This window comes from Podarcis tiliguerta, assembly GCF_965153285.1.
Source record: "Podarcis tiliguerta genome assembly, chromosome: 8".
Classification (NCBI taxonomy): domain Eukaryota; kingdom Metazoa; phylum Chordata; class Lepidosauria; order Squamata; family Lacertidae; genus Podarcis; species Podarcis tiliguerta.
The window spans coordinates 27,721,721-28,010,078 of record NC_139541.1 but is presented as its reverse complement, the minus strand read 5'-3'; the positions used below and the strand labels follow the sequence as shown (position 1 = coordinate 28,010,078).

Sequence of the window (288,358 nt, the reverse complement as noted above, 5' to 3'; positions counted from 1 at the left end):
CTTCCTGCCGCAGCGGTACCTATTTATCTGTTTGCACTGGCATGCTTTCGAACTGCTAGGTTGGCAGCCGATGGGACAGAGCAACAGGAGCTCACCCCATCATGCGGATTTGAACTGCCGACCTTCCAATTGGCAAACCCAAGAGGCTCAGTGGTTTAGACCACAGCGCCACCCATGTCGCTCCCACAGCAGGTTGAAAGCAGCATAAGGTGGGATGCTGTCATTGAACTTGTTGTTCAAAAAATACACATTTTGCCATAAACCTGTTAGGCTTATGTATTCTTTTGTAATAAGTCTGTTTGCCCTTCCCGGGTGGACGGCTTTGCAGGAAGGCACCGTGTCTCCCCTATGTACCCACCTATGGCCAGCTGGATCATACTCCTGCCGCCAAATTGGTCGATTTGGTATATAGAGGGCATCGTCTGGGCGTGGTGCCAACTGACCAGTAGTGGTGCTTGGCTCCCACCCAGGGGAAGAATAAATACCCAGCCAGCAGGGCCTTTAAGGTCCTAGGGCTTCCACCCTTGCTGCCTTCACCCTTAGAAACACTCCCAGCAAAATGACATGTGCCATTGTTTTCCTCAATGCCTATGGCCAAACCTCTCACATCAGCAACCAATAAAGTTGTCGCCTTATTTGATCCCCAGAACCCAATAAGCTGTGTGTTGTCTAGTTATTTGCACCTTAGGGAATAGAGTGGTCACGGGGCTTTGCCACGCAAGTTAGCTTAATCATACTTTCTATGGGCAAAATTTTCTTAATCCATTCAGAAATAGATACATGTTTTTCCCCATTTTTAACTATTATAATCTTAGCAGTTATAAGGTTCAACACTATTCCCTGATCATTTTCCGGAATAACCTCTTTTAGATAACCAAGCAGAAATATTTTTGGTTCCTTGGGTATATGATCTCCTAACATATCAGAGATATTAGCCTGGATAGATTTTCAGAATATTTCTATTTGAGAACAATTCCAAAAAGATTATTTGAGGGGGAGCCATGGTTGATATTACTTTAAATGTATAGTGCAAATTGTGTACAAGTTTAAGCATCAAGAGTTTCCAACTATAATACAGGCAAATATGGATATTTGGTTTGCTATATCTCAACAAGTCAATACCTCAAACAATAAAGGGGAGAAGCCCTCCATTAATATTTTCACCCTTACTGTTTTGGCAATTAACCCAGAACCCTTGCCAATTTGTAGGTGAAAACAACCCCCAGGGCTTAGACGTCAGTGGCAGCTTTAAACCCAGAGTGAATCAGTGTGAATTATATACCCCTTTGCAAACAGGGGGGTGTTTTATAATAGAACCACTGACAGACCCTTAACTACAGTGGCGCTAGCGGGCACCACCGTAATGCGGGAATAAAACTAAATTACATCACTTGTCATCATTAAGAAAAATTTTCATCTCAGCTCTTCATCTGAAAAGCACCGCAGTTAATGAACGATTACTGAGCCATGACACCAAAATGGCTAAAATATAGGAATTAAGGGGAGGTCAACTCAAGTATTTTTTAAACCATGAAATTAAGGGACCCATTTGAATGGGCAGGCGGGTGCCACTCCTGGGCGTTCAGGGTCCCTGCCATGCTAACTTTAAGCTTACAAGGAAGGCATGCATTCCAGTTGCTCAAATGAAACTCTTGCAAAGATGGAAAAGGCAAAGTCATGTATATTCCAAAAGGGATGCTTGACATACTCTCACATATGCAGCTCATATGTTTTTGAATCATAGAATCATAGAGTTGGAAGAGACCAGAAGGGCCATCAAGTCCAACCCCCTGCCAAGCAGGAAACACCATCAGAGCACTCCTGACATATGGTTGTCAAGCCTCTGCTTAAAGACCTCCAAAGAAGGAGATTCCACCACACTCCTTGGCAGCAAATTCCACTGTCGGACAGCTCTTACTGTCAGGAAGTTCTTCCTAATGTTTGATGCGTTCTCTCTCTCTCTCTCTCTCTCTCTCTCTCTCTCTGAAATGCTTGAGAACCAAAGAATTATGGAACTGTAGAGTTGGAAGGGGCACTCAAGTTTCACCTAAAGAATCCTGGACAGATGGCCACCCAACTTCTGTTTGAGAGCCTTCAGAGAATTTATCGAATCCTCTTTTAAAGCCATCCAAATTGGTAATTGTCACACCTGTTGTATATCTTGTGTGTGTGCTTGTGATTAAGATGATAAATAGATAGATGATAGGTAGATGATAGATAGATGATAGATAGATAGATAGATAGATAGATAGATAGATAGATAGATGATAGATAGATGATAGATAGATAGATAGATAGATGATGATAGATAGATAGGTAGATGATAGATAGATAGATAGATAGATAGATAGATAGATGATAGATAGATAATAGATAGATGATGATAGATAGATAGATGATAGATAGATAGGTAGATAGATAGATAGATAGATGATAGATAGATGATAGATAGATGATAGATAGATGATAGATAGATAGATAGATAGATAGATGGTAGATAGATAGATATAGATGATAGATGATGATAGATAGATAGATAGATAGATGATAGATAGATAGATAGATATAGATGATAGATAGATTAGAGATGATAGATAAGATTTGCTTGTCAATGGTTTGATTGTCAAGTTGCATAAATCTTTCCCCACACACATACACACACCCCTCCTCCCAAATGCATCAGCTCCCGGCAAATGCTTTAAGGCACCCAGACCGCGTGAAAATACTGTTCTTTGATTTTAGAGACGAGCGCGTAAGTGAAAGTGAAGCTTCCCAAATTAAAACCGATGAATATCGGCTGCAGTGTTGTCACCTCGCTCTTTCGCTCGTGCTGCTTGCGTGACTGATGACAGCTGCAGATGCCGATAGATTTTTGACCTGTTCCAGAAATCTGGCACTCTGGAAGAAAGAAGTGGGGGGGGGGGGCTGGGAAACATGGCAACAACAATAAAAAAAGTAAAAGTAAACTCTGCAGCCTGCAGAGGAAGGAGAGGAGAGAGGGGTAAGCTGACAGCTCAAGCGGAGGAGGAAAATTAGAAAGGAAAGCCAGCGCGCCCATACCATATGGGCTCAGAGCATCTCAGGACAGCTGGAAGAAGCATCGCATTCCCCTTTCGCGTGTCCAAGACCGCGATACTTCCTTTTAATACGGCTATCAATAATGCTGAATGATTAACACCAAGGATTTATGTTAATTTCATTATAAGCTTTGTTGCCTGGTGTTGAATTAAGACTGTCAAACCATCCTTCTCCTTCATGGCAGAGGACTTTTAAAAAATGCAAGCCTAACACATAACATCTGATCATTAATATGTTAATAACGCTCCTGTTTTCGTAGATAGACCAGAGAAAGAAGCATTGATGGGGGGGAGAGAGAAAATATCTGTCTGAAGAAAGGGGACTGTTGTGCCCATCGACTCCCAGGGCGACATCTTCTGATGAATAAAGAATAACATCTTTTCGGAATCTTTTTTTTAAAAAAGACCATTTGCCATTTTGCGGGGCTCCACATTGTCAGTTCTGGCACATCCGCATGGGGAGTCGGACGAGGTTTAAATGTGTGGCATCTGTGCACCAACAAGTTCCTCATGCACCTGCCGTCCACGTTCTGCCAGGGCAAACTTTTGCATCAGCAGCAAACAGCGCAACGTGCATGACTAGCTGTGTGGTGTAAATCGGGAAATTATGAATGGAAATGAGTCAATGTATAGTTGTTTTTACGAGAAGGAAAAGAACAAGGGAGCGTGTCAAAGGAATTGCTGCTAATTTAACAAGCAGCACTCAGTGTTCCAGTGCTGCTTCCCAGATTTCTTATTTATCAAGAGTACTCTTACCCTGCCCTTTAGCCAAAAAGGTTCCTTGGGAAGATTGTTAAATCACACAAAGAAAAACCTAAGAACATCAGGTGAGCATGCTGGATCGACAGCCCATCTGGGCCAGCATCCTGTTCTCACATTGTGTGAACAACTGCTTATGGGAAACCAGCAAGCAGGATTTAGAATAAATAATACATTTTTATTTATACCCCGCCCTTCCCGGTTCAGAAAACCGGGCTCACGGCGGCTAATAGCAAATTTAAAACACTTAATTGATGCAACAAAAATAGCATAAAACACAGTACAAAACGTGAATAAAAATAATTCAGAATTCAAAAATCAATTTAGGGGGAAAATCCATCCAATAAACATTTGATGATCACCAGGGCTAGCTGGCTAAATTAATCCTATTTGGGCCAGCGAGGAGACCAGGGGAGAATTAGCTGTGGGATCCCAGAGCGGGTAATCTTCATAAAAAGGGGAGGGGGAGGGAAGGAAGGGGAATAAAAGATCAGGCTAAGTTCAAATTGAAAGCCAGGCAGAATAGCTCTGTCTTACAGGCCCTGCGGAAGATTTAAGCACAAGAGCGACACTCTCTACCCTCCTGTAGTTTTCTGTAACTAGTATTCCAACTGTGGAGGTCAAGTAACCATCATGGCTAGTAGCCATCAATAGCCCTCGTGAGTTCCTTAATTTAACTATGTACTGTGTGAACAAGAACATTACTTTATCCGTCCTGAACCTTCCGACGTTCAGCTTCGTTGGATAGCCACACATTCTAGTCTTGTGAGAGAGGGAGAAAATAAATTCTCTGTCCATTTTCTCCATGCCAGTCATAATTTTATGAACTTTTATTGTGTCATCTCTTACTTGCCTTTAATCTAAAAATTCTCAAACATTGCACCTTCTCTTCACAGATGAGCCACTCCCACTCACTTGATCATTTTGGTTGCCCTTTTCAGAACCTTTTCCAATTCTCTCATAACTTTTGTGAGGTGAGGCAACCAGAACTGTACACGGTATTCCAAATGTGGCTGCACCATACCTTAGTATAATGGCGTTGTGCTACTGGCAATTTTGTTTTCAGTTCTTTTCCCAATTCCCTCTAGCACGGAGTCCACCTTTCTCGTGGCTGCTGCACACACCTCCATCAAACGATGTACTTTGACCCCGAGCTCTCATTCCTGGCCCAGACTCCGTGAGGGCATAGGTGAAATTAACAGTTTATGCCCCAACATGCATCACTTTACACTGAATTGCAGTTTTACATTGAATTACATTTGCCATTTGACTGTCCATTTACTCAGTTTGGAGAGGTCCTTTTAGTCTCATCAGCAAACTTAGCACAGAATGGCAAGTGGAATAGGGGTCACAACTCTTGGGATCCTTAGCAAACTGCAGCTCTCAGGATTTTGGGGGGAAGCTACGGCTGTTTAAAATGGTAGCTTAGTGCTTTAAATGTAGGCTGCAGATAGAGCTTTAGCAAGTGGAGACAATCCAGGACCTAAATGTCCCTTTGCTAAAAAAAATGCCACCACTTGCATTTCAAAGTTTCACCAATGGCTTCTGACACGTAAAAAAAACACCTTCCCAAAAGTTCATTGCCTTATCCAAACACGCATCATATACTCGTGGGAATTCATGTGTTTCTGTGTGCACAGATAAGCATCTCAATGTCAACTTGGATCCATTTTAAGTGCTCCTGGAGGGCTGATCTGTTCATGTAACTTGCCTTCCACAGATCTGCTTGGTCATGGGAGCCGACCCTACCATTGGGCAGAATGAAGCAGGCTGCCACAGGCAGTGCACTCCAGACACTCCAACAGAGCAGCAAGTTGAAGGTGACAGCTTGAATAAAGCACAGTCTTTGCGCTTCATTCAGCCACTCCGCCTCTCCTTCATTTCTCAGTCTGTTTGTTGAAAACTGATATATCAGAGTGAGGTTGGGCACATACGTTCAGAAAATGATTCTCCATTTTGAGCTCCTGTGCCAGTTTGGATCCCAGAAAGGAGAGAGGGGGAAATGTAGCCTGTACCACAATATATGGTACCTACCTTGAAGACTGAGACATGGAAAGAAAAGTCAGTGAGGGTATGCAAGTTCAATCAATCTCTTTATTTGGTCAATGACCAATATTCAGGTATCCAGGATGACATTCCATAGGGGAAGGAGGAACCCCACTTCAATCCCCACACACCTGACAGGATATCTGAAGTTAAGCCTATTCAACACTCTTTTATTAGGGCGTTACTTTTCTACTGCTGGAGGATTAGACTGAGGATGGGGGAGAAAAAGCCAATTTTGCACTTTCCGAAACTCTATGAGAACTGAAACACAGCCATTCTACAAAATTCGCAGTCGTCTGAATTTTGTAATGCAGTTCGCCAACCAAGCATGTTTATGAAAATACATGTATTAGAGAAAAGTGTGCATGCAAATGAAAACACATTCTACAAAATGCATTATGCTAGGGAAAAGTGCTTACCAGTCAAAACTGCACATAAATTTTGTTTCTTGGTGCCAGTCAGTGTAGACAAGACAGTCTCCCTTTGCATCATATAGTTTCCTATATGCCCTGTCTCTCTCATACACACACAGTGGAAATCCCGTGGAAAGCTGAAGGTCATCAAGTCATGACCTCCACAATTGGAGGCAGTAATACTTTTGAATACCACTTGCTAGAAACCGCAAGAGGGGAGAGAGGGCTCTTGCACTCAGGTTCTGCTTGCGAGCTTCCCATTGGGGTATCTGGTTGGCCACTGTGAAAACAGGATGCTGGACTGGATGGGTCACTGGCCTGATCCAACAGGACTCTTATACTAAGGTTACCAGATTTTTTTCAATGAACCCGGGGAAACATTAAATAAATAAATAAATAAATACTACACGTTCGGGACATTGATGCTGCAGTGATGGCAGTGGCAGAGGGGCGGCTGCTGCCTTGACCTCAGTCACCACGTTTCCCCTTCCTCTGAGGCTTCTGTCGCCTTTCTCCATGCCTGGGCAGCCCCTGAGTTGTTGGTTCTTCAGTGGTGGTGGAGAAGTGGTGTGCGGTGGGTCAAGCATGGAAGGCGCAGAAGGAGGGCTGAGAGTGGTGGCGGCGAGGCCCAGGCAGCGTGATGCCTCCCTTCCCATTGGAGCAGCCCCAATCCCATTCCTACTTGCGTGCAAGCAGGAGGGGGCGAGGATCCATCAGCTGGGAAGTGAGGCTTCCCATTGCCTAACTGAGTGATCCCTGCCCCTCCTGTTTGCATGCAAGCTCTGATAGGCAGCGTGAAGCCTCCCTTCATAGCTGAGAGATCCCCACCCCACTCCTGCTTGCACACAAGTAGGAGTTGGGAGGCTCCTCCAATAGGCAGCATGAAGCCTCCCTTCACAGCTTAGTTGCTGGGGTCAGGGAAGGTGGAGGCAGCCCAGAAGCTGCATCTTAGAGCTTCTGCACCACCATCATATGGAGACTTCCAAGCAGCACCTGAAGCCAGCCAGAGCCAACTGCTCTGGGCTGCTGAGACTGCTGCTGCTGCATTTTCCAGGGACATTAGATGAAATCTGGGGACATTCCGGGGATGGAATTTGTCCGGGGACTTATTCACAAATCCGGGGACTGTCCCCAGGAAATGGGGATGTCTGGTAACCCTATCTTATATTCTTATGTTCTTATTATAGCTGAGAGAGAATTTGAATTGGTGACGCTCTCACCCAGGTGTGGGGATCCTTTGGCCCTCCAGGGGCGGCCAAAATACAACTCCCATTATCCCTGGTCATTGGCCATGTTTGCTAAGGCTGATGGGAGTTGTAGTTCAGCAGCATCCAGAGGAACAAAGGTTCCCAACCCTGTTCTAACCAATATACAGCTCCGGTTCTCATACAATAACCTTTGTGCATCCAGACCTAAGGGTTGGAACGTCATCACCAAAGTCTCTCTCAATCGTTACTAGACTTGTTGCTCTCTTACAAGGAATCCATTACTTGCAGGGATTTTTATTTTATTTTTTTAAAAAGCTAGAATTTATAGGGTTTTGACCAAATAGGAAATATTCTATTTATTCCTCCTGAAGGGAGTTTTTTTCCCTCCCTTTATGATGGAACTCTAGTTTGGCTGGTTTGGTCTGGGCTATACAGCTAACAGATGTCAAAACGTATGGACCACCCCATTTATCAACTAATCTACTCTTTGACTAGATAGGCACTATCAGCGATCTGGTATTGATCTCTGCAGGCCAGGGCTATTGTTCATCTGAGCATATAGCATGGCAGCAAGAATTAATGAATGAAACAAAACAATGCATACAAAATCGCGGCACCCAACTTCTTCTCTTTTGTTGTTTGTTCGTTTGAGTTTGGTAAAGTTTTTATGTAGTATCAAGAAGGCATTACTGTGTAACAGAAGCAGGGGGAAAGAATTCTAGGAGAGGAATGATAGGACATGGGCATTTTGTCTGGAAAGGGACAGCAGAGGCCAGAATGGAAATTTGCATGCTCTCCAACCAGTGGGGGGATGACTTTGGAGCAGAAGTCTTGGCCCTCACACAGCAGGCACCCAATGATGTTGTGTCCTAATGCTGGACTCAAGTATAGGTCAGGGATGGGGAGCCTCAGACCTGGGGGGGGGGCGCAAACATGACCCCCAAGCCTCCCTATCTGACCCTCGAGACTCTCCCCAAACCACATTCCCTCCCCAGTCATACCCCAGACAGTAACCCTCTGCATTTTTCCTTGGCTGGTAAAGTGTCCTTACTCCAATAATGTTCCTTGCTTGCCTAGGTGGAAGGTAGAGAGGGGTGTTTGAGTGTATATAGAAATTTATCTCCTACAACAGTGGTGGCGAATCTCTGGCACACATGCCAGAGAGGGCACTCAGAGCCCTCTCTGTGGGCACGCGTGCCGTCGCCCCAGCAGGGCTGTAGCTTCCGTGTTGGGGTGGGGGAGAAGGGCTTGTACCTGTGTCCAAAGCCTGCAGCCCTGGTGCCATAGCTTCCATGCCGGGGGTAGGGGAGGAGTGAGGAGGCAAGGAGGGCTCGTGTGCACATCCAAAGCCTGAAGCAACAGGGCCATGGATCCCGTGCTGGGGTTAGGGGAGGAGGAAGAGAGAAGGACTGGGTTAGGGTCAGGGTCAGGGTCAAGGTCAGGGTCAGTGTTGTTTTATGTTTTCTTGCGATTTTGATTCATTTGAGGTTGGTTTGCTTTTTTTCAATTTGTTGTGTTGCTGCTTTTTCACAAGTTGCAAGTTTGCTGGCTTTGTGGTTTTCTGGAAAGTTTCAGTTTTTATTTTGAATGCAGCCCTGAGGCCCCGGCACTGAGTGAGGGAAGGCTGGGCCACAGCCGGAAAGCGAGCAGACAAAGAATGTCGCCGCCACCACCACCCCCAGCCTGCTCCACTTCTGAGAGATCCCTGCCTCCACTCCTGCTTGCAGGCAAGTAGGAGTGGGATCGGGCTGCTCCGCTAGGCAGCGTTGCTGCTTTCACGGGAACAAGAGCTGGATCGTGCAAGCAGGAGTGGAGGCGGGGATCTCTCAGAAGTGGAGTGGAGGCTTTGTGCTGAGAGATCCCCGTCTCCACTCCTGCTTGCATGCAAGTAGGAGCAGGAGCAGGGAGCTCAGCTGAGGAGCACCTAGCTGCCTTCAGGTGGTGCAGGAGCTCTCAGATACAGTTTCTGGGCTGCCTCCACCTTCCCCAACCCCAGCAACTATTCAGCCTGGCTGTCTTCATGGGGTTGCAGGGGATCTGATGCGGAGGTGGGGGCTCCTTTAAACTTCTCCCTTGATCTTCTCCCCAATCAAATGTGACAGCACAGCCATACAAACAGCATTCCCAACATTTAATAAACCATTCATTTACCAAGAGGACAAGAGGTATCATTGTCTTCTTTTCAAATTTCTTGCAATTATAAATTTCGAAGTGGTTAGCACCTTGGACATTAATTCTGAACCAGGCTGCTTTAAAAAGCACTCTAAAACTTCCCATAAAATTGCTTCTGTTTTATTGGCCACATGCTTCTGGCATAGAGGTTTGAAGACCCATTGAAACACTGAGAACATTCATAGGGACAAGAAGTGGGGTGGGGGTGGGGTGAGTGGAAGGATATTTCTTTCTTTCTTTTTCCCAACTGAAAATTTGGGAATGCTGGACAAAACTGGAAGAAAACTTTCTACAAATCTTGTATCATTTGCAGCAACACAGGTGCTTTTTAAGACAAGGTTGCTTTCACTCAAAATGAGTCGCATGAAAATATTTATGGAAGACAATCTACAAGCATTGGAGAATGCTTGACCATGTCATGGGTCACCACTGTGCAAGTGGATGTGCAAGTAGGGCATTGGTGTATGGGCTTGCTAAAACCTGAACACACACCGGTTGCTTCTGTTGTGAGGGGGGATTCCATTTAGGGGTTCTATACGCAGGCTCACACAAGATTCCCAATTAGTCAGACTTTATTCAGTAATAAGTTGGGACGCGGGTGGCGCTGTGGGTTAAACCACAGAGCCTGGGACTTGCCGATCAGAAGGTCGGCGGTTCAAATCCCTGCGACGGGGTGAGCTCCCATTGCTCGGTCCCTGCTCCTGCCAACCTAGCAGTTCAAAAGCACGTCAAAGTGCAAGTAGATAAATAGGTACCGCTCCGATGGGAAGGTAAACGGCGTTTCCATGTGCTGCTCTGGCTCGCCAGAAGCATCTTAATCATGCTGGCCACATGACCTGGAAGCTGTACGCCGGCTCCCTTGGCCAATAAAGCAAGATGAGCTCCGCAACCCGAGTCAGTCACGACTGAACCTAATGGTCAGGGGTCCCTTTACCTTTACCTTATTCAGTAATGTATTACAGGACAGAGTCGAAAAGTGTATGTGAGAGCATTCCATTAGCACACACCCTATATAGGCAAGATATGCATAATCAACTATCTTCTGTCAATACAGCATCTCTCACCCAACCACAGTGCTTGGGAACACTTACTCAATCTAATTATTTTTACTGTACATGCAGGGTCCTCCTTGCACCTTAGCTGGAGTTGTATTTTTCACTCTAACAGTCACTGCTAGTCTCCTCCTAAAGTAGTTCTTACCAGTTTTGTGGTCAGGCTGCACCCTTGCATATGTGACGCTGGCCTCCCTGATAATGGGTTTTGCATAATTCCTACCTTGTCTTACTGTGTCTTCCTTCTGTGTGGTTCATATCAGAAAGTGGCATGGGGTGGGACAGAGATTTGTCTCTCAGGTGATTGACTGGCTGAACCGAGTCTATTTATCTCCTCTCCCTCTGAGTTTCACGATGGTGCTTCTGCCCCTGCAGTTCAGGACAGGAAGGTAGATAGAAAGATAGAAAGACAAACAAACAAACAGTGAAGGTTATATTTAATGATGTGGCTTGATCTTCATAAATATGTACAGGATTCGCCTTCGGTTCTAAGGCTGAGGCGATGACGTCTGAGCACATCCCATCCCTATTTATCAATTCCAAAAATTTATTGTCAGCTCAGCCCACAAACTAAATCTAACAAAGGCATGTTTGCTGTCTGCTCAGTGAACAAAAAACCTTCTGTATTTGTTCAAGCTTCAATACGCCACTGGCAGCTGAACTTCTCCTTATTAAATGCCACGTTATTAATCAAGAAAGATGGACCCTTTTCGATTGCCAAGAACCAAGCAAATGACTCAAAACTTAGCAAACTGGCAAATGCTTTTTTATGCTGAAAGAATGGAAGCAGGATTTCTATTGAATGCAGAAATAACTGGTGCTGTGGCACCGGGGAAGGGAGGGAAACACACAATTTTTCATTGATTAAGGCAAGAGAAGTGGAAAGAACAGAAATGCAACAGTAGATCCATTAGCCGGATGACAAGGAACAGCGCTCACATCCACTTACTAAACTGTTTTTGATTCTTTAGTACCAACATGCAGAATGATCCTTGCATTATGTTGCCAAGGAAAACCTTAAAATGCATTTATTTCATAATGTAGCTTTCGCGCATTATCATAATAGAGCCATCACTGTTGTTGCAAACACTACGGGGTCTCGAACACCTAAACGCAGCCATTAAATTGGGCATTTGTTACAGAGCGGGCATGTTAAGCTTCTCGAGTGATTTGTGTTGCCTGGCAAACTCCCAGCAGGAGCAATCCATTGTGCTAGTTTACAAGCAGGGGAAGGCAGGAGTCTCCGCTGAAAGTGGAACCCCATTGCATACCAACGCTTGGAATCCACAGCTAGCAAAATTCAACTTAACTCTTGGTCTGATACTGAACTTCCTCTTTGTGATCAGCTTGCTGTGGATGGATGTGGCGTGAACATAAGAAAAGCCTGCTGGATCAGACCAATGGCCCATCTAGCCTAGCATCCTGTTCTCACAGCGGCCAACCAGATGCCTGTAGGAAACCCACAAGCAGGACCCAAACCCAAGATCCCTATATTGCAGCAACAATATTCAGAAGCATTGCTGCCTCTAACTATGGAGGTAGAGCATAGCCATCAACAGCCCTCTCCTCCATGAATTTGTCTAATCCTCTTTGAATCCGTCAAGGTTGGTGACCCTCACTGCCTCCTGTGGGAGCGAGTTCCATAGTTTAACAATGTGCATGATTTGTAATGACTTGGAACAAAGTTGATCAACATGGCAACCGTCACAACGAGGTGCTGTGAATGTAGAGTGTAGATGAATACTTGGGGAGTGAGCATCTGGGCTAATTTCTCTTCGAGTGGAAGAACAAATGTGATCATCTCTTCTACAGTGGGAACAAGAGATCATAGAACTGGAAGGGATCCTAAGGGCCATCTAGTCCAACCCCCTGCAAAGCAGGAAGCACAGCTAAATAATGCCTGACAGATGGCCACCCAACCTCTGTTTAAAAACATCCACAGAAGGAGAGTCAGTCACCTGCCAAGGTAGTCCGTTCCACTGTCAAACAGCTGTTACTGCCAGAAAGCTTCCTAATGTTTAGTTGGAATCGCTTTTCTTCTCATTTGAATCTCTTCGTTTGGGTCCTACCCTCTGCAGCAGCAGAAAACAAGCTTGCCTGATCTTCCATGTGACAGTTCTTCAGATATTTGAAGATGGTTGTCCTATCACCTCTTAGTCTTCTATTCTCCTGACTGAATATCCCAGGTCTCTCAACCATTCCTCATAAGACTTGGTTTCCAGATCCTTTTACTATCTTGTTTGCATTCTTCTGCAAACCTTCTAGCTTGTTCATGTTCATTAGCAGATTCATCTTCAGCCAAGTTCTTATGAATTGTGACGCATTGCTGAAGACGACGATGGCATCCTCATGGCAAAGATGCTGGAGAAAGCATTTTGCTTAGTGTGGGACCAGCCACTGTTCAATGCTATCGGCAATTTACTTGCAAGCCAGCTGTAGTCTTGCAGGTTCAAGACTCAGTGGAAAATTTCCAAGGATACATTTCCATTGGAAGAAAGAATATTTAAGCATGCACTGCAAGATCTATCTCAATATATCTATTTGCAAAGTCAAAGCCAGCTTTGGATAATCTCTTAAGGCTCTTATGTGGTCACAGAGAGATGAATGATGTATCAAATTAAAGCACAGAACACACAGCTTTGCAAAAGGAAAAGAACAGTTTTACCAATTTGCTTCCCTCAAAAATCAGATAAACTCATCAAAGGGGGGGGGGGGAGAGACACACAGACAAATGCAAACTGGAACTTTTGAAACCACTGTAGTTATTGGTTGGATGTGCTGACTTCAGTTGATTAAAGTGAGCTCTGCCTTGCTATCTGTGCAACAGTAGAGAAATTATGGAATGTCTAGAAACATTCCAACTTGTCCTGGCTGAAACACAGATGACCAAGTAGATAAGTGCTTGAACCATCCCAAACACTTTCCCTTTAAAAAGCAGTTGAAAGAATATATATATATATATATATATATGCAGGTTTTGGTGTCCTCGGGTGTCTTCCCGTGTAAAAGTTGGGGTGTCTAGGCGACGTTTCGACGAGGTCTCACTCGTCATCTTCAGGCTGGTGCTTTCGGCTTCTTGTTACTGGAACAGAGCAGGATCTCAGTGTTTGAGTTCCTATAAATACTGTTGAGGAGGTGTGGTGTATAGCCTCCAATGTTCTGGGCAGAGAGGAGGTTCCCAGGCTAGTGTGCCTTTTCTTCTTTTGTTCCTTAATTACTTGAGGGATATCTTGAGTGATTTCTTGAGTGATTTCCTGAATCCCACTTAGGTGGGTCATTAGGTGTGGATTAGTTGCTAAAGCCTTCGTGTCTTGAACTCTTGAACTTTGTGAAGAGTTTTTCTGAGAAGATGGCTGTACTGCACTTGGTTGTGCTCTGGCTTGGCTTCGTGTATAGGGGCGAGCTGTGGTTTTGTGGCCTGTGCCAGCCAGATCTGTGTAGGGATTGCAGGGGGGTGCAGGATCCGGAGGTGCCACCCTGGTTTGGCTACTGGATGGTGTCTGTAATTTATCTGTGGAGAGGGTCTGGGTTTGGGTCTGGTGTGGTTGATTGGTGATGGCGTTCTGTGTGCCTCTGGATCTGGTGTCAGATTTTGTGGGGAGGGCTAATTTCCAGATGTCTGGCAAGCGGGATGTGTCGTCACGCTTGTTCATGTTGTGAGGGTGTTTCTCTATCTCGATGGCTTCCATGATTATTCTCTTGTGGTGATGTTCCATGTTAAAGAGCAATTTGGAATCTGCAAAATTAATTTCATGTCCTGTTTCTTTCATGTGTTGGAAAAGAGAGGAAGTTTTTTCTTCTTTTTTGACGGCATTCTTGTGTTCTGCGATCCGTGCATTTATTCGTCTGTTTGTTTGTCCAATGTACGTGGCTGGGCAGACTTTGCAGGGTATTTCATAGACCCCTTGGTTTTCCAACTGAATTTTATCCTTGGGGTTTCTGAGGATATTGGCTATTTTTTGGTTGGTGCAAAAGGCTGTTTTGATATTGTGTTTATGGAGGATTTTGCTAATTTTATCTGTAGTGCCCTTGATATAAGGAAGGAGGGCTATGCCATTGTTTTCTTCTGTGTCTTGGTTTTTGGGGGGTGTTTCTTTTTGGATTAGCTTCGTAACCCTGTTTTGCTGGTATCCATTGGCAATTAACACATTTGAGAGATTCTGTAACTCAGTTGTCAAGTGGTCTTCGTCAGCCAGGCGTTTGGTTCTGGAGATGAGAGTCTTGGCTACGGAGTTTATTTGTGCAGGGTGGTGGTGTGATTGTGCATGTAAGTAGCGGTTGGTGTGTGTTTTTTTCCGGTAGATAGTGTGTCCTAGGGAGCCATCAGGTTTTTTGTAGATTAGGACGTCAAGGAAGGGAAGTTGGTTGTTGGCTTCTATTTCCATAGTGAATTGTATTTTGGGGTGTAGGCTGTTGAGATGTGTGAGGAAGCTATCCAGTTTTTCCTTCCCGTGTGGCCAAATTACAAAGGTGTCGTCAACATATCTGAGCCAAAGTTTGGGTTTGTGTTCTGACTTGTCTAAAGCATTGGTTTCAAAGTGTTCCATGTACAGGTTAGCGATGACCGGTGAGAGGGGTGATCCCATAGGTGCTCCTTCTATCTGTTTGTATCTTTGTCCATTATGGATGAAGTACGTGTTGGTTAGGCAGTGGTTGGTCAGGTCCAAGATGTATTCGGGGGGATTGTATTTGTTTTGAATGGCTGTCAAGGCTTCATTAATGGGCACTTGTGTGAAGAGAGATACAACATCGAAGCTCACAAGTAGGTCATTGGGTTGTAGGTTTTGCTTCTTTATTGTTTCTATGAACTGGAAGGAGTTTGGAACGTGTGACGAGATGGATTCTGCATAGGGCTGAAGTTGCTTGGCGAGAAATTTAGCGAGATTTTGTAGAGGTGAGCCTATGGAGCTGACTATTGGTCTGAGTGGTGTTCCTTCTTTGTGTATCTTGGGGAGGCCGTAGAGTTTGGGGCATCTGGATGATTTTTCTCTGGGGATGATTCTTAGCTGGATTTCTTCACTGATAGGAGAGGCTTTTATTTTGGATTTGGTGGTTTTTTCCAGATAGGTGGTGGGATCTGTTTTTATAGGTTGGTAGGTAGGGTCTTGGAGTAGATTTGATAGTTTTGCTTGGTAGTCCGATGTGTTCATCACAACAGTGGCATTACCTTTGTCTGCTGGGAGAATGATTATGTTGTTGTCTTTCCTCAGGTTGGTGAGTGCTTTCTGTTCTTCTTTGTGTAAATTGCTTCTGGGTGGTTTGCTGGAGCAGAGGATGTTGGTGACTTCAAGTCTGATTTTATTGGCTTCATCTGGATTGATTTTGGTTAGGCTAGCTTCGACTCCGCATATGATGTTTTCCGTGGGGATGCGTCTCGGGGCGACTGCAAAGTTGAAACCTTTGGAGAGTACTTTGGTTTCAGTTGAGGTGAGGATCCTGTCTGATATGTTATGTACTGTTTGTTTCATGGGTTGTTGTGGAGGGTGGCTGGGCTTCTGGCGTTTCTCTAGTTTGTGGAGTTTGTTGGTGTGTGTGTCTGTCTTGTGTGAGGTCTCCGTTTCAGCTCTCCAGACGGCTAGTTGTTTGCATTTGTCCCAGAGTGCATATATATATACACACACACACACACACACACACACACACACATTTGCAAGCAGTGGCACTCAAGGAGTGGGTGTTTAACCCTTGCCCACATGCTGTTTCCCCAATCTAAATCATCCCTAAAATCTGCTACTGTACTCACTGTCTAAAAAAACAAGGTAGTTGAGATAGGTACCTGCTGTGCACCTGTCTTTTTCTCTCTCCCTCCTCCCAGCGTCTCTGCTCTATTCAAAAACAGCCCATCTTACTGCCAGGAGATCAGATCGTAGATCACCAGCATCAAGAAAGGTGTCGTCCTGTGCTCTTAATAGGAAGGGGCTCAGACAGGCTGATATGACTGGCACCCCTGTCGAAGCCCTGGCCAACCTCTGAAACATCCAAATGGCTTGAGCTGTTGACACGATCGCCCCTAAGCACCCTCTCTCCCTTTGTGGTGCCCCCTTTTGGCCTCCTGGTATACTCCAGCGCTTAGGGCAAGGAAACAAGCTGGGAGACGGCTTGAATGCAAGTGGAGGAAATATCCAATCATAGAATTGTAGAATTGGATGGTACCCCAAGGGTCATCTAATCCAACCCTCTGTGGTGCAGGAACCTCAACTAAATCATACATGACAGGTGGCCATCCAATGTTTGCTTAAAATCCTCCAAGGCAGTAGAGTCCAATTCCCAAGGGAGTCGGTTCCAATGCTGAACAGCTCTTACAGACAGAAAGCTCTTACTGATGTTTAGTCAGAATGGTGAAGTCAGTGTGATGTAGTGTGGTGTGGTGTAGTGGTTAAAAGTGGTAGTCTCGTAATCTGGTGAACCGGGTTCGCTTCCCCGCTCCTCCGCATGCAGCTGCTGGGTGACCTTGGGCTAGTCACACTTCTCTGAAGTCTCTCAGCCCCAGTCACCTCACAGAGTGTTTGTTGTGGGGGAGGAAGGGAAAGGAGAATGTGATCCGCTTTGAGACTCCTTAGGGTAGTGATAAAGCGGGATATCAAATCCAAACTCTTCTTCTTCTTCTCCTCCTTTCTTGTAACTTCAGTCCGTATGTTTTGTGTCCTAGCCTCCAGAGCAGGAGAAAACCAGCTTGCTCCGTTGCACCATCGGACTGCTCTTATTACCAGAAAGTTCTTTCTAATGTTTAGTTGGAATCTCCTTCCTTGTCATTTGAATCCATTGGGGGCGGTCAGGTCCTACCCTCTGGAGCAGCAGAAAAGAAGCTTGCTCCATCTTCCATGGGACAGCCCTTCAGGTATTTGAAGATGGCTATCATTTTACCTCTCTCAGTCTTCTCTTCTCCAGGTGGCCGGCCATCTAGAGACTCCTTCCAGCAGGAAGCCCCCTGTTCCCAACTCATGTTCATTCTGTCTTGAATTCCTGTATGGGATTAGCCAGGTGCATCACCTGTCAGTTTAATTCAGCAGGAATTAGCATCCACCCAGGCTTCAGTCCCCCTGACAAGACAGTCCAAAGGATCTCTCCCTTGAACCAAATGCATTGGGAATCCACCTATTTCCAATGCCGCGACTCTAGGATTGACGTGCGGGTGGGCTCCGTATCTCTTTCGTCTCCACCCGATTTCTAGCCCATCGTTCCCAGCCTTGTACGAGCATTTTTACAGTGCCATGTTTTGCTTTACGGAGCGAGCATAAATGAGGAGACACTAAGTTAAAGCCCTGACAGGCCGTGCTGGATGTTTCCACTCGGCCTATAAATAAGCAGCAATCGCCTCCATTTTATTGAACTCATTTTCCAGGCAAGCAAAAGACCACAAGATTCTCCTGCAAATTTTCCCTTTGCACTCTCAAGCGGGGCTGGCGGTGTCAGGCGCGACAGATTTATAGCCTATTCATTCATGGGAACAAAAAAAGGAGCCCTGCCAGGGCTGGCCACGGAACACACCAGCGCAGTTAGTTCAAAAGATAACAGCAGCAATACCTCACGACCTTATTCAGCACTCTCTCTCCAGCAAACACTATATTGGGAGATAATAAATGCCCCTCACTGTTTGTGTTTCCTGAGTAATACCTAAGAACATCGTCCACATTACAGCTGTACAAATGCGGCCAAATTAGAAGGGATTAATCAGGAGCTCTCGCTCCACCAAGAGCCGATTCGACGCAGGGGCATGCCTGGGAGATGCAGTCCATCAAAACGGCCTGTTTTATTAATTTATTTATTTCATAAGAATATTCATTTTATTCTTGCTGGTAGTAGCAGTAGTACTGAAAGTACTTTTTTTTTAATTTTACCCATATTATCCAAATAACAAAATAAAACTTCACGAGGCAAACGCACAAAAACTAAACCAAACCAAGGCTGGCATGGGATATTACATTCAGAAGCGGAGAAAACGATGAAGCTGGTTATCCAGATATTTGTGATAAAAGATACAGACAGGTAGGTGGAGAGTACAAACATGATAAATAAGAGAACGAAAGGTGTGGCACACCTGACTTACAAGATATACAGAAACATAAACCTATAACTGAAACCACATGAGAGGCATAAGGAGTATCAAGAATAAAATGCTCTATATTATATGTTAAATCAACCAGATGTTACATGTCCCCACATTTATTGAGAGACTTGTGAAAGAGATGAGTGTAAATTTTCCATTTTTTTATGTACTCAATTAAATTCCACCAAAGTGACCTGTAAGAATATTTCTAATCCGTTAACACATGGAATTGTACAATACAAGCAACATAAGTATAAACATGAAATCCTAAAGCACAGAAAAAATGCCCAAGACCAAATCAGATGAATTCTCTAAAAATTCTTTGTGAAGAAGAAAAGCCACGTTTGTAAGTCAGAAGCCACTTTCGAGCCCATTTCATTTCATGTGTGACTGATGACCGGGCTGCCTGCCCCAGGAAATGGCAAAGGAGAAGGTATAGAGAAAACCAAGGGGACAGGATTCCCCCCCATACACATCCATGACTCCTTGGGAAGAGAAGGGTAACAAATGTAATCAGTGGGGTTGTCACCTGATTAAAGAAGCCTGATGATCAATTAGTCATACAAGTTTTAATTGAGCAAGTCTGCGTTTGAGTAACAGCTACTATTCTAAAGGACACAGCACACACTCTTTGATTTTATACGACACACTTATTGTGAAAGAGAACAACAAATGGAACCTTATTTGATTTTTATATGTTTGTGTGTGAGAGAGAGAGAGAGAGAATAAAGTCTGCTTCCCATTTCATCCAAACCAAAGCATGTGTAAGGAAGGAGAAGCCCAGTTATTTAATTGCTTAACTAAATGAAGCAGCCCTATGCCAACAACAAATATGATATATTTCTCTACAATATCAAATAATGGAAGAAGTGGTTTGTATTTCCTCCCAAGCTGGGATTTCCTTGCACTGGTCACTTTAAGCCAGGAAATTCTTGCATAAAAACGACATCAGTTACTGTAACTACATGCTTTGGAAATCAATCAGCTTTTTATTGTGGTACAGCTAATAATGCTGCTCGAGCAGCAATCTAAGATTTTTCCAGTTTAATAATCCTTGCTAATTGAAAGTAGCAGATTAAAAAGATACTAAGCAGTACCCGAGGTTTATAGGCTGTTGCTATGGCAGAGGATGGTACCCAAATCGCCACATACATACAAATCACTCTTCCTTTTCCCGTGTATTTGAAGCTTTCCCCCAACACAGAGAGCAGATCTTGGGTGAGAAGCAAGACCTGTTCCCACTCTATTGGCGGCTATGTTCTGCCTCCCCAGTTGGAGTTGGTGGTGCTTCTACATACCAGTTTCTGGAAACCTTGGGAGAGGAGAAGGCTTTGGGGCTCGGGTCCTGCTCTGGCTTTCCCACAGGCATTTGGTTGGTCACTGTGAGAACCACATTCAGGCCCGATTCAGCAGACTCTTCTTATGGTCACACCATCACACTGTTTGCCCCAGAGGCTCAGACAGTGCCAGATTTATGTATAGGCTAAGTAGGCTGAAGCCTAGGGCCTCTAAATCTAGGGGGCCTCACCAGCCTGCCCTCTCCCCAGTGCCGCTGCCTCCCCTCTCCCAAAATTGTAAACCCAAGACTTCATGCAAGAGCAGGGAAACTAAGGCCCAGCAACTATTAGACTCAGGGCTAGCCAGCGGGGCCCAATTTGAAGCAGTGGGGCGCAACTTGAATTTTTATTTTTTATTTTTTGGAGGGCCCCAGTTCACAGCCAAAGTCTGCAAAATCGTATAGATATAAATAAAATCCATCTAGAATGCACTGGTGCAGGGGCCCCCTTAGAAGAGGTCCGTGGGGCCCAATTTGGCCCAATTGCTCTGATATTCCCTGACCACTAGGCATGTTGGCTGGGGTTGGTGGGAGCTGCAACCCTACAACATCTGGAGGTGATAATGTTGGCTACCCCATATTAAATCTGCCAACACTGATGGTAAGAGCTGTTTGACGAACTCCTTCGGAAGATAAAGATCTCTCCTTCATTGGAGGTTTTTAAGCAGAGGTTGAATGGCCATCCGTCAGGGATGCTTCAACTGAAATTCCTACATTGCAGGGGATTGGACTAGATGACCCTCAGGGTCCTTTTCCAAATCAGAAAGGTCTATGATTTTTATGAAATCAGGCTGGCAAGCAGTCCTATGGGATTTGTACCTTCCTTTTTAACAGCATTTATGCTGTTCCTCATGGCTATTGATGGCTCTGCCGGCCCCTGACTGTCTGCTCTCAGCCAGCCCCTCCCTGCCTCCTTGCCTACAACTAGTCTAGGAGGTGACATTGACAGCCAGCTTCCTCCTCCTCAGTCTCAGAGTTGCCCCTTGTAGAACTCAGCTGGAAGAAAGAGGATGGGGACAAAATAGAAAGAGAGGGCTCTGCCTGTCATTAGCTCTGGCCAGCGCCACCTACTGTTGGCCTCCCTGCCTTCCACCCTACCAGTTCCAGCAGGCACTGGCCTCCAGTATCCTACTTCTGACGTGGCCAGTCAAATGTGTCCAGTGCCTGATGTCAGCAGCTGTCCCCTGCTGGACACCACAGCAATCCACATTCCATTGTACCCCTGCTTTTGCATCACAGAATTGAAGAATTATAGAGTTGGCCAGGACCCCAAGGGTCATCTAATCCAGCCCTCTGCAATGCAGCGAATGTGCATTGAAATGTTTTGTTCTGAAGCCATGCATAACTCCCTCCTCCCTCCATGCATTTACCTCATCCCTTTTCAAAATTTGGGGGCAGTGGTCGTAGCAGTGTCTTCGGTCGTCGAGTTCCATAAATTAATTACACATCATGATACTTTCCACTTAAAACTCTTCTGTTTAGTACGTTTCCCCCCAAAATGTTCCCGTTACAGAGAGGCACTTAAAACTGAGCCAAAATTATTGTCTCACAGAACGTTGAGCTAGGGATATATTGTTCCCGCATTGTTTTCATCACTGCTTCAAAGGCAAGCAGTCTTTTGAAAATTGCTCCCAATGGCTCCATTTCATCGCCATGTTTTCTGACAATGCTGGGGGAGGGGAATTGCTTCTGTTAATCTACCTTGTCAGAATGGGAATCTGTTTACTCAAGTCATGGGCCTCTCCCTCATCACAATGCCTGCAGTATTCCATCCAAATGTCACAGGTAAGGAACTCTGGGGACCTGCCAAGGTCCACACTCCTCCACGGGGTACATAGTCAACATTTGGGTTTATGAGGGGGGTGTTACACTGATGAAAAGGAACAAAGGGGGAAAGATCCCTCTCCCAGTGGTACTGCTCCGATCAAAACTAGAGCTAATAGCCTTGGCTCCCCATTTACAGCTGTATTAAAGTTAAATAAACAAAAGGTTGGGAACTGCAAGAGCAGTTCAGAAACTTTTTTTTTAAGGAAGAGGAGCAATGAAATCATCTGGCACAGTGCCGGGGTTAATTGACAGACCACTTTCCCAGTCATTCAACAAATAAACCTGAGCTTCCAAACTGGGTTTTCTTTGCAACACCATTGTGAACCACAACACCACTGTGAAAGGAAGAAAACCTGGTATCAGGGGTGAGGTTCGAGCACGGACCTGCTCCATCATCTACATAGAATCACAGAACTGTAGAGTTGGAAGGGTCCCTCAGGCATCTTCTAGTCCAACCCTGTGCAATGTTGGGATCACAACTGTAGAATCCCTGACAGGTGGCCATCCAACCTCTGTTTAAAAATCTCTGCCAACACTTTCCGAGGGAGTCTGTTTCACTGTCAAATAGCTCTTGTGGTCACAAAGTTCTTCCTAATGTTTAGTCGGAATCATGTCATTTGAATCCATGGGCTTGGGTCTATCCCCTCAGGGGCAGCAAAAAAACAGACTTGCTCCATCTTCCATGTGACAGCCTTTTAGGTATTTGAAAATGGCTGTCCTGACACATAGTCTTCTCCAGGCTGAACATCTCCCACTCCCTCAACTGTTCCTCATACGGTTTAGTTTCCAGGCCCTTTATGATTGTGCCTTAAACATAAGTAATATGTGCATAGCACTAGAATTTTGTTTTGTTTTGTTTTAAACTAACTTGAAGCTTCTGTACAAAACCTGCCTATTATTTGCTCTTTCCTGGAATTTGGGCTCTTAATATGCAAGGGGAGGGGGAGTCAGATCATGTCATGCTTGGTGCATCACTATTGAGATGCTCACATCATGTCTTTTAAAAAAGAACATCCTCTAATTATGTGTGGCTCCTGGCACAAATGACTGATTTTCTAATATTCACCTGCACAGAGCATGCACAGTTCTGCTTCAAAAGCGAACATCATGGCTTGTCTGAAAGGTGAAGGGCCAGATTACAAACACCTAGAAATATGAAACCGCCTAAATAATGCAACGTTAAGAACGGCATGTGGCGGGGGGGGGGGGGATGCTTCAAATCTCCAACATACAGTTGGAGCATCTTCACTGAGCGAGATCGGCAGGGACACTTTTCATCTGGAGCCAGATGAACCTAATTCAATATCCTATATTACCATCTTATTCCAGTCCACAGTAATTATGGTGGAATGACCTGGTCAGCGCTAATGGAGAGTCTGACACCAGGTTTCCTAAATGATACATTTGTTTCTGGCATTCATATGCACGATGTAAAGGATTGCTTATACAGTCGTACCTTGGTTCTCGAATTTAATCTGTTCCAGGAGTCCATTTGACTCCTGCAATGGTCTGAAAACCAAGGCGTGCTTCTGATTGGCTGCTGCAGCCAATCGGAAGCTGCAGAAACCACGTCGGACGTTCGGCTTCCAAAAAATGTTCACGTACCGGAACAAGCACTTCCAGGTTTGCGATGTTTGGGAGCCGATTTATTCGACAACTAAGGCGTTCGACTACCAAAGTACAACTGTAGCCTTGAAGTTCCTCCAATTTCCAAATGGCAGTCATAGAATCATGGAATCATAGAGTTGTCAGGGACCCCAAGATGTCCTGCAGGAATCATAACTAAGAGCATTCTGTTCAGGAGTGAAGCTCCCGGAGGCAATAAGGGCTGTATCCAATATATACTCAGACTCAGAGTGAACCCATTGAAAAGGATGGGTGTGACTAACTAAGGTCCATTCTTTTCAATGTGTCTACTCAGAGTAGAACTTAACCATGACTGCTGGAATTGCATTCAACTCATTGATCACAAGTGGTGCAAACGAATAGCTGGCAACCCTCTTATCCAAGCAATTTGCTCCAAGGATGCTTCCAGGGTCCCACACACTTCCCAGGCAGGAATCCATTTGCCCCAGCCCTGAAGCCTCAGATCTCCTTTCCTGTTCCTAGCAGACACACACTATCACCAAAGCCACCAGCCTTGTTCTCTTTTTTTGCTCCTTTGTTTCCAACTGTAAAACTTGCTGTCAGAATTACATCTCGTGACTAATACTGCCCTTATCTCACAGGGAGATACCAATTATTTTGCAAAGCAAACATTCCAAAGGACAATCTTCATAAAGCTCCGATGTTCATGTTGCAATTAAAACTTTGCATTATTGATGAAACATACACACGCGGCTCGGCATCTTTTTCAATGATTCATGAAATCCCATTCGGCCAGGCCTGTTAAAGGGGCTCCTACCCCACAGGCAAGGATGAAATCTCAAGGCAGAAAGGGAGGGAGCTTCAAGCCACAGGAGGGGCTGTGTCAGCCTGTTACGTGGCTTCAAAATGACTCTTGGATTTTATGTTTGTAGAGAGATACAGATTCCTAGAATAGTCTTCTCTAAGAAGCAGCCTTTCCATATTTCATAAGAAGAATTAAGCAACCAGAAGTATAAAAAAAAAATCATCAAATGTGTCTTTACTTCATTTTGTTACATAGTTAGAGAAAACAATTACAAAACTCTAGGAAGGACAAATAGAACAAGAAAAAGGATAATACAATAAAAAAAGACAAGAGAAAACAACACAGTAGAGCTACAGATACTTAGCTTCACACCTTTGGGGAGAGAGCACTTCAAAACTTAAATTGTAAAATGCCATACAAATATTATATGAGGTATACAGACCCTTCAGGTGTCCGTATTTTCCAGGGACAGTCCCAGATTTACAGAAGCCATCCTGGTTTCTGATTTGATCCTGGAATGTCCCACTTTTCCTTTCGATGTCTCTATTTTCATCAGAGAAATGTTGGATGGTATGGAGTTAGGCAACCCCGGAGCCAGGGAGATAAGGAACTATATAACCTTTAGAGGACATCTGAAGGCAGCCTTGTATAGATACGTTTTTTAATGTTTAATGTTTTATTGTGTTTTTATATATCTTGGAAACTGTCTAGTGTGGGTGGGGCAACCCAGTCAGTTGGGCAGGGTATAAGTATTATTATTATTAAATAGGACATCCCTATTTTCATGAGAAAAATGTTGGAGGGTATGGAAATATCAAGAATCATGGGCAATTGCTGTCCTAAATGAAGTATCTCCAGAAAATTGAGCAGTGAGAGGGGAAGTTGAACGTGTCCTTTGATCAAGTAACAAACACCAGGAAAAGCCACCAAATTCACCCAAACTCATCAGTCAGGGCTAGTTGCCACACTTTCGCCCACATCCCTCAAGAGCAACATGGGAATGGAAACACCACTGTTGGGCAGTTTCTAGCTTAGCGGCAGCTAACAGGAAAAAGGTAAGTGATATATATATATATGTATAACTTGGTTCATATTTTCTGGGGAAATAGACAATAGGAGGGTATTGACAAATTGAGAGATGTGCAGAGGAGACAACCAACATGATAAAGGGTCTGGAACCCAAGCTTTAGGAGGAATGGTTGAGAGAGTTGGGTAGATATAGCCTGGAGAAGAGAAGACTGAGAGGTGACACAATGGCCATCTTCAAATATCTGAATGGCTGTCACATGGAAGATGTACACAGCTCGTTTTCTGCTGCTCCAGAGGTTGGGACCTCTGGATTCAAATTACAAGAAAGGAAATTCTGAGTCAACATTAGGAAGGACTTTCTGACGGTGAGAGCTGTCCGAACATGGAACGGACTCCTATGGAAAGTGATGGACTCTCCTTCACTGGAGGCTTTTAACCAGAAGTTGGGTAGCCATCTGTTAGGGATTCTTCAGTTGTGATTCCTGCATTGCAGGGGGGTTGGACTAGATGACTCTTGAAACCCTTCCAACTCCACAGAGCTATGATTTTGTGAAGTGGTAGACACTAATGCCTCCGCAAATTGTCAGTTGCCTCCATGTCAAATGCCCCTTTCAGCAGGACTCTGGCTGATTTCCCTCCAGGAAATCAAAAGATGTGAAGATATATTGCTTCCCCTTCTTTTTCTCATTTATTCCCAGCCTGTCCGTGTGGAGGCATGACAGAACGTTCACCTTAATGTGTATTTAGTGGGAGAAAACGCAACCTTTGCGAGGACTTGACTTTACAAGATTTCTTGGTAATGACCACAGCCCTGCCAAAGCCTTCCTTACAAACTGATATATGCCACACCACAAGTAATGAGGTTTTTCCACTGTGGAATGGGTCTGCCACTGTTGTTTTTAAATGAGCGCCGAGCGGAGGGTCAACAACAGCACCAAAGGGAGTTGAGTTTTGACACACAGCAGGAGCATAATTTCCATGGATGTATTAATTAGAGCAAACATAGGTAGGGTGAACCTAACCTGCCCAGGAAGGCTAAGCGCAAAGCAGAGGACAATATTTGCTCTAAAAAAAAGCAGCTGAACTTTACCTTGCTGTGCTGAATATCTTTGTTCCAACATATGTAGCCAATGCATAATCTTGGTTGACGTCCCTGTTAGGATTCAGAGGTGAGCTGTCCTTGACACCATTAAAAATATGAAAGGCTGTCAAGTGACCCTTTTAAAATGCATAATACTGTTTGTAACCCTCTATTCATTTATGTGCAGTTTGCTGATGGAGAACAGGGCAAGTTCTCCCATCGCATCCTTGAGCATAGTGGTTATGGAGCAGTAAAAGCATATCCTGTCTCTCTACCTACACCCTCTTCCAATACTGTCCTCCATTCACACAAGGCTGAATGGCCGATTATCTGTACTTGGAAACACAACTTCCACAATCTATCCTCTACCTCTTTCTTTTGCACCAAAGTGCTGCTTGTGCATTTGTAAGATGAAGACACGGTGACTTTTTAAGGCCATTTGTTCAGTTCCATTTTCACTCCTCGGTGATGGGCTGCTAAAGCAAAGCAATATTAACATTTAAAGATAATGAATAATAAAACGATAGATGGAAGTCTTCATTATATAATGAATTCTCCCTTTTAAAAGCTGCCCCTCTTCCCTGCCAAAGGGTATCCTAAAATTCTGGCGTCCGCAAAGTCAAGCCCCACGTATCCCCATTGCTTCAAAACGAAAAGGACCCTCACCAAAAGCATTGCCATTTATTGTGTATACAATGAGGATTCCCAAATATATTAAATATTGAAGCCGAGTGATAATACATAGCAAATAATTTATTCAACAAACTCATCATCGTACTTCAATTCACAACTTGTCTCAGAGAAGCTTACAGTTGCATCGAATGTGCAAAGCATGTGATTGTTTGCGACTAGGCTTCCAAGAATAACTCCCAGGCTCTATAAGGTACATGAGCTAACTACTGACAACAAGCGGAATGCCCATTATTCTGATGGGAAAGAGGGCAAGTATAGTTCCACTGCGTTGGTTTAAACCAGTGTTTTCCAAACTTCGGTCTCCAGTTGGTTTTGGACTACAACTCCCATCATCCCTTGCTAGCAGGACCAGTGGTCAGGGAAGATGGGAATTGTGGTCCAAAAAACATCTGGAGACCCAAGTTTGGGAAACACTGGTTTAAAGCAAGGGTAGGGGACCTTCTTGTTTTTTCCAGTCTGCGGGCCACATTTCTACCTGGGCCAAGTTGGAGGAGCCGAATGCTTCCAAATACCAGTTGCTAGAAACCGCAAGAGGGAGAGTGCTCTTGCTCTTGGATCCTGCTTGTGGGCTGGCCACTGTGAGAATAGGACACTGGACTAGATGATCTGCATTTACCTTGTATGCCAAAGGCCCAGTTTCGATCCCTTGAATCTCTAAAGAGGGCAAGGAGAGACCCCTGCCATGAAATCCTAGAGAGTCGTTGCTGCCAGCCAGTGTAGACAATACTTAGCTAGATGGTCTGACTCAACCTAAGGCAGTTTTCTGTGTTTCTATGCACTGTCTAGGAACAGCTTTAGTGCCTTCACATGGTTTTATATACATGGAGAACTAGGCTCCCGGGTCAACATTCTGACCTCGGAAGAGCTCATCGTTTTGAAAACAAATTGTCATGATACAGTAAGTAACAGCCTGAGCTGGCTCCACTGTTCGTGTTCATCCTCCCACCGCCATGACAAATGCCCCAGAAGCTGTAGCACTCGTGCACGCTCTGCTTTTGATGCCATGGAATGCTCTTGGGAGTAGGGGCAAAGGGGCACGCTTTGAATCTTCACATGCCAAGACGAGGGTGGAAAATCAATTTCAATGCCCAGAGGAAGAAATTACTGCTGGAGAAGGTCACTCACCACTACAAGTTTGCTCTATTATCATGTCACCTTGGAAAGGATCCTACAAAAAAAAAAAAAATAGACAAGTCTGGGATATGATCTCGTAAGCTAAAAATAAACTGGGCTCATGCAAAAGACACCCAGATGGACTAAATCATCAATGAGGAACAAATGCATTTATCCTGATAGAGGTGCTTAAAAGGCAGCGTGGGTTTGTGTGCAGCACACCTATACTGGAACCGCAGCCAACGAACCACCTCTTGGGTCTCAATTGTTGCCATAAGCATTACCTAACACTCTGCATCGAGCTCTCCAATTCTCCAGGCACTGACCTTTTCTACACATCGCCTTCTGGTACATTATCACATTCTCAGCCAATGGCAAACAGTGGAACAAAAAGAAATTCACATGTGCAGGGCTAGGGAAATAGCGAACCCAAAGCAAATGCCCAAGCCAACAATGTTTGGAGGCAGCAATGCTTCTGAGTATGAGTTGTTGGAAATTACGGGAGAGGTGAGTGCTTGTGCTCAAATCCTCCTTGCTGGGTTCCCATAATGGGCATCCGGTTGGCCGCTGTGAGCACAAAATGCTGGACTAGATGGGCCATGGGCCGTATCCAGCAGTCTATTCTTATTCCTTATGAAAGGGCTCGGTTTCAGCTCGTTCCTTGCTAGGGCAAGTTCAGAGTGCTGTGCTCCAGAAACCGCAAGAGGGAAGAGGGCTCCCAGAGTTGAAACTTGCTTGCGGGTTTCTCACAGGCCTCCCAGCTGGCCAGAGTGAGGACAGGATGCTGGACTAGACAGACCATTGGCCTGATCCATCGGGGCTCTTTTCATGTGCTTATGTGACTGCATGCAAATTTATCATGAATCAACAGGATCCGTATGATACAGACAGAAATTATCCATCGAATGGTGTTTTTTAGCAGGGCAGAGTCCAGTATTGTCTACACTGATTTGGTACTGGTTCTCCAAGATGTCAGTCAAAGGGTCTTCCCACATCACCTCTTATCTGATCCCTTTAAGCAGAGATATCAAGGACACCAGCCTCCCTTAACATGAAAAGAGCCTGTAGGATCAAGTCTGTGGTGCACCTAGTCTAGCATCTTCTTCTCACAGGGGCCAAGCAGATGCCTGTGGGAAACCAGCAAGCGAGACATGAGCAGAGGAGCATTCTCCCTTCCTGTGGCTTCCAGCAACTGGTATTCAGAAACAATCATAACCATCATGGCCAACCATAGCCACTCGTAGCCCTCTCCTCCATGGATTTGGCCAATCTTCTTTTAAAGCCATCTAAGTTGGTGGCTGTCCCTGCCTCCTGTGGGTGCAAGTGCCACATTAACTGTAACCTTGATGTGGTTACAGGGCTTCTTTATCCCTTATCAAATATTAGGTATTTCAGTCACTTTTTTAATGAAAAACAGAAACGATTCATAAACAGGCTACCTATATCTGTGTTTATCTCTGGGTTGGGGGGGTGAGTGTTTTCTCATTTACAAGTCTTAAGGAAAGTAATATATATATATAGAAGTAACTCGATACAACAAAAATAATAAGTAAAGTACATTATAAACCGCAATTACTCCGTCCTGTTTGTTTCCCACTTAAAACGTCGAGCGCAAGGCAGGTGTGTCTGTTTGTGTGGAGTGATGGATTCCATTCCTTTAAAGTATATGGAAATTGTATATCTCTGCTCAGTCTACCCTTTGTTTTATGTTCTCCAGGCAACGTGAATTTCTCCACCTGCTAGAAGATTTCAAAGGGGGAAAAGGGATCACACTGTCTTCCTCCTTCCCTCTTTACACAACCGTGTTGAAACGGGAGAATACAAAAAGTCATAATCTCAGTATTAGCAGCCACTGGCAAAAACCCTCCATTAGTGTCAAAGCGTATGTTTTCCCACTGGGCTGTGACACTTGCTGGACTACGGGGCATAGCGAGGGACACTGATTTAGGGTGATTTATGAAACAAATGTACAGAATTCTAGAGAGCCAGTGGCGGTATAGAATATGGATTCTGTCGCAATGCATTCTGCGCACGCACCCCATGCCGCTATTGGCAGCCAAAGGAAGTCAAACAGCAGATTCAAGTGGTTTCCAAACAGAAGGGGGTACTATAAGGATGCAGTTGCAAGAAAACAAATAGAGGAGCAGGGAAAGCAGATTGATAATAGGCCTGTCCTCCTCCCCACTGCCTTCAGGATAACTTGGGGATAGTTTCCATCCATGGGAAGCAATGGAGTAATGTGTTTAGTTTAGACCTTTTAGTTTAGAAAAAAGGCAAGTAAGAGGTGACAATGTAGGGCATTGTAGACAATGTAGAGCATGGGTAGGCAACCTAAGGCCCGGGGGCTGGATCTGGCCCAACCACCTTCTAAATCTGGCCCACGGACAGTCTGGGAATCAGTGTGTTTTTACATGAGTAGAATGTGTCTTTTTATTTAAAATGCATCTCTGGGTTATTTGTGGGGCCTGCTGGTGTTTTTACATGAGTAGAATGTGTGCTTTTCTTTAAAATGCATCTCTGGGTTATTTATGTGGCATAAGAATTCTTTCAGTTCCTCCCCCCCAATATATATATATATATAGTTCAGCCCCCTACAAGGTCTGAGGGACAGTGGACCAGCCACCTGCTGAAAAGGTTTGCTGACCCCTGATGTAGAGGTTTACAAAATTATCCATGGTACAGAGAAAGTAGATGGAGGAAAGCTTCCCCCCCCCACACACACACACTTTCTCATAACACTTCAATTCGTGGACATCAAATGAAGCTCAGTGTTGGGATATTCAGGACGGATAAAAGAAAGCATGTTAAACTATGGAGGCAGTAGGCAGAGATGGTCACCAACTTGCATGGCTTTAATTGAGGATTAGGCACAATCATGGAGGAGAGGGCTATTGATGGCTTTTAGCCATGATGACTCTGCTCTGCCTCTACAGTCAGAGGCAGCAATGCTTCTGAATACCAGTTGCTGGAAACTGCTTGCTGGCTTCCCAGAAGAAGCATCTGGTTGGCCATTGTGAGAACAGGATGTTGGACTAGATGGGCCATTGGTGTGATCCATTGGGCTGTTCTTATGCAGACCAAAGTCCCAACTTCTGCTCTCCACAGTAGCTTCAGAAGACTCCTTTAGACAAAGGGCTGTCTTCTGATTGTCCTTCTGTGAGACTGCCCTCTATTGTTTCTTAATTTATTTCCTAAAATCTGATTGTATTTTTTTGAAAAAAGTATCTCAAAAGATAAATCAATCAAAAAGATAAAATAATGACAATAATTTAAACCTTTCAAAAAGTTTAAATAACAATGGACAGAAAACCAGATTAAAATTACCATTAACTTTCTAAACATCTGGACAGCTTCATCTAAACAAGATTATTTTTAACAGGCACCTAAGAGTACCGGGATGGTAGTATTCAAAGAAAATGTTTTGCCAAAATGCATTACAGTCGTTTATTTGTATGCCGTCTTTCCACAGTTAAAACCCTGCTCAAGGAGGCTTACAACAAGAAGAGATAACTGCAAAAAAGTAGTAACAAAAGTAGTCGTAAATAATCAATAAAAACATACCAAAACTTATGGAGCAAAATTAAACAATTCCCACATGAAGAATAAAAATCAAGATACAAAAAGTGAACATCAATCGCGGCAAAATTAACAGAATCAAATCTAAATCCATACTCCTTTTTATTAAAACATTGCACACTTGATCACCAGCTTGTGCTTAATCTCTTCTTCTGCTTCTGTTTCCATGACTCCCCCCCACCCTCCATCCTAGGACACGATGATGCACAGTTCATCCTCTCTCCCAAATACAGTGAGCCTGTCAAGCTTTAAAGGCTTGTCCAATAAGGCCTCACAACTGTGTCCTTTTTCCTTTCTTTTTTGCCAAACCTCCTCTAATGTTATTTCCCGACTTAATCCTGTGCTTATTTTGATATTTCTCACACGGTGACATGTCAGCTGACACGCCGCGATCTCTGTGGTCTTTAAGTAACAAGCTGTAAAAGGAGCCAGGCTCCTGGATAACGCTGCCAAGTAGATAAACCAGTCATTTAATGCCTGTGTCATGTAATTCCCTCCTAATGCAGTCAAACCCAATTCAAGGAAGTCGAGATCCATAAACCCTCTGGAGACCTATGACACCACTCACTAAGAGCTCTTCGCTGACAGTGGCCAAGCCAATCAGGCCCAGCTCCGCCGCTATCTCGGAGAAAATAATAAACAGCGTTGGGGCAGCGCTTAGATGTGTACTGAAGGCTTTCTGGAAGGAGGTTGACAAGCACGGTCAGAGGAAAAAAGAAGGTTGCTATTAGGCATGTAACAAAAGAATTCGTAGAATCACAGAATTATAGAGTTGGAAGGGATCTCCAAGGGTCATCTAGCCCAACCCACAGCAATGCAGGAATCTCAGCTGAAGCATTTGTGATGGATGGTCTCTGCTTAAAAACCTCCAGCGAAGAAATTCCACCACCTTCTGATCTAATCCGTTCCACTGTCAAGCTGCTCTTACAGTCAGAAGGTTCTCCCCAGTGCTTTGTAGCAATCTCCTTTCTTGTAAGTTGAAACCATCGATTTGGGGCCTCCCCTCTGGAGCAGCAGCAAAAAACAATTTGCTCCATCGTCCATGTGACAGCCCTTCAGATATTTGAAGATTGTTCCTGTGTCATCTCTCAGTCTCCTCTTCTCCATGGTTGGTGCTTTGTGTGTCGAGGACCCGCCACCCTGCATGGAGATAAGAAAGACACAAGGACACATGTATTTTGGGTTAATGGGCTAAATAAGGCCACAACTTTATTGGTTACAGCATGTGAGAGGTACAATGGTACCTCGGGTTAAGTACTTAATTTGTTCCGGAGGTCCGTTCTTAACCAGAAGCTGTTCTTAACCTGAAGCACCACTTTAGCTAATGGGGCCTCCTGCTGCCGCCGCGCCGCCGGAGCTTGATTTCTGTTCTTATCCTGAAGCAAAGTTCTTAACCTGAAGCACTATTTCTGGGTTAGCGGAGTCTGTAACCTGAAGCGTCTGTAACCTGAAGCGTATGTAACCCGAGGTACCACTGTATTGGCTTAGGCACTGGATCAAACAAACTATACATGACTCTACCCCGCTCAGCGGGGGAGGGGTCAATCGAGGGTTAACAGCCAATGGGAGGAGCTTGTTGATCAAGATACAACTGAAAGCTTCCCCAGACATCTCCAGGGGTCGTGTCATGGCCCACCAGCCCACCAGCAGGGCATCGGACGGGATCCAAGGCCCACGGATTCCTTTAATGGAATACCCAAACAAGGGGACGGGTAGGCGATAGCCACAACCTGCCCTCCAACACACCACACATATTCTGCAGGAAGCCGAATGGGGGCCCCATGCTGCCATGGCCGCTTAAGTGCGGCTAAACTCCGCCCATCAGCCAGCCCTATTGGCGGTCTGCTGGGCCTGGTGCGGCAGCTGAGGGAAGGCTGACACAAGAGGCCAAACACGCCCCCCTGCTGACACGGGAGCCGGTTCTCGGACACAACCCCTCCCCTCTGGGAGGAAGATTGGTCTGACAAAGTTTGACCTATTAAGAAGGCGGCTTCCTTTTAAAAAAAACCAAAACAAAACACCATTTTCTTTTTGTATATTATTTTATTAAGATTTCTGTTTTACAATTTAAAATACTCATTTTACATCCTTAAGATATCAACGACTTCCCTTCTTCTCTTTCCATGGTTCATTTTACATACCATAAATCCCTGAACATTTTACAAAAACTATATCATTCAGTATTCCATTATTGCACCCGTCAAAATTTGTTTACACTGCAGAATTTATTTTAATGCTGCCAGCGTTTTCAGGTGTACACAATTATTTCCCATATATTTAATACATGTTTTGCATTCTTATTTAAACTTATGTTCTTCTTGTTCTCTTTTTCTAGATGTTAAGTCTGCAAGCTGTGCATATTCTGTCAACTTAGGTTGCCATTCTTCTTTAGTTGGGACTTCACTCATTTTCCATTTTGGGGCTAACAAAACACAGGCCACAGTAGCAGCGTACATCAATAACCTTTTTTGACACCTAGGAATTTCAGTCTAAATTATCCCCAACAGAAAGGACTCTGGGGTTTTTTGGAGGGGAGTACTTAAAAAAAATAAAAATATTCAATTCATTATGTATCATTTCCCAATACTCTTTTACCCTTTTACCCAAAAATAAATCAATTTTCTCATTTTATATACAATTTCTTTAAAATGTATACAAAAGAAAACTATATTTCCATCAGCTTCCCTCCTCTCCTTACATATTTTATATCTTTCCTCTGCATATCAAATTTAAGAAGGTGACTTTCTGCAGTAGGAGCTTTTCGATCCAGGAAAATTAGGGTTCTAAAAGATGTAGGGAGCCTCCATAGAGGTGGTTGTGGCCTTGGTGATGATGATTTATTACCTGTCCTTTACCATCACATCTCAAGACAGGCATGGTGTAATGGTTAGAGCGTTGGACTATAACCTGGGAGACCAGGGTTCAAACCCCACTCAGCCATGAAGCTCACTGGGTGTGACCTTAAGCCAGCTGCTAAAATTCAACATTCAAAGCAAATGACAGCCACAAGAATAGGGTGACTCCTGAACAGGACAGGAAACAGAAGGCTCTCCACTGCAGCCAGCATGACTAACGGTTAGGGATGATGGGAGTTATAGTACCAACATCAGGAGGGCACCACATATGGCTAGTCCTGCTGTAGAAGAAGAAGAGGAGTTTGGATTTGATATCCCGCCTTTCACTCCCTTTAAGGAGTCTCAAAGCGGCTCACATTCTCCTTTCCCTTCCTCCCCCACAACAAACACTCTGTGAGGTGAGTGGGGCTGAGAGACTTCAAAGAAGTCTGACTGGCCCAAGGCCACCCAGCAGCTGCATGTGGAGGAGCGGGGAAGCGAACCCGGTTCCCCAGATTACGAGACTACCACTCTTAACCACTACACCACGCTGGCTCTTGCACCCTGCATTGTAGTTCCTGTGTTTGGACCCAATGACTTTCACACTGCCTTCCAGCTCTTTGGTTCCTTAACTCTATGTGGTCTAACTTTAAGAGCATTGCCATCGAGGGGATGGAGGAGGAGGCAGGAGACGCTTTGCCTTCCCTCCAACCCAGCCATTCCACGGTGCTCAGGAAAAACAGAACAATTACAGCCTTGTCATTCATTTCCAACTTCCTGCATTTGGAGGTTTAGGGTTGTATTTATTGAGCTACTTTCCACAATCACAATGAAATAATGCCCACTGCTGAGTCTCATACAAGGAATGTTGATGCGGCTGAAAATACTGCATCAAGTGTCATCCTTAAGGACTGCGCAAGCTGAAAAAATAAAATAAATCTCAGCCATTTGCTTGGGTCCCTCTGTGGCATCGCTTTTGATTGAAACATCCTTCCCAATGCAGCTATGCCATGAAGTGCTCACAATTGATCATCACCGTAGCGGTAACAAAAGTAGAGACCAGCAAAGCTTTGTTTGCTCAACATCTGTTCATTTCCTACAGACATAAACATGCTACCCTGGAGCCAAATTTCCTGCCTTTGTTGCAAGAAGAGATGGGTGAATTGTAGAGGAGCAAGAAAACACCGAAATGCACCGATCTTTTTTAAAACGTAAATTGCAAAATAATATGTTTTTAATATTATTATTTTTGTATTTTCTTGATTTTCGCAGAAAAACAAACACAAACAAAGCAAAGTAAAACTTGGAATACAATTCATCAAACACATACAGCAGCAGCATACAGGCTACCGCAAAAACATCTCATTCACGAAGTAGAGTTCGCCATAGGGGAACATAGGTGGCTGCAGTAAATATACTCAAGAAACAAAGACCATATCCTCAGAAATTTGTCTTTCTTACTTTGCCCTTATCACTCAGCTGTGCTGAGTCAAACATTCAGATAATGCTATTTCCCATACTCGAGTGAACCGTGATTGCAAAGTAAGACCCACACAAAATAACACTTTTTTAAAAAGGGGGGGGGATATCCTTCATCAGGCCTCACACATCCATCAAATGTATTGCACCCAGATATAATGCATACCCTCCAACATTTTGGCAGGGCAAAATGAGAGACACACACCTCTGAACCATCCAGCTACCCCCATCACCAACCCACTTGCTCACTCGCCTGCCACTGCCACCTGCCACTGCCTCTGCCACTGCCCAATTTATGTTAGCTGCCTTCTCCCAGGGGCTGATGGGAATTGTAGTCCCGGAAGGGTGCCGTGATGCCACCCCAGAATGTTGATGCCACCCCAGAGAATGCTGATGCCACCCCAGGAGCTGCTTCAGCAGTCCCCACCCTGGGCACATCAGGATGAAGGCTGAGCCCGGGGTGCCTTCAAAGAAAACAGGGCCGTCCCACTTAAAATGGGGCACTTGGCAGGTATGATAAATGGGTGAGACAGGGGCAAGGAAGAAATTTGATTCAGTTCCCATTTAAAGGTGAACCTGCCAAATTCGTACTTCCCGAAACAATATGAGATGACAATCCTTGCAGATTTTCTGAATTCTGCAGTGCAGTGTCACTGGCCCACACATATAGACATCATTGATTCATGCTGGGGAGAGGGAATCTACAAGGCCCGCGTGGTGATTTTGCAAATAGGAATGAAAATAGGTTTCAAAGCAAAAAAGGGGCAGCAGCAGAAGGCAGGGGGAGATTGGAGATGTGGTGGTGAAAGAAAGTTGAGGAGGACGAGGGAAGTCAGAAGAGGGCTAAACTTGAGCTAAGGAAGAAAAGGAGCATCAGATAAAGAAACTGGAGGGGAGAATTGGGGAAATGAGTAAGATCGACAATGGTTTTCTGCGGTGCTCAGGCTTCAAAGCTGATGGTGTTCCAGAAACGAGCAAGGCAATGAGAGGTGGATTTAACTCTTAGTGAAAGGAACAAGAATACCTGGAGCTCTTGATTTCCCAGTTGCCAAAGAAAGAAAAAATCCCTCGGCTTCTTCCAGCAGCATGACTGCTGATTTGCGCCTCGGCGCTTCATGTCTCTACATGACCAAAAATATCTCCTGCATCTGTGGAATCAATGAGCTCTCCCTAAAGGAGAGGATGTTCAATAGCCATAGATGCAGGAGCTGGAGAAGTTGATGGCCAGTGATATTTCGATGTTGCCCCATGCATGGATTGGTGGAGAGGGGGAGAGGAAAGGAACGATTTCTGGACATGACACTCGCCAAATTGAACGCGAGCTTGAGAAGAAGGTAACCCACTTGCCTTCTGAATAATGAACTTCCTATTGAGAGGGAACGACATTCCTGATGTAGCTTCATGCCATTCCACCCCCATTACATCACTCTGCCCAGGTAAGGACTACAACTACAACATCTAGTTCAACATTTATCACATCAACACTTTCCAGAGTTTAAGTAGGACATTAGCTGATATTACATCCCTCACAGAAGGAGTTTCAACCGGAAGGTGAAAGGATTGTTTCTAATAATGGTAATTACAACCGAGGGGTGAACTCCACAACAAAGGAACAAAGGCATATTCCTGCCGTCATTCCTCTTGGGTTTAAAATAAAAATAAAAAGAAGAAAAAGCTTGGAAGCTGGAGTCTCATTCGCACATCACAACATCACTTAAAAAGGTAAATAAAACCACACAGAGGTTCCCATCAGTAAAGAAGGGAAAGTTATTTACTTACAGTTTCTGTATACAGTGGTACCTTGGGTTAAGAATTTAATTCGTTCTGGAGGTCCGTTCTTAACCTGAAACTGTTCCTAACCTGAAGCACCACTTTAGCTAATGTGGCCTCCCACTGCCGCTGTGCCGCCACTGCACAATTTCTGTTCTCATCCTGAAGCAAAGTTCTTAACCCGAGGTACTATTTCTGGGTTAGCAGAGTCTGTAACCTGAAGCGTCTGTAACCCGAGGTACCACTGTATATCCAAGGATAGCTTTGGATTGCAAGGCTGCTTATAGCCAGCAGTTCCATGCTCCTTTTTCCTGACCTTGCTATCCTGCTCTGTGTTGTTGCAAGGCCCAACCAGGATGAAGAAGAAGGTGAGGTCCAGGCTAAACACAAAGTATGAGGTTCAGGGTGAAGGCAAGAACTGGCAGCAAGGCAGGGTGAAGGCTCTGCTCTGAGGAACACAGCACTCTGAACTTACTCCAGCAAGGAATGAGCTGGAACTGAGCCCTTTTGTAAGAACCTAAGAAAAGCCAGTTGGATCAGGCCAATGGCCCATCTAGTCCAGCAACCTGTTCTCACAGTGGCCAACCAGAAGCCTGTGGGAAACCGCCAAGCAAGATTCAAGCCCAGGAACACTCTCTTCTCCTGCGGGTTCCAGCAACTGATATTCAGAAGCATACTGCCTCTGACTATGGAGGTCAGCAGCCATCAATGGCCCTCTCCTCCATGTGTCTAATCCTCTTTCAAAGCCATGTAGAACCGTATCATGTGCCTTCAGAATGTTTGCTATATGCAGATCCTTTTGTAGCCTCAAATGCTGCTGATAAGTTTGCCATCCAGCTAAACATGCCCCTTTTCAGGATGCTCCATTACATTCCCTCTCTCACTGGTTTTCTGTGGTTTTGCTTCTCTCAGTCAGCATTCCATGGCCACTGAGCATGCTCAGACTTTACTGGGTGGTTTTGGGTTTCCCCGCCCCTTTGATTATTATTTTTTCTCCCCTAAAGGCTTTTTGTGGTTCTGCAAACCTTTTGTGATTAGCCTGTGGGCCAAATACAGCCCACCCACCCAGCCCCCACCTTAATGGAAAGCACCCAGTATATATAAAGTGTTTGCATTAATCAGTGATAAGGATAGTGATCATGAACTCTCAACCACAGTAAGAATATATTTTCTTCTTTTTTCAAAAAAAAAAAAAAAAGAGTCTCACTCAATTTTTCACTGTTTAACACTCATCACTAAAGTTCCCTGAAAGAGACTGAGGGAATCACAGAATGCTTCTATCACAACACCCCATAATAATGCTTCAAGTCTGTGCTTTGCAGTTATGGGTGGGCGGAAAGAAAAGGATACGATCACTATATAAAGGACGCAACTCAAAGAGGGTTAGCGGATGAAGAGCGGGATTCATTTTAGCAGGGGGCGGGGGGAACCTAGAAGGACTCACTGGGAAATAAGAGCAATGAGTACATTTTAAAGCAGCGTTTCAGACCCACACGTCATGGAAATTAAACTGTCTTTGTTTATTGTGAGATAATGAATTTGAGTGGACAAGGGAGGGTTTGGTTGGGTTTTATTTAACGTGCGTGTTAAGATGGATACATGTAGAGCTGGTGGAAATAACACTGAATTATGTCCTGTCAAGTGAACATGATTCATTCAGCACTACAAATATTGATTTGACAGGTCACCTTCCCCTTCTGTACCTGCTCATTGCTGCTGGAGTATGATGAACTCGATGATATTCCTTTGTTTAAGCCTCCGACTTGAAAAGCGCCTAGTTATACTTAGTTGTCACATAGTTATACATAGTTGTAATTAGCGCACAGTGATTTGGAATTTCAATTTCAGCCCGGCATTGTATTTCTAAATTTCCTCCACCTCCTCCCACACCAATTAGTGTCAATCGGGTGCGCTAAAATACGAGAACTTGACAGGCCAACTTTGACATAATGCTTGCCCTCCTCTTCCAGACCAAGATATAGTGCCCCACTATTTGTTTTTGATAAATAGCTGCATTTAATAACGTTTGTTTGCATATTTGTTCATCATGCTAATGAGCATAATTACTTTTATTCACGTCATAAAGCTACTATTGCCTTTGATATATACGCACATTGCTTAAATATGTATCATTAGTATTTTGCATGCAGTGGTCAAGTTGAAGTGGCGAAGCTTTTGTAGACAGGCAGTGAAACTTCCTGCCTTCATTTTATCACACCCTTTTGCACTGAGCAATGGGATTAGTTTGCAATAGTATGGGCAGGTTACCCCTGGTTCAGACTGGTTTGCTTGAATAAGCCAAGCTATTCATTTGTTTTGTAAGGAAAATAGCTCAGCTTATTTTGGAGCCAATCCAGATTGATTTCCAAGCCCCTACCCACTAACCAGTTTGCCCCTCTAGGTAATGGACGGTTAAGTCCAGTCAAAGGCGACTATGGGGTTGCGGCACTCATCTTGCTTTCAGGCCAAGGGAGCTGGCGTTTGTCACAGTGGTACCTATTTATCTACTTACAGTGGTGTGCTTTCAAACTGCTAGGCTGGCAGGAGTTGGGACAGAGCAACAGGAGCTCACCCCATCACAGGGATTTGACCCAAGAGGCTCAGTAGTTTAGACCACAGCACCACCTGTGTTTGCCCCTCTGGCTCCCTTTATCCTCCCCTCTCATCCCACCTGCCTATCTGTTGGTGGCCTTTCCCCATCCATTCCTGCTATGCAGTCCACCAGTCCCTGGGAAATGTAGCTTTCCTAAGATCTATGACTGAAGAAGGCTTCAGAGATGATAAGGCATGCCTCATATTTGAGGGCAACGCCATGAGCCCAGAGAGCACGTGTTCCTAAGCCTGTGAGTCCCCATGACAATTCTGCTTTGCAAAAGCTTATTGCATATGATCAAAGTCAGGTGTGTGGGACTCAAATGAGTTGGGGAGCCAATCCATTCTCCAGTCCACAGAGCAGATGCCCCTCAGTTGGATGAACAACCATTCACACAAAGTCCTCCTGGTGCCCACTATGCAAACAAGTGTTTCACTTCCAGGAGGGGTGGAGAAAAACGTTGTGTTGGAATATAAACCACTATCAAAGTCCAATTTATCAATGTCTGCCTGCCTCAGCTTCCAAGTGTGTGGAACACTGACTTGCTGCGAGTCTTCCTCAAAGATATTGGGTGGTTTTATATGACATGTGAATAGGTATGCCACCTACCCATTTGTTGCTTCTTGGCTGCTTCTACACAGTTGGTTAGAGCATGGTGTGGATAACGCCAGGGTTGCAGGTTCCACCCCTTTATGGGACAGCTGCATATTCCTGCATTGCAGGAGGTTGGACTAGATGGTCCTCAGGGTCTCTTCCAACTCTACAACTCTATGATTCTGCTCTGGCTGCAACCCAGGAAACAGAATAGCAAGGCAGGTAGTTTCAGCACCACCAACAGCTCCTAGAAAAACAACTGGCTCCAACAAAGGCTAAAGGATGGAGCCAAAATGACTCAGCTTCCTTTGCTTTGCATTAAGAATGTCACCTTTTTGGAGATGCATCAGCATTCAAAAAATCCACCTATGTATTCTATAAGTGCCCTTGCTTGCCCCCACTCTCGATTCTCCTTATTTGTTCTCCAGGACGTGACACACCTAAAACTGATTGACAAGCTATTTAATTGATTGACGTGGTATTGTGGCATCCCCAAGTTTGTTACACGATCACAAATTGGATGGGGTCATCCTCATGACTAACACAAGGAGAAGGAAGAGATGGGAAAATGTTGCCGAAGCACGAGAAACTCAGTGGAATCTTGCTGCTGAATATTTGACCCAGAAGAAGCGATGGTGCTGTGTGTGTTCTTTAAATATAGTTTGAAGGTGAAGAGATGCTGTTATTGCAACTACCACATGGTTAAAACTGTTCGCTGAATATTTAAACTGTCTTTATCTCTTATTTATTTCAAATAATTGCAGCTGCACAAAGGGGAATTTTTGTCCAGTCTGGTTGTGTCACAGAGAAACACCAGGCTAGTGCAGGAGAATGCGTTGAAATGGTACCGAACAAATAGACCACCGTGTGTAATGTTATTGCACATTGTGCCTGACAGGTGAGCTATGGACAATAATTGTGCCAAAGACCGGATTGGGCAGGGGGACAGCTTGTGTTTTCTGCACAATTATTCATTCCAACATCTTGCACATTGCAGGCTGGGATTCAAAATCCCCAACTCAAACCATTGAACACAGGTCCTCATAAATACATTGTTTGATGGGATGCCCTGGAAATTCACCCGTTTTGAGTTTGGGCTCACAAATCGTGGTTTCAGCAGGATACAAACCCTATCCCAGTGGTTTCCAAAGTGGGCATTACCACCACCACCACCACCACCCCAGGGTGAGGGGCTGGAATTACTTCGGGGGGGGGGCTCTAAGAGTCACTGGAGTCACTCTAAGGGGCACTGGAGGTGTAAATGGCTACCAGGGTTTGAAAATCTGGTGTCATTGGATCAAGTTCATCAGTTTGGTTAACCTAGCCAAATAGTTTAAATTGGATTTTGAATAAACATGCAACAAATTGTTACTGCTTTGAATTTGTTTATTTATTTATTTATTTATTTATTTTGCATTATCATCTTCTTTAGTGGGTCATACAAGCCACTACAGGCTTACCTTGGAACCCAAATGCCTTGCGAGTCGAACGTTTTGGCTCCTGAACTCTGCAAACCAGGAAGTGAGTGCTCCAGTTTGCGAATGTCCTTTGGAAGCCAAATGTCCGATGCACCTTCTGCTGCTTCCGGTTGAGTGCAGGAAGCTCCTGCAACCAATCAGAAGCCGCACCTTGGTTGTCGAATGTTTTCGGAAGTCGAACAAACATCCGGAATGGATTCCATTTGACAACCAAGTTTCGACTGTATTCTGAATTATGCTTCTTATAGGGTAATGGGGCACTGGGGATGATTTTATGGAACCAAGTGGGTGGTGGTCCCCCCCCAAAAAAGTTTGGGAATCACTACCCTAACTCCTGTCCCTCATATACAGGGGCCACCAACCTTTTTTAGACCTGTGAACACATTTGGGTTTCCGAACTCGTTCTGTGGGCACCTCCCCTTTGAGACACTTCTCCCTTCCTACTTCGAGATCAGCTGTCCCCTGCTAGAAGATAAAAAGGCAGGCACCTGGAATGCATCGGCTTCCACTACATCTTTACATCACAGCTATATTTTAAAATCCTAGATATTTTTTTAATTAAAAAAAAAACCTGCTCAAAGTTCTGAAAGTGTTTTTAAACAAGAAAGGGGGGAAAGAACAATGGGAGCCCAACACTGAATGCAAAGCTTCGCAGGGACAGAAGTTTGCTATCTTATTAAAATGGTGATGGTTCACATAAAGACTCAACCAGGTCACATATTAATAATTATCAGTGACAATCTTGAACATCAGACGAGGCCCACTAGTGAAGCAATATTACATCTCTCTCTCTCATTTATCTTTACTGCTTATGGCCCCTCTGTGGTCAGCATACTGTGAGCACCGCGGACATTTAATTATGAACACATCATAAATGTGGCTGACAAGGCAGAAGCTGGGCCCAGATGCTCCAGGGATCGAGAGCAACGTTGTTGAAACCACTTATACCTGCAGCGCTTCCGACTCCTGCAGGCCGTGCTCTGCGTAACGCCGGGTGCAGGCCTTCTTCTCCCTCCATCTTTCAGGGCTCTCCCTCAGGTAAGTCCCTGGGAAAAAGCAAGAAGACATGCTGCATTCCGTTTACATTAATTGAAAGTATTAATCTTCAGAGCATTATCCAAATCGTTAAGTTATAAATAGGGCTGCCTCTGAAGGAGGTTTGGAAACTTCAACTGGTGCAGAATTCAGCAACCAGGGCAAGATAGTTTGAGTGTATTGCACTCGTCCTGGTATGATAGCACTGGCTGGGCTCAATTCAAAGTGCTGGTTTTGACCTATAAAGCCTTAAATGGCCCAGGACAGCAGTATCTCAAGGACCACCTGTTCCCTGATGAACCATCCCAGACCCTGCAATCATCACCTAAAGCCCTTCTTTGTGTTCCTCCTCTACATGTGGTCCTGAGGTTGGCATCATGATAATGGGCCTTTTCTGCAACGGCTCCCCATTTGTGGAATGCTCTCCTCAGGGAAGCTCATCTGGTGCCTTCATTGCATATATTTAGGTGCCAGGTGAATACATTTCTCTATAACCAGGCCTTTAGCTGATTCGCATTCTATGGCCTTTTCAGCGTGTTTGTGGAAGGTGACTTATTGGTTTCTTTCTGTTTGCTTTGCTTTGTCTTGTATTTTTCGTGTTTCCATTTTGTATTTTCATGTTGTGAACCACCCTGTGATCTTCGGATGATGGGTTGTATACTAATTTAATTAATAATAATAATAATAATAATAATAATAATAATAATAATAATAAATCCTTCCTTCTTTCAGTCTTGGATCTTCCAGCATTCACCTTCATTGGATGCCCATGAGTTCTAGTCTACATAGTGAAGCTGAGCAGGCTCCCTAAGGCCCAGGAATAAGTTATTGCTTTCCCCAACCCATCAATCCTTTTAAAAAAAACAATCACCAGGGTTTGAACCCTGGTCCCTTTACATACAAAGCAAGGGTAATACCATCAAGCTATCATGACCCTTCCTCAATGGCCCCATGACTCCACTGTTACTAACGGATTCCACTGAAGCTCCATGCCAGTGAAGAACTAGCTAGATTATAGGTTTTAAACTAGCTCTTCAAATGGAAGTATAGACAGTATTAATTTAATCCATCAGTGCCTTTTGCCCTTAACCAACCTATCTGCTCTTGTACAGAAAGTGTGTTCTTCTTGTTATTGTTGTTGTTGTTGTTGTTGTTGTTTCAGAGGAGCCCGGAGGAGCCACTCAAACTCCTTAGGTCTGCTTTCAAAAGGAACGCACTGCTAGACTTTTTAACATATTCCAAACCACCTTATTTCAAAGCCTGTTTTATTTTTGGATGCCACTTTTTCAACATAATCCAGGTAGTGAGGCAAATGCCAAAAAAAGGTCACTAAAAAGCTGACCTCTGTGATTTGTGTGTGTGTGTTTGCGCTCACACACATAATGAATATTCATGCCGTTAAAAAGTAATTAACTTATTTATGATGCCATCTATGTGATGCTAATGCCCAGTCGCTGCAGAAACAATGGGTTGGTGGGTGGGTGTGCAAGAGGCTGAATGAGTGCTGTGTTTCAAAACGGTTGTTGTGCTGAGGTACATATTTCTATACCTCCTCAGCTGACTAGCCGGGGGGGGGGGGTGGATTGTTACAAGACAAAGCATATAATAAAGGCAAGCACAATGAAAGAACTCTGAAGAGAGACCTGAAAAGTAGCTATCATGTTGGCAGATAAATTCTTACACACAATTATTCATTCCTAGCCTCTTGACATGTAGATTAATGAGTTTGATAACCCAGGTTTCTAAGAAGTAGATTCAACACTGTTTCAACGGCTTCTCCTTTATTCAACCCCCCACCCCTCCCTCCCCCTCCCCCCTGTTAACTACAAACACCGCAGTCTATTGAGGAAAAAACAAATCGATCCATTTGTGCCGGCCATCAACATTTCTGCCGTCAAAGTCCCCATGTCAAAAATATGATCTCAAATATATGTCAGGCCAGGACTCGCTCTCTCTCTCTCTCAGCAGGGCCTGGCGTGAATTCACAGGGGATCATGTGATCACTGGAGGGAGGAGTCTTGCTTCGGCAAACATATTTTCATGCCAAGTTCAAAGCTAGCCAAGGAAGAAAAGGAGGCTGGAAGAATCCATCAGGCATCCTGCTTGTTCTAATGACCCTGGCCGCATGTTATGTATGTGGAACTCTCCATTTCTGCCCTGGAGGCAAATGACCTTTTTTGTCAACACTTTGCTTAATGCTCAATGATCAAAGTGTGTTTTGAAAAGTAAGTGCTCCATCAGATGCCAGCCGCAGCATTTTAAAAGGGGCCAAGCCAGTCTCAAGCTGCTGCAACACCGACTGTTCCCTCCTAGGCTGGTAAACAGATTGATTTGGGTTGAAAGCCAGCATTGCATAGAAGGAACTCTGTCTCTCTCCAGAATCGGCACTGTTTTGAATGAAAAGTGGGGGGTGCCCTTTCAAATCTCTGCAAGCCGGGTGGGCAAAGTTGGTGCAGTTCATAAGGAGACATATTTTTTCTGCCCCCCAAAAATTAAGTGTCTTTCATTTAGTTAGTTATAAAAATATGTATCAAAGCAGTTTACAACAATAAATCATAAAACTGTACAATAAAAACCATTAAAAGCAAACATTGGTTTTAACTATTGTGGAAGGACGGCTTCTGAATTGCCTACATAGTCCTGGTGGAATAGAAAAGTTTTCAGCAGGTGTTTAAAAGATGAAACAGAAGGCGATCGCTGAATTTCTAGTGGCAGAGAGTTCCACAGGACTGAGCCGATGACACTAAAGGCTTGGTTTCTTCTTGTTGTCAAATGAGCCTCACCAGCTTGTGGAACGATGTGATGCTTCTGCACACGATCTCAGTGATTTAGCTGGGATATAAGGGTTCAGGCAGTCCCTGAAGTACCCTGGACCTAAGTTGGGTCAGGGCTTTGTAAATTAAGACATGGACCTTGATCCTGGCTCGTTAGTAGACGGACAACCAATTTAGCTGTTTTAAGAATGGTGTCATGCATCCTTAGGAAGCAGTCTGACCACCACATTCTGCACAAAAATTTGTCATGGTTACCTCAAAATACACTGCAATAATCTTCTTCTTGTTGTTGTTAATTGCCTTCCCTTCACCCTAGAGTCCTAGGCTGGGTTACAACTTAAAACACAATATTGAAATCCGTTTAGAACAACAACTGATTGCAAATGTTATGAGTTCAAAATTTCCTAATCCCCCCATCCAGCATGGCCAGTAGTAAAGTATGGCATACAGAGTGGTCACTTGCACACATCTGTGCAACTAGTTCACTGCAATGCTCAAGAAGTTAGCAAGGGTGCAAGAGATTGTGGAGCCAAACTAAGATCCATCTGCTCTTGTTAGGTATGCTCCTAAATTTCCCTTCATCCTCCTTTGGGAGTCCCATGTTACCCAGCCCTGGTTCTAAAGCCAAATGGATCAAGAGCCAGTGTGGTGTAGTGGTTAAGAGCGGTAGTCTTGTAATCTGGGGAACCGGGTTCATGTCTCCGCTCCTCCACCTGCAGCTGCTGGGTGACCTTGGGCCAGTCACACTTTTTTGAAGTCTCTCAGCCCCACTCACCCCACAGAGTGTTTGTTTTGGGGGAGGAAGGGAAAGGAGAATGTTAGCCGCTTTGAGACTCCTTAAAGAGAGTGAAAGACGGGATATCAAATCCAAACTCTTCTTCTTCTTCTTCTTCTTCTTCTTCTGGATGCATCAGCAATTCTCCGTTATTGCATGGGTATTGTTGCTTTAATTTCCAAATGTTGCACAGAGCCGTGTGTGTGTGTGTGTGTGTGTGTGTGTGTGTGTTTGCCACAATTTCTTGAATTCATGTGGCTCATCTACCCTCTCTGCAGTCCTTATGCACATGTCCACATTGATACTGTACTGCAATGCAAAAAGAGAGAGAAATGAATCTACAGTACTTTACATCAAGTCAGAGCTTTGTTTCATTGGGCTCTGCACGTATTGGCACTGCAGGTCTTTCCCAGCCCTACCTGTAGATGGGAAAGCAGGAAGCAGTGATGGCCACCAACCTGGGCTTTAAAAGATGATTAGACAAATCCATGTTGGAGAAAGCTATCAACGGCTACTAGCCATGACAGCTATGCTGTTCCTCCACAGTTGGAGGCAGCAATGCTTCTGAATACCAGTTTCTGGAAACTGCAGGTGGAGAGAGTGTTGCTCTTGAAGTTGAATCCTGCTTTCGGGTTTCCCACAGGCATCTGGTTGGCCACTGTGGCAACAGGATGCTGGACTAGATGGGCCATTGGCCTAACCCATCAAGCTCTTCTAATATTCTTAGGGGCCTGAGACCTTCTCCATGCAAAGTGATGTTCTTTCACCACCATCCCCCTAAGATGTTGTTGTTGTTCAGTCGTTTAGTCGTGTCCAACTCTTCGTGACCCCATGGACCAGAGCACGCCAGGCACTCCTATCTTCCACTGCCTCCCGCAGTTTGGTCAGACTCACATTTGTAGCTTCGAGAACGCTGTCTAACCATCTTGTCCTCTGTCGTCCCCTTCTTCTTGTGCCCTCCATCTTTCCCAACATCAGGGTCTTTTCCAGGGAGTCTTCTCTTCTCATGAGGTGACCAAAGTATTGGAGCCTCAGCTTCAGGATCTGTCCTTCCAGTGAGCACTCAGGGCTGATTTCCTTAAGAATGGATACGTTTGATCTTCTTGCAGTCCATGGGACTCTCAAGAGTCTCCTCCACCACCACAGTTCAAAAGCATCAATTCTTCGGCGATCAGCCTTCTTTATGGTCCAGCTCTCACTTCCATACATCACTACTGGGAAAACCATGGCTTTTACTATATGGACCTTTGTTGGCGAGGTGATATCTCTGCTTTTTAAGATGTTGTCTAGGTTTGCCATTACCTTTCGCCCAAGGAGCAGGCGTCTGTTAATTTTGTGACTGCTGTCACCATCTGCAGTGATCATGGAGCCCAAGAAAGTAAAATCTCTCACTGCCTCCATTTCTTCCCCTTCTATTTGCCAGGAGGTGATGGGCCCAGTGGCCATGATCTTCGTTTTTTTGATGTTGAGCTTCAGACCATATTTTGTGCTCTCCTCTTTCACCCTCATTAAAAGGTTCTTTAATTCCTCCTCACTTTCTGCCATCAAGGTTGTGTCATCTGCATATCTGAGGTTGTTGATATTTCTTCCGGCAATCTTAATTCCGGCTTGGGATTCATCCAGCCCATCCTTTCGCATGATGAATTCTGCTTATAAGTTAAATAAGCAGGGAGACAATATACAGCCTTGCCGTACTCCTTTCCCAATTTTAAACCAATCAATTGTTCCATATCCAGTTCTAACTGTAGCTTCTTGTCCCACATAGAGATTTCTCAGGAGACAGATGAGGTGATCAGGCACTCCCATTTCTTTAAGAACTTGCCATAGTTTGCTGTGGTCGACGCAGTCAAAGGCTTTTGCATAGTCAATGAAGCAGAAGTAGATGTCTTTCTGGAACTCTCTAGCTTTCTCCATAATCCAGCGCATGTTTGCAATTTGGTCTCTGGTTCCTCTGCCCCTTCAAAATCCAGCTTGCACTTCTGGGAGTTCTCGGTCCACATACTGCTTAAGCCTGCCTTGTAGAATTTTAAGCATAACCTTGCTAGCGTGTGAAATGAGTGCAATTGTGTGGTAGTTGGAGCATTCTTTGGCACTTCCCTTCTTTGGGAGTGGGATGTAGACTGATCTTCTCCAATCCTCTGGCCACTGCTGAGTTTTCCAAATTTGCTGGCATATTGAGTGTAGCACTTTAACAGCATCATCTTTTAAAATTTTAAATAGTTGGGCTGGAATACCATCACTTCCACTGGCCTTGTTATTAGCAGTGCTTTCTAAGGCCCAATTGACATCACTCTCCAGGATGTCTGGCTCAAGGTCAGCAACCACACTACCCGGGGTATACGAGACATCCATTTCTTTTTGGTATAGTTCCTCTGTGTATTCTTGCCACCTCTTCTTGATGTCTTCTGCTTCTGTTAGGTCCTTTCCACTTTTGTCTTTTATTATGGAAATCTTTGTACGAAATGTTCCTTCCATATCTCCAATTTTCTTGAACAGATCTCTGGTTTTCCCCATTCTATTGTATTCCTCTATTTCTTTGCATTGCTCGTTTAAGAAGGCCTTCTTGTCTCTCCTTGCTATTTTTTGGAAATCTGCATTCAATTTCCTGTACCTTTCACTATCTCCCTCGCATTTTGCTTGCCTTCTCTCCCCCGCTATTTGTAAGGCCTCGTTGGACAGCCACTTTGCTTTCTTGCATTTCCTTTTCATTGGGATGGTTTTAGTTGCTGCCTCCTGTATAATGTTACGAGCCTCCATCCATAGTTCTTCAGGCACTCTGTCCACCAAATCTAAATCCTTAAACCTGTTCCTCACTTCCACTGTGTATTCATAAGGGGTTTGGCTTAGATTGTATCTTACTGGCCCAGTGGTTTTTCCTACTTTCTTCAGTTTAAGCTTGAATTTTGCTATAAGAAGCTGCTTATGATCTGAGCCAGTCAGCTCCAGGTCTTGTTTTTGCTGACTGTATAGAGCTTCTCCATCTTTGGCTGCAGAGAATATAATCAATCTGATTTCGATGCTGCCCATCTGGTGATGTCCATGTGTAGAGCCGTCTCTTGTGTTGTTGGAAAAGAGTGGTTGTGATGACCAGCTTGTTCTCTTGGCAGAACTCTATTAGCCTTTGCCCTGCTTCGTTTTGAACTCCAAGGCCAAACTTGCCAGTTATTCCTTTTATCTCTTGACTCCCTACTTTAGCATTCCAATCCCCTATAATGAGAAGAACATCCTTCTTTGGTGTCATTTCTATAAGGTGTTGTAAGTCTTCATAGAATTGGTCAATTTCAGTTTCTTCAGCACCAATAGTTGGTGCATAAACTTGGATTACTGTGATGTTAAAAGGTCTGCCTTGGATTCGTATCGAGATCATTCTATCATTTCTGAGATTGCATCCCAGTACAGCTTTTGACACTCTTTTGTTGACTATGAGGGCCACTCCATTTCTTTTACGGGATTCTTGCCCACAATAGTAGATATGATGGTCATCCGAACTGAATTCGCCCATTCCCATCCATTTTAGTTCACTGATGCCCAGGATGTCAATATTTATTCTTGCCATCTCATTTTTGACCACATCCAACTTACCAAGGTTCATGGTTCTTACATTCCAGGTTCCTATGCAATATTTTTCTTTACAGCATTGGACTTTCCTTTCGCTTCCAGGCATATCCGCAACTGAGCGTCCTTTCGGCTTTGGCCCAGCCGCTTCATCAGCTCTGGATCTACTTGTACTTGTCCTCCGCTCTTCCCCAGTAGCATGTTGGACGCCTTCCGACCTGAGGGGCTCATCTTCCAGCCTCATAACTTTTATATGCCTGTTGTCTTTGTCCATGGAGTTTTCTTGGCAAGGATACTGGAGTGGCTTGCCGGTTCCTGCTCCAGGTGGATCACGTTTGGTCAAAACTCTCCACTATGACCTGTCCATCTTGGGTGGCCCTGCATGGCATAGCTCATAGCTTCTCTGAGTTATTCAAGCCCCTTCGCCACGGCAAGGCAGTGATCCATGAAGGGGCCCCCTAAGATAGAGAATCAATAATCAGAGAATGAGTAAAAGGAGCAGATTGAAGGATATCCTCTCATCCTTAGGTCTACTTCCCTGATTTCAATGACACTTGGAGATGTACAAGCAGAACATCAGAACAACAGGCTCTCGCTCTTGGTCCCACCAGCATCTGGAACTCATGAATAAAACCCCGGGAACCAATCCATTTTGACTGTAAAAACTGACAATTTTTGAAAAATGTGTCGTGTGATTCATATGAACTATTTAGCACTAATTCCGAGTACCCAGCAGAAAAAGTGGTCTAAAATATATGTATACATAGTTTAGAAGAAGAAGAAGAGGAGTTTGGATTTGATATCCCGCCTTTCACTCCCTTTAAGGAGTCTCAAAGCGGCTGATATTCTCCTTTCCCTTCCTCCCCCACAAGCACTCTGTGAGGTGAGTGGGGCTGAGAGACTTCAGAGAAGTGTGACTAGCCCAAGGTCACCCAGCAGCTGCATGTGGAGGAGCGGAGACGCGAACCCGGTTCCCCAGATTACGAGACTACCGCTCTTAACCACTACACCACACTGCTCTTCATCAGATCATCCTTTTCTATAATTTCTGTGTAGCACAAGAGCAAATCATTATGTGAAGCCTTGTTCCTCAGCATATCAATTTCAGATGCTACACTTACCACTAGATGTTGGAAGACAGGTTAGGGGAAGGGGCAGATGTCTGGGCCACAAATGCATCAGGGCTGGCTTACATGATTTTGAAGTGAAGCAATGCTCAGTACCATCTAAATAGGAGAGGAGGCCATAAAACAATTTGGTCCAGATCATGCACACCTAGGGTTATTCTGTCGGATGCCATGCACCGTGTACTTACAAATGACGGTAAAACCTTTCCAATGTGCTGTGCAAACTGAGCCGATTCTCGGCAACGAGCAGGAATTCCATTGCAAAAGCTCAGGGCAGGGATCCTGTGTTGAACCCCAGCTCCCATCAGCTCCACTCAACATGGTCAACCGTCAGTTGTGATAGGAGCTGTAGTCCAACAACATCTGGAGAGCCACAAGTTCCCTCATCCTCACTTTAAGGATTCCCTCTGCAAACAAGTCTGTTGAAGAAGCATTATGCGAAGGAAGCTGGTTTTCTCCCACTGTGATTGAGAACAAGCAGTTCTATAAGCAATGCAATGTTTGTTACTCCAAGTTTCAAACATTGAGGCTAATAGCCACACACGCGCACACACATGCTCAGCACCTCTACCATCAAATCTCAGGATTAATACCAAAGTGGCTGGAGGGTGTGTGTCGGGTTTTCTGTTTGATCAGTTCCTGCTTCCAAAACAAGTTCTGATTGGTTGATGCTGAAATTGGGATTCTGGGCAGTGTTTTATAAAAGGATAATGTATCTTTAAGCCTAGGTGCCCTTCAGGGAAATGTATTGGATAAATGTCTTCTGAAAAGCCGGTAAATATTCCATCGCCTCACTGTCATTACTGTCATGAAATGATAATGAAGCATGAAAGAAATATAATTCCATATTCAGATGACAGCATTAGCCTTCATAAGCAAACTGAAATATTTATTAGTAAAATGTTCGGTATCTACGCCTGTAATCTTAAAAAAAAAAAAAGGACCAAAATGTTTTATAATAAAAAAGAGATTGAATGCAGAGGTAAAATCTGGTTGGCTGATTTTATTGCTTATTATTAAATCCTGGCAAAACAATTATTTTTTTTTTCTTTTCATTAGTAAGGCACCCAAATTAAAACTATGCCCCCAGGCTGTGAGGTTTACAGTAGTGATTAAAAACAAGAAATTGTGATGCATGGGGCTTTTTTTGACAATGGCATAATCAAATTCATTCATAATGTTAAATCTTTCACTGACATATTTTTTCTTTTTTTTGTACAGTGAAATATACCAGACAAAAGAACCACATGCCACAACTATCAAGACACAGAAATTAGGGGGACCTTGTTTAAACAGCAAACTTCTACAATGTTTTTATTATCTTCAATACAAACATTAAGAGTGTAGTTAATTAGGGTAATTATTGTCTAAATTGTGCCTAATTGTTTTATGCTGAATAGAATCCCATGAATGAAGTCTTCTGTGTTCCTGCAAGAGAGGGGAAGGAAGACAGATCTACTTTTTAGACAACCTTTAATAAGTTTTGATTATGTTTTATATAAGTTATTGGCTGGGGGGGGTGGCAGAGGAACAGTCCTGAAGGAAGGCAAGAGAGAAAGATAGACACCAACCTCACATCTTGACCTCTGTTTCACCTTACTGAAGAGGAGGTGTAAAAAGAGTCATTTAGAACATGTGCATCTGCAAGCATCACGTCCTCGAAAGCACATCCGTTAAAGGGGGGGGGGGAGAGAGAGAGAGAGGTCTTTGAAGTGGATGAAAAATTAGGAATTCAAGTGACCACAATCAATTCTGAAACACTGCACAAAATTAATTACAGTTTTGCATCAGAAGCAAGAATGTAGATTTCAGACAGTCAGTGTCATTTATCTCACGCCGCACAATATCCAAGGCGATTAAAAAGCCAAATCTATTCCCACCCCCAAGTCTAAGGCCTATCGGAGGCTGTGAAGTACAAATGATTAACTCCAAATTATTCAAGGGATTGTACAGATGCTTCAGCTTGAATGAAATTTGCGGCAAGTCACAGGCGCTGCGGAGGGACAGATTTGCAGTTCTTTATCAAAATCTCGCCTGACTATTGCTGGCAGGATCCAGATGAATTGAATCGCGGTGCAGGCTGGAGCTATGGAGGGCTCGCCACCGGAAGATGAGCCAAAGCTCTAATTTCTATCTATTTTTAATTGCCTTGCCTTAAATTTGCATTTTTATGCAATTGGATTAAAGGATCCAACTCATTTCTCCAGGCGACTCCTCCATTACATCTGATGCTCTGGAAACCTGTGCGAGTGACAGAACCAGCCTCCCCTGTACACATACAAAAGGTACAGAACCACTTACTAAAGAATTTGCCAGAGGGCATTGTTGAAGCATCTTTGAACGATGTCCTACCACCACCAACACCTCAAAAGAAAAACCCAGTGCAGAAAGATCTTCCCACCCCAAATCAGCATAGCATGCAGAGGCAGTTTTAGGGCAGCATGTCTGATTTCCCTGCACTGGGTGCCAAATGGAGAGGGCATCCAGGAAACACTTGCCCAGCTACAGGAAGGAGGTGTGAGGGCTCAGACAGGGTCCTAGAGTCCTCTTGCCTCCTTCCCAAAACCTTGTTAGCACTTGCTCCTCTGAGAAGGAGGTGGGAGGGCTCTAGGACCCTGCAGAAGCTCTCGTGCCTCCTTCCCAAAGCTCAGCACTGCATGAGGCTATGGGGAGGTGCCAAATTTTGGTCCAGCTCAGGGTACCATAGTACCAAAGTCCACCCATGTGTCAGTAGATGCTGTAAGCACTCTGGCTTCAGTCCAAAGAGTTCCAAAAGGAAGGAGGAAATCTTAAGCTACAAGATGTCATTTCCCAGGGTAGCACTTCAGTATATCAGGGATTGCCTCCCCAGCTGGAAGCAGCAATGCTTTTGAGTACCAGTTGCTGGAACCCACAGGAAGGGAGAGGGTTCTTCTGCTCAGGTCTTGCTTGTGTGTCACTGTGGCCACAGTGAGAACAGGGTGCTGGACTAGATGGGCCACTGGCCTGATCCAGCAGGATCTTCTTGTGTTGTTATGTAATAGCAGGGGTGGGGGACATCTTTCAGCCCAAGGGCCACATATCCTTCCAGAGGCCACAGATCAGCAGCAAAAGTCAGACTCCAGAGTGGGTTGGGTTAGGACAGCAGCTTAACTTAGTCAAGATCCAGCCCAGCCTCTTTTTGCAGGCATTGATGCAAGGATTTGTTGTTGCTGTTTTCATCATCATCAGGGCTGGCAACTTGGGAGGTGGACTAGCCACTCACTGGGGTTTTCAGACAGCCCAAACACCATAGGGATAATATATAAGATCAAACTGAACCTGACCCTACTGGTCTTGGAAGCTGAAATGTGCCTTCTGGCCATCAGCAGCTGCTGCAGGAGAGAGGACCAGAAATGAGGTTCAAAGGCTGCCCTAGTGATGCAGACAATAAGGTCTCTTCCCTCTCCTGACAACACACACACAAAGAGAACTGTATTCCAGAGTCCAGATTATTCAGGGAAGTGCCACAGGAGTTGCATGCCAGAAGTCTTATATTAAGTCCCTAGTATTTCCTGGCAGGGCTGGGAAACACTCTTCCCTGAAATCTGAAATCCTGGACAGCCACTTCCAGTCAGAGGGTGCAATATGGATGAGATGGACCACTCCTCTGGCTTATTGTAAGGTAGCTTCCCATGAAATGGCCAACATTTATTTCATATCATTATTAATAATAACACAGCACCATCAGGACACATATTTCCATTTCTGAAGCATAATAGCTCCGTATCAGTACATCATTTCCAGATGGCTATTGTACATCAGTTGACTAGATTTACTAAGACACGACTGTCCACACAATTACATACCATACGTTTAGAAATAAGACTGAGGGGGCTGTAAGGTAAAGGTAAAGGGACCCCTGACCTTTAGGTCCAGTCATTACCAACTCTGGGGTTGCGGCACTCATCTCGCTTTATTGGCCAAGGGAGCCGGCGTACAGCTTCTGGGTCATGTGGCCAGCATGACTAAGTTGCTTCTGATGAATCAGAGCAGCGCACAGAAACGCCGTTTACCTTCCCACTGGAGCAGTACCTATTTATCTACTTGCACTTTGACGTGCTTTTGAACTGCTAGGTTGGCAGGAGCAGGGACCAAGCAACGGGAGCTCACCCCGTCGTGGGATTCGAACCGCCGACCTTCTGATTGGCAGGTCCTAGGCTCTGTGGTTTAACCCACAGCACCACCCGCATCCCTGGGGGGGTTGTAGGGGTGTTGAATTCAGGATTCAAAGGGGCCATCGACATCTTTGCACACCAGAGCAACATTTGACACAACCCATGCACATTGAAACAGCCCTGGGTAGAAGCACTTTCAATTTTGCACAGAATGTTTAGTCTCCCGGCCTTAAAATTTGGGGTTCCTCTCGATAGTCATTTGGTTGGAATGTCCTAAGACAGAGTCCCCAGAAACCTCCTCCTCAGCTTTGAACAATCCAAGAGTGACAGTTTCCAACAAATCCTCTGCGCCTCCCTCTCCCCACCCCCCCCCCCAAAAAAAGAAATCTTTTCAAAGTGCTGTGAGTAAATGTTTCAAAAGAGAAACACAGGCTAGAGAAAGGAAAGTGCATTAAAAACATGTTGTGATAAGGAACAGACAACTTCATTTAATATTTTAGCACACTTTTCTCATGAAACCGCTCTTTTAATATTTATAAACACAAATACAATGTTGATGTTTTGCAAGCTTTCTCTGTGTCATAGCATTGCACTTTCCATCCTGTCTTCAGACTCCAGGGTTTGTGATGTCGGATTCTCCAGCTAAAACTAGGATACCAATAAATGCGCCAGCACAGACTTTTTGACTCAAGTGGGAGGAAGTCAGTGGCTCCTATTTGCCCTAATGGAGCTCCAGCCAGATCTATACCACAGGTGCAAAACCCATTCCTGGTGCTGAAGTAAGATTTGGCAATCATGCAAGAAGCTAGGTTAAAAGGAGGCAGATCAATGGTCCACCTAGCTCAGTATTGTCTGCACTGACTGGTAGCTGCTCTTTGGGGTTGAACCTGGGGCCTTCTGTGTGTAAAGCATGTGCTCTAACACTAAGCTACAGCTCTCCCCTGATTGGCTTCTGCAGATCATGGAATGGGTAGATGCCATCTTGGTTTCTCCTAGCTCTCTGCTTGACTGCGGCCTCTGGCTCAGCCCTACCTATTTAGGAATGATATGCTTTCACCTTGAAGTGCTATCACATCATGTTTTTGAGGGAACAACATGCAGCCTTTCCATCTACCCTAGAGAAGCAGAGTTGAGAACTCAAGTGGAAAATGAAGGACCCATCAAAAGGATGGACGTCCCTCATCCTAATGTGAATGACCCACAGAGTTCATTCCGTGCCACAACCATCAGCTTTTGAAGATGATTGGACAAATTAATTGAAGATAGATCTCTAGGCAGCTAGGCAACTGGGTCTCACACACACAGAAAGCGGGAATAGACATCCGATTACCAGACATTAGGAGAAAACAACAGGAGATAACCATTTCCAGCATGCCACATTTCAGAGTTGGATGTCCACTGCTGGAGGCAATAGTATACTGGATCAGGGAGCTATCAAAACTATGGCCTTGCCTTCCAAGCAGAAGGTCCCAGCTTGAATCCCAGCATCTCCAGGTAGGGATGGGAGAGCCTGGAGAGCCATTGTCATTGTGGATGATACTGAGCTAGATGAACCAATGGTCTGACTCAGTGTAAGGCAGCTCCTGTCAATCTCCTAATCCCCCTTAATGGCTCATCACCCATAAATTCTAACACTTGCTGGGTCCAAGGATTAGAGGTGTCTGGCACGCAGGTTAGCACCCCGAACACATAACAGTCTCTATTTATTTATTTATTGCATTTACATTCCAGCTTTTTTTTTTAAGGAGCTCAAGGTGCAGCACGTGGCTCTCCCCCTACTCATGCAATCACCGCAACGACCCTGTGAGGTAGGTTAGGCCAAGAGGCAGCGACTAGTCCTCAATGTCACCCTCAATGTCACTCTTGCAGGTTCTAGTCCACTGCACCACACCAGCTCTCTTTATAGCTCAGCCCAGTTGATGTCAGTCTGATCCAACAAGGCAAATCTTACTTTATTGTCCCAAGGCACAAATGTGGGAGCACAGCTGTAAAAATATGGAAGAAGCATTTTTTTTAAAGGGCTCGTGCAAGAAGTCTTAAGTTATTATTCACTGTTGAAATATAATGATCCGCCAAGCTGCTTAGCAATCAAATTTAGAGCACTGCCCACCTGTTTTTATAGATGAAATTAAACCCACTATTCTAAGGTGGAAGGAGGGAGAGCTCTTCCTCCATTAGTTGGAAAAGACACTTGAAACCCCCTTTGGTCTATAATTGGAAACTTCCTGTACATTAAAGATATGTTAACGTGCAAGCGTTGGTGGCAAATAACCTAAGCAGGAATCATCCTAATTGGAATCAGGACAAATCTACCTAGGAATTCAAGCTTTCAAGCCTGTGTCGTCCCAGGAGTGTGACGCCTTCAGAGATTACTTATGCAGTACAGACATTTGGATGTGTGTATTTGCATGTTTCAAATGTATATGTTTGTGGTATAACATCAAATCTTAGGGAATGGTTATGAAAATGCAATGGTCTGACCAAAAATAGTCATCTTGAGTCTCCCGTGTTGTCCCAATTAATAGATTTTTAAACCATTACTCCTGGCGAAATTATCATTTTATTTCCTACTTCTAAATCAGGTTTAAATATTTGCTACCTCTGAATTACAATTGTTGCCTCCAAACACAGCTAATTGGAAAAGCTCCTATTATCAGATTCACCTCTTCTTGAAGTTTCATACAGTGAAGATTAGACAATGCTTAACATACTCAAACATTCTGAAACATACTGAAAATACTTCAGTAAATAGTGAAATTAACAATATAAAATCTTTAGGGTTTGCTTAGAGGATTTGGCTGGGCATTGTTGTTTTTCTTAAAGCCACATAAATTAACACTGTGATTCCCTTATATATCCCACAATGCTCCACATCAAGAAGCAAACAGAAACTGAATGATTACCCCAAAGTGTGCTAGATGAACTGGAAAAAGTCTATTCAAACAAAGCTCATTAGTTTTGATACCTCCAGGGCTATGACAAATTAAGCGGCTGGTGAATATGCTTGCAGACAAAAGGATGATGCAAAAAAACCCAGCGCTTGTGCTAGGCACCGTGTCAATAAATTCGCTGGGGGGGGGGAGGTTAAAAAATACTATGGGGTGGGGGCTAAAATGGAATCCATTTAAGGAGCATGGATAAAATAGATCATTCCTTCATTTCCGATAACATTTATGAATGAGGCCGGTTAGCTACTTTGGTGAGCTACTTTGACAGGTGCAGCTTGACCCCATGGAGGAAGCTGAGATCATTTTTAAAAGCCAAGAAGCTAATTGAACAAGAGGTAGTCAAGAGGGCAGCATGAATTAATGGAGGTGGGGGATTCTGCAGAGGGTGTGATGAGTAAGGTTCACTACTAACTTCTAGATAAGAAGTGGGGAACTTCAGGCTTGGAGGCCAAATGCAACCCTCCAAGACTTTCTACATGACCCTTGCGACTGTCCCTCAAGGCACGCACTCTCCCCCGCCACACCCCTTGCTGGTCTTTGTACATTTGTACATTTTTGTCTTGCTAGAATACACCCTTGAACATGGGTATTGCTTCCTTGGAGGAATGATAGCGAGATGTGTGTTAGTGCGTGCAGAAACTAGCTTACTTTGCAGATGTGCGTTCATGGCTCCACCCACTATTCCTCTGGTTCCACACATGACTGGCATGTGCCCCTGGTGGGTTGCGCAGAAGGGAATGTAGCCCTCATCTAGAAAAAGTTTCACCATTCCAGACCATTCTCAAAACTTGGGTCACCAGATATTATTAGACCACAACCTGCACCATCTCTGGTCTGCATGGTTAATGGTCATGGATGAAGGGGGTTGTCCTCCAACCTAAGGTTGCCAAAGGCCACTCTAGACACTGAGGTCCTTTCAACAATGCTTCTCTATGGTTTTTCCATATTGCTGCCATGGGGACATTTGAAATTACAAGCGCTAGAACCCATATGACAACAACCCTTTTCTCCCCTATGCAACTCTCCTGAAAATCATGCTTCAGGAATGTTTCCAATCCCATTTGCAAAGCACATCTAAGACCACCTCAAAAAGTGCCAAAAGTCAAATGACTTTCACTTTTTGTCACATTTTACCCACCTACCCACCATCTTTGTTTTTGTGTTTGTTTCTTTTTTGTTTGTTTTTTTTAAAAAGGTCCATTGGAAAGGAGAGTCTTGAGACAGCCCTAATACATTTTCTAAAATACAATCAAACAAAATATATACCAAGAAATGGCCCCTAGTCTTGCACGAAGTGTTTAACAGCTGGGTCAAAGCAGTTTGACTCTGGTCACAGCTTTTTCTGGGTGACCACTCTGCTCATCTTTTCCCAACCAAAAATTTAAGCCTGTAGGAGGAATGTGTTGGGAGAAAAGGGAATATCCTAACTATTATCTATTAGACACTGTTGCTGGCTAATCCAGCAACAGGAATATGCACCGAGATTCATGGACATCGGAAGGGTAATGAGAAGGCCACAGTTCAGCACTGCGGACAGCTCCTTGGAGACAGGTAGGTTAGCAACAACTAAACCTCTCTCAATTTGAGCATGTCAGTTTCCAACACCTCCCCATAGTGTTGTGGCTGCTTCTTCCTTTTTACAACAGAAGGTATCCCAGGTTAATAGATGAGCCAATTCTACTGCATTATAACAAAAGTTTCAAGCATACACACACAGTTTCCACAACAGAGCAAGACTGGAAATGTCGAGAGAATCTGAAACAGTGCATGCATATTTATGCAATCTCCTCTCTTGGACACATCTGCCTTTGGACAATTGCTGCATGATCTGAACTTGCTCGACAAAGATAAGATGGTGTGTGGAGACTGTGTTAGACATTGCAACTGAAGTTCACCTTCAGAGTGGTGACGCTTCTTTCCCCTTTTTGTCTTTCTAGGGTTTTTTTCTAAAAGCCACATAAAGATAGTGTCAGTGCCTCTGATACTGCCAAATCAGAAAGTGCCTTGCAGAAAAGATCTACAGAGGAGAGGCCTGTCAGATGGAGGCTGATACTGGTGTTTCTTTCTGTGCATGCGCGCACGAACGCACAAACACACACACACACAATCTTAACATGAATAAAGATTAACAAGAAAAATAGAGACAGATCTTCAACTTACTTAGGGAAAGAAGAAATTACTGTGTCAGTTGCCTGCATGGAGAAAACACAGTGTCAAGATTTGCACGCATGACTCCATGTGACAATTTTACACGCTCCCCGTTGTGACACTGCTCCGTCATTCAGCCAGATGCTTTGAAGAAGCAGGGAGCAGTGCACCTCCAGTTGTTTATAAGTAGTGCTGCTGGGCTCCTTAGCACATGCATGCAACCTCAGGTGTATAGAAAAGTTGTTGCTGGTAGATGTCTTTGAGCATGAGGATTCTGAACAACACTGGGCTATGCTGATTAAATGCCTCCGGGAAGATTAACAATGTCAAGATGGTTGGTGTTCCTCAAGATGGCTCCAAGGAGGAGACATAGCTCAGTGGTAAAGCACATGTTCTGCATGGAAAATGCAGTGCAGATCACAGCAGCTGGCCTGTAGTCCTCTAGATGTTCTAGTGCTATGACAGAAGGCCCTTCATCTATCCCAGTATAAGTATGCATCCCAAGCCCATGTTCACATTTGTAATCAATTTCTGCAAGATTATACCAATTGCACAGTTATTTGGCACGATGGTGATAACAGTATTCAGAGGTCAGTATTTGTTTTGTTTTATTATAGAAGCTTTATTGCCCATCCTCTACCATAAGGCACCAGGGCAGATTACAGCAGCACAATATACAATTATAAAAACAGAGATAACTGGTTAAAATGGTAAAAACAAAGCAAAAGATTGACACAAAAGATAAACACCCTAGTATAGATATTGCAGGATTGGTCAACACACCTAGCTGAGGATTGCCATCCCATAGTAGAGGGAACAGATGTATGCACTCATCCCAATGTGTGTATAAAGGCAGGGGATAGCCAACATAGTGCCCTTTGTATGCTACAGTTCCCATCAGCCCCAGCCAGCATTGCCTGCAGCCAGGGATGATGAAAGGTGTGGTACCACAGCATCTTGAAGGCATCACATGGAGGCCAATTTGCAAAATCATTCTGCAAGTTAAAAAGAGGGAGTAAATCACACGATTCAAGGCAAGGGTCAACCAGGTGTACATGCGACCAGATTCCTTCTGTTATGGAGTTATGGAGAGGTAGAGCCCATGGAGAGCTGTTTGAAAAGCTGAAGGTGAGGCACCTGCCTTCATTTTTAGTCTGCCTTTGCTTTGGTTCTGAAACTGCTTTGGATGATGAGGATTTCTTTATGATGCAGTGCTGAAGACTTGGTGGGAGGAAGGATCTAACACAGACACGTCCAACTCCCAAGAGACTGGGATCTACTCCCAGTATAAAAAAACTGGGATGGGGTGGGTGGGTGGGTGGAAGAGGAGGGTTGCCCAGATTTGTTGAGCTTTTTGGGGGGGTGATCTACCAGGAACAGCCAGGGATCTACTGGTAGATCACGATCTACTGGTTGAACATGTCTGACACTTGGGAAATATAAGTGCTAGTATGAGGAGAAAGACAAGAGGAACTTTTTCAGTCAATAGTTAGACCTCCAGATGAGAGCTAAATTTAAAGGGCAGTGCCTGGACAATGTGCCCTTTGGGTATCCCCATCACCATCTTAGGTTCCCTCCTCAGTACACCGACCAGGCATCCATGAGGGCAAGTGATGGCACACAACTGGGAGAGCAGCCACAGCTACGACTGTTTCCATTCCCCCATAATATCTCTAAGCCCTAACACAATGGAGCCTAGATGCAATCTTCTTTTTAAAAAAGGAAAGGGGTGCTGACAACTGGCATCAACCCAGTGGGCCTTCCCAGAGGCCATAATAATAATAATTCCCCAGCCACTCTGGGCGGCTTCCACCAAAGATTAAAAATACATTAAAACGTCACACATTAAAAGCTTCCCTAAACAGGGCTGCCTTCAGATGTCTTCTGAATGTCAGGTAGTTGTTTATCTCTTTGACATCTGATGGGAGGGTGTTCCACAGGGTGGACACCACTACCGAGAAGGCCTTCTGCCTGATTCCCTGTAACTTCGTTTCTCACAGTGAGGGAACTGCCAGAAGGCCCTCAGCACTGGACCTCAGTGTCCAGGCAGAACGATGGGGGTGGAGACGCTCCTTCAGGTATACTGGACCGAGGCCATTTAGGGCTTTAAAGGTCAGCACCAACACTTTGAATTGTGCTCGGAAATGTACTGGGAGCCAATGTAGGCCTTTCAGGACCGGTGTTATGTGGTCTTGGCGGCCGCTCCCAATCACCAGTCTAGCTGCCGCATTCTGGATTAGTTGTAGTTTCCGGGTCACCTTGAAAGGTAGCCCCACGTAGAGCGCATTGCAGTAGTCCATAAGAAGCACTCTTGCTGGATCAGACTAAAAGGGGCCCATCTAGTCCATCATCCTGTTCTTACAGCAGCCAACTAGATGCCTGTGGGAAGCTCTCAAAAAAGAACCTGATTCCAAGAATACTCTTGTGATTTCAAGCATCTGGCAATGGAGACAGGAGACAGCTGCATTTCTTCATGCTTGGATTCTCTTTCAAAGCCATCCAAGCTGGTGACCAGCACTGCCTCATGTATCCCTCCATTTAACTCCACACTGTGTGAAGAATGACATTCTTTCGCCTGCCCTGAATCTTCCCAAATTCTGCGTCAATGGATATCCCCAAGTTCTAGTATTAGGAGAGAGGCAGGAAACCTTATCACTAGCCATTTTCTCCAACCTACACATAATTTTATGCATTTCTTCCATGCCCTGCCTTGCTCACCTTCATTTCGCCCTAAACTAAAAAAAAAAAAAAAACCCAAATGTTGTAAGCTTTCTTCATATGGAAGTTGCTCCATCCCTTTGATTGTGTTGTTTGCTCAGCCTGCTTCGCTAAGCACTGACACCCAGGGCTTGTACAAAGGCAATATAATTGAGAAACAAAAGAAGGTGTAATCCTGCTTCCCAGCACCCAGAGAAGTATATGACTGACTGTGGATAGCAAGAGAATTCTGGACAAGTTGGACTTGGTCGTGCAGCCCAAGATAAAATTTCTTGTTTCCTTAGTGCCTGAACTATCATTTGAATATATATTCCTGACTTGGACTCTCTCCTATAACCAGAATCATGGTTTGTGTTGTATTTCTTTCAGCATGGCACATAATTGCAAAAAGATCCAGGTTTAACACATCCCATTAATGTGTGCTTTGGAAACCTGAAGCCATTTTGTGTGCAAACACTGCAGAAAGTAGAATTTTTTGGTTCACTGGCTCTAATGTCTCACTATTGGTTAAACAGCCAGATTTAAATTATACATGCCCTTTCCTCCATTTCTCCATATACATATTTTAAACACAAAAGAGAAATGATATTGCTTTAAAAGTGTGCACTCTCTATAAGTCAGCAAAGGGCCACGTAGGTCCGATAACCTGACAAAAATCAGAATGAATTTAAAAAAACAACAACAACACTGGGGGCACAAACCAGCTGAAGGCAGGTATCGTTATGTCCCATTCATTTGAATAGGAGAATTGAGCATGTTGCTCAAATATCTCTCATTGGATCCGATGGGGTGTGGAAGTGCTTAACTTGGACAAGATCAACACCATCACTAGTGTTGCATTCTGCTGCTCAGACAACTCAAGAAACCGAGTTTTTAAAAGAACATCAACAGGGACAGTCCTATACATGTCTACTCATCACTAAGTCCCAGTGGGTTCAATTAACTCAGAGGACTGGTGCTAGGAACACAGCGCTCTGGGATTGCCTCAGTGAGAAAGAATCTGAGATTGAGTTCTGTAGAGGAGGAGGAGGAGCATCTTAATCGTTTAACCCTGAAAGGTGCCACTATAATTTAAGGGACCCAGTCCTCTTCAGGCATCTCTTGCTGTGATGGAGTGGGGTTCTCCAGTGATGGCTGTGCCATATCTTCAGTGGCATAGGCCTAGTAGACTCATCTGAGAGCAGCACTTCTGGGGCTGGCTTGCAGAGCAGTGTAAATATCAACCCTTCTTCCCAGAGAACTCTGGAAATGGTAGCTTTCTGAGGAGAAGGCGGGAAGCCCTGACTATTTCAAGTGGCATGATACTGATTTAAGTGTCTCAAAGAGATGGGGCCCCAAGTCACAACTGTTGCTCCATACGCCCCATACGCATGTGGCCCCTGAAAGGTTGTCTATGAGAGAATGCGGCCCCTGGGGTGACAAAGGTTCCCTACCCCTGGCAAAGAGGAAAGATGGGTTGTTTGTTAAACCACTCTGGGAACTGTAGCCCAGATGGGGTCAAGCTGCAGCAGGTAGTTATACCCTGGTGTAAAAGAAAATACTTTTTGAACAAAACCTGGGCACATCAAAAGGTTTTAACCTGGTGCCTAAAAGAGAAGGATGAAAGCACCAGGTGAGCCTCTCAACAGGATCCAACAACAAGATGCTACAACCGAAAGGAGCCCTGTCACCACCTGTGTGGTGGGTGCAGAAGAGGACCTCCCCAGCAAATCCTTTAGGTAACCTGGTCTCATCGGAACGATGGTTTTTGAACAGGCTCCTTCATGCTGAATTAATGCACCACAAAATTATGCACCTGAAATGCAACTCAGTTTTCCAAAGTGGTCTGCCCTGTGCTGGTGAATTCTCAAGCGCAGGAGATCATGATGACAGCTTCTACAGTCATAAGCCCAAAGAGAGTCCAGAAAGGCAGGCAGCTTACACACATTGAGCAGCCATACGTGATACCCAGATGATAAATCATAGAATGGTGAGCCAGGAAAGGGTAGAGTAGTGGTTATTCACATGTCACAGTGGTGCTGGAGAAACTTAGGGTCACATCCCGAATCAACCTTGTGGTCCTTTGCAGAGTTTCCTGGGAGCAAGCTGCACCCAGCTCCATGGTGCTTGCTTCAGACTGCAAAGGTTCATCTTGTAAAACACATTCAGCCTTAACAACAGATCTTCAGCCAGCTGAAATACAACCTTCAGCTTTCAATTAGGAAGACAGACAATCCTGCATAGAAACCTTGCCATGTTAAAATGCTTGCATGAAGTGGGAACCCCTGTCGAAAAGCGACACGCAGTTTCTGCTTGCCTGTTTCCCCTCATTCTCTGACTTCCTCTGTGCTAATCTCTCACAAACTTGAAAGCCTCGGTATCGCCTCATTTGGTGGCCAGAGCGAGGGAAGTCCATCAATGACTCCCAGAGTCTAACATGTTCCTGCCTCCTATTATATCCTTGCCTCTATACCATTGGCAAGGGGAGTGCTGCTCGTTCAAGGAACAAGGGCATCTTGGATGCGTGTGAATCCCTTGCTTTAAAATAAAATAAAATCCTGGCTTAGGTAGGTTTAGAATGAGGGTGTAAATCTGTTTCAACCCAAGTACTCAAGACTAGCCAGCTGGAAAGCTGGAAAGGCTTGCTCTGGTTTCAGAGAACACTTAACAGATTTTTATAAATGGGGTCAAATAATTAGAGAATTTTATGGGCTGGCTTCCAGTATACTTTTTGATGAAATAAAGTCCTTTGTAATTAGCTCTGTGACACATTGATTTTGCTTATTGGGGAGAGATAGTAAATTGAAAAGTAGAATTTGTTGTAAAGGGAGGGAAAGATTTCTCTTTGCCCCCATCTCAGCCCCACACTGGAAAGAGCATTTTGCTCTTCGTGGCTGGAATTAGCTTCAAGGAATCTAGTTTTGAAACCTTTTCCTTTCCTTTCCTTTCCTTTCCTTTCCTTTCCTTTCCTTGCAAACATTTCACCACCTTCCCATAAAAGGAAATTACCCCACTGTTTCTGCTATATCCTGTACTTACCTTAAACAACAAGATGGTGAGGTTAATTCTAATGAAGGCAAAAGAGACCTTTTAAAAAAAATGAATGCACATTGCAACTGATTATGAACTGAAAGGAACACAATTTTAAGATCCTGCAACTCCAGTGATGATCACTCTAAAATAGATTTACAGCAGAACACAGTTAGATCTTTGGACTTCAGTTATAATTTTCCATTTTGTAATTTAATACTCCTTTAGTTTATATTTGCACATTAAAATATAGCACCTAAAAGTCCATCATTAAATACTTTTAATAAGTGCAATAAATAAGTTTTACAGCGCACATAAATCTAACGCAAAATGCGGCATAAATTGTTAATCTTACACTTTTTTCTCATTAATTGCAATACATAAACATATGTTTTGTGCAAAGATATTTATGGCAAAATAAGTATAATAAATACAGCTTACCGCATGTATTAATCTTAATAGTTACAAGCTGTTAATCTTATATATTAGGTAATAATTTCCAATAAATAATTGTTTATTATCTTGATATTTGCTTGTCTTGGGTTTTAGCAATATGCAATAAAGAAATGCAATTTTGAATAATTTGATTGTGAGACTGCTGGGAAAATACTGTAAGTTCTAATTAGCTGAGGGAGGGTTTTTGTTCAGTAGATAAACTATAGAGATAGAATTCAATAACGAAAACATGCATTATTGCTACCATAAATTATTTAAAAAGTTAACTTTTGAATTCCAGCAATAAGAGGTCTTCGGAACTCAAAAACGTGAAATTAGTGAAATGCTCTTCAGTGTGTCTTTATCACTGCAATGTGCGAAAACCTTGGGACGGAAGACAAGAAATATGCCAACTCCTCCACAGAAGCCCTTTGTAACAATCGTAGAAATGGAATCCGAGTGCATTCTCCACACCAGAGGAGCGGACAGGCTTGAACAGGGATGTGCACAAGGCAATCAACCAAACCTCTTCCTTTCCTGCAAACGTTTTTCTACAGAGAGCTCCCCTCCTCCATCTTATTTGCTGAACTGCGATTGCTCATTTTTATCTAAAGGGTAGTAACTTCTAGCGAACACTGGCTTAATGCTTCTTTAGCACATGCAATGAAGAAAAGTTGGCATGGTTTCGTAATAAGACTCCTGGGAGCAATGCAAAAAAGGGTGCTGGCAGTCACCATGAAGTTGGTACTGTAAGTGCCACACTTTTAACCCGTGCTTTTCTTCTAAGGGAAAAATAAGGTGCCAGGAGGGGTGGAGGGGTAGGACCCTAAAAAACCTGAACAAGAACTGAAAGATTCTAAAAAAGAAAATGGGAAACAGGCACAAGCTGGCATCTAATGGAACTTTGTCTGACAAGAAATTACCTTTCAAGCTTTTAAAAACGGCAAACATTTTTCTTTTTCTTTTTTTAACACATAGCAAACGTTCACCTAAATTAGGGGGCAATGTGTTCTTGGCCCTGATTTCTAAAATGGGTCATTTCTAGTGGATTCTCAGCAAAGAGATTGAAGATCTGAACCGGGGAAGCATACATTCAGAGCCAAGTTTCACAATTTGGTTTTGAACGAAAGATGTGCGGAATTCTGTAACGGCAACCCCCGCTTTAAATGTTGGAATTCCAAGTCAAAGGAGATGTTTAATTTTCAGTATAGTAAAATCCATGTGTGAACCTGTGCATGTGCCCTCATGCGCTCACGCACACACACACAGAGCATGCAGTGTGTCCATTTGTTCAAGAAACATTTTGGAGGAGCTGGAGAAACAAGGTAGCACTCAGCAGGAAGTCTCAAGAATGGAAAGCATTCTGATGCTGTTGAATAACTTTAACAATCACCCTTTTTCTTTTTCTTTTTAAGGCAGCGTATACTACAATTTGAGTGTGTCTGTGTGAAGCCAAAATGGCAACTGCAGATCTAGAGAATTTGGCAATAGCACCCAGAGCAGGATAGATCTTTGGTTTATAGGTAAGTTTGGAAAGGTCTAGGATTTGTAATTATCCCTGCTTTTTCTGGCAAATAACCCCATGTGTTTATAATTAGAGAACAAAGGTAAATCAAGCCTGCATTTTGGCTCCTCCAAAAATATTAGTCTGTGAAATGGTATCTGCAGTAGACTTTTTGTCATCCTCCTACTGTACAACTGTATTGAAAATACAGGAATCACTCTAGGGAACCCTGAAATATACAGCAGAAGTTAAAAAGTATTCAGTGTGCTGTAGAGAGGTCATAATTATAATACTGTAGTATTTCACAATCAATTAGGTTTCAGACAGAGATGCCATTTGCACAAATGTGTGAAATATTTAGAAATTTCCTCTACAATGTGATAGAGTCACTCCCACTATTATTTCCTTTGAGTTTTTATTGCCTTTTACACTTAAAATAGTAAGATTTTTTACTGGGAAATGTCCAGAAGTACATGTTCTCCCAATGTGAAAATTGAAATAGTATAATAATATTCTAATAATTCAATGAGCCATTAGAGATTACATCTTGAAGTCTGTTATCCAAAGGTGACCCCCTTATTCTGCTGTCAATTTTTTTGAGAGAGAAAATCATACAAAAGCACTTCTAAATCCTGCAATTATTAAAACAACAAAAATCTTAAATGTTAGATACACCTTTGATTGCAACATCATTGATTGCAACTGCTAGCAATATATATTCTGTGTTCATACTGTTTTAATTCATAGAACAAATTACTCCTTCCAGTCTTCCTTTGCAAGTGAAAGATCACTAAATTATTCTCAAAATACTTAGAAAACAGATTTTATATATATATATATATCAGATTCTGTTGCTGTTTTTGCTCAGTTGCTTTGAAAACACAGCACATACAAGCAATATCAATTTCTGTGAATTAGAAGAGTTGTTTTTGTTTTTATTATTTTTACAGTATGAGAATGTTTTCTTTAACCGCTGCAGAAAGCAAGCATTGCTTGTGTCTTTTAGGCAAGCTTTATTGAACATATACCTATTTGGCGTTATATGAGCATAGCTTCTGTATAAACATAGAGCAAGATAAGAATGATTAGAATTCCTAACCTAACCGCTGAAATAAGTATTGCTATTTTAAAAAATAATTGAAAGAGTGGGTATCAATAATGACTCATACCTTGAAAGAGACACACATTAGGAACTAGATTCCACTTAGGAACTAGATTCTGCTAACAGCATTACCCCCAAAGATCCAGGGGAAACTAACCTCCTTTCCCCATATATCAGAACTGTGGGATCCGAATCTTGGAAATAACAGGAACCAATCACTGCTGTCCCAGGAAGCCTAGTTAAATTAACATGTGTTCTAACATGCAACAGGAAGGCAGAGGAAGAAGAGGAGGTTGTTGTTGGTTTGCTACGGAAGCTATAAAAAGCCCAGAAATTTGGTCCTCTGATCGTACATGAACATCTGCAGGAGCTGCAAATGTCTGTGCTTCGAAACCGCTCCCGTGCAGTCCAAAAACCACAGCTAGATGTTATTAGAGGGTTTTTGTTTTGTTTTTTCGCAGCAGCAGATTGGGGGTGGGTGAGGCGACTTCCATGTAGCCTAAAGATGTAAAACGCAATCCCAGTTCCTAAGTGGCCCTGGTACAAGTGTGAAAACCATATAGCCAGATGAAGCACATAAATTTCCCATATGAACAATTGTTTTCATTTTCCTCCCATGCCACTGGATATTATAAGTGGAAAGTAAAACACAAGTAAATATGTTCATTCCACTCTTGTGATCAGTGATAAATGAAAGGCTATTCCGCCTGGCAGAGGTCAACGGTGGCCTCATTTAAGCTGGTGGATGATCCGGCTACGTGTGCCGGCACTCCCACCAACAGGCCAAGGGATGTATTACACCCTGGCGGGGGTTTTCATTCCCTCTGCCCCTCCCTGAGAGTAAGACTGCTACGTTGCTCCTAAAACCGGCTTTATAAACTATTGCTGCGCATTTGGCATTGTTTTGTTCTGCCCCAAAGCAAACACAGACGGGGAGGGATGCAGAGGGTATTTTTAAAAAATATTATGATTATTATTTCAAGGCAGAGAGTTGAGCTTCATTTTGAGAAAGATGAAAAAACCAGTGTGTTTCGCCTTCTTAAATCCTTCCAAATGAGGGTTCGGCCAGATTTGCAGAGCTGTAAAGCGAGAAGAGAATCCCAGCCTCGAAGCAGCCAGATCTCCCACTTCACCAAATGCGCCTTTTGCCATTTTTAGCCAAGATTATAATAGGCAATAAATGCAGAACAGGAAGCACACACTGCACCGCTTTAGTGATGTGCAAAAGACAAAGAACGTGAATCGGCTTCAGCTTCAGATCAGGGCAAGAAAGAACTTGCTGGGTCCTGCCAATGGCAAGATTTCAGTCACACTGGCAGGAGCAATCAGGTGCTCTGAGCAAGGAAACTGCATCGTGTGTTAAAGAGAAGAAGGCGGAAAGCTACCATCGTCCACTGAGAAAAGCTCAACAGTACCGTGATTAGTTATTATCAGGAGTGGGGGTCTCTGAGAGCCCGCCAGATGTTGCTGGTTCTAGTCCTGAGCCACAGAGGTTCCCCATCCTTCAGTCAGACGGAGGGTGGACAATCTTTTCCAGCCCAAGGACCACATTCTATCATGGGCAACCTTCTGAAGGCCACATACCAGAGGTGGGGGGCGGAGTTGGAGTAGGCAGAGCAACAGATGGGACTCACACTTTTGTATAGAAGGTTACATTCTCGCCACACAAAGTTCAGACTGTTCTATTCAAACTCACACCAGGCGATTTTTTGCTCCTTTCTTTCTTTCTTTCTTTCTTTCTTTCTTTCTTTCTTTCTTTCTCTTCTCAGGCTCTCAGCCCTCCAGAGAACGTTTGGTCAACTTCCTCTGCCCTGCAGTTTCTCTGCCCATTAAGGCAATGCCACACTTGCAGCTCTTGATTTTAATATTATTTAATAGTTAATATTATTTCAACTTTGTCAGCTCAGCTCAGCTTCCTACAGGTGATCACAATAAGATGTCAGTAAATATAAACCAAAACAGATAGATATTATTGATATAACCATCTCTATCCCAACTTTCTAGCACCTGTGCACTACAGTTTAGAATCAGAATACAATAGAGCGTGTCTGTCTGTCTGTCTGTCTGTCTATCTATCTATCTATCTATCTATCTATCATCTACCTTCCTTGCCTCTTTTTCCTTTTGGGCTGTGTTTTTTGGATTGTAAGCCTACATGCTTGTTTCAGCTGATAGCATGCAAGCCTCTTCTGGGAGACTTTTCAACTGGACAGTGGACTACAAATGCTCTAAATAAATATCACAGGCAAACAGGACAGAGGATTTTTCAAATACTTTTTCACACAGTCCTAAAATATATATTTGAAGGCACGTTTGTTTCCCTATTAATTCCCGTACTGTCATATTAGAGCAGCCCCTCTTTTTCTAGCAGGGCTCATGATCATTTATTAGCCACATGCTAGGCAGAAAATCAACAGGAGCAGCTTCTCTCCCACCTAGAGTTACAGAGATGGAGACATTGCTCCACCTGTTGAATTTATGCATCAAATTCCTGTTGGAGGTGCAACAGCCATACTAGGCTAAAAAAAGGTGGCTACTTCACAACATCATCTTTTAGATCAGCCAAAAACATTCTTAGCAGTAATGAGAGTGATGGAGGTGGTGGTTATTTACATTTGCCAGTCATTTTTTCTCGCCAAAGGCAACTCAAAGCAACATACAACCAAACAACAACAAAACCACAGAGATACATTAAAACCAGGGGGGGAATACATTAAAAACACCCTACCCACTTCTAAAAGGTCATCAATAGCTAACGGCCAAAGGCATGGTTATAGAAGGAAGTTTTCGCCTGGCACCTAAAGATATATAATGATGATTCCAGATGAAGCTTCCTGGGGAGAACATTCCACAAACAGGGAGCCGCCGCTGAAAAGACTTGGTTCTTGTGCTGCCACCCTCCAGACCTCGCATGGAAAGGCCTCAAGTGATGATTGCGGGGTCTGGCTTGGTTCACATGGCACAAGGTGGTCCTTGGGGTATTGGGGTCCTGAGTTTTATAGGTCAAAACCAGCACTTTGAATTGGGCTCAGAAACATAGCTGTCAACTTTTCCCTTTTCTTGTGAGGAATCCTATTCAGAATAAGGGAATTTCCCTTTAAGAAAGGGAAACGTTGACAGCTATGCTCAGAAACTAACTGGTAGTCAGTGCAGTCAGGCCAGGATTAGTATTACAATGGTACCTCGGGTTACATATGCTTCAGGTTACGTACGCTTCAGGTTACAGACTCCGCTAACCCAGAAATAGTACCTTGAGTTAAGAACTTTGCTTCAGGATGAGAACAGAAATCGTGCTCCGGTGGCGCGGTGGCAGCAGGAGGCTCCATTAGCTAAAGTGGTGCTTCAGGTTAATAACAGTTTCAGGTTAAGAATGGACCTCCAGAACGAAGTAAGTTCTTAATCCAAGGTACCACTGTATATGCACAAACCATATTTGCCTTGGTGAGCAACCTGGCTGCTGAATTCTGCACCAGCTGAAGGTTTCAAACCATCTTCGAAGGCAGCCCCAAGTATAAGACATTGCAGTAATTCAAAAGCCTCAAACTTCCTTTGCATGAGGTCCAAATCACACATGCAAATTCATCCCCCCTTAATGGCATGCATTTGCAAATGAGCAAGAACAAATCTCATATGCCCACCTTCGTATCAGTCCACATCGTCTCAAAGACTGTGTGTCTCAAGAATCCTAGCTTACAGACTGTTACACAACACTTGATGTCCCTGCCCTTGGTCCCACTTTCCACATGCATGCCCATCACTTGACGACGGCAACATCAGGTGAATCCTTGTGCATATGTGACAAGGGCCAACACAGGCACAATTTTAACTGAAAATAAAATCCTGACATCAGCTCAGCTGCAGTGTTTGGCAGAGCTGGTTTGGGAAACATTAGATTGCAAATCATCAGGAGTGTCATGAAATGTAGAGAACATGTGGTGTATTGGCACGTGTGAACACTCTGCACTAAATTTCACTGGCAGATTATGTAAATAATAAGTCCATGGTAAAACAATACCTATGAGATATTGGGAGACAATATGAACATGTGAGATATTACTAGAGATTCTGAATCCAATGACCATATTACTATGCTAGTTGAAGACCCACCCCCACCCCCCCAAAAAAACCTGACCACAGTTAAATTATGATAATTATGATTGATTTGTTAACTACAAATAGGATTTGATGGCAGACTTTGGGAGCACGTCCCTGACCATCTGAGGAACTTTGGAAGCACAGAACCTGGAGCACCATGCTAATGTATTAACTTTAAACGTCTGTGGGAAGGGAAAACTAATTTAAGTGACAGACTTTGAAGACAATTGAGCCTATTTATTCATTACTGGAAGAGGACAATGCCCACTAGGATGTTGACAAGAACTTAATATTGGCTTTGATCTAATTGCATTTACTGGAACTCAATAATGTCATTTGAAACTTAAGAACCTTGATGTATTATTTGAGATATTTTCCTTTTTTTGATTTAAAATTTATGATAACGTGTTTTTGTTTTAAAATATGGTATGAACCAGCTTTCCTCAACCTGGGGCTCTCCAAATATTTTGGAATACAACTCCCATCAGCCCCAGCTGGCCAATGGTCAGGGATGATGTGAGTTGTAGTATAATAACATTTGGATGGCATCTGGCTGAATGTTCCACCTGCCACAAAAGCTGTCACTTGATATTGCAGCGCTGCAATAATCCTGTGGGTGGAATTATTTCTGTTGGATTGCCTTAAAGCAAGGCCTGAGCACAGTCTGGGATTCAACAAAAGAAACATTTCATAATAGTCTAGGAAGAGCCAGTTCAGAGAGAAAGAGATCTGGAACGTACCTGAAACTCTTCAGTTTAGTATGAGGGCTAAAGAAGCAGAACACTAATGAGACAGCAAGAGAGAACCATAGAATTGGAAGGGACACCTGCAATGCAGGAATCAAAGCTCAAGAATCCCTGACAGGTGACTATCCAATCTCTGCTTAAAAATTTCCAATGAAGGGAGAGTCCACTTGCTTTCAAGGGAGCCCATTCCACAGTCAAACTGATCTTTCTGCCAGAATGTCCTCCCTAAAGCAGAGCTTTCCAAACTGTTTGTCGCAACACGTTAGTGTGTCGGCTGCAAGGTGTGTCACGCAAATGCTCCCTACACTCTTCCCAGGGCTGGAAAGAGGTTAGTTTATCCTCCAGTTTGCTAGTAAAACTAAATGACTGTGTTGCGAAATGATGCATGTCTAAAAAGTGTGTCACCAACATAAAAAGCTCTGCCCTAACATTTAAGTTAGGATCTACTTTCTTGTTGTCTTTGTCCATGGAGTTTTCTTGACAGAGATACTGGAGTGGCTTGCCGATTCCTGCTCCAGGTGGATCATGTTTGGTCAAAACTCTCCACTACGACCTGTTCATCTTGGGTGCCCTGCACGGCATAGTTCATAGCTTCTCTGAGTTATTCAAGCCCCTTTGCCACAGCAAGGCAGTGATCGAAGATCAAACCTATCCATTCTTAAGGAAATCAGCCCTGATTCCTTACTGGAAGGACAGATCCTGAAGCTGAGGCTCCAATACTTTGGCCACCTCATGAGAAGAGAAGACTCCCTGGAAAAGACCCTGATGTTGGGGAAGATGGAGGGCACAAGGAGAAGGGGATGACAGAGGACCAGATGGTTGGACAGTGTTCTCGAAGCTACAAACATGAGTTTGACCAAGCTGCGGGAGGCAGTAGAAGACAGGAGTGCCTGGCATGCTCTGGTCCATGGGGTCACAAAGAGTAGGACATGACTAAACAACTAAACAACAACAACTACTACTTTCTTGTGATTTGAACTGGTTCAGGTCCTCCCCTCCAGAGCAGCAGAAAAGTAGATTCCCATATCTTCCACAGGACAGAAGGTGGTTCTCATATCACCTCTCAGTCTTCTCTTCTCCAAGCAGAACAGATCCAGCTTCCTCAACTGTTCCTCATATGGCTTGGTTTCCAGAGTCTTTCAGACCCAGATAAAGAAAGGGAAACTCTTTGTGTCATGTGAAACCCACAAAGGAAGAAGGTGGTTCAGACATCATCCCCAAAAGTAAAGGAAATGGAGAAGTTTTCCAAGCCTCGTGTTTTTCTCCCTGCCCTTCCCTGCACTACTTTTACACACACACACACACACACACACACACACACACACTTAAAGCTGTTTCAACACTACAAGGCCCTCCTTGACACCAGAATCGCTTCTCTTAGCTTTGGCCACCTGCTAAGCTAGAAGCTTAGTTGCCAAACGCTACGCGGCTGCAAATAGCAGCGTACAGTAAGAATCAATGTGCAATCACTGAAAAGCAATAAACTCACAAAATAGCTTCACATCACTCTTAGATTGTCCCCTGGTATGAATACCCCCCAAAAAGTAGGGGCGGGGGAGCGAGAGAGAAAAGGTGGTACATTATTCATGTCACCAGCAAAGAAGGGTCCCTATCCTGCTAGATGATAGATAGATGATAGATAGATAGATGATAGATAGATAGATAGATGATAGATAAAATATCCACAACTTAAGAAAAATGGCAGAGAGGTACCAATACAGTGGTACCTCAGGTTAAGTACTTAATTTGTTCCGGAGGTCCGTACTTAACCTGAAACTGTTCTTAACTTGAAGAACCACTTTAACTAATGGGGCCTCCTGCTGCCGCTGCGCCACCGGAGCCCAATTTCTGTTCTCATCCTGAAGCAAAGTTCTTAACCTGAAGCACTATATCTGGGTTAGCGGAGTCTGTAACGTGAAGCGTATGTAACCTGGGGTACCACTGTAATCTAAAATGTAGCACAAATCCAGTGCAATGTTTTTCTTTGGCTCCTTATACAACTCGAAAAAGCGCAACCCTCTTAAAGTGAATCATTTTTTTATTCCAACATGCAGGGCTAGGTTGTGGGACATGGGACCCTATGCCTTTGTCTAAATCAGTGGTTCCCAAAGCGGGCAGTGGCATTGTCTGGGGCCGGGGACTCCTAGAAGTGTAAATGGCTATCAGATTTTGAAAAGCTCATATCACTGGTTCAGGTTTATCCAGCTTTTTTGAATTAATCAAAATAGGTAGTTTAAACCAGATTTGGAATAAATGTTCAATTAATTGCTTTTGTTTCGAATTGCCCAGTGTTATTATCTCCCTTAGTCGGTCGTGCAAAGTGCTGTTCCGGACAATGTTCTTTATAGGGTAGCAAGCATTGGAGGTGAGTTTATTGAGCTGGAGAGGGCGGTGGCTGGAAAAAGTTTGGGAACCACTGGACTAGAAGCAGGTTATCTATGCCGTGGCTACATAACATTGAACTAAATAAGCAATCAGGGACGCAGGTGGCGCTGTGGGTTAAAGCCTCAGTGCCTAGGGCTTGCCGATCGAAAGGTCGGCGGTTCGAATCCCCGCGGCGGGGTGCGCTCCCGCTGTTCGGTCCCAGCGCCTGCCAACCTAGCAGTTCAAAAGCACTCTCGGGTGCAAGTAGATAAATAGGGACCGCTTACTAGCGGGAAGGTAAACGGCGTTTCCGTGTGCGGCTCTGGCTCGCCAGAGCAGCGATGTCACGCTGGCCACGTGACCCGGAAGTGTCTTCGGACAGCGCTGGCCCCCGGCCTCTTGAGTGAGATGGGCGCACAACCCTAGAGTCTGTCAAGACTGGCCCGTACGGGCAGGGGTACCTTTACCTTTACCTTAAATAAGCAATCCATTTGGGGCTTCACTGCTAAGGGAAGGAACGGAGCTCAATGATGGAAAGGGCTCCTCCTCAATGGCTCACTGCATGACAAGAACCGGGCCCCGTGGTTCCCTTATATAATAAACACACAGGGACACGAATAATTTAGGTCAGGCTTCCTCACCCTCGGCCTTCCAGATGTTTTTGGCCTACAACTCCCATGATCCCTAGCTAGCAGGACCAGTGGTCAGGGATGATGGGAACTGTAGTCTCGAAACATCTGGAGGGCCGGGGTTGAGGAAGCCTGATTTAGGTTAATGGGCTAAAATAGACCACAATTTAAACAGCCGGCGGCCACACACCCAACCTTCCCGATTGGATGGCCGGGGGCATAACGCGGCCGGGAATCCCCACGACATGGGCGGCATCCCTCCGCTCCCAAGCTGGGTCACTGGGGCCCAGATGCTGGTCCAAAACACCGCCCGGCCCCCCCAAGGAAGGGGAACGGACTTGTAAAAGGGGAAATTGATGCCCCTTTGCGGGGGTGGGAATCCTAATTTCAAATAGGGCAGTGCCACTAAGCAAGTTGGTTGAGAGGTTAGCCTGGACATTCTTTCAACTCATGGGGGACATCATTTGTGTGCTTTTGTTTACTTCATTTATCTCCCACTTTGTCCTCCAAGGAGCTCAAGGTGGGAGTCATGGCTCTCTTCCCCCCCCACCACCCTTAATCCCTGCAACAACCCTGTGAGGTATGTTAGGCTGAGAGTGAGTGGTTGGTCAACCAATGAGCTTCAAGGCCAAGTGGGGATTGGAGCCTTGGTCTCTCCCAGGTCCTATCCTGGCACTCTAACTGATACACCACCACTGGCTCTACATCTGACTCTCCCTTGTATAAATGACGCATTACAAAGTCCACATCCTGCCCCCTTAAACACAAGGCTTGCCTCTTCACAGATTCAGCTAGTCAAAGAGCAGAATAATCCTGAGAGAAGCACGACACATAATAAACAAGAAAACAAATTTATTGAGAGGTGGGCCTTGTTTTCACAGTTCTGAGATGACAGTGTAAATGATGATAGCTCAGTTGGTAGAGCATGAGACTCTGAATCTCAGGGTTGTGGGTTTGAGCCCCATGTTGGGCAGAAGATCCCTGCATTGCAAGGGGGTCAGATTTAGATGACCCTTCATGTTACCATAGAGTTTTTGTTGTGTTATCATTTTCCCTGCTTCATACTGTATGTCGTTTTCTTGTATTACCTTTCCCTTTTAAACCTTTTTTATTTCATTTGTTTTCTTCTTCTACATTTGTCAAATTGGCAAAAATTTACAAATTAAAATCCAACACTTGTTGGAGATGTAAGAAAGAAACCGAAACAATGTATCATATGTGGTGGGAGTGTGGACTTATCAGACAATTCTGGAATAATATATATGAGGAAATTTTTAAAAATGTTTTTAAAATCCTTTATTAAAAAGCCGGACGCATTTCTTCTAGGCTTAATTACAGCTGCTTAATTACAGCTTATAGCTGCAAATTGGAAGGGGGGGATTCCATCAATAAGAGAGTAGCAAATCAAACTATGTGAATAGATAGACTTGGCAAGGTTAATGGCAGTCTTAAGAGGACAATCAGACCAAAGAATGGGACTGTGTTAAAGAGTATATGAAAAAACATTTTTCTGGAATAAATATATCAATATGTGATGAATGAAGTTTGCAGGCTTAAGGAAAAGGGAAAAAAAATAGTTATGAAAGGCATAAAACCAGAAGTAATAAATGTACATATACATATAACACAACGAAAAAGAAAAATGGAAAATTTGAAGTCGCTAAAGGATGGAAGGAAGTCAAAATGTATGTATGTATGTATGTATGGTTATGTTTTGTTATAGTCGTTCTTCTTGTTTGCTTTTCTTCTTTTTCTCTTTGTTTTAGTTTTCTGATTAATGTTTTGTTTTATTTGTATCTTATGCTGTAACTTGGCATGGAAAATATTAAAATTTAAATTTAAAAAAAGAGAAGCAAGGATGTTGTGATGTTTTGGCTACATGTTATAATGATATGAAATTAATAAGACTAATCATGGTGTTGCGCGTGTAGGTCCCCAGGCCACCCCTCAAATAGCTTCACACATAACACGTAATTTAGTTTTGGTTTTTGGGCACTATTTTGGCCACAATTTTATTAAAATACAAAATCAGTGAGTGGTTGTTTAGACATTGGTTATGACTATCTGTCCCCCCGCCTGGGACAGAACTGGCATACCGAGGTCCGATCGGTAGCCAGTAGAAGAGAAAGTCAAACTGGGGGGGTCACCTGAGCTAAGCGTCGGACCCACGCCGCTCTCCCCAGCAGCTCCCCGAAAGCTTGCCTGCCCGGTCCTATGACAAGGATTCCCATGACAGGGATTGAGCGGCCCTGGTCCCATGACAGGGATTGGACGAAATCATGGCAAGCCCCAGGATTCCTTTAACGGAATTTCCTTCAGCGCAATAGGAGGGGCAGGCACCGCCTGTTCAGACCCCTCCACCACCAGCATATTATAACCAATGCCTAACCGCAACCTTACAAGTTGTGACGAATTGCTGAGTAGTAGGCAAAAACCAAATGGCACAGCCAATCACCAAATGGCAAAATTTCTACTAGGCCCCTGCACCAAGGCAGACGACCCCATGACAGGCAAAGCAAGGTCAACCGGAAAAGAGGGCGGGTGGGCGGGTGATCCGATGCACTCTGCAAAGAGAAAGAGAAACCAGAGTGCACCAATATTTAAAGACTATGGTCCCACCCACCCAATTTGCAACATATAATTTGCCCCAGCAACCCGGTTATCCAATCACAAATGCCAGGCAATAACTATTAACCAGCCTGGCAACAAGAGGCCTGGCCCGGTGGCCCACACCGCAACACGTGCTCTCATTTATTGGAGAACACGCTATACAGAATAATCCAAGTTCTGAAAGTAACTGATGTCCACACCCATTTCTCTCTGAAATTCAAGCCCCAAGTTGGGAGCAGGTGAAATTAGCAGGCATCCAGGCACACACATGAAGATGCATCAAGCAGGAGTGCCAACTTGAATAAAATAGGTGGGGCACGTTAGTCCTGTCCGGCATAATCGATCACACGACCTTGTGCATGCACACCATTTGAATGGCAATGCCCATCAACGTGCGTCCCCCTCAAATATTTTATTGGGGGGACAAAGCCCCCTTGACCCCTAGGAGTGGCTCCTATGGAATCAAGCAATACTCATAATAAAAAAATTAATTATGACTATAATAAAAACATAATTATGACTACTATAACAAATATTTCTAACCACTGGCAGCTTATAATGACAAGAAGAAGCTGCAGAGTGCACAGGCAAATTCACATGGTGTTTTTGTTTTGTTTTTAAGTTAACCAACTAGCAAATTATTTCTAAGCTTGCTGAACTCATTTTAAGCATTTTAGTTTTGCTCTTAGCTAGCACACGGCTTAAGCTTTCCCGCCCACCCATCCTCAACACCATTATTAATAATAATAATATTTATTAGTATGTTTCTTATGTTGTTCTGACCAAAAAAGGGGGAGGAAGAAACACTAAGTACAGCTCAGATATGAGACAATAGAAAATTGCTAAACAATAAGATGGATCCCTGGGAAAATTTGATATAGATTTCCTGTAGTTTTCCTGCACTGTTTTCCACCCTTCTCACATGGGATGCAGCAAAATGGCAATGAAAAGTGAATTTCCTGCTGTTACAGCTACTTTGGATGCTCGTGCTTCTGCTCCCGTGGAGCCAGCTTGGATCAATTTGAAGAAAATAGCCTTTATCTACACTTCTGCACAGGGGGAAAAAACACATTTCTATTTAGAGGCTGTACGTGCGTCTATGTATGTATCCAGCTGGCTGGCTGGTAGGTATATAGCCTAATCGAAAGCTTCAGTCCCTTTACACGCTGCAAACATACAAATGCAACGACAGAATCTGTGTTTGCAGGTAGGCCACTTTCCATCTCCTTCACCACAATGGACACGGGCCTGCCTCAAGGCTGCATGCTGATTGGATGACTGCAACAAACAAAGGACGGGGTGTGGGTGTGGGTGTGGGTGTGTGTATGGATGGAGCCATCCCACATATAAAACACCATAGACAGGGATAGGAAAACTCTGCCCCAGAAGAAGGGGAGATAAATGTGGCCCTCCATGCCTCTCTGTCTGGCCCTCAGAACTCTTCCCAGGTCACAACCATCACAGGCCTCCTCAAGACCTTTCGTGTGGCAAGAACTGTGCCCTTAAAGGGTTATTACGTCTCTCATCTGCCAGAATGAAGGATGGGGAGATGTGTTTTTGAGGGTGCATGTAGAAACTTCTTTTGGGTAGCCTACTGTATGAAGGAAAGCCCCATCTGAACTGTACATTTAAAGCAATCTCATATCACTTTAAACAGTCATAAAAGGTAAAGGTATAAGGACCCCTGACCGTTAGGTCCAGTCAAGACCGACTCTGGGGTTGCAACGCTCATCTTGCTTTATTGGCCGAGGGAGCCAGCATACAGCTTCCGGGTCATGTGGCCAGCATGACTAAGCCGCTTCTGGTGAACCAGAGCAGCACACGGAAACGCCGTTTACCTTCCCGCTGGAGCGGTACCTATTTATCTACTTGCACTTTGATGTGCTTTCGAACTGCCAGGTTGGCAGGAGCTGGGACAGAGCAACGGGAGCTCACCCCATCGCAGGGATTCGAACCACTGACCTTCTGATCGGAAGTCCTAGGCTCTGTGGTTTAACCCACAGCACCACCAGTGTCCCTCTTTAAACAGTCATACATTCCCCCTAAAGAATCCAGGGAGCTGTAGTTTGTTAAAGATGCTAAAAGTTGCTAAGAGACCCCCTATTCCCCTCTCAGAGCTACAATTCCCAGAGTTCTCTGGGAAGAGAGATTAAACCACTCTGGGAAGCTATGACTGTTTACTGTAGTATCATAGGACTTTAAAGTTATAGCCTGACTGTGGTCGCTGTAAGGGCAGATTGACAATGGAGAAGGCCGGCCCTATCATTAGACAGAGAGAGGTGGCTGAGTCTGAAATTGTACACTGAAAGCACTTTAAGCAGCCATGGCTTCCTGCAAAGAATTGTGGGAGCCTGAAGCATTTAAAAATGCACAACCAAACTGAACCATTTCCACATATATCACAACAAAATGTAAAATAAAAATATAAAGAACCAACAACGACAGCAACAACCCCTTCCGCATGCAGCAAGCAAACCCAAACACCCCAGCCCAAAGAATTTATTCAGCAGCCTCAGCTTTCATAGCTGGATTCAGTCAGGGTCCTTTTCTCCTGAGCGAGGTGGGGAAAGGCCTGCAAGGCAGAGAGCAGAGGACTCACAGCCAAGATGGCCTCTCAGATTTATTCACCCAGACAGTGACAACATTCATCCCATTTCCTGGCTTGTCTTCTTACAAGGGGTGTAAACAGCTTCTTGCGCTTCAGAGAATTATTCGTCTTTTCCAGATTATTCACACACTTGTCTCTTATGAATGGGCAGCCTTATATATCACAGTCAAAGGTGGGGGAGGCATGGTGGACACCTGTTGTCTTTATGGCAACATAAATGTCACTGTGACCTCTCTAAACCACAATTCAGGATTCTTCCTAGTACTTATCGAGTGCCATATATTGGTTTCCAAGGGGATAGGATTATCTTAGTATTTTTAAACATTCACTTACATTTTCTGTGTCCAGAAACCTTCCCACGTCATCCAGTCATCCAGGGCATGGCTAAACATGTTCAACTCAAGAGGATGAACTCTCGAGTATGTGTAGAATCGCAGTCTTAGTTGCATATGAAAAACATACAGCAGTGGTCTCCAAAACCATCTTCTGGAGATGGTTCTCTGAAGCTTATCAAGAGAAGCTTATCAAAAAGAAGATAATTAATGGTAGACTTTCTTCTCTGTATGACAGATCTTGCCAGTGCTGATTCTAGAATCATAGAACCAGCAGGAATCACAGGGATCTAATCTTCTCCTCCAGTGCACAGCCATGGGTGAGTGTTGTGGATGTTCTAGGGTGTACTTTTCAGTCCAAGTGAGGAAATGATGAGGCTCAGTAATCCTGGTCCATGCACCCTACAAGAGATGTGGGGCACCTGTGCGCCTCCAAAGTCTGTTAGGCTATCACTCATGGCTTTTTTTCAGCTGGAACTTTCCAGAACTCAGTTCCGGCACCTCTCACGTGGGTGCCATTGCCATTCTAAGGGGATGAGAAAGATGTTCATGTTGAGTTCATGCACCTATTTTTCTAGAAAAATAGCACTGCTGCCCCTCTCAGCATCCTTCACCACTGGCCATCATGCTGCCTGGGGATGACAAGAGTCCAACAACTGTTGGAGGGCCCCCGGTTCTCCCATCTATATCGGGATTCCCCAGACATCCCTATAGAAAGTGGAGCAATCTAGCAACATTCTAGCAACAGATACTACAAGGGAGTCTGCCAATCACATAGCTGGCCTTTTAAGTTTGACCGCTCATTTTCATCTCAAATGCTGGCATGCAATGCATGAGACATCCATCCCAGGACAACTGGGATGGTTCTTTGATCACCATCTCAAGCACAACAATAAACTTCCAGGGTAGATGTTCCCACAAATAAGGAATCAAGTGATGAGTCATATAACATACATGGATGTGAGAATGTGCTGTAACCTGACTGCAGGTTGCCAAACATTCCTTAAGCAAAGATCAATTGTGCCCTTGCTGTGTGTGTTTTCTCCCAATCTCAAGCAAATTTCTCTCCTCCCTGAGCCAACAAAGTGCGCCAGGCACCGTTTCCTATCTACCTATCTCCATAAATCTCCTCCCAGCACACCATTCCAGAAAGCTCCAAATAGCTGCGGATATCATGATAAACACAGGAAAGTTCTGCTTGACCTTTTATTAACATTTTTTTCCCCTCCACCAATATGGTTTCTTTTGCTACATGCACCCCGAGGAATTATGAAAAATACTTTTTTCCGTAGTTTAGCCCATGTACACTTAATAGGCTCACAAATATAATGCCATTATAAAAAAGAAAAACTGCCAACACGGCTAAAAAATTGTCATAACACTAAATTATTATATAAATATAAAAGGAGTATGTCTGTAAAATATTCACTCAATGAGGATCCCAAGGTGATGATTTGGCTATGTTGTTTTTATTCCTGGGAGATCCATAACACATTTGGATATGCCACATGTCACCGCATGAATCAGGCAACTAATGCATGCGCTTTTCAGGAGCAGAGACGTCTTCCCCAACAGAATGTTCTCTCTCTCTCTCTCTTTTTCTTTCTCTCTCTATATATATATCTCTGGTTGAGATTCTCTTGCTTTGTCTGATAGGCATAATTTAGTGTCTTGCTCATAATGTTGCATCTTAAGGAAAAATACGCACTGCCCTGTGTCGTTATTTACAGTCTAATACTAAATCTATGCAAATCTATTTCTCTGAGCTCGGTCTTATATAACAAAGGTCAACAACGCCTGAAATATTTTGGGAATGTATTCCCAATATGCCCTTGTCTATAGTGCTAATGTCTAATACGCGCATAGATCTTAATATATTTCTACGGCCAGGTTCCCTTCCCTCTGTGGTTTTACTCTGGCTTTCCGTGGACTGCTGATTAAAGAGTGGCATGGGTTCTCATAAAGCTGCCCGTCAACTGCAGGATTTTTGCACCTCCCTCACTTCACAAAAAAAAATATGTCAGGTTGTTTTCCAGCAAGCTTAAGCGCTTTTAAGATCCACCGACTTCATTACGGGAGCGAAGCACACAGAGGATCCACACAGCATTCAGTGCCAACCTGGGGCGCTATCATTGCGTAGGCCCCTGAATCAGCTAAATATGTAAATATATTGGAATACCTGCTACAGTCTGCATTTTTGGAAGGATGTTGGCAGAAGCAGCCTAGGACGTAGGTTTTGGCTGCTTAAGACTGCACTCCTAAGCAGACTTACTCGGGGGTAAGCCCCACTGTGTGGTGCTTGTTGTTGTTTAGTTGTTTAGTCGTGTCCGACTCTTCGTGACCCCATGGACCAGAGCACGCCAGGCACTCCTGTCTTCCACTGCCACCCGTAGTTTGGTCAGATTCATATTTGTAGCTTCGAGAACACTGTCTAACCATCTCGTCCTCTGTCGTCCCCTTCTCCTTGTGCCCTCCATCTTTCCCAGCATCAGGGCCTTTTCCAGGGAGTCTTCTCTTCTCATGAGGTGGCCAAAGTATTGGAGCCTCAGCTTCACGATCTGTCCTTCCAGTGAGCACTCAGGGCTGATTTTCTTAAGAATGGATACATTTGATCTTCTTGCAGTCCATGGGACTCTCAAGAGTCTCCTCCAGCACCATAATTCAAAAGCATCAATTTTTCGGCGATCAGCCTTCTTGATGGTCCAGCTCTCACTTCCATACATCACAACTGGGAAAACCATAGCTTTAACTATACGGACCTTTGTTGGCAAGGTGATGTCTCTACTTCTGGGTAAAAATGCATAAGATTGAGTGGTAAATCAATCCACAGGACTCAACCGATGCTTACCTTTCACTGAATTGTGTTAACTGCGCACTCACGGCTAATACATCTGTTAGCAAGTCAAAGCGCTAAGCCACTGGTCTTCGACTGGTGGGTCAGGACCCATGAGTGGGTTGCGGCCTAGTCGAAGGTAGGTCAAAACAGGAGCACTACCGTCATGCAACGGCAATATCGTAAAGGGTTAAGAAATGGGTCCCCAATATTTGGGTTAAAGGTGAGCTCTGGGTCTGGAAAGGTTGGAGATATCTGCACTAACACTTGCTCTGAAGTACATGCAAGCTCTTAGTGGGACTACTCCAAAGATATATAAGTATAGTCATACCGTAAAGAACTACACAGAACACTACTTATTTTCCCTTAAAGATGCAGCAAGATGAGCAAGACACTAAATTATGCCTGTAGTCTAGTATAGGCCAGTCTTTCCCCCAAAATGCCACGTCAAGAAGACAAGACTGGCAACTGGAGAGATGTCTCCTTGGTGGTGGCCCCCCATTTACAGAATTCACTTCCTAGAGAAATTCCACTGGTGCTTTCTCATGTTCTATGGCTCCCTATCTGCTTGAGGGCTTCCAACAGGGATCTGGCTGCTACTGTGAGAACCAGATGCAGGATTTGAAACGCCTTTGATACTATCCAGCAAGGATACCTTCTGCTTTTTTTTTTAGTTCTACCTTTTCAATCTGCTGGCTTTTCAGTCATGTTGATTTTACTTTGAGTTGTTTCATTTTACTGTATTGCGCCGTCTTGTACTATGGCTTGAGAACCGGCCTGGCAGCTGTTGGTTTGTAAGGGCAGTCTAGAAATGCTGCAAAGAAGTAAATGAATAAGCAAAGATCTTCTCCATAACTTGCTAGGTTTCCATGGACATGGAGTTTTTGATGTCAGGGAGCATTCAATCATGCAGTTCCTGTACCTGCATTCTGAATAGCTGGATTCACACATGCATGCAGATTCCTAGGCTTGTTAATTCTCAGTTTCTTGGAGATGAATGAGTGAATAGACTCACTGGGAAAGCATTCTTTTCAGAGTGAAGAGATAGGAAATGGAAGTTCTGTTTTACCTGTGGGTGGGCCCATTCACACATGCAAGCACCTGATGTCTGGGTCATCCAGCAACAGGAAGGTCAGCATCACACTTCCTCCCTAAAGGTAAAAATTGGATGCACTGGTTGTTAAGGGTCCTCTTACTCAGGAGTGGGTAACTTTCATTGAGTGGGGAGGGGAGATAGAAAAGAAAGCAGGTGGGGAGAAATTAGGGTGGGGGAGTGTTGGAGCAATGGTGGCAGCAGGGGGGATCCCCCTGCAAGGGATGAGTTCAGCTCTTTGGCTAAGAACAATCTGTCTCTCTGTCTATCATCCCCCTAGGTGAGGAGGAAGAGGGAGCTGTCAGAAATTGAGAAAGAGAAGGGTGGCCTTGCCCAGCAGCAGCAGAAGAGTTTTGGATTTGATATCCCGCTTTATCACTACTCTGAGGAGTCTCAAAGCGGCTAACAATCTCCTTTCCCTTCCTCCCCCACAACAAACACTCTGTGAGGTGAGTGAGGCTGAGAGACTTCAAAGAAGTGTGACTGGCCCAAGGTCACCCAGCAGCTGCATGTGGAGGAGTGGAGACGCGAACCCAGTTCACCAGATTACGAGTCCACCGCTCTTAACCACTACACCACACTGGCAGTAGCTATGCCACACCCACCACCTGATGGATTAATCCCCAGGAATTGCAGCCCCCCTACCCAAATTAGTGAGTCTGAATCCAAAGAGTGGTTTGTGGGTAGAATTATTTAGGAGCTAGGGTTGCATCTAAAATAAGAAGAAGATGACTTGTGAGCTCTACCTTAAGATGGGTTTCTGAAAGAAGGAGTTACTTAGTTACTTCGTTTGGGGCATCATTAGGGAAAATTTAAGAAAAAGACTAGGCTGACTTTCATTAACAAAGTACATGTGCTCCAAAATAGCACAATTAAGATTAGGTATGTTTTAGCAAACCTGTAACAACCTGGTTCATATTCCAATGCAGCAACCTTTTCCTATATTGTCCTCCTGTAATTCAACCCCTGTTGTAATGGTTAAACCTAACAAAGACTCTACAATCCAGAGGTTATTGCACTCCCCCCAAAAGTGCTTAAATAATAGCCTAAAATCTGAAGAATTACTTTAATACTTCAATAAAAATAACCCAATTCAAAACATTTTCGTGGAAACACAGCTCTTTGCTCTAGGCTACAGAATAATGGCTGAAAGAAAGTATATAGCTTGTCACTTCTGATTAGAGAGCTGTGCCTCTGTGCTTTGAATGAGAGGCATGCTCGGTAATAGGAAGTGCAGATATTAAAGTTAATAAAATAATGCGGAATACAATATATATGAAACTTGACCAAGTATAGCACGGAACAGAACATACATTATCCTGTTCAGTCAGCTACTGTGGCCCGGCATCTAATGACTGACTTAATTTCTATTTTCTAAGGAGCGCACTACCCAAAAATAATAAACACACAGAGAGAGAATTATCCAAATATTTTATCATGTTGCATCGTAAAGGCAACCTAAACTGCCTGACATAACTACACAAAGCACACGTCTGCAAGAGCAGAACTGAAAATGACTCAGTGCTCTATAGGTTTGCTCAGACCTATAATGCTTGAGGTTGTTATGAATAATTAGCTACAAAAACGCTGGTGCCAAAACATCACACTGTCGTATTTTCTTCTTCCCATCTCTCCCCCTGCCACCCCTTCCGTTTAAAAACCCTTGCTTGGTTTTCTTCTTCCACAGAATGGAGTCATACTGAGTGTTATAGATGGGGTGTCTTATCTCTGATTGCTTCTTTAATCTAACATTTTAAACAACAAGCAATAGTTTTGTTTTTTCCATACATTATGATCCCCGCCCCCTCAGCTTGTGTGTTTGCATTTAGCAATAAGCTGCGTTACCGCTAGATCTTCCCCCATATACCGGTATACACTCACATACCAATATGGAACTGCATTGTCCCCATACCATGACACTCTTTAGGGATTTTAAGGAATAATAATTCAATGAGCTAATCCTAGTAAACCCAGAATTAAAGTTCATGTTTCCATATTTCACTCTCAAAAATATTTAGAACTTTGACATATATGACATTATGTTTTCATTAAAACAGCTGATTTCAAAACGCTGCACTGTGCAAAAACACCATAAACAGTTTATGATGAACTGCCACACTCTTAATTAAAACAATAAATCCAGCCTGCAATATTTGTGCAGCCTCTGGTTTGACCTTTGCCTCCTGCTATCCACTACCAAAGCCGCTGCCTCGTTCTCCGTGCCAGATGTAGACGGTTTTAAAACATGATCTGAAAGGCACTAAAGATAAAATAAGAGAAAATGCGCCATTACTCTTTTGCAGTTATGATTAATTCAGTTCATATTTTACAATCTGGTTATGGAGTAAAAACCACAGACTTTACATCAAGGCTTTGCCTTCCGTGTACCTCCTAAGGGGTAAAAAAGGAAGAAAGAAAAAGACCAGGTATGTTCAAAGATGGGCACAAAGGTAATTCAGAGTCAATACATGAAAATAAAAAAAGCTGTGAGGGAGGGGAAGAGTAATGGAAATAATTAGAGAACGATAATGAACTTCTGCGTGCAATTTGGTCAGCTAGTGCCTTGGAGATGTTTAGGGGGAACTTAAAGACCGTGAATGCTGAGACTGCGGTGTTGCAGGGTTCTAGAGTAAAAGACGTCCCCTCTTTGGGTGTATGGTGGGCTCCAGGATTGGCCCATAAAGCATGGCGTGGAGAAAGTAGATAGAGTTTTCTTTCCGCTTCCTGACACTAGAAGTCATAAAAAAGGTAAAGGACCCCTGAATGGTTAAGTCCAGTCAAAAGCGACTATGGGGTTGCGGCGCTCATCTCACTTTCAGGCCGAGGGAGCCAGCGTTTGTCTACAGACAGCTTTCCGGGTCATGTGGCCAGCATGACTAAGCCGCTTCAGGTGCAACGGAACACTGTGACGGAAACCAGAGTGCATAGGAATGCCGTTTACTTTCCTGCTGCAGTGTTACTTATTTATCTACTTGCACTGGCGTGCTATCAAACGACAAGGTTGGCAGGAGCTGGGACAGAGCAACAGGAGCTCACTCCATCATGGGGATTCAAACCACCAACCTTCTGATCGGCAAACCCAAGAGGTTTAGCGGTTTAGACCACAGCGCCACCCATGTCCCATAGACATCCAGTGAAGCTGAATGTTGGAAGATTCAGGATGGATAAAAGAAATAACTTCTTTATGCGGTGCGTAGTTAAAACTATGGAACTCGCTCCCACAGGAGACAGTGATGGCCACCAACTTGGGTGCCTTGAAAAGAGGACTGGACAAATTCAGGGAGGTAAAGGTTATCAACAGTTACTAGCCAGGATGGCTAGGCTCTGCCACTACAGTCGGAGGAAGCAATGCTTCCGAATAACAGTTGCTGGAAAGTTGTTTTCCATATGTTTGAAGATTAAGAAAAAATAGCAGAACATATTAAGAAACCTATTAAAGAGGATGAAACTGGGGTTGGTGGGATTATAAAATGTAATTGTTTGTAATCTTGAGCATAAACATTGATGGGTGAGCAGGAAGTCATTAGTATTGCAGACCTGGATATAACTGATGAGTGCCAAAATGTAACTTTTAAGTTTGAAATAAAATAAAATATTAATGGCAAAAAGAAAAAAAGAAAGGGGACATACACGTTTTTAAATAACAGAATACCATCGTTGGGTTTGTGCTTTGAAAAAAAAAGTTCTCAGCGCAATGTACAAAGAGGCAGCTATATAATTATTATTGGCATCTGCCTGTCAGTGATACAATTGTTGTTGGCCATCTTCCATTCTGTAGACATGATGAAGCCAGCGTAGACGTCGCTGGGAATGTGGGCTTGGGACAGCACATCTTTATTTGAGACTCTGTCATGCTATGTGATGCTCAAAATCTTCCTGGCACAGCACTGAGGCATCACTCCTAGCAGGTATAAGTTGCCCATAACTCACTTCCATCAAGCAGTCTGCTCAACACACAAACCTGGTAGACTTTCCTCTTGGTATTGGTCGTTAGCATTGCATTCTCCAGTACCCTTTTGGAGTGTGATAAGACAATTTTAGACTTGCATTAATTAGCATTAGTTTTCGTTAATGAGACTGTATTCTAGCAGTTTCCTGTGGAATGAGTTGCTGTTTTAAGTAACTGGGACACCACTGGCCCCCCGCCCAGATCCTCTGCAAGACGGGAAAGGACTACAGTTCAGTAACAGAGCATATGAACATTTTATGTGTAAAATGTCCCAGTTTCAAAATCTTGGCATCTTCAGGTAGCGCTAGGAAAGACCCTTCTCTGAAACCCTGAAGAACTGCTGCTCATCAATGAAGACAGTACTGTACTAAGTGGAACATTGATCTGGCTCTGTTCCTATCATAGCTGTCAACTTTTCCCTTTTCTTGCGAGGAATCCTATTCAGAATAAGGGAATTTCCCTTTAAAAAAGGGAAACGTTGACAGCTATGGTTCCTATATATCTTTGGGGATGGGCCACAACATCTGCTTTGCATGCAGAAGGTCCTAGGTTGAATCCCCAATGGCAGGGGGTTGGACTCGATGACCCTTGTGGTCTCTTCCAACTCTATGATTCTATGATTCTATTATTTCCAGGTAGGGGTGGGAGAGACCATTATCTGAAACTCTGGAGAGCTACTGGAATAGGTGCCCCTTTGGGTCCCTTCCAATTCGACAGTTCTGTGATTCAACCACTGACCAGTGTAGACAGTACTAAGCTAGAGATGGACCAGTGGTTTGACTCTGTACAAGTCAGCTTCCTGGGTTTCTAAAACAGCAAAAACAGAGTAGATAAAGATCTAGATAATCATTATCAAAAAATTCCTCAGATCATCAACGAATAACTGAAGACAGGTTAAAGGATAGAGGGGCATAAGACTGTTCCAAACATCCTAACAAGATTCCAATGATTTCCACCCTATTCTGTGTTCATCACAGTCAGCGCTGCTTCTGTTCCACTGCAGATCAGCTTCTGCTAAAACCGACATGGTTTATCTTGCTGTTATGGCCAAAACTAGCACAATTAATGATGAAATTCATTATGTAATTAACTTCAAGGGAATATTCAAAAAACGCCCCAAAAAAATAACGTAATAACTTATGCAGTGTTCACAGACTTAAAAAACCTGGTGACAGCAAATACCACTGAACAAGCTACAGTTCGCAGGATTCTTTGGGAGAAGTCATGACAATCTGGCCCAACAAAATTGCTTGATTGTTTTCAAGAAGGCTCGGTTCTGTTTCAGGCTTTCCACTGGAGTTTCACACTGTGGAAGGAGCAGAGTGCAAAAACCATTACAAAGAATACGTTGTTGACTTCCGTAGCATTTCCAAAAGTCTAAATCCTCCACTTTGGAGTCATGCAGGACAGGGACTGTGGAGAGAGGCCCAAGTGCAATGGCCGTTGCTGTGCCCACATGATGAGATGACGCCCATCCCTTTTCATGGTCATAAAGAACAGACGGGATCGGGGGGGGGGGGGAGAAAGAGTCTTCCAAACATCCTAACAAAAACCCACAGTCAGCACAAAAGTGGCTTGAAGATCCACACGCAGCTGACAGCCCATCTGTTTCCCATGCCTGCTCTATATCTACTGATTAAAAATGAACCTAAGCAAAAGGAAAAGGTTTTGTTCAGATTATACACCAGACTCCAATCAAAATGCATACTGCTAACTTGATATTGCCCAAGGTGTCCATTTAGCATTACTATTACATTTTTACGGCTTTGTGCAAAAGTTATTAACTTCTGTTCCCAGGTTTGGTTATACATAAATAACTCTATTTAATGCTGCCAATTGCACCAAACACCATCATGTGTCGTCATTCCCCCCTCTCCCGGCACATGCCTTCTGCAGAGTGCTGAGTGCTCTCTTCTGGTCCCTGGGAGCTCCAGCTTGTCACCAGGAAACGCTAAGTGGGCCGTACCCATTTCCGAGGAAGGATTAGGACTTCCGCAATCTAGGCAAAGATCCAGGCTAAACACAACCTGCACTGCTGCCATCTTCCTTTGTGGTCTGTTGGTCAAGCTGCAAGCAATGTGAAGCAGTAGCTCATGTTCAGGTTTAATTAAGTATTGGATGTTACAAGAATCAAGCCAAGGTGGATCAAGGAGGAAGAAGAAGAAGAAGAGTTTGGATTTGATATCCCGCCTTTCACTCCCTTTAAGGAGTCTCAAAGCGGCTAACATTCTCCTTTCCCTTCCTCCCCCACAACAAACACTCTGTGAGGTGAGTGGGGCTGAGAGACTGTGACTGGCCCAAGGTCACCCAGCAGCTGCAGGTGGAGGAGCGGAGACGCGAACCCGGTTACCCAGATTACGTGACTACCGCTCTTAACCACTACACCACACTGGCTCTCCAGAGGAGAAGGGGTGTAGCTAATACAGACTACTTTTTTGTTTTGTTTTGTTCATTTTTTAATTTATTTCATGGAATTTATACACTACTTGATTGCAAAAAAAGAGAAAAGGCTCAAAGTGGTTTATTTTTTTAAAAGGTAAAACAACAAAGTTATACTAAGAATATTTAACAATAATTTGAAACTTTCGCAAAGTTAAAATAACAGTTGACCAAAAACAGATCAAAACTCCCATCAACTTCCTAAATATCTGGGTATGCTTGTCAGAACAAGAATGTTTTTAGCAGGCACTGAGAAGAATACCATGATATCCACAGGCAGGGAGTTCCCAAGTGTAGGTTTGATTGCATCACTGACACAATCATGGCGCATTAGTGGTGGATTCATAGTACAGTGGTACCTCGGGTTACATACACTTCAGGTTACATACGCTTCAGGTTACAGACTCCGCTAACCCAGAAATAGTACCTCGGGTTAAGAACTTTGCTTCAGGATGAGAACAGAAATCATGCTCCGGCGGCACGGCAGCAGCAGGAGGCCCCATTAGCTAAAGTGGTGCTTCAGGTTAAGAACAGTTTCAGGTTAAGAACGGACCTCCGGAACAAATTAAGTACTTAACCCGAGGTACCACTGTAGGCCACTTCCCCATCATTCAGCTTTATTCGTTATCTTGCAATGCTTCCCCAATGTTACTGTATTATTATTCTCTGGAGGGGGAGCAGTCTTGTGTTGTAACACAAACTAAGCAGACCAAAGGGGGGAAAGTCTAAGAACATTTGCGGTATGAAAAGCTGCAAATCTGAGCAGGAAACTTCATGGCGTGGCCCTGTTGCAAACAAAACATTATGATCGGCTCACAACAGCAATGAGAGTGTGGTCGTGTATAACCACCCCATTCGCATAGGCAAAGTGGTTTGTTGTCCCCAATGAAAGCTAAATTATAAGGGGGTGGGAATGAAGCTGTTTGCAAACTTATCCCCAAGACTGCAGCAGTTTTTTAAACACACAATAAGGGCCTGCTGGCAGGTGATATATAGAGATTCCTTTGCACTTCCTTCCCAGAAAGTTCTGTGAGCCTGCAACTTCCATCTGTTTTCTGTCTGTTATTTAGAGCCACTTGGCTCCCTTAGGAACCAGCCATTCTCTTAGGACCTCTAAGACACAAAGACCAAACAATCCAGAAACCAAATAATCAGCTACAGCAGTTTTTATGTTTTTCCCACCATCAGAACAAACCAGGCTTGCTACTTTGTTTTTTAAGGAATCGTTGGGGTGAGTGATACCCCAGTCTCTATTGCCACCAACAGAGGCTGCCCACAGGAACCAGGTAACAGGATGCAGAACAAAAGGAAGATCATCTTTCTTTAGAGGAAAGGAGGGCAGCCTACAGCTATCGGCTTCACTTGAAAAGCACTCTGCAAGGGGTCAGCTCAGATCTCTGGCCAGAGCACTCCATCCCTCTCTAGGGTTGGGGGGGGGGTTGAATTGATTCAGTTCACATTTAAAATGCCAACTTATCTAATTTGCACTTTTCAAAACAACAAGTGAACCAAAACACAGAGCCAGCCTTTGAAATTTGCATGTCTCTGTATTTTGCGATGCGATTCTCCAGCCAGATAAGGTGTACAAAAATGCATACACTGGGATAAAATGTACATTTTAAAATGTTTGCATTAATGAAAATAGCATGCAGAAATGCATTCTATCAAAGGAAAGTGTCACGTGAAAAAAGGTACATCTGAGACAAAGTAGCCTACAAAATTGTGCCTATCAAAATAAATTCGCACCAAAATGCCAATGAATTTTCAGGAGGAGTTTTTCTGTTTAAAAACACTCCCCAAACTAATTATATTTAAGACTGGAAAAATGAGAAGCTGAGAGAAATTGAAGTTGACATATTCACCCACCCTTAATGGGGGCAGGATTCTGCCCGATCACTTCCTAAGAAGTGGACTTGCTCCAGTCTTCCTGTGTTCTAGCCAGGGACTGCAATGGTGCTGGGATAACGTGCAAGGACTAGGCTCTTGTTCTGAAATGCTAAACAACTGTATTTCATATATTTGTGCTTAATTCAAATATGCAAATACAAATGCATTTTAATATGCTAGGCTACCTGCATTTGCACTCTGCCTCTTCTGTGTTGATCCCCACTCCAACTCACCAACAAACTCTCAGCTTCTTCCCCCCCCCCAACCCCCAGTGCAAAATTTCTGACTACAGACCTGTTGGTGGCCCACATGCCCCAAGCCATTCGACTCACCTCTGTTTCCAATCCTAGTTTCAAAGCTCCATCTGGACAGAAATGAGGAGGGGTTGTGCCCTCTATCTAATCCAGAAGGATTCGACATAGCACAGGTGAGATCAGCTCCATCTTTGAATGGGTCCGCTGCCTCCTCCTCACTGCTACCCACACTCAATTTAATAGGGAATAATTGTAGGGAATCTCTGTGTAGGCACCCATGTAGCTATTGCTGCAAACCCTATGGACTGTGGAACTCCACACACAGCAGGCGGTGAAGGCCACCAACCTACATGCCTTTAGATGAGGATTAGACAAATTCATGGAGCGAAGGTCTATCAATAACTACTATGCTTTGCAGTTAGGGGCAGTGATGCTTCTGAATACCAGTTGCTAGAAACCACAGGGTTAGGGGAAGAGTTGCTGTGAGCCACTGTGAGAACAAATACTGGACTAGATAGGCCATTGGCCTGATCCAGCAGACTCGACTTATGTTCTTCTGCAGTGCAGGTTAGGTTAAGAGATGCTTACTAGCCAGTGGTTACTATTCAGGAAGGTCACAGTAAATGCTTCTGAAGATCAGCTGCTACAAACCACAGGAACAAAAAGTGCTCTTCTGCTCGAATCCTGACTGCAGCTTTCCCATGGAGGCATCTGATTGGCCCCTGTGAGAACAGGATGCTGGACTAGACGGGCCATTGCCCTGCTCCAGAAGGCTCTTCTTATGCTCTTGAACGAGGTACGAGTCGAGGAGGGCACAATCCCACAACTGTATTCTCTGTTTTATTGCTGTGGCTAGTGACTGATGCAAATAAAGAGTCTTCTGATTCTGATTATAGGTAAAGGTAAAGGGACCTCTGACCATTAGGTCCGGTCGTGACCGACTCTGGGGTTGCAGCGCTCATCTTGCTTTATTGGCCAAGGGAGCCGGCGTACAGCTTCCGGGTCATGTGGCCAGCATGACTAAGCTGCTTCTGGCGAACCAGAGCAGCGCACGAAAATGCCGTTTACCTTCCCGCCGGAGCGGTACCTATTTATCTACTTGCACTTTGACATGCTTTCGAACTGCTAGGTTGGCAGGAGCAGGGACCGAGCAACGGGAGCTGACCCTGTTGCGGGGATTCGAACCGCCGACCTTCTGATCGGCAAGTCCTAGGCTCTGTGGTTTAACCCACAGCGCCACCCATGCCTGGTTTTCTGAATGTTGGAATGGGTCCTTAGACGCAGAGGCAACTTCCCACAAGGAAAACAACAGCAGAGAACGTATATTCAATCAATATTTTTAATTCAGCATCCCCTTTTATTTCTTACACGATAGAGCTGTTAAATGAAAACAGACACACGAGCACACGCATACATTCACACATGCCCATGTAGATGTAGATATTCTGTCTGCATCGGCTTGGGGAGAGGCTTTGACATGGGAGGAGGGAAGCCTGATCATAGCCTTCTCATGAACTGTTCTGAATTCCCTGATCTTGTTATGATTTTTTTCCCCCTCTTCCTCCCACCCCCCGCAAGTGCCTGGCTACGGAATGCATGAAAAGTAATTTAATTAAGTATCTATTCTGAGCTGGAAAAGACCATTTTGTTCGAACCAGCCAAGCACTAGTTTAACCCTGGTGCTCAGAATTCCCAAGCAAATCAGCACATTAAAGGCAGCTCTTCAACTTAAGGACAATTACTGTCATTTATCAGCCTGAATAGCAATAATGCCCAAATCGACAGCATTTCGAGAGGCAAAAGAGCAAGCTAGGTGTAATGATATGCAAAGCCACAGCTTTCTGCATTTTGAACTGTCTCCTTCCCATCAATACATCTCCTGATCCCTACAATTTATCAATACAAATGTGGTGCCCATTGAAGGGGGTGTGGGGGAAGATAAATATGAACAGGGCGGAATAAAATGGTTCAAGAATGTTTGAGTTCCATAATGATGAAGACCGCAGCGCCTTCGCACACCTGCTTTGCCACGCAGTGACCTGATCGCATCAAGTTTTATTCGGCAAAAAAGCAGCCTGGATGAGAGATCATCTTTCTTGCAGATGGCTGGAAGTGGCTCCTGTTTCTTTTGTCTTGCCTCCTTTCACTCAATTCTTCCCTGCCCCCACCCACCACCCGCCACCTCCACTTCCAGCATCACCTCCCCATTTCTATTTCAATCATCCAGAAGAGGACCTTTACAGAGGATGTTGCTTATATCCAAGCATAATTATTATATCAGTACTTCTGTAGCTCAGGGATTAGCAATCAAGAGGCAGCCGCCATCATCGCATGAATCTGGAGGACTTAAATGACTGCAAAGCCTTGGTCCGAGACCAGGTCGAAATATAAGCAGAGGAGGCAGAGGAAATGTCAAACTATGGAGTAATAGTCAAACTATGGAAGCCTCTCCCCCAGCAGACAGCGATGTCCAGCAGCTTGAAAGGCTTAAAAAAAAAAAGAATTATACAAATTCATGGAAGCGAGAGCTCTCAGTGGCTATTAACCATCATGGTTAGTTATGCTTCTGAATACCAGCTGCTGGAAACCACAGGAGGGGAGAAGGCTCTGGTGCTTGAATCCTGCTTGCTGGTTTCCCACGGGCATCTGCCTGGCCACTGTGACAACAGGAAGCAGGATGAGATGGGCCATTGGCCTGATCCGGCACGCTCTTCTGATGTTCTTAAATATTGCCACATGGTGTGCCTTGCAAAAATGCTCACCGTCTGTCACCTGCATTTCCTCTTCCATATCTTGCAAGCATTCAGCTGCGGAGATGAGCAGCCACCTACGGCTGTCACCTGACCTTCTCAATGTTCCGGACTACGACTCCCATCACCCCCAGAGCCATGATGCTGGGGCCATTGGGAATAGTAGTCCAAGGGGTACCAGGTTGGGGGAGGCAGGTTGAGCCCAAGAGGGTCTTCCAACCTGTTGCCAGGTGCGCTTTTGGGCAGGGGTAGCCGACAGGGTGCCTGCCCTCCAGATGTTTGGGGGCTGCAACTCCTCTCATTCCTGGCCCTTGACCATGCGGGCAGGGGGACAGGTGGGAGTTCAACAGCATCAGGAGAGCAGCCTGTTGACTATCCCTGTGCTGGAGCACTGTAGTAGGCTGGTTGCTCTCCCCTTCCCTGGCCAGCCTCCTTTCTCCTGCACCCATTACCTTGACTGCTCCACTGATCACCCCCACCCCTCCCACTAATGCTGCCCTTTTTGTTTTTACCTGCTGCCCAGGTGCTTTGGGGGGGGGGAGCTGTGTGTAACTGACACACTGCATCAGATGAGGCTCTAGCCTCACCACCACCACCAAGGGAAGGGTCGTAAACTCAGTGGCAGCCGTCTGCTTGGCATGCAGAAGCTTCGCCAGGGAGGGCTGTGAGGGACTCCAACCTAAACCTTGGGGAGCTGCTGCCAGTCAGAGTATGCAATACTGAACCAGATGGGACAAGGGTAAGGCACTTTCCTATGTTCCTAAGGCCCTGGGTTCAATCTCTGGCTTCTCCAAGCAGCGCTGGGAGAGAACCCTGGTCTGAAATCCTGGAGAGCTGTTGCCAGTCAGTGCAGACACTATTGGGAAAGGTGGGCCAATGGGTGTACTCAGAATAAGGCAGCTTTCATTGTTCCTAAGATGAGGCCAGGTGTCTGTATAAAGAGGCAGAGTTGGCAACACGCTTTGGGTGGTGGAACTATGGCATCTTTCATTGCCACGGACTCGGGAACTGAATGTTGATATATTCAAAATCTGCTGCAAGCCAGGGGTGGGGAGGTGGGGTGGGGTGGGGGCTTTTCTCGCTGTCATCTTATTACAGCGCCCAGGCAGAAAACGGACAGTTCAATCACAAAATCATAATGCTTAAGGCAGCATGAAATCATAAAGCTAGCAACAAAACAGGTGAAGCATGCTACACCGATGATTCATGCGCTCCCTTACCCCCTAGCACGTCACAGAGGCACTGATAGCCTTGAATGGCTGGTCCTTGTCAGGTTTTTTTACCACCCACGCGCCCATCCACTGCCCCCCCCCCCCCGAGCACAGGAGGAGCAAGATGCATTATCCATTTGGGTGCACTTCTGTTTCGTTTTCCATTCCATAAAAACGCTCATGAATAGTTAAACTGTTTATCCAACTGTACACACCAGTTGCAAAGTACAATAAATAGGCACGGATATATGGGATGAAGGGAGGTGAGAGACAACAGGATTCCAGTCCTCTCTCCGAGTGCGACTCTGGCCTGTTCAGATAGAAGCATCTTGAGATGGCCAGGTGGTTTGGACCTTATACGGATGCAGGCAGGTAAAGTACAAAGCTCAGCATTTGGGGCCATTGCATTCTTGAAGCCCACCCTATCTGGGCAGGGGTAGCCTAACCTCTGTTGTCTGTGCTCTGGTTTGGAAACTTCAGCTGGTGCAAAATTCAGCGACCAGGATACTCACCAAGGGAAGTTGGTTTGAACATATAATACCAATCTTGGCCCAACTGCACTGGCTGCCAGTTTCCAGGCCCAATTCAAAAGGCTGGTTTTGACCTATAGTGCCTTAAATGGCTCAGGACCACAGTACCTTAAGGACGGCCTCTCTCAATACGAACCGACTCAGACCTTGCAATCATCTTCTGAGGACCTTCTTCATGTGCCCCCTCCATGAGAGGTCTGGTAGGTAGCAATATGAGACGGGGCCTTTTCTGTGGTGGTTCCCCACTTGTGGGATGCTCTCCCCAGGGGGGCTCACATGGCACATTCGTTACATATCTTTAGGCACCAAGCAAAGACACTCCTCTTCTCTCAGGTCTTTGGCTCATTAAACAATCTATGGCCTTTTAAACTGGGGTGTGGGTTGTGTTGTTTGTTATTATGTTGTGTATGTGTTTTTATATATTGTAAACCACTCTTTTTTCGTATAAATATCATTTCAGCTTTCTTTTCCATCTGTGCTCCTAGAGCATACAATGCCATCGAACTGTGTGCTTACCTTTCTCTCTCTCTCTCTCTCTCTCTCTCCCAACCCCCAATTTTTGCAAAATGAAAAAGAAGAAACGGAAGGAGAGAGACAAAAATACAAAGCTCAGCATTTTAGGCCATTGCATTTTTTGAAGCCCACCCCCATGCTGAGCCTAAGGAGAGGAATGCATTATTACACGACAGTCTTAATTGCACCTCTCTCCGTTGGGTTCCATCGAAAACTCCACATGTTGTGTCTTTATAAGAAATATTAGCTTGAGAGAATTTTTTTTTATTTTTAAAGGACGCACGGTTGGCTGGTAAACAAATCGCAATCGTGCAAGCACTATCCGTTATGATTTCCATAATCTGAAACATTTTCAGCAAATAGTCAGGGTTTCCCCTTCATCCTCCAATGTGAGCTAAGAACGCAAAAACTACGAGGAATGCCCTGCTGAGGATCAGTCCAAATGTTGCCCATTTAGTCTACCATCCTGTTCTTACAGTGAACAGACGTCCACAAGCAGAATCCAAGCCCAAGAGCCCTTTCCCCTCCATTGGTTTCCATAAGAAGAGCCTGCCGGATCAGGCCAATGTCAACAATGTTTAGGCAACACGATGACCATATACATACGTAATAGACAATCTTTGTAGAATTCCTTCAAACAATAACAAGTTCAAAATGAAATCTTAGTCTCAAAGTCTCTGAAAATCTTTAAATGAAGCGAGGTACCAAACTTTGTACGATGGAAGACGAGCTGTGGAGCTTTATGTATTCAGCAAATATAATGTCCAACACTGAACAGAGATTCCAGATATTGACTGCTGTTTCGTAGATCTTCGTCAGCGTGGTGGGAAATGAGCTCCACGTATGTACAGTGGTACCTCGGGTTATATACGCTTCAGGTTACATACGCTTCAGGTTACAGACTCCGCTAAACCAGAAATAGTGCTTCAGGTTAAGAACTTTGCTTCAGGATGAGAACAGAAATCATGCTCCGGTGGCGCAGCAACAGCAGGAGGCCCCATTTAGCTAAAGTGGTGCTTCAGGTTAAGAACCATTTCAGGTTAAGTATGGACCTCTGGAACGAATTAAGTACTTAACCCGAGGTACCACTGAATATGGTCATTGTGTTGCCTAAACATTGTTGATGTTCTCTTGCAACACAGGGGTTTGTTTTGATCAGGCCAATGGCCAATCTAGCCGAGCACCCTGTTTTCAGAGTCACCAACCAAAGGGAAGCCACAGGCAGGATTCGAAAGCCAGAGCCCTCTCCCCACCAATGGTTACCTGCAACAGGGATTCAAAAGCATTGCTGCCTCTGACTGTAGAGGCAGAGCTTAGCCATCTTGGCTAGCTGCCATCAATAGCCCTTTCCTATGTCAGTAGATTGCTTTGCTTACATATGACACATAGACCTAGGGGCAGGGGGGTGCTATCGTCTAAAACTCATATATGCCTAATGCTGCAGAACGTTGTTGAAGCTGCGGCATATTTTTGGCTACGTTTTCAGTGCGGTGGGCAATCCTGCGCAAGAGGGGACCACTTCAGTCTAGAGGAGAGTAGGTGTCACTTGATTGCACGCTGCTGCAGACCCAATAATTCCCTGCATGTAGAAAAGCAACAGAAGAGAAGGATCAAGGCTCATTCCCCCCGCCCCTGACATGCTCGCTTTCTATATTCAGGGTTCTTTTTCCATGCAGTGGCGTAGCGTAGGGGGTGCAGGGGGGGCCGGCTGCACCGGGCGCAACATCTGGGGGGGGGCGCTCGCACTCGCAGCTCTCTGCCCCTACCTGGCTCACTCACTCTCTCTCACTGCAGTGCTGGCTGTGCGAATCCGATCCGAGCCGCTGGGTCGCCGCCCACTGTGGAGGGGAGAGTGCCAGGCGTGTAGTGCGGTGCGGAGAGAGAGCGAGGGACTATCTGGGGGAGGGACAGTGCAGCGGGGAGGGGGCGCAAATTACTTGCCTTGCCCTGGGTTAGGGGGCGCAAATTACTTGCCTTGCCCCGGGTGCTGACAACCCACGCTACGCCACTGTTTCCATGTAACAATATCACAGAAGGTGCGATTTTTATCTATCTATTTTATTACATTTATATTCCACTTTTCCTCCAAAGAGCTTGAGATGGTATACATGGTTCTCCCTTCCTCATTTAACTCCCCCCATGACAGGTAAGCTGAGAGGTAGTACCTAGCCCAAGGCCACACCTAGCGAGCTTCACGGCAAATTGAGGATTTTAACCCCGGTCTACCAGTTCCTAGTCCAACACTCTAACCACGTCCCCACACTGGCTCTCATAGCATTCTATAAGTCAGGGATGAGGAGCCTGCGTCCCTCCAGATATTGATGGAATGCAGTTCCCAACACCTTTGGATAAGCTGGCTGGGCTTGATGGGAGTTCTTCCATTTTCATCCACTTGGTGCATGTTCAGTGATGAAAATAATAAAATAATGGCTAACACCAGTAAAATTACAATAAAAACATAATGGGGGGGCAATTTAAAATACAGGTTAAAAATACAATGTAAAATGCATCCTCATTTTAATAATAGCCCATAGATCAAAACCATAAGGGGAGGGAAACATAAGGGTCAGACTGAGTCCAAACCAAAGGCCAGGCGGAACAGCTCTGTCTCGCAGGCCCTGCGGAAAAATGTCAAGTCCCGCAGGACCCTAGTCTCTTGTGACAGAGCATTCCACCAAGTCAGGGCCAGTACTGAAAAGGCCCTGGCCCTAGTTGAGACCAATCTAACCACCTTGCGACTTGGGACCTCCAAAATGTTGTCATTTGTGGACCTTAAGGCATGGATAACCTAGTCAACGGGAGGGTTTTCAAATAAGAACCCATCTAGATAGATCTAAAGCAGCATGTTGAAGACCAGCAGGGACAATTCCAGATAGAGAAAAACTGCATTTTTGTGCTACCAAAAGGGTTATTGGGTGTGCAGACTTTGCAGAGTTTCCTACAAACAGAGAGGAGAGAAGGAATTGAACATGGATCACTAACTACCCATCCAGGCCATATACAAATCTGTGCACCTTCACTTTGCCTTATTATGTGCAGGCCTTACACACACACACCAATTGAATTGACTCCCCCACCACCCGCACTCTGTTAATGCCATTTCTGATTGGCTATTGAGCGACACTGGTCTTTTTCACGCGCCGTATTTGTGCAGCGACTGTGATATTGATCCGAAGAGCCGCACCAACTCTGCTCTTTTATATATAGATAGATAGATATGTATAATTCAGCAAAACGGGTCTCTTCTGAAATTACTCCTGCTATCAAGGGGAGATTAATTCCGCCTTTGATTCCCCCCTTTCAGCAACTCTCCACTGATTCATTGATATCACAGGACAAATTAGGACTGTACATAACCAAACAGGATGATCTTTCAGTCGGACATCGTGCTGCCTCTGTTATCTGGAAACAAAGTAGCAGATGGCTTTTTCATTTCTCCCCCCCCCCCTCTCTTTTTCCTCTCTCTTCCCCTCTCTCCCCTCACCCACCTTTTTTTTATGAAAAGCCTGTTTGGCTTGACTTGAAAGTCAACACAAATCCAAAGCCATCTCTTTGCTGAAATGGTGCACTTAGTTTTATAGCTGGACCAAAGCGAAATATATTTGATGTAACATGATAGTCCTACATGCGAGGCAAGCCGAAGGATTGTAGAGGGCAGGGGGCGGAAACTGTGTTCTCTCCCACTAATAGAATTTGTGGTTTTTCTCCAGGGCAGTTGTTCTAACTCTTTGGCTCACTGTGCAATGAAGTTAATACCCAGATGGATCACATAGCTCAGGGGTAGGCAACGTGGTGCCCTCTGGGTACCATTGGACTACATCGCCCATCGGGCCCCGTCAGCATCCCGAGGAATGATGGGAGTTGCAGTCAAACAACATCTGAAGGTCACCTCATGGGCTACCTCTGGCATAACCTACTAATCCAAGATCTAGGAAAATGCCATGCACTTTGCACAGGGCCGGCTCTAATATTAGGAAGTGAGATAAGTGACCACGTCAGACAGCAGATGCCTGGAATAGGGGCAGCAGTGAAGTGTTTTATCACAGTAACAACAGAGGCAAAGCCTGGCTGTTCTGAAGACCTGTCAAACAAACATTCTGTTAAAGGGTCTCAGCTTCACTCACAATGAATCCTAAAAAAGCATTATGTGGATAATGAGTCCCCTTGAAATCATGGCCGAAATGAGCAGCCAAATTGTAACCTTAAGCACACAGGCAGCTCCATCCTATACATATTTACTCAGAAGTAAGCCCCACTGAGTTCAATACGGCTCAAATCGATGCACGTAGGACTGCAGATTCGTGGCCTCTGACTGATTTCTGCATAAGTCTGTTTCAGACCGGGGTCTCTCTCTCTCTCTCTCCCCACCCCCTTCTCTACATCTTTCCAGGCACTGGTGCCTTTAAGCTACCAAAAAGAGACAGAAGGATATCTTGGAGCACAACAGGAGCTGAGAAAAGATGGAGAAAACGCGAGGGACATCCCTATGAATTCGTTGACTTGTATTTGCAAATGAATTCCCATAAACACTGAAACTATCCATCAAGATCAACAGTGCCTTCTGGACATTGCGCATCTTGTGCCAAGAATAAATGTACAAACAACAACAAACAAAACCCACCCATCATCTTATTTTCAACCAATAAAATCTGAACATAGAGGAATTAATTTTCCTAATACAGTTACTGGCAATGGTAGAAGGAGTGTTCGTTGTACTCTAAAAGAGTACCCCTGGAAGAATAGAGCCTACCATGCCATTTGCTAAGTAAAGCTATTGCCAAAATATTCAGAAGATAGTCTGAATACTGGGTTTCCCCAACCCTCCAGAGCAGAGTCAGGAAGGGTGCAGTGGGGAGAGGGGGAGAGTCTAGTCTTTGGAAGTGGAAATATTTACACTAATGGGACACATCAGTTGGATCCAGGCCATCAGCTATATGTATTTTGCTAAAGGGTGGAGCAGCTCCTAGCGCCACCCATAATCCGTTACTGACGGCTGTCACTGCGTTGCAGCTCACCTCTCTGCTGCCTAACATCCTGCCCAGGGAGATATCAGCAACTACACTGAACTCAGCAGTTCTGGTCCAACTTGGTTTTGCTGACTCATGATCCAAATGTTGTGTTTGCTACATGGAGCACAGCTGTTTTCTAGAACTGGAAACTTATCATCATCATCATCTATATACCACTCTTCATTTTTATTTTTATTAAAAAAATATCACAGTCATTTGCAGAATAAAGCCATAAAATGCAACATCTGAACAATATAAACAATGCATTAAAACCCAATGAACCAACCTACCCCCTCCTAAAGAGTGGCGATAGTGATACCTTAGATCGTAGAATTGTAAAGTCATCTAGTCCAACCCCCTGCAATGGAGGAATCTTTCACAGAATTGTAGAATCTTAGAGCTGGAAGAGGCCCAAGGGAGATCTAGTTCAACCCCCTGCAATGCAGGAATCTCAGCTAAAGCATCCATGGCAGATGGCCATCCAACCTCTGCTTAAAAACCTTCAAGGAAGGAGAGTCCACCGCTTCTTATGGGAGTCTGTTCCAATATAGGGCTTGAACCCACAACCCTGACATTAAAATCCTCCTGTTTAACAGACTGAGCTATTGTCCAGCAAGAGCTTCGAGAAGCCCCAAAGGTCCAAAGGAGAATGTGCGTCTTAAGTAAGGAATGGAACTGGCACCTGACTCATTTTCCATGGCAGGTAATATAGACACAGAGAGATAGGGGGCGGCCCTTACATTCACTTTACTTACACTATCGCAACCTTACACAGATGTTTGTGACCCCTGTCATTGCTTGTGCACCATTTATTCATTTTTCACCCCACCAGCGCACCCAGTTGGGTTGTCCTTGTTTACCAGGCTCTGGGAAGGTTGTGGGAGGATCCAGGATGAGGAACCAGTGGCCCTCCAGATGTTGTGCTCCAGCTTTCATTGCCCTTGGCAACGCTGGCTGGGGTTGCTGGGAGCCAGTGGTGGAGCAAGTCGATCGGGCACCTGGGGCGGCGTGTGTGCCCTGCGCCCAGGGGCCGGGCCAGCCACCAGCGGGGCGGTGCCAGCTGGGGCAGGACGCTCCTCAGGGCCTCCAAGGAGTCTGCTTGCCTCTTCCCACTCAGCCTCCCTTCAGCTGAGGGGGAGGTGGCGGGAGGACGCGTGGCTCAGGCCCCGCGGTGAATAAGAAGTAGAGTTTGAATTTGATATCCCGCTTTATCACTACCCAAAGGAGTCTCAAAGCGGCTCACATTCTCCTTTCCCTTCCTCCTCCACAACAAACATTCTGTGAGGTGAGTGGGGCTGAGATACTTCAGAGAAGTGTGACTGGCCCAAGGTCACCCAGCAGCTGCATGTGGAGGAGCAGAGACACGAACCCGGTTCACCAGATTACGAGTCTACAGCTCTTAACCACTACACCACACTGGCTCTCCAGTGAGTGCCACCCGGCATTTTGACACCCCCCTCAGTGATTTCATCCAGGGTAGACTGCCCCCACTGCACCCCCTTCCTCCGCCCCTGTGTGGGATGCATCCCCATCTGGGAGCTGGAGCCTGACAATATCTGGAGAAGCAAGACATTGCCTATTCAAGCCCTTTGAGTGAATGAGATGCAATGGAAGCCCATGAGCTACAATATTGAAACTTGATAAGGGATGGGGGTGAGAGAAAAGCTTCTCTCCCTCTCTGATAACACTAGAACTTGTCGGCACCCAGTGGCTCTTCCTGCGCTCTTAAGGAAGGTGTCCAATTTTGCATTCCTCCCCCCCCCCCCAAAAAAAAACCACACACCCTGAAAGGGTGTTTTGCATGCTCCAATTTATGCATACAGATGCAAATTTAGAAACAGTTACTATAGAACCTTTCTTCTCAGTAATGACGGGACTCACAGGTGGAGAGCACTTATTTTTATAAATCTTTATTATTTGTAAAGGGACTCAATACTTTATTATCCCTATGGAGCTGTGCTGGATCTTTGTGCTTTTGTCTTCCCAGCCAGTGATGCTTTGTGGTTTGCGTTCATTTTTGTTACGTTTGCACTTTTTGTTGCTGTTGTTAATAAATCAATAAAGTTAAAAAAGAGGGGGAAGGAAATAATTACTATAATTTCAATAGACATGCAGGACCTCTCACCCTCGTGGGGAAGACTGTGATCAGGTGTCTCGCAAGTCTGCTCAAGCTGCTGTCCAGGTGTTAATGGCAGGTAAGGGCAGGTGGAGACTTTCTTCCTCCAACAGTTGTTTGGGAACAGTCTGTTTTTAAAGGAAAAGGCTGGGGCTGTGATGTTTCTGTTGGAAATATATGTGAGTGTGTGTGTTTTAATTATTGCTTCTCTCCACACACATACACACAACTCCAATGTTTTTAGCTGTTTTGATATAAACTGTAAGCTGTCTTGAGTCCCTGACAGGGAAAGATGCACAATATAAATAATATTAATACAATAAACAAACAAACAAACAAACAAACAGGTGCCAGGCAAAAACTTTCCTATTTAAGCAGGTCTTTGGCTTCTATCTGTGGCCTCTTAGAGTGGGTGGGGAGTTTTAAATGTATTTTTAATGTATTGTTTTAATGGCTTTTTATGTATCTATGTGAGATTTTGGTTTGTTGGTTGGCATACCCTCCAATGATTCTTCGTATTAAAATAGGGACATCCTATTTAATAATACCGGTAGTGATGTATGGAAGAGAGAGCTGGACCATAAAGAAGGCTGATCGCCGATGAACTGATGCTTTTGAATTATGGTGTTGGAGGAGACTCTTGAGAGTCCCATGGACTGCAAGAAGATCAAACATATCCATTCTTAAGGAAATCAGCCCTGAGTGCTCACTGGAAGGACAGATCATGAAGCTGAGGCTCCAATACTTTGGCCACCTCATGAGAAGAGAAGACTCCCTGGAAAAGACCCTGATGTTGGGAAAGATGGAGGGCACAAGGAGAAGGGGACAACAGAGGATGAGAAGGTTGGACAGTGTTCTCGAAGCTACCAGCATGAGTTTGAACAAACTGCGGGAGGCAGTGGAAGACAGGAGTGCCTGGCGTGCTCTGGTCCATGGGGTCACGAAGAGTCGGACATGACTAAACAACTAAACAACAACAAATTTAATAATAATAATAATAATAATTTTATTATTTGTACCCTGCCCATCTGACTTGGTTGCTCCAGGCACTCTGGGAGGCTTCCAACATACGGTATATAAAAACATAATAAAACATTAAACAATTAAACATTGAAAAAGAAATCCTTATACGGGGCTGCCTTCAGATGTCTTCTAAAGGTTGTACAGTTACCTATCTCCTTGGCTCAGGGGTTGCGTAACTCCATACCCTCCAACATTTATCTGATGAAAATAAGGCATCCTAATGAAAAGCGGAACATCCCAGGATAAAATCAGGAACCAGGACGGCTTCTGTAAATGCAGTACTGTCCCTGGAAAATAGGGACACTTGGAGGATCTGGGTTGCTTTGAGTTGCCTTCAGCAAGAGAAAGTGACCAATAAATTTAATAAATAATAATAAATAATAACAGCTGATGGGCAAGCTCAAGGCTGCTCCTGCAGATCTAGTGTTCTTGATCTTTAAACAGGACTGGGCGCTGGGGGCACCTTCAAACAGAGTACTGTCCTCTGTTAAGCAAGTCCCCAAGTCACCCTAGCTGGCTGCATCTTGCTGCAAGATGAAAACATCGTGCAGATTCTTAAGGGCTGGAAGAGACCTGTGATGTTTCACTTAGGGGCTAATTACATATGAAGCTAATGACATGATTAGTAATCACATTGTTGTTGTTTTTTTAATTAAATACCAGGCACAGAGGGATGATAGTCATCAGCACCACAGTGCGTGTTGAGGGGAGGTTTAAACCTTCTTCCCCAGCCGCGGTCTCAGTCAAAACGCCTCTCTGCGTGGCTACTAAGGCAGTGTGGTGCAGCGGTTAGAGTGTGTCAGGCTAGGGCCTGGGAGAGGCCAAGGTTCAAATCCCCCCCACTCAGCCAGGAGGAAGCTCACTGCATGACTTTTGGGGCCAATCACTGTCTTCTCTCAGCCTGATCTACCTTGCAGGGTTCTTGTGGGGATTAAATGGACAGGGGGAGAAAACCATATATGTCACATTGAAAGCTCCTTGGAGAAAAAGGTGGGATATATAGGCAAAAGACAGACAGACAGACAGACAGACAGACAGACAGACAGATGATAGACAGACAGATATTAACACTGTGGGAGAGAACTACAAACTGCATGGAGAGTGGGTGTGCAACATGAACAGATGGGTTTTTTCCCCCCTGTAAGGGGTTTATAGCAATTTGGCAGGGATTTCTGATCTGAAAAAAGCCACGGGCAATACATTGACACAGCCACGCACACCCAGTCGCCACGGCCCCAATCCAAAGCATACCAACGAACAGCAGCTTAAAAATAAAATAAAGGGCAGATCCACACCACACATTTAAAGTGAATTCAGTGCAGATGTAAAACATATGGCTTCCCCCAAAGAAAGCAGTGAACTGTAGTTAGCCCCTCACAGAACTACAATTCCCAAAACTGCAGTGCCCAGAGTATTTTGGTGGGAAGCCGTATGCTTTCAGTGTGCGCTGAATGTGCTTTTAATGTATTCCTGCATTGCAGAGGAGTGGACTAGACGACCCTATGAGTCCCTTCCAACTTTATAATTCTATTATTCTATCGCACAAAATCAAATCATTGGGTGATCCAGTCATGACAGATTTCCCCTGCCTGGTCTGTTTTCTGTCTTCAATAGTTTAACAGGAATACACAAACTGGAATATATATATATATTTCCCCCATGCTTTGTAATAGTTCAATCTCCTCAGTATGCCTGAAAGGACTTGAGCCAAACTCTCACAATTTGTCCTTTGATCCAAATTGCTGAATTGTAAAGCAGGATGATGGGCACAATTAATTGTGTGTCCTCCTGACACGTTAATGTCTTGTCAGCAAGAAATTACAACCTCACCTCCCGAGAAAGAAAACCCCTACGGTTTTAAAAAACTGCTTTTTAACGCTATTTAATAGCTACTCTCCATCTTAAATAATTATCTAATTATAATCTGCTAATCCGATAATCATTGACAAGCAAGAAATGCCCAGTAATCAGGACCTGAACCCCTCATATGACTTTATTGCATCAAGCTGGACTTGGATTTTTCTACAGCTGTTTCATTACTGGCAAGCTTTCTTATAATGAATATGCTATTAAAAGTTTTTTTATTATTATTATTAATTTTCACATTAGTCATGTGGTAATTCTTCAATAAATTCCTCTGACTTCTGCATAAATAAGTTTCATTATTCCTCATTATTAAAAGAAACAAACACGTTCTCCTTTGCTGAAAGGAAGTCATATAATTAGATGACCTTCCTGCATATAATCATGAATAAAAAAGAGTCTGACAAGAAACGGGGAAATATTCAATCAGGCATTAGGACATTAACTACAGTTAGTCGAGACACAAGACGTTATTGCGCTATCAAATCCTCCCGGAAAGAATATTTTAGAGGCGCGACTCTCCAAAGGAGACTCTCAGTTTTACTATAGCATTAGACAAGTTCCCAGCTTCCCTGCCATTTATCACTGATTTCTTCATTTAGCTCTTTTAAACATGCTTTTAAAACATAGTTGATAAACTAGTAAAAATTGTATACAATGCAAATGACATCCCAGATAAGTTTTATTGACTTAATGCTTGGGCCATAAAATGATAACAAACAGTATCGTTTTGATTTAGGGCATCCCCCCCCCCCCCGCGTCCTTTTTTTGTTTTTTTTTTAAACCCTCACATTTCAACGGTAAGGCAGAAGTTGAACGTAGTGTTGCTGCCACCTCAAGGTCTCTGAGGAAAAATGTGACGGTTTATCTCAGTCTGCTTCTATCCGACGGGGCTTTATTGATACAGTGCTCAGTGGTGTAGTGGTAAATTTTGAAGTGCCGGGGGGCTCAGCTGGAGAGTCCCCATAGCTATGCCCCACACAGAAGGGGAGTAGAAAACTACAGGCAGCTGTACTGATTTATACCCACACAACAAAAGAACATCAGAATATAGCAAAATGCCCAATGCCATGGGCAGCTCCCTGTGAGCATGGTAGTTTTTTCCAGTGCCATACAACTTGCAAAGGGCACTGGGCTTTAACAGCAGGTCTTCAGTCAGCTGAAACGTGGGTTTTGGCTTTTTATGAGAAATGCGAGCAATTTGGGAAGGAAGTGTTCTGCTTAAATTGCTAATCTGAAGTGGGAACCACGTCAAAGGAAAGGAAAGGTGTATCCGGTCCCTGCTTGGTCTTTTTGCCCTCATTCTCCAACTCCTTGATGCTTTGGCCATCCTAGGCAATAAACAAATTAATAAATTCAAATCCAATTCAATTCTAATTGCTGAATCAGGCCAAGGATGGGCCATCTAGTTCAGCATCCTGCTCTCACAATGGCCAACCATATGCCTGTGGGAAACCCACGAGCAGGATTCAAGCACATGAGGACTCTTCACTCCTGCAGTTTCCAGAAACTAGTATTCAGAAGCATTACTGCTTGGGAAACAATAGCATGCACCTCCAGGGGTGAAGTCAAACTGCTATGTTAGCAGCACCAAAGTGACCTCCCCAGGGCACAAGCCTGGGCAGTGTGTATGGAGGCCCTAGACTGCCCAGATGACAAGACCTCACTGATGTGGTCCAGAGGAAAGCAGAACAATACATATGGCAGCTGCTTGGTTACAGGAGCCAGAAGGAGGAATACAAGGTGCCACCCAACCGTCTTAGGGATTCCACTCTAGATTTGTGCAGGGTTTACTCCTTAGCCTTTTCTGCTCCCGAAGAGATCCTGTAAGGCAACAAAGGTTTAGGATCAGAGTTTTCCTTCTCCTAGATGGGATACCTACCTTCCCAGGTTGACAAGCCCCGTCTAACCCCACTTCCCACTACAGCATGTGCAGAAACCAACTTATTGACTGTTGGACCCACTATTGTGTGGAATCTACACACATATTTTTAAAAAACACTTTTTAAAAAAAAGTTTTGAAAAATAGATTGAATTTGCCATAGCTCACCATCACCATCTAGTCTCACATTTGTATATTGCACTTTACATTTAAAATGGTTAATTTGAAGCTGTATAGCTGAGTCCTTGGCCTTGTCCGCTAAATCCACCAGGGGGCAAGTCTCTAACTCATCAATGGCTTGAGACCTATCGGTTACCCTCTGCTGGTTTAGCTGACAAGTCAAAGACATTCCCAGGGTGTGGCCCCTGTCACATGCTGGCAGCTTCTAGGAGCCACAGGTGAGAGCTGAGTGCAGGTGGGGGCCAAAGGTGGACAAACTATCACAGAAGGAACACAACATGTCTCCCTCTGCTTTCCTTTGGACCACGTCAGCGAGGCCTGGAGGTGGGAGGCTCTATACGCACTACCCAGGCTTGCACCCCAGGGTGGTAACTTTGGTGTTGCTAATACAGCTGTTTCACTTCACCCTCAGAGACGCACTCCATTGCTTCTCGAGACAGAGAGGTGCCACAAAGTGGTGGATTTATTCTGCTTTATTTGTTGTGCTTCCCCGATGCCACCACATTGGCCCACAGTACGTTTAAAATAATACAGTATTAGTCCACTTTAACCATCATGCTTTCCCCCAAAGAATCATGGGAAGTGTAGTTTGTTAAGGATGCTGAGAGTTGTAGCTCCTCCCAGATCTACAGTTATCAGAGTACAGTACTTTAACAATCAATCCCTTTCCCCGGGAAACTCTGGGAATTGTAGCTCTGTGCAGAGAATAGGTATCTCCTAATAACTCTCAACACCCATAAAAAACTACTCTTCCCAGGATTCTTCGGGAGAGAATGATGACTGTCAAATTGGTATAGGGCTGCTTTACCTGTACGGTAGATGTGTTCTCATCTGCTGTCCAGAGAAGCTACAAAACACAACAAAAGTGTGACACCCACCCCAATGCTATAAGATTTCAGCAGGAAGTTACAGGTTATGTGCTGATTGGAAATGAAGCAGTGTGAGCACCCCAAAACTTCTGCAGGCATAAATAGTATTGAAAGCAGGATAGCGCGCGACCGCCCCAAAAGCATCAGGAGCACAAATCATGAAATTACAATAACATCAGGGTTGTTCTTTTATCAGCATTGTAAAGGCGCTGAGCAACAATTGCATGCAAACTTATTGAATCACCAGGCTGCAAATTAGTTTGAATGAAAATCTGTCAGCTGTACTGGGTGCCAAGTGTTTTTTGCACATATTAAAAAATAATAATAAGTTGGGTTTTTTAACAACAAAAAATGCTTCACCTGATGATTATTTTTTAATTCAGAAAAATATGCTGATATGTACACATCTGTAAATCTTTCTATAATGGAAGACCATGAAGTGTGCCTTGGTGATAAACAGCGAAATCTTGACCCCTGTTAAGGTCAATTTGAATCCTCAGGGAAGCCAACCTTTATTCCATAACATCTACTCATTCTTTGTGTCCCGGGTTCAAAGCATTTTCCAGTCATTAAGATGAATGGGATGCCTTAATGTTATTAATGAGTTAAGTAGCAGTGAGTTCCTCAAACATAAGATTAAAGGATGTATTATATTTTATGTGTGCTTTGGGGTCATAAATTTTACCTAGCCCAATGCATTTGCTGTACTTGTGAACGGGGAGCACACCGGAATCCCTTCAAACACTTTATAACAGGCACTTTATTATAAATGTAACACCTAATTGGGGCCCCAACAATCATAAATTTGCTGCGCAGCATATTATATGGCATGCCATCATGATGTGGCTGCAGCTCTTGAGTGCATGGTGCTCAAAACACTTCAAAATCAGTGCTCAAAGGAGAGCTCTGAGGATTCGGACCTTTGGATGTCACCCATACAATTACATTAGAAGAAAACTGCCATCCTGCCTCCTTTGTCCCTACTCTGGTTGTAGGAGTCAGCGAGGATTCATGACAACCAGCCTTTAATTTGAACAGAGCCTGGCACACAAATCTCAAGTCTGGCACCTGTTTTCCGTGCCAGCAGGACTTGCAGATCCAGTGACGATCCAGAAATGTGTGATCTTTTGCCTGGCAGAAAGAAGCATAATGGGGGAAGAGCGTAGCATAAGGAAGCCTAACAAAGTTCTGATATTTCCCATTATGACAACTTTGTTGCTTTTTGGGGTGTTTTTTGTTTTTTGTTTGTTTTTGGAAACATCAAAACTAATTTCCTTGGCTGGTGCACAGAACAGTTGCTTCATCTGCCTATTGGGTCACCCAACACGGCTGCAGTTCTAATGCTTCATTTTTCCAGGTGCAAATCCCACCGAAGTAAGTTTACCTCTAAGCAGGTTGAAACCAGAGAAGCATCTGCATGCATCCTTGTGGGGACCATCACCAAGGTCCATTCAGTGCTATCCATTCTCTTTGCATAGACACCCTCCTCAGAAGAGAGGGACATTGTCAGAGGGTAGGCGATATAATATTCAGTTTGCATAAACACGTTCTACGTTTTTTGTATAGATGCTTTGTATACATTTGCATGCACAGGTGCTTTATTATATATTTATTGTTTGAATAGACGCCATATGCACACACACACATTTATTCTGATTGCACGGACGAGAGAGAGCCCTTTATGGGTGGCGGTGGGACCGGGAGAGTCATCAGCTACTACTAGTGGAAGCCGCAACAACTACAAGCGGCCGAGGCGCGCTCGTCTTTGGGCCCAGCGCGAGACACCTGAGCGCAAGAAGCCCGTTATGCTTGGTCACCATGGCAACAGGTGGGCGGGCTAGCGCAGGCGGAGGAGGTGAAACTTTCCCTCTCTGGTCACCTGACCGGGCCCCTCGGGCCACGTGATCCCTTTCCCATCGTCGCCATTTTAAAGCGGTGCTCCCTGCAGAGGCAGCAGCAGCGGGAGGGAGGAAAAAAGGAAAAGCAGAGCTCATTGAGGCTCCCCTGGGAAGGTGGGTGCGAAGGGGGGGCGGGGAGCGCGTTTTTCGAGGGGGCGTGTATGGGGAGGAGGGAAAAACATCCCTATGAGCGACCGGGAAAGGGGTTGGGGGTCTCCCTTCCCCAGCCTTTTCTCTCAGCAGGCACCCGAGAGGAGGGGGAGAGGGTGGCAGGTTGGGTGGGAGACGCGTGGTGCTCAGCGCCCAGCACCTGTCAGAGGCGTGGAGCATCTCCCCTCGACCCCGGTGAGGTAGAGCTGCCTTACCTCACACACTCAAAACGAGGGGAGGAGTGTGAGGGGTGGATGTTCAGGCGTTAAAGGATCTAAGAGCAGCACGATGTTTGGGGGATTTTCCGCCGTCACTTTCGGAGTTGGGGTTTGGCTCCCTCCTTCCTTACGCATAACGGTCCGTGCACCTACTGCATTTATTGATTTGTATTGGCATTGCTCTTCTCTTGGCGCCACATGGGTATATTGTCATTCACACACACACACACACAGAGAGAGAGAAAGAGAGAGAGAGAGAGAGTTCCCTGTGCCATTCTTTTGGTGATTCCTTTCTGGTGCATAGATGTGTGTGTGCTTTATATATGTTTTACAAACAAATAGGCAGGCTCCTATTCTTCAGTCTAACATTTTTACACACAACCTTTCTTAGCAGTGTTATAGCCCCCCCCCGCCCGTGCCCCTATTCGCCACCTCCAAAACTCAGGAAATGAGTTTCTTTCTCTCTGATCCACCCTTCTGATGCAGTTGTCCATACACACAATTATTATCTTCAAACTGATGAGTTGAAAGACAATAAGGCTCTTCCTTCATCTTTAAAGCTTCAGTTCCTATTTATAATAGCTAGCTATGGACTATAATTTCCGTAGTGTTTTGTAGTCCCTAATCAGATTTTCGCAACAGGTTGCAATGGAGGGAACATAGCTCAAGATTGCCTAGTGGCCAAATGAGAATATTGGAACTCCATAGTCCCAATTCCAATCCTCTAGTCATACCATTGATCTATTCCCATCATTCTCCCTTTAGAGTATCAGTCCTCGGCTTATAGGTTGGGGCCCACTGCTTGCTCACAAGCTGACCTAAGGTAGGTCACAGCCGCAGTACTACCAATATGCAAAAGTATGGCTTTAAAAACCAAGGAGCTGCTCCTCAAATGCATTTTTGGGCTAAAGATCTGATTTGATTTTATTTCTATTCCACTGTCCATTCAAATGAATCCCAAAGTGTCTTAAAGACAATAACATAATAAAATATCACAGATATAGCGTAAGTCCTATTACAGAATTGGCAAATAATCAGTAAAACAATTGCCGTATATAAAATGCTATTAACAAACCAGAAACTGAAAAAATAATCTGAGCATCATAGTTATGGCATAGGCAATATTACATGATTAACAGATCATCAACAAAACTTTTCTAATCTATAAAACGATAACTAAAAAATAATCTAAAGCCGGGTTGTATGTCTAAAAAGAGTGCCAGCCCTTAAGAATGTGCACACACACATTTCTTCAAAACCATTGTTTCTAAGTGTCTTGACATGAAGATTGTATTTGTTTTCCTTTCCTGTAATTCTCCAACTTCAGTCTACTTATTTCCCACACCCACCCCACTTAGAATCTCAGCCCTAATGAGCCCTCAAGCTCAGGGTATGATTCTGCTTTCCTACCAGTTTTCCGATCTCCACGAAACTAGTGTGCTGAACCCTACATTTCACTTACGCTCCTTAATGGTAAAAATTACTTCAGGCAAATTGTGACATGCACAGGATTGTGTTTTGTGTAACTCAAAAAAGCTATAGAATGCTAATAGAACTGGAAACCCTATATCTGGTGTTCTGCTTTCAAAAGTGCTGCAGAGGGAACTTGGTTAAAACTTTTCTCGGCTGGAGGTTGCAACAAGCTAACACTTTCTTATCAGTCTCAATCCTTTTGACTGCAGTGTCAATAGCATACTTTTATAGGTTAAACAAAAAGTTTGTTTGTTTTGTGAAAAGTGAAAGACTTCTGCAAGCATAGTGTAAAAAAAAAAAATACAGCTTTCTTTTATTTTCCGTTTTAAGCATTAAAAAAGAGTGCCTGATTACTTCTAGATAAAGTAGTATTCAAAATGTAATGTCTGGTAAATAGTTTGGCAGGAATGCTCTTTAATTTGTTGCTATAGCTGCTTTTACTTGCAGGATTTTCCTTTTAGGATGTTCTTGCAGTTATGAAGGATGAGGAAACTCTAGTCTGGTGGCTGCAGGTATAGTGTGATGTGAATTTACCTTTAGCGAAGTCAGACTTTGGGTTCACCTTGCCTTGTGTTGTCTACAGGGAGATTCAGATTCATCAGATGATTGGGAAGGGGGGCTCTTTAATTCTTTATTTCTCAGCCATTCATCCAAAATTCCTGCTGCCTCCTCTCCCACCCATTGTTTTCCTCTGCTAGATGTAAAGGACATAAGGCCCTAGTATCTTTTGTTGTCTCTTGTGCAAAAAACCAGTTCTGGGGAGGTGTGATTCAGAATGACTCAAGAAGAAGGATTTAATCAAATCCCCTCTTCTTCAACCCCCGATCCGCCACTCACCTTGGTTGCCTTACCTGATTTTTTAAAAAAGCCATTGAGGATAGAAAATAGCAAAAGAGCTACACTTCTGATTATAATTAAAACTTGATTGATTTGTTACCAAAGCAACTCAAATCGACTTACAATAAATAATCAAACACATACATTGAAACCATCATAAAACAAAACATAGGAAAATCCTCTTCTTATAAGGCAGGATGGAAACATCCTGCCCACTCAAAGAGGCCATTGATATTTAAGAGCCAAATGCCTGGTAAAAAAGAAATGTTTTTGCATGGCACCTAAAGCTATGTAATGATGGTGCCAGGTGATCTTCCTTGTGGAGAACATTCCACAAGTGGGGAGCCACCACTGAAAGGGCCTGTTCTCATGTTGCTACCCTCCAAACCTCACAAGAAAGGGGCACTCATAGAAGGGCCTCAGATGATGATTGCAGAGTCCGGGTTGGTTTATATGGGAAGTGGCAATCCTTGAGGTATTGTGGTCCTGAGCCACATAAGGCTTTGTGGGTCGAAAGCAGCCCTTTGAATTGGGTTCAGAAACTAATTAGCAGCCAGTGCAGTTTGGCCAGGATTGCTGTTATATGCTCAAACTGTCCTGCTCTAGTGAGCAACCTGACCACTGAATTCTGCACCAGCTGCAGTTTCTGAATTTCCTTCAAATGAGATCATCAGCATTGATCTTCTCAACTCTTTTTTAGTTTGGTGAAAACATTCACCAAAGAGTTGCCAAAGAATTGATTGTCTTGATTATTCTCTGCAAGAAAATGCAACATTCTTAAAGACCAAAGTGTTGTGTGGCGCTACAGCCTGTATAGGTCTACTCTGAATTAAATCCCACTTGAGTTCAATATGGCTTGGTTCCAGGTAAGTGGCTAAAGGATTGCAACTTACTCTGAAGTAAGTCCCAGTGAGTTCAATGGATTTCTTGTCTGGTAAGTATGTGCAGGATTATAGTTACCTTTTGAGCTGTCATTGGCAAAGCTCTGCTTCATCACGTGCCAAAAAACACCTTAAACTAGGATGCAGATACTGAAGCTTGAACTCCTCAAACACAGGATAGAATATTTGATCAGTGAAGTATTTGTTGATTTCATTATGAAAATGTTCCTTCTGCTAAGGTGTTTTTTTTTTTCAAAAGAATCCTACTGCTTTCGCTTCCTTTATAGATCCAAATGTTTGTCATTTTTAATCTGCCAGAATATTAAGGAAAGATCTGACAGTTTAATGTCATCTTATTCCCAGGTTGCTATTCTGTTGTCATTGCGATTTTGACTAAGCCAAGGCATACGTAGCTGAAGAAATTTAGTTTTCACACCATTGGTGTGGAATTATTTGAGCTTGTTTCATAGAATAGTGCATGTAGTAAATCATTCTGCAAATGAAAAGCATTCCCTGCCAATTGAATTGCTTACAGACTTTTCAAAGTGTTAAGTACTCACCAAATTTTATCCAGCTCAGTCTGGAATAGTAAGACTTTTTCAGTCTTGCAGTCATGTTTCTGATCAGTTTTGCTTACTAAATCACATAGCAAGCTTGCATGGGGTTGTTTGGTGATACTTTCACCTTAAAACTGTTTGAAAATGTCATAGTTAAAATGGAAGAATGGCATATGTGGTATTCTTGCAGATTTGATTGATGTTAGTCATTTGTACTGATCTTTAGACCATCTTCTGCTCAAGGGTGCTCATTCTTTAGCGTTCAAGTGCTTAATAACTTCATCCTGTCTCAAATTAACATTCTCTTTTCACAGTTTACTGCCATGAACGTTTTCAATTAGCTATGGAGCGGGAACTCCCAGGGCACTTGCAAGAGATCAACAGACAGATGTTCAGATCAAGGAAACTCTGCATTGGTGCACAGGGATGACTTCATCCCTAATCGCCTCTGCTAATAGAGTGCAAGCACAGCTGAGACAAATGGTGAGGTTGGCAAGGAGGAGGATAAGCTCAGGTCCCTTTTCCTCCTGAACAACTACATTGAACAGTTGGAGGTCCATACTTTGTATGGAATATCACTTATGTGTTAAGATGTAAAGCAGCTTTTAAAAGGGGCTGGATGACTTGTGCATCTGTTTAAGGTGCACGAACTGATTGACTGCAACATTTATGCCATTGTGTTCCGTAAGCTTGATGTTTTGTAACACAGCAATGTACGTTTTAAGTTTCAGATATTATGGAAGAAAGCAACAGTATTACAGCAGTAGTCTCAAACATTGGGGAACCGGAAGCTGTACTGATCTCCGAAGCAGTTGTAAGCCCAACTTCAGAAAGTGGTGAAGACCAGAGAAAGTGCAACCCTGACCCACTAATCCAGGTCATCCAAAAGCTAAGCAAGATCGTTGAGAGTGAGAAGTCACAAAAATGCCTTTTAATAGGGAAAAAGCGCTTGCATCCCGATGTGTCCCTGCTGTCACTTGACTCACAGAACCTCCCAGAGATCCCAGGTAAAACCATTGAACTGCCTGCCCTGGGCACGATAAATATAGAAGATTATTATGTGACAGACTGTCCTCCGCAGAATAAAAGGAAGGTGGTTTGCTACCAATGCAGTCTCTGCAAATCTCTGTCTCCCACTCTCCCTCTCTTAAAAGAACACGTGAAACAACATGGCCAGCAGAACGAAGTAATACTTATGTGCTCAGTGTGCAATTTTGCCATGAGAAGCCTAGAAGAGTTTGAAGCTCATGTGAGGCATCACCCAGAGAACAGCAGCAAAGCACACACTCTTTCAAAGGAGCAGCAGCAATGTGCAAGTTTTCCTAGTACCACTTTGCATGGTCCAGTGGAAGGTTTTGTCAATGCCGGCGCTGATCAGACAGCACAGCTTCAGTCTCCCCGTCCAACGGAGAAGGGGAGGCAAAAATGGTATACTTACGAGCAGTACGGCATGTACCGATGCTTAATTTGCAGCTACACTTGTGGTCAGCAAAGAATGTTGAAAACGCATGCTTGGAAGCATGCAGGCGAAGTCGACTGCTCATACCCCATATTTGAGGAAGAAAATGAACAAGCTACATTGCCGGACCCCGCAGTATCGGGTGTTCCTCGCAACGTGGAGGCCGTTGTCCTCGCGCTAGAAAATAATGAACTGGGTCTCTCTGGTGACCAGGCTGTTCAACTCCACATTTGTAGCTCTGAGCAAATGGTGTACAAAACCTCCTCGGCAGAAGAGCCTGCGAAAGAGGAGGCGCTCCTAAGTCAGCCGGCTGCTCTCTCGCCCACAGGCAAGGGAGCAGAAGAGACTCTGTCAGATACCGATCTGGAGCAAGACAACTTGATGACTGACAGCTTGCTTTCCTCTGCCCAAAAAATCATTAGCTGCAGCCCAAATAAAAAAGGCCACGTTAACGTCATAGTTGAACGTTTGCCGAGCGCCGAAGAGCCTGTCTTACAGAAGCCTTACTCTCTGGACACTGACATTGAAGCTGAGAAGAAAATAATCTCTGAGCAAGCTCGTGTGGCACGCGATGGGGATGTTTATCATATGGACAAAAGCTCTGTGGAACTCGAAGAAGTCATAATTGGATGGAGCAGTGCGGAGAAGAAAGATGGCGATTTAAACCCTGGTAGAGCCAAAGCAGCAGATGAAAACGCACCTCCCACCAGAAGAAGAACAAATTCGGAGTCCTTGAGGCTGCACTCCCTGGCTGCCGAAGCGCTCGTCACGATGCCCATCAGAGCTGCAGAGCTCACCCGGTCAAGCCTCAGAGCTTTTGCCGAGGCGAATTCTATAGGTTCAGAGGCTGGGCAGAGGCCAGCTGACAACAGCTACGTCGCCCATTCTAAGCTGGTGACCTCCCTTAAAACAGAGGAATTGGCAGGCCTGAACCAAACGGACTGTGCTTTCATGGAAATACAGAAGGATAAGCCAGAGCTGGCTGAAGGTCCCATTAAAATGGGCATCAGCATGTCCCTGCTCACCGTCATTGAAAAGCTGAAGGAGAGGACGGACCAGAACGCTTCCGACGATGACATTCTGAAGGAGTTGCAAGACAACGTGCAGTGCCAACCTGCAGCCGACGCCAACGTGCTGGGGAGCAACCTGGTGGAATACATCCCCAATGTGGATCGCCCCTTCCGATGCCGCCTGTGCCACTACAGTAGTGGCAACAAGGGGTACATCAAGCAACACTTGCGGGTGCATCGCCAGAGGCAGCCCTATCAATGTCCTATCTGTGAGCACATAGCAGAAAACAGTAAGGATTTGGAAAACCATATGATCAACCACTGCAAAACCCGAATGTACCAGTGCAAACAGTGCGAAGAATCCTTTCATTATAAGGTGAAGTGTTTTTACTTTTGTGTTGGCCGTTTTTTTACTGTTTCTTGATTGCTCTGAACTGTGTGAGCCAGAGAAGTTGCAGCTTGTCTTGACAGGCTTAACTGGGGCAGTCAATTGCAAACAGTCGATGATGGTTGGTTGCCAGAAAGGTCCCATTGAGATTGCTAGCACTGGAGTGTCTGGTGCTGCTCAGTGCCTGAGTAATGGCCTTGGAATCAACGACTGGATTGTTTGTCAAAACCTGTAAGTCAGTTCAGAAGTGGGTCAAGGAAGCATCAGGGTCAGAACTTTATTTCAGCCTCTTCAAAGCTGGAGTTAAGCCTGTAGTGATAAGGCAGGTAGAACTCTGAACTCAGCCAATAGACGCAGCAATTTTGGAAAACCAAAACCATAACATTAAACCCCCCCCCCTTTTTTTAAAAAAACCGAGGGACATAAAAAGGTAAAGGTACCCCTGCCCGTACGGGCCAGTCTTGACAGACTCTAGGGTTGTGCGCCCATCTCACTCAAGAGGCCGGAGGCCAGCGCTGTCCGGAGACACTTCCGGGTCACGTGGCCAGCGTGACGAAGCTGCTCTGGCGAGCCAGAACCGCACACAGAAACGCCGTTTACCTTCCCGCTAGTAAGCGGTCCCTATTTATCTACTTGCACCCGGGAGTGCTTTTGAACTGCTAGGTTGGCAGGCGCTGGGACTGAACAACGGGAGCACACCCCGCCGCGGGGATTCGAACCACCGACCTTTCGATCGGCATGCCCTAGGTGCTGAGGCTTTTACCCACAGCGCCACCCGCATCCCATCTCGCCACCCGCACCCCATCCTAGGGACATACCCTTTAACAATTGAGTATCTTAACAATTCCTATGTCTGAAGAGGAACAACAATTCTGATTGTTATATGCCATTTTTCTTAAAGCAGCTTAACTGCTATACAATAAACTATATAAATAGAACAAATACAAGAAAAGCCCAAGTTATATCATCAAGTTAAAGCCTAATAATAAAAAGTTAGAGTGCATGACTATTCTACCATGTTGGGGTACAAACCAGGGTCTTTCTGCAGCTCTTGGTGGAGTGGCGGGTGGGTGGGTGGAACCTTGTTACCTAGTTATTAAACCAGGTAATGGTAATTCTGCTTTGTGGTGCTTTTCTAAATTTATGGAGCTCACTCAGATTTGGGTAACTGAAAAATCTGCTTTCCCATTATCCCTGCTTGAGTTGGAAACTGTGTTTCTCTCCTCACCCCCATGCAGTTGGTTAGTGATCATGTGTCTTGAGCTCCTCTTTAAAAATCTTCTTGATTTGTATTGTCATTTTGTTTGTCTGCCTGACAGATAAGTAATCACAGGCGATGTTTGGCAGGAAAATAACGAGAGTTCAGTATGGAGGTTCAGCCACTCCGTATTTGCACCCTTTTAAAAGACGGTACTCCTGTTTGCTTTGCAGAGTCAGCTTCGAAGCCATGAGAGAGAGCAACACAGCCTTCCAGACCTATACTCGATGCCGCCGTCTGACAGCCTAATAACCTGTAGCAAAGTGGATGAAAGAGTCGGTACTGTCTGTCTTTTTCACTTGCTTAGTGATAGCATTGGGCCAGTTTAAAAAGTTGAGCTCAACATGCTGGAGGTTCTTGAGAATCTCTTGGCTGTAGCAGTGACTTTTAACTGTTAAAAGCCAATGCTACATTCATATTCCCAGTCGCCCATAATACCTGAGCAGCAGCACTGCCACTGCCAGGAATATGCAGCATTGGTATGCAGATAATGATATGTGCAACCGATATGGTTAGGGGCTGTTAAAGGTAGCACCCGCTTCATGGAGAATCACCAGAGGAAAAGGCTTTTCAGCAGTTGCCACATAGGGCTTTTAATCACTTGATCGTATAGCGCAGCCTTCTGCAGCCTCCAGCCCTCTGGATGTTTTGGACTACAACTCCCATCATTCCTGGTCATTGGGCATGCTGGCTGGGGCTGATGGGCATTGTAGTCTGAAACATCTGGAGGGCACAAGATTGGGCAAGGCTTTTGTAAGGCCTCCTTCCAACTAGGCAAACAGTATGGAAAGAAGCTTGTTCCTCCCTTTGCTACTGTCCACACCTTTTTAGAGAAGCGTGCCTTTTACCTGAAGAGCCTCTGAATCAGAGGGAAAGGGTGCCAGTTTTTCTTGATGATGCACCCCTTCAAAATAAACAGCAAACACCTACGCCCTGCCTCAACGCTTAATTCAGGTTTTTATTTTAAAACCTGGGATTTGGAAGTATGACTTGACTGAACATGTTCCCCCCTTTAATAGCATTCATTAAATGAGAATTTAAGCTTTCTAAAGTAGTTTGGAAACTCTTTGCAGTCAAATTATGACACGATTGCAGGAAGGAAGCCCTCTTGTCAAACAGATGTCGTCTCTATAAAACAGCCCAAACCCAAGAAGTTTATGGCACAGCATCTGTTTATGCACGCGTTAATCTGAGCGGGAACATTTGTTTCATGTTTATGAAATCATCAGCGCCCCTGTTCATCGCGGCTGTGCTAGAACGTTAAAGGGATCTTTCTGAATATGATTGAATTCTAAATGTCTAATAATGTAGGGCGATTGTAATAACATGCATTACAGGAACACCTGCTTTTAGTGTTGGTTTGAAACCAGTCAGTTTGTTACACACCACAGGGCTTGGCCTTCCTTTACTTCCTGCCCTCCCTTCTGGGGATAAAAGCAGTTCAAAAAACCCATGACTCTAAAGCATGTAGTAAAAGGCAGAGTTGTGTTTTGTAAAACAACAAATCTTTGTGACATAATTGCATATAAAATATGGTGGTTTTAGTGATCATTAGGCAATATATTTTTATTTGCCTACAAATGTTATTTCCTTCATTGTTATTCAATTTAGATAAGAAATGGCTTAATTATTTACCAGGCTGGTCCAAGGCAACTTAGCGTCCTAAGACACAGCCCTGCATGGTCCAGGATCAATTCCCAGGACCCCCTGTAATGAGGATGCTGCTATTCAACAACTAGGATCTTGAGAAGGACCTCTCATATTGTAGGTTTTCTTGGGCGCCCTTAATAATAAGATTACCCTAGGTATCTGCTTGGGTCACTTGTGTGGTTGGCCCAGACCTGATTATTTTAAAAGAAAGTATATACAAAAAATCCTGAATTAAATACCTTCCAGAACCAAAGCTGCAAGCCAGATCAAATGTGTGAACCAAACTCTACTCAACTGCTAGTATTGGGAGGTTAGAACCTAAGCAGGATCAGATTGTGCTGAAACAAGATCTGTCTTTCTGCTAAGGAAAATGATTTCTAAAAACTGTGTTGTATGTCATTTAGGGGATAGGATTTCAGTCCAGAAACTTTACAGATGCGACATTTGTGATTACACAAGCACAATGTATGTTGGTGTGCGGAATCATAGGCGGATTCACAACTCCGATAAGCCATACAGGTGAGCATATCTCTGGGGTTTTCTGTTACAGCTGGAATTTTTTTGATGTGTTTTCTTGCAGCTGTCAATTCTAAAGTTAGAACACAGTGGGCGATTTGAAATTGCCTAATTTTGAAGGAGTGTGTCACTTGCTACCAATTTACTCTGACAGTCACTTTAGAATCCACTGACATCATTACAATAAGGACCTGCAAGTAATACATATTGAAATACCTGGTAAGGAGGTTCCTAAAGCAAGCAACAGCAGAATTGGAGCATGCTTGGGCCACATCCCATCAACCGGAAGACTGCCGGGTTTTGCTAGAAGAATGTGGCTTTTTCAACCTGTTTCTTTTAAGCAGCCTAGAAAGGTCTGAAAGGTGGGGTAGAAAATCTTCAAAACAAACAATAATCAGATTTATTGAGTCTTTAATGCTTCTTTTTAAAATTCAGCACAGTTGTCCAGGAACCTCTACCATTTGCATGATGCATCTGAAAGTTTGCCATTTTAAACTTTTAGATGGATAGAGCCATATTGATTGAACCACATGTTTAAGCAGACAGCTAACACCTTCAGAGGCCCTTAACCAATGACATTTTCATCTGAATAGCAGGCAGCGAACATTTACTTGATGACTGCACCGATGGATTCTAGAATGAATTATAATTGGCCAAACTTCCCTCCTTGTCCTCCCTTCCGCAATGCCCACCTCAGAGATGGTCTTGTCAAGAGGCTGAGGTTGCTGGGAACCAATTGCTTCTTTGTTTTCCTTCAGGTGTCGAATGTGCGACTTTGCCACAACCAATATGAATAGCTTGAAGTGCCATATGAGGCGCCATCCACAGGAGCACCAGGCAGTGCAGCTAATGGAGCAGTTCAAGTAGGTAACTGACTGCTTGGCAAGCCGGTGGCAGCTGTGGCCTTGTTAATACGGATACAGTGGTGCCTCGCAAGACGAAATTAATCCGTTCCGCGAGTCTCTTCATCTTGCGGTTTTTTCGTCTTGCGAAGCACAGCTATTAGCGGCGCTTAGCGGCTATTAGCGGCTTTAAGAAAAAGGAAACAAACTCGCAAGAACTTGCAAGACGTTTCGTCTTGCGAAGCAAGCCCATAGGGAAATTCGTCTTGCGGAACAACTCAAAAAACGGAAAACTCTTTCGTCTAGCGAGTTTTTCGTCTTGCGAGGCATTCGTCTTGCGGGGCACCACTGTAGTTTGAAGTTCAGATCACCAAACTTTTGCTAGAGATCTCTCACAAATTGCTTGGTTAAGGGATCATATCTGCCTTTGTATCTTGCTGCTGTTAGAGCCTGGTACTCTGGAGGCTCCAGAAAACCTGTAAAACAACAACAACAACAACAACAACAACAACCCAGAAGTACCAGAGCTCTGGAAAACATAGGGGTCTCCCTCAGAATATTTGACTGTAGATACTGAGTAGTGAGGAAAATGTGCTGCGTATGTGCTTGGCGCACAAAGTCCTGGTACATGAAATGTTCTGGGCATGGTTCCAATTTGTTCCAAATTAAATAGGCCTTGGAGAAGAAAAGATGGAAGTTGAATTTGATCTTTTTTTTCTTTTTCTTTTTTGTAGAAGTTGACTGTGACCTCTCATTCCAGGTCAGATTATTTGTCCATGCTATCCTGGTATTGTCTAATCACTGACTGGCAATGACTTGCCAGCAGAGGCCTTTCTTTGCACCTACCGGAACCTTTTTATTTGGAGATGTGAGGGATTGAATACAAGGCCCTCTGCATGCACAGCATCACTGAGCTGTAGCCCCTTCCTTAGTTCCACAGAGAAATCTGTTTAGCAAGGCCCATGGCAAATACTGTATTCATTTAGGCATGCTCCAGTCCATCTAACCATATGTTAAATTCTGAGAATACTTGATATACTACAAATTTCTTTAACGTGTGCAATTTCTCCCTCTAGCTTTTTATTACTTTGGCGTTTTTTTAATACCTATTAATTCTGTTGTTATTGCCTAATGAGACTATGTATTAGTTCACCATGTTTGACAGACTTTATAGCTTTTTGGGGTAGAAATCTTTAAAATATCACATAAAAATGCAGTGACAGCTAAACTAAAGTGGGATAGAAATCAAAGGGTGTGCTGACCTTTTATAATTTGACCACATTTTGGGTAAGACATATTGACCCCTTCTTCTTTCTCTTAATCTTTTTTCCCCCTTCAGATGTTCGCTTTGTGGGTATGAGTGTAGCCATCCCCCTTCTCTCAAGTCTCATATGTGGAAGCACGCAAGTGACCAAAACTACAACTATGAACAAGTGAACAAGGCTATTAACGATGCAATTTCACAAAGCAGCAGGTGTGTGTGCATTTTAGGGTCACTATTTATACCTGTAATATAGAGAACTATCTTAACAACTTTCATAGCAAGTCAGTTGCTTTAAGCAACATAGTTACTTAAGTTGTTGGAGTCTGGGGGGCATTGTGATTTCCCTGCTGGAAGCTCTTTACACTTGGGGGAAATTTTATAAGCTGTTTAGAGATTTGCTGCACAATAGTGAAAGGGAGGGAAAGAGCTGGCGTACAAGTAAAGGTAAAGGTACCCCTGCCCGTACAGGCCAGTCTTGACAGACTCTAGGGTTGTGCGCCCATCTCACTCAAAGAGGCCAAGGGCCAGCGCTGTCCGAAGACACTTCCGGGTCACGTGGCCAGTGTGACATCGTGCTCTGGCGAGCCAGAGCCGCACACAGAAATGCAGTTTACCTTCCCGCTAGTAAGCGGTCCCTATTTATCTACTTGCACCCAGGGGTGCTTTCGAACTGCTAGGTTGGCAGGCGCTGGGACCGAACAGCGGGAGCGCACCCCGCCGCGGGGATTCGAACCGCCGACCTTTCGATCGGCAAGCCCTAGGCACTGAGGCTTTAACCCACAGCGCCACCCGCGTCCCCGACGTACAAGTGGAAGATGCCAAAAGCAACTTGTACATACATTGAGCCCTGCAAACAGATCCTTGGACATTCTGTATTGCCATTTTCTTAGAATTTGTATACTAAAAAGTCAACTCCTTTCTTCCTTTCTTAGGTTCCCAGGTCAGCTGACTGGGAAGGTGACCGCTGATGGTTTATTTCCTTTGAAAAGCAACTCGGACGGCTTGTCCTTTTCAGACTCCTCTAACCAAACTGCTGACAAAACCGTGAATTCTGATGAAAATCAGAATCCTACTTCCACAACTAATACCTCATGCAATTCAGACAAAACTGCCGGTCTGCCTCACCTTGGCACAGAATACTGCGTCCTGCTCTTCTGCTGTTGCATTTGTGGATTTGAGTCCACCAACAAGGAGAACTTGTTGGACCATATGAAGGAACATGAAGGTGAAATCATAAACATAATTCTGAACAAGGACCACACAGCAACTCAGAGTGTAAGATAGGTGATGCTGCTGCTTTAAAGGGTTTCATAAAGTGCTGTTTTCTTGTGTTCTCTTTACATCACCAGAACTACTTGCTAAAGCGAAAACTGTAAGTAAAAAAAGGCAGTGATATTTCTAACGGTCGGAATGTTATTTATGTCAACAAGAAAATGGATTTATTTCACAAGCTCTTGAAGTAACTGAACAGTAAATACTCCATTTAGGGAAAGGTCCGCTGAAACCATTATCCTCTACTGACAGAGCCGTTTTCAATGCCTATTGCTAATCTAAAGCTTAGCCATATAATAGGAATTTCACACTAATGTGTTACCTTAAGGGGTTTAATCTTACTGCCTTGAAACTATCTAAAGGGGGTTAAATTCATTTTAGGTAATTTTTTAAAAACTGACATGACTGACTACATTTATGAAGCAGCATTTCCAGAAAGGGAGAGGGAGACTGAGTAACTGCTTAGGCCTTATGGTTCCTCACTCAATTACTGCTTCTTCTTTTTTTAGAAAAGATAAAAATATCTGTATCTTCCTGCTGATACAGGCATCATAAAGAAGTAGCAAATTGTTTGGCTTAGGTTATTTCTTTCAGTATGAGATGCTGAGAATGTATAATTAAGTCTTGATGGACCTTAATGGTTCACCAGAACTTTCTCATATCTCTGTCTATAAAATCAGGCATTTCAGAATGCTAGAAGTGCCATAACTTGGATCAGAGTGGGTAGGAACAAGTGGCCTTAGCTAAACTTTGAAGGGAGGTTTAGCTCTTTATCAAATAATATTTAACACGTCAAAATCCAGTACACAGAAATCTGATGAAAACTCAGTGGAAGTTACTAGCTTACCCCATTGTAACATTGTTATAAAATAGCCACTAAAACGACTTCATTCACACTTGTTTCTCAAAAGGAGCTGTTTTCATGCCTTCTAGAATACCTTGAGTTCTTGTCTGTGGTTTCAAGCTTCAGCTGCTTAACTGCCATTGACTTCAGTGGAAGTGCAGCAGCCTCCAATGTTATTTTTCTCTTGAAACTATTGCTATGTTTCATTTGGGTGGAGCCCTCTCCCAGTTCTTGCTGCATTTCCCTTTACTCTGGCAGTTCATTGCTTGTAAGCAGATTTGTACCCAGATACGCATTATTTTCAGACAGCTGCAGAACTTTAAAAAATGTATGTATTATACATTAAAAGCTCAGCTTTCATGGTGCTAATTGAGTTAGGGTCACCCCCTGCCCCTCAAAATTTCTGAACTGTGAAGTTGGACCAATGGAAAATATTTTGTGTCATTTTTAAAGAAGCTTTAAATGTTGAATGCAAAAATATTTCAAGGCATTTTGTAGAAAATCCAAACTAGAATCCCTATTATTATTCAATCTGTTACTTGTTTCTAAACTAGGTGCATTTATAAAAAGTGAGTGCATAAATTCACTGTACAACAAACCAAGTTTATTTTAAATATGAGATTGAAAATGTGGATTGTTTTGTGTTCTTGAGAAATATAACAAACAGGGAGAGATTGAGAAGGTGCTATATTTCACTTCCTGCTATGAGCTCTTTAAGACTGAACGGAATCCAATTGGTCACAAATCTTGATGAAATACTTCTGGCTACTACTGTTACCTTTGTATTCAGTCCTTGCATCAGTATTGTATCCTCAACCTGAAACTTCCGATGTGCTTAGAAACAGGAAATTATTGGGCAACTATTTAATAGCTGAGATCATACAAAGCGTTATCAACATTCCACCTCCTATCTATTTACTGCAATTAGTTGAAAGCTTGGTAAAAATTACTCGGTTTATTTTAAATGTTTCATTTCAAAACCATGGCGAAGGCTCTTTGTCACAAACCTTTACTTTGTTTTGTTTTTTCCTTAATGGATCATGCCTGTCTGTTACACTACAAGAAAATTGTGAAACCACGAGCTTATAAAACTAATTATATTTTTATTGAAGTGAAGTATTGATTTTTAGGCATGTAAAGCTTTTTGCAGGAATACAATATGTGAAGAACAATTGAAATGAATTGGGGAGGCCAGGCAAAGTGCATATGTATTCAGAAGATTCTTTTCTTACCATTTTGTATATGTAATCTTCCATTACTGTGAAATAGTAAAGGGAAGTATTTTATTTTTATTTTTTTAAGCAAACTAACTATAGTCTCAATACTTAAAAGTTTGATATTACCTTCAGTTGCACAAGAAAAGCATCCTTCATACTGACACTTTTTTTTCCTTTTCATTTTAAAGCCCACAGGTTGCTATCAGTTCACTCTTCAAATTTACACTCTTGCCATGTAGCAGACTTTAGGCTGAAAGCAGTTTGTTGATCATGTTACCTATCTTGGAATGTGAGCTGTTTGGATTTAGGGAGTTTTTGTTTAGAGCACTTTTTCAGACATACAGCATGTCTTCCCTCTGTTTTAGGATTTTAAAAAGATAAACACATACTGCTAACTATAGTGTTTTATTTCTTCCCCTGCCCCCATTTAATTTATGGAGAAGCAGATTCAGTGCTCTGTTCTGTTATGGGCGAAAAGCTTCCATTTATACTTCTGGCTGCAATTCCAATATACACTTGCTTGAGAGTAGATTGCATTACACTTGCATTATTCCCATAGAGATGTGCTATGGATGACATCCTAACAATGTTCATCCTGTTGTTCTCAATGGGAGAAAACTTTCAATGGATCAGCACTGCACTTGTTTGGGCTGGTTAGAATTAATTTAGCGTGTGATACAGGCTAGCAGTAGGAAGAAGGGCATGAGGGCAATGGGATCACAGCTACCCCACTCTTAGGCCCACTGGGCATCTAAACATAAAAAGTAATATTTACATAGGACTGGCAAACACACAATTAAATAATTGCAGGTCCAGATTATGATCTTATTATTCTAGGAAATGTTTACCTGTGTGGTTTGGGCTTTCATGTGCTTTGGCACATGTCCAACTGATGGGCATTTTGGTTGGTGTAGAGGTAAGATTAGTAGACAGGGCATGGGGTGGGATGATTCTCTTCTCTTGTTTCCCATCCCCATAATCTGACCATATTTTATTTTTCTTAACCAGCCCTTTGACTGTGGCATAAGCAACTTATTTGGAAACATGGTGTTGGAATCAATGGAGCTTGCTTCCAATTAACTGTGGCTTCAACAGCTTCACCAATAGAGGCTGTATTCCTTGTTCTTAGCTTGAAAAAACATTGTGGCATTCAGCTAGTTGCTGCATTTTTAAAGCACTTATTTAATCATTTAAAATGAAAATGTACAGTTGGTGCTCAAAGTAATGTTAAAATATATTTAATAGAAATGTGCATTTGATATTCATGGGCATGGGTACATATATTTTTTTAAGAAAAAGGAATTGTAATACTATGGCACTGTTTTTTATAGCCAAAGTATAAAACTTTTAGAAAACTGACATGTCAAAGACTGTAGACCTTGCATTATCTGACTGACAGGATGACTTACTTTATAAGATACTTTCCCGCACATTAAGCTGCATGCCTTAAGTTCTCTCTAGGTTTGTCTTGTTTGGAAACTACGGAAGCAAACTTTGTAGTACAACTTTGACTACCTTCTGAAATACTGTACATTGTTAGAATAATTTATTTTGCTTTACAGAAGTTTTGTCATGTATTGACTAATTGTATTTTGGTAATAAACTCCTTTGTTAAACACATCAATATTGTGCTCTCGATTGCATATGCTTTACTGAACACAAGAAAGTTAGCTTGTAAATATAGCCTTTCTCTTTGTTTAAAAATGCACACATATACCGAAACATACTAAAAGAGCCAGTGTAGAGTATTGAATAAAACCTGGGCTATGAATCAGTGAATCTACAATTCAAAACATTGCATGAACTCCCTAAGTTTCCTGAATTGCTTATCTAGGTTACCCTAAACCTCCTCCCCGCCCCCAATATGGGGTGACCTACTTTAGCAGGTGGTTCTAAAGAATGGCTGTGATAATATATAACGAGACTCTTGAACCAAAGCACTATATAAATGCTGTTTTGTATCACCTGCATTCCTCCCAAGCCATATACTGACCATGGATGGTGATGCCTTTGAGGCTTAATTAAACCACCTGTTTGTGTTGTCTGCCTAGGACAACAAAGGGAGGGCAATGGGCCTACTGAGGATGCTCTGTGTTCAGTGAGCTGTGAGCCGTAAACTGAGAAAGGGATATGCTTCCTGTTTTTCTAGTGAGCCTAATTTAGCACTTTGCTTTCATGTATGATAGGCATGTAAAAGTTGACTATGAACTGAATTATAGTTGTCATGTTAGGGGATTCTTCAGCTAACTTTTTTTAATTCTCAATTACTACATGTGTCAGAGCTTTGCAATATCTGTAAAAACACATTACTATTGTCTGTGCATACCTTACCAGTTACTTGGGACTTTCTTGTGTAAGGCAGTCTCCTGAGACAAACTTGATTGGTCACAGAGAGTAAGAACACAAAGGGAGACGGATGTTCTGATCACCATTTCCGTGTTCTATGCCACAAGCTCTCACAAACTAAACATTTGGCAGAAACGTGATGCAATTCTATTTAATTTGGGGGGAAAGTATATCCTATCTTCAAGGTGGCTTATAATTTCAATTAAAATCCCTATAAACAAAAACAAGTAGTTAAAAATAGTCAAATATGGTTGAAGTGAATTACTATTTAAAAACAACAACACTTGAGTGAATGGGACAAGTTTGGCTTGGCATCCCAAAGCTATTCATGATAGAGCTGGTCTAATCTCCTTGGAGAGCAAATTCCGAGCCAGGAAGCCTCTTTGAGATAATCCTCTGGTAGCCACCAACTTAATCCCTGAAGAAAAAGAGTATTAGAAAACCAGTAAGTAAAGAATATAAATAAATGTTAAAGCATATCTAGCAATGAAGTTCTGCACTATATTCGTGGGCCTAATTCTGCTCTATTAGTCCCACAATACCGAGTCACAAAGGTTTGAACATTTTCATGAATCATACTTGCCCAAGCAGAGTACAGTATTAGGTTCAAGGAACTTTGCTAGATGGGTGTGGCTCATTTTTCTCCTTTAAGAACTGCCCTGCTGGATCAGACCAAAGACCTATCTCATACAACACTTGGTTTTTGTTTTGCCAGGTATTCCCAAACTGGTCCATTCAGGTGGCCTGTGGTGTGTATGTGGCTTTGTGGTTGAAGATGGGAGATAGCACAGCACATCCATTGCATTAAATGTTCATAGTGATACTTAATTTTTATTTTATTTTATTCCTTACATTTCATTTTATTGTATTGAAATCTGAATTCTATAGAATCCAAATTGTACTACAATAAACCAACAATATATAGGAATTAAAAGAAGCAATGAAAATAAAAGTAAAAATCATAGCGTCTAGCACAGTGCATTACACTCGCTACAAGAGGCAGAAACATTAAGTGCTACACGAAGCCCTCAGCAGTTTTCAAGTGGTCCATGGCAGAAAAAGTTTGGGAACCACAGCCCTAGGAAATAAAATGGGGGCATGAAGAAAACAGCTGTTTGTCCTCCAGTATACTGTCTACTGGAGCCCTTGAGACAAACGGAGATGTGGGGGGATGGAAGGCCTTTAATATGTATTCATTTACTGCATTTATATTCCTCATTTTTCTCCATAAAGCTCAAGGTGGCTTATATGGTTATCCCCCTCTTATTACTAGACTTTGAAAATTACAGTCGGCGGCAGCTAAGGAGCTGGGCATCTAGGAACATCGTTTTAATTATTAAAAACTGTGGGGAATGCCAGTACATCCTAGTGGTCTGACATAAGGTTACCAGACGTCCCCGTTTCCTGGGGACAGTCCCCGGATTTACAAATTGGTCCCCTGACAAAATCCATCTATTTAGTAGGAAATTGAAAAGTGTCCCAGGATTCATTGAAAAAAATCTGGTAACCTTAGTCTAACAGGATATGAGAATGATGACAGTGGAGACTGCACTGCATCAGCAAAGGATGAACTGATAGATTTAATCGAAGTGGGAAAGGCGTCCTCTGAAATGAAAGTGACAGAAAAATAACCTGTTTATTCCTGCAGACTTTTCTTTCCTTTTTTTAATACTGTTTTTATTTTCATGGTACTGAAGATAAATTTTGAGAAAACAATTGTTGCAACAGTAAACAACAAGTAACTTGTCCTGATAAAATTACAGACTTTTATCATGTCATGTGTTGAAAGTTTCGTTTGGTTACTCTGAGCTGCATAGGACTGAGCTGCAACAATTGGAAGTGTCTCCGAAATGATCCAGTGAAACCAGAAATTCCTTTAGCCTCCATCTTGGTGCAGAGGTAGCACATGTGGTGCCCTCCATATGTTGCTAGGCTGAAACTCCCATCATCCCACTCTGAATTTCAGAAGGAGGGTCTCTTCCAGCCCTACCTGGAGATACCTTTGGGGATTGAACCTGGGATCTTCTACATGCAAATCTCAGCCACTGAGCTACAGCCCTTTAGGGGACTTGGTGTAGACTGAGTTTCCTGACTGGCAGCAGCTCTCCAGGGTTTCAGAAGGGGATCTCTCTCCCCAGCTGTACCTGGAAATGCCAGAGATTGAACTTGGCACCTTCTGCATGCAAAGCAGACGCTCTACCACCTGAGCTATGGCCTTTCTCCAAAGACATACAGGAACACAGGAAGCTCCCTTATACAGAGTCCGACCAATGGTCCACCTAGCTCAGTGTTGTCTACACTGACAGGCAACAGCTTTTCAAGGTTTCAGTCGGGGAGGGGGTCTCTTCCCAGCCCCCAAACCCAACCCTTATCTGGAGATGCCAGGGGGCACTGAACCCAGAGCTTTCTGCACCCAAAGCAGGTGCTCTCTCTACCAACTGAGCTGAACGCCACACGTGCCCTTTATGGCCTCACAGTCTCTCTCCGCGCAACCTACCTCACAGGGTTGTTGTGAAGATCAAATCAAAAGGGGGGGGAGTGTGTGTTCGCCACCTTGAGCTCCTTGGAGGAAAATGTGGGTTTTAAATACAAATCATGAGGGACAGAGGGGAGGAGGGGGCGTCGGGAAACCCCTCCCCCTAGAACCCCCCCCCCACAAACCCCCATCTCCCCATCCTCCTCTTTCGTGCCCACACACCTCTCCGCCTCAAAGAGCCCCTCTCTCCCCCCCCCCCCGCCTCACAAGCGGGAGGCGCCTCGCTCCGCCATCGCCTCCCGCCTCCCTTTCCCTCTCCCGCCTTCGTCCCTGAGGGAGGCTGAGGCGGCGGCGGCTCCATTCCTCCCTCCGTGACACACCGGGGCCGTCACCGCATGTCTGCCCGCCCCCCCCGAGTAGGTAAGGGGCTTCGGGTGGGGATGGGGGAAGGGGGTCCCCTCAGGGCTGGCGGGCACACGCTTGGCCCCGGAGAGGGAGGCCAAAAAAAATATAAAAAGGACGAGGCCGTGCTGGCGGCTGAGGGGACGACGACGAGGAGGCCTAGGCCGCCCCGCAACGCCCCCCCTCCCCAGCCCCTCGTGGGTGCCTCGCCTGGCCCACCCAGCGCACCCTGAGGAGGCTTCTTCCTCCATCCCCGCTTCCCCGCCTTTCTCCGAAGGACGCCGTTTCTTGGCACAAATCTCAGCCCCTCCCAAGGCGGGGGGACGGGAGAGAAGAGGAACGACGCCTGTATATACATTGTTCTAATTCTGTCGGTGTTTGTGTTTTTAAAACGGTTTTCCTCCTTCTCTCCCCCGCCCCACCCCCCGCCTCTATGCTTTGAGCTCTTTCTGTTTTATCTGCAAGCCGCCTGGAGCCCCTGCCAATGGCGAGCGGGGGAGAGACTGGTATCGAAATAAATAGGAACAGGAGATGGAGGCTCCCCAGACAGACAAAACAGACAAGTGTGCCTGTTTTTATGGAGGGTTTGGGTTTGGGGAAAATAATGCACTGGCGACACTTTTCAGCATGCCACCTGTCTGTGCATGGCGATATTGGTTTGCAAGGGGGGGGTATGGGGTCCCACCACCCCAGCTCAGGGGAGAAGCATCTACTTGGCATACTGAAAGGCCCAGGTTCAGTTCCTCCCCAGAATCCTGGAGAGATGCTGCCAGCCAAGGTAGATAGCACTGAAGCAGATGGGTCATGGATCTTGCTCTGTATAAGGCAGCTTCTGATGTTCCTAAGGTCCCAGGTTCAACCTGTGGCATCTCCAGGTAAGCCTGGGAGAGATACGCTGCGTGAAACCCCTGGGAAGCCGCTGCTAGTCACTGTAGAGCGCACAGAGGTAGATGGTGCATTGGTCTGACTCTGCATAAAGAGGTTTCTTATGTTCGTATACAGTGGTACCTCGGGTTACATACTTAATTTGTTCCAGAGGTATGTTCTTAATCTGAAACTGTTCTTAACTAGAGGCGCGCTTTCGCTAATGGGGCCTTCTGCTGCCGCTGCGCCGTCAGTGCACGATTTCCTTTCTCATCCTGGGGTACTAGTTCTGGGTTAGTGGAGTTTGTAACCCAAAGTGTTTGTAATCCGGAGTGTTTGTAACCCGAGGTACCACTGTATGTCTTTGGGGTCAATGGAAGAGCATCTGCTTTGCATGCAGGTCACATTGAGTTCAACAGGACTTGTTCCTGTACATGTGTGTATAATTCATGTAATGAATTTTGGAGTTGACCCGTTTTTTTGAAAATTCGATAATAGCCGTATTTCCACACACTCCTTTCCCCACTGCTTGGTCTGGTGGTCATGTTTATTTGATCACCCAGGCTAACAAACCCACATTTATTCAGTGTGTGTGTGTTTCCTTTCTGGCAAAACTAGAAAAGACATGCTGCCTTACCCTGGAGTCATAGTGTTAGTCCATCTAGTTCAGTATTGTGTACACTGACTGGCAGTGGATCTCCAGGATTTCAGACAAGAGTCTCTCTTGGCTGTACCTGGAGATGCTGCAAATTGAACCAGGGATCTTCTGCATGCTCCACCACTGGCCCACCCCACAACTCAATGGGATTTACTCCCAGGTAAGCATGTATAGCAGGGCTGATGAACCTTTGCCTCTCCAGAATGAACCTTCGCCTTTTTGGATTACAGCTCCCATCAGCCTTGACTATTAAGATGTAGGCTGTGGTTGATAGGAGATGTAGTTCAGTATCATCTGGAGGGCCAAATGTTTCCTGGCCCTGATGACTAGGATTGTAGCTTTGTTGTGTCAAATGAAGTAGACTCCAGTCCATTAAAGTTTCTGCCACAGTAAATCTGTGGTGCCCTGCATACTATTTTTACTGTGGAGAGATAGAACATATATCTCCTTATATCAAGTTTTTATTCCACTAATAACTGCTCTCCCTCCATGCAGATCAGGGTAGCAAACGTTCTTCTTCTACTTCAACAGTCTGGCGGCCCAACAACAACCCTGTAAGTTAAATTAGGCTGAGAGAAAATGATGGACCCAGGTTCAGTCTGAGGGGAGATGGGGCTCCTTGTGCTCATCTGATTTACATTGGAGCTGCTCTCATGGAAGTTGCAAACTGTACCACTTGCATTTTCATGAGCTTAAAAATATTTCTATCTGCTACAGAGACAGGCACATCAAGAGCCCCCTAAAATATTAGGAAATTTGCAAGCATTCATACTTTTGAATGATACTCTTAAACTATTCCAATGGGGAATAAATTAAATGAGCTATGTTTTACTCTGTGTCCTTTGCACTGTTATCTGCAAGTTATCTCAAATGGTTCTGTGCATTTGATAATAAAATATTTATTTTGCTAATTTATTTTTGACAAGTTGAAACAATATGATTATTTATTCTTGGATATTTTGCAAAAATAGCAAGACGGTAATTTAAGTGATGCTTTCCTGCTATCTGTGAAATATATAGCCATATATTTTTGCATACATTTTAAGGGTGTTAGTAATGATAGAGTGTTAAATGTTTAATTGCTTCCATATTACTTTATGTATGTATATTTAGGAACCAGCGCAAAGTATAATGTGTGAATATTACTGACATCATGACAGCTGTTAGACAGAGAAAGGGAATAAAAGCCACAGAAGTTCCAGAAGAGAGTGTATTCCACGAGAAGAACTGGAAACTTAATGGGAAAACTCTAGCTGGTAGGTCACGGTTATCCTTGTTCAATGTACTTAAGCTATAACTGCATGTGTAAGTAGAAAGAAAAATGGGGAAACCAAGAATGGTTATTATTCCAATTGAATTACATGGCTGAGTTTAGCCATTATTAGGATTCACCCAAGTTCATTCTCTACTGGCATTTAAAGCTATCTTTGACTTCATGTATTTCCAGGATGCAGTTATATTTAGGGAGCTATGTTTTGATTTCTTACTTTTTGCCTACAAAATATTTCATGCAAATATTTTTTTATTTGCAAATAAAGTTCAAGTAGCTTATCACAAACCCTAACTAGTTAGCACATAAAATATAATTTCTACTCAGTAGGCTAATAGAAATTAATGGTTTTCTGTTGGGTACGTTCATTAATCTTCTTATAAGTCAGTCACAGTTCTAGTATTTTTAGTTCACTGAGTTTGATGGGTTTTCTAGAGTTTGGTATTGTGCTGCCCATATATCAAAACTAGAGAAGGTTGGTCTTTGTTTCAAATAACATGATTAATTGGGAAATCTGAGAAGAGGAATTGATTTGAAACCAATATAGTCTACATGGAGGAATAACTCTAAATGTAGTTATGGGCTGTATTTTCCCTTGGCATCACATTGTCTGTGGTTTTGCTGCTTTGTTGTCAGCAGGTAAATCACCTGTAATCGTGCACCATTATCAGGGACTGCTTTGATAAGTGCACATTTAGAGAAGAAGGCACAATTTAGATAACCCAAGCTTTAAAGTTAAAACAAGATTTTGGTGTGATTAATAAAGTCACCCTGCTTGTAATTTATTAGAAGGCATGCCACAAAGGATATTTCAAATAATTTCAGAATGAGAGGTGATGATTATCAAGACTATTTTGAGCTTATAAGCTTTTTACTGAACTCGTATTATCGAGGAAGGGGCATAACACAAAGCAGATCAGAGCTTTCATAATGAGTACAAGAGCAATTAACTGTTCTTTGCAGAAGACATAGCAAGCTTGAGAGAAAATAGTTAGCTCTGCCCCTTTCAGTGTTCCTGTCCTTCAGATTAACATCACTTAAAAGGGAATTACTTCGATCTAGAGAGCCTGTGAATGGAAGGGAAATAGCTATTAGCACTGCTCCACAAATGCTTTCTGAAGAGTTAGAATCATAGAATTGTAGAGTTGGAAGGGACCACAAGGGTCCAACCCCCTGCAATGCAGAATTCCCCCCCCCCCCAACATGGGACTGCAACCCACAACCCTGAGAGTAAGAGTCTCATGCTCTACCGACTGCTACAGTAAACTATTTTGGACCTTAAGCTGCCCTCTATGTTGTGACTGGAACTGGGGGCAAAGTCCACTGCATGTGTATCTCATCGCAGATTCCCAATAAGGCCCAGGAGCAAAATGCTTTATCTATCTAGGGCTTGCCAATACCCCACTGTGTCCTCAGTTGGCTTTGCCTGCCTGGAGTGTGTGTGTGTGTGTAAATCCCAACGTGTGTGGCCGGAATGCAGCCTACTTTACAAATGCAATGGATGTGACTTTTTTACACCAGCCCCATCCAGGTTGCCTGTGAGGGAATATGGCCCTCCGAAAAATATTGCCCACTCGTTACAGAAGAAATATGCATATGCCCTAGATTTAAAGTGGAAGAGAATGATAGAAAAAATTGCATAGATAGCTGCTTCTATATTTCCAGCAGAGGCCAGTAATAACCGTCTGCACTTAATGCCCATTATGAAGGAGATATCAAGTATGGAGTTTTCTCTGTCTATCTGCTTAGAAGATTTCAGGGTTGTGTGACTTAGCATCCCCAATTCATTCCCTTTCACCCCCATCCACAACCAGAGCCTTTTCTCAATTCACCCACAGATGTTTTGTCTCAACTGTCTTATTTCAGTTGTAATTTCCCACAAATAGTTCCCCCCCCTTACTCTACCTGTTTAAATTATTAAATAAAAAATAACTTTCTCCTCCCTGCTGTTTTCCTTTCACTTTCCACCTCCATTCTGAATTAGGACTGCAATATTTTCTGCCATAGCAACATAACTGGCTGTTGCCCATTTGAGCTACCATGAAAAACTAGTGTAATTTTGATTAATATAGCCGAGAATGGAGTTTATTCACCCTGTACAGCACTAAGGTTGTTCTGAGTAGAAAGAATGGAATTAACATGACTTCACTTAGGTTTGCTAATTTCAGTGGGATTTACTCATTGAGTAAAAGGATTGAATATAAAACAACCCTTGGTTCTTTTTAACAGCATTATAATAGATAGGTTCAATACATTTCTGCCTGTATAAGAGTTTGCACAAGTGAGAAGAACATCTTGGGATTTAGCTCACTTGTCTCACACAGTGCCCTAGCACAATGCCTTCTTTGTGCAAAATACCCCCTTTTTCTGCATCTTTTGATACAACCCTTTTAAGAACCAGCTGGGTCAATTTAGTGCATTTTAGTGTAGATTTTGTTGTTTTATATTCTTTTGTGTACCACCTTGGGTGGATGTTTCTTTTGAAAGATAGGGTATAAATCAAATGAATACATTTTACATGTATTTTCCAGTGCCAGAACAATCCAAGAGAAATCAGTTTTCCCTCAGTTTTCTTTTTGGAAATCTGTTCTCTGTTTATGATACATAAACTGTAGCCAACATCTGGAGTGGATACTACCATCCATTTCAAACATGTTGGAGGAGTTGTTTTTGTTTTTTAAAGATAAATATTTATTAGAACTATCTTCTGCAGGTGGAAAATTGTGGAAGAAACTTTCACTCATCGTTGGTGGAATCGTTGGCATAACTCTGGGAATCTTCACTTCTGTTTATGTTGCTACACTACATGAAAATGATCTGTGGTTCTCCAACATCAAGGTAACAGAATGACTCTGATTGCATGATTGGTTTCCTAAGGCATTGTTCACATTGTGGCTTTTCAGACTTTTTTCTGCCGAACTATCCACAGCTACCATAGCATTGCCTTTTTCTACATTGTTGATAATTTTACTCTCTCCCACATCAACCACTGTTCTTATCAGGTGTGTCTTGAGGACATACTGAGGTAGTAGAAAGCAGATAACAAGCTGAAAGTAGCAGCTATGTGTTTTTTATTTGTTTATAATAAAGCATCCTGGATTGCTCAGACTGAATGGTGGTTGAACCATGAACTGTATATACACTGTTCTTTTTAATTGGATCTTACATTATTGAGAGAGGAAGGTTAAAGCTTTAATTTCCCTTCAGAGAAGGGCCACTTCAGAAGTTTTTATTTTTCGTGGGTTCCCATGAAATACCACCAGAAAAACAGAAACTGGAATGGACTATTTCACTATACCATATATTAAAATTGTGCCACCGTGTTAGATGTGACTTGGGCTTAAGCAAGGTTCTCAAGCAAGTTTCCAGTAGATTTTCCATTCTGACTACAGCAGGTTAGTATCATATACTGCAGTAGCAGAATTCATCATGTGGTACATTAAAGTAGTTTCATCTAATGATGTCATATTAATAGCACCTATTTTATCTTTGACTCTATTAGGAAAAACTCAATTGCAATTTATTGTCAGCCCCTGCAAAATAAATCAGGGCTGGATGTGATAGAAAATCTGCCAAGAGAAGAATGAAAATTTCAGTCAATAACTTGGTGCTATCAACACAGATTTTTTTCCATGAAGAGAAAATAAATGATTTATACAGGATAGAGGGTTTATTAGGAACACACCTTTTGCTTCTTCTGTGTCTTGCAAGTCTATAACATCTAAATATGAATTTCTTTGAGTCTTGGGCAAAAAAAAATGTGTGCAATTCATTTAGGTCCTGTTCCCAAAGTCCTGGATAGGAAACTGAGGCACAGAAATAATGATTTAGTATAGTCAAGCTGAGAGTTGAACCCAATTTCCCATGCCATGATTCAGCTTTCCAGCAATAGAATTCATTATTTCTATTCCAGCAAAGTCTAATTTCAGTACATGGCTAGCTGTTGTATATAAATCCGTTGCTTTCTTCATTCATCAAAGCTGAATAAACACTCCAATCAGAGAAAATGGGCTTGAGGTTAACCAGCCAAGAGTTCTGTGTGTATTAACTGTGTTTGTTGACGGCATGCTGTGCAACCTTGGTCACGTTAATGCAGTTATCTGTATTGAGCTTTCACTTTTATGCTTAAGAAGATTTGCTACGTAATTAATTGGATTTTATTTTTAAAAGCAATATTCTTTTATTTCTTTTTCTGGTGCAGTTTTGGTTTTTATTAAGCAAGCAAACAAAGAAAGCTGAAATACTTTCTTGAGTGTATTACATTGGGTTCTTTTGAAAGACAGTATCAAGCTTTGTTTGATCTAGTTCCCAAACTCTTTACTGATGTGGGACCCCAGAGGCATTTTGTTGCAGCACAAGATTCAGTTGTTAGCCTTGTTCTCTGATTGGAAAGCCATTGCTTTTCCAAGATTCTCTCATGTGCCTGAATTCCAGACAGTCACCCACAAGGCTTTTGGGCTCCAAAGATCACTGAAAAACCAGAACCTTTTATAGATGTGAATGTGTTGAACATAAATAGAATATTAATTTTGGAAAGATATTTTTACATGACTCTGTTCAAAATACCTTGCAACTGATCATCCTTAACTTCCACATAGAACCAAAGAATTGTAGAGTTGGAAGGGACCCAAAGGGTCATCTGGTTCAACCCCCTGAAATGCAGGAATAACATGTTTGTGCTGATGTGGGATTGAGTTATGTTTACAGAGGGAGAAGAGTGCACAATAATGGGAGATGTTTAGCTCCTTGCCAGTTCTCCGGCCTTTTGAAAAAGGTGAATCCCTAGTTGGAGAATATTGTAAAAGAATAAAAAGATACAAGGGACAAGAGCCCCTCATATTATCCTGACAAGGTCTATACAAAGCTTTCGTGTAGCAACAAAGCATTAGAAACAACTAAAATCTCTGACGGCAGTGAAAGTGAGACCACTGCAGAAGCGGAAGAAGGGGAAGAAAAGAGAGGAGAGAAAACGTTGGGTGAAATATTTTAAGTCCACCTTTTGGAGATTTCAGCTGAGCTGGGCCTCCCCTCCACAGGGTTCATAGGTCTGCCCTGCCATGTAGCACCATGATGGTGGCAGTGGGAGATGAAGGCAGGAACTGGTGTCTGAATGATGCAGCAAAATGTTTTAACGTATTGGTCCTAGTGTGGAAGGGGGCATCAGTCCTTCACTCCAGACAGTAAAATGTCTTGGACCTCTCCTACTTAAGAACTACCTGCCCCGAGGGTAGAAGAGAAAAGTCAAAAGAGCCTTTTGGAGGGGCTGGATGGAGGGACAATGCACTCCCCCCTCCTCTGCTGGTCTGCTCCACTTCACCAGAGTGCCAGTATATGCTGCTTTTGCAGCTATGCCTTGAAACCTCCCCCCTCTTACACATAGTCCTGCAGCATTCATGTTTAGGCTTGGTTGCAAACCTTGCTGCACCCCCAGCTCCCAACTCTCCAGTACAGTGTGGGAAGGGGAAGTTTAACCCCCCCACCCCACTCTACACACACACACACACACACACACACACACTCAAACCATGGTTAGTGGCTATCTCCTCCATCTGTGGGACGCGGGTGGCGCTGTGGGTAAAACCTCAGCGCCTAGGACTTGCCGATCGCATGGTCGGCGGTTCGAATCCCCGCGGCGGGGTGCGCTCCCGTTGCTCGGTCCCAGCGCCTGCCAACCTAGCAGTTTGAAAGCACCTCCGGGTGCAAGTAGATAAATAGGGACCGCTTACCAGCGGGAAGGTAAACGGCATTCCGTGTGCTGCACTGGCTCGCCAGATGCAGCTTGTCACGCTGGCCACGTGACCCAGAAGTGTCTGCAGACAGCGCTGGCTCCTGGCCTATAGTGAGATGAGCGCACAACCCTAGAGTCTGGCAAGACTGGCCCGTACGGGCAGGGGTATCTTTACCTTTACCTTTACCTTTACCTCCATCCTACCCCCACTACCACTATTTTCCTGACCCTGAGAGCTAGTTTAGAGGTAAAAGGTAGGTTAAGCACACATAACATATTTTCACAGACCCACAAATTGTTTCAGTCATACTCCTGAAAGAAGTATTTCGTAAGATTCCCCCACCACCAATGTTTCTACAAATTTTCCATTTCTGACCCTGGAGTGCAGGGTATTTCCTGTTTCCCTCCTCAGGCCACCAATTTGTTTCATACAGATGAGTTCTGTTTCTCAGGCTTTGCTGAGATACAAACATATGCATGAGGGAACATCAGGGGCTGGTTTGTGCATGCAGATTCTTTACTTGATGAGTGCAATAGCAATCAACATAATTCATGTGCAAAACATCCATCACACAGACATAACACCACAGATAGTATATTCCTATTGATAAAAGGGATTGGCTTGTCACCACCATAGATGATAATAAAATATTCAGTAGGCATTTTGTAGTTTACCTCCTTTTCTTCCGTAATTCCTAAAGGGAATAATAATAATGGAGCAGGGCATGACTGCAAATATTTTTGTACTTGCAGCTGATCGGATATCTCTAGAATAATGCAGAATTCACTTTTAATTGCTATATAAGCATCAGGAGTTTCAGCAAAGCATCATAGGGTTCATAGAGTCAAGACTTCATAAAAACAAATTACATATATATAGAATGTGTATTATCTAAATATTAGCCTTGAAATTTCAGCCCATAGCTTTTGCCACTTTTATTGAGACTCTAGGAAGAGTATGAATCGCTCTAAAATTGGAAATGTGTTGTGAATGAGGAAAGCAGATGTTATCTTCGTATGAAACAGATGTAAAGCAGTAGTGTTTACCTCGTAAAGTATGGCATTTGGTTGAATACAGCTGGTGCCAGGCTTAAAGATTAATCACGTTTGATACAGTCTTGCTAATTAGATCCCTTTCAGTGCCCAGCCCTCCAGAATCAATTCCAAAATGTTTCAGAGTTTTCAAGTTTTAATACTTTCTGTAGTTGTGGGACTACCATAGGAACTTGAGTCATATTACTCTGTCATTGTGAACTGATTAAACAGTGGTTGCAACTTTCAGTATTTCAGGTAATTTAGTGAACACCCACTGTTACCCACATCTTTCAGCACACTACATAGCATACCCAGTCATGTAAAGTTGACGTGTATTTAATCTGTCATTTTAGTTCATAAGTGCTGATTTTATTTATATTCTGATTTTTTTAAAAAAATGTTTTTGACTTTTATTGATAATTTTAATGTATGCCTTATATCTCTGTAAACTTCTTCGGGGTTTTAATTAAAATTAAGGGGCATACACATTCTGTTAATAAAAACAAGGTAAGTAACGTTTAAATGGGTTGCAGTGTGAACCACCTGTCATTTTCTCTTTCTCCATTGGTTTGTCTTGGGATTAATATTGTTTTGGATAATAAGAATATGACTGTGCTTTAATAGTAAATTAAGACCAGGGGTCAGAAAACTTTTTCAGCAGGGGGCCAATCCACTGTCCCTCAGATCTGGAGGGGAACTGGACTATATTTTTTTGGGGGGGGGGGGAATGAACAAATTCCTATGCCCCCCAAAAAACCCAGCGATGCATTTTAAATAAAAGGACACATTCTACTCATGTAAAAACACACTGATTCCTTTACCATCCGTGGGCCGGATTTAGAAGGCAATTGGGCCAGATCTGGCCCCTGGGCCTTAGTTTGCCTACCCACGGTTAAGACCATTTCATTCCAGCCTTTTAGTGCAGTAACAGTGATTGGGTTGACTAAGAACAAAGTTTTGAAGCTGCAGAATGAGGCATAGAAGCCAACACTATAATTTAACAGTAAAAACAATAAAATAGAAACAGGTAAAAAGTGCTTAAAAACAAGGGGTAGCAGTCCATAAAAGCCCCTCAGACTAGGATAACAAATGCTTGCTGGAATAAAAACAGTTTAGCTAGAAAGTGGAAAGACAAAAACTGTGATTGAGACAGTTGCTAGCTGCAAAAAAGTATAAATGCATTGAAGACAGTTTTCACAAAGTTTCAGGCCTGTATTTCTTCCTAGATTTGGTTTTTTTAAAAAAAAACAAAAACAAAAAAACCCCTGGGAGTTTTAAATTGACCAGTGACAGTTCTAAGAACACATCTGCTCACAGTAAGTCTGTTGGTAAAAAATCCTTGGCAGCTGACCTAGGCTGATACACAGAAGTAATAGCTAGGAAATCATGTTACTTCAGTTTTCCCTTGTGATTTTTGCAGATACTTTGGCTATCCAAAATGAAATGGAGGTTTCAGCTGCCTTTCATGTCTTTATTAGTTTACTTTTTGGACTAGAGCCATAGTTTTCTGGTAGATTTGGACCTTGGAGATCTCTGGACTTAAATCTCTGGTGTGCCACCAACTCATCAAAATGTCCTTGACTAATCCCAACCTCACTTCCCTTTTGGTTAACGTAGGAAGGATAGTGATCTATTGCATGGTATTGTTGCACTGAGGAATGAGGTGAGGATTAGAGAGCAGTTTTCCTCTATCTCATAAACTGCTATTGTTGCTGATCTTAACTATGTTACACTAATTTTATTAAACAGGTCAGAGGCAAGCGATAGTAAGACAAGCATCAGGTTAAGTTTATTCTTGATCTTAACTGGCATGTTTCCTTCCAGGAGGTAGAGCGGGAGATTTCATTCAGGACAGAATGTGGCCTGTATTACTCTTATTACAAGCAGATGCTACAAGCTCCATCCATTCAACTAGGTATTGTAACTTTTATTTTCTGAACTGGATAAAGTACAAATGGCTCTCAGAAGCACTACTCTTCTGTGTTTTTAAAGAGAATGCTGGATTATCAACTTCCATCTTCTGTTTGTCGGTGGCTTTTTATATAAATCCCAGGAACACAAACCAATTGTTAGTGGCAGAAGTGCCTGTCATACCTGGAGGTGCCTATTGTTGCTAGATAGCATAGAATTTTAGGTATTACCTATATCAATGGAAGCATTACTTTCATCTTAAACTATATGGTTCAGATGATACTGATTTCTAAAAAGTAGACTCAGAGCCCCAGACCACTCCATTTGCAATAAAAGCAGCACTATTTATTAGATTACTTTCCATGATTCTACTCCTGGACACACTTAAGTGGTACGTTCCATTGAACACAGTAGAACCTACTTCTTGGGATACACTGTCATATGTGGCTCCTAAAGAGGGGGGTATTCTAACTCAAAAATAAGTGATGCAAATTGACTTACTTTCCTTAGACTTTCTCAAAGCATGTGCATTTTGACTGGTATCACCCACCAACCAGATCTAGTTCCTTGTAAGAAGCCAAATGACTTTAACAGTAGCAGAGCATATTTAATGAGTAGCATTCTAGTTTCTAACTTTAAATTCTCTTGCAGAAGACGTTTACATTTTAATGGCTTTTAAATGCAGGTGTGCCTTCATTTTATTTTCTTCTTTCTACAGGTTTACATCGCTTGATGTTTGACAATAAAACTGAGTCCATGAGGACAATTAACATACTTGAAAGAATGAATGTTTACCAAGAAGTCTTTCTCAGCATTCTGTATAGGGTTTTTCATATGAATGTGAGTGTTTAATTATAAGTCCCTGATAAATGCACAAGCATCTTTCCCAAGTCAGTACAGTGACAAGTTTTGTGGAAATTCGTCTTTACCCAGCATTAAGTCCCATTAAGTTTAATGAGATTTACTCTAGGAATTGTGTGTAAGGACCTAAGAAAAGCCCAAAGCACCTTGTTCTCACTGTGCCAAACAGATTCCTGTAGAAAACCAGCAAGCTGATCATGATCACAGCAGCTCTCTCCCACTAATGATCCTGAGCAACTGGTATTCAAAGGCATACTGCCTATGACCCTGACAGAAATGGATGCCATCATGACTAGTCCTAGTCAGAACAGGCCCATTCAAATTAATAAACCCAATTTAGACACATTCAATGGATCTTCTCTGAGCAGGATTGCATTGGCTACCACCCTAAAGTTAAACTGTGTTGTGCAAAGAAGCTTTATAGTAGAATCCTATATAGGTCCTATATTTCAATGGTACCTACTTCCTGAGAGCCAGTGTGGTGTAGTGGTTAAGAGCGGTAGACTCGTAATCTGGTGAACCGGGTTCGCGTCTCTGCTCCTCCACATGCAGCTGCTGGGTGACCTTGGGCTAGTCACACTTCTTTGAAGTCTCTCAACCCCACTCACCTCACAGAGTGTTTGTTGTGGGGGAGGAAGGGAAAGGAGAATGTTAGCCGCTTTGAGACTCCTTCGGGTAGTGATAAAGCGGGATATCAAATCCAAACTCCTCCTCCTCCTCCTCCTCCTCTTCTTCTTCTAAGTATGCATAAGATTGCAATCTCATTTTACAAACATTCTTATGATCGGAATTGTTGGTTTCATGCTAAGACAAGGACTATTTGTTTAATGGTTTCCTGTGTTCTTCCTTCACAGAATTTTTTTGAACCTGTTTATTTTTACATCTACACATTGTTTAGCCTTCAGGCAGTCTATGTTGCTGCTCTGTATGTGACCAGCTGGCTTCTCAGTGGAACTTGGCTTTCAGGTGTATTAGCAGCCTTCTGGTATATCACAAACAGGTGAGGATACTTCTGCAAATCCTCCTCTGAAATAATCCAATATTTGCCATGCTATAGAAAAGAATTTATTCATTTCTTCAAGTTAGATTGCTATATATTTTGGAAAGTGGTTTGCCTTCTCGCTGTGCATTTAGACACCTCTTAGGACATCATAACTAAGTTTCACATGATGGTTCCTGAGATCAAGGAGCAGGGTTTTTTGTCTGTGCTTCGATGGACTCTATTTTGAATCAAGATAGTAGACTAAGCCTTTCAAAACAGATTTTTTTCTTTTTTGTTTAGAATTCCCGAGCAACGCAGCTGCTAGTTTTTTATGGGCAGATAAGTGTTGTACTAGCAAAGGCATGTTGGTTTTAGCTCAAGACTTTCCTGTGTATGTGAGCCTCAGAATGGGACACATAATTTAGAAAAGATATGAGGGAGGGAGAATACATGGCAATAGAATGAGGTAGGTAGCCGAAACATAGTACAGAAAGGATTTGAAGCTCTGGAGGCTCTGTATAAAAAAGAGCCTGTTCTAGTTTAGAATAACCCTAAGGGGAAAAACTTCCTTTTGTGTAGAAATGTTGAAAACTGGGCTGTCGGCCACTTATAGGTGCTTTAGTGCTGCTAAACATTTATTTTGTGCCATTAGTGTCTAGACAGTGTATGGAGCACAACATGACACAGTCAATAAGCTGCCAATTAACTGGTTTTTAATATATTAATAAAAATAATTGCTGCAATATTTCACTGCAGAACATACTTCGAAGATGCTCAATGAAGCTGGCTGTATTTCCTTGACTAAACAGCGTGTTCCAATAATTCTTTTTTTCTTTTTTTAATTTTACAAGTCTTTGGCATTTGCACATTGCTGTTCTAGATTTAGGTGATCTATAACAACACATCATGTTAACAGGGTCCCCCTCTGAATGAAATAAGATTTTATCAGTTTACTTGTAATGCATTAACTGAATTAGTCCGAATGCTTTCTGCCATATTTGAAATTAGTGAAGTAATAGTCGATGTCCATTTTCAATGTTGAGATTTGCATCTTTGTAGAGGACTTGCCCGTTGTTGCTTATATGAACCTTTTGCTTTGTTTTCTGCAGAACAGATACAACCCGGGTGGAATTCACCATTCCGTTAAGAGAGAACTGGGCACTGCCATTCTTTGCTGTTCAGATAGCAGCAATTACATTCCTCTTCAGATCTCATTTGCGACCCACTCATGAAGTGAGCCTTTTTTTAAAGCACAAAAAAGTTTTCTCTTTAAAATGTAGTGATAAATGTTTCTAAAATAGCCAAGGTAATGCTGGCAGAAAATATATACCAGAAAATAATTATTGCTGTTCTTCCATAGTTAAATGTAAAATCTTTGATTGAATGCAGATGCTCCAATCCAGCTCAGAGCCACATTACTCACAGAAACAGGCTTCTGTGTTGTATCCTTAGTTGCGTGGGGAATTGCATGTAAAAATGCCTCCTGAACACCCTATTCCACAACCTGATGCTGTAGGCATAGAGACCTTATAAAAAAAGCAGCAGCCTTGTTGGATATGTTATTCGGGAGAAAAAGGAGTTTGGATTCTATCCTCCCACTCCCCTTTTTCACTAGGATGATGATGGTGGTGGTGATCTTTTTTTGTTAAAAAATAGATTTATTGTTGCATGTGTGCTCTGTTGGTTCAGAACCAGAGAGTGTACTTTGAAATATGTCTACTTTGGAGTAGGGTTCTAAGAAGGCTTCATTTTCTATTCTACGTCTGTATTCTTCACATGAAGCACTATTTCCCGTTGCAGTTTGTCTTTCTCCCAAATCTATGTCATTCATTTAGCTCTGCGGCAAAATTACATAATTTGCGTAATTAATTAAATAAACTATGGAAATTACATTGTCATGATGTTATTCCAACCCATTCATTTCACTGCAAAGGTAATTTAGGGTAAAGGAGGGGGACGTAATATCATTTGCAGGCTGAAAGCAACTGAATGAACTGATTTTTATTCTGGACATGGGACAAATAAGTGACCGCCAACAATTTCCATTCCTGTTTCTGTTTTTGTCAGAATGCTGCAAAATCCCTATGTTTGTAAATAGATGCATGGTATTTTGAAATTATATATGGATGATGTATTTTATTTATTTTGTAACAGTCTGATTTTGGGGAATAGTTTTTGTTTAAAGCTGTTTGATACATTGAAATGGCCAGTAATCACTTTCCATTTTTTCCACTACGATCTTTCCTCATGTATCTCATTTAGCTTATGTTTTTGTTTTTCCAGAGGCTGACACTTCTGGCAGTATTTATTTCAACCTTCCTCTTCAGCTTGGCTTGGCAGTTTAATCAGTTTATGTTGTTGATCCAGGCACTGGTTTTGTTCACACTTGACTGTCTTGACTTGCTTCCTAGAGGAAAGGTAAGCTAATTGCTTAATGTGCCGCCATTGAAATAATGGAAAACAGTCACGTTTAGGTGTGCTTGATTGTATGCAATGTTGCGGCCACTGTGTGTGATTGCAAAGTTTGGAAGTCTGTCTTCATTATGAGGAACTCTGATGAAATAATACTGTGCTTGATGCAAAGTAAACTTGGTTATGTATGGATGTTTAGGATGGAATGTCTTGTTTTTCATATTTTTCAACTGAATACTAGAATCTTGACTTTCAAAGTGCCATAAAAAAAAATCTTAACTTGGCGTTGAGATATGGGAGTAGTAGAACTGTGTATCTTAAAGTACTTAACAACAATGTAAATCAATGTCATGCTTTTTGGGTTGTTTTATTTAATTTTTAACAAACAACCCCACAAAGATCTGCAGGCAAGCTCAATTTTCTTGGTGGGTATTCTGCCCTCTCTGTCTTCTGGTGCCATTTTCTTCATTACAGGAGGGACTGGCGTGAGCATTGTGCAAGTTAGATAATTCAAAAAAATGAAGCTGTGGCATGAACAATTTCTTATCATTATGTTTGTAGGTGACCTGGATCTACATAATACAGGTGGCTAGTTTGCTGCTTGTTTGCCTCCTACAGTTCTTTAATTCCATGATAGTGGGATCATTACTTATAAGCTTTAATTTGTCCACCTTGTTAGCAAGAAAACTCCAGGTATGTATTTATCATGGTTTAGTTTATTTTGTTAAAATAACAATTAAATAGGGTAAGCTGAAAAGTTGTCTGCTTTGCTACTTGGGTAATCTTCATAAAATTACACATGGTTAAATGCCTGCCACCTTTGATTAGCTATGTTAGATGTTAGGGACCATGACTCCTAAAGAGCAAGTCATGATCTCCACATCATTATAGGGAAATAGCCATGGTCAGTTTGAAAGCAGAGTTGCTGATCAAACAGTATTGGGACTGGAACTCCTTAGTCCTGCTGTCTTCATGCATAATGAGCCCATGATATGCTTTATGGTCAGGTATTATTATTATTATTATTATTATTATTATTATTATTATTATTTCTTTTAAATGAGATTCCCTCCTTCATCCTACTTACAATCTTGCTCAATAAGAACTGTTCTCACAGCAGAATATCTTCAAGTTTTCTGTTGCTTTTTTCCACTGCTGCCACTGCCTATCATAGTCATTTTTACAATCATTTTTTTCATTTGCTGTTGGAGACTCGGTGCTTTGAAAACCCTATTGGCTTCTCTCTTCAAAGATTTAGTGCTATCCTGAAAGGAAACCTGAAACTACCTTGATGCACTAACATCAGTACAACAGTAAAACAGTGGTTTTAAAATTAAAATTAGATGGACAAGTAGTGTTCAGTAGCGTAGTTTGTTGTTTGATAGATACATCGTTTACAAAAAAGAGGGGGAGAAGGAGAAATAGTTTCTTTCTTCTGTCATGTCCTCTTATTTTTCGTGTTCTCTCGTTCATTCCTACTGGCAAGGAAAAAGCTGCAAAGAAGAAAATTCAGCCTGTGAAGGTCATTAAAAGATGCTAGCATCTGGCACTGGAAAGCCTCCTGCTTTGGATTTCCACCATGCTCCTGTTCCTTCTTACCCAGAATGCTGAGTGAGCACCTCCTTTCAGCAACTGCTGAAAGCTGATGGCGCTCAAGGAGCTCCTCCCCACCAGCGACTGCTGTTTTGAAAGTATCCAGAAAGACCATCACCAAACTCCCAAATAAATCTAGTCTCTACCAGTGCCAAAGGGTGAAAGCAGTATTTTTTTTAGGGTGAAGCCTCCAGAGGGGACCACCTCTAGAGGGGCTTCAGTCTAAATCTTGTTCAGCCTCAAGGGTGGTACCTGTCCCCCTTTCATCTTCGAGTGGTTCATTCCAAATGGGTCAGTCCATGTCAAAGTAACAGAGCCATTAAACTGGCCAAACAGCACAATGTTTTCTCACAGTTCAGCCTATGGAAATGTTAAAAGTTCCAACAGTGAATGCCCCAGTGGTGGCGCTCCTATCAGGCATCGTATCATCTAAGGACAATGACATGTCTCTTTAGGACATAGTGAAAAGACCAAAGGGGCACTTAATGGGTCCCATGAGGCTTCTGCACTAGTTCTCTAGGCTGCTTCCACTGGTGCTCCTTTTCCCAGGGCATCCCTCCCAAGGCTGGAAGAATTAATTCAAAACAAAGAGCTTAATGACAGAACCTTACATAGGCTGCTAGGAGGAGATCTCTGCTCACGTGGAAATCTTCATCTATATTCACAAGGCACCATGAAGTAGACATCTTCACCTCTTCAAGGAGAGCTTTTGTCAGGAGTGGGCTTCAGCATGTCTTCCCACAGAAATTTCAGCTATAAGCACCGTGATTGCATTTACCCGACAGTTAGGTTAGCTAGGACATTATCACATCAGTAATGGATGCTTCTTTTACACCAACTTTTACGTATTCACTGTGGATTTTTTTTTGGCTTGGAGTGAACAAGGCATCTGCGCCACAGCCTGGTGAGTCAGTGCACATTCATACAAACCATGCAGGATAGGACTTCCTTGAAGACCTTAAAATGCAAGTCCCCTGTCTTGTCTGGAGGGATTAGCCCCTTAGTAATCAATGCCTCATACACCCCAAACCAGAAAAAACATTCACTGTGAGTGCCCAGTGTTCCTTTGCAAACACTAAAATACCATTGCTTACATTTTCCAGAATAACCTGAAAACTGGTGGCTTCTTTAGCAGGCTTGGGAAGCTCTTCCTTCACGTACTCTTAGTGCTGTGCTTGACATTTCTTGTAAATAATTTTATTAAGGTGAGTAAATCCTTTTTTTTCCTATCTTTTTTTCCAATTGAATCTGTATAGTATCTTGTTCAATATGTATAACAGATTTACAGTGCAATACTATGTTTGTTCGCATATTATATGCATTGGTTTGTAACCTTAAATGGCTTTATGTGCAAATTCATAGTGAGTTTGTAAAGAAATTTTGTTTCTTATTTGTCTGTACAACAGACAAAATTGAATTTAGCATTCCAAATGTGTTCTGCTTTTGCAAATGCTTTGCTTATCCCTAACATTGTATAGCTACACACACAAATGGAATATGTAGTTTTACATTTGGGATGCCTGAATATACAATGAACTTCAACTACATGCCCATGTTCTGCTTTCCTCTTTTCACATCCTTCCTCAGTCAGTTTAAACCGGTGGTGGGATATTGGGTCCAACCAGAGGATGGATCTCGAACTTGCACCCTCTCTGCACACCTACCTGTCAGTCACTTGATCTAATATGATGCTGGGCTATTTAAATTTCAACTCACAGCAACAATCACAGATTTAAACCACCTAACAAACAACGTTTAAACCAGCAATGGGGAACCTCTGGCCCACTGGTACTACAATACTAAGATTGGAGATGTGTCTCTGCTGCTGCCTTTTTCTATCAGGGATCAAGCAGAGGCTTATAGCTGATCTCAGTGCTGTGGAATACAATTTTAAGAAAAACCAAAGGGGGGAAAAGTGGCACTTGTGAAATGTTGTGATGGTGATGGCAGAGTTGTCTTCACAACTAAAAGAAAGTAATAACTTTTATTTTCTCTCTTCGCAGAAAGTTCTTAATCTGGAGTCAGATGAGCATATATTTAAATTTCTGAAGGCAAAGTTTGGATTTGGAGCAACAAGGTATGGTATTGTTCAGAGTTCAAAACAAAATTGTTTTCCTCTAGTTTTTTGGCATGGGAGGGACCCAAGTTTCTAGTAAACAGGTTTACTATCCAACCTGTGCCGTAAGACCGGCAGTGGAGGCTCTTCAGGTTGTCCCATTGGCAGGGATGGTGAGACAGAATAGGGTTTTCTCTGTGATGCTGCCCAGCGATAGAATACCCCATCCCTAAAGGTTGGTTACCCTCTATGTTGATGGACTTCCAGCACAAAATACTTGTTCTATTTCACTTTTGGTGGTACTGAAACCAGGGTTTCAGAATTTGGGGGGCATTACGTCCACTGCTGTAGCTTAATCTGATTTATTGCTTTGTTTGAAAAACCCAGGGATTTGTTTGAATGAAGGGCAAGTTAGAAATGCAACAAATAGCAATAAGGCAGCATGTGCTCTTGCTTGTAAATTCTGAGTTGTAGTTACTGATCTTGCTTGAGCACTTTCTAACATGCAACTTTAGGACTAATTTTCTTAGATTTTTAAAAACGCACATATTATGCCAATAACTTTGCAATGTTGACTTGTCTTCCTTTTCTTTAGAGATTTTGATGCTAACCTGTACCTGTGTGAGGAAGCTTTTGGTCTCTTGCCTTTTAATACTTTCACAAGACTTTCGGGCACTTTAGTTTTCTATGCCTATATATTTGTGCTCTTGGTGATGACCATAACATCTGCTGTGGTTGCTTTTCAAAATCTCAGGTATGTCTGTTTCTATCTTGCAGGATTATGTTTTCAGTGCAGGGGGTCTTTTTCCTTTCTTGTTGATAAGAAGAGGAAGACATGAACAGAGTCATAGTTCAGCATCAGGGCATGCTTCCCTCAGATTTGAGCCAATTATCTAAGAGAGAATTGGTTTTCTGAACCCAAGATATATAACTCTGGCAGTGGCAGCCTCAGTTTTTAAAATGATGTGTATATTGGCTAGTTCACTTGCTGAAGCATGTCACTGTAGCAAGGTTTGGTTACTGATGCATTTCAGGCCAGTAGTTAGCATAGTCCAGAAACCACAACAAATTTAATGCTGCTCGAGTAGAGTTAATAAAGCCTAGTTTCCAGTGAGGCAGTAAACTTGTGTCTTTGCTATACGACTTAAGCCAACAGATGCCAATCACATAACAAAATATTCCTCCATACACACACACACATCCTTCCAATGAAACATTGCATGTTAGAGAGAACATAGCCTTATACAGTGGTACCTTGGGTTAAGTACTTAATTCGTTCCGGAGGTCCGTACTTAACCTGAAACTGTTCTTAAAGTGAAGCACCACTTTACCAAATGGGGCCTCCTGCTGCCGCCGCGCTGCTAGAACATGTTCTCATCCTGAAGCAAAGTTCTTAACCTGAAGCACTATTTCTGGGTTAGCAGAGTCTGTAACCTGAAGCATATGTCTCCTGAGGTACCACTGTACTGAGCTAGACCATTGGTCCATCAAACTCATTGTTGCCTCTCCCCTGACTGGCAGCAGCTCTCGGTGGAATTTATGCTCACAGCAAACAACTTTAATTACCAGGAAAAATAGATTATTTTTGCTCCCAACCTCATAGGCCACTTTTGGATATTTTGCAATGGTATGCAGAATTGTTGGTCATTTTCTGTGGATTTATTCATTTGACTTTTGTTACAAAAGTGATTCACCTGGGCAGGGGAAAATCTACTGGAACCCAAGTAAAAATGACCAAGTAAATGGAGATAGATAGATGGTAGATAGATAGATAGATAGATAGATAGATAGATAGATAGATAGATAGAGATGATAGATATTGTAGAGAAGGTGGCTCTGTAGAACTGGATTCTCATCTGGGAAACTTTTGTCAGCTTTATCCCAACACTTGCTAATTCCTAGTAGCAGCTGAGACCCGTATTTTGTGTAAAACCAGGGGAGTACTCCTAACTGCAAATTTGGTATTAGCTGTCAGCCATCTGTTTCCACACACCCCTCCTCAAACATTTATGTTTCATTTGTAGTATTATGATGTGCAAATAAAATTATTTGTTTTTCATATTTATTTCACTCTTGTTCCACCGTTTGCCAGTCCAGCTTGAAAGCAGAAAATCTTGCACAGGGGAATATTTAAAGCACTCGGCAAGCATGAAAAATCTATTAGTATTGCCTTAGAATGTTTTATTTTCCCTGGAACCAGGAGGTTCCTTTGAACTGCATACAAATGTCCTGTTTTAAAATAACGTATTGCTAATGTAGCCGTGCTCCTTTTCTTTTGTTTCCCTCTCACTCAGTGGCTCTGTGAACAACAAACCTGCGGATAAACTGCAAAAGTGCATAACTCTGCTGAAACCAGGTGTTGCTTACAATTTAGTGCACACCATTCTGTTTGGATTGCTGGCTTTGAGCACAATGAGGTACCCTTTATCTGACACATCATACACTGGATATTACATGTGGAGTATAAAGTACCATATAAAATAGACTATAAATTCCTATTCGGTCTGTTTACCTTACTTTTTCCCCATAACATATGTCCCAGTTATGAAATAAAATTGTCCTGTGGAAACTGGACTCAAACTAGGATACAGAGGGATTTTACTTCCAGCTCTATTTGATGAGCTGCCAGAACTGATTTTCAAAAAAAATATCTTTGTAGGTGCTTTAAGATACTGAATATTCTGGAAGTAAAATAAAGTTATTTTTTTAAGTATGTATGCTATTACAGATTACATTATCTATATACTATTACTGTTCAACTTGCCTCCACATTCTGCATTTTCTTTCTTTCTTTTCATCTTGCAGGATGAAATATCTTTGGACTTCCCACATATGTGTGTTTGCAGCTTCTGGTCTGTGCAGTTGTGACATGTGGGGGCTGATCTTGAGATTTGTCCATCTTTACACACCGCAAAGGGTTAGTTAGAGCTGTTACGTGCTATTGCTTTGCTTGTTTTCATTGATGTGTGAAAAATCCAGTTCTTTAAGGGGTAGCCTGAGGTGAACCACCACACGCTTAAAACAGATTTGCAGTACGCTGGAGGGAAAGTGTTTAGATTTATATATGGTTTAATCTGCAATTCAGGGTGCATTTTGGGAGTGTAACTTATTAAAGGAATTCTATTTAAGTCCACTAGATGGTGATGTTGCAGAAGCTATGGAATGCATTTTTTTAAAAAAGTAACACTTTTCATGAAAAATCAAAGTGACAACAGTATATAATTTTTCACATATAGCCCAATACAATATTTTGCGCTTCACAGAAGCTAAATTAATACACAGTATTTTGTTAAAGTTCTTAATGGAATTACTTTTAGAGAAGGAAATTGCTAACACAAAGAGGCTCTTTGACCTAAAAATGCAATTTGTGAAGCAGCTTCTGTTGTCTCTGTTCTCAGAATTTGTTGATCATTCATTGACGGTGTTTTATTTCAGTAAATGTAATTGTTGTTGTTTTCTGCCTAGGTATCTGTGATTAGATATCTGACACCAGTACTCATATTACTGTATCTTTGTTACAAGGTAGGGCTCTTTGTTAGTCTGTATCTTTCTTTCTTTTTCTTTTAGTAAATAAGGAAAATTTCTCAGCCACTAAGAGCCATTTCTCCCTATTACATTTGTCCATGAGAGATATACTGCCATGCGGAGAAAGGTCACAGTCAACCAATGGTATGCACAGAAGTAGACTCCGTGATCATGGCTGCACTTTTGCCAGAGACGGCTGCCAGATTGCCATGTGTACCACACCCTGCTCACATTAACTTTCCTTCACACTGTCAAGTACAGGCTAGTTTCCCACAGGCATCTGGTTGGCCACTGTAAGAACAGGATGCTGGACTAGGTGGACCATTGGCCTGATCCAGCAGGCTATTCTTACATTCTTACCTATGTACATGAGAAAATCATTTATATGAATTATGTTACACTAGGAATATTTTCCCCTCATCTCATATCATATATCAGGAAATCAAACCACCCATCAGCTCCCTGATTTCTATGCCGATTTTTTTTTAATATATGAAGTCACACTTCCTTATACAATAATTTCTATCAATGAAGATGTAACTAGAAAAAGAGCTGTGACAATAATAGTATTCATAACCAACCTGACTCTGTACCTGAATGGCATTTTCTTTACGCTTGTGGAAGGAGACCTGTGATAATATATTCTGTATACCGGTCGTTGGTCCAGTTAAACCCTGTTACCTCCTTTGAACAGTACATTTTTGCAGATCTGGCATAAAAGTGAAACTGAAAACCACATTCTGTTGACATCATAAAATGTGGCACCTTTATTAACTTTATTAACTTTACCTGGGCCCAGAGACTGGTCCCAAGGACCTGCACTCTGGCTTCCTGCGAAGAACCATCAGATTGCCAGGTACCATGGATAGGGCCTTTTCAGTGTTGGACCCACATCTTTGCGAGTTCCCTCCCACACAAGGTTCATTTAGAGTGGACCCTCATTAGTGGCTTTTAAGTACCACTTTTTAAAAACTCAGCCTTTTATCCTTATTTGACGTTGTTTCAGTTGCTCCTGTTTTAGTTGTTTGATATTTATTAATTTATTAATAATTTATTATTAATTGCTGTAAGCCACCTTGTGAAGGTTTTGCCGTAAAGACAACTTCTCCAGTCAACTGCCCCCTCTCCTAACTCCAGGCCACCTTTACATTTTATGTCATTTATTTTAGTATTTTAAAATGGTAAATCTCCTTGTGTGCTTTGGTGGGAAGGTGGTATATAAATGCAACACACACACACACACACACACACAAAATCTGGATACAAATACATTAAACAAATAAATCTCATTGCTATCATTGGATAAATATTTACAAGGATAATTAAACATATAACTTACATTCTGCAAGAAATGTTTTGTTTTCTGAACCTGTAGGTTTTTTCAATACTCAGTTGAAAGGCTCATTGCAAATATACTCTGTTTGCTACATATGAGCCATTTTTAAAGCAACAAATGTTCACTGTAGTACTCTTTACTGATTGGTGTTTTACTTCACTACACTTTTAAAAATAGAAACTGCTGCAAGATGTGTCTTTTTTATTTTTAGCTCTCGCTTGAAAGCAAATGGTGGCAGATACCAACTTTTATGCATAGATCTCTAAAGATTATGTCATGCGGCACCAGGCTTCATACTGGCTGATGAGTGCAAAGGTTGCCCTCTCTCTTCTCAATAAGCAGACCAACTAGTGCTGTCAGCTCTGACAGCCTTAATCAGCTCTGCTGGGGGAGACAGAAGGGTATGCCTCAATTTAGTCCTACCCAGACCCCTTCCAACTGGTGATCAAATCTGACCAGCTCAGTCATCTTTTTATGCACATCAAAGCAACGTGCGTAGAACCTGGGGCACTGGGTGCCCTTTCTGTCACCTGCCTGTGGGTTCCCCTCTGCATCACCTTCCCATGGAGGCAGAGGCAGAAGACCTCTCATATCATCAAAACCTTTCTCTACACTCCCTGAATCCCCTCGTTTTTGCACAAGCAGTTCCAGTTAGTTATGTCCTGAAACTCTTTGTAAGTAGCATCTCGTTTTCAGTAAGTAGGTTGAACTATCTTCTGTGGATACATTTTTTCCCAAGCAAAATATGCATTAGCTTCTCTCCTCCCAAACCTGTGGTGGTTTTGGGGGGGATTATAACCTAATCTCGAATAAGCTAATGAAAGCTTCTTTAGAGACATGTGGTTGCTGTAAGTCCAGATACATTGCTTGAAATATTTATTTGTTCAACTTCAACTGTGGCTGTTTGTTTAACCCTTTCCCTGCTCCCTGTTTTCCTGCTCCCATACAAACACACATTCCAACCATCTCCTTTTCTCTATGTGACATTCTGGACATCCTTTTGCCCTTGCAAACACACACCTGGAACCTCACGGGGAGAAACCTGGCTTCTGGGGGTGAAAAGCGACAGGCAAGGTAGTGGGTGAAACATCCCCCACTGACCTCCCTCTTGCCACCATGCTTTCCGTAAACAAAGCAGCCAGTGAGGAGGGGGAAGGTTTCAAAATTAGTTCATTTTTTGGGGTGGGAGGAGGGGTTGTCCTGTCACTTGCTGTAATGGAAAATCACTTTTCCTTCAAGTGGCTGGTGATTTGTGACATCTGTTTTTGGACACAATGAACAGAACATCATCTTCACCTGCAGTACATCTTGCTGCAGCCTCCCAGCTTACTGTTCTATGTGTAGGCCTGCTTTAGTCCATACCGTTCCCATTTGTAATGTTTTAAAACACAAGGCAGCTGCTGCTGAGCAGAGCAAAAGACCTGCTTCTTCCTGTGACTGGGACATCAGTCAGGTTTTCCCACTCATTCTCTAAAAGCAGCCATTTCTAACTGCTAAAGAATTGAGCTCCATCCCAGTATTTGACATGTGGATTATTCTCTGTACCCTCCCCCCCCCCGTGTGGTTTTTCTTCTAGTTCTGGCCTGGTGTGATGGCTGAGCTGTCGGAGCTGAGGGAATTCTATGACCCAGACACAGTGGAGCTGATGAACTGGATTAAGTAAGAGGATTTTTACTTTATTTAAATTAGACGCTCTTTAGAGTTAGCTGATGTTCTTAGTGTTGCTGCTCTCTGGTTCCATCGGTGACCTATATTGACCAATTCCAGAAAGCAGGCAATGTAACTCGGAGAAGCTTTTGGCCTGTGTTTAGTGATTTTGTTGCAATCACTGTGCACAATTCCTCTTGACTACAGCAACTTCTTACAGTTTTTGGCTAGAACATTGATGGCCAGCTTCATCATCATGGGTGGCTGGAATCTCCCAGGCAAGGTTTTTGGAGGCTTGAACCTACACACTCCACTGCATGGTAGCAACTGTCTCAAGAACCTTCCCAGATGGGTCAAGCCCTACTCATCTCTTGCCCTCCACAACTAAACAACATGGTAGGCATCACTTCCAGTACAAAGAAAAGATATTACAGAGGATTTTCACAGGTGCCTAACTGATGTTCTCTCACTGTGTGCTGGGAGGAAGTACCTAACATGTTATTCAGCTTGGGTGGGGTGGGGAGCTATACCCATTCCAGCAAGGCTTCCTGGAGTTGATGCCATTATGGAGCATCAGAATGTGGGGGGGGGGGGAGGCTTCAGCCCACCTGCACCTTGGCTTGGAGAGTCCAGTCCTTCCCCCACCCCAACTGCTATGTTGGAAATGGCCCCCAACCTGGCACCAGAGAGAGGCATTTGGAGACCACAAGATATGACTGGATGTGACCTGTGGACCTCCTGTTTCGTTTATCCTTGACCTATAGCTTCCTCTATAAAAAGTGGTGCTGCGGGGGTGGAAGACTTTGTCAGTTAGCGGGATATGTTTGCCTCTTGCAGCACTGCATTTCTGCTTTTTTTACCTTTTTTTCCTCTTTTTTTGGGTAGGGTTAACAGACAGTGTAATTATTCATGAGTAAATAGGTAATATAAATCTTCGCCACCATTGTGAATGCAGACCAAAGTCATCTCCATCCCTTTGCTACCATATTGACATGTTCTCATGACTAATGTTCACCAGCCAGGGGTCTTTAGTACCACTTCTGTATTAAGAGATGCTAAATGTTTGATAGCCCTGGTCTCTGGAGTACAATATGCAGTGTTTTATATATAGATTTATACATAAAATATACATGGGGCTTTGGTTTCAGCCACAAACTGGATTTGACTGGTTGCAATGAGAGCAATTTTTCACACAAGCCCAGAGCAGAGAATACTAAACTGCTGCTTATCCTCTTTTCCTTTTAAATCATGACAGACACTTTTTTTGTTGTTTGCTACTTGGAATTTATTGTGTCAAAGAGTGAATGTTATGCACGTAAGGAGAAGTTAATTACTTTTGCATTAACAGCAGTCGACAACCAATTTATGCCTTGCACCTGAAACTGGGACTGATATGTTCTTGCCTTGTAAGCTCCCGGTGTCAGAAATGATTCAGTCATTATTCATTTGGCCCCTTTAAAAGTTCAGCTGAACTTCATCTCATTCAGGGTTTTCTGCATAGGATAACTTTTTTTGTTTTGTTTTGGCTTGCAGTTTTCTACCTCAGAAAGGTTTTGAAAGCCAAATTTATCATTACGGACCATCAGGCTTTCTTAAGAAGGTGTTTATCTGAAAGGGGGTGCACTATTCAGTATACAGTGAATTGTGCTGCATGCTGTATATCATGTTTTATTCCCGTTCTTGTACAGTAGTGGACTGGAGCCTAAGGACCCTTGACCACCTTGCTTCCATATTCCTATCTCCTTACCTCCCAGTTCATGTTGTAACTGTCAGTTCCTCTCTCTCTCTCTCTCTCTCTGTGTGTGTGTGTGTGTGTAATGTATTATGGAGGTTTTGCACAACACTGCTCTTGCGCAAAAGCTCTGCATTAAAAACTTAAATAAAACAATTAAAAGATTGATTTATGATCTGCAAATGTACCTTCATTCCCAATTCATGTTTGGCTGTGGATTACTGTTTGTATTTTTAAATTATTGTTTTTATACAGAGGTTTTGTGCAAGAGCAGTCTTGCCAAACCTTCATATTAAAAAACAAACACAAAAAAGAGGTTGATTTATGTTCTGCAAACGTGCCCCCAGTGTGCAGCAATTGGAAATAAGCATCATTTTGTCCAGTGAAGGAACAAATGCCTTCTGTACCTGCTGGTTCTTCCTGAGGGGACAGTTTTATTTTTAATACAACTGTTTTGTACAAGAGCAGTTTTGCACAAAACAGCTGCTTTTTTAAAAAAAGGGAAATATAGCACAAAGGTGCCTTCAGCATCAACCAGAAGAAGCAGGTGTATGCTGCATCCTTTCGTTTGGGCTAATGGAACTAAAATTGATATGTTATGCTCTGATGAGGAACAAAGTAGGGGTGTGTGGCTGGGCAGCACTCAGTCAAACCTCTAACCCCCATAAAAATTGGCTTTTCTAAAAAGTGCTTCCTGGTATCTTCCTGTTCTTTGTTACTTTACTCCTTGAAGCTGCATCAGCGGCCATCCTAATTCTCTAGAAGTCTCAAAGTTCTGACATTTCTAATATTGCATTTAGAAGTGTCTTGTAGATACATTATTTGCAGCACTAAGCTCTAAAGTGGAGGAGCTCAAAATGTGCATAAAATGTTCATAATTTATCTCTTCTGATTTGACCATCAAATAAATCTTCCTCTTTAAGCATGACTTTTTGCTTTGAATTTTCCTAGAATCTTAAGCAGGGTTCTTTCCACCCACCTTCCTCCAAAATCGTACATGGAGCCCTGTAATTCCCATTAAAGCTTTCTGTTGTAAATGAGTTATTTTGTAGTAATCCTATAATTCTTAAAAGTGTAGATAAAGCAGAGGTTCCCATTTTGTATTATAGTGCTCAGTTTACCCCATTAGTTCAGCAGTAATTAACTTGTTGAAGCTTAGAGCTTCAAAAATAAATGAGATTATTTGTTCAAAATGCCATCAGGTCCGCTTGGAATGACATTTAAATTACATAATGTAAATCAGTTTGACCTGTAAGTCCTTGTCATTATTTAGTGACATTTCTTGCAGAATAAATTGTTTGCAGGTTGGGCAGCCTGGTTATGGAGCTTGGCAGAAACCTATAAAAACAAATTATCCTTTCATTTTATACATCATTTGTTCAGACATTTGTAAAAATTGCTTCGTTTTTCCATAATGGAAAAGTGTCATTTGGGCCTTTGAAGACATTAGCTGTGTAAGATTCAGGCTGAGCTTTTTAGCAGCTGCATTGGGCAATAAGGATTAGAGCAGAGGAATTTGGTGTTCCTCTTTGCAATGTGCCTAAGACCATGCTGGCTAATTGTCCCCCTCTTGTGGTCATTCCCTGGGAGAATTACTCTACATTTCTGCCACTTATTTGTAGTAAATGCAACCATTAAAAGAGATCCAAGGCAAGAAGCACAGGCGAATCCTGACTCCTTTTTTCTTCCTTCTACTGAAGCACCCCAGTTGAATTTGTAGACCTCATCTCATTTTCAAAACGCTGGTGAAATCGCCACCAGTGGAGCCATGGCAGAATCTGACAAGTCAGGAAGAATGTGCCCGGCTCTGGATAGAACTAGGCAAAACCTGACAGGGGTCGTGGTTGATGACTGGCAGAGTCAGAAGTCAGCTGGGTTTTCAGCTTCAAGTGCTGGTTCCCACATAGAATTGACTTTTACTGCTTGGACTAGTAAAACATTGGCTGTTTGGTGACCCTAATTGCTTAGGTCATCAGCCAAGGTCCTGCTCTGGGTGTCTCTGCCTTCAGAGGTTAGGCCTTCTCAGTGGTGATGCCTAGTCACTGGTGACCCTGTCTGATCTCATCACTGTTAACCTTGTTAGGCATCAAATTGTTGCTGTTTTCCTGGGACTTATCTTGAACAATGCCCGTCTTTTGCTCTTTATTGCTGCTGGCTATTTAATTTGATTATGCTTAGTTTTGTGATTCAGTTCCATTATTTGTGGCATTAAGAGATCTTTAAGCAGGGTGGAAAGATTATAAATTAAATAATTAAATGATTTTTTTAAGGTCCCAGAATACTTACCATAGATGAGGTCCCACATCTCTCATATTGCAAGAGACATAGGAAGTGCATGGGTCGACCTAAGGGTCCTCTTTCAATCTGACTTTTCAACGGTGCTGCATTGGCCCTTGGCAGAGTTTCTTCAAGCTCAGATGGTTGAGGTCTCAGCTTGAGACCTGTCTGGAATTCATCTCCCAACTTGGGCTAATGGAGAGAGATGATTACGCACACGCATCACATTAAGTTCTTCTGCCGATTCATATGCTGAGACCACCTCGCTTCGTGGTATTTGTGACTTTGAATATTTTAAATGTAATTATAAAATATTAAACCGGAGCAAAGAGATTTTTCAAAAGAAGCTGGCTTTAGAAGTCAAAGAGAAACTGACAGTTTTCTTTTTTCATCAAAAGTTTAAATGGCTTGCTAAAAAATATTAACTCTGCTGTCTGTATATGAGATTTGCTTGGCCTTCTAAGAAGTTTTAAAGCAGCCCTGTGGTATGTCTTGCATCGTTGCTACAAGTTTTCTCCTTTGGGGATATAGCAAACATTTATGGTTGTCTCTTAACATATTCAAAGTTTGATCAGAGAATTTAATGGAAAATTAAGTGAGAGCTTAAATAATGTGCAATAACTTCGGCAGGTACACATAGTTAAGTGTAGAGAAATGTACATGTTGGCAGCTTTCCAGCTTTCTTGATATGATCTCTTCTTTTTGTTTGTTAAAGTGTATAGCTTCAAACAGGTATCTGCAATAACAACATGGGCATCTGATTTCTCTTATTACCTATGATTACAGTACAGCCAGCCTGGGATTGTATTACTTCATGATGAGTGTTTTAAAGGCCTTTTCCCTACAAACTAGCTTTTCATAAGCAAGATGCTTTTGACCTTCTGAATTGCATGGCTGCAATCTGAAGTGGGCTTTTACTAGGATGGTTGACCTAATTCTTACCTGCATCGACTGTTGCCTTAATTCTTAAGCCTATCCTAAAACCCCAAAATGAGGGCTGGTCAAAAGACATGGGGCTTGAGGGAGTTGCAGGTGTGTGTGTAGAGATGGTCCCCTCTAGAGCCCCACAAGGCCTAAGTCTGCCTCCAATGGGGACAAAATCTGCAACTTTGGGTATGTAATTGCCAACTCTCAGTCCTTGACTGCTTCTTCATCTTTCACTCCAGTTGCAAAGAGAGTTGCCAGATAAAACACACTAAAGTGATATTCCTTCCATCAGTCTCGGGGGCACTTGCTTGAGAAAGCTGTTCAGGTCCTTTTGAAAAGGACTGGGGGTTTTACATCCCTTGTCTCTCTTTCTTTAACTAGATCAGCACACAGACACACACACACAAATCACATTGTCTAAGAACTAATTAATTTAAAACAAAATTCTTGCAACCAAATGTAGCTGTTTTGCAAGATGTGAGAATATAGGAATTTCTCTTGCCTATACTACGAAGTATACAGTTTAACCTTTAGCTATACAGTTATACAAATATGATAGTAAAGTTGTTCTTAATATTTGCTCAGGTCTAACACCCCCAAGAAGTCAGTGATTGCTGGAAGCATGCAGCTCTTAGCAGGCGTCAAGCTGTGTACAGGAAGGGTTTTAACAAATCACCCCCACTATGAGGACAAGAGCCTGAGAGAAAGAACAAAACAGGTAAGGGAGACCTTCTCAGCAGGTCCTTACAGCTAAGCCATTGGTCAGGCCTGGCATAAAGTTATTAATGGGTGTAGCTAAAGGAAGCTCCATTATCTCCCACCAACACCTGGCCCAAGTCAAACATTCATTGCAAGGCACTCAGCAGTGATTAAAACGAAATCAGCATTACCAAAACTGTTCTCTGAGGGAACAGATACACTGTTTGGGGGTTCTCCTTGATCCACCATTGTCACATAAGGCCCAACTTGTAATCAACACACCAACAGCAACTGCACCTGGACCTAACATAATCTGGTATTGAGAACCTCAAGACTTAATTACTGAGTGCGCTCTATGCAGTGCTGCCATTAGGTCTGGTCCGGATGCTATAGCTGGTGCTAGAAGGCAAAGTTTGACATCCCATCCCAAACACAAACTTGATGCTGAGCCAGATTTAAGGTACTGCTGGTAACTTAGGTAGCAATCTTGTAGAGAGTATTCCCTTCCTTTCTATTTCAGAAGTGCATTCAGATTCTTTGGTCTTTTTCTTGTACCCATTTCTTATCCATATCTCTATTTTAGTCAATGCAAAAGAGCCACACTAAGCCAGACAAAAGATCTATCCTGCCCACTGTCTTATTTCCCACAATAATTAGCAGAGTGCTCCCAGGAAGTCCACAAGCAGTCATCAAGGCTGCAAGGCAGTTCCTGCTGTTACCTGCCATCAAGTCGTATTCCATGGTATACTTTCACTGAATACAGAGGGCCCCATCATGACTAATTGACAGACTTCTTCACGAATTTGTCTTTTAAAGCTATCTAAGCCAGTGACTGTTACCATATCTTGGCACAATGAATTTCATACTTCAATTTTGTGTTGCGTGTGTTCTTCCTTTTGTGTGTTCTGAAATACACCTCCATCTGATTTCAGTGGATGACCCTGAATTCTAGTATTATGGGACAGGTGCAGGGGACTGTCAAATTTCTCCACGTTATTTCATAAATCTCTGTCTTATGCTCCTCTTGAGTTGTCTTCTTTCCCCCCCAACTTCAAGCAATAAAGAAATGGCGGAAATGGGGGTGGGAATCACAATTCTAATTAAATCACACTGTTTCTAGGTTTATCAGGTGTATGCAAAAAGATCTCCTGAAGAAGTCCACAGGATCCTCAGATCTTTTGGGACTGACTTTGTGATCCTGGAGGACAGTATTTGTTATGAACGAAGGCACAGCAGGGGCTGTCGGCTGCGTGATCTTCTGGACATAGCAAATGGTCACGTAAGTACCAGAGCCTGCCTTCCTGTTTGCATTACAGTATTTGCAGGAACTCTGGCACAGGATCATCTCTCCCTGTAACACACTGTGGCTTTGTAGCCAACACGGTGCACTCCAGATGTTGTTAGACTCCAACTCCCATCAGCCACAAAACAGCCTGGCAAATGGTTAGGGATGATGGGAATTGTACCAACAGTAACTGGATGGTGTCTTGATTGGCTGTCTTGCCTTAAATACACAGCAAGTGTGAAATGTACTATGAACCAGATAGCAGGGCTATTATGTCACTGGGAAGCCTAGCATTTATGTTCTGTTTGGAGTTTATAAAGAAGGCTGCAATTCTAATCCCACTTGCCTGTAAGCCCCATTGAATTCTGCTGGACTAACTTCTGAGTAGACGTAGTTAGAATTGTGCTGTAATCTGTGGTCAGGCGTTAGGATTGCCCATGTGAATTAATATAGGATTGAATCAAGTAAAGTACAACAGTAAAGTACAACGTGCCATACACTGAAAGCACATTTTTCCTCCAAAGAATCTAGGGAAATCTAGTTTGCCTCTCACACAGCCACAATTCCCAGCACCCTTAACAAACTGCAGTTTGTAACAAACTACAGGATTCTTTGCTGGGTGTGTGATGTGTGTGTGCTTTTTAGGTGTATGGTGTGTAGGCACCTGTGGGCTTTTCTCTGATTATACAATAGCATCTGGTGCTTGTACAGCTTAGTGTGTTTCCTTTGTATTGCATTAAGAGAGCAGTTCATTGTTTAGAATGTGGTAACAAGAAGATGTTTGAACAACCTTGTAATTTCTGTTACAGACCATGGATGGTCCTGGGGAGAATGATCCTGATTTAAAACATTCGCCACATCCTCGCTTCTGTGAGGAAATCAAACGAGACCTGCCTTCATACACAATGTATTTTGCTAAAGTATTTCAGAACAAAACGTTCCATGTTTACAAGCTTGCTAGACATAAAAAGACTACGTAGCTTTGCTGTGACCGCAGCAGCTCATGCCAAGAGTTTACAGAAACGGTTCATGGAGTAGGGTGGAATCATTGTACACTGGGTTAAGTGTTTTACCTTTTAATTACTGTGATCATTAGAAAGGGTTTGTGCTGATAATGTTTTTATGTGTCCAGAAAGCTTTTCTAGACTACAGAAGGCTGGTTCAGAAAGGGCTCTGGTGCAGACGCTGTACAAGTGGTGTGGTGCAAGCTCCACCCTGACGTCTTCAGTGTCATGTGGGAGTGACTTTTTTGTGAAGCACGATGGCACATCCCCCATGAAAACAATGCTCAACATACAGAGAAGGGGGGTGGAGTCTGAGACTTAGTCTCACCTGCATTGCACTCAAAGCATACTTACCCAGGACCTCTGTGGACCAGCTGTTGTGTCTTTCCATCTACTGCTAATCTAGGGGAGTCTGCTCAGGGTTCTGGCTTGCTAACATGATCCTGCTGATACCATTAGTGTCTTGTTGTTGCTTCTTCAGTTATTTTCCTTAGGGTGCTTGGGAACACCAATCCAAAAACATTTACTTGGGAGTAGTTTCTCCAGATTTTTCTTGGTGCTTTTTCCATGGTTGCTTAAGCATCACAGACTAATCTTCTGATGTCTCAGCCCTCAACCCGGATCCCAGAGCTTTGCTGCCAAAGTGCTAAGGGTGTATATACCAGTGACCTTTTCCTTTTCTAATGCTAGGACCCAGATGTGAGCTCTGTAATAGCCATCAGCAATGCAATGCTTTTGGTAACCTTCCCTTCACACGCACACCCTGCTCTCCCTTGCTTCTCTCTCAGACAGCACAGCTCTGAGGATACTTGGCCCTCTGCTGACAAGGATGGAGCTGCCAGTCTCTTAGCAGCCACTGTGCAGCTAAGGGCAAAGTAACCCAAGAACATCCCTGCGTACAGTTTTGCTCTTAGCAGGGACTAAAAAGTGAGGGTTTTCCCCAGCAGGGACAGCTATGCTGTTCTTGCCACAGCATTGTCTTTGTGCCATTGCTCATCCAACACCAGGTCCTTAATTTTTGCTGCAGGTTGATCTGCCCCAAAGCAAAGCTCTGGGCTTTGTGTGAGTGCTGTTGCTGAAGACCATAGTCCAGCAAAAGGCTTGTGTCCGTCATTTGAACATTGCTCCCCTTCCTCATTGTATGGTACTTCTCAAGCTCTCTTGACTTTCAAACACTTGTTGCTCAGCATTCCATTTGTAATGTTTAGTGGCTGCTTGTTTTACCTGTGGTTCCACACTTGATGACTGGTTTTTGTGTGTGGTTTTCAAACTTCGAAGACTGGAGCATGTTGGGTTTCTTCGTTTTTCTTTTGATAATGTAGCATGTTGTGGCGTCCTTTCAGAGGAGCTTTTACAAACAAGCAAAATGCCCCCCCCCATGTCCTCTCCTGCATATTACAATGTTCAGTTATTGTATTCTGTTCTCCCACCCCCCTTCTAAGTGTGTCTTTTTAAGTAAGAATACCAAACCCAAGAGAAACACTGTCATGAGCTTCGTTATTAAAAGTGGTAGGATATATTGTGCTTTAAGGGAGATTTTTGCTTTATTGTATGTGACAAGTACTTACACGAACTGTTTCCTCTCAAAGATCCTCCCCTCTTCAATGTTTTTCCCCTCCTTACTTGGACAAAAAAAACAACCCCATGAATCATGTTCCTTATGTTGAAGCAAATAGATTTCACATTTTTGTACTTTTATGAAGACTATCAACTTTATAATGCTGTGCTTTTTTTATTAAAAAAAAGTCACTGTGATGTTTTTAAAGCTAATTTTAACATTTTTATATGAGACTTATGGCAGGGTTGGTTTGGAAGTAGAACTTTCCCAATCATTAACAAGTAACTTGGCAGCTGTAGGCACAACCTTTATTAACTTCAAAGTCCCATTCAAATGCATGGGAGTTGGGCAAGGCCACAATCCATCTCCTGTTAACTCCATTTTTCCCCTGGTGTAATAATGGCCAGTGTGCACTTCTGGTGCAAAATCTGATGGTAATCAAGTGCCTCTGGAAAAACATCAATAGGAAGCATATTTGGCCTGCTCAAATAGTTCACGTAAGAAAATTGTTGCAATTAATTCCTAACGATGAGAAACTTGCAGAGCTTCAGCTAGCCTCCCCCACATTTAATTAAATCAAGATGTGTAATGAGATTAAAGTTCCCCAACTGAGCTATGTTCCAGTTCCCAATGATTTAAACACTTTTCCCCTCTGCAGTTGTTCCTTGGTAAATTACTGCAGGGCTAGATACGGTTCTGTCACCCTCACACAAAATAATTTTACATTTAAGCGCCAGTATTCATTAAATAACACACAGGATCCTTCTGCGCTTTCATCCCACCACCACCAAAAGGAAAGCAGACTTTAATCAGCTCACACTTAAATCAAACCTGGAGGTGAGCCATGCAGGATTTTTTGATTTTTTTTATTATTATTTTTAGTGAGGAAGCAAAGCCCCTGAATAATTCCTACTCTGTTTCCCTTAATGAGGTTGGAGCCCACTGCCGCTTCAACATAATACAATAATAAAACATTCTAATAAGTAGTAAAACTTTAATTAAGCCTGTAGTGATGTGTGCCTGATCTTGCTGGGAGCCTGGGTCAGCAGATTCCTCGCTGGTAATGCTGCATGCTAATTCAGGATAAGCACATCCCAGGCACGGTGGAGTGAGATAAGGTTGCCCTGTCCTTTAGAGGCAGTGGGCATAATCAGCTGAGGATGCAGGTGCTCAGGGCCACTTTGCCCAGAACATTATGCACCTGTCTCCCAAGCAGCCCTCACAGCCGCCGTATATCAGGCCTCATCTTATTTTAAGCCTTAAGCTCGGCCAGTGTGGAGGAGCAGGCAGAGATATGACAGCCTGCATGTGGTCCTGAGGTCTTATTGCGACTGCTGCAGACGCCTCTGTCATGGCATATGCAAAACGGGGGCATGGCCAGGTGGGCACTTGAGGTGCTGGCAGCTCACCACTCTAGTACCTGCTGCTTAACTTCAGCTTCCCCAGCAAGAATTCCGATGGCACTACTATCTTTTTTAAAAAAAGAACACTGACCCATGCACTGTTTCAGTATTTTCACATCACATTTTTTATTACCAAATATGTATGATCAAATATTGCCATCTTAGAAATGCAAGCTTTTTTAAAAAAAAAATAATATGGAGCTGTCAGTTGTCCCACCCCACCCCCCGACCAAGCCAAATCTGACCTTGACTATAACAAAACAGTGTGAGAAGGCAATCTTTTTTATTGGACCAACTAAAATACTGGATGCAAGTTTTTGGGTTGCACAGAACTCTCTGGTGGGCTTAGTGTGGCCTTAAGAGGGACATGGTCAATGGAGAAAGAGAGAGAGAGAGAGCTGCTACTTGGGTCATTAGAATGATGGAGCTGGAGCTGCATTAAGGGTGTTAAAAGGGAAATTCATTTTCTTTGTAATGTGCCTGATACCTGCAAAGCAATTTCAGGGGTCTGGGTGGCTTGGTGGTGTTGTGGGACTGTTGTAGGCATCAGGAATAGCCTTTGAGATGCTGGGTGCCAAATGGTTTTTGTTTGCTTTGCTCCTGTAGTTATCAGTACTTGAGGGCTGTTAGAATGTGCCAGGGTTCCCTTTCCTGTCTAATATTCCTTCCTTCCTTCCTTCCTTCCTTCCTTCCTTCCTTCCTTCCTTCCTTTGCACCCTTTCCAGTCGTGGAAGTGTACCCCACCACCCGCTTCATTTTAATTTAAGGAAGGAAGGAAGGAGGAGGTTCAGAAGTAAGGATTGGCCAGTAGGTTGGCTGGTGAGTCGCCATCCCGTGCCTTTTGTCTGCAAGCACTCAAGGCTACACAGTGCTGGCACCTTTTTTTCTAGAAGAAAAGCACTGGTTTAAAGTGTGGCATTTAATGTAATAGCTTCATGGTGAGTACCAGCACTGTTTTACTAGAAGAAAAGCAATGGTTTCCCCCACATCCTTACTTGAACATGCACAATCGGAAGGCAGGTCTGACAACCTGAAAAAGCCCCAACATCAGGGATTGTGGAATAAATCCAAGCAGCGACATGTATAATGAGGAACACATGTGATACAGACCACAATAGCTATAGCCTCAATAAGTGCAGGAGATGACATTTTGGATGCCAGCATGGCACAGCTCAAGGTGGCGAGTGACACAATCATCAAAGGAAGTTTGAGGGACACTTAGCAAATAAGTCCCTCAAACTTGGGCAGTACATGGGGAGGAGGAGTTGGGAATGGTAGGGAACAGAACCCTAGAAAGCTGAATTCAGAACCTTGCAGGCATTTGCCCTGTTTCTCAGCATGCTGTGACTGGGTGGCTTCCTTTTACAGCGCAAGAGTCACACCTGCCCTTGGCCCTCATCCGTTGGGAGCTGCATGCCATTAGTTAGCATGGCCAAAACTGGGTGCAGCCACCACACACTAAAGCAGGAACACACACAGGCACATAGCCCACCTGCCTCAGCTGATCCATGATGAAAGAGCTATCGTCTCACCACTCAACAAATGATCAGTCTGATGTCTGGAAACGGCATGATTTACATCGCCTCCAAGGTCCTGGGCTCTGCCCAGCCTGTGCTGTGTACAGCCAGCTCACAACTTGTGTGCATTCCCTTAGTTCAGGCCTGTACAATTTATGACCGACCAAGCCAAGTGTAACACGCCAGCCATGCCTATTGGATCAGCAAATCTGCCTCTCTTTGACTGCAAACCTGAGCGGGACTGGATGGGGGGGGGGAACATGGCTGATGAATTGCATTTGTTGAGCTGGCCTGGGAAGCCTGCCTTTAGCACTGCCTGTAGCCCTCCAAATGTGGTTGTACTCAATGTTCATCAGACCCAGCCAGAGTGGCCAGTGTTTAGCAATGATGGACACTAGAGTCCCAAGTGAAAGGCCAAATGCTAGCCATCCCCGTTCCTCACTGTGCCATCTGTAACATTCTGCTACCAAATGCATGCCAAAAAAAAAGTTGTTTTATTATTAAACGTGATTCTCTTCTCGCTTGCAAGAAACACTTGCATCCAACCTGCAAGCTACTTGCAGTGCAATCCTAAACCATGTTTACACAGAAGTAGATCCAACAGGTGTCCAGTGGATCTGCTTCCAAGTTCAAACCCAACTTGTTGCCGCCCTTGTCTGCTCCTTGGCCCCTTAGTCTGGAAGAAAAGGTTACTCTACATTTATTCAGTAGAGAAGTTTTCTATACAGTTACGGTGAAAGTGAAATTGTCAGTCTGTGGAGCTAAAAAGTCAAAAGGAGGCCAGTATGAACATGAGGAGACACACATCTTCAATATTTTTGCTGGTTAACACTTCACCGTGCAGGCATTTTATAAGATGCTGTACTGAGATGCATGAATATTGTCTTCTAAATAAAGTTTGATCTGCAAATCAAAACCTGTTGCCATCTGTCCTTTTTAAGGCAGCCATTTAAAAACCTGCTTCTCTTGTTGTTGCTCACATCCTCTGTCAAAAGCAGCTCATTCTTCTGCCAAAAGAAGCTTTTTGACCTTGTCTTAAGCGCCTTAACATGCTGAAAGGAGTTAATATTTATTTAAATCATCTTTGGGCTTTGACAGCTTGTAAGAGTAGCTTTTATTGAATTTCCAAGTTAAATGATTTAGCAGTAGCATTTTTTCCCCCTGCCATTGCTGCCTGGCGCACTTAACTTTTGTGAGGTTAGCAGCTTGTCTGAGGAAGTTATTTGGATAGCGTTAAATAGAAGTTGCTTTCTGATCCATGGGGATCCATTGCTGCTTTTTCCCTTTCCTCCTAATGGTGAATTTCTCAATAGTTTTGAAACTTTATATGATAGAAAGAAGCAGGTCTCTTGTCAGGGAAGCCCAGCCAAAAGTAATTGCATGTGGCATGCGGCCTTATTTGAATTTTGAAAGGTTGGTCTAGGACAAGGGTTTAAAAATACAGTATTGCTGAGATCTCATGGATAAGCATGGCTTGTCTTCAGTCAAAACCACTGCCTTGTTTGACTAGTAAAGTGATTAAAAGTTTGTAGTGTAAAGCAAGTGCAAGCTAGGAACTCAAACTAGATTGGGTTGATGACGGTCTATGTTGGATGTAATTGCTTCAGGAAACCTATTTCAGAAATAATTGATCTAGTATGAGCCTCTGTAGAGCAGCAGTATTACTCAAGAGCACGTTTACTATACTGTCAGGAAAGCTGGCAGTGACCCTTTTTACACCTCCAGAGGTGGAGGTTGGGAGGTTGCCTAGAAAGTAAAGGAAACACAATAGCTTGGGGTCCAGGGGGTGACAATAAGCTGTTGCAGTAACCATGAGCTACTGTGGCTAGCAAAGCTCCCATCAGGGAGCTGTGCTAGCTACATCAGGTGAAGGGAGTGGTCTGGTTACTAAGGTGTTCATATTAAATAAAATGCAGATCCATGAAGCTGAGCTAGCTGGACAAACTTCATCAAGGGAGTGGCATGCAGCCATAGTCTTTAGGGTATGTAGCACAGAACAATTGTTAACCTGTATCGGGAATATCTTTGGTAGCATCTGGTCAAAGGTGGTTCAGTGGCTTGTGTTCCCTCTGCTAGCAGCACACAGGAAGATAGGAAATGATGTGATAGCATGTCAGAGCATTGGTCCATCTGGCTTAGTATTGTCCATGCTAATTGGCATGACTCCCCAGGATTTCAGATGGGGGATCTTTCCAAGACCTACCTGGAGATGGCAGGGATTGGACTTGGGACCTTCTGCATGCAAACTGTTTGCTCTGCTGCTGAGCTACAGCCCTTTGCAGCTGGTATAAGGAAATCATGCCTGACTTTTTGGGGGAAACAGTTGATTGCATCACTGAGGCCACCAGGCTCAGAAGTCTCAACTTATTTTTAGTTGCTGCAGTGTCTACTCTTAAGGCATGTAAAAGAGTACACTTTATTCCTGGGATGACGCTCTGAGGGTTGCCTCAGTGCCACAGAACTATGTTATCTGTTGACTTTCATTTTGTAGAAATGGTGGTTGGAAACTTATGAAAACCAATAGAGCTTGACAGGTTGACAGATTAAATACTAATATATAGAAGATTATTTAAATTGCAGGCCTATACACAATTTGTATAGGAAATAGAATTGTTGTTGCTACATGTTAGCCTGTAAAGAGCTTGGCAGGAGATTAGTTAAAGTACCAGATTACTGAAAATCCAACTACCTAGGGACATACTTATTTCTTTTCTCTTTCCCCCTCTTTCCTGTCAGCTGCAGGACTTCTAATAATCAGGTCTGCTGGCCTCTTTCTTGACAATGCCACAACTCCCTTGCATAGGCTTTTAAGGAAACGAATAGGCAAGTCCTGCAAGGCAGAAAGCAAGTACTTTTTGACTGCTGCATGGAACGTGCAACACAGTGGTGGCCATGAAATACTGGAAGCGTGGCAGGAATAACAGTCTCCATTAAGAGGAAGATGACAGCCCCTGCCATCATTTCACCTTGCAGAGTTGCATGAATAGCTGGAAATGCTTTTCACATCTTCACTTAGTAAGAAGGCTGGAAGGTGCTCAAAATGGGGTGGGATGCCACGCAAGTTCTTTTAAGATTGACATACTACTCTTCCATTTCTGTTCAGGCAGACATTCTTGAGTCTAGCCTAACCATCCCACATCATCATTTCCCTCACACTTTGAAAACTGTGTCCCTAACAGGGCGGTTCATACCTAGGAAGCTGCCTCATACCAGGCAAGATTGTCCATCTCACCCAACAGCATCTCCTCTGCCTGGCAGTGGCTTTGTGGTTCTCTCTGACACAGGGTCTTTCCCCTCTTCTGTCACCTGATCGTATTCTTAACTGGAGATGCCAAGGATGGAGCATAAGACCTTCTGCATGCAAAGCATGAACCCCAGCACTGGACTATGATCACTCCACGCGTGCTTTGGTAACCTTGAGGCTTATGTGCCATCCAGATAGATCAATATGGCTTGGGAAGCTGCAAAGGCAGCGTAAGACAGGGAGGAGGTAGATACTGTTAGACTGTACCTGCCATTATCCCCGAGCATTGGTCATGCTGGCTGGCATCAATAAGAGTTGGGTATCTCATAACTTCTAGAGGACCGTGGGTTCTGACTCCTGTCACGTAAAATATCAGCTCTTCTGCAGAGCCGGGTGAGCCTTTGAGAGGACTTGATGTCCATTTCTTCTGGTGTGAACCAATATCCTTCAACCAATATCCTTCTGCAGGCACTACTAGCCAAGTTTCCTCCACAGTTGGGAGGCAGGAATTCTTCTGAATATCATCTACTGGGAACCAGAGGGAGGGAGAGTGCTCTTATGTTCAGGTTCTGCTTGCAGGTTCCCCTCAGACAATCTGGGTGGCCAGTGTGAGGGCAGGATGCTGTTCTGGGTGGGTCACTGCCCTGCTCCAATAGGTCTCTTCTTACAGTTCTCTCTTTGTCCTGCAGTCAGTCACCTGAGTCAATGAGAAAATCCATCTGTCCAAGGACTTAAGTCACACCTTCAGTTTCTTGCACCAGAGTCTGGTCTGAAATGAACCAGAAATTGTGGATTGGGTGAGTGAAATACTTTTGAGCCAGGCTGTGTGTTGTAAACCACATTTTTATTCTGCACAGCACAGCAAGGGAGTAAATAGCACGTTACAGGCAAAGGAAATAGTCTAAATTGGCCTGAAAAATGCCGTCAAATGATAGCATATCCTACTGAGAGTGGCTGGGATTTAGATGAATGGATAAGAAGCAGTAATTAACACTGAGCAATGCCTTGATGCATTTCGAGCAGCAGGAGATTGGGGGAGGGATATCCATTTCTGCCTTTTCCCCATAGTCTTGTTTGGTACACTGAAAAGGCACACGATGCTCAGCAACACTTTTCGCTCAGTTTTCTGGAAGTGGGTTATTACATTTGGACGAGCTTTACTGCCTGTACAGGTGAAAAATATTCACAAAGGACTATTCAACACCTGTGAGCTATGATAGGTAAAACCATGTGAACTTGCCCCATTATTTAAGGATGGGCATGCCACGTCTCAAAAGCTAAGTTCCATGGAAAGCCATATTCTTCCAGTACATATATGAATTGGCATCAAACATTGGAAGCATCTTCCTGGTTAACCAACTATGGTACAGCACTGATCCCAACAAGACAGAATTTCCTCTTTAAAACAAAAAAACGGCTTCCACATATGCAAAGATTTAAGAATATGCATTGCCCTAAACTTGCTTTGCAAGGTAAGTAAAAACAACTTGATGTTGACCTTTTCTGTTGGCTCTGATCCATGATTCAGAAACAACTACAACTCTCCCGTTTCTTGAAGACCACAGTCTGAGAATTGTGGAGGTAAGAATAATGTTGCGGGATTTACAGAGAGATGGCTAAATAATTTCTAGTATCCTCTCAACCTCAAAGGAAAGTGGGAGCAAGTTCTTGAGCTTTTTATCATTAGAAACTATGAAGAATGACCGGCTTGACGTGAAGACCACACAAGCTCTTTATCTTTGTGTTTCTTTTGAAACTCGTATTGGAAAAGCATTTGGGGAAAATCTGGGTATATATGGTCTCCTATGAAAACGTTGGTCTCCACTGTAGCTTAATACATGCTTGAAAAATTGGACTTAGGAACTTCTGGAAATGTTATTTGGTGCCCTGCCAAGCACTTTTCAATCTCCATTACCCGTTTCTCAGTACACTTGTTCATTCCCTCCCCGTGGACAGATGATCTTCCATTTTCTGATTCCCCCCCTCCCCGAACAAATGAAGCGTAGAAGAAGAGAGATATAACGTTATGAGGAAAGTCAGAGAGATGAGGGGAATTTATGAATAATCTAAGGAACACTCATAACTTGGAGATGTCCTTTTTTTGCAGAGCCGAGGGAGCAGGGTAAGGTTCTTTGGGCTTCACATGTTGCCAGAACGAAATCTAACTTTAGAATTTTTAAGTCCGCAGTCCCTTTTCGCTCACTGCACAGCATTTACTCAGAATAGCTAAGTAGAAATGCAGACTCGAGATAAGAAGATTGAAATGTACTGCAGAGGCAGAGCCTTCTTCACTTTCGATATTAGTGGTTTAGCAGAAAAATAAACCGCACCAGCATCTGAGCTAGTCAAAAGAAAAGGATTTTTTAAAAAGGACTGATTAGTGTGTAGCAAATCATACCATAACACCATTGCTCCTAACGGAAGGGTTTCTCCCACATGCATTTCAAAGGCATTCATCCTCCACCGGACAATTCCTGTTTTTGCAGAAGCAATGGCCAACACTGGGGCGTTATTCTCTACGACGGTTTGTCAGACAGCAGAATCTGGGCTCTGATATTCTGCTATTCAATTAAGGAAAAATAAATACACGTGCAACCAAGCTTTCCTTTGAAATGGCTTGTTGACAAATTTGTGGCTACATTATTTCAAGCTTTACAAGAAGCTTGGGGGTTTTTTTTGGGGGGGGACATGAATTAGGGCAATTAGAAGAGGGCTCTGAAAAAGAAAAGGCAGTCCAAGGCTATTCCGGGGATAGAGGCAGTGTAGACATAATACTGGTTTGAATCCTACCCCATGTAAGAACCATGCAGTGGGGAAGGGCTTTAGCTCAGTGAGATCTCATCCATGTTTCCGCTTGTCCTGTGTTTTCTTCTGCTTGTCCTGTTCTTTCTAGGAAAGTAGTGGGGCAAATGAAAAACATCTCAGACCTGTGCTTAGAAAGCGCAGGATAAGTGTGGACAATAATAATAATAAATTTTATTATTTATTCCCCGCCCATCTGGCTGGGTTTCCCCAGCCACTCTGGGCGGCTTACAACATTATCTAAAAACAACAACTCAGAGGGCTTCTGCTTTGCATGTGAAATGTTCCACATTCAACCCCAGGAACCTCCAGAACGGGCTGAGAACGTCCCTTGCATGAATTGCATAAATAGGTTTGAATTAGTGTAAGGTCCCCCTTCTTAGGTCCCTCTCGTTGAAAACTAGCAAAGCAAGAAGAAAGAGTCTATCCAGCTCTCTGTCTCCTCTCGTTTGTTTTTTTTACCTGTATGAAGTGGTTAAGGTTCGGGGGGGGGGGGTTACATGGGGGACACAGACGGTATCTCCCATCTGATGTGGTACCATCAACTTTAGCACCTTAAATAGGTTTCCGTGTGCTGCTCTGGTTCGCCAGAAGCGGCTTAGTCATGCTGGCCACATGACCTGGAAGCTGTCTGCGGACAAACGCCAGCTCCCTCGGCCAGTAAAGCGAGATGAGCACCGCAACCCCAGAGTCGTTCGCGACTGGACTTAATTGTCAGGGGTCCCTTTACCTTTACCTCTGCTCCACAAGCAGGACGTGCAAACAAATGTTGCGCTGCAGCCTTCCTCTCTAAGGGAAGTGTGCCTGTCTTGGATGCCAACCAGCCATTCCACCCTACCTTGCCTCCCACCACACCCTGTCCTCTTCATCTTCCAAGCAGACAACATTCTGTGGCCACTGAGCATATTTAGCCCTCATTGTGCCTCCCTCCCCTGTTACGTTTTTTCACCCTCCTCAAAAAAGAAAAGAAAAAATGATTTTGTACTTCTGCAAATCTTACGAAGTAGGAAGGAAATGCCCCATTGCAAAGGTAAGTCCAGAGGTAATAGACCAAGCAGCTAGCAGGAAGTCCACAACTGGTTTCATGTTACACAATATTGTATCTGTCAAATGTGCCATCTCCTGCTACAACAATATTTGGTTGTTTATGGCTGTACTTACTTTGAAGTCTTTGGAACCACACACAGAACAACAACTCTGGGGAACAATTTCTCATCTGGACTGTTTCAGTGGCAAAAACCATGTCTTATGAAGGTAAAAAACCCACAAAGAACTAATTTCAGTGTGTCATGGCCAGATGCAAGTTGGTGCTCCCTCCGAATCTGGGGAAGGAAACACAGGCTTCTGGGAGTGTTGAAAACAAGTCACACACCCCCAAGTTAAAGGACTGTTATTGCCAAATTGAGAGGAAAGAAGCTTCGTTCCAACTTGATACACTGATTAAAAACCACAAAGTACAGATTTTACAACTTATTGCAGGAGGTGCACAAGACTCCGGCCAGTTATCAGCCCCTGCAAAGTGTTGAGACAGTCTCCTGCTTCCAACTATGAAGATGGAAAAAGTCATAGGGACAAAGCACCTGTTCTTGCAACCAATACAGATGTTGTTTCTTTACATTTTTATCTTTCTGCAATGGTTCTTTGGTTGCCTCCAAAAGACAATGATCTATGTATATTATGTATTTTTCTTTGGAGGGGGGGGTGTCCAAAGAAACACCCAATCCAAAATTAAAGCCCTTTTTGGGCTACCTGGTCTCCATCTTAGCCGTGCCTTTTAAGTATCTCAGTAGAGATTGACTTTATCAAATGTTAAAAGTACCTTTACCCGCCCCGCCCCCCAAAAACCCCAAAACACCACAAGGGACCTTCAAGCATTGTGCAAAGATGAGTTCAGCAGCCTAACCGTCATCGGACTCTGCATGAGAATAGAGTTTGCTGAGTTTTTCAAACTTCGGCCCCCACTCTTTCATATCCCCGTAGGCTGTATCTTCCTCCCATCCACCGGAGCCCAGGGAACTTAGGCTGCTGGCTTCTGAACACTCTCCTTCCGTGTAAAAGACTTGCAAGGAATCGCAGGGCAGGGCGTGGTGCAGCTGGTCCATGTTTCTAACCACCCCTGAAAGGTAGCATCCAAAGTCGATGCTGGAGAAGGAGGAGCCCAGTCCTGTGGAAAGAGCTTCCAGCTGCTCCTTTGGACTGGCTGGGAGGTCGCAGCTCACGGGACTCTGCAGCTCTGCCCGCTTTCCTTTCTTCTTGTAGAGGGAGTAGGCTGGGCTGGTTTGAAGGGACATCTGGAGCTCCGCCATGTTGTAAGCATCCTGCAGGAGGAAGACATCAACAGCAGCGTCGGACATTTAAGTCGCATGCACCCAGCCACAAACTTATGGATTCATTCTCTGTTCCTGGAAAGGTGTTACAACATGGGGTGAGGGAAGATGCATGCTGGCCTCAGCCCCAGTGACCATCCTGCACACTGGCACCATTTGCTGCACCCTCAAGCTTCTTCTATGGGACGCAGGTGGCGCTGTGGTCTAAACCACTGAGCCTAGGGCTTGCTGATCAGAAGGTCAGCGGTTTGAATCCCTGTGTCGGGGTAAGCTCCCGTTGCTCGGTCCCTGCTCCTGCCAACTTAGCAGTTCGAAAGCACGTCAAAGTGCAAGTAGATAAATAGGTACCACTCTGACAGGAAGGTAAACGGCGTTCTGTGTGCTGCTCTGGTTCGCCAGAAGCTGCTTAGTCATGCTGGCCACATGACCCGGAAGCTGTCTGCAGACAAACGCTGGCTCCCTCGGCCACTAAAGCGAGATGAGCGCTGCAACCCCAGAGTCGTCCACGACTGGACCTAATGGTCACGGGTACCTTTACCTTTACAAGCTTCTTGCAGTGAGCGGGGAAGGAGGCTTTGATTGTTAAACCACTCTGGGAACTGTAGCTCTGTGTGGGCAAGAGCCGGTCTACTAACAATCCTCAGCAGCCTTAACAAACTGTATTTCCTGGGATTCTTTGAGGGAAGCCATGACTGTTTCTTCGGAGCAAAGATTTTAGCTTCTGTGGCATTGGACATAGATGGTCTCTCTGCCTCTCTAGATAATGCAAGGGAGTTCCCTGCACTTGGCAAAAGTTTTGTCACAGGCAGCAACGCAGTATGGATGTGGAGATCCACCCTGCGCCGTAGAAACAAACTACCCTTGAATCATTTGGGCTCATCTTGCTACTTTCTGAAAGGAGCAGATACCAAGCTCCTGACATGTCAGATAAACAATGCCTGCTTCCTCAAGATAGATCCCCTGCTCGGGTAAACCTATTTTTCCCCTTTACAATTTGCAGAGGGAGTTAATCTTATTAAACACTAATAGGATTTGTATACTTAGCTCGCTGTGTGCCACCTTGAAGATAAATATCCATTTAAAGTGTTTAAAACATGTTCACGGAAATTTATCAAAACCTTCAACTTTTTTCCTCCGTTTTTTAATGAGGAAATTTGCATTCCGCTAGTAGGAAATACCAAGTGTAAAATTCAAACTAAACTCGTACATTCTTTTTTTCTTTTTTTGTGGGGCAGAATCCTACTCTGGGTGCAGAATTTGCACAGACGTCATCCTAGGACACAGTCCTTCTAGGACAGGGGTAGGGAGCATTTTTCAGCCCAAGGGCCACATTCCCTTCTAGGCAATGTTTTGAGGGCCACATTCCAGCAGTGGGCAGGGCTAGAGGCAAAAGTGGGTGGAGCAATAAATGCATATTTTACCATTGTGTAATAAGTTAGTTTCTACACATGCTCATGCACATACAACCGACCCACCCCTCTTCTGTTCTCCACCTAAGAGGGAATATAGGAGTTCAAGGACACATCCCAGCCAAGCAAAAATGGAAGAAAAGCAACGAGGGTTGTGCATCCATAATAACAAGAGTACGAATTCAGGTAGGTAGCCGGGTTTGCGGTGTTCGGGAGCCGATCTGTTCGTCAACTAAGCCGTTTGAGAACCAAGTCTCCACGGTATTAAAAAAATACTGATTTGCCTTCCAAAACCTGCTCCCTTCCTCATGATTAACTGGGTCATTTTTTTGTCAGATTGATTAAAAAGTTGCAGGTCTAATTGACATCGGTGTGTGGGGGCAGGTAAGCAAACAAGAATGTTTGCAGCTCACTGACTTCTCTGGACTTTTTATACTATGTTTTCTCCCAGGCAGTTTTAGTGAAATGTTTCTGGTTCAGATGATTTGGAGACTGGTGCTGTAATACATTTGCAGTGCAGGTCTATACACAGTCTACTCAAAAGTAAGTTCCACTGAATTCTTTGGGGCTTACTCACAGGCAAGTTGGCACAGGATTGCAGCCTTATCTGAGGCAATACTAAGATAGCAACATTCACTGAGCATTTCTGCAAAACGTTGCAAGGACTTGCAATCAGGACAGAGTAAATGTTAGGTCTGGTGGGGTGGAGGGGAGATATATGCCCCATTTGCTAAAACTGAAATGTGCTTTTCTGAGTGCCAGAAGGGAGAGAAGATAATATTAAACAATTTTGGACAAAATCCTATGGGTCTCCAGCAGGGGCCATGGGACAGGAGTGGATATCGACCTCTGGTCTGCAGAGAGGGAGGTCTGTCCTTTGAGTCATTATAACCACAGACATCTCTGCCGCCACTTCCACTCTGCTATCATTGTTCCAACAATGCAAGGGAGAAAAATGGGGCATGCTAGGAGACCTTTGATCCACAGGATCCAAAGGCCATTTACAGAATTTTAGAGTTGGAAGGGACTCCCTCCCACAGGTTATTTAGTCCAAGCCCTAAAGCATCCTCCAACCTCTGCCTAAAAACCTCCAACCAAGGAGAGTCCACCCCCACCAGTATGGGAAAACTACACTAGTCCCTGGAACTGGCCTAGTGAATCCCCTTCCCTTAGGAAGAAAAACCACCACACATGTGCACAAAAATTAACTGGGGGGGAGGGAGCTGCCCCCTACAGAACTTCTGCCCTGTCCGGTGTGAGCCTGGTACATGGCGGTTCCCCTGCCATGGGCTCTCTCCTCCCCATTATGGCCATCTGTCTGGGATGCTGTAGGTACATTGAGATAGAGTTGGACTTCATGGCCTTCACAGTCCCTTCAAAGTCTAGGCTGTACTATCAAAGCAATGGTTTTTCCTCCAGTGTAAGTTTCCTTGCACACGTCAGATCAACCGTCAGAGAAAGAGCCTTACTTGATCCTGCTCACCACCCCCTTCCTCGTTATAGTTGAGGATGTTCTCTCGAATGTCCTCCAAGTCATCGTGGCAGGTGGTGACATGGTAAACTCCTCCGTTCATGCTTTTGTGGCTCTTCCACCGAGTCCACAGGAAGACACCGCTGAGCAGAACTGGGTGAGAAAGCGAAGAGCATTTATTTAGAAACCAAGGCCAAATGCACCATTAAAAAGGAGAACTTTGAGAGTTAGGACTTAATGCGCTGGAAGGTCGCCACATCTGAAATATCCCTGAAGCCACCACCCTCTGCCACGTCACCTTTGAAAGTGACTCACATGGAGGGTGCAACATTTAAACCCCAGTTCAAGTTTGCCCAGAAACTACTTTGTCTCAGGCTAACACACCCAATCCCTGCTCTCAAACAAGCACCACCTCAGTAATCCTACCAAAGCCAATGGGATTCTGCTGATTTAAGCGTGCACAGATTCAGAACTTTAAGTAGACAATCCAATAAGTGCAGCTAGTTTTAGCAGGGACTTAGCTCTACTTTTGATTTATTGCTATTAATAAAAGTAAATCAGTCAGAAGGTGAGTAATAGCCAGAGGAGGGGTGCAGCAGCAGCTAAGCACCCACATTTGGCCTGCAAGCCCAGGAATGCTAATTTGGATGAGCATCCCATGAAGTGAGTGCACTTAGAGCTAAATATATGTAGGGCTGTATTATTAAAGACCAGCATGGATTCAAGAGTGATTGAGTTTAAAAACTAACTGGTGGCACAGAGGATTGCTAGATGCATCTGGGTACATTATCTCACGCCTTCAATCCCTCTTGGTTAAAATAGGAATAATAACAGCCTACCTTGTAATGTTTGTCACTGAGGGTGAATAACATGAAGATTACAAAGCACTTTGCACTCTCAAAGTGCTACTATGCAGATGACAGACAATGCAAATGGTGAAAAACAACTCATGACAAGTCCATAAAAGCCATCTCTGCTGGACATGATAGCAGCAGCCCATCTGATCTTGTATCGTCCTTGTGGTGGCAAAGCCTTGTCCAAAAAGGAGAGATGCATCAGGGAGGAGGAGGAAGGAAAGAATGGAGGTCAGTGGGGAGGGTCAATGTCAATGCCAGCAGTTCCTACACGGGTTGGCAGCAGCCACTGTGCAACCTCCACCTTCACCTCCAATGTGATGTGAGCCTTCAAAGCAATGCCTGCTCATAGGAAAGCCCGACCCAATGTAATTTTTCTCCCCCAAGGAGGATCACAAGAATGAGACCTCCATGTGATTGGGTGTCCTTGTGCGGTGGCCAGCTAATGCCCTGCGGAGGGAAGACCCTATGAACCTGGAACAAAGGGTACTACATCAGACAACAGATCCATCAGATTCAGCCTTGTCTACAGTGGCTTAGCTCATATATAACACGAACCTATGGTTTGTTAAACTATGGTTATGGAGGAATCCTGCCCAACTGATTATCTATGGTTGGTTTACTGCCAGCCATAGTTTATTGTTGGTTCACAAACCTTGCTTTGTTTTAACTATGGCTTGATGCTCCTCCCACCCACCAATTCACCTAATCCTGTTCATGGTCATCCTTCTTTCTCCTGCTTGCATTCCAGATGTTAGTCTGGATTCAACCTTGCATGCTGAAAGTTGAAACTGTCCACTGTTGGGGCATGTGGTAAATCCAAACCCTATCGATGCACATTTACCGGGGGGAGGGAGCCCCATTGAATACAGTGGGTCTTACTTCTGAGTAAACATGTAACACACAAAATGAGGAACAGTCTATGGAACAAACAACAATGAAAATGAATGGAAGTGATGAACAGGACATAGACAAAGAGGCACATGACACATTTTTATTAGAAAAAAATATATATTCAGGCACAGGGTTTGTTTGCTTTTTCTTAACTATGCGACTCCTCTCACATACTTGAATTGAAATTTACATTCTGGCAATCCAGAGTATACTATGACAAAGGTGACTGGTGTGTGTTCTCTAAGGCTAAAGAATGCAAGATGCCCTTCATGCAATTAGAAATTAAAATTACAGAGCAGGGAAGGGTAATTCAAATCCTGGTGGAGAGAGCAGGAGGGCTTTGGCTCCACTATAGTCCTGACCTGGACTGGGGGCCCTACCACCGCACCCACTGCCACCTGCCATTTGCTTTGAAAGACTAGTTCCCATTCCCCATGCAAGGGGAGCTTTTACTCAAATAACCCCCCCTCAAAACATCTGGACCAGAACCACAGCAGCAGGCAAAAAGGGTAACACCCCTTACCCGGTCTGCCAGGTTCCCACTTTAAAATTGCCACTCATGCAATTGCTAACTGAGTGCAATGGTAATCTCAAGTTTTAACATTCAGTGATTATTAAAACAAAAAGCACCCCTTTGTTCACAGGGCATTCTTATGATTCTCAGACTGCAAGACCGATAGTGATTGAAAATATACAGCATCTGAAACTGGAGCCCACTACTATGACCCTGTGTTGCATCCTGATTCTGAGATGCACACATTTGGAAAAGAAATGGCCTGAATAAAACATGCTCTTTGCCAGTTCAGAAGAGCCTACAAAATGCCATTTTTACCACCCCACAACAACCATCAAGGGTACTAAAAACAGCAGACAAAGGTGGCCTGTAAACAGAGCCACGTACACACAGCCCAGTTTCAAGAGTATTTAACTGACCCAGCCATGTCCCCCAAGGAGAGGATTTGGCTTCAATCTCCTGTTCCCAGCACAAAAGGAGGCCTTTTCTCACTACAAAGAAATAAACCTCTTTGTGAAAAAGAGAAATATCATGCTGGATGTAAGCTCCGCTTCTTCCAAAATGCTTTCATTCTTGTATTCCGAATACACAATTCTCAGAGGAGCAACTCCTCTTGTAACTGCCTGTCAGAAAGCGCCACCGGATGAAAGTGTTACATCCAGAAGCCAGCTTCAATGTGCATCAAAGTCAATGGAAGCTTACATTGAACCGTCGTAAACAAGCTTTATCAGAGAAGAGCCTATCAGCACACTAAGGCTGCAGCAGCTGTGAGCGATATTTAACACTGTCCCAAGCACACCTTTTCTGCCTCCTGTTGCACAGCATGGGGGCGCGTTCTCCCCAAACCCAATTACAGCACAATGTGGCCTCATGGAAACACGGGGCTTAAACTTCAGAGCAGAAATGTTTTCCATCTGCTACCAGTTCCCTTGTTTTCCTACAGAGCAGAGGTTCCCCACAGTTCGGGAAAGTAATTCTGACCTAGTTACAAATACCTGTTGTCCCGTGTTTGCATGGCAAATATATTCATGCATTGGAAATTCAAAAATGCTAAAATATGAGTGACAGCAAACAAACAAACAGCAGCAAAAAAGAGGAAGCAATTACTTTTCCAAGTAGCTGCAATTTCACGAGGATGACTTCAAAAGAGCCCTGGGCAAAGACGTGAGATTAGGGAAGAGTTTTCGCTGCAGAAGGAAAGCGCAATTTAGCAGAAACTTCCCGTGTCGCGATGCGGGATTTCAGGAGGCGGTTCCGCATTAACCAAGACTGTAAAAGTGGACTAACGCTCTGACCTCAGATGCTTCACCTGGGGCTTTTAAGATACAAACCACCTAACCGGACTCATCATTTCCTTGGCAGCAGGGCTGTCTCAATCCGTGATCCAGTTGACAGAGCACTAGTTTTGGAGCCAGGAATCCTAGATGTGACTATCACCCTCCGCCATGAGCTAAGGCCCACCTTTGCAGAATGAGAAGAACAGCAGTGAATCCCACGGGGTTCTTGTTGGGATGAACAAGATTGTAAAAGCACTTTGCAAATTTGAAGGTGCTGTGTGCCATAGCAAGTAACAACGATAACAGACTCAACGTAAACAATTGCATAATAATAAAATAAATATATATAAATAAAACGGGGGGGCATCGTTGGACATTGGCTGGGAAATCTGTTTCATGTTGCACTGCACCCTAGGAAACACACCTCCCTGAACCACTCAGCTTAAATGGCTTTATAAAAGGGGTGCAGACAAATTTATGAATGATTCATCTATAAACGGCTATTGTCCATGACAGTTAAACAGCATGCTGCTGATTACCAGTTGCTCGAGGGGGGGGGGGCAGGGCAACAGAGGAAGCTGCCTTATACCGAATCAAACCCTCGGTCCATCCAGCTCAATACTATTGACACCAACTAGCAGTGCGTCTCCAGGATTTCTGGGGGGGGGGGTCTCTCTCCCAGACCTGACCTGAGATGCCACTGGGCATTCCACCTGGGACCTTCTGCATGCAAAGCAGATTCTCTGCACTGAGCCAGGACCCTTCCACTTGTGGTCTTCAAGTCTGGCTTGTGAGCTTCCTGGAAGCATCTGGTTGGCAAGTCTGGGAACCAGGATGCTAGACTAGATAAATCTTTGGACCATTTTGAGCTGGGGGTTTTTTTTCTTAAAGCAGCAACATCTAAGGCCTAAGAAATGGGCACTTTCCATCACCAGACCCTTCATCAAGACTCTCCCTGTCAGAAGGAAGAGCCAGGGTCTGCAAATGATCCAGCTGCCAGTGCAGGGAGATGCACTGTGTCCTCCCTGAGGCTAACACACCTTGTCCTCCCTGGCCATGGGACATGTCTGAGAGCAGAAATTCTCCTCTGCGCTCTCCACGGAGCAGCAGCTTAGACAGCCATGCTACCAGCAGCAACAACACAGAACACCAGGAGGAAGAAGCACATTTGCGATCATCACCATCGCCAATACCCCAAGCCTTTAAAAGCCATCGCTGCCTTTTGAAAGAACCTCATTATCATGTTATTATAGGTATCTTTTCACTCACTGTCAGCCACTATAGAAGCCTGTTCTTAAGAGAGCAAAGCAGAATGTCAACGTCATAATGTTCATTTCCCCTTTGTCCCTTCTGAGCCAGTTCTCAGCAATGGAATGTCGAAGCAAGAACAGAATGGAAAAGATGAGAAGGACCTTTCCCAGGGATGAGTCAAATAAAGATGCAGATGAAACTGGAAAGGAATGTCTTTGATGATGATGATGATGATGATGATGGGCCAGAGAGAATGAAGGACAAGACAGTGAAGGCATCATCCAGCGGGCGTCTTCACAACTAGCCGGCATGGCGAGCATCCAGAGCAGCACAGAAGGCGGCTTATGGTTCATTACCAAAGGTAGTACAAGATGTAGTTGCCGTAACTACCTAGTAGGGCCAGGAAGCAAATGCAGATGGCAAACATGGAGCTGAAGCTCAGCCCAGCGTCTTTGTGGAAGATGGCTAGTGTGATTTCACAGTTGCGGCCGGAGTAGCCGTCGGGGCAGTGGCATCGGAACTTGCTTGCCGACTGGGAGATGCAGGTGCCAAAGTTACAGGGCCTCTGAGCGCATGCCGTGTAAACACAGTGCCGGCCGGTGACGTTCTCCACCAACATGTGTCCTGGAGGGCAGCTGGAAAGACACAGAAGGCAAATCAAACTCCTTGGCATTAACCTCGCTGCTGGCCCAAGCAAAGCTCCAGGGTGCCACAATCCAGATTAATTTCACACCCTCATTTCAGCTTCAGTAGGAGCCAGTTCCAATGTAATGAAATTTGCTCACAGATGATCCTCTTGAGCTGGATTCCTGGAATGGGCCCAGTTCACAGGACTGCATTCCAGCAATGTTTACTGGGTGGTAAGGGGGGGATATTTTTTTTAAAAAACTCCCCAAATGCAGAAAACTAATGGATTTATCCTGGCATGTTTTTGCAAATCAAGAGACCACTTCATCAGATGCCTCAGATGGACAGCGTATCTAACTTGTGCAACAATGGGGACGATCCAATTTGAAAGTGGGAGTAAAAGATGAATGAAGGAACCCTAAAAGCAGTTGCGAAAAACATGGAGATCAATCAAATGCCAGTCATCAGGAGCATGCTTGAAAATCCCCCGTTTTGCAGCCCCAGAGTAACAGAAGAAGGTATAGTGCCCCCCCCATTCTGCGCTCAAGTTGGAGGAGCCTTGGGAGCAGCACATCAAAAAGCACAAGGGGCTACTGATCAAACAATATTTAGCCCTTCCCACCAAATATGAGGGGTTTCTGTTCAAGCCCTAGATGGGCAGGCCGCTCCCGCCTTCTGATTTCACCAAGGGGGATTTGTTACCTGCACTCATGCATCATCCACAAGTCAATGCAGATGAATTGCTGGCTGCAGGGATTGCTCTTGCAAGCTTCGGAAAGGCAGCCTTTTCTCACTCCTTGGGCACTCAGCACAAGCTCCTTAGGGTAAGAATCTAGAGGTAGCCTGTAGTTATTGAATCTGACATCCTTCATGCATCCTAAGGCAAAATACAAAACAGACTTGATGTGGAAAGCTCTTGATCAAGAGCTATTTTTGAAAGAGATGTCGCAGCACTGTAAGGCCGAGTTATGTGCTACGTTTAACAACAGGCTGAAGCCGGAGAAGTTGAGATGCAGGTCAGATCCCACCTACCCAACCCCTTCTGGGCCACAGAACTGCATTGCAAAATCAGGAGAAGTGCAAATTTCGGAGGATGGCCATGCTTTGGTTTGAATATTGTTTTGGAATGTGCAATTAATAAGGTCGATTCACATTAAAATGCGAACTGAACTGGATTTCTCCCTCTACTTGGAGAATGTTGTTGGGACACACAAATGTAAGGGGAGTCTGTTGGATCAGGCTAACGGAATATCATGGGTGCTAACCAACAGGCAGCCTTCCCAACAAGCTCTTCAACCTCCAAGGGCTACCATTCCACAAACCTGCCAACCTGGGTTTCTGGCATTCCCACCAGAGAAAAATACACTTTTGTTCAGAGCAAAACAGGGGTGCTATCATTCTACATTTATCTTCCTGCCTCCCTCAGTTTCCACAAGGTATTCCCTAGCTAAGATTCCACAGAATGAAAAGTTAAAATAACCAGAAGCTGGGTGGGAAACTGTCACCTTAAGTCTCTTCATTCCTTTTAAATCCTCCAGCTCTGGAGCCGTGCAGAAATAACAAAAGCAAGAGCAACGGATGCAAAATGCTAACACAAAAGCATTGTGAGCACTGCTCCATTGCCGGCTCATAGCTCTTTTAATAGCTAAGTCTCCATGATGGACAGTTATCCAAGATAACAGGCAGGCTTCTTTTTACCTTGGAAACTGCCGCTCTGATTGACAGGGTATGTGTTGCCAACCACCAAGCTGTTGGGATCAATTATGATCTCTTTGTAGGCGCCGGCTGCCTTCAGGATTTCTCTCTTCCCGCCTCCTCCATCCAGGCGAAGAATGAACTCGTTCTCATTTCTCTCCAGGGAAACGTGATGCCACTCTCCATTATCCACTTGGTAGGAGGGGAGGCTCACTGCAGCTGCTCCATCTCCCAGGTTGTAAGACACTGCTAAGAACCCCTGGACCACCTTGCAGAAATCCAGGAATCGGTGTCAATCATTTTGTTTTATTTTTTTGCATGCAATACAATAAGGCCCTGGGTAATTCTGAAGAAGAGAGCAAGGGCAGGGGAAACAACTCCACAAATTAAACGACTGTGTGTGTTGCACATCTGCAAACCCAGAATCAGTCTAGAGAGCTCCCATTCCTTTCTCGTGATGAGTTCAGTGGGATGATCTCCCCGCAGGGTTGACATTGCATTCTTATAGCACGTTATTGTATAATGTGAGTTGACTAGGAAACACACACAAAGCACTAAAGGTTCATTTATTTCTTGCAAGGGTAGGGAGCCTGTTTTAGGGGGCGGGGGGCAGATGTTTTCTGGACTGGCAGATGCGTTTTCTTTTGATAGGGTTTCCCAACCCCTTTACATTTCGTGTAACTGGTTTTAAGCTAGCCATTCAGCAGAGTCATATTCAATAAAAATAACAGCAGTAGCTGCAGTTGTGCAGTCACATGAAAGCATGGAGGATTCACAAACTGATGGCATCAGCAGAGGATTTTGAACACCAAGAACTCAGCTAAATTGGAAGGAGGGATTTAAAATGCATTATAACACTGTGACACCAGATGGTGCAATAGAGTTTGATCCTTCGGCAACATGATTTCCCATTATGAGTTTTACAACGTGTTTTCCTTAAACTTTTTTTGATGTGCCTAGATCCAGCCCAAATGTCTAAGAATGTGAACTACTTAAGACATTCTGCAAATTTGCAGTTAAAATACACATCTTCTTGAAAATTCAATTTGTTGCCTGGACAAAGTACATTGACCAAGCAGTGCCTAGACATATGGTTCATTCGCCAACCCCTTCTTGAGTAATAATTTCCAGAGAAGTAGCCATGTTCATCTGCTGCAGTAAAGGCAACAAGGAGTCTTACAGTATCTTAAAGAAAAACAAAGCTTAATATTATGATATATGTATTAGTCTTTAAGGTGCTACAAGATTCTTTGTTGGTTTTCTACCTAATTTAAACTATCTTCATGTGTACCTACTCCAACATCACTTGGAGACTATGTAGGTTGACCACACATTGTACAAAAAAAACCCTGTTCATGCTATCAATTTGAGCATATTCTCCGTGCCTTCCCAGGAATGTTGTATATTCAGCAGTGTTTACACACACACCTCACTAAATAAATGTGAATCACTGTAAATATTCTCACTCGCTCTACAAGTAACTACAGCTGAAGTCTAGGGAACGGTTTCAGTGATGCCCTCCTCTTGCTTGGGTTCACTTATATTTTTCTGCAAAATAGGAGAGTCAAAACAGCTACCAAAAATGTCCCCTCATTCTCAAAATCCCTGCACCACTGCATCAAACCATCATTTACTAGCAGAGCATGCAGAGGGGAGACCATCCAAATTATTCCATTAATGAGATAGTCACCTAAACCGCAGTGCTCATTATACAGGAATGAACTTTCCAATATCGGCAGAGGGAGCACAGAGTGTATTAGAATAATTTGATAGTTCCACTGACTGAGGACCAGTTCATATTGGCTACGTTCAGGCATCAAGATAAACTGTGCTTTAACACCATGAAAACAAGTCTTGGGCACCCCCCTCCTCACCCCAGCCTTGGCCATGAGGAGTTGGGAAGCATTTGTTGCTGAGTCTGATTGACCTCAGCTTAGCATTCCATTTGAATCCTACAACGTGGTTAACCTTAATGATGGTTTGTTAAAACTTTTATCATCCATGGTTTGAAGCTAGAGTCTTTCAAGCAAATCATAGCTAAGAGTAAACCCATTTATCATACGTTTAATCACAGAATGCCACAGTAAATTTTAAAAAATGGAAGTAGAAGCTTTCTAAACCATCATGACCATGCCAGAGTAGAGTGGTGAATGAATGACAGCCTGATACTCATCTTTGTTCATTCTTATGACAACAAACCATGGTGCAATATGACATCTGAATACAGCTGCTCTCAATTTCCTCATCATAAGTTTTGTACACAGGTACAAGATTGCATGAAGAAAGTCTATCTGGAACAAGTCTATACATGCCAAGGGGTAGCAGCCCATCCCTATAATCACAGCTGCTGAGTAAAAAAAACATCTTCAGCTACGGAAACGGCTGCTGGTCCCCACCACCTTTATGGACCGGTTGACACTAACACTTCCTCATAAGATGGCAAACCAGCTTGCAGGAATTTAGGTGTCCATTGGCCCTAATGTTTGATAATGAGGACTCTACGGTACTTTAGAAACCATAGCAATTTCTATAAATTCACATATGGCTGTTCTGAATTTCTCTAGAAAGGAGTGTGTGGAAACGGAAAAATCAAGGGCACAGGTGGATTCTAAAGGAAGAAAGATGAGCACACTGCATCAGGAGAGAGACCTTTTCCATCTATGGCTCGCTGGCTCAGAAGAGAATTAACTCTGAACTGACATTGACCATCACTCCTCATTTACCTGCAGGGTGATGTGTTCATCCTTGTTGCGGGAAGACATGCTCAGGATGATACCGTTGGGCTCTCGCATCCTTATCATGGCATCTGCTACTGTTCTACGGGCAGGTATGGAAAAGGGAAGCTGATAGCATATGTGACTCCCAGGCCCAAATGAAGATTCTTCAGCAGCTGGAAGAATTGGGGAAGGAAAAGTGCTTTCTTATACACAAACAGAAAGGTGCTTGCATATATATAGATATAAATATATATACATACATACATACACAGCATTCACAATGGAAAATGGGACCCTGATGTATATCACTAAAAGACTTATCAGCATTACATATTAAGTTCAGACTTGTAATTGGGGAGTAGCCTGGTTGTCTGCAGCAAGCAAAAACAGCCTCTAGCTAAACAGGCACAGCGTTATGGCCACTGCATGAGAGCTGCTCCAAGAAAACCACACAGAGAAAAAACTCAGAGTGCCCAGGCAGTAAAGAAAGTAAGTGGCCTCACCAGGTTCCAAAATCTCAGTTAAGAACATGCCCACTGTCACAGCCAGTGGGCTCCTAGGGTTGAGAGAAGTAATAATCCAGCAGCATAAGGGTAAAGGGACCCCTGACCATTAGGTCCAGTCGTGGCCAACTCTGGGGTTGCGGCGCTCATCTCACTTTATTGGCCGAGGGAGCCGGCATCCAGCTTCCGGGTCATGTGGCCAGCATGACTAAGCCGCTTCTGGCGAACCAGAGCAGCGCACGGAAACGCCGTTTACCTTCCTGCTGGAGTGGTACCCATTTATCTACTTGCACTTTGACATGCTTTCGGACTGCTAGGTTGGCAGGAGCAGGGACCGAGCAATGGGAGCTCACCCCGTCGCAGGGATTCGAACCGCCGACCTTCTGATCAGCAAGCCCTAGGCTCTGTGGTTTAACCTACAGGGCCACCCGCGTCCAGCAGCATATGGAGGACCAAAAGTTTCCCGCCCCAATTTTAACCATGGCTCATGGTGGCCAGTCATAATGCCTAACCATGGTGACGGGAGTATGGTGTGAAGGATTGGGGGCAGCGCAGGACCTTGTAGGACCCTAGAGTCCCTTTCCCTAGTCAATGGTCATTGTTGTATCAGCTACAGGGAAACCCAGCTGCATGCACTGCAAAACATACACTGCGCTATCTGAACAATGCATGAAGATGACTTCACCTTTGTCACATTTGGAGCCATAGTAACCTGGCAGGCAGTGGCAGGTAAACGAGTCCCACTCGCCAAGGCATTGCCCATGGAGGCCACAGGGAGAGGAGCCCATCTTTTCACAGCTGCCGTCTGTCCAGGTGCAGCCAGGAGAACTATTCAGAGACTCCGCTGGAGACTCAAGGTCATACACCTTTAAACAAAAAAGGAAAAAGCATCAAGGCTGCTTGCAAAAGGAGGAACTTTGAAATGGACTTCTGGCTTCCCGCCTTCCCAGGAAAATACAACTTCCCTGCATTTTGAACACACTAGCTACCAAATCCCTAGTGTCACAAGTACTATATGTAGTTACAGCCTCTAAAAGAGGGGTGGCAAACCCTTTTGGTTTCAAGAGCAACACTGATGGTCAGGCAACCCTCAGGCCACACACACACACACCAGATATACAGTCTCACATGCTTTATCTGCTTGCATGTGCAGTGACTGAACTTGGGTAACCACTTTTACAAAGTATATGATACGAGCGACAGCACTATCTGCTAGCGTCTCCTCAAGCTTTCTCCCCACCTTTTCTTGAGCAAGCAAGCAGTCAATCAAACAAAGTGGGTTTTGTTTGTGGGCAGGCAATAATGAGCAGTTGTGTTAAGCAGTGGTAAGAACTTCCAAAAGTTTAAAAGGTTAAAAAGATATTTTTTAGCCTTGGAATAAAGTTTAAAACCTGTGTAGATAAACGCCGAGGACGCTGGAGAGGCAGGTATTGGATTCCCTTTGAAGCTGATTTACGATTCTTAGCTCCTCCAGGAATAAAAGAACACCAAAAATAGCCTTGCCCCCCAGTGAATTAGATAGCCGCTCAACCAGTGACAGCACTATCACTTATGAAAAACAAACAAACAAACTCCAATGAAACAATTACCGTATTTTTTGCTCTATAAGGCTCACTTTTTCCCTCCTAAAAAGTAAGGGGAAATGTGTGTGCGTCTTATGGAGCGAATGCAGGCTGCACAACTATCTCAGAAGCCAGAACAGCAAGAGGGATTGCTGCTTTCACTGCGCAGCGATCCCTCTTGCTGTTCTGGCTTCTGAGATTCAGAATAATTTTTTTCTTGTTTTCCTCCTCCAAAAACTAGGTGCGTCTTGTGGTCTGGTGCATCTTATAGAGCGAAAAATACGGTAAACAGCCTAGGTAGCTCAGTCAGGAATGACCTTTCCCCCAGTCTCACATGCAATCAAACACTCACACCTACATGTGCAAAGTACACACTGAAGCACACATGCGTGTGCACACGCGCGGACACACGAAATTAGTTTTTCCAGTCTTCCCACCCCATCACTGGGGGCTGAAAATGCTTCCTTCTACTCTGCACAGAAGGACCCCTAAATTTTGTCCCATAGATCAAGGGCAGGGTGCCTGCTTGGCATGCAGAAGACTCCAGATTCAATTACTGGCGGCATCACCAATTCAAAGGTTCAAGTAGCAGGTATGGGGAAAGTTGCCTCCAACTCTAAAATTCTATTTTTCTATGATTCTGCACATGCAATAGAGGGAAGTGGTGTAGAGAGAAGTGAGGGGCGGATGAGGCTCATCAATCTGGGGAGGTAGCCAACCTAGGAGAAGGAAACCTCTGATCCTAGACCTCTGCTGCCTTGTGGGAGAAGAAAAGGCTAAGAAGTGAACTCCAGAGGGGAGTCCCTAAGGCAGTTGGATGGCACCTTGTACACCTCCTTCCAGCAACTCCTGCAGCCAAGCTGGTGCCAAATGTATCGGTCTGCTTTCCTTTGGACCACATCAGTGAGACTGAGAGTGGGGTCTTGTCATCTGGGCAGCCCAGGAGCTCCATGCTCACTGCCCAGGCTTGCACCCTGGGGAGGTCACTTTGGTGCTGTTAACACAGCAGCTTGATTCCCCTACCCCCGCCAGAGGTGCACTCCATTTTCTCTTGAGACGGATGCCAGTGATGCCACTTACGTGAGTGTCCAAAACAAGACTCCGGATACAGCCGGTAAAATGTTTGTGCCGCAACTGGGGGTACGAATATGGAACCGATTCTTTTACTCCGCCCAACTGGAGGACCTGGTTCATATTCAAGTACCTTCAAAACACAGATGTGCTAAATAAGAGATGAATGTTAGTATTATCATGCCACTAAATATACACAGACAATAGCACAGAGTGGGTACACCAAGCACCAGGTGGTTGTTGTTGTTTTTAAAATGCTCCCCAAATAATGGAAGCTGTTATTCCTATTGCAAGGAAATAACTCCCCTGAGTCAAAAGCGTCTTTCAGTCGGAAGGAGTTAACTGATAGCAGGAAAGACATTGCAAATGTGCTCAGTAATTGACGAACATGTTGCGTCTCTATGTTGGGAAAGCGGCAGCATAGCCTGGTCCTATTCGTGTTTATTCAGAACTCGATGAGCATCCCTTTGTTCATTCTAACGGAGAGTAGGGCTTTGTGTGCTATTCCAAGGAAATCAGCACAAAAGCCACAGTGGGGTGCGCATGATCCAAATGAGCACATTCACATCCCTCACAGTAATGCAGCCTTCCCCTTCCCTTGCCTGATGACAAGGAAAGTTACCTTTGGGCAGGTAAGGGGGAAACAGAAGGGGCAGCAGCTACAAGTGCCTTTTCCCACTTACGTGGATGCTACCAGAATCTGAAGCCACATCTCCCTTTGCAGTATTGTTTCATTCTATTGTTCCTGCTGAAGGGGCCCTCCTATCTCAGTAGGAACAGCATGTGCAGCACCACCTTCTTCCTGGGGAGGAAGGGTGCAGCATAGAGGCCTCTCCAGCAACAAAGTGCTGATACAGCCGCCGCCACCGCTGCCTTCCCCCTGCCCTAAGGTAGACTGTCTCGGGGAGCTCTGGTGCAGGAGAAAGGAGACATAGCAGTGACTTCGCAGGATCAGGGTGAACCCAGCCCTATCTGCCCTGCTGTAATCAGGTATGTGGTTCATACAAGAGCCACACTGGATCCGGCCAATAGTTCAGCATCCTGTTCTCACAGCAACCATCTGGATGCCTGTGGAAACCTGCAACCTGGACATGAGTGCAAGAGAACTCTCCCCTCTTTGGGCTTCCAGCAACTGGTATTCAGAAGCACTGCTGCCTCTGGTTGTGGAAGCAAAGCATAGTCATCATGGCTAGTAGCCATCAATAGCCCTCTTCTGCTTCTGGGAATTCAAGGAACAGTGCTGCCCTTCACAAGCCCTCCCTCCTGAATGTCTGCAGCTTCACTACACAGAATGGCATTGCCCTGTGCTCCTAGGGGCTTATTTCCAAGTTCACCGGCACAGGATGGCGGTCAAGTAACCTGAAACTGCACAGAATCCAGTAGGGCTCCATGTGCCTAATTCTGCACAGGAAGGATTAAATCTACAGAAGCCCCTGTAAATGATTTTAGTGAAGTGATTCAGTGAACCTCCGCCTTCATCTTGACAAGTACTTTTATAGATATAAAGATAAAGACATAGATATTCCAATTTTGGAAAGTAATGTAAAGGCTACCTCCTTGACTGTGGAACAAAGGCCACAACCTCACAGTTTGTTCGGTCTTCAGTCGACAACCATTTTCCTACCCCTTCTATCTCTGACACAACTGCAGCTCCACAGTGATCCACGGTGAATCGAACATCCTGTGCCAAGGGGGGGAAAGAAATGGAAAGAAAATTGAAAGATTCTCATGTGCAGCCTCAGGCTCTTCGAAGATGAAACTGGAAAACGAGACGTAACAGGAGGAAATGAAAATAAAAGCGGCAAGCCTACAGAACGTCAACACTTAGCAATAGCCACAGAATCCAGATATAGATATACCGATTGCAGTTGGGCACCCTTCACACTCAGGATGGTTAAGAGCCTGCAGAATCAGGCCGAAGGGGGTCCATCTAGCTCAGTCAGGGGCATCATCTTGGGCCAGTCACTTCCTCTCAGCTTTACCTACCTCATAGGATTGTTGTGAGGATTTCTGAAAAGGCAGGAGGAATAACCCTGCCCTGAGCTCCTAGGAACAAAATTGGGATATAAATGTAGCAAGAGCTGCTCAGCAGTGGAACGGACTCCCTCGGAAGGTGGTGGACTCTCCTTCATTGGAAGTTTATAAACGGAGGTTGGATGGCCACTGGTCAAGGATACTTTAGTTGGATTCCTGTATTGCACGTGGTTGGACTAGATGGTCCTTGGGATCCTTTCCAACTCTACAAGTCTATGAGTCTAAAATAATTATAATAATTCCAATATTTGCAATGTACACCAAGTCTGCATAAATCAATTAAAATAATTTCTGGCTGCGTTAATGGGTTTCTCCATTCTTCCTTTTCTTTCCTGGCGCATTCCTTGTATAAACCAGGAGCCCCCAAACACATCAGGTGCCGCATGGGCAACTCACCTGCCGGCTGCTTCTCACTTCGAGACGGTGCCACCTTTTGTCTGTGAGGTTCACATAACTCGGCAGGTGCAGTTCCACAGTGCCCAGGCCATGGTTGACTTTCAGCACTGGAGTCCCGCCGGAAAGCTCTATGATGAATGAGAAAGAAAAGCGCAGAGTTGGATTGGGACCCATGATGGCCGTGGGACGGAAGCAAGGAGGCAGTTTGCATTGACTCTAAGCCCCTGAATCAGGGCCAAAATGTGTCACTTGCAGTTGCGAGAACCTTTCTTTTAAGAAATAGTAAATCTGGGATTCCTTCTGTTCCCTTCCAAAACACTTGTGAGTAAAAGCTAGATCTTATTCAGATCTTATTCTATCCTTATTCAGGCTCAGCAGAAAGCACAGAGTCCAGAAGTCATGATTGCAAACTCCCAATTAAAATGCCTCCCTCCCAGCTGCTGTTAGACACAGGAGGGAGCCTGAGGTCCTCCCCTACCAGTGTAGAGACTTATAGCACAATCCAAAAACCTAGAAGTCAGACAGACTGAATTCAATGAGGCTTACTCTCAAGTTAAGGGGGGAGTTAGGATTGCAGGGTTGTTCCCAAATTTGCCTCCTCCCATTTGGATGCTCAACGCTGCCACTTGTGAGACAACAACTATAATATGAGAGACGGGGGCAACATAAAACATTCCGTCACACGCTACATACTTCGACTTAGGGTGTGACCAGATTGCTGCTATTTTTAGGGTGAGGTTCAATCACATACAAGCAAATTCAGGTTTCACAAGAACAGAATCATAGAACTGTGTAGAATCGGAAGGGACCCCAACCCCCCTGAAAACCTGCCCACAGCTATTCCTGGGTTGCCTCAAACCATCAACGTCTGGTTAACAGCCAGATGCACTGACCCACTGCTCCACAGGAGGTGCTTTTATGGATAGCTGGTTGGGTGGTCTTACCCCCCAAAAGATCAGCCTTCTTTCAACAAAGGAAGTGACTGAAGCAACTGAAAGTGCGAGGAAAACGCTTGCTTTCATGCAACATCATCTAACCTCCCTGCAAATACATCCCAGTGAACGCTCATTAAATATAGCCAACATCATCTAACATCCCTGCAACCAAACCAGGATGAATTCTCAATAAACGGGGCGTCTGGAAGCACCCTAACAATACTATGAAAAGAAAAGGGAAAGTGACTATAGTTTTCACTCAATCTTCCCCTTCCCAAAAATAGATTTGCTATTTCCACCAAGCCATGTGAAAATAACATGAAGAAGTAAGGCTTCATTAATCATGCAATAACCTGCCTCAAAATAATTTGAAATACTCAAAGCAATAGATGCTTCCCAGTGGGATCTTTTTGACAGAAGGTCTGCTTCGTTTTCCCTTTGATGACTTCAACTCAAGAGATGAGCCAGAAGCCACACTCAGAAAGCACTAAAAACACCCATCGCTACATCATTCAGTGGCCCTGCTCGCATGTCACAGTGAACCAGTTACCGTGAACTCGGGAGATTGCTTCCGCTTCACTTCTCCCCTAACACAAACAGGGAGAATAAACCACTTTGCTCATAGAACTGGGAGTTGCGGTTTGTTTCACTCAAACAAACCATGACCAAGAAGCACCATCATGGTTAGTTTGAATCAAAACAAATTCCAATCCCCAGGTTGGATGCAACGCTCAATCAGGGTTCATGGTTTGTTGTGCCCGGTTTTGTTTGGGGAGGAGCCAACTAGGAGCCTTTTGCACATTAACAGCAAACCATTCACTATGGTTTGCCATGATGTGCAAATGCAACCATTGTCTTTTTTTAAAGGACTGGCGTACCATTAGGGAACATAAGCAGCCCTGCTAAAGTGCATGTGCTAAACAAGTACAGATTTGTCACGCCACCCCCACCCCCCAAAAATCTGTATCTCATACCAAAGGAACAGTGGCCTGGCCCACATGTCCCAGTAAACCATAGTTAAAATAAGCTAAGGTTTAATGTCAACAAGCAGCATTGTGGTGCTGGGACTGCCTTTTGCAATAAAAAGGTGCCCAAAGGCATATAAAATCCCTATTTTAGCTTAAAATGTGTACAAATGTGCATTTCAAATTAAAATGTGTGTTTTAGGGTAAGACGCGTAACAAAAAAGAGATTATTTTCTGCCGTTCAAAAAAAAAAAATCACAGAAAAGTGTGGAAAGAGGAGAGAATAGACCTGGAACATATGGAAATATGACATGGACTGGAACTGGACTTTTCCATCCATGCCTGCTTCTATGGCACAGTACAGCAGTACCTTGGTTCTCAAAAATCAAGGCACAGCTTCCGATGGGCTGCAGGAGCTTACTGCACTCAATTGGAAGCCACGTTGGACGTTCGGCTTCCAAAAAAAGTTCACAAACTGGAACACTTACTTCCAGGTTTGCAGCGTTCAGGAGCCGATTTGTTCGGGAGCCAAGTCATTCAAGTACCAAGGTATCACTGTATACAACATTCATGGCTAACAAATGTGCATTTTTATACTATTTTGTCTGTGGGGGATTTAAATGTGGTTCAGCTCTTCAAAAACAATCCAAGATACTGCCTAGCAACACTTCATCATTATCAAGTAGAACACCTGTCCTTAAATACCTTAAATAACCTCCCAGGCAGCAAAGAATTGCAGCCTCTTTTTATATTAGTTTGTTATGGGCATATATTTTGCTAGAAGAGCTGCAAATTCCATATGTGTTTGCGTGGGCGTGTTGGCAAAGAAGCAGGGGGGAAAATTGTGCTCCTGCTGGGGACAGCAGGGGTGGAGATGCATACAAAATTGTGGAAAGGTGCCTTCCTCTGATCAACTTTCCCTGCTTTTTTAAGCAGACACCATTTTTGGCCAGGAACATGTAGTAAGGTAAGGAAAGTGGGGCAGGCACACAATGTAGGAATCTGTCCTCTCCAGGGAAATATGTATTATTGGGCAGCCTATATAAATGTAATAGGACGTGGGTGGCGCTGTGGGTTAAACCACAGAGCCTAGGGCTTGCCGATCAGAAGGTGGGCGGTTCAAATCCCTGCAACGGGGTGAGCTCCCGTTGCTCAGTCCCTGCTCCTGCCAACATAGCTGTTCGAAAGCACAAAAGTGCAAGTAGATAAATAGGTACCGCTCCGGCGGGAAGGTAAACAGTGTTTCCATGCGCTGCTCTGGTTCGCCAGAAGCGGCTTAGTCCTGCTGGCCACATGACCCGGAAGCTGTACGCTGGCTCCCTCGGCCAATAAAGCGAAATGAGTGCCGCAACCCCAGAGTCGTCCGCGACTGGACCTAATGGTCAGGGGTACCTTTACCTATATAAATGTAGTTAATAAATTAAAAAAATCTTGACAGCTTACCATCATACAACCTGCCTGTCTGAAGGAACTAAATGGCTGTGATAAACAGATGAGCAACATCACTTGGGATTGTCGCGATGATCTCCCCGCAACCCCTGTAATTGTGTGTTTCTGTGGGCAATGTGAGGTTCCACCAATCAAATGCAAATACCTATTGCAATGAAGTTTTCTGAGTTCCCAGGTCCCGAATCTGACAGGGGGCCATTGTATAGCAAAAGCCCATCTGGAACATCGGTAATAAACTCGAGGGAGAGGGAGCTCTCAAAGCAAGGTCTGATGGGGCGGAACCAGGCATAGCCATTTCCATGGAAACTGTGCTTTGTCTGCTGGCAATCTGGTCCATGAAACGAAGCAGAACAATGGCACCTGAAACAAACAAAAGCAAAAGAGTAAACTTTTATTTATAAAGCATTCATTATTACTATTCACACGTACACGGCACTTTGCAAAGAATGACGAGGCAGGTCCCTGCCCCGAGGGACTTACAATCTAAAAACAGACACAAGGAAGACAACAGAGGAAGGAGAGAGGGAAGGAGGGCAGAGAGGACTGAAGGCTTAAAGAACAAGGCTCTGTATCATTTTATATAATTTATTAACAATAATACAGTAATTTCCCTTCCGTCTCAGTCACAGCAGCCACTATGGAGAAATTATCTTAGCACTTTAGATTTAAGTATACCCTGTGGGTGTGAGCTTAATCTGAAATGTAAAAGGTTCCCCAGCTTTGTTCTGATGCCATGTGGATGGACTGCATACAAGACTGAACATCACATACATGCATTTGTCTCGGAAGGCAAGACTTTATGTCGTTAGGCAATTGTTTTAAAAATGTTCAATAAAGTTAAAGAAAGAAAGAAAGAAAGAAAGAAAAGAAAAGAAAAGAAGGACCTCTTAAAAGGTCCATGCATCCCCCCCCCTCCCTTTTTAACACAGTAGTTTTATAGCTTGACTTCTTACAAGAGGAAAACAAGAGGGATGGGGAATGTGCGAAACAGAGTCTTTTCTCACCTGTAACCATTCAGCATGTCAATGCAAGTTCCTCCATTGAAACAGGGGTTGTGAGAGTACGAGCTACATGACCGGTGGACTCTCTCTCTAGCTGCACAGGTGCAGACGGCGCTGACGCTGGTTGTTATGGAGACAAGTGACACACTTCCGGTGTCCATCACTGTGGGGATGTCACTCACCGTGATGTAGTTCACGCACCCGCTGCTGCCGCTGCAGTCTGTCCTGTGGCATTCATCCACATCAACCTGAGAAACGTTCACTCCTAAAGCCAGCTGGATCTAAAGGGACAAACAGCCGCCACACTGCTTAGCAAAAAGGGCTTCCCAATCCTCCCAGTCATTTTCTGCGTCTACAACATAAACTTTTGTGGTCACTGAACACATGTCCTCATCGTTCTGATTGCAACACTTAAGAATCGTAGATTTGTAGAGCTGGAAGGGGCTCATCCACCCAATGCCCTGCAGAGCAGGAGATGCAGCTAAAGAAGCCCTGGCAGATGGTCACCTGACCCCTGCTTTAAAACCTCCAGTGAAGGAAAATCTGCCATCTTCTGGGGGGAGTGTATTCCCCTGCCTAATGGCTCTTACTGTCAGAAGGTTCTTCCTAAGAATCTCCTTTCTTGCAATTTGAATCTAATGAAATATTTTAATTTAGTCAACTATGTAATAGGCTTATGTTACAAAACCAATATGGATTTTGAATTTGATGTTTGTAATTCTTTTTCGGTTTTGGAATAAAGTTTTTTAAAAAAAGAATCTAATGGTAATAATAATAATAATAATAATAATAATAATAATAATAATAATAATATTTATACCATCTGGCTGGGTTTCCCCAGCCGCTCTGGGCAACTCCCAACAGACTATTTAAAACACAATAAAACATCAAACAATAAAAACTTCCCTAAACAGGGTTGCCTTCTAAAAATCAGATAGTTGTTTATTTCCTTGACTTCTGGTGGGAGGGCATTCCACAGGGCGGGTGCCACTACCGAGAAGGCCCTCTGCCTGGTTTCTGTAATCTTACTTCTCGCAGCGAGGGGACCACCAGAAGGCCCTCGGTGCTGGACCACAGTGTCCGGGCAGAATAATGAGCGTGGAGGGTGGCCGAGGCCGCTTCGGGCTTTAAAGGTCAACACCAACACTTTGAAGTGCGCTCGGAAACATACTGGGAGCCAATGTAGGTCTTTCAAGACAGGTGTTTTGTGGTCCCAGTCACCAGTTTAGCTGCCACATTCTGGATAAGTTGTAGTTTCCAGGTCACCTTCAAAGCCCCACACTGCAGTAGTCCAAGTGATAACCAGGGCATGCACCACTCTGGTGACGCAGACTGCGGGCAGGTAGGGTCTTAGCTTGCATACCAGATGTCTCCCCTCTGGAGCAGCAAAAAAACAAGCTGCTTCCATCTTCCATGTGACTTTTGGAAAGAACACAGTTGTAGTAGAACACATGCAGAAAAGCCCTGGATTCAATCCCTGGCATCTCCACTCCCATCAACCCCAGCCAGCATGGCCAGTGGCCAGGGGTTTTGGGAGCTGTTCTTTAACAATGTCTGGAGGGCTGTAAGCTTCCAATCCCTACATGGACTAATTGTCTGAGCTGGAACAAGGCAGCTTAAAAATATGTTTATTCCATCGACAAGCCTTTCACCCCGTGAGAGTCCACTGGGTTGTGATACATTTCCTCTGGAGTCAATGGGATTCTGTCTTGCACCCTGAAAGGACTTGCATGTCAGCCAACATCACATCAGCCCAGATGGCAGACGGGTTGCAGCCTCACCTTGCTTTTGAAGGCAGCAACCTGTCCCAGCAGTTTCTCTGGCCTGTAATAGGAGGAGCCATTTTGAACCACAAATCTCACGTCAGTCTGTCTCCCGTCTATATTTGTCACGCTGAAAACCACGATGTCCTCAAGGCGGACCGAGAAGATGCCTGCCAGAAGATCCTTAAACTTGTCGTGCCTGCTCTCCTCAGGCTCATCCTTCCTTATGAACTCTTCTGCAGTCATGTCTGATATGGAGATGGGTGGTTTAAAAACAAAACCAGCTTATCGGTCTAAGAGTCTCAGGACATGCAGTTAACTACTTCATATATGTTTATTTGAGAGACACACACACACACACACACACACACACCTGTTTCCATTTCTAAACAGTGCACACAATCCTCAGAAAACGGGGCAATAAAAGAATAAAAATATATCATAAAACCAACTATATTTAAAGCTATTTTTACACTTCCTTTGCTTTTCCCAAGGAACTCGTGGCAACGTACATGGTTCCTCCAAGCCCCATTTTATCCTTACAGGTTAGAGCATGGGTGGGCAAAGTAAGGCCCGGGGGCCAGATCCGGCCCAATCACCTTCTAAATCCAGCCCACAGACGGTCCGGGAATCGGCGTGTTTTTACATGAGTAGAATGTGTCCTTTTATTTAAAATGCATCTCTGGGTTATTTGTGGGGCATAGGAATTTGTTCATTTTTTTCCTTCAAAATATAGTCCAGCCCCCCCCCCCCCGGTCTGAGGGACAGTGGAACGGCCCCTGCTGAAAAGGTTTGCTGACCCCTGGGTTAAAGGGTCAACCTGGAGATTTGAACCAGGCTCCCCTTGCCCAACGCTCTAACCATTACACCATACTGGCTCTCTCATTGGCTTCCACTGCAACCTGGCTAAGGTCCATTTCACATCTAGGAACATAGGAAGCTGCCTTATACCGAGTCAGGCCACCTAGCTTAGTACTACATACACTAACTGGCAGCAGCTCTCTGGGGGTTTCATACTAGAGTCTCTCCTAGCCATTCCTGGAAATGCCAGAGACTCAACACATAAGCTCTCTCTCTCTCTTTGCCGAAATAGCTCTTCCCGCTAGTTGCCTTTCTTTCATACATTATACGATCACAGACCTGTTAAAACAACAAAGAATGGGGAAAAAATGGCTTCCTGATAGTACTCTTGTGAAGTGGTTCACAACAAATTCCTGTGCACATGTTGTTCAGCAAGTTGTGTTATTTTTAACTCAATTATTACAAATTATACAAAACTACCACCCAAAAAAAGCCACATTAGGTAAAGAGAAAGCAGACGGCTGAAGGGAATCTTTGGTGAGGACCCACAGCTCTGGGGCAGATGCATGGGAAAGTCTCGGGTCCAATCTCCAATGGCCTCTCCAGTTAGGGCTGGGAAATATTGATGGAGAGCCCCTAAATGGGGAACCTCAGGCCCCCCAGAATCCAAATACGGCCCTCTAGGTCTCTCTACCTGGCTCTCGGGACTCTCCCCAGCCACGCCCCTCTCCCTAGGCCACACCCCTTGCCAACCCTCCCTCCTTGGCCTTTTCTCCTGGCCTGGTTGGAGGACAGAGGGTGAGTGAGTGCTTGTAGCAAATAGTCTACTGTGCAAAGGCAAAAAAGTGACATTTGCTGCTTCACCCCATATATGTGACCCCAGGAGGAAATATGGGTTTTTCTGTCTATCTAAATAAGGTCCCTTACCCTGGTTGGCACAAGGCAGCTTCCTTAAATTAAAAAAAAAAAAAAAACCACCAGCAGACTAGGCTGTTCTGCCAATAGAATTCAGCCCCCTGAGATCAGTAAGAGGCGAGATGTTTCTACGCACGATGGGAATCAAAACTCAGCCAACGAAACAAAACTAACCTGCCAGGCGTACGGTTGCCGAGTTCCGAATGGCTTCGTTTTCTATCTCTTTGACATGTATCTGCACAGTTGCTAGAACGTCAGGCCAGATTCCATCTGACACTCTGATTTTAAACTCGTACGTTCCCTGAGGAGCATTATCCACCATAAGCAGAGAGCCAGTCCTTTGATTCAACCTGAAAGATCTTGAACCACAAAACACACACTCATGCTCTGCAATCAGTAAAATGTCTCATGGGCAACACGCTTCATTCTCCAGGGGCACCATTTTCACCCAGGCCAAGTTTATTTAAACATTCTAGGGGCATTTATTTAGCTGCGTTCTCTGGTTCTTGTTAACACAGGGAGATTTAAGTGGAAGGTGAGCCTCCCTGCACCTGATTTTGCTTCCGTATACTCTCTGTGGCTAAGCAGTGACCAATTCTGATGTAAATGTCTTCTTGACAAGGATTATTCCTGCAGAGGCAACTGGATGGGGGAGAAGCTCTACTTCCTCATTGTAGATTTTACTTACATTAACGTATCATCCACATACCCAAATTACGTAACATCTACATCTCCGCTGCCCAGGGGAAGACTGGGAAACCGCAGGAGTCCATGCCTCTCTTTCTGGCCCTTCAGGTTCTCCCTACACTACACCCCTCACTAACCCTTGCTTTGCACCCTTCCTTGAGTTTTTGCCTGACTGGAATTTGTCCTTGAATTCTGATAATGCCTCTCGTTTCCCTGAATGAAGGACTGGGGGCGGGAGAGAGAGTTGAGAGTGTATACAGAAACTGGGCCCCTTACAAAGGTAACATTTACGTTCCTTGCTCTTCCTACTTTCGTCCACTGGCAAGCTGCTCCGAGGAACCCTGTCCCTGGCCAAGAAGGGGTAGGCATTTGCAAATTCAGAGACGGCAGGCAAGAGCCAGGAGACGGAATAGCACCCACAAGGCTTCCAGGGGCTGGCAACAGGCCTTTTGCTGGGAGGTGGTCCTCAGCCGATGCCCTGCTGATGTCAGACCTGGCTTCCGGCAGAGGGCCAACATGCCTTCTTAAACACTCAAGGACATTCTTTGGGATCACTGATGGGTGTGGCTCCACAAAGCATGTATTATTTGAGTGTTGAAGGATGCACATTTGTCATTCACACTTCTAGTTACAGGTAGGCAGCCGTGTTGGTCTGCCGCAGTCAAAACAAAATAGAAAAATTCCTTCCAGTAGCACCTTAGAGACCAACTAAGTTTGCTATTGGTATGAGCTTTTGTGTGCCGGTATCTGAAGAAGTGTGCATGCACACGAAGGTTCATACCAATAACAAACTTAGTTGGTCTCTAAGGTGCTACTGGAAGGAATTTTTTTATTTTGTATTCACACTTCTGCCAACCTTGATGGGGGGGGGACACACACAACTGCCGTGCAAAATGCTGGGATGCTATGTATACGGTGCCCTGCATTAACCCTGCTTCACACCTTTGGTAAAGGGGGTCTCAGCATTTCATGGCGCAAATGCGGCTGCATCAGTGACACGGCAGATTGTCCCAATTGTAACCCGCAATAAATGGCAAGTGCAAGTTTAATAGATTGCCATCTCCGTACCGCGCAATAATCTAGGCTTTATATATACAAAGCACACATAACAAAACGTAAGAAAATAATTACAGAAGCATAAATATTAAATATTGCTCTGCTTGACACAAATACAATCCTCACTTGTGCATTTTTCCTTCAGAGACAAATGTTTTATTGTCCCAGTCATCCTGGTCGGGTGCAAACACTTCCCCAAGCACCGTTGTCGACCATTTTCCTGTTGAGATAAATTATAATAAATCTGCATTAATTTTTCCCCCTTTTTTCCGAGGAGCTTGATATCCCAGAGCATTTATTGCTGCATTTGTCACTTTTATTGCTGCTTGGCTTTCACAAAGGTTATGATCCAAGACGTTTCAAGTAATGCAATAGCAAGTACTCTGATCTTTCATGTAAGTGCAGCTGGGAAGCTCGTCCACAAATACTGCATATATAGGATTGGGCACGCTCTGGTCTTAAATTAAATAAAATAAGATTTCTGTGCAGAGCTAACTAAAAACTCTTCCCCAGATAAAGCTGATTTCTAGTGCTTGAATATATTGCAAAAAGAGAGAGAGAACATCTGCATTTGTGGGTTTTATCCCTCAAATGCAACTAGCGGAAGTAAAGCAACAATGAAGAGTGTAGCTCTATAGCAACGGCTCTGCGTACCATCCCAGGTTCAGTCCCTGCTTTCTCCAGTTTAAAAGGCTTTCTGGGAACAGAAGCAGGGGAAGACTCAGCCCAAATTCTAGGAGAGGAGCTGCTGGCTGGAGTAGATAGCAACTTGGTCCAGCTCAGCAAAATCCCAATTTGTATTTTTACTATACACCTCATTCTCCCCATCTCTGAGATTTGACCAGCCACCGCCACACAACCTTTTCCATTCGTTTGCACTTCATGGCCCTTGAATCTAGCAGTGACCCAGACCGTGATCAACTCCCGCCTGGAAACCTATGTCCCCACTGTGGAAAGACGTGTGGATCCAGAATTGGTCTCCACAGTCACTTACGGACTCAACTGTTAAAACCATGTTTATGGAAGACACTCTTACTCAGCTAAGAGTGATCGCCAAAGAAGAAAGAAGAAGAAGATCCAAACACAAAGTCAAAGGCTGCATGGACAACAGAAGGGGAGCAGGGCTCAGAGCTGACTGCATAATATAGGGATACAAGTGCACCTGAAGCACCTCAAGCTGCCAGGGTCTATTGCCTGGACCCTCACAGAAACCTCCCACTAAGTACAAAGAATCAGATGCCTCCCAGCCCACGTCACCAGCCTGGCAGGGCAGGGAGCATACCAGGAGGGGGGCAATGGGATGGAGGAGGAGCACCTGTCTTCAGGACAGAGGGTTGGCCCTTTAAAGCTCTGTAGTTCTCCGCAAGGGGGTGGAGCCTAGAGGAGGGGCATCTGGAGACAAGAGGCTTAAAAGCCCCAGTTTCCCTCCCAACGTGCCTCTGAGCAAGTTACTCACTTGCCTCTTTCTCTGCAGGATCTGGCACCAGACCAGAACACAAGGCTGCATAACCATAAGCACTAGAAGCTTGTTCCTGTTTCAAAGTGGTGTTAACAGGCCTAAATCAATTGTGTTCATTAATTTCAATGGGGAAACTCAAGAATAGAAGTTACACTGGATACAACCCCAGAGATTCTACTTCGAGGGAAAGCATTCCTATGGATTTGCCAAACTTGATTCCATGTTGTTTAGGAAATTCCCTGCTGTTTCGCTGGTTCTAATCAGAAAAAAAAAAAAAAAGTGGGGGAAAGGGCACGGAAGAGTCCTTGCCTGAGGGAACTGGCTAATGAGGACAAAAGTAATATGAAAGCTAGCAGCTTGCTTTGTCTGATTGCCTAGGCAACACAGGAGGAGGCAGTTCTATGTAACCTGCATTCAGGACAACTGCTTCTGCCTGCAGACTGCACAAATTACTTTGCAATATCAAATGCATGCAGGGTGACATTATTTCGTTATTCTGAATCACCTTGCCTGCTTGGGAGGAAGCCCATTTGGATTGAACTGCATTTGTTTCTGAATAGACAGCCTGCAGATCTTTGCCATCGACACAATGTTCACTTTTTTAAAAAATGAAGTAACCATTTGGAGTGTTACTCCCCTGCTCCACCCTTTAGCTCAGGCATCCCCAAACTCGGCCCTCCAGATGTTTTGGGACTACAACTCCCATCATAACAGGACCAGTGGTCAGGGATGATGGTAACTGTAGTCCCAAAACATCTGGAGGGCCGAGTTTGGGGGTGCCTGCTTTAGCTGATCGCACATGGGGTTTGCGTGCTACCTTGCAAATTGCTACAAAGGGCCTTTTAAAGAAATGAAATATATAAAATCTTTGCCATTTCACACTGAGCATGTACAGAACGTTTTCCATCTCTTCGGTTTAGGATTTATAGGAAGAAGCATCAGGGCTGCAACTAACAGAATCTTTCCTTAGATGGAAAGAGGCATCAAATCCCTTTCCAGGTCAGAAACAGTCATTGAAAACCAGTTGTTCTTTTAATAGTACCTACTGTGGTGAGGAGAAGCAGCTTGCTTGCTGCAACTCAAATCTGCACCACCAGGACATTTTCAATTTCCCCATCTATCTCTCACCCTTCATGATATAAGTCTGTTTCAGTCAGTCACTTATCTTTCTCATTCTCCCCATCCATTCACAAGCTGTTAGCAAGGATGACCCACAAGTTGAAATTTTCATTTGGCCGCAGTCATTCAGCTAGTTTGGACCAATCATTCCATGGCTGGTTAATAGTCTGGAACAGTCAGCTAAAATGCCATCCATTAGCCTATGTTGAGGAGGAAGCGCGATTCCTACCCACCCCACCCATTGCGTACCAAGTTTTGACCTGCACATATATGATCAAACTGCTATAATGGTGGTCCCAGTGAGTGGCAAAGTCCTTTTTCATTGTGGAAGCCATTTTTATTTTCCAAAAACACACATAAAAATGGTGCCCACTTATCCTCTTGGAACTCTGATTCTCCACTCCACTGAAAGGAGTTCTCCTCTCTGAAAAGAAAAAGAGGGGGATTCAAACTGCAAATTTCAAGCTGGGTAAAATGTTTCTGAATTCCTCGTGGTCATTTCTGACCAGCCCTAGTGTAAACTGGCTCTCTGTTTGACCTCCTCTGACTACAGGAGAGGAGATGACAGTTAAAGCATGTCAAGACATCTGTACAAATATGCCCATAGTTTATGTGATACCCACCTCTGTGTACATAAACATAGATCACTTTATGGCCAGCTTCATGGCTGTTGTCATTTTCGTCACCAATAGTTATGGTCAATATGTTTGTGGAACTCACAGGGGGGCTCCCACTATCGGTTATAATAATGGGGAGGTGGAACAGCTTCTGCTTTTCTCTGTCAAAGGACCTCAGAGCAGTGATCGTTGCAGTATTATTTCCATTGTCGGTAAGAGAGAAATCCAAAGAATTTTGATAATCTGGTGGCAAGAAAAACATAAAAGGTGGCCCATTCTCATCACTGTCTGGGTCAAAAGCCCAAAGAAGAGGAGATGCAGGGCTCATGGAAACCAGCTGAGGCCCTGGCATATTTTCCCAGACCACAGGCATATATGGGGCCTCAAACCTTGGCCCGTTGTCATTGACATCCAGCAAGGCAACCAATACCGTAACACTTCCTGTTTGGGCAGGTAGGCCTTGATCAGAAGCCTGTATTATTAGACGGTACTCCTGAATGACCTCGCGATCCAGCGGTTTGGCCACGGTCACGTGGCCATCCTGGTCTATCGCAAATTGTCCAGCTGGATCAGAATCCACCTGGATGGAATATTCAGTATCCCCATTCAAACCAGAATCCTCGTCTGTGGCCGTCACGGTGATTATGGTGGTTCCCACAGGTATGTTTTCAAAGAAAGGGCTCAGCTGGACAAACTGAGAACTGAAAACCGGCTTGTGGTCGTTACGGTCTTCTACCTCGATCAAGCAAAAGGCAGTGCTGGAGAAATCTAGGTCTTCCACCTTGATTGTAAGGTTGAACCACCTTTCGTGGATTTGCTCATAATCCAAGGCCTTTTTCAGCCTGATGGTAGCGTGGTGGCCTTCCTTGTGGCTTTCAATGTAAAACTTCTGTTCTGGATCCCCACCAATAATGCTGAATGTCAAGTGAGCGTTTTCCCCGCTGTCTTCATCACTTGCCGACACTTCCAGAACCTCTGAGTTGACGGCTATGGTTTCGGGGATTACAGTATGCCAAACTTCCTGCGTGAAGCTAGGGATATGATCGTTTACATCTGCAACCCAGATGGTTGCTGTGCCTGTCCCCGCCAGTCCTCCACCATCTTTTGCTTCAACGGTAAGGAAATATTTTTCCATCTTTTCTCTGTCCAACATCCCTTCCGCCACATAGATGTTGCCAGTACTGGGATTGATTTTGAACAAGTCCATATCCAAGTCATTTTTCACACTCTCAATTATACGGTAAGTCAAAATTGCATTGAGACCCACGTTTGGGTCATCCAAGTCTACAGCTGTCATCTCCATGACGAACGTGTCTTCAGGTGAGCTTTCAAAGACACTCCCGTTGCAATCACTGGGCATGCAGGTGAACACAGGGGCATTATCATTTATATCCCAGATGTTTATAATCACATCTGCAAAGCCAGTAAGCCCTTCCCCTCCTTCATCCGTTGCCAGCACAACAAATCTCCAAAGGGCTCGCTCTTCCCGGTCTAACATTTTCTGGGAATAAATGCTGCCTGTGTTCTCATCGATAGCAAATACATCATCTGCCCCATGTCCATGCAAGGAGTATCTCAGATCACCTCCATCCAAGATGCTATCAGGATCATTTGCTACAACCTATGGAGAACAAAGTTTAAGATGCATAGATCAAGTAACCACAGATCATAAATTCAGCATCATATATCAACACAGAACAACAAATAAAAACGATGTACTGGGTATAGGCTGAAAACAAACAGTATCCTTATCAAATGCTGGCAGCAGCATCTTTCAAACTGAAGCTATTATCCTAAATAAGCATTTGGCATTCAGACTGCATGTGAAGCACCAGCATATCTAAGAAGGTAAGAATCAGAGCCACATTTTTGTCACAAAACAACCTGATTCAAGTTCTAGATTTAGGAAATTGGCAAGAATGTAATCCGTGCACATCAATGGAATCAGTTTGTTAAGGTGCAACCTGTGCAAATGTCCAGATTTATCTGTTGGCAGAAGAAGAAATTGGCCATCATCCTACCCTTCTGTACTGGAAACAGGAAACCCCACGTGCACAGCTGAGAACCCCAACCAAGTTGCCACCAACAAACAGGCCGACTAATGGCTGGTTCACTACTAGAGGCAGCCACTTTAAGCAAGCAGCAAAGCCATGAATCACTTTTGGGTTGCAGTTTCCAGCAGTACCACAGGCTGATCTATGCATCACCTTGTATCAGAGATGGGAACCTCAGACCCTCTCAAAGTTGCTGGACTACAACTTCCATCACCCCTGCCCATTGGCCATGCTGCCTGGGGCTGATGGGAGCTGGTGGTCCACATCTGCAAGCCCACAGGACTCCCAGCCCTGGGGACAGAGTATTTTGGTTTATTTTTGTGGCTTTTATCATTGACTTACCTTGGGAATTGTTTTGTAATTTCAATATCGTTTAGGTACTTTGACTTGATAGCCACCTTGAGTTCCTTGGAAAGTAGGTGAGATAAAAGTTGTTTTTATTTTTAAAAAAAGCTTTTATGCCACCTATTTTCAAAGAAGCTATCAAGTCAAAATACCCAACGGCATTGAAAACACAACTATAAGGCACCATGAGCACCATGAGGTCCTTAGTTGAGCCATTTGTGAACTGGTGCATCACAACCAGGCATCCTGTGCACTCCAGGGAGGAGTAACCGAACAGTTGAAGCCAGGTATACACAGGTATTAAGGCACTGGCTTCTGCACCTGGAACATGAGCAACTAAGTGGGGCTGTGTGACACCAACTCTTGGTGCACTGAAACCACTCACTGTTATTTGGATGAGCCATTCCCAATATACCTGAAGAACAAAGACCGGAAGGCCATCCAGTTCCTCAATCACACTTCCGTAATATTCATTGAGAGAGAAAACGGGAGCTTCATCGTTTTTATTCACGACGTTGATGATTACAATGGCGTAATCCTCCCATTTTCCATCAGAAGCCAACAGGTGGAGTTCATACAACTGGGCTTCTTCGTAATCTAGTGACTGCGCAATGAAGACGACTCCTGTTTCTGGTTCAACATCAAACACTCCTCCAGTGTTTCCGGCTGTTATCTGGTACCTTAGCTTTGCATTAGTTCCTAAAAGTGGGGAAATGGAAAATATGCTTTCTGTAAAACCAGGATCATGATGATGAAGAAGACGATGATGAAACACTCCTTTCTGCCTGACATTCTGTAAGGCGGGGTAGCCAATGCACTGCCCTCAGGATGTTCGTGAATGGCAACACCCATCATGCCTGACCATTGGGCACGCTGGCAGGCGCTGATGGGACTTGTAGTCCAATAACATCTGGAAGGTACCCTGCCATAAGGGCAGCATTCAGAAGCAAATCGCTTACTGCGGAAAAATAGATCTAATCACTGCATCGAAGCTCAGGGGCCCTGCCTGATGTTCCCCCAGCTTCCTTGCTCTCTTTCCCGTATCAGAGATGCGTACTGCCATATGGCAAACCCAAAGTCATCCTTCCCCAGCCCTAACTTTGTTTAATGTGCCTAAAGTAAATAATTATTTGCCCCAAGGCCTCGCGGGGGCTTCGTAAAGGAGGTGCTCAGCACCTGTCAAACTCAAAACGAAATGTTGAGAGATAAAAGACCCGTTTCCCCCTTCCTGGAGCTGCCACAAGACGGTCCCGACGCTCCGGAAAAATTAACTCATTAATATTTCAGGTGCCGCCACCGGGAATCCCGAAGCTTTTACCTTCGTCTTCATCATTAGCGCTGACGGTGGTGACAGTTGATCCCACGTCTTGGTCTTCCTCCACATTAACTTCATAGACACTCTTGGTGAACATGGGCTTGTTGTCGTTGACGTCGCTGATAAAGATGCGCACGTAGGCGGTGTCTGGAGAGATGAGGAACAAGAGATTAAAATACTCAGCTGTGCCACTTCTGTCAGCTGCAATTCCTGAAACTGTCTCGCCTCACGTTAAATGAAGACGAATAGCGCAGACAATACAGCAACAGAGCCTTAGGGTTGTGGACAATTTAAAATACTAACATTACTCAAAAAAAAAAAAAAAGTGCTCGGATATCACATGAATGTCACATCCCATTTGTTTAAGCAGATAACATGTGAATAACGGGTGCCTAATACAGGAACTGTAAATGTTTTGTTACCGCTTTCCTATCCTGAAAGTCGATAGTGCGGGTTTTTAGCCCTTTGCTTCAGAACAGCTAAGTTCACCAGTGATTATATTCTAATTTGTTTATTTATTTATATCCAACCTATCTCCCAGACTCCCAGACACTCAAGGCGGCTTACTCAAATGAAAACCACATGGAATAAATCCAGAAAGTTAAAAAACATAAAATGGTGATTGTTTAAAAGCAATTAAACTCTAATAGAATGGAAAAAAAATCTATCAAAATTCAGATAATGAAAGCAGCACAGCTCCATTTAAAAGGACTCTCCTTTCAAAACAGTCAATTCCAAAAAAAGCCTGTTAGAATAAACGGTTGTCACTTGCCATCGGAAGGAGAATGATGGAGCCAGTCTAGCTTCTCTAGGAAGGGAGCTCCAAAGTCAGAGCAGCCATCAAGAAGGCCTTCTCCCCCTCTGAGGGGGAAGAGGACTAAGAGAAGGGCCTCCCCCGAAATATCAGTCCAAGCAGGTTTGTATGGGAGAATACAGATAGCCAGGGCCTAAGCCTTATAGAGCTTTACAGATAACGAAGTTATTTCCTGTTCAAGTTGGGTTGGCTCAAAAACCAGGGAGCCAAGCAACCATCTCCTTGTCCTACTTTCTGGCAGCCGCCCTAGGAGTGGGGCCCCCATAGTACAGGACCTCCAATTCCCACCTCCTTGAGTCGCTAAAGAAGAACACCATGTCCAGTGGTGCCACAAGCCACAGACAGGGCAAGAAGAACCAGCAAAACTGTATTTCTCCTCCCCATCTCTCTCCTGGAGCCAGTGTGGTGTAGTGGTTAAGAGCGGTAGTCACGTAATCTGGGTAACCGGGTTCGCGTCTCTGCTCCTCCACATGCAGCTGCTGGGTGACCTTGGGCCAGTCACACTTCTCTTAAGTCTCTCAGCCCCACTCACCTCACAGAGTGTTTGTTGTGGGGGAAGAAGGGAAAGGAGAATGTTAGCCGCTTTGAGACTCCTGAAGGGGAGTGAAAGGCGGGATATCAAATCCAAACTCTTCTTCTTCTTCCTGACAAAGACCATCAGTCAGGGCAGCCAAGGTGCTGCTTCAGTGCCAAAACCTATTTCGGAGAAACGTGTAACAAAAAGAAAAATGGATGCCACAAGTGTTTCCACCACTACACCTCACCGGTATTTGGCTGGCCGTGCTTTCCAGGGCGAGCTGATTCTGAGCCATCTGTGGACTTGACTTCCAAGAGGTACGACGCCTTCTTTTCCCTGTCAAACACGGAGGCGGTATAGATGGAACCCGTTTTCGAATCCAAGCGGAAGAACGTGTAGTCGCCGCTGCGATCAGGTAGCAGAGAATAAGTGATCTGAAAGGTTGAGGGAGAGAAGGGCTACAATGAAAATCAGGCATTATTTTTGTCTACGTTGGACACGTCCTGGGTAAGCAAAATATACCTGACAGAGCACATGTACACAAACACTCTAGCCTAAGCGTTTCCATGCACTTGACCTCAAAAGCAAGGGGAGATAAATGCACCATCTTATGCTCTTAGGAGAAATAATACCAAGCAATACACCCACAGTGAGTCTTGAACCAAGTCTGGTATCAGCTACCCCTCACTGCAGCCATAAGCCATCAAGTACTGTCACTGGCAAGTTTTGCATTTTAGTCTCCGAGTGCTCGATGTGATGGGCTTGTAAAGCTATTTCACACTTTGTATTTTTAGGTGCACACCTAGGATGTTTTGAGCGCACACAGGAAAACATAATGTGTGAACACAATGTGTGCCTGTCTCATACAGGGGCAGACAAAAGAAAATTTCATTCGGTCTGCATTTTTCATGCCAATGGACCTAATTAGCACCTAGAAGACTAATATGTGGACAGGAATGTAGTTTGGAATGTAATTATTCTCCAAATTCTGTAATACATTTCTCAGCTTTAGAAATGTACCAAACTCCCCTCTCCCCCCCAAAAAAATGTATTTTAGGATTACGTGTGTTTAGAATTTCACACACTGAGATGATAACTAGATACTTATTTTGTATAGAATATAAATCTTCAGTCCATTAAAAAAGATATCATGGATTAATGCAGAAATGGGATAGAAAATGTAGATGGATGAGCCCATGCAAAAGCTGGAAATAAACTGGCCCACCCGCCCCCAGATACAATTACACCTGTCAGGGAGCTGTGCTTGGCTGTTGTTCCCCATTGAAAAAACCTGTGCAAAGAGACTCCACTGTTGTCTGATGCTGAATCTTGCAAGTTCTGGCTTACCTCACCATTCTGGCCCAGGTCGAGGTCAGTGGCAGAGACTTGGAAAACCAAAGTCCCGACCTCTGTTCCTTCCGTTACAGAAGCTTCGTAAATTGAGGAGGTGAAGAAAGGGACGTTGTCGTTGACATCTAAGAATGTATTTAGAATTCAAGCAGTCAGCCCATGTAATATAACCATTTGCATGCTTAAGGGGTTTTTTAAATTATATTGCTTTATCTAGGGGGTCTTGCAAGCCACAGTGCCTTGAGACCCAGGGTCTTATGCCCAATGGTTTGGAGGGCTGGGAAGGTGCCATAGGCTTATGCAAATCTTCCCTGCACCCACAGCCTCCCCCACTTCCTTTTTCACAGTAAAACAGAGTTTTCCGTTACATGTGAACCAGACAAAGTATGGTTTACCCAGACTGTGTTTTGCCTGCAAACAAGAGCTGGAAACTGTGGTTTGAATGCTGCTGCCTGTGCTGCTTTGCATTGACAGCAGCTTTCCTGTACAGATGTGATCGCAAACTAGGGTTTGTCGAGAAAGACGAAGTGGGGAAGGGCATGAGGGTTGGGTTCACGGAGAGCGCATGAGCCTGGGGTTTACTTACACAACACCCAGCTGTGACATATTGAGGAGAATGGAAGCTGAGCATCACAGCAACTTAGCATTGTTCGTTGAAAGACAACCCAAAGAAAAAGCGCAACTTTGGAAAAAATGACCAGAACTTGTTCTGTCTTCTGAAGGGAGTTCCACAGCTAGCAAGCACCCACCAAAACCTGTCTACATCAGCAATCTATCTTCTAGCACACCCAAAGTGACGTTCCTGTATTTAGGACAGTGCAATCAGAAGCAGGAATGAAAGGGGCTCTGCTCAGTAAGCGGTATGCTATTGGCATTTTGTCCCCGTTACCAGAACATTACCCACCTGTCACATTAACGTAGACGGTGGTGAATGCAGCAAGCGGCACAGAGGCCACATTCTGGGCCCGGACCCTCAACAAAAAGGACCTGGTGGTTTCATAGTCCAAAGGCTCAGCTATGAGGATGGATGCAGAACCATCATCTCTGTTGGGAGTCAGGTAGAATCGGACTGGCATGTTGGTCTCCGGAACCAGCCCCTCTTCAAGATTGTATGTGATACGTGGGTCGCCAAGGGGAGACGTGGCTTTAATTGTCTGCGCAATTCAAAACCAGAGAAAGAAAAGGATTGCTTCAGCAGATAGTGATCATTTTCAGAAGATACACATTTAAAATGCTTACAGAAGCACATGCAGTTCTTTGTATACAAAGAAACTTAAGCAAACAAAGCTTAAAAGAGCCCACCGTGGATTTTAACCACATCTAATGTGACTTGACACTTATTTGCATGTTAAATCAGGCCAGCATAAATAATATTCTACTAGGAAGAGGAACACGTGGCCCTCCAGATGTTGTTGGACTCCAACTCCCATCATCCCTGACCACAGGTCATGCAGATGGGAGTTGCAGTCAAACAGCATCAGCGGGGTTCCCCATCCCTGGACTATACTATGCCCCTTTCTGCTGTTAGACAAATGGTACATCTAGCCCAGCAGCATCAGCTCTGAATGGCAAAAGGTTGCTAAGTGGCCTAAGGTCACCCAGTGAGCTTCATGGTCAAGTGGGGATCTGAAGCCTGGTTTCCAACACTCTAACCACTACACCGCACTGACTCTTTACAGCGTGCTAATTTAATATACTAGTTACAAGAATACTGCACAACTGTTTCCTTTAAGAAAAGAAAACCCAACTTACCACAATGGAAGTATCTCTTGTTGTATTCTCTGGAATGACGACTTCATAGCTGTCCCTCTCCCACTGAGGGGGCTGGTTCTTTGCACTGGTGATGGTAACTCTAAGCTCAACCTTGCTACTCCTGTTCCCTCCATCCATTGCTATGATTTGTTGAGTTATAAAGGATTTCTGGGCAAGGGAAGAAAAGGATTGCTTCAGCAGGGAGTGATTCTTTTTAAAGACAAAAATCGAAGCTATTCAGCTTTGTCGGTATCACAGTTATCATGTTTTATTTCTGCTCAGAACTTTCATCTTCCAAATAGCGCCAGTGACAGAGCCAAAGTACTCCTCGGTTTTTCTTATTTCCCGTGAAAAAGCAGCTGTTGCTTCCCCCGCTTCAAACCTTTGGTGGAAATAGATTTCTCTCTCTCTCTCTCTCTCTCTCTCTGTCTCTCTCTCTCTGTCTCTCTCTCTCTGTCTGCACGAAGCACAGTATAAACACTACAGTGGTACCTCAGGTTAAGAACTTAATTCGTTCTGGAGGTCTGTTCTTAACCTGAAACTGTTCTTAACCTGAGGTACCACTTTAGCTAATGGGGCCTCGGCTGCCGCCACGCTGCCGCCATACAATTTCTGTTCTCATCCTGAAGCAAAGTTCTTAACCCGAGGTACTATTTCTGGGTTAGCGGAGTCTGTAACCTGAAGCGTCTGTAACCCGAGGTACCACTGTATTTTATGGAATATTCTCCCAGGTAAATGCTTGTAACATGGGTCGAGAACCTCAGATATGAGGCCCAGTATGTCTCTATAGTCTCCTCGGATTATCCCTTCAGAGTCTCCCCATGACAGACTCCCTCACCCAGCCTGCTTTGCACCGCAGCAGAATGTTTTTGCCTGGCTGGCATGTGCCATTTGCTTCCCTGGATGGAACGTGGAAAGCGGGTGTAGAAACTAGTCTACTGTACGAAGGTACTGTAATATTAACATTCACTGCTCCACCTACATTTTGCCTCTGGCCCCACCCACCACTGGCATGTGGCTCCCAGAATGTCACCCAGAATGGAATGCAGTCCTTTGACTTCAAAAGGTTCTACACCTCTGGTTTATATGATTGCAGCCTAAGTCTCTGTGACGCCTCCTGTGTTCCACTTTTCCATCTTGCAGACTGGGTTAATGTTCCACGTGACAAAGAATTCTAGAGCTCTCGCAAGCCTGCTCAGAACTTTTCGCTAGGTCCTAGTAAGAGTGCTGTGCTCCTGATATCGGTGTGTTGTTTTAAATCACTACTGCTACAGCCATACAGGATACAGGCATTCTGTGCTCTTTGGTATTTATTGTGATGGGCTCCTTTTGCTTCTTGAGGATTTGAGCGACCAGGTAATTAAAGGCTCTCTGCACACACAAAAAGGGCTTCCCCTCCAACTATAAAGGCAGAATGAGCAGCAACACCCTGCAGACGATTATCAGCAGTGGCCCCACGCAGCAGAACCTTCTCCTTGCGCAGGCATCATCAGCAGGAGGCCTTGCACAGAACTATGCAGCTCCAATGGTCGCAGCTCCTTCTCTCTCGCATACTCAGGAGGAGCCTGCCTCGGACTCGTCTGGGCGGTTCAGCCTCCTCCACCCCCTCAATATTTGGGTGGCTGAGCCTCCTGCTAAAGAATATTGAGGGGGCTGATGACAACTGTCCCCCCAGCCTGAAGTTGCCATGCCTGCCACCCACTGTCCTTTTTTATACTATGGATCTAGGTGTCAGTGAAATGAATAGGACAGTGGTACCTCGGGTTACAGATGCTTGGGGTTACAGACACTTCAGGTTACAGACTCCGCTAACCCAGAAATAATACCTCGGGTTAAGAATTTTGCTTCAGGATGAGAACGGAAATCATGCTCCGCCAGCGCGGAAGCAGTGGGAGGCCCCATTAGCTAAAGTGGTGCCTCAGGTTAAGAACAGATACAGGTTAAGAACGGACCTCCAGAACAAATTAAGTTCTTAATCTGAGGTACCACTGTACCCCAGTTCAATGATAAACAACTTCCGTGTATCATCCCTGAAAAATCAACTTCATTTAAAGTAAAACTGTCAATCTTCTACAGTAGCAGAGAAAGATTCAAAACCCACCACCATCATCTGTTTAGAGCCTCACAAGCACTCCAGAGCTTCCTGTGGGTAGGATGTTGTCTTTCCAATCCTTTTCTGGCAACCCATCAAACATGCATTGCCTGCTAGGGCCTCCTGTAGCTTCTACTTACCAAAGAATCTACTTTTTGAGGGGGGGGAACCCTGCAACTGTTAAATCCGTATATCACCATAGTAATCATAAGCACAATTTCGTTCCGTTCACAGAAGTTCCTAAGATTCCTCGCTGCAGAACTTCAGAAGGTTTTGAATGACGGTAAACTTAAAAACCGATTCTCCCGGATATGACCTGTCAAAACTGTTTATTGCTTCTTTTCCCACCAAGGCACAAGAAGAGTTATCAGTCTGACATGACAGCTGTGAATGGCTTTATGGTTAAAGTAATAATTCATTCAGCAGGAGGGGGAGGAGGAAGCCCCTCTCAGCTGAAGTGCAGCCATCAGGGTGGCACTAATTTATGCCAGGAGAGAAAGGGACCCACAGTGCTGCATGTCTCCCTGTTTGGCATCTTGCTCTAGCTACCATCTGCAGATGCTGCCAGCTGACATCTGGCCACAGACCAAAGGCAACTCACAACGTACCTGTAACAAGGGTTGGTTGACATAAACCCAGCCTGTAGCAGGATTGACCTGGAAGTACTTCGTTTTCCCACTGGCTGCAGAATACGTGATGGAAGCGTTGGAGCCGTAGTCGTCGTCATGGGCTGCAACACGGAGGAAGCTCGTCCCAACACTTGTGTCTTCTCTCAGAAAGTCTAGGAAAGTGCATTTCATTAACTCAGTGGGGCAGAGCAATGTTACAAGCCACCCAAGCTCAACGCTATTTGCAGGCAACACTCTGCAGATTTTCCATGAAAAATAAAAGCAGCTGGTGAAGAAGTGCCCTGATTTTATCGCTTGCAGGGTCTTCTTATGTTTTTATGTTCAGTGGCACATTTGCCTGCCCACAGGTTTGGGGGGCAAAAGAAGCAGATACACAATAGTGGGCAAACACCAGCATCATTCCCCTGGAGGAGGAGAGCAGAGGTTAGGAGGACTGGTTTGGATTGGCCTGCTATTCCTGTAGAAGAGCATTCTGCTCTGCTATTGTTTCCCTATATATAATAGTCCTGAGTTAAGTATGTAGATCGCAATAAGCAGAGAGGGGAGCCATTGCTGGAACCATCCAGGGACACCAGCTCCCCCCCCCTGCTCCCCCCCCACACACACCTGGGACTCTTATAAGGCCAAAATTCTGCTTAAGTATTATTGTATTCTCTAACATTTTTGTTAAGGCAGGGCCATGGATGGATTTGTGTGGGGTTTTTTTTTAAAAAAAACAAACACTTCTGAAATATTTTGAATTTGTATCATTTGTATTTGCATTGTTGCATCTGTATGTAGCTGCTTATCTTCAGGAGCCTTTATGGCTGCAAAGCAGGATATTAAATAAACGGTAATGCAACCGATCTAAAAAGGAAAAAGTGACAATTCATCTGTAGGAAGCAGGGGTGGTGTGGGGGGAACATATGAAAACCAGAAACACACACAATAAATCTTAGACCTCAGGTAAGCTCGCAATCGGGGGAACTGAAACACTATCCAAGGATTCGCAATTACATTCATAATGAGTGTTTTCAAATCTGGGGCTATTGTCATTCACATCCGAGACCACAACGTTGATCTGGCAGATCCCAATGAGGGGCTCGGCCGCCTGGTCCGTGGCTGTCACAGTAATAGGATGCTCTCGCTGCTTCTCCCGGTCAAATATCTGAAGTGTTGTCAAGATGCCTGAAAAGAAGACCACAAGCAGAAATAATTCAATACTGTGTATTTAACTAAGGACTGAGATGAGGGAAGAAGCAGGAGGGTTTACTGCCCGCTGTTTTTTCTTGCAGTTTCAGTTATTGAGTGCTGGAAGAAAGATGTAAACTGAACTAAAACTCATCTACATCTGTCAATGTCCTTTCCTCTCTGTTTCTCATTTCCCCCCATCTATAAGTTCAGTTTGCCATATTTCCATATCAACTTGCTATTTTCTTTTCTTTTTTTTAAAGATACATGAAAATTCACTAGCATTTCAGTACAAATTTCTCCTAATGTGCACATTTTTGTTTGCAATGTTGCTTTATCTGCATATTTTCCCAAGCGAATTCTTCATCATCATCATCATCATCACAACATTGTCGTTATCATCATCATCATCATCATCCCTGTTCTTCACCTACAGGGGTGCCCAAACTTTTTCCAAAGAGGGCCAGATTTGATTAAGTGAACATGTGCAAGGGCCGACCAAAGTTGTTGACCTTTTTTGTTGTTGAGCTTTTGGGGGGATTTTACCAAAGGAAATAAACTGTCACAGGGGCTGGGTTAAACCAACCGGCAGGGTGGATTAGGCCCCCAAAATGGACTTTGGACATGCCTGCCTTAAAAGGCACCAGGGCAGGTTACAATAATTTAAAATGCAACATACAATTTTGTACGCTGTTTTAACAAATGTGAGCATTTTATGTAGACTTTTCCTGAACACACACATTTTTGTACACATTCACTTGGAGAACCGCACCACAAAATTCAGAGAAGTGTGAATTTTGGAAAGCTAGCTGCAGTTCAGTTCACATATTGTCACATATTGAAGTGGGAATTGGGTAGGTCTGCATCAAAATGTGAACCGAAGTGAATTTCTCCCCCACCCCTATCTACAACCCATCAGTGAGATACAGAGATGCAGCCTGTTCACCTGCAACTCAGCAGGAGTATCTTTAGGTAAATCGTAAACTATTAAAGGGCAAATGTAAATGGCTGTCGGTCCACTAGAAAAAATCCAAACTCCACAACTGGGTAATACATTTATTATCATCAACCATTTTAACCTAAAGACTGTGACTAAACATAAACTTCAACATCAAATAATATCTGACCCCATCTTTCCACTACCATCTGCTATGTGTAACCTTCCGAAGAACTCAAAAAGCTGCTCATTTTTGGGGGGTGACACATTGGTTGTTCACACTAAAGGCACCAACCTAAAGCTGAATTTATCAAACCTACACTTTCCAAAACACAGACTTCCTTCAAAATTAGCACTTATTTGAATTTTGCTATGCAGTTCTCCAAGCAAGATTTACAAAAATGCATATATCAGAGAAATGTTTGCAGAGATAAGTAAGATAGTGAAAAGTACATACAAAACTGCATTATATTAGGCAGAATTTCTTGCAAAAAATGTGCACATTTGTCACAGCTGCATACAAAAACGTGTTTATTAGGAGAAATTCACACTAAAATGCTGAATAATTTTCATGTAGATTTTTTTTCCTAAGTGCAAATTGCACTTATGGGGAGCTGAATTTTAAGACTGGAAAAATAAGGAGGTGAGAGAAGCAAAATTGACAGATGCTTCCATTCCTGCCTGTCTGTGGATTTTTCAGCTTGATAACTTTATCCTTTAAAGGCCCAGTCACCTGGCACCTCTGTATTCTCACTAGGCCCAATAAAGCTGGAACACAATGGCTTTACCTGTGTCAGGGTGGATGTTAAAAGCAGGGAGAGTCCCTTCTCTGTGCATCAAGCCATATTTCACTTGGCCATTGGACCCTTCATCTGCGTCTGTTGCCTCCACTTGCAACACGAAGGTTCCCACTGGCTGGTTTTCCAGCACAGAGGCATGCTCACGATAATGCTGGCACTGGCAAAAATAAGGACAGTGATAATAATGCAAAGACACGCTTAAATACAACTTGACATACACTGCAAAATCCAGAATATTGGCAATCAACTCCAATCACTCAACAAATAAGGGTCAAACTATCATGATCTCAGCTGCATAGTTTTGTCCTTGAGCAGATCTGAGGCAGAAACCATGGGGAGGACCGTGATCTTTTGAAAAGTACGGGAACTTTTATTTTATTTTAATTTTTTTGGTAATGTAAACAGCAGGCACGGGCCTCCAGCCCTGCACCGGGGCCACCACAGGGCGTGAAAGAAAACTCTACGTGCTCCCCCCTCCCACCAATATACAATGGTACCTCGGGTTACAGATGCTTCAAGTTACAGATGCTTCAGGTTACAGACTTTGCTAACCCAGAAATAGTACCTTGGGTTAAGAACTTTGCTTCAGGATGAGAACAGAAATCGTGTGCCGGCAGCACACCGGCAGTGGGAGGCCCCATTAGCTAAAGTGGTACCTCAGGTTAAGAACAGTTTCAGGTTAAGAACAGACCTCCAGAACGAATTAAGTTCTTAACCCAAGGTACCACTGTAAAGTTAATTGGAGCTGCACTCTTAGCTCTTCATGAATGCTGTGTGCCAAAACAGAAGGGGGTTCATAGTTGCTCTCTCCAAGTATTTGACATGACACAAGGCAGCCTGTTTACCTTCTGAAACACAGGTTTGTTGTTATTGACATCATCCACATGCACAATGACCAAAGCGGTGCTTGTAAGAGAGCGAGGTCCACCAGAGGCATTGTCATCTGTAGCCGTGATGTTGAGGACATACTCGGGACCCTGTAGCCTAGGAAGCGGGCTTGAGCGAAGACGGATTAACCCTGTGAAAGATTTCAAAGGGAGGACAGTTTGGAATCAGAATGTATTTTGCTGTTGTAGCTGCTGGTGAGGTCACAGGGTACTGGATTTGGAAAAGGCAGACCTGGGTGCAAATCTATGCTCAGCCATGAAGCTGCCAGAGTGACTCTGAGCCAGTCCCTCTCTTTTGCAGAAGTATTGTCGGAAACCATGCCCTGAACAACCCAGATGAAGGGTAGGATATAAATCAATCCCAGAACACCTTTTAAAGCTGTTGTGCCAAATGTTTGAATTTCAAAAACAGGAGCTTCATGCCATGCCAAAATTCCAAATGTTTAGTTATATCAGGTAATCGTGTCCAGCAGAATTAAGCAGTATAGCTCTTGCCAGACCAAACCAACTCTAGCTGGAGAGGGCGAGGGAATAACTTGTTTGAATGCTCCCCTTGTGTATGAAAATACTTCCTTGCACAACTTCTAGCTGAACCCTATCCTTGAAATACTAGCTTTCTATGTGCAGAGTATAATATTTACTTATATTATAGATCCACTGATTGATTGATTGATTGATTGATTGAACTAATGCCATTTTTAAACTGTAAAAAATAAAACAAGAAACCCAAAATATCTGCTGCCACTGCAGTTATCCCCCTTAAGTACTCCCACTATCCTAGAAACATGCTGAACTGGTTTGCCCCAGTCCTTCCCCTAAAATTGTACCACCACCTTGTTTCAGACAGAGGGACAAAATGCCCACTACTGTTTGAATGAGAGCATGATTCTTGGATGTGGGAGGGAGGTCCCAGATCTGAGTCCTGCAGCAATTTTTTGGGTATATTGTATTTGCATTCTGACCCTCTGCCGGTCTTTAAAGAGCAAAGCTGACAGTTGCTCTGAGGAGCTTCTGTTCCACTGGGCCTTGGGCTGCAGCAACCTTATGGGTCATATGAGGGCTGGCAAAATCAGAAATACATTTTTAAAACAAGTTTGTTTTAAAAAGCAAAGCAAACTTCAGCTATTTAAAAAGCTGCAGTGAGCAGATGTCATTCATTCCTGTGCCAGCACCATCCTATCGTGTCTTTTATTTATCCGATGTAATAAGAAGTGTCGTTTGCAAATGGACGGTTATGAAGATGACAAGTGCCACTCACTTCCCCTTGCAAATGCCTTCGCCTACACTGATTGTATTTTGACATGTGTCTTAGCTTCACCTTGGCATTTCAGGGTATCAAGCAAATTGTCATTGACAGCGCTATATTAAAAGAAAACTGCCCAAGGAGACAGCATAGATGTTGGGGAGTCTGACCAAGCAGGGGGTACCAAAGTCAAAAATCAACACAGAATTCACACCTGTTACAGAAAAGATGCATATATGCTAAGGCCATCTCCACAAAAACTAGAAAACTACAATTGGCAACCAAGCAAACTGTCCAACAGAGGAAATGTGTTAAATCTCCTGCAAAATAAAATTTGCTAAGGCACTTTGAGGACAAGCAGATTTAGCATGGCTTGAGATTTCATAAAATAAAACCTAACTCCAGTGGGTGCAATTCTTCACCGGATCTTTTTAATTGTAATACACATTTATGTGCTTATTTTCCAGGCCATTCATGAGCCAATAATTCAGCATCACCTCATTTGTGGGGAAACATCTTCCGGAAGTTAAAACAAAAAGTGAATTCTGGATTGGGTTTGGAACAAATCAGTCCACAAGTTCATGCCGCAGAGACCTCATCCAGCAGGAGGTAGTGGGAAAGGCTCGTCAGCATTGGTGTGTCAGGGTTTTGGGGCTGGGATACTGCTGCACAGACAGCAGTAGACAAGCTATGGATGTAAGAAGGAATCAGCTTCCATTCTGCCCCTTAATCACTGCATGCAATACTGTCTCTGTTCTGCTGCAGCTCGGCTTCTGACAAAAAAAAAACCTTTATTCATCTTGCTGACGGCTGTGATGAAATTCCATGGAATTAGTGATGTTACCATTATTCCAGTTCCACACCATTCATTTGAATGCAAAGAAAATGGAATACAAAGTGCAGGGGGCAGGGTGGCATCAGTGACATGTCCTTTGTGGACTGAAACCAACAACACTAGTGAATATCAAATTTATCCGCTGGATTGATTTCTATTCCGGACATGGCTCAAATAAGCAGGAATGGGTAATTTCCACTCCCGTTCCTGGTTTTGTGGGAATTCTTTGGCATCCTTAATACAGGGAAATGGGGAACCACTGAAAAAGTTGCTCCCGACATCCCTGGGTCCTGCTGTAGATGAGCACTGTAACATCAGAGGAATACTGGGAATCATGGTGGTGCCCTTTCCCACAGTTCCTGGTGTCATCTCTAATCTGAGATGAATTCTTTGCTGGGGGAGGATGTTCTTCCACTCAAAATCCACTCAAAGTTTTGGAGTTTGACCCATCATCGATTCTGTTGTCTAGCTCAGCTTTCCCAATCTACTACCCCTCCAAATGTTATGAACTACAACTCACATCAGACCCAGTCAATATGACCAACATATGGAGGGCACCCAGCTAAGGAAGGCCAGCCAAAAGAAAAAAGTGGTGTTGAGATGCCAGATCTTTCAGCATAGGAGCACTATGCAGCACCAGTTTCTTGGTGATAGAACTGCAGCGATTAAATGGCGCAAACATCAGTGGGATAGTTTGCATCACTGGCAGTTTTACCTTAACACCTGTGGCATTATGAGACCACTAAGCATTTGTAACATAAAGCAAGCCATAAAGGGGTGTGGAAAGCTGCCATCTCTACAGGAAGATGTTTGTGTCAATTCCTTGTACCATCGTTTGATGGCATCTGTTTCCGGCTTCTGAAATATATTCAGATCTGGAGCATTAATATTGCAAAAGCAATAGTTGCATAAAAAATTAATTTTTTATGGTAAGTGAACCCATAAGACGTATCAAAGATGAGAAGGACAGATCTGTGGCATCTTATTTACTTCTCATTAGCTCCCTGGCTCAGGAGAGTCCAGAAAGGCAGGCGAAGAGTTTGACTGGAGCCACATCAGGAAAAGTCATCAGTTACTCCAAGTAAGAACTACCACATTTTATCATTAAAATTTGCATTTTTGAACACATTTTAATCTTAAATACACATTTATATAAGCATGTTTGATGATTTTTTTAAAGGCAAGAAGTGCATTGCAAAGTTCAGAGAAGCATTAAACCAAAGAATAATTGCATTCCAAATCCATACATTCATTTGGCAAGCATGACTTAGGTCAGTTTGCTTAAATGCAAGGACCAAATGAAATCCTTGAGCAATGTAAGTCAAGAAGACACATATTCCTGCTTTCTGTTATAGGGAATGCTATGAGATCAGTCATTAAGAGCAGCAGAGAAATGCTATGAGTTCAACACATCCACATACAGATGAGAAACAATTCCCAACAGCAAGGAAACCAGTGACTAGGATGCAATAGACATGATGTACCTGTGTTTTAAACACACATGAATAACTATAACAGCTTAGACACAAGCTCTGCCCCACCTCTAATCACATGCAACATATAGGAGCCAAAAATCTATATAGGAACCAAAGATCTAAGACACAGAAATTACATAATTACCCTTCTGAGGGTCGATAATGAAGTTTCCCTTTTGATTGCCTCCAGTAATGCTGTAAGCAACACCATCTCCATCAGGGTCTATGGCATGAACTGTAGCTATGAGCGTGTTTGGACCTGCATCCTCCGAAACGAAACTCCGATAGCTGTCAAAGGGCATAATGCTAAGTGTGGTTACTTGGAAACAGGGTTAAAGGGAATCAAATCTGGAGTGCTAAATGCAGTGGAAAGACAGTAAGAAAAGACATCCCCAATTGCTTCCCCATTCAGGAGAAAGAAAGGGCACTATGCAAAAGAGTGTTAAGAACCAGGTGTTAAGAACCGAAGAAGAGCCTGCTGGATCAGGCCAGTGGCTCATTTAGTGCAGCATCCTGTTGTCACAGCTGCCTGGGGAAAACCAGCAAGCAGGATTGGAGCACAAGAGCTTGAGTGTTATTGGATTTTAATTCCAGAATGGCCAATAGCCAGGAGTGATTGCTATCGTAGTCCAACAACATCTGGAGGGCTATGGGTTCTCCTATCCCTGATTTTTTTAAACCCCTCTGTCATAGGGCATCCTGTTGATATGTATGTATACTGTGTATATACATCTTTGTATCTAACAAGTCACCTGGAAGCCACAGGTGTCCAAGAGTTCCGTGAAGGCGAGTGAATGGTCTCTTAGCAGGCTAGCTACTTGGGTTGGCTTATTTACAAGGCTGATTTATTTGGGGGTACGGAGCATCACACACGATGCTTCCACTCCTATGATTTGCTCACCATGCTTTAAAATACCTGAATGCCAACCCTGCTTTTTTAAACATCCATGAGGCAACTTAACTAAAATCAAAACTTAAAGGTAATAAGAGCAGCAGAAACCATTTCACAGACAGAAACACTTTTTTGTGCTAAGAATTGTGTTGCATTTGAAGCAGCCACAACAAATGCAGAGCCAGTGAAGCAAATAAATCAACTTGTTAAAACGGGAACTTTTTGCCCAAAACATTTTCACCTCCTCTACTCTGTACTTTGGTTACAAAGAATGGACTGAAATACTGCAGCACCTGTGTAGGGAACACTGTAAAATGTTTTCCGGTGGGTGACTGTTCGGCATTTTAAACCTTCATCCTCACCATAGCAGTGTCAGCCTAGCCAACCACGATTCAGACACTGAAAATCACGGGGGCACGCACAATCCAGCCCATGGAGGTATCCAGCCCAGGCAAGATAAACCTTGCTGACCCCTGATCTTGAGGAAGGGGTTGGCTTATAAGGGGCCACATGAATCAATCCCAGTGGGAACAGACAGCTATTACTGGCACCCCCAAAATCTCACCTCATTCCACACAATGACCTGAGGATGATCAAACACCACCAGGATGCCGCAATCATCGCATGGAAACTCCGACATGGTACTAATCAAACAACATCTGAAGCATCATCAACAACAACAACAACAAGGGGCGTATACTTACATTGTTTGTGAGAACCTGGGAACTTCGTCATTGATGTTTGAGAGGCGGATCCTGACCGTCGCTGTCCCAGTTCTTGGGGGCTCTCCTTTATCTACCGCCATGATTACGAACTCATACAGGTGATTAGGACGCTCGTAATCCAGCTCTGTGGCTGGGAAGATGGTGCCGTGACTGGAAATGCTGAACTCTGAGCTCAGGGTGTAATAGAGGATTTCTGCATTTTCTTCAGAATCACAGTCATGGGCTGACACTGTTGGGGCAAAGGGTGGGGAGGGAGGAGACCTTTCAGGATTTTTTGCTTGCAGAAGATTATATTCAAGGATTTAAAAGCAAAAAAAACAAGATGCTGGTTTAATAACAGAGTTAAGGCTACATCATGCTGGCTCTGCAAGCTCTGTGGACTGCAAGCTAGGCCTGGGGCCTTTATCAGACATACTCCGTGCTCAGCAATGAAGTTGTCCAAAGGCACAAAGGCCATGAGAGACAGTGTGGTGTAGTGGTTAGTGTCAGACTGAGACCTGGGAGAGACCAGGAATCAAATCCCCACTCAGCCAGGAAGTTCACTGGGTGGCCTTGGGCCAGTCATGGTCTCTCAGTCTAACCTACCTCAAAGGGTTGTTGTGGGGATTAAATGAGGTAGGGGGCAGGAAAAAAACATGCATAGCGTCTTTCGTGTAAATAAATAACAACTACATTGAGGTGGCTTCATTTGGGCAGTTGCCATATCCACAGCTGTGTGTTTTTTACTATGTATGTGTGAAGTTGATGTAATCTTCAGCCTTCAAGATGCATATGTTGAAGATGTCCTATCCAATAACACCCATGGGAGGGACTGCAGAAGGACAAGAGCTGACCAAATATACAGAGGCAGAGGAAGTTGTAAGAAGAAACCTCATACAGAAATCAAACCATGGATGCATCAATTCATCGGTACAACAGAGGGAGCCAAGGGGTTAACTTCAGGTGTTGCTAAGGATCCAGCTCCTGCCATCAGCGGTTATGGGATCTGTTGGGTGACATGACCTGGAGAGCATGGCCATTGGCTGTACCTGGTCTATGCTTAACTGGTGGCAATGATGGCTCTCAAGGATTCCAGGTGAGTCAAGGGGCAAGTCTGACAACAAAATGTGAAAATCTTTTGCAAACCTTGTAAAAGTGCAGTTGTTACAGTCACGGTTTCGGGGACGTTGTCTTTGGTGTAGATCGACTGCTGGAATTCTGGGGCACAATCGTTCACGTCTGTGATCACAACCCAAACCTAGAAAAAGGACAAGGCAAGGGAGTGTTTAGCAGCACAAAAAGTCGATTGGCTCCTCTTGTGCGTCTGCACAGCTCCCCAACTCACTGCAGCCACCCCACTGTCAGGAGGGCAGCTTCATGGCTCCACATCCTACCACCCTGGCCACTGCTGCTACTGAGTATCCGCAGTTTGTAATGTAAGATGTTAGGATTTCTCTCAAGCTCCTCCAATATTTTTCAGCGAGTTTCTTTTTGAAAAGTCGTTTTCAAACAGGGATGGAAAAACCTGTTCAACTACAGTTCTCTCATTTCCCCCCATTTTAGATTCAGTCCTCCATGCTTCTGCAGCACTTTCTGGATTTTTTGTAAACAAAAACCTCATGAAAACTCACCAGTTCAGGATTCCAGCCACTCCATTCCATTTGCCCCCACCCGCCGCCACACCAAATTCCATTGCACAGCCGCTGGACACAGTTAGTTCTCATTGGGTTGCTGTTGTTGTTTGCTGTTGCTCCTCCTCTCATCTCTTAAGTTTGTTTGTACTTTGGCAAACCTCAGTATTCCCCCCCCCAGGCTGCTGGCACCTCCCTATTATGTTTACGCAATGCTGTCCTGGCTAGATCAGCAATGGCACTCACAGCTTGGGACACTGGAAACAGAGGGAATGACTGGAGGGGAGAATTGAATGTGCATTGCTGTTAAGGGTTGCTGACCTCAACAGTGCTGCTGAGCTGTCCCTGGTTTTCTCTTGCTTGAACCAGGAGGAGGTACTGGTGCTGACCATTCTCGTAATCCAGATTTCGACTGAAGTAGATGTCCCCTGTCCCCTGGTTAATGCCAAACAGGCCGTTCGGATTAGTTAAGAGGCTGTAGCTCAGGGACTTGTTTTGATGTGACAAAGCGGACACGGTCAGGAACCTGGAAAAGGTTAAAAGAAATCAACAATGCAAGAGGAAGCTGGTTTCTAACATTTTCATAGGACGCCGCTCCACTTCGGAAACCGACAAAATTTTTAATATAATTATGGAACATCACTTCGCATCTAGATCCACACCAAGCATGTGAAGCACATCCAACGCACACTTAAAACACACAGCTTCCCCTCCCCCCAAAGAAACAATCCCCAGTATTCTTTGGGGGAAATTGTTTGCTTTAAATGTATGGTGTGAACCTACACTTAGTATAACTAAGGAACACAACCCAGGATGGAACTCCAAAAAGGTGAAGAATCAGAGCTGTGCAAGGCAAGAGCAGCACTGATTGTCCCTGGCTGAGTTTACCAGGGATGGAGAACAGGCTTGGAATCATATAATTGTAGAGCTGGAAGGGACCACAAGGGTCATCAACCCACTGCAGCAATCATTTTGCCCAAAATGGGACTTGCTTATTGGTAACCTGGGGGCCCTGCTCCTGGGGACCCTGCTGTGCTCAGGGCAAAGCAGCCACCCAGCCCTGACACTGGATAGCTGTAAGGACATAAGAAGAGCCTGCTGGATCAGGCCAGTGACCCATCTATTCCATCATCCTGTTTTCACAACCAGATACCTGTGGGAAACCCACAAGTAGGACCTGAGCACAAGAGCCCTCTCCCTGCCTGCCGTTTCCAGCAACTGGTATTCAGAAGCACTGCTGCCTCCAATTGTGGAGGGCAGAACATAGCCATCATGGCTAGTAGCCACTGAGAGACCCCTCTCATCCATCAATGGAGGTACAGCCACGGGGCATCACGCCTCCCTCTAAAGCGCCTGAAAAGAGCATACTTGACTGTTGCTGCTATCAGAGGGTGTTTCGTGCTGTCCTTGCTGGTAACAGAACTGTGAATTAAAATTGTTTGGATCGTCACTCTTCTTTATTACGGTTTGTCATAATGTAATTGCTTTGCACTGCCTTTTATATGGCTGGGGATGTATTGTGTTTTTTTTTTTTCTTCCCATGCTCTCAAGCTCAATGTGTGTGGAAGATGAGGAAACAAAATGACTGGGAGGACGACGATGGAAAGCTTTCAAAAGCCATCAGGATTACTTGCTGGGAAACTGCATTAGGAATGCATTTTCGCAGCCTGCTTCATTGCAGCCTTAGTTGTTTTCTTACGCATGACAGGCTGAACAATCATGGCAAAAAAATGGGTTTTCTTCTTGTTTCTCTTGATAACATACACACACAAAAATGACACATTATTGACTTGTAGCGTAGCTCAGTTATTGTTGAAGAACTAAGTCTTCAGTTTGGCATTCAGTGCCAAATACATTGCCCTGTGTGCTATCTCTAGGGTGGTGGGGTGCGGGGAAATACTTTCAGATTTCTACACATTACCATTTCAACAGGTAAATAAGAGGCCTGCTGCTAACTAATCACTCCTAACAAGCATATAGCAACAGCGGAAGTCTTTAAGTTTGGTCTTGAGCTCAATGTCAGCTCCTTGGGAGTTGTTGTGCAAGAAAGCAGCTGATCTATGCACCTCTCTTGGGTCTTCTGGGTCTTCCCCCAGGGATAAAGGGAGAGATCCCCTTTGTATTTTACTTCCTAGTCCATTCAGACTTATGTCAAAGGGGTGGGTGGGGAAACAAGGGCGGAACGGGTGGAGACATGGAGAGTGTAACCCCCCTGCAATCAATCCATTGGCGCTTGTGTCAAGCGGTGCGGGGGCGGGGGGACACTTCCAGGCAGAAAAGAGGGCACAGGTGGGCATACACAGAGAAAGAGAGATGGGATGGTACAGAGCAACCCTGCAGTGCTACAAACTCTTCCCACCAGTGGTTCTGCCTCCATACACCATTGGCTGCAGACCACAATTGACCCTTTTCATAGGAGGTCAACGGACTTTCAACAGGAGAAAAAGGTTCCCTACCCCAATTCAATATTTGGGGTTTTTTAGTACAGCCAGAATCGCCCGGGAGCATCTCTTCAAAATCTAGTTTCATGCTGGTATAATAAATGTATACACGTTTGAGAAGCTGCAGACGTCCAGATGATCTTCAAGCAGATTTAGTAAAGGATCACATTCTTCCCGCAAACACCACGTGCTCGCTGTGCGCCTAATGAAGAAGCACGACTGAAGAGCCGATCCCCTGGTGGCCAATTTTTGGTTTTGCTTTCGAGGCAGCTTCAGCAAGAAAACATGGTTCTTAGAATGCAGGGGCAGTAAATCGGATAGTAAACCATTTAAGTTTAATCCGATAACACATGCACTAAATTATGACAGATTGTCAGATGAGCTCCAAAGTTCAGCAAAGTACATGGGAGTCTCCTAGACTTTAATGGGTCAAGCCCTACATCTGCCAGGATTATAATAGTTCTTATCCTGAAAAGAGGATGAGTTGCTATATAGTATATCACCTCATGTGAGCAGGCAAGTACAATCCGTCGGCTCAGTTCAACGGGGAGGCCTCCTACAACCACCCAACCCATTTGCACTGACAAGGCGTCATTTGAAAGCCAGAGAAGTCCGATATGTTTTAAGGTTCATTATGTCCAGTATGTTTTAATGTTTCCTTTTCTTTCAACAATTTATATACCGCTTTAATACCGTAGGCTTTAAGCACTGTACAGTAGGGCTGAAATGATGCAATGAAGATGAATCTGCTTAAACTAACCATAGACTGCCAGAAGTTCAAAAGGCTCTTACCCAAGAGGGGCTTCCATAGAAATTGGCCCACAATACTGAACTTACAGCTCTTGCGGGATACAAGTTGTGTGTCTGAACCAAGTGGGGGTCACTGACACTTCCAAAGGCCTCATTGACTTAGCAGGGATATAACTGAGCAAAACTGACTCATTAATTGAGGGGTGGAAGGAGGATTCAGACTGAGGGGGACATCTGCTTCCTTTGGTTTTGGCCTCTTCCCCCCTTCATACACACACACAAAATGGGGTACTATCTGTAGTATCAAGGGCCTCCAGGTCAGGAGATTTACTAGACAACAATGGCTACGCGTCAATTATTTTATTCCCCACAGTCCCCTGGAAAAAGCGTCATTTTGGGGCATTGTGGGAAATTAAAATGGCTGCTCAGCCAACAAGCATGAGGGGCTCAGGGTGGGCGCTGGTACAAGTGGCACTTAGAATAATAGAAATGTAGTATTGGGAGGGGTACCAGGGACCATGTAGTCTAACCTTCTGCAACTTATCACAGCTCTGGGGCACAGCAGCTGCCTGGATGTGCCAACTACTGTATGTGTCTCTACTTCCAGTATTCCTGTCCCCATCTGTTCCTTAGACGCAGCTCAGTTTCAGCTACCACAAAATTATGGAACTTTATTAGCTGATTTTCTGTGCCTTGATGTTTTCTGTTTGCACTATTCAACCTTTTGATTAAACCAATTGACCTCCTGCTTGTGTTGTCTTCTGTAAGGAGTTCCCCAATTCAATATAGTAATTTAGGACTCATAATTTATTAACAAGCAGGTGAACTTAAACTTTTTTTCTCGCTGATAAAGCTAACTGAAGAGGCCTGTTCTCAAAATGCCATTAAAGGTGCAGGACACATCCTTCATCACAATTTTGGCACTCACGGTTCACCCAGTGGCAGATTTTCAGGGACGTAAACAGAGTACGACGTGTTGGCAAACTGCGGCGCTCGACGTCCGGCGACTACAGACACTGAGGCAGGGGAGCCCTGGCGCCCTGGTTTGTCAGCTGCCAGCACAGTCAGCAAATATTCCCTCTCCTTCACCAGAGGCAAACCAGTTGTTTTGATCCAGCCGGTATCTTTTTCCACTTCAAATCTGTTCTCTCCACCTGCGAAGGAGCAAAAAAACAACAATTGTGTTCGGGACCGTGGTCAACAGATTCATGTTTTGAAGTGGGTAACTGGTTTAACATTAAGCCTCACCCATGCTTTCAATCGGTTGGGGGTGGAGATCCTTTGGGAGGAAGGGGCTGGATAGGGACATATTGTTGGATTCCAAGCCTTTATCAGCAGAAACTGGCAACTCTCCCAGGCACCCGGCTTGGAGTCCTGTTGACCTCCCGGTCTGCTCTCCCGGCAGGGACCAGGCAGAGGTCGCGATAGGCGATCCTTCTCAGCGTGAGAAGAACACACCCCTCTTCCCTGCCCCCCCGGCAAGGGAAAGAGATAAGACAGAAACGTATTTACATGGCTTTATTCCTGTCTTTGCAGTGTTACAGAAATCATGTCTGCTCTCACCAAACTCCAGCAGACGACTCCACAAGCACTTCCTGTGCAGCTCATATTACACTCTGAGCTAATTCCGGTGCTGTCTGTTTCCCACAGACACTCCCAACATCACATGACTTTTCCAAGCAATCAGCTTGCAGCATCATTGCTTCAATATCGTAACATACTCCCCCATTTGATTCAATGTGTGCTGCGAGCAAAGCTTGACCCAGAGAAGAAAACAAACAGTTGTTATACATATAACACTCCCCTGTTGTTTCAGTTCCACCCTTGGAACTACCCGCCACTGGTTTCCCCAGTGTACCTCTCTGGTTGTCTGATTTCCAAGGAATGAGTGCATCTGCATTACCTTGGCTAGGGAATGTAGTGTTACGCTTAGCAACTCCCTGTTGTGTCTCTGTCTCTGACTTAGACACAGCTTTAGCCTGTCTTGAGTTGTCAACAATGGTAACACATGCTACAGCTGAGTTAGCAAACTCAGGACTCTTTGGAGAACCAGTTCCAATAGTAAACAGTGGTTCATCCTCCACCTGTGAAGGTCTAGCCATTGTGTGAGATTTCCTCTCAATGACTGCGTCAACTGAGCTCTTCGAGCTATCACTATCACTCTCAGTACCACTGTAATCAGTAAAATCATCATCATCATCTGAACTGTCCTCAGTGGGATATGTGTGAACAATTACTCTCTCCTGTTCAGGAGCACTCTCTAGAAATTTTGTGAGAATCACCTGACCAGATTCAGACAAAATTACTCTGTAGAGACCCTTTTCATAACCCACAAAAATGCCTCTGGCATTCTTCACTCCATCTGGAGTTTCTGTCCTGATTTGTGATCCAAAAACCTTAAAATGTGTGACAGAAGGTTTTCTGTGGAACAGCTTCTCAAAAGGAGAACATTCCATACCTTTGGAAACCTTTCTCACCCAACAGTAACAAAAACATGATAGAGACTCCGCCCAATACTCATGTGGCAAATGTGAACTCAGCAATTGCGCCTTCATGCCATTTTGCAATTCTTTGTTCACTTGTACACAGACACTCCTGTTCCATGCATCTGCTGAAACAGCAATCTTGTGCCTTATTCCTTTCTTATGCAGGAAATCCTGAAAATCCTGTAAAAGAAAAACTGGCTTTTCATCTGTGAAAAGACAATCAATGTTAGCATCATGAATACTCTTAACCTTGCCACAAAACTCTTTAAACCTTTCTAAGGCTTCTTGTGGTTTGTTCAACATGAATAACCACACGTAATGAGAGAAATGATCCACACACACAAGATAATATCTTGCATTGCCTCTAGAAGGTGCTAGAGGACCAATCACATCAGCATACACTCGCTGAAAAGCTTTGGTTTCTCTCTTCTTCTCCTGGACGTTTTTCGTCATACCTGTAAGAGAAGTCATGTTAGACTCAGAAGCATTACATTTTATGCAATCACTTTCATCAAAAGTCAACAAATACAGTCCATCTTTCTCTCTGGCAGAAAGATACAGCTCTCCATCTTTGAAGATTTTGCAGCTTTCTTCATCATAGGACAATTTCAGTCCTTTCTTTGTGATCTGCGACACACTCAGCAGATTGTACTTTAAATCAGGAACCAAGTACACGTTGTTTATAGTCAAGTTCAGACTTTCAAGATACACAGTCCCAAACCCGATCGCTTTCAGCTCCTGGCCATTGGCCAGTTTCACAGTGAAGCTTTGCTTCTTAAACGTTGAAAACAGTCCTCGGCGCGACGTCATGTGTTGCGTGCAACCCGTGTCAATAACAAAAGCGTTCTCCATTGAAAACTCGGCTTTTGTTGACAGCAATGCTTTTCCAGGTTTCATCTGGGACTTGGTACGACTTTTGCCTGACGCCTCAGGCTTTGCAGAGCTCCCCTTAGCTCCTTTCTGTTGACGTGGCTTCTTACAGTTCCGCTGAAGATGCCCAGTCTGTCCACAATTAAAACAACGGACAGCGTTCAAAGCAACAGCCTGTTCTTCACTTGCAATAGCAGTGGGGGTGTCAGAACTCCGAGCTTCTCTCCCCCTGTCTTTGACATCTATTGCGGCAAGTCTGTCTCTCTCATGTCTTCTACGCAGCGTTTTCCAAATCTCACGTGCGTATTCCAAATCCTGAACATGCACGAGTTGATCATCTGAGATACACAGAATTATGGCCGTCCTGGCTCTGACATTCTGTGACTTCCAACCTGGCGTTGGTGCAACAGGGATGGGGTTCTCAATCACCCCAAAAATCCTCTGATTCTGTAGCAGGGCTTTCATCTTGACTGACCATGAGGCATAATTGTCATTAGTCAGTGGAGGTGGGTAAGGTAAGCCTCCCCCCTTCTTGGTATCCATTTTGAATCCAAGCCTCAGCTCTCACTCTCGAGCCTTGTAAAATCCAAGAGTCGTTTGGCAGCTAAACACAGGCAGCTCTGGAAAGTCCCTTCCAAGAGCAGTTTGCCAAAGACAAAACAAACGCTGGAATGTTTACCCAGTGTTTTTCCAGCCTCTTCACAGTCCCAGCCTCTTCCGGTGGCCAGTGAATTTCCACTTCCTTTTCAAGCTAACTATCTCCGAAGTAGCTGAAAAGATTGACGTCTCGTTGCTTAGCAACTGGACATTCCAAGCTTGAACAACAAGCTTCTTATCTATGCCCTGGTATGCGAAGTATGTGGCTCTCTCTCAGTGCCGTTTTTAATCCAAAAAAAACAGCTCTTGTGAACCAGAGAAGCTTCGATCTGCGTTCACCCTTTTAGCTCATAAAATCAGCATACCTTGGGGGTTCCGTTGCTCGTTTGCTTATCAGCAAAACTGACTGCTCCGGTGCCTTGCCGGTCTTGCAGTTTCCATCCGCCCGCTACCATATCTTCCCTTATCTTTATGCAGAGGATGAAGTTACGATCCACCAACCTCTTTCGCTGCTTTCATGGAATGAAACCATCGGCTCTTGCTACCAGATGTTGGATTCCAAGCCTTTATCAGCAGAAACTGGCAACTCTCCCAGGCACCCGGCTTGGAGTCCTGTTGACCTCCCGGTCTGCTCTCCCGGCAGGGACCAGGCAGAGGTCGCGATAGGCGATCCTTCTCAGCGTGAGAAGAACACACCCCTCTTCCCTGCCCCCCCGGCAGGGGAAAGAGATAAGACAGAAACGTATTTACATGGCTTTATTCCTGTCTTTGCAGTGTTACAGAAATCATGTCTGCTCTCACCAAACTCCAGCAGACGACTCCACAAGCACTTCCTGTGCAGCTCATATTACACTCTGAGCTAATTCCGGTGCTGTCTGTTTCCCACAGACACTCCCAACATCACATGACTTTTCCAAGCAATCAGCTTGCAGCATCATTGCTTCAATATCGTAACACATATAACCACAGGAGCTATCTCCACCTCTTAGCTGCAAATGTCCGCTTGAACGTTCTGACATAACCAGGAACTCGGGGTGGAAGGGGAGGAGAAATCAAGTTTCTTAACAGCTCGTAAGTGGCTCCTGGTTAGTTCAAGGAGGTAGACAGGAGTCAGCAGCAGATGGCATGGTAAGCAAAGGCTGACATCCCAACAGATGAGTCATGGCTTCCTTCCAGAAGGGGTGAGGTGGCAGCAAGGCCAGTGGGTCCAAATGTTCCTGCTGAGCCAATCTGCTGGGGTCCTTCCCAGAGAAGCTTGAGATGCATTTAACTACAGATGAAACAGGTTGCACCTGGGACCTTCTGGATGCAAAGCATGTGCTCTCCAACTGACCTACAGCCCCTCCCTCTCATTCACCCCTTTGGGTGAACAAGACTCCCTGAAGTTCAGTCTGCCCTCAACCAGCCCACCAGCTGCCTGCATCCTTACTAACAATTAGTCTTGGTCAGGTTTCCTCAACCTCGGCCCTCCCGATGTTTTTGGCCTACAACTCCCATGAACCCTAGCTAGCAGGACCAGTGGTCAGGGATGATGGGAATTGTAGTCTCAAAACATCTGGAGGGCCGAGGTTGGGGGTGGCAGTGACTGTCAGCTTCCTCTTTCTCCTCTTAGTGTTGCCTTTGTAGAACTCAGCAGGAAAGTGGAGAATACGGGGCTTTCTGTTGCATCTGCCTGTCTTTGTCTCTGTCGCCACCTGCTGTTGGCCTCCCTGCTTTTTACCCTTCCGGTCCCAATCGGCACCAGTCTCCACTGTCTTTAAATAATAGTTAATTTGACCAGTTTTGATCAGAATGGTGTTGTAGAAATAAATACCACAAAAGCCCCACCAAGTACAGAATGAGACAGGAAGGGGGGGGTAGAATACACAAATCCACACAGAAACACTCCACCTGTGCTTTTAGAAGCTGCATTTACCTTCTACCAGAAAATATTCAACGGCTCCATTTTCATCCTCATCTTGATCCTTAGCCAAGAGCTTGTACACTTTTGTGCCTGCTGCAGCTTTAGGGGAAACAGTTGCTAGGTAAGGGAAAGGCTCCATGACCCATTCAGGGACATTGTCATTTACATCTGTCACTGTGAGGTCCAAATGCACCAAGTACCAATTCTTTCCTGTTGGTTAAGAGGGAAAAGTGTGTTAGCATGAATGGACTTTTCAAGGCAACAATAGTAGTGCTGTGAGGCTTTTGGGGGGAATGGGGGGAAGTAGGCTGCATGCCAAGACCCTTCTAACCCCTGGATCCAGCAAGTGTTTAAATATAAGCCAGGCTAGCTTCCTGAGCGGGTGATCACCTGGGTGATGGTCCATTAAGTGGAACAAAGGAATTGGCTTGAGACTGGAAAATGGGTGGGACCCCTTAGGCAGTAGGACAAATCCTGAGCTGAAATTTGCAGTGATGCGAGTCAAAAGAAAAGCAGCAAGCTGGAGAGCGAATCGGACCAATGCTTGGTTTCTGTCTGAATCCAAGGCTAAAGCTCTCTCTTTTGCAGTTTTCACATCTCTTCACATGTAGGTCACCTATCAAAGCATATACCATATTTTTCACTTGTTTGGTTAGCTTGTGTGACCTAACTACTGTTCGGTCGACTTTGGAGAGTTTCTGCCATCTGTGCACAAGAAACTCATACCCTCTAATATTCCACAACTGACCCTCTTCAACCCCCACATTTTTTGTGTGTTTCCTCCCCCCTCAAGCATTTCCTGTCGGAAGAAGGGTGAGTGCCACCAGTACCACAACAACGGGACACAGCACACACAGCACACTGAGAAATCTCCTTAATCCCAATTTTATTTTATTTTATTTTCTTATTTGGGAGCTTTATAAATAGAAAATCACACACACCAATACAGTCATACCTCAGGTTACAGATACTTCAGGTTGTGCGTTTTCGGGTTACAGACGAGCCGACCCGGAAGTACTGGAACAGGTTACTTCCAGGTTTCGGCGCTCGTGCATGTGCAGAACCACTAAATCATGCTTTGCGCATGCACAGAAGCGCCGAATCGCAACCTGCACATGCGCAGACACAGCACTGTGGGTTGTGGACACTGCGGGTTGCGAACATGCCTCCTGCACAGATCACGTTCACAACCTGAGTGTCCACTGTAAATGAATTTTAGAAAAAGATAAGATTAGACCCAGAACCACAAAGCCTATTTTTTCATATAAAAAAATAATCAGGACTCTTTGCACTTTGCTACTGCCTGGCATCCACCAAGAGCCTTTAAGAGCAACAGAAGCTTCTGACTCTTTTCCGGCTCACTCTGATCTCTGTGGTGTCTCCGCACTTGTGCGAAGAATTCGTGGCCGTTTCTGTCGCTGCTGTGGAGAGGGCCACAACTGGGCTGGTGTACATCGTAAAGGAATTCTGGATGATTACGGCTGGTGTGTGGAGCACTGCGGTGTGTGGAAATGCCCATTTGTGCCCTACACAAGGGGGCCGTAATGTCTCAATTGGCCCTCAAGTTGAACAGAGAACTGCTAAAACGGCCTCCGCATCTGTTGCCATCTTGAATTATTTCTCAGCACGCTTGAAGTCTGCCGTTGCAGGAAACATTCGAAATCTGGGGGCATGATCGCTACTGCTGCGTTCTGGACAAATGGCGCGCAATTGCAAGCATCCTATACAGAAAGAAGCACACTCTCGGTGCACTAAAAAGAACACCCCGCTCCCTCATAGGGAGTGCTCTAAATATAAACCTTTGTCACATACCCTTTTATCTCGTAAACAGTATAATCTTCTTGTGCTACTCTTAATATCCCTGAAGCACCTCTAGGGCAAGCAGTATAATACACTTGCTTTCCTTCTCAACTACCTCCCTGCTGCCCTGATCGGGGGGAGAAAAAGAACCTATGTGGCTGGGAAGTGTATTTTTTACTTCAAATATAGGAGTTTTACCCTTTACAGTAGATTTCCAGTGATACCATTAGAGTAGGACTTTGGAGAGGGTCCAAAAAAACAACAGGGCATTTTGAAGTACAGTTAACACATAACCATCTAAAAGGGTTATGTGCACTGACAGCCAGTATGGTGTAGTGGTTAGTGGGAGAGACCAGGGTTCAAGTCCCTACTCAGCCAAGAAGCTCACTGGGTGACCTTGAGCCAGCCATTGTCTCTCAGCCTAACCTACTTTGCAGGGTTGTTGTGACGACAAAATGGAGAGAGGGGAAACCATGTACGCCACCTTGAGCACTATGGAAGAAATGCAACAGGTGTAGCAAATGAAGGAGATGGGACCATGGAATCCAAAGTCTAAAACTAATTTCACCCACTGAATATCTCTTGTTTGTCCTTCTGTTTACCCGTCAGGGATCTGTACAATGTGTCACATGGTAAGAGGTTTGTCGGGATGTCTCACGACAAGGTAGCAAGTTTAGCATGTACTATCATAATCTGATGTCTATAAACAACCAGTAAGTGGATTCCGGGTAGGAAAATTCCCTGGCGCAGTGATTAACTATGCCAAGTTTCTTAGCATAGACTCCAAAGCATTAACCTTTTATAACCCTTAAGTACTTTCTGTCCTTTCTAAAAATAAGAGTGGGATCCTCAACCACCCACCACCCCACACCAGCATCCACAGAGCTGAGCAAGGTTATGTCCATTGCACCACAATGAAACTGGTTTTTTACAAGTGTGAAGGTTAATAATAATAATAATTTAGTATTTCTACCCCGTCCGTCTGGCTGGGTTTTCCCAGCCACTCTGGGCGGCTTCCAACAGAATATTAAAATACAATAATCTATTAAACATTAAAAGCTTCCCTAAACAGGGCTGCCTTCAGATGTCTTCTAAAAGTCTGGTAGTTGTTCTTCTCTTTGACATCTGGTGGGAGGGCGTTCCACAGGGTGGGTGCTACTACCAAGAAGGCCCTCTGCCTGGTTACCTGTAACTTGGCTTCTCGCAGCAAGAGAACTGCCAGAAGGCCCTCGGCGCTGGACCACGATGGGGGTGGAGACGCTCCTTCAGGTATACTGAAGGTTAAACTTTGTTCAAACTTTGATAATTTTCCGTGTGGATTTGGGGGCCCATAAATAAGCAGAGAGATGCAAGACGCAGAGGGCAGGGTAGGCAGCTTGCAAAAAAAAAAACTAGTACAAAGTTGGTCCAGCCATGCAAGAAAGCTCCATCTACTTTTGCACCACTCCACTCCTATGCAAGTGTGAATTTTGCTCCTGTAGCCCATGAGCAGAGGTTTCTTCCTGATGTTTCCACTACAGCTCCCATCATCCCTGGCTGCTGGCTATGCTGCCTGGGGCGAAGGGCATTATACATTGGCTACTGCTGTCTGACACACTCAGCAGAAGCTGCAATGTGATGGACAGGACTGCCTAGGAGAGGCCAATGACCCATGGGGGGGGGCGGGGAAAGCATGGGGTGAGTGTTTGAAATTAAGATCCCCATCCCACCACCACTTCAAATGCTTTCAAGCAATTTTTAGTCTGCTGGAGGATATTTTGAAGCTCAGTCAAATGCAGAGTGTGGAGCTGGGGTTTTTGCAGCACGTTTTAAAATTGGTGAAAACCACAGGAGTGGGAGACTGTTCTTGTGCTCCGATCCTGCTGTCGGGTTTCCCCAAAGGCATCTGGTTGGCCACTGTGAGAACAGGATGGGCAATTGGTCTGATCCAGCAGACCTCTTCTTACGTTCTTAAGATGGTTTAGCAAAATTGATGGGATGGCATCACCATCACAGGCCCAATTCACATTGCTGTTTTGGATGTTTGAAGGCTTTCATATGTTGTTGGACTAGTGTGCTGGAAGAACCCCATCTCTTACCCATTCACTAAGAACTTTAGTTGAGGGCCCCACTACCATCTGAGGTGAGCCCAGGTTGTACTCCAAGTCTGTGTAAATAAATACTATTTTAACTGCATTTACCTTGGCGTTAATTGATCATTGCTAATTCCCTCCCTATAAGCAACAGCGTACTAGCATTGATTAATTGGCAAGAAATATAGAGTGCAATCATCATTCTGGCAAACTTTCTGCAGATCAAGCTCAAAACCTCTTCTCCATGAATACATGTGTAAATAAGAAGAAAGGAAATCTTGGGAGCCTTCTCAGTGACAGCCCAGATGTGGAATGCACTGCCCAGAAAGCTTCAGCTTCATGGTCCTTTTTTCACCAGGCAAAAGCCTTTAAAAATAAAATCCCTAGGTTTTTTTAAATGCATTTTGAAGACTGCTGTTTTATTCTGCTTTTACAATTGTGTGACTTTCTCCCCCTTTTCTGTTGTTTTTACATTTTAGTCTTTTTGTAAACCATCCTGGGAATATGATTGAAGGGCGGCATGAAAACATTTATAAATTAATAAATAGCCTCTCCATTGATTTCAGCAGAGAACGTGCTGAGGAGGTGGCCTCATGCCTGAAAAGGGCCGGTGGGCAGAAACAAAACATCAGCCTACCAGAGAAAATCCTCTTGCCCCACGTTTTTCTCCTGAAATCAATGGACACCGTAGACCCCTTCAGGAATTACATACTTATTAAGCAAACACTTGTGGGGGTGAGTGTGGTTGTGTAAGCTCCAGCCTCTATCAACCCCCCCCCCCCACATGCACGTTTTTAAAACTTGGTGGGGGAGGGTTCTGACATGTATAGGTAGCCTTCATGAGCACAGGAGGGGGCCCTGCCACTTCAAAAAGTCACCCCCTAATTCACAGAAAACAGCAACAGGGATTGGAGCTATTTATGCATTATTATTATTATTATTATTATTATTATTATTATTATTATTATTATTAATGGATTTAATTTATACCCCACCCTTCCACCCACCCCACCCCACCCCCCCGATGGAGATCAGAGCAGCAGACAGATACACAGTTTAAAAACAAGAACATTCTGAAAGAGTTTGAACATTCTAAAAGCAATGACAGCTAAAAACAGTCTTCCATCCAGTGATCTTGGGGCTGCCAGGAACAGTCTTCTTCAGCCCCCAAATGCCAGGGTAAAGAAAAATACTTTCAATTTTTTCCTGAAAGTTAATAATGTTGGGGACAGGCACATCACACTAGGGCAGGGATTCTACAAAACAGGGGAACCACCACTGAGAAGACCCTGTCCTGGGCCAGTGCTAACTGGGCATCCCCTGGGGGTGGCCCCACCACCAACAAGGTCTCATCTGTTAGGGAGGGTCCACTGTGGTTGGTACTGAGGAAGGCACTCGTTCAGGTATTAGGGTCCCAAGCCATTTAGGGCTTTGTATGCTAGCACCTATACCTTTAATTGGGCCTGGCAGTTCACTGGCAGCCAGTGCAGGGTTTTCAGAACCAGTGGCACAAGGTCCCTCTTAGCAACCTAGTAACTGTACTCTGCACTAGCTGCAGCCGCTGGACTGTCTTCAAGGGCAGCCCCGTATAGAGCACATTACAGTTAGTCCAAGCGAAAAAATTATCTAGAGCATGGACAATTGAGGCCAGGCTATCCCGGTCCAGAAATGGCCTCAGCTAGCCCCCTTGTCCTCACTGCCTCCCTCGAATGTTTACTTAACGTGCCTCCATTAGTTTCAATAAGCAGATTGCAAACTGTGCACAGAGGGGAACAAATTATCAAGGATTTGCGAGCAATTTGGAGGGTGGGGAAGTGTCTGCAAAGCTCCTCAAGGTCTTGCAAGCTTTTCACAGAGCCTGCTCCCAAATCCCTGGCAGTTTTCAAAGTGAACGGACAAGGTTGTTCTCCTGTTCCTAACACACAATTTGCTGGCCTGTGAATCTGCGCTTTTAAATTGGCCAGCAGGATCCAGAGCAGGCCATCCTGTCCCTCGTAAACCGAGGCACAATCACACTACACTCTTAAACCTGCTTATTTATTGGAATTGTTTATATATCCAACCTTTCAGGATACAGCTTTCTTCCAAGGCTGCTTGCAAGAAACATTACACTACATTTAAGACCACAACAAAGCATTATAACAAATATTTAAATAAAATATTAAAGTACCAAAGAAAAAAGTCATCAGTACCTTTCCCACAGGGCTGTTTTGGTAGCATGGCTGGAGAAAATTACAGCGCCCAAAATTCTTTGGCTGGGGTGCTTTAAATGTATGGTGTGTATGGAACTCCTCCCACTCTCCCCTATGTGGCAATGCTTACGTAAGAAGCCTTTTAAAGAAGATCAAGCCAGATGGGTGCAGGATATGAACACCGTTCACACATTTGCAGATGTGCAGCTCTTTAATGAGATATGGTGTTACATCTGCCCATTTTATTGCACAAAAATTATCTTTGATTGCATCAGTTGGAATGGAAAAATTGGGACATTGAAGCTATGTATGCAAACATGTAGATAAAAAGGTAAAGGACCCCTGGATGGTTAAGTCCAGTCAGAGGCGACTTGGGGTTGCGGCGCTCATCTTGCTTTCAGGCTGAGGGAGCAGGCGTTTGTCCACAGATAGCTCTCCGGGTCATGACTTCTGGCGCTATGGGACACCGTGATGGAAACCAGAACGCACGGAAACACCGTTTACCTTCCCGCCACAGCGGTACCTATTTAACTACTTGCACTGGCATGCTTTAGAACTGCTAGGTTGGCAGCAGCTGGGGCAGAGCAATGGGAGCTTCCCCCGTCATGGGGATTCGAACCGCCTACCTTCTGATCAGCAAGCCCAACAGGCTCAATGGTTTAGACCACAGCACCGCCCGCATCCCTATGCAAACATGTAGAACACGCTAGCTAGAGACTCCTCAGCTGGATGGCCCCTGCACCTAGAAAAGACTACGGCCACTTGCGAATCCAGCCCCACTTCCCACAAACTATAACGGGGACATCTCTGACTTCCTCCTGCACCACCCGCCACAGTTAAAAGAGTTGCAGCGCAGAGTTTTAGACAGGGCTGCACATTTCTGTGCCGTGGCCTACAAACACGACCAGACAAGTTGTGGAAACAAATCTCACAGCGCCCAGCAAAGCATAAGCCGACAAGGGCTTGCCAGAGGACTGAGGAAGCGATGAAGGGACTGACACGGACAATAATGTATAATGCATGCAGGCGAGGGCATGTGGAGGGATTTCCAAGCCACCCTTGCAGGGGAGAGAGGCTGCCTTACATTAAGCAGCACCAGCAGCTGTTCTGAAGGGTGTTCTTCATTCATGCTGGTTAATTCAATCTGTGCTCTCAAATAATTAAAGCTCTTTTTTAAAAAAAGAACTGCAGAAATGTTTTATATTTGTTGTTAGCCACCCTGAGCCCGGTTTTTAAACCGGGAAGGGCGGGGTACAAATAAATAAAATATTATTATTATTATTAATCCTGCAGGACATCTGAGTTTGTGTGCAAAACTGGCCACTGCATCAGGTATAAAGGTGGAAAGCAGAATGCTGACTTGAACTACCCAGCAAACCATGTCCAAATTAAATTGATTATTTGGTTAATTAGAACTAACGATTGAAGGAACAATCTTCCTCTCTGCACACAGGTGTCCGAAGCTGAAAGACAGAAAATGTACCCTGCTTGCAGTCCCAAAGCACGTAACAGGAGAATGGCTTCTGCTCACTTTCTCCAAGATTTGGGAAGAGCTTCCTTTGGCTCTCCTTGTATCACATCACCACTGTTGTGAGCTCTGGCCTTCTGCCAAAGTCCACATCATTTTACTTGGGGCAGGGGAGGGAAGGAGTGGCCAGCATCCATTCCACACTGGGATTCTTAAGCCAACCCTGATATGCATAAACCATGTTGATATTGGGTGTGTGTGTGTGTGTGGAAAGACATGCACAAGAGTAGCAAGGGAGAGAGTAGCAGCTAGAAGTCTTGTCAGTATAAAGGATCCTACAAACACAACCAGACAAGTTGTGGAAACAAATCTCACAGCGCCCGGCAAAGCATAAGCAATATGTAATAAGCGTTAAACAGGAGGTGTGTGGAAATGTACCCAAATGTTATATATTGCCGTTGCTCTGAACACACAATTTCCCTCTTGAAAACCCTACTCTCACTTCCTGTCTCCTTTTCGGCTCAGCACACACTCCTCATTCTCACCTTCAAAGCCATCCACAGCCTTGTTACACACACACACACACACACACACACACACACACACACATCTTGTATCCCAATGCAGAAAGGAACATCAGAAGCTGTTTCATGTCTTTTCTATCACATATTACCTGGTCCTTTTATCTTTTTTTTGTTTTGATTTCATGTGTTTCTGTCTTGTTTTGCATTTAAATCCTGTTTATAATTTATTACTGTAAGTTACTCGTGGAAACAAAGAATCACAAAGTTGGGAGGGTGCCCCCCAAGGGTCAACTAGTCCAGCCCCTTGCAATGCAGGAGTCTCAACGAAATAATCCCTGGCAGATGCTCATCCAACCATTGCTTAAAAACCTCCAACCAAGGAAAGTAGTCCATTCCCCCATCCAACAGCTCTTACTGCCAGAAAGTTCTTCCTGGGGAACTTTATGTTACGGGGCAGAATACAAAGTTCATTAATGAACAGATTAAATAAACTGGAGGTGCCTGGGATTGAATCTGCATCCTTCTGCATGCAAAGCAGGCGCTCTACCACTGCTCATGGCCTTGCCTTACTCAGCTCCACCACCCAAAGGTCTCCCCTTCCTTCAAACAGCTCCACTCTTCCTCATTTCTCCTTTTGCCAAGAACTGCATCCCACAACACCTGTGTGAGGCCATCTCACTCCTTCACTTGCTCCATTTCTCACCTTTTCCAAGATGTGCAAACTTAGCCTCCATAACATCCTCCAGCTTCCCCCAATATCTGGTGCCCTTTGGATGTGGTTTGACTACAACTCTCATCAACCCTGTTCACTGGTTGGGGCGGATGGGAGTTGTGGTCCAGAACATCTGGCACCAGGTTGGGGAAGACTGCCCTAATCTAACTAAACCAAAGTACATGCATATGAAATGAACTTGCATTTTCCCTCTGTTTTCTCTGGCCACCATCTCCTTTGGTTCCCTCCATTGTGTTGATTCATATATTGTAAGCAAACAGAGGGAAAGGGCTTTCCTCTTTGACATTATGCAGTGCTGGTGCTCTAACAGCAAAAAAAAAAACTTTAATAAAAGCAGTAGTAGCAATAATACTAGCCATGGAGATCACACTGCTGGTTCCACAAGCACCTTCTGTTCCCATTGCAGATCAGCCAGAGAAGAGCAAAGAGCGAAAAAGGTTCAGCCATGCTGAGGGCTCCTGGGGCTAGCGATTGACTGGAAACACAAACATCCATCCTGCTCAAAAGTCTTTGTGTGTGCAAGCCCTAGGGCTAGGCGATATATTGACCGGTTTGAAGTCCATATCGCGATATTAGTTTCATAATTTTTGACCTAGCAATATATCACAAATCATTTGGGTGTGGGTGGGTGGGTGAGTGGGTGGGTGCGCGCGCTATGCAAAAATCACAATGCAGGAAATACCATGAAGCCTGCATTGCTCCATCCTTATTTCAGACATTGTGATAGATCGGTATATCACTATATTTAACTGGTGATATATCATGATGTTGAAAACCAGAAATTGCCCAGCCCTAGCAAGCCCTGAAAGCATGCTGACCAATGGCAGTTGCTACATGATGCTAATCACACACCACAGCCTATTTTCACTAATCTACCCACATAACGATATAGATCATTTATTAGTGGGTTCCAAATGCTTTAAGGAGTTGATGTTGAATTCTATCCAGGTGGTGCTATACTCTAAATTTAATTCGTGTGTGTGTGTGTGCACGCACAGACACACACACACGAGAATATGATAAAGCTCCCTCTTAGCTACCCAGCTGAGGAAGGTCAGAAGTCACCTTTTGTTTGGAATTTATTCTGGTACATTGTTTTCAAGTGGCTTTTAAAGATGTCATCACTGGAGCAAAATGAGCCCCCTTTCACACTGGGGGGAGAGAAGAACTTTATCAAACAAACAAGATTAAGTTTGACCCCTGAACTACAGCACACAGACTTTGGGACTATGACGACAAAGTGTCAAATCAAAAAGGGTGTTTTTAGCCTACGGGGAATCATTCCCCCCCCCATTCCTGCTCTCAAGGATCTTCAGGACCATGACGACTGCTAAGTTCTGCTGGCAGAAAACTTGAGAGAGGGAGAAATGGAATTTTTTTAAAAAAAACAAGATGAATTTGACCTTTAATTTCTGTTGCCAAAGGACAGAAATTTGTCATCTCCCACCCGCACCCGGTTTCTTTGCAACAAACAGAATGCTTGCTATGAATCTGAACAACTGGCACAAAGCATGCATGTTTTGAGTTATTACTCTGGCTTGAAGGACTATAATTATTGATGACAGCTGATCTTTCTTGTCCAAGCTAATTTTGCTGCAGTGTTGGGATTCTCGTACCGCTGCACAGCCTGGGTTCTGCAACAGACTCTCACCCACACAGAAAATACAGTGTCAGGTGGGAACTAGGCAGGATAGCCAATGTGGCTCCTGCTGCAAGAGAGCTGCAGTCCTGGATCCCTACCTCACTGGTAACTTCCAGTAATAGAAAATGCACGGCAAAATAAACTACTGGACTCTCTCCCACAGGAAGCCGTAATGGCAGCCAACTTGGGTGGCTTTGAAAGAGGATTAGATAAATTCATGGAGGAGAGTAAGGCCATCATTGGCTACTAGCCATGATGGCACTGCTCAGCCCCCAACATCTAGAGGCAGCAATGCTTCTGAGTATCAGTTGCTGAAAACCACAGGAGGAGAGAGTGCTGTTGTGCTCAGGTCCTGTTTGCAGGTTTCCCACTGAGGCATCTGGTCAACCACTGTGGGGACAGGATGCTGGGCTAGATGGGCCATTGGCCTGATCCAGTAGGCTCTTCTCATGCTTGAATATCCCCAACACACGGCAAGCAATGAAGCATAATGATATCACATCATGCACTACTCTGTGGCACTAGATCAACTTTTGCCATCCTGGCAATTGCTGGATCAGCTGAGCTGTTGCTTTCACAGAAGCAATCATATTTCCCTTGTATAGTTTCAGTCTCAGACGTACAAGTTCGTCATAGAAATCTGCCTTATACCAGGTCAGATCCCAGCACAGAGCTCAGTTTTGTCTATTCTGACAGGCAGCAGCTCTCCAGGATCTGATTCAGAGGCCTTCCCCATTACCCGGCTGCCTGGTTCTTGTAACTGGAGATGCCACAGCTTGAATCTGGGATCTTCAGTGTGCAAAGCATTTCTATCTCCACCATTCTTTGATTTCTCTTTGACATCTTCTCCAGTGTATGATTTTCAGTAAATGCATTTTCTTGCTCCTTATTAAACTTTAAGGCTTCAGAGACTCCCTGTTCCCATCCTACATCAGTCAAAGCAACTCATTTTCCAAAAACAAAAGAAGAACCCTGCTGGATCAGGCCAATGGCCCATCTAGTCCAGCATCCTATCCTCAGAGTGGCTAACAAGATGCCCCAATGGGAAGCCCATGAGCAAAACCCAAGCACAAGAGAAGTCTCTCGTCCTGTGGTTTCTAGAAACTGGCATAAAGCAAATTATGGAGTAGCTTCTATCTACTTTACCTCATGACAGTAGGCTGCCATAGGAGTATTTATCAAGATACAATGCACAAAAAGAGTATTTCCATACTAGCTAGACTATTTGGATTCTCCAAATGGATCATGCAAGTGTACCCAGCAGTAAATCCAAACAAGGTTAATGAAACCTACTCTCAGGTACGTTTGCACAGCATTTCAGATTAGTTCCAATCACTTTAACAAAGCAAGTTTTTATTTGAATCTACGTAAGATGTTTAGATCACACCTTTCCTTAGACAGGGTCATGAACTCAACCCTGAGCAGTGGTTCAGTCTCCAAACCAAGGGGCAGTCAGATAGATCATCAGGAGGCCAATGGCACAAGCAATAGGCATCCTGAACCCAGGCTCAGATCTCAACCTGGAACTTCAGCCCATCAGCTGACAGATCTTCAACCAGAGATCCTTGAACTGGGAGTCCCAAAGATAGCAAACCATGGACCAGATTCTTCTGAGGGACCAACCCCCTGATGGGAGTTAACAGAGAGATGAACAAGTGATAAGCTCCAGGCCAGAGGTCTGCTCCTGTAAAGCCTTCACTACTCAGGAACAGGGTTGAACAGGGGTGGGGGAGAAACACACAGGGGGAGGACATAAGGAAGGGATGAGGAATCTGGGACCCTCCAGATGTTCTTGAACTCCATCAGCCCCAGGAAATAAGGTCAAATATGATGGGAGCTGGAGTTCAACAGCAGCTGGAAAGCCACAGGTTTTCCGTGCCTGATATAAGGGCTCAGTTGAGTCCAAGGCCAGGGGTTCCCTGTGAACTTCAGGTGCTGCATAGCATATCTCTAAAAAGGCAATCAAAAACCATACACATCAAGCACAGTGCATTACAATTGCTACAACAGGCAGAAAAACTGAGTGATCTAACCAAGACCTTTACTGAATTTCGAGTGGTTCGTGGGCCAAAAAAAGGTGGGGAGAATCACTGCCCTCAGCATCAGAGCATTGGAGGACATTGGCTGCTTAGAACTATCCAAGGTCCTGAAACTCCTGCCTGGCCTTATCTATCACTCTAATGGATAGATTCCCTATAAATGGACCAACCCTCTCCACTTCCCTTCAGATCCTTTCCTAGACCCCTGGGCTCCTTCTTGCTGTCAGATCAAGTAGCCAAAACCAGATACTAACTAACCCCCTCTCAGTCTTAACCCACTGACTCTTGGCCTCTGCTACAAGTGGCATCAACACTCTGGCCCCCTGTGTGACCAAGAGGCAGGAGAGCCACAGGAAATAGTACCATGTTTACTCCACACCATAATGAAGCTATAAATCCAGAGAGCAGTAGTTACTACAGTTTTACTACCAGAGCTAACAATGCCAAGAGCAAACAGGAACAAGAATAATGTTTCTTATTATTAGTAGTAGGCTAATAAGAGGACCTTTAAGTAACAGGAAACACATGGATGAAGAGAAGCCATAGGCTTACAGTGAGTTAGGGGCAAATCAGAAAGAGTCCAGCTGCTGTATCAGACCAAGGCCTATCTAATCCAGCATCCCTGCTTCCTACAGCAGGATCCCTTTGGGAAGCACACAAGCAGAGCACGAGGGCGATAGCACTTTCCCACTGTTGCTACCCAGTGGCTGGCATTCAGAAGCCTCCAGTCTTGCAGGTAGCACATGGTCATCAGGACTAAGTGCCCTAATTCATGCAACCTTTATACCCAGAGTGTCCTGGGCATGCAAACCCCTATTTATTTATTTATTTATTTATCTATTTATCTATTCATATCTCATCTTTCAATATAAAAACATTCTCAGGGAAGCAAACAGAACAAACCAAACAGGAAACAATAAACACAACAGTCATAAAACACCGATATATTTATAAATAAAATACTGAGCCAGGCAACAAGAAGTATCTTATCAGAGTTCAAAAGCAAATGTCAGCTGAGCAAAAACACTCAAGGAAAGGATGGAGCAAGGGGGGGTAGGTCTAGGATGAGGGGAAGTGGCTGTGCAGTAGGTGAAGTCTGGGGAAGTCCCAAGAGGATAATCCTTTCTCCACACAGCAAAGTGTCTTAGGGCCTGCTAGGAAGAAAAGGGAGAAAATAAGGGACCAGAATTCGTCCACTTCTGATCACTTCAGCTGTTTTGCATCTAAGACAAAGGTAACGTTTTCGGAAGTTTTGGGGGGATGGTGGTGAGGGAATCATGACTTCAAATCAGCAATAAGTATTCCAATCGTATAACTGATTAAACTCATCCGGGGTGGGGGGAGCTCTCTTTAATAGGTTAATTGCTGTTTCCACAGTCCCAGAGTTTAGAATTTGCCTCTAGACATGTCAATGCACTATGACAAATTATTAAAGATGTTGTCTGTCTTCAAAAGCCAACGTATTTTCAGACTTCTGATTTCATTAGCCTTGAACCAGTTTAGCCTCCTCCCCCAAAAAATTGCTATGAATGTTTCATAAAAAATATTTCCTTTTATATATCAGGAATACTCAAAGTCATTATAAATATAAGCTTCTGTGTATCAGTATAAAGTAGGGGGGATGACAGCCTCATTGATTTAATAGGGGGAAAGGGACAACACAGAATATTTTAGTCGAGTGAACATGTATTCACAATGAGAAACGACTAGCAGCCTCGAACCCAGCATTGCTCTGGAATTCAAAGAAACAAACAAAAAAAAGATCAGTGAGGCTCTGAAATCAGTGGTTAAAATCAGTGCAGCTTTAAAGGTTCCATCTGCCATCTTGATTCAAATGGCACCCACTTGTATACAAACACAGACAAAAGCCTGCTCCTTGATCTCAAGAACTATCATGCAAAATTTGGTCACAATATCTTAAGAGGCATCTGAACAGACAAACAACTTTCCAAAATATACACAGCAAATAATGTCAGTCTACAAAAGCCAATGTATTTTCAGACTTCTGATTTCATTAGTCTTCTACCAGTTAAGCTTTCTACTCTTTTTTTAAAAAATTGCTACAAATGCTTTATAAAAGATTTTCTTTTATAAATCAGGAACACTCAAGTCACTATAAATAAAAGCTTCTGCGCATCAATATAAATTAGGGCAAAATGACAATCTCACTGATTTTAATGGGGGGGAAACCTGACAATACAGAGCATTTTCCTTGAGTGAACATGTCTTCACAATTATAAACTATATTCCGCCTTCTTTTATTTAAGTGAGGGAAGAGGTATTGTATTACTATGATTAAACAATAATGGCTGAGAAGTCAGGTTGATCCTGGCATTTTTAGGTCATTTCAATTGTTGTTTTTCTTTTAAGGATTATAAAGGCAACCAAAGTCTTACAAGTCTCCCAGTCAACATTTCTAGCCAAATGTAACATTTACAGCACATCAACAAATTTACTTTTTTAATAGTATGTTATTCACAGTCATCTGTCAATGTTTGTTCTTGCATCAACTGTATGGAATAAATAAGTTTTACGTAAAAGGTTTCCATTAGACATCCCAGTATATTTAATATGCATGCGTAGCTGCAGTTTAGATTTTAAAATGTGATTAGTAAATGGCTCTCAAGTCCAACTATTTCATCTGCTTTAACAAATTTGGAAGTTGTAGTGTGTGGCTCACAATGCCAAGGTCGCAGGTTTCATCCTCATTTGGCCACTGCAGGGGGTTGGACTAGGTGACTCTTGGTGCCCCTTCCAGCTGTATGGTTCTATGAGTCTATGGATGTTTCCTCACTAGGCAAATGATGTTTCTTTCCACCATGATGGCTACCAGCAACTCAGCAGAGCTGAGGAGTAGTGGGCTGAGATTACAATGTGGTATGGGCAGAGGGAAAGATGTAAATATCTGAGAGACTGCCTCCTTCCCTACAGATCTTTGTGGGTGTTTGACAAATTCATAGAACAGAGGGTCACTGATGTCTACAGCCAGTGTGGTGTAGTGGTTAAGAGTGGTAGTCTCGTAATCTGGGGAACCGGGTTCGCGTCTCTGCTCCTCCACATGCAGCTGCTGGGTGACCTTGGGCTAGTCACACTTCTTTGAAGTCTCTCAGCCCCACTCACCTCACAGAGTGTTTGTTGTGGGGGAGGAAGGAAAAGGAGAATGTGAGCCGCTTTGAGACTCCTTCGAGTAGTGATAAAGCGGGATATCAAATCCAAAATCTTCTTCTTCTAATGCTCGGCCTCTACAGTTGGAGGTAGCTGTGCTTCTGAATACCAGTTGCTGGGAACCACAGGGAGGAGGGGAGAGGCCTCTTGTGCTCTAATCCTGCTTGCTGGTTTTGCACAGGAAACTGTTTGGCCACTGTGAGAACAGGATGCTGGATTTGATGGGCCATTGGCTTGATCCCTTAGGAGGTCATCTTGGTAGTTCCACCACCCTCAAGATGTTCAGGTGTGTGTAACTGGGGAGAGTGCCTTCCCAGTGGCAGCCCCAAAGTTGTGGAGCTCCCTCCCCACAGGACGGGGCCTGGCAATCTCCAGCTTTTGGGGAACACTCTTTGCTCTGGCCTTTGACATGTGAGGTGTGTGTTTTGGGGACCCATCCTATTCATCTGTTTAATACTGGATGTTAAATTTCTGTAACCCACTCTGGTATCAGCAGGTGAAGGGAAGGTAATAAACTTATGTCCCACTCCTTTCAAAAGTGGGGAAGAAGAAGAAGAAGAAGAAGAAGAAGAAGAAGAAGAAGAAGAACAACAACAACAACAACAACAACAACAACAACAGTACAATCAAACAAGTAGGGTCAATACTTCTTAATAGACCAGCTGAGAGTCAGAGTCAAATGGCATGAGGAAAACTGCTTTCATGTCCAGGCAAATGATAAAACAAAGAAATAAGAGTGAAGCATGGGACTCAGGGGAGTGGGGTAGGGGTGGGAGAAAGGACAAGTATATAAGGGGAACTTTTGCTTGAATATGAAGAAAGACCGATCCACCAGGACTACTGCAATGAATGAGAAAGCTGCATGCGCATTCCAACAGCTACCAGTTCCTGCTCCAAAACCTTAAAAGGAAAACAATGTACACTTGTCAGCTGCAGAAATCCAGGCTGACAGTGACTGATTTTCGCTCTCAAGTCCTGTGCTCTGCTCATTCATAAAACATAAAGCCTTCCGAAGAAATAAAGGCAGGCCCTGCTCTTTTCCCAGGCAGCTTACCTTTCACTCGTCGTAGGTAAAATAATTTCACTTTGTCACGTCCCTGCTCTTTACTCTCCCGTCTTGCTTTTAAAACCCGAAGTGCTTAAAAATAAACTAGAAGCTAAAAGCAAACGGGAAAATATTGCTAGGCGGGAAAACCCCCAAATCCCAAACGTCTCAGAATTTAGAGGCAGCTCGCAGCGCCGAAAGTTTTCAGGCTTCAGGCAACGTTCAGTGAATCAGATACTGTGCTCATCTCCTTGCAGAGGCTCCGCTTAGAAGGGAGGGAAACAACTCACTGAAAAACTGACTGCTCATTATTTGCCCATTTCATCCAAAATCATTACTCCCGGCAACAGGTCTCCATCACCTCCTACCCTAACCTTTTAGCTGCAGATGACCAAACCCGAGACCTTCTGAGCGGAAAGCATGTGCCTTGCCATGAAGTTCTAGCTCCTGTTCTCGGTTTACTACTGTAAAATAGCAGGTAAAAGGTAAAGGTAAAGGACCCCTGATAGTTAAGTCCAGTCGCAGTTTCCAGGTCATGTGGCCAGCATGACTAAGCCGCTTCTGGTGCAACGGAACACCAAAACCAGAGCAGCGCACAGAAACGCCATTTACCATCTCACCTATTTATCTACTTGCACTTTTGGTGTGCTTTTGAATTGCTAGGTTGGCAGGAGCTGGGACTGAGCAACGGAAGCTCACCCCGTCACGGGGATTCAAACCACCAACCTTCTGATCGGCAAGCCCAAGAGGCTCAGTGGTTTAGACCACAGTGCCACAGGTAAGCAGGCCTATTGACTATACATAGGCCTGCCATTATGAGAAACAAGATGCAAGACTTGATAAGACCTTTGGTCTGATCAAGCAGGGCTTTCCTCAGGGGTCTCCTCTTTGCTTCCATCTCCACCGCCAAATGCAGCAACAACAACCTCTGCTGATGAGGTGGACACAGGATGGTTTCTACAACAACCCTTCAGTCTAGGAAAGGCCATGATGGTGAAGTCCAACTCACATGGCCAGTATCCAACATGAATGGAGGATGCAGCCAAGAAAACATCCCAGAATCTTCTGCAATGCTCATGGTGGGAGTTGCATGACAGATGAACGGTAGTACCTTGGCAGACGACTCCCTGGTAATTTAATGAGCTTTAATAGCTTAATGAGGGCAAGCTAAACCACCGCGGCTTTCTTTGCTTCTGTTAACTGCAATGGTAGTGAACAAACTGAAGGGTTATAGTTAGGAGCAATAGTGACTTCTCCAAACCTGCTCAGGGATGGCTTGTATGAGCAGAAAATGAAAAGGATTCGCCCACTTTTTTGTATTCGGTGACAACAGGGTGGTTGCATGAATTTCTCAAGGCTTTTTTTGGTGGCCCTTAGCAACATTTCACACACACACACACACCACCACCCTTGTGTTGCCTTCCCAAAGCCAGGTAAGGAATGTGCCAGGCTTTGGGAAGGAGGCACAAACCTCTGGTAGGATCCTAGAGCCCTCCCAACTTCTTCTCAAAGCTAGGGAAGTGGTAACTAGGCTTTGGGGAGGAGGCATGAGGGCTTGGTGTGAAAAGTTGGACCACCCTGTGTTAGAGGTTCTTAAGCAGGCTGAACAGCACCCGTCTTTCAGAGATGCTTCAGTAGTGCATTTCCTGCATCAGCGGGAGGGTGGACTAGATCAGGGCACCAGGATATTCCAAGGGGGGTACAGATGAAAATTACGTAAATGGGGGGCCACAGCACAAGGCTAGGGGACCACAGAGGGAAGTGAGAAGGAAATAAATCATGATTGCCTGGCTATCTGCTTGGCCAATCACAAACAGGTAAAGGGGCGGCCTAGTGCTTCTTTTTGCCACATGCATTTTCTTGGAGTAGTCCTGGTTTGTACAGTCACTGAGGCTCCCGTTTTTTGACCACTGCTTGTAGCTACTGCCAGTGCTGAGCCATAAAAAAGTTAAATAAAGTATGTTCTATTTACAAACAATACATTTAAATAGCTACCTTTCTACAGGTAGGACGGGGGGGGGCACAGGAAGGAAACAAGGTTGGAAGGGGGCCACAGTTGGAAAAAGGTTGGGAAACACTGGACTAGATGGCCTTGTGAGACCCCCCCCCCACCTCTATCATTAAGATTTCTGGGGGTACCTGGATGTGTCTGCGGGGAGGATGGATGCAAGGAAGCACAATTGATATAGAAGTAGGGAAGAGGATACAGCAACCAGCAGCAGTAGAGAATCACAATGGCAAGGGTGGCCAGAAGTGGCAAAAGTGGAAAAAGACAGGAGACCAGGCCAGCGAAACAGAATGTGGGATAACACCACATCCACACAATACATTTAAAACATGTGGCTTCCCCCAAAGAAGCGTGGGAACCATAGTTTAAGGGTGCTCTGTGAGGGGTAAGCTACAGTTCCTGGGATTCTCGGGGGGCGGCGGCTATGTGCTTTAAATGAATAGTGTGGATGTGACCTTAAGGTACTTTGGGGAACCTTAAAAATTAAAGAATTCACTGTGGCACAAACTTTTGTAGTCAACTTCATGCACCTGAAAGCTTGCACACTATAAATTTGTTTAAGACTTGTTTTTGCTGCAAGTGGGCTAATATGGTTACCGCTCTGGAACTCCTTCCAAAGTTGTTCCAAAGCTTATTCCAAGGAGTGCCAAAGCCCAAACTGTTTGGCAAACCTCAAACTAATCTTCACGGGGAGGATGGAAATTTGAATGTTGCGTGAGATACCCCTATTTGGAAAGCACTCAAATTTGTACCATCTGACACTCTGTGATGCATCACCAGCTGGAAAGCGGCAGCGCTAGCCAAATCCATTAGCACAACAAAAGTGTTACCCTCAAATAGGTTTCCCCCTCACAATTTCAACAGTTCCCAAAATATAAGACAGGGAATTAGTACAAGAATTGCCAAAAGCAAAATCATTAAAAAAATATTTGGCGGTGGTGCTAAGCATCCTCTTCCCCACCTGCCAAATTTTTTTAAAAATAAATAAATAAATCTAATTTCTGTAACCCTTTCAAAAGAAAATGGAGACAACTACAGGATCCACAAATCTCTGGCACTTTAGAGAGACCCTGAAGAAGTCACAAATCATTGAGCAAACATTACAGGGCAGATTTGAGATCAAAGAAGGCTAATGGAAGAAGAGAGGGCAGGATAAGCTGCATTTTAACTATTTAGTAGTCATTTCAAGGGAAGCTAACATCGTATTACTGGTCTCACAACTTGCTTGCCCTCCCATTTGAAATGTTGCAAACCAGCTTTAGGAGCCAGGCAGACTATACCCATATGCTCTGCAATTTACATCTGTCACCAGATTAAACAGATTTGTGCTGAAATTTAGTTAGATCTGGAGGAAAAGCTGACGACTTCTGCAGAAATTAAATGTTTGTAAGAGGAAGAAAAAACAGCCAGCAGGTCTATAAAGCTTAGGTGCTCAAATGTAAACAGTTTCTCAAAGATGTTTATAATCTGACTGCCTGCAGTAAGAGATGTCCTATCTAAATCTCCTGTATGCATAAAACTCTTTAAGGCAGCAAAGAGAAAGCTTTGTTTTCTCAACTTTCCACATGCATATATTCACTTGCACTGAAAGTGAGCAACACACCAGAATGATAAACCACAAAAAGAAGAAATGCGTTTACAGATTTATTTATTTTTCTCCGAAGCGTTTTTTTTACCCTGCTCTGCAGCTGAAAAGAATACCAGGGAGGCTTAGAGGTCCTTAAAACAGGAGACAGTCCCTGCCTTGGAGCTTACAACCTAAGACGCAACATAAAAAGAAATGGGGAAGTTGGAGCAACTGACAGAAGAACAAACCAGAAGCAGGATCACAGCTAAGACTCGGTGGAAGGTTTGAGCACTGCCACTTGGGAAGGGAGATGGGTGCAATGGCTTAGCTGCAAAAATGAAGGACTGGAGCTCAAAGGTCAAGAATGTGCCCTGCGTGCAGACATCCCAGGTTTAATTCCTGGCATATCCAGTTGACTGGGCCACAGAGAAGGTGACGAGGAAAAGCTTCCCCAACATGCTCTGCACTGCATCTCCCATCAGCCCCAGCATCAGAAAGAACAGTGTTGCACCAGCTGGACTGGAAACTGGAGACCCTAGAACCTGTTTCTCCACTTAGACCTACATTTGTGGAAGTGGCGGCAATACAACCAAGTACATGGTGGAGGACAACACCAGCACACCCTGCTGGACTCTGCTTCTTAAATCACCTGATCTGTGGATACAGTGATGCTTCATCCTCTTCCTTCACTATTCAACACTGCCTCTGTTTCTGGGCCAAGCTTTGAACAGGTCAGGACTTTAAAACCTAGGATGTAAGACAGCCTGGTGGGTCAGATCAAAGGGATCCACCTAGTCCAGCCTTCTGTTCTCACAGTGGCCAGCCTGTGGGAAACCAGCAAGCAGGACCTAAGCACAAGAGCTTTCTTTCCCCTCCTGTGGCTTCCAGAAACTGGTATTCAGAAGCATTACAGCCTCCAGCTGTTCAGAGCACAGCCATCATGGCCATTGACAGCCATCTCCTCCATTAATTTGTCCAAGCCTCTTTGTCCAAGCCTTCTGGGTTATTGGCCGTTCCACAGCTTAACTACGTACTGTGTGAAGAAGTCACACTCAAAATAACTGATGTTTGTTTTTGGCTGTGCTGTGATTTCCTACCATGGGAGACGGACAGAAAATACTGCAGGGAGTTTCTGAATGAGAAGGAAACTAAGAAGACGATGGTGGGAGCTATAGTAAGCTACAGCTTTGGATTTTGGGGGGGGGGTGCCCCACCTTGCCCTGAACACAAGCCTCCCGTCAACAACCAACACGGCTAGCGTGGGGCTCTGGCCCCAGATTAAGCTCATAATCCTTTGCATTCATTAAAGTTAAAGACTTGATGTGATAAAATATTCAAATACCAGAGCTGGTTTTCCTCCACAACATACACGGTGCTTAAGAGATACAAATATGTGCTTAAATAAAATATTGCAAGATTGGCGTTACCTATTCTGGAGAACATGCCAAACGTCACCCCGAGCAAATCCCTTGGAAAGAAAAGGGAAAGGGGATGGAGCGGGGGGGACAGGAGGGGATTACGAGGCTAATGCGGAGGGATGGAGGGAGGTCAGAGGAGCCTGAGATGACAGAGGATTAGAGGAGAAAGGATCTTCCCATCATCCCAACCAGAGGTGGAAGGAAATCAGGCTCCTTCTCCAAATGAAAATGTCAGGGCAAAGGCATCAATGCTCATTCCACAGCTAAAGCGCCTTCCACAGCCCTTCCACGGGCAAACTGATGAGTCGTGCCAATCAAATACTGCCAGTAAGTAGCACAGATACAGGCACTTTTACAGCTCAGGACCGCAATACCTCAAGGGTCACCTCTCCCCATCTGAACCATCCTGGACCCTGCAGTCAACATCCAGTCCTGTGCCCTGTTCTCACAGTGGCCGACCAGATGCCCCTGAAGACCACAAGCAAGCAGGACCTGAGCACAACTTTCCAGCTGTTAGCATGCAGGGGTCATATGCAGCAGCAAAAATTAACTTTCGTAAAACCGCTTCGATTGGTGGAATTGGAACTGCTACTACAGGTGCCACATAATACCTGTTCTGCATTTGCAAGAACTCAATCCTTTAGTGTGGCAGCACCTGCACTTTGGAACTCCCTGCCTATTGAGATCAAGCAATTGCCTTCGCTGTACTCTTTTCAGCACCTGCTAAAAGCATTCTTGTTTAGATAAGCCTATCCAGATGCTTCAGAAAGCCAAGGTAGTATTTTAACTTTTTATGGCTGTGATTTTTTCTCGATTTTAGTGCTTTTATCTTTTTCTAAACCTCTTTGAGGTTTGGGGGGGTTGTTGTTTTTTTAAACAATCAAGTGGTGTATACATTTTATGAAATAAATAAATAGTAAAACGAATCCTTGCTCAGAAGCACATCTTTAAATGAAAGGTATTCAGACTGAGCCTTGGTATATTAAAGGAAGCACATTCTTGATAAGAAAGAGCCCGAGCTAGAATCACAAAACTGCAGAGCTTGGAAGGAGTCCTAAGGATCATCTAGTCCAGCGGTTCTCAACCTGTGGGTCCCCAGATATTGTTGGACTACACCTCCCATCATCCCTGAGATCTGGCCTTGCTAGCTAGGGGTGATGGGAGTTGTAGTTCAACAACATCTGGGGACCCACAGGTTGAGAAAGGCTGATCTAGTCCATGGGTAAGTAAACTAAGGACCGGGGGCCGAATCTGGCCCAATAGCTTTCTAAATCCGGCATGTGGACTGTCCGGGAATCAGTGTGTTTTTACATTATTTAAAATGCATCTCTGGGTTATTTGTGGGGCCTGCCTGGCATTTTTACATGAATAGAATGTGTGCTTTTATATAATATGCATATCTGGATTATTTGTGGTGCATAGGAATTTGTTCATTTCCCCCCCCCCCAAAAAAAATATAGTCCGGCCCCCCAAAAGGTCTGAGGGACAGTGGACCGGCCCCCTGCTGAAAAAAGTTTGCTGACCCCGATCTAGTCCAACCCCCTGCATTGCAGGGACCACAGCTAAAAACGTAGGTAACAATCCAATTGGAGAAACAAAGAAATAATGCTTGCCCCTTTGTCTTCAGATCAAAGCTGACCTCTCAACTCTAAGTCCCAAGAGAGAAAGTGAGGAGTAGGGAGTTGCAAAATTTATGCAACCTGAGATTTACCATTCTAAACATCAAAGACCATAGAGATAAAGGTTACAGGGAATAGTCTGGGAAGCTGGAGGTCCCCTGTTCTATCTGTCTTGACCCATGCAAACGCTTCTCAGCAAGCTGAGTTCATCCAAACTGCCAGTGGGAAGTCTGAGCGCAACAGCACTCTGCAGTTTCTTTTCCCACATTCCCTGGCATTCAGAGGTAGACTGTCCCTGGGCATGGAGGTTCTGCTGCCATAAGAAGTGGCCTGCTGGATCAGGCCAAGGGCTTTGCTATTCCTGCACTCTAATTTTCACGATGGACAGCCAGCTGCCCCCAAATGAGGGTCTGAGGGCTCAGCTGGCTATATGTAGCCCCACAGCTGAGCAAAGTTTGGAACAGAGGTAATTTAATGCCCCCCGTTATCTTAAGCCGGCCTAAATCCTGCTGGCTCCATATACTTAGGATTGCTCTGCCTGTGGGTTGTACATCCAACCCCCTGAAGCAATTCCATCTGGCTCCTGGCAGTCCTTCTAAATTCTAATCAAAATGCAGTTCTCCAGGCAATTACACTCACAATAAAAAGAAAATGGTTTTTGCAAAAGTTGTGTCCGTGTGTGTGTGTGTGTGAGAGAGAGAGAGAGAGAGAGAGAGAGAGAGAGACTTTTACATCACGCTGGGATTTGTTTGTAACATATACCTAATTTGCCCAGCCTCCTCTCCCCCCCCCCCCCAAACTTCTTTTTGATGTAGCAATTTATTTTGCTAGCAACAAAACAAGGGACTCGTGGCCGCAGAGTAAACCAGTCAGTCTGAAAGCAGTTACTTCCAGGAACAAGCATATTTTCTCCGCCCCTCCCTCTCCCCCCCCCCGGGTAATCTGCCATTCATTCTCTGCTGCGGCTCCTGCAGATGACACGGAACTGGCAGAAAACATTAAAGAAAACTGATTTGCTCTGGAGAGAAGCAAGACTGTGGATTAGAGGCACTTCAAGAAGCTTAAACCGCACTTTGAGTCAGACTGTAGGGAAATAAAGATGGCAGCGATAGAAGCCACCACTGGAAGAGAGAGAGAGAGAGAGATCTCTTCCTGACAACATTAAAGTCCTCGTGCAGAATTCTTTTGGGCACAGAGAACTGGAGACAAGGCATCAAGATACACCGCTCCAAGTTCTATTAAATAAAAATTAGAGCACATTCCAGGAAGGCATAATCCCTGCTGAATAGATTGTCTCAGGCTAAGAACAGTCCCCAACACTTTGAAGACATCCATCTTAAAAAGATGGCTACACAACCAAAGAGGACTCGTTTCCCTTTGAAGTGTCTCTATTTTATTCTTTACAGCAACAAGATGGGGAGAGGAGAGATAAATGTAAGTAATAGTCCCCCAACAAAAGATACAAGTCACATTTTTTGGGAAAGGGCCAGCTCACTAGTGGGACAGTTGCTAGGAAAACTGGAAGCTGCCTGAGTCAGACCACTGGTCCATCTAACTCAGTACTGCCTGCACTGGCTGGCAGCAGCTCTCCAGGGTTCCAGGTGTCTCTCCCAGCTTTACCTGGAGATGCTAGGAACATATGAAGGGTCCTTATACTCAGTCAGGCTTCTGGTCCATCTGGCTCAAGGTAGCCTGCACTGGCTGGCAGCACCTCTCCAGGATATCAGACAAGGTGCATCTCTCCCAGTCCTACCTGCAGATTCCATAAGGGGACTGAACCTGGAACCTTCTGCATACAAAGCAGATGCTCTGCCACTGAGCCACAACCCTTCCCTTGAGCCAATCAGGTGCAGCGGAATAAGAAGAGCTGGGAAAACAAAAACTAGAGGGCTTGTCAAAGCATGGCATCCAACACCAAAGCAGCTCAAACCCTGCAACAGCAAAGCTGACAACATAGTCACAAAAGCCCTCCCTGCGATGCAGTCCAAATAATTTTAAAAAGGCATAGCACTAATGCTGCCACCTGAGACTGAGCTTCTGGGGTCAAAATACGATCTTGTTCAGCTTGCAATGATCAGATGCATTAGGAAGTGAGCAGCATGTTCCTCAACTGGATTTTTAATTTCCAGATATGGAATAAAGTAAAAAAAAAAAATAGAATAAATGTGCAATAAAAATATGATTGCATGGCTCTGTAAATCTTGGCACATATGTAGAAAGAGAAGCCTAGGGCAAAAAGGGAAAAAATCAGGGGTGTTATCTAAGTTACAAATGATGCATTTTACGTTGTCGAAAGTGGGGTTAGGTTTGTTAAGGAAGCAGTGCATATATATTCCAACTTCCCACAACATTTTCGTTTTTGTCCTCTGGGAGAATAGGAGGAAACAAGACTTTTACCCCTTAAAATGTCAAAAAAAATTCTGGAAGTATTACATTTCTATGCACATGAACACAGCAATTCTAAATTCCATCAGCTGCTACTTCCACGTGGCTACATCTGATGGCGAGACTGGACAGCAGAGCCCATTCCATTGGGCCGATTGCCAAACTGCCTCTAGCTGCCTCTAGGGCTGCCTTCCAGAAGCTCCTTCATTCCAAGTGCCTTCCCCAATCTACACACACTGCACCTCCAACAGTGCTCTCTCTGCCAGGCGACAATGACGTTCTTAGAGAACCATTGCATTTAAACAACTCGCCTGGTCATCACAGGGAACTAGGAATTCTGTGCAGGAAACTGAGTCTGTAAGGACAGAGGCTGCCCCTTGCTTCAGGTTCATGACAACTGTTTTCCTCCAGAAATGAACTACCTGTCTATGCTTAGGGTGCAATTCCACCCAGCGGCTCTGTCGTGAGAAAAAACAGGATGTGCTGAATGGGCACATCCATGCTCTGGCACACAAACACAAATAATGCAGAAGAAACAGCTTTAAAAAAGCCACCACGTTTCCTCAGGGCCATTGCATCAGGGTTGGAGAGCCATATTCACTTCCAAAGGGCCATACAGTGGTACCTCTAGTTATGAACTTAATTTGTTCCAGAGGTCCGTTCTTAACCTGAAACTGTTCTTAACTAGAGGTGTGCTTTCACTAATGGGGCCTCTTGCTGCCGCTGTGCTGCCAGCACACGATTTCCATTCTCATCCTGGGGCAAAGTTATCAACTAAAGGTAACTCCTCCAGGTTAGCGGAGTTTGTAACCTGAAGCATTTGTAACCTGAGGCGTTTGTAACTCGAGGTACCACTGTATTCCAGTAGGCGTGGCTAGAGACAAAAGTAGGCAGAGCTAAGGACATAGACCTTGCATACAGGTAACATTTCAACAGAAGCCAGAGAGCTTGCAAGAGGCATTATATCACACTTTGAGAACAAATTCCAGGCCATATATGTATATGGAAAGGTTCTGTGATGGGATTTCCTTCCACCCACCCACATGACATTCATAACCAGAGCAGTATGTCACGTGTAAGCCAGTCCCCCCCAAAAATCCCCACTGCATGCACTCTTGGATGCAAAAGGGGTAAGACTGGGGTTCAAATCTTGACTCAGCCACAAAACTCACTGCATGCCCTTAAGCCAGTCACCATCTCCCAACCTAACCTACTTGACAGGATTGTTGTAAGGATATAATTGGGATGGTGGGGGTGGGGAGAGAGCATCGAATCTGCTACTTGTCCCTTGGAAGAAAGATGGGATGTGAGAATAATAAGTACATTTGCAGTGAAACCTGGGACACTGTAGTTCTGCAATAAGATGCAATTCTCTAGAACTAAAATCCCAGGCTTATTATTTGGAGGGGGAGGGCCTGGAGAGGAGGCAGAGCTAAAACGGTTAAAATTACCCAAACTGCAGAGAACTGCTTTTCTTAGTGCAGGGGGTGGGTGGGAATCTTGTGGCCCTCCAGATGTTGTTGGATTCCAACTCCCACCAGCCCCAGCCAGTAGCAAGGAACGAGGGGAGTTGTATTTCAGCAATACCTGGAGGGTCATAGGCTCCATCTTAGTAGCTAAGAACTACGAGACTCTGCTTCCCTGCTGGAGGCTCAACCAAATCCATGCCATTTGGTAGGACAAACATTTTCCGAAAGCAGGAAAATTGGGAGCCGGCCCTACTGTTAGGCAGGACATCAGATGCTGGGAAGGGGTGGGCAGTATTCACCTAAACTAGCCTGCTGGCCACAGGTGTTCCCTTAAGCAATTCCTCCTCAACCAGCCTGCTGTTATTAGATGCTGTGGAGGTTGCGTTGCTAAGACCACCTCTACCTTAGGCAGCAAACTGTCTTGGGACAGTCCTGGGAAGTTTAATAACTGCTGATTGCTTTGGGCAGTTCCAGAGAGGCATGGTGCTAGATTTTCTGTTGCAGAAGATGTGACAGGCCCTGTTGACCTTTCAAAACAGGCCAGAATTTAGCTCAAAGAAACCCCACCGACTCTAACCAGACTCAAGGAGTTCAGGTTATACTGCCTTAGAGCAGACTGGCCTTTGGTTGACAGACAGAGAATTGCATTTACCCTGTGCAAAGGTGTTCCCACGATGGCTAGAGACCTATTAGGAATTAGGAACATCTTAGGGGTGAAGCTGGTTTGAGAAACAGCAGCATCACACACTAGGATGAAATACAGGATACATTTTGGATAATGTATGGATGTGGATGAAAAACCCAAGTCTCGGAAAGCAGTGAATGCACAGACAGGGGGAGGTGTGAAGACAGTCTAAGTGTGCCGTATGCATAATCCTAAATGCAAATGGACAGAGCTTTCTAGCCCCACATCACTGAGCCAGTGTGGCATAGGCAAGACAGTGTTGAGTAGTGGTTAAGGCTAGGGATGGGGAACCTGTGGGGGCCCTCCAGACGTTGCTCCCATCCTTCCCATTGACCCCACTGATGGGAGCTCTGGTTAAATATTGCCTGAAGGGTCACAGGTGCTCCACCCCAGTCTAGGACCTGGAAGGCTCAGGGTTCAAACACTATCACCACCTCAGGCCAGCCCCTGTCTCTCAACCTGATTCCACCCGTTGGGAGGATGAAATGGGGAGAACCATGTACGCCACCTGAAAGGATAAACAGTGACCACCACATTATCAGGCAACAACAGCAGAGGAAGGGAAGGGCTCAGCTCCACGCACCCTGCCACTCTACCTCTGCCCTGCCCTCAGCTCGTTGTCCTGAGATTTTGCACGGGCTATGAGCTGCCCTCCTTAGATCTGGAAGCGAAAGTGGGCTGAAGAGCTGGGCTCCAACGCAGCAAGCTTATGAAGGCGGGAAGCTGCACCCCCTGGGCTGACTGCTAGCCGCTCTTTTTGCCCCCGTCCCTTCGGAATTAGGCCTTTGCCCGTCCCGCCGTCGCGTCAGCGCCTACCTGTCCTGTCCTGGACGCGGCAGACCACCTCCCAGCGGGCGGTGGCCTCGCGGTCCAGGCCGCGGGCCAAGGTGAGCTCTCCGGTGTCGGCGTCGAGGCGGACGGGGGCCTCCCCGGCGGGGGGAGACACGAGCTGGAAGCGGGGCGCGGCGAAGCGGGCGGCGGGGCGGAGAGTGGCCAGGAGGGTGCCGGGCCGGGCGTCCTCGGGCAGCGCCAAGGCCAGCGGGGGCTCCTGCGGGGGCAGGGCGCGTCGTCGTCGGAGCGGGGCGCCGTCGGGGGGCGGCAGCTGGACGGGCTCGGGCAGGACCTCGAGGTCGAGCGGGGCGCTGAGGAGGGCGGGCCGGCCGCGGTCGCGGGCGAAGAGGCGGAGCGGGAGCGGGGCGCGCAGGTGGAGCAGGGAGCGGACCAGGACGACGCGCCCGCTGCGCGGCACCACGAAGAAGTGGGCGCTGGGCGGGCGGGCGAAGTAGCGCAGCTCGGCGTTGGCGCCCGCGTCAGCGTCCTGGGCCCGCGCCTGCCACACGGGCGCCCGCAGCGCCAGCGTCTCGGCCACTCGGAGCCGCCGCACCGACGACGGCGGCGCCGGCCCGAGGTTGGCGAAGCGGGGCGCGTTGTCGTTGGCGTCCAGCACGGCGATGCTGAGCGCGGCCAGCTCGGCGGGGGCGGCGCGGCGGTGGCAGCGCAGAGCCAGGCGCAGGGCGTAGCGCGGGCGGGCCTCGCGGTCCAGGGGCCGCCGGGTGCGCAGCCACACCTGTCCCGAGCGCGCCTGCAGCGCCGCCTGGAAGTGCCCGTGCGCCTCGCCCAGCAGCTCCAGCTGCCAGCGCCGCCCGCGCACCTTGGCACACCACGGCTCCGGCCGCGCCAGCCGCGTCAGGGGGATGCTCAGGCCGCCCACCCGCGTCCCCGCCGGCCAGTTCTCCAGCACGTGGCCGTGGAAGGACGGGCGGCGCCGCCTCGAAGACGACCCCGCTGCTTCCGCGATGCTGCCGGCCAGAGCCCAGCCCAGCAGAAGGAGCAGCAGCGGCAGCCGCGTCGGCGAGGCCATGGCGAGGGAGGAGGAGGAGGAGGAGAAGGACCCGCCTGTCCGCCGCCTCGCCCCCCGACGAACGGACGGCCGCCTCCAGCGCCGGCGCTACTGCGACTGCCGCGGCATGCTCCTCGGCGGCGGGCAAGCGCGGGGGAAGGCGGGGCCAGCGCGCACGGACGGAGAGCCGGTTGGCTGGCGAGAGGGAAGAGCCTCCCGGGCTGGCCAATCCGCGCTCGAGAGAGAAAGGGCAGCAGGCGCCCAGGCTCCCGCGCTGCTCTCCGCACAGCGCAGCTCGCTCGCTTCGGGGCATCCCCGGCCGCTTGGGCGGGAGGGAGGTGGAGGGTGCCTTCCAGGCTCCGCCGGGGCGGAGAAGCCTGAAGGTCGCTTCACTGGCTCCGACGGCTGGGACCAGGGAGGCACGGGTGAGAGGCGCGCCGTCCTGAGCTGGCTGCGCGATCCCAGGGACTTTCCCCCCAGCGCAATTCTTTTCTTCCCCGGGAGCAGCGCTATCAGCTGCTCAACGTTCAGCAAAAGTGGCGCAGTTCGCTCGTATCAGGCAGGAGAACACCAGCTTCGAAAAGGACACCTGCTGCGTTTGAGGGGCACCTTGGATGCCTGCCCTGCTGGCTCCCCTCTTTACTGTCTCTCTTTCCGTGGGAAATCACTGTGATGTTAGCGCCATAAGAAGCTGCCTTATGGCAAGTGAGGCCACTGGTCCATCTATCTCGGCATTGTCTACACTGACTGCCAGTGGCTTCTCCAAGTGTTTCAGGCAAGGGGTATCCCCAGCCTTATCTGAGGGTGCCATTGGGATTATTTTATTACACTTACTGGTGTCTCTAAGTGACTTACAGTATATAAAGAAACAGATACATTAAACAAAAAGAAAGACAACAATGCAAAATCTAGAAGGCAGTTGGATTTTTTAAAAACTGGATTGAACCAGGGATCTTCATGCCAAGCAAATACTCTGTCCCTGAGCTACCAGCCTTCCCCATAGTTTTGCATTTTTGGAATGTGTCTTGATGTAAACCACTCTGGGTTTGTTACTGAAGGGTGAGGTTGAAATACCTTCCACTGCAATACCTATAATAACAATAAAACCTAGCTCCTAGCTTTCATGTACTTCTGGGTATCAGCCCTGCCAGTCACTCTGACCACCAGTCTCTGGATACATAAGAATGTCTTTTCAGAAGCAAATCCAATTGAGTTGAATGGGATTTACTCACTCGTAAGAGTATGCACATGCACATAAAATTAATTTATCCCTGTCACATAATGATAAATTTGCACGTCTCTGTAAATCTCCGTTTTTCCAGTCCAGCCTTTTCCACAAGCACTTTCACCAGAGGTGAGCGAGGGCCAGGAGAGTTAGAGTCTACACAAATTCTTTTCTCCTTTTTTAAGTCTGTGTTTTTCCTTTCCTATTCAGCATATTCTGATTCCCTCTCCATTCTGCCCCACCTTTCCTGCTTCAGAAAGCAAATAAATCCCATTGCTAGTTTCTAATAGGAATAATCCTCAAGCATGTCCAGTTTAGCCCCTTCTCACTGCCACCTGGAGGCTGTTGCTGTCTTTACAGCCCAAACCAATGAGCCCCACACGCCCCACACAGTCCCAAAACACCCGCCTTTCCCTCTCTCAGCTCTGCAGAGGGGCAAAGGCTGTCCCTGTCCAAGAATGATCATAACTGGCATGTTAGCCATAGCTGGTCAGGATCACTCCTAGCCACTAAGGTTACCTGAGCCTCAAGAGACAAACCACACACCTGTTTCTTTGTGAGGCCCCCTTCCAAAGCAAGTCAACCTCCTCCTCATCTCCTGCTCCTCTTCTTCCTCTTCATTGCTAAAACCATTTGCTTGCCAAGCAGATTGCCAGTGCGCAAACAGGCATTGTAACCTACGACTCATCACCACCACCAGTGTCATTGTCTGAGGTAGAGTGAGAGGCAGGTGAACAAGCAAGCAGGCTTAGGGAGCTCTTGCCAGTGGCGCCCCTGTTTGGGTCTTGCACCCTCAGCAACTGCCCGACCTTTCTGACCCTTGACACCAGCCGTGGTGCAAGCTGCTTTAGAGACCATTTTGTCAAAAGCTGAAGTGAATAAGCCACGTTCATTTCCCCCTTGTGTTTGAAATCCTAGCTAGCTCTTTCCCTCTGCTATGCTTTTTAACAGAAAGACAGTCAGAAGCGTTTTGAGTTGTAAGTTTTGTCTTTTGTTTTAATTTCAGGACATCAGAGAAGTTCCAAGGAGCTTTTTGTAAACCTGTTTTGTCTACTTTAATTGAAGCAGTTTAATCCTGAAGACGAGCCCGTGGTTGGCCTGTGTTGTCTTGACTTGACGTCTTTGCTTATTTGCTGTACACATTAAACTCCCATCATACTCTTTTTTTTATCTTTCCTTAGATTTAAGTCCCTGCCTTTGTTTGGATTTTGATTTCCAAACCTGGCTCGTGCATCCGTTGTCTAAATCATAAGCGCGACTCTCTCACATGGAGCTATTAATAAATCACAAACAGAATTTTATATAAAATATTACTGAAGTGTTCCTTTAATAATGTTCTTGGCTTCTTAACACAGAAGCAGCTTCATCTGATTCCCCGACTGCCTGGGAAGAAAGAAATGGTTACATAACATCAAAGCAGGTCTTTGAGAAGGGGGGACACACCAGTCAAAAAAACCTCCGAGGGCTCTCAGCCCCTCCCTCCTTTTCAAAGTCACCTTTAAGTTGAGATGCTGAACTTTTGATAACAAGTTATTTTTGGAGAAGTTTTGCTCCTTTTCACTCTTGCTTGCGGCATCTGGAAATGTGTCCCGTCTGTCTGCTTCATGCATTCATGTTCTGTATCTATATCGGGGCGGGGAACCTCTGGCCAGTGGCAAATTTCAGCAGCGCCCTGTGCAACACCAAAGTTCCACACCCCCTGCCTTTTGCTTTCCATTCGACATCATATTTGCGGCACCCCTAAGGCTCTGCACACAGTGCAGCTGAACCACTTGCACTCCCCTAAATCCGCCTCTGCTCTGGCCCCACAGACCTCCCTCTCTGGCCCTTGGAACTCTCCCCAGGCCACATCCCATCTGGTTCTGCTCTACACCATAGGTGTTTTGCCTGACTGGGCTATGCCCTTAAACACACATAAATGCTTGTTGCTGGTCTGGGTGGAGGATGAAGATATGTGTAGAAACTGGCCTTTGGCATTTGTTGCTCCACCCACTATTCTTCCAGGACCTCACAACTATGTTTCCCCAGCGGTGCCAATGCACACTAACTCCTCCCCTACCTTAGAAGAGCCCTGTAAGGTAGGTCAGCTCTGTTCGTCTTCTGTTGCAGTGCCTGAGCATGAGATGGAGGTAGTGGGTCCCTGAGTGTGAGTTGAAGCTGGACTCCTTGGCCAACTCCTCTCAGCTGGCTTCCACAGTTCTTGGAACACAGTTGCAGGAATATTGGCGATGTCACAGGCAATGGCTTATAGGTGCTTACCATGACTGGGTTTTTGACAACACATTGCTTAACCTTTCTTCCTCCTCCCAGAGCTCCCTCAGGGACAGATGAAAGTATATGTATTTTCAGGGCAGCAAAGGTTCATTTAGGCTCCCTTCAGTGCACGTAGGGACACGGGTGGCGCTGTGGGTAAAACCTCAGCGCCTAGGACTTGCCGATCATATGGTCGGCGGTTCAAATCCCCACGGCGGGGTGAGCTCCCATCTTTCGGTCCCAGCTCCTGCCCACCTAGCAGTTCGAAAGCACTCTTAAGTGCAAGTAGATAAATAGATTCCGCTTTATAGCGGGAAGGTAAATGGTGTTTTCGTGTGCTGTGCTGGTGCTGGCTCGCCAGAGCAGCTTCGTTACGCTGGCCACGTGACCTGGAAGTGTCTCCGGACAGCGATGGCCCCCAGCCTCTTAAGTGAGATGGGCGCACAACCCTAGAGTCGGACACGACTGGCCCGTACGGGCAGGGGTACCTTTACCTTTACAGTGCACATAAAAATGCTGCATTTGCCTCTGCCCTAAATTGTTGCTAGTGCAAATATTCTGGCGTAGCTGATTTGTGGATCTATTTGGCTGCAAGTATTACTCTAGCCCTAAACCATCCTAGCCCTTTTTCACTCTCCATTCTCCCTCCCACCGAGATTGCCAGATGCTTGCTATGACAAAGCCGCAAGGCCCTGTCATGAAAGATTAATTTAGGTCCCCAAATCATTGAATCTTTGTTCTTCATGAGTGACTTAGCAATTGATAATATTAAGACAGCTGTTAATTAACCATTAATCACATTCTTTCCCTGACACAGCATTTGTTTTTGTGTGTGTTTTTTCCAGATCACATTTCATTTTTGCTTATATAATTAGGACGAAACACAAAGGGGGTAATTTCTACATGCACCTAAACAAAATTGCAGGTGTGCAATGAGGGCTTCCTTGTCAAGGGTAAAGAAGGGATGTCCCTCACCTGTCCTGGCCATTGCGCATCCTTGAATTCTGTCAGATGGCTCATGGCAAGCTGGCACGATATGATACAAGGCAATTTCTGCTTCTCCTTTGATCAAGAGCAGCGCTTGCCTCCAGTTAGAACATGCAGTAAAGGGCATCTCTCCATGATTTTGCAGCAGCAAGGATGTGTAGAAGTTGCAAATGGTGGTTTGGCAACACATGTGCGCTGCGGCTCAGAGGCCATGTCGCTTAGCAAAGATGGAGCATGATCCAGTGGTCATCCTTTCCATTTTTAATCCTTGCTGCTGCTTTAATTGTGGATCCGTTTGAATGGTGGAGCAACAACCAAAAAAATTACTTTTATGACCTTGAAATATTAGCTGCTTGTTGTGTTTGGTGTTTTTTTTTTTATTAAAAAAAAACTTACGCTTCATGGCTTTAGTTGGGAAATTCTGGGGGGATTTTTGCCAGGGACTCACCGTGGCTGCAGCACCATGTTGTTGTTGTTGTTTAGTCGTGTCTGACTCTTTGTGACCCCATGGACCAGAGCATGCCAGGCACTCCTGTCTTCCACTGCCTCCCGCAGTTTGGTCAAACTCATGTTGGTCGCTTCGAGAAGTCCAACCATCTCGTCCTCTGCCATCCCCTTCTCCTTGTGCCCTCCATCTTTCCCAACATCAGGGTCTTTTCCAGGGAGTCTTCTCTTCTCATGATGTGGCCAAAGTATTGGAGCCTCAGCTTCACGATCTGTCCTTCCAGTGAGCACTCAGGACTGATTTCCTTAAGAATGGATAGGTTTGATCTTCTTGCCGTCCATGGGACTCTCAAGAGTCTCATCCAGCACCATGGAGAGCTCCAAGTGACTGACTCGCTTTAGCAAAGGCTGAAGGTGAAGTGGGGCCTTAGGAGAGTCTTTCTGCAGCTTACCTTTCCCAAGTTCTACCACCTTGGCCTAAAGCACAGGTGGGGGAGCTGTGGCCCTCCAGGTGTTGCAGGAGCCCAGTTGCCGACAGCTCCAGCATGACCCGTGGTCTATATTCACACAGAGCTGCATCTTGCCTGCTCTGCAGTTTCAGAACATAAGAAGAGCCAGCTGGATCAGGCCCAAAGGGGCCCATCTAGTCCAGCATCCTGTTCTCACAGTGGCTGAACAGATGCCTGTGGGAAACCCGTAAGCAGGATTCGAGCATAAGAGCACTCTCCCTTCCGGTAGCTTCCAGCAACTGGTCTTCAGAAGCACTGCCATCTCCAACTGTGGGAGGCATTCTGGCTTAGCATTCATCAATACCCCTCTCCTCCACGAATTTGTCTAATCCTCTTTTAAAGCCATCCATGTAGTGGTCATCCCTGCCTCCTGTGGCGGTGAGTTCCATGGGTTTACAATGCTTCCATCATATCCTGAAGACGCACTTCTTTACTCTGACCCACCCCATCTTTCTGATTTCAAATTGTTTTATCAGATTTTCACACTGCGTATTTACACTGGTGTAAGTCGCTATGGAATCTGATGTAATAAATACAATACAATAAGATTCATCATTCTGGGCTGAAAGGAGGTTAGTAGCAAAGCTTAGCTCACCTCTGCAGTCAAGTGGGAGGCAGAACACGCCTGCTAAATCCAATGTTGATGGGCTCTGGCTGGTTTACTAATGCAAGCTTGCTGAGCTCTCTCTGCATCTTTTAAAACTGTTGTCGAAAAGCAGGAGAGAGTTGTAGGGGGGGGGGAAAGAGAGAACCAAACTACATGTAAACTGGGTTAAGATGAACCACGGGTGCAGCGGGGGGGGGACACAACACAAAATTCCTCCTTCAGAGTGCAGCAGCACTCCTGGATTTGCATTAAATGCCTCCGTTTCTCCAGAAGACCTGCTTTCAAAGAGATGACAAGAGAAGTCCATTAGAATCCCAGCTTAGGTATTTGAAGTCAGGAGCATTTGCACTCCAGCAGACTGATGTATTAGGGTCACGTTGTGACATTTTCACTAAACTGAGGGGGTGGAGAATCAAAACAACACCAGAATATTTTTTTTACATTAAAAAAAGTAGAAATAGGAATGGAGCAGGGGGGCGGGGATTTAGTACTGATGAAATTTGGGATGAAAGAAGATCTGTCCTAATGGCAGTCACAAAGCCAGGCCTCTTGAGCCCCACAGCACATTGCCCCAAAGAGGAACAACCCCACCAAAACAAGAGGGCAGAAGAGGATGCTTTGCATGAGTGTGACTGAGGCTGCTTTGTATGCATAGGTGCCAATCTGGAAAGGTTTACTAAGGGTTGCATCCAACTAAGAGCAAACCCAATGAAATTAGCGGACCCAAGTCATGTTCATTAACAGGACTATTCTTGAGCAGGGCTGATATGACACTATACTTTTAACCAAAATGCAATACAGCACACTAGGGTAACCAGCTAGTAGCCATTGACAGTACTCTCCTCTTTTAAAGCCATCCAAGTTAGTGGCCATCACTGCCTCCAGTGGGAGGGAGTTCCACAGTTTAACTCTGCGCTGTGCGGAGAAGTGCTTTCTTTTGACTGTTTTGAATCAGCTTTATGGGATGTCCACGAGTTCCAGCGCTATAAGAAAAACCTCTTCTCTAGCCACTTTCTCCATGCCACGCATAATTTTATAAACTTCTATTATGTCGCCGCTTCTCGCCTTTTCTCCAGACTAATCTTCTTGCAGCTGCTTAACAAATATATTTTATAGTCCCTTGCCCTAATCTAAAAGACAGGATACAAAAGGGAAAGGTGGGGGGGGTGAGGGAGGAAGAAAAATGAAGATTGCCATGCTCTTGTAATACCAGCCAGAATGGGAAGAGCTCAAGGAGGAGGAGGAGGAGGAGGAGGAGGAGAGAGAGAGAGAGAGAGAGAGAGAACTACTGCCCAGTGGAACCGAATGGGAGAATGAACACTCCCCTTGAAATAATAAGCTTGGCAACATCTAGATTGTATGTATTCCAGTGCTTCATTTTTACCTGCGTGATTGACAAAAACACCTTTTATGTCAGACTGCCATGCTCCTGGATTTCCAGCACCCTTGCAAATTACACTTGGATGTGTTTCAAGTCTTCCTCTTGAAGTTGAGGCTTGTCGAAGCGACTATCCAGACTGGGTGGCAGAAGAAGCCATTAGAGAGTGTGCTAATTTGGGAAGGCACTTTTATATTTCCGATGGGAATTAACATGTACGTCACCCCAAGTGACACAGTGCCTATCACTGCAAAGATCTAAGTTTAGTGAATAATAGGGGACCACCCATAACCCAAAAGTATCAGCGCTGCACTATGCAGCCTGTATTTTATGTCAGGTTCACATTCTTATGTTTACTGCTCTAGCCAAATGCCATGACAAACAAGTATCAGGCAACGGTATTAATAAAAAAATACAGAGAATAAAAAATCCATAATATAAAAAAATGCATTGCAGAGTTCCTGAGCATTAAAACAGTTTCCTTTATGCATCTCCGACAGCTCCAATTCTAACATTATTTTGCCTTTAAAAAATCCAATTTGCCAATATCCATGATGTACGTTACCAGAGACACCAACAAACTCAAATTCAGCTTGATCACAGATTAAACCTCCAAATCACCACAGCAATTTATAGCAATTTTATCTAACTCCTTTTTCCTGATTTCTCTTTTCTTTTCTTTCTTTTTGCAGTTGATGCATAGAGGGCCACTCTGTGTGTTATAAATCCAGTGCTATTTTTCTAGAAAAAGAGGTACCAGAACATGTGTCAATGGTGCCCACCTGAGAGGTGCTGGAACTGAGTTCCAGTGAGCTCCAGCTGAAAAAAAAAAAGCCCTGTGCAAATCTATTACTGTCACTCAAAAGAAACCAGGCCATTTCTGCCAGGGTGTGCCTGCTTTCTGGCTTGCTTACATGAACAAAGGTTTCAGAAAGCAGTCTCTTGGGTCTCTATATAGGGGGCATGCTAACAGATAATAAGTGGTGTCTTCCACTTGAGGTTGACCACAACCTGTCTGAGCATGGGACCATTTTGTAGCAGCCATTCAATACTGCAGTGGGCATCACTTGGAAACACAGCTAAATAAAGGCAGTTCTTAAGGAAACTGGTGAGCATTTTGTCAGATAACTAGCTCTAAAATGCTCCGCTTTCAAGAGTGGGTACCAAGGGGGAAATCTGGTGTTTCTAATTAGTTGTAGGTCCCTTGTAGATTCTACCCAGAAGAACCAATTCTTTACTTGACACTTACTCAAAGTCAAAACAGAGCTCAGTTCTGGAAGTATTTTAAGTGTGGAATCAAAGCAGCTCCAGAGCAATGAAAACACCTGCTGATATTTTAATGGAGCTAAACATCTCTTATTTGGAAGTTAGGAACCCAAGTATTTTCAAATGGGTGACATAACTGCTTGAGCCAATTTACCGGTCTTTATTGTCTTTTGAAGTACACATTTTCCCAGGCTTGAAGCCAATTGGGAGGGATGCTAATTTGGGGTGGGGTGGGGGCCATATCTCAGTGCTGGAGGATGTACTTTGACTGCAAAAACCTTCAATCACATCTCCAATATCTACAAGTAAAAATGATTGGTAGTAGCAGGTGATCCGGACTCCCAGGTAGGGCTGACTGCAGGTTTGGCATTTGGGAGGGGGGGGGTCCCCTGGCAGGTGCACTGCTGGGTACTTAAAAGACTTGAGACATAAACTCATCACACAAATCTGCACAATATACCTGTATGCTTACCCTAATTACAAACATAAATGTGTGTGTGTGTGGATAGACAACTCAAAGAACAACAAATATTACAAAAATGTGTCTTCAGGATATGGCAGAAACAGGTTTTCCCCCCCAAAGTAAGCATTTTTATTTTATGGCTTAAAAGCACCCAACAGCAGTGAAGGATAAGGACCTTAGCTTGCATACGTAAACACTGTGTACAAGGAGAGCCCGGCAGCTGCTCTGCATGAATTAGCCTGGCAGAGAAGCATGGTTTGTATCCCTGCCCGTACTGACGTCCTGAAATGGCGTGATCACCATTCACGAGAGGTGATTGCCTAACTCTCTCCCTCGGAAGGACCATGGCAGAAACAGTTAAGCTATGGAACTCACTCCCACTGGAGGTAGTGATGGTCACCAACCTAGATGGCTTTAAAAGAGTAGACAAATTCACGGAGGAGAATGAGGATAGCGGCAGCTACTAGCCATGATGGCTATGCCTTCATGGTCTGAGGCAGCAATGCTTCTGAAAAACAGTTGCTGGAAACCACAGGATGAGAGTGCTCTTGTGCTCAAATCCTGCTTGTGGGCTTCCTTCTGCAGGGGCATCTGCTCAGCCACTATGAGAACAGGATGCTGGACTAGATGGGCCATTGACCTGATACAGTAGGCTCTGCTTATGTTCTCATTTGTAAAATACAAGTGAGGTTGTATTATTGCATGCCACCTGAATCTCTTGAGTGGTGCAAGATTCCAGGTGTTCCAGGCACTTACCCAGGGTCTGTGTTTCCTATTGGATATGAGGGACAACAGATTGATATGGTTTATTTACACATATATACAACCTGAGCCTGTGATGGAGGGGTTCACAGCATCAACACCCCAAAAGCGTCTTGTTACTGGGTCCAATAGTTTAGGCGTGTCTAGAACCCACAAATCCATAACAGTATGTTCAGCTCATCCTTCCAGAACTGTTGCAGCAAGGATGTTTTCTGCTGCTCCAGAGAAGCGGACACGGAGCAATGGATCCAAACTACAAGAAAGAAGATTCCACCTAAACATTAGGAAGAACTTCCTGACAGTAAGAGCTGTTCGACAGTGGAATTTTCTGCCAAGGAGTGTGGTGGAGCCTCCTTCTTTGGAGGTCTTTAAGCAGAGGCTTGACAACCATATGTCAGGAGTGCTCTGATGGTGTTTCCTGCTTGGCAGGGGGTTGGACTCGATGGCCCTTGTGGTCTCTTCCAACTCTATGATTCTAAGACTAAAAAGTACTGAGGCAAAGTGCTTTGAATAGGGGGGGGGGGGAATGAGAGGAGGAAAATTGCTGTATAAATGCTGAACACTATGATGATTAACTTGAATCCTTGATAGTTGACAGCTCCCATATATGTGCTGGCGACGCTCGGTACATATGTCTCGCTGACCCACATGTGTTTCCAAGATATTAAACACAAGCTGCTCTTGATGAGCACTCCTACGGTGACGGAGAAGGAGCTAAACTATGGGATAAAGCAGCTTGGCTTTCATTCAAAGATGAAGCGGCTGCTCTAAATCTGTAATTCTGTCTGGGTGTTTGCAAGCAAGAGCAATTCAGCAGCACACACTTATCTGGGAAGCAGCAGAAAGCATTGGTTGTGTGCATCCCTTTCTCTGTTTCTGTCCATAGCCCCATATCCTGCATCCTGTCTGCATGGATGCTTTGGGAGATGATCAGGAGTCATACCAGAGCCACTTAAGAGCACGCACTGCATGGTGTCTGTAATAGCATGGGGAGGCGTTGATCCCCAGCCTCTGAACGCATGATTAAGTCCGGCCTGGCCACCTCTTTGCTCCCCCCCTACTCCAGATTTCCAAGCATCTGTTGAGAGGTGGTAATGCTGGGCTTAGCGGCAAGGTCAGAGGTCACAGATGACCAGCATTTCGTACAGTTGCAGGAGGCATATGGTGAGCTTGTAATTGGTTGCTGCAGGGATCCCAGTTGTCTGAATCTAGCTTGTCAAGGCATATTTCTGTTGTTGTTGTTGCTGTTGTTGTTAATAATAATAATAATAATAATATCATCATCATCACCGTGGTCAATATTAGTTTTCTATCCTGCCCTTCCTCTCAGAGCAGCCCAGAGCTAAAAACACAAAACAATATAACTAAAGGGAAAGCAACAGGTTATGTGAAACTTTCAAAAACAGTTAAAGACACCTGAAATCATTGAGAACATCTAAAGCACGCAAAACGGTCACATATTCTTACAGCTGATAATTTCTAGATGATGGGGAGCAGCATCTTTCAGTCACTCAATGCCGGGGTGTAACGTTTTTAAATTCCTCCTGAAGGCGAGTAAAGAGGGGGCCACACACCTCACTGGGGAAGGCGCTGCTCAAAAGGGGAGCCACCACCGAGAAGTCCCAGTTGTGGGTCAGCCCCCAGAATCAATCTGCTAGTTGTAGGGCCTGAGATGGTTGATACTGGGGGAGATATTCTTTTAAGTTCTTGGGTCCCAAGCAGTTAAGTTCTTGGGTCCGAAAGTGATAACAGCTTGAATTGGGCCTGGTGGCTCACTGGCTGGCAGTGCAGAGCTTTCAGGACTGGTAGCACGTGGGAACTTGAGAGAAGATACTCAGACACTCATCCAATACTCAGTGTGCTGCATTCAAGCACAGTGGGTTAACTGTGCACTGTCCCCTCAAACACAGCTGAGCCTCCCCTCTCCCAATCCCCAGATATGTGCATATTTGATCACTTCCAAGGGTCCATAGAGGAAGCCTTGTCTGAGAACCCCCAAAATCCTGTTGCTGGGTTTATCTTTTAAAGCAGGGATGGGAAGCCCAGCTATTGCTAGGCTCACCTCTGCCCCAGTCAACATGGCCAGTGGTCATGTGCAGTTCATAAGGCAGAAACAGTGACAAGCTTTAAAGTCCCATCTACTTAAGCAGGCATTCCCGGCTCATAAAATCCATCATGTTCTGTTTTATTAATTATTGATATTTAACTGTATGTTTTATTGATGACTCCTCTGTTTGTAATGATGTATTTTGTTGTTGTTAGGTTTTAAATGTTGTATGTTCACTTTTCTTTTTCAAATTATCTTACTGTGCTTTATGTAAACTGGTTAGGGATTTTGCATATTAAGTGGTATATGAATATGCTGATACTGGATATGATGAATGAGGAAGCCTGTCAAGGTGTCGGCCAAGATAGTTATATGGAGCCTCCACTTCCAGGACCACTATACCTCTGAATGTCAAAAACTGGGAGCATCATCGGGTAAGTCTGAAAGCTGCTCTGTGCTGAGTTCATCAAGTTATGTATTGTCTGTATACAGACTGGATGCAGCTCTCTAGGCTTCAGAGTTCAGGCAGGAAGTAGCCTTTTTTCTGAGCCCTTCGGCAATGGCTGAAGGGCTGCTGAGTCTGTGTCCTGCTTGTTTGATGCTTCCTGGAGGCACCTGCCAGCCATGGCTGGGAAAGAGACTGCTGGTGAAGATGGACTGTCGGTCTGATCCAGCAGGGGCTCTTCTCCTGTGACATCTGTCTCCCAAAATCCGTCTCGCAGTTCTTCGTTGGTGTTGACCTTCTTGTGACATTAAAAGTGATGTCCTTCAGAGGCTCCCAGCTAATAGGCTCACTCAAGTCAAACTTGTTTAGACACAATCTTTTAAATAAAGAAATAAAGTCTGTAAGAAAGAAGAAGAAAAAAAACACCAAATGCCAAGGAAGACACGCTGAGCCACAATTCTGGAACGAAACACTCAGATTACTGCAGCATTTTCAAGGAGAATCAAAGCATATGGTGGCATAATGGAGCATGAATTTACAGCAGCAAAGATGTACGCTACAGATTAAAGCTTCATCTGGGAGGACAGAAGTGCTGTGCAGCAGAAAACTCCCAGCTCTTGCCTTTGCTCCAGCCTGTACCAGACAGCAAAATGATGATTTTGGTAGAGCGAGGGCTCCCTCTGCTGGGGATAAGATTGTGCTCTTGTTTATCCACCCATCTCCAATCCTTTAAGAACACAAAAAGAGCCCTGAAGTTACCGGTAGAACAGGCCAAAAGGGGCCCATCCAGTCCAGCATCCAGTTCTCACAGTGGCCAACCAGATGCTTGCGGGAAACATGAAAGCAGGATCCAAGTACAAGAGCACTTCCCCCTCCTGTGGCTCCCAGCAACTAATATTCAGAAGCATTTACTGCCACCCTCATGACTACTGACCAGTAACCATCTCTTAACCTAACCTGCCCATCTAATGCAACATCCAGGTCTGCAAACAGGACCTGAGCACAACAGCCACTCTCCCCTCCAGGGGTTTCCACCAACTGGTGTTCAGAAGCATGCTAACTCTGACAGTGGAGGTTGTTTAGTCGTTTAGTTGTGTCCGACTCTTCGTGACCCCATGGACCAGAGCTCGCCAGGCACTTCTGTCTTCCACTGCCTCCCGCAGTTTGGTCAAACTCATGCTGGTAGCTTCGAGAACACTGTCCAACCATCTCATCCTCTCTCGTCACTTCTCCTTGTGCCCTCAGTCTTTCCCAGCGTCAGGGTCTTTTCCAGGGAGTCTTCTCTTCTCATGAGGTGGCCAAAGTATTGGAGCCTCAGCTTCACGATCTGTCCTTCCAGTGAGCACTCAGGGCTGATTTCCTTCAGAATGGATAGCTTTCATCTTCTTGCAGTCCATGGGACTCTCAAGAGTCTCCTCCACCATAATTCAAAAGCAACAATTCTTCGGCGATCAGCCTTCTTTATGGCCCAGTTCTCACTTCCATACATCACTACTGGGAAAACCATAGCTTTAACTATACGGACCTTTGTCGATAAGG

The 288,358-nt window shown here is 44.4% G+C and overlaps 3 protein-coding genes and 1 long non-coding RNA gene across 17 annotated transcripts; 2 read left to right on the top strand and 2 right to left on the bottom strand.

The window, feature by feature from the left end:
* Positions 1–115,455: 115,455 nt before the first annotated feature.
* Positions 115,456–132,974, top strand: ZNF507 (zinc finger protein 507). 9 transcript variants are annotated; one of them, XM_083451851.1, is made up of 9 exons: positions 115,492–115,632; positions 119,949–120,117; positions 120,360–120,641; positions 120,789–122,479; positions 123,923–124,028; positions 125,804–125,918; positions 126,674–126,778; positions 128,097–128,231; positions 128,954–132,974. In XM_083451851.1, exons 3-9 carry the CDS (start codon positions 120,371–120,373, stop codon positions 129,303–129,305), a joined length of 2,775 nt encoding a protein of 924 aa, XP_083307977.1. In that variant the 5' UTR covers positions 115,492–115,632; positions 119,949–120,117; positions 120,360–120,370; the 3' UTR covers positions 129,306–132,974. The 9 variants fall into 9 exon arrangements, with proteins under 9 accessions (XP_083307970.1, XP_083307977.1, XP_083307971.1 ...); XM_083451847.1 differs by adding an exon at positions 117,821–117,871 and having other exon boundaries at positions 115,550–115,632; positions 120,360–122,479; XM_083451852.1 differs by lacking the exon at positions 126,674–126,778 and adding an exon at positions 117,821–119,130 and having other exon boundaries at positions 115,556–115,632.
* On the bottom strand, positions 129,292–136,319 carry LOC310682785. 2 transcript variants are annotated; one of them, XR_014514153.1, is made up of 3 exons: positions 136,198–136,319; positions 133,686–135,305; positions 129,292–129,391 (listed from the first exon to the last, which is right to left on the bottom strand). It is a non-coding gene; the product is annotated as an uncharacterized lncRNA (long non-coding RNA). The 2 variants fall into 2 exon arrangements; XR_014514154.1 differs by having other exon boundaries at positions 129,302–129,391; positions 133,681–135,305.
* Positions 136,320–136,496: 177 nt separating this feature from the next.
* On the top strand, positions 136,497–173,519 carry DPY19L3 (dpy-19 like C-mannosyltransferase 3). 4 transcript variants are annotated; one of them, XM_083451878.1, is made up of 20 exons: positions 136,497–136,596; positions 138,632–138,759; positions 139,214–139,356; positions 142,084–142,208; positions 147,958–148,048; positions 148,763–148,884; positions 149,760–149,905; positions 150,997–151,120; positions 152,171–152,305; positions 152,861–152,992; positions 154,996–155,097; positions 155,896–155,969; positions 156,544–156,702; positions 158,243–158,365; positions 158,754–158,865; positions 159,414–159,470; positions 162,386–162,468; positions 167,978–168,110; positions 169,212–169,370; positions 170,186–173,519. In XM_083451878.1, the coding sequence occupies exons 3-20, from the start codon at positions 139,254–139,256 to the stop codon at positions 170,354–170,356; spliced, it is 2,151 nt and encodes a 716-aa protein (XP_083308004.1). In that variant the 5' UTR covers positions 136,497–136,596; positions 138,632–138,759; positions 139,214–139,253; the 3' UTR covers positions 170,357–173,519. The 4 variants fall into 4 exon arrangements, with proteins under 4 accessions (XP_083308004.1, XP_083308001.1, XP_083308003.1 ...); XM_083451875.1 differs by having other exon boundaries at positions 138,601–138,759; XM_083451877.1 differs by lacking the exon at positions 138,632–138,759 and having other exon boundaries at positions 136,497–136,592.
* Positions 173,520–182,598: 9,079 nt separating this feature from the next.
* LOC310682707 (neural-cadherin-like) lies at positions 182,599–274,520 on the bottom strand. 2 transcript variants are annotated; one of them, XM_083451797.1, is made up of 33 exons: positions 273,410–274,520; positions 244,775–244,972; positions 239,835–240,060; positions 236,037–236,241; positions 235,231–235,342; positions 234,085–234,334; positions 232,634–232,776; positions 228,894–229,066; positions 228,037–228,205; positions 226,138–226,308; positions 225,121–225,293; positions 222,421–222,588; positions 221,573–221,822; positions 220,666–220,793; positions 219,566–219,752; positions 217,991–218,134; positions 217,088–217,371; positions 214,280–215,894; positions 211,205–211,298; positions 209,510–209,694; positions 207,638–207,867; positions 205,860–206,137; positions 205,001–205,215; positions 201,507–201,634; positions 200,630–200,757; positions 199,086–199,209; positions 197,129–197,309; positions 195,947–196,113; positions 193,227–193,491; positions 192,231–192,405; positions 191,292–191,536; positions 186,110–186,264; positions 182,599–183,222 (listed from the first exon to the last, which is right to left on the bottom strand). In XM_083451797.1, exons 1-33 carry the CDS (start codon positions 274,452–274,454, stop codon positions 182,803–182,805), a joined length of 8,631 nt encoding a protein of 2,876 aa, XP_083307923.1. In that variant the 5' UTR covers positions 274,455–274,520; the 3' UTR covers positions 182,599–182,802. The 2 variants fall into 2 exon arrangements, with proteins under 2 accessions (XP_083307923.1, XP_083307924.1); XM_083451798.1 differs by lacking the exons at positions 182,599–183,222; positions 186,110–186,264; positions 191,292–191,536; ... (2 more) ...; positions 195,947–196,113; positions 197,129–197,309 and having other exon boundaries at positions 199,118–199,227.
* Between the last annotated feature and the right edge of the window lie 13,838 nt (positions 274,521–288,358).

Coding starts and splice junctions, on each gene's coding strand:
- ZNF507 (XM_083451844.1), top strand. CDS start 120,371: ATGGAAGAAAGCAACAGTATTACAGCAGTAGTCTCAAACATTGGGGAA. Junction 125,919..126,673: donor AACTCCGATAAGCCATACAG/GTGAGCATATCT, acceptor GTTTTCCTTCAG/GTGTCGAATGTGCGACTTTG. Junction 128,232..128,953: donor GCAATTTCACAAAGCAGCAG/GTGTGTGTGCAT, acceptor TTCCTTTCTTAG/GTTCCCAGGTCAGCTGACTG.
- DPY19L3 (XM_083451877.1), top strand. CDS start 139,254: ATGACAGCTGTTAGACAGAGAAAGGGAATAAAAGCCACAGAAGTTCCA. Junction 156,703..158,242: donor GTTGCTTTTCAAAATCTCAG/GTATGTCTGTTT, acceptor CCTCTCACTCAG/TGGCTCTGTGAACAACAAAC. Junction 168,111..169,211: donor TGAGAGAAAGAACAAAACAG/GTAAGGGAGACC, acceptor CACTGTTTCTAG/GTTTATCAGGTGTATGCAAA.
- LOC310682707 (XM_083451797.1), bottom strand. CDS start 274,454: ATGGCCTCGCCGACGCGGCTGCCGCTGCTGCTCCTTCTGCTGGGCTGG. Junction 232,777..234,084: donor CCCAGGTTCTCACAAACAAT/GTAAGTATACGC, acceptor GCCCTTTGACAG/CTATCGGAGTTTCGTTTCGG. Junction 200,758..201,506: donor AAGTGAGAAGCAGCCGGCAG/GTGAGTTGCCCA, acceptor CCCTTGGCACAG/GATGTTCGATTCACCGTGGA.